The sequence below is a fragment of the Bactrocera dorsalis genome, chromosome 5 (genome assembly GCF_023373825.1).
Source record: "Bactrocera dorsalis isolate Fly_Bdor chromosome 5, ASM2337382v1, whole genome shotgun sequence".
Classification (NCBI taxonomy): Eukaryota; Metazoa; Arthropoda; class Insecta; order Diptera; family Tephritidae; genus Bactrocera; species Bactrocera dorsalis.
Window position 1 is genome coordinate 26,907,580 of NC_064307.1, and position 288,358 is coordinate 27,195,937.

Sequence of the window (288,358 nt, forward strand, 5' to 3'; positions counted from 1 at the left end):
TATTATTTGACAAAAGAAAAATACAGTGAACTTTTTTATATCAGCAATGAATGTGCCGAGGGCACGGTTTGGGCTTTAAGTCCTAACTTATATGGCTGCTAAGCACGAATTTTCTTTGGGTTTAGTAAGTATAAGGAATGCTTTTTATATTTTTCGAAATTCTGTTGACACAAAGCAAAAAAAATGTTATTTATGTACATATTTTAAAGCGCTTGAAGTTGTTTATTTGCTTAAATGCTTATTCAAAAATATAAATAACATAAAAATAACAAGTATCAATGTCCATACCAACAAAGGAGTTTAGTAATTCAAATCAATTTATTTTTAATGGCTTCGACGCAATTATTGGTAGCATCAATTTCAAAATCTAACTAGCTAAAGCAAACGAGTCAAATTTATGGACTGACACAAACAGACTTGACGTTTTTATGTTAGAACACGTAATTAGATATGTTTACTTTCAATCCCACATTCCTGACTTGTCGCCGATGGTATTTGGATAACTAGCTGTGATTGCTCTGTAAAATTATTTCACTCCTTTTATGATGAATGCTTATGCACCAAGAAAACAAGTTCAATTTTATTTGTTATTTACTTCATTTCAAGTTAATTATGTAGAGGGTAGTCCAATTGGTGTTTCAGCTGTTGAGATCAACATATTATTATGAAAGATATTCTTATATATCCATATATTATATTATACAAGTATATTGATATAAACAGTGAAACGCGGCGAAATATCGTTCCCTTATCAACGAAAAACTCCAGTAAAAATTACTTAAGACATCAGTAACCATGACATTGCATCTATAAACTATTTGAAAAGTAATTGCAGAAGAATGCTTATTTTACAAATGTGTTGATTGGAGTCAATACTTCTTTTAGCCCTAATATACCGCATTTATCGGCCAATATGTGAGTTATCTTAATAAAACTTAGCTTTCCTTTACTTGCTAGTTTTGTTTTCATTTAGTTTCGAGTATTTTATATGTAAGTATTTGAACATCTATCTTTCCGATATTTTAAGAGTTATCCGGCCAATTGTGACAGAAAGAAATTCTGTAAATTAGAGAACATCAAAATCTGTCGCTCTGCTTTATTCTCTACAGTTATGCTTGTATACATATGTACATATCTATTAATTATTTGGTAACGCGCAATCCCTCCTTAGTTTTTAGCTGTTTTTTTTTTTAATTTTTAATGGGATAATCGCTGATATCATTTGAAAAAATTGTAGAATTTATTAAAATTAGAACATTAAACATATGTACTCACATGCTAATGAGTATGTATGTATGTAGGTGCAAGTATTTGATCTAAAGTGTCAATCAACTTGTTGGGCGTTGAAGTGGCCTTGGCAAAGTCAACAAACTGTTTACTAATTTTACTGATGCTAATTAAATGTGTTGATGCCAAAAATGTATGTTATAATCAAAACCGACTTTTTATACCGCAACAACAATTTAGAAACCTGCAACATTCAAAACAAAAACAAGAAAAAAACGTTAACTTCGGTGTCATCGGAGCTAAAATATCCCACACAGTTGCAAGTTTTATAAAATAAAGAAGTATAAAAAGATCTTTATCTTGATTCCAGCTATATGTTATAGTTATGCGAACTAAACAATTTATTCGGAGATTACATGATTGTCTTATACAATAATGCATGCCAAACTCATTGAAGATATATATCTCGTCAAATGAAAAAGCTTTAAATACAAGCACTTGATTCCGATCGTGCAGTTTATATGGCATCGATATGTTATAGTGGTCCCATCTCGCTGGTTCCAAGAAAGCAGCATCTTGGTGAGAAAACCCCTTTGCAAAGTTTCTGGTCGACATCTTGAAAACTGATGGACAAGTTTTACGGACATGGCTAAATCGACTCAGCTTGTTACGCTGACCAATTATATAAGTATCATTGAGATCTCTCACATTTCCTTTTTTGGTTTTAAAACTTCATGGGGTATAAATATGGCGCCTTCGATTGTCGAGATTCCTTTGCAAACTAACGGATTTTATTAAATTTGTGACATGAGGTGGAACAGATCTTTAAAAAAAAATAATAAAGTTGTAAAACAAAAAAATACGTTTACTAAATATTAAAGAATTTTTCACAAGTTGTTTGCTGACGTCTTTAACAGTTATAAATTTATATTATCATTTTTATGGTTTTTAGCGCACATATACATACATATGTATGTATATTACACATGTTTGTGTGTAATTTACCCAATTCACACCTCAATCGCCTCCAACAGCTTACTGCATGTCCTGGACTTAGGCATGCGGAAAAATAATTCACAAGCTGGTGCCAAAATTCAACAGGCCTGAAGTTCGGCCACAATTTGTCACTCGACAGCTATTCGCTAGAATTTCTAATGAATTTCGGTGAATTTCAGTTGAAATCGTTGATAATTCACAGTCTAAAAATATCAATTGATTTCGCTTTTTCCATTCTCATTTAATGAATACTAACCTGAACTATGAGATGGCACATTTTTGTAGAAGATACATACATACATGCATACTTATGTATGTAAATAATTCCCGCTAACATCACGCAATAGTGATAAAAACAGAAAACGACAAACAGAGCACACAACAACAAAATGACAGTAAAATAGTCGCAGGCCGTTAATAATAACATGACAATGCCACTGGGGAATCCGCTAACAGAAAAATAAAAAAACAAAATACAACAAATTTAATAACTCAAATAACACAAAGATCAAAGGTGAACAGAAAGAGTTTGAGCATGGTTGAGAGAAAGTATAGAGATGTAGTTAAAATCTCTTATAGTTTATGAGATTTGGCAAAAGTGTGATTTTGAGCTCTTCGCATAACCACTGATACATATCTGTAAGCATATACATACATATGTATATCTAACAAAAATATGTTGCCAATCATTTAAAAAAAATTATGCCACAAAAAATGAGTTGTTGAAGTCATCCATGAATAAAGTGATGGCCCATAAATGCTGACTCACCATGGAATAAAACTCGAGTGCGGGCATATAAAATATGATTCAGTGGCTTACACTCAAATCAGACAATTATCGTCATGAGTGGCTATTAAAAGAAGGAGTTATAAGTGTTAGCTTCTCAATGAGAAGGAGCTCGTTAATAAACAGAAGTGCGGAAAAATTGTATAGCTGTAAGTACAAGCTTACAATTCTTTCCAAGAATATTAGAAAAATAATGCTGCGTTCGGTTTGCCAAACTTTAGAGAGTTGCGATTCTAACAAGCCACATCAGCGGTTAAAATAGACTGAGAACAACTTGTATAATTACTGCAATTCTGTTGCGCTTACTTTATTACTTGTAAATTTTATGGCAAGACAGCGTCAATAGAAAGCAACTAGAGAAATGGCGATCCGAATATAACAGTTTCTTTCAGTTTGAGTGCATAAGATAGCAAAATTAATTGATTCTTGCCTTCATGAGAGCTAAAAGGGAGGACTTTGCTTACATTTGGTAGGAAATTTTGACAGTTCGTTTCCTTCAATGACGTAGTGTGTCGCAATCTTGTCTGTATTATTCTTGTTTTGTGTTCTTTGCAATGTAAGCCATAGGAATAATCTATAAGTTTAGAAAATTGGTTTAGCAGCTCGAGAATTATACTTACGATATCACAAAATAATTATTTATTGGTGACATGCATACATACGTAGACCCGTCAGTTCTCTAGATTAAACAACATATTTTCATCAACTGTAATAGAATGTACTCATTTTCCATGCTTACGTTCTGGCGATAATGCTTCAACTAAAGTCACCAACTTGTCACATCTCCAATAAATCCTCTGGTGAAGTCTATAAAGGCTTTGCTTGTATTGAGTCCGTAGAAATATTCCGGCCCTTACTAAGTATAGCACTGAAAATACCTCAAAACAGTTTACATCGTCATCATATACATCATCAAACTAATGTTTCCAAGTTGGTCAGTGAGGAAGAGCCCGTCAACTTATGATTTGAATTAAGTAAAATAGAAATTACAAGGAAACGGGTGATCCAAGTAGATGTATATTTTCCAATAGCCTCTTTTCAGAGATCACGTGTGAGTCGTGTGAAGCTGTCATTTTACTTTTGTTAGTATTTTTGACATCTCATTATGGAACAGACTTACGCCTGAACAACGTTGTATGGAACGACTTTTTGCATTTTACGTCGAAATCTTAAATTGTAAGCGTACACAATACAGCTTGTGCAAGAACTGAAGCCGCTCGACCTTCTCAAGCGATATCGCTTCTCTTTATGAGCACTTGAAAAGTTCCGAGAAGAGCCAAATTTTGTTCAGCGATTAAAATTGCCGCATTTGGCCGCATTGACGAAGAGCAAGGTGAAGAGAACGTAAACGCATTTTCCATCAATGGATTTATTGAGAGAAAACTTCGGTAAGCAGATACTTCAATGTCGTGAGCTTACCGTGTGATAGACTTACCGTTAGATTTTTTCCAACGGGGGTTTGTAAAGTCTTAAGTCTATGCGAACAATGCGATTCAGGACTTGGAGCAAAACATCACGCTTTTCATTCGCCAGTTACCAGTCGGAATGCTCGAACTAGTCAACGAAAATTGGACTCAAGGGATGGAATATCTGAGACGTAGACACGACGAACATTTGAAAGAGATAATCTTCAAAAAATAAATGCCAACGAATGTTCTTTTGAACGAGAATAAACATTTTCCACGAAATTTGAAGTTTTTGTGTTTTTTCTTTAAAAAAGTAAAGAACCTCGAAATGGATCAATTGATTTTAATTTTTGCATCTACGGTTGCAGCAAAATGTTTCTGTAAAAAAAAGTTATTGAAAATTTAACTGGGCTTTAATCCTTATTTTGAAACTAATTTGGAAGAAAATAGCAAAAAATAATAATATTTTAAAATTGATAAATACTAATTTTTACGAAACAAAACACTGTGCTACGCTTCGCAACTACTGTCTCATGATGACGTTGATCAAAACTCTCCACGACAGCAAGAGAAGCGTGTGATATCTGCAGATGAAGCAAACATCGTTCTCTCCGTTGAGAGAGTATTCACCGTTGATATTATGTTGCAGATTGATATTCGGTGAATGGTAAATATTTGTGTTGATGCTGATAAACTGGTCTGGCGCGCCGCGTCGTTCCAATTAATTAGCAATTTGTCAAGCGTATAAAAACTGTATTAAGACTTTCAAACATATACGCATCGATCCAACCGCCGCCAACCGATTAATCCCGCATTATTCGCGCCGGCTCCAGCCAGACGCGTTGCGACCTGTTTCGCTCGTTGATATCCCACTGTCCCATTTTGTTGTTGGTGCTTTTTCCAAATTTATAGCCGAGAAAATTCAAAGTAGCCACCGGAATTCGTTTATGCACATCCCCCCCAAACGTTCTGTTCATTGACGTCAAAATATTTGCTGCTTCTTGTTGTTGTCTTATTGTAATAAATAAATGCGAAATTCTTTGTGTCGCCAGTCTCGCGTTTAATTTTGTTCTAATCGCATAAATCCGCTTGACCACTAACCACAGTGTGGTTGCTGTGCTGATATTTGTTTAGTTCCTTGGAATTCTGTTTTCGATTGTTTAGCGGATGCTGTTTTGTGTTTTTGTTTATATTTTTGCTGTTTTTTGCGGTGTTGATAAGTTCGCATAATTTCCGTGGGTTCTGGACTTTAGGCTATGAATAATTTTGACTTTTTAGAAAAAATTTAAATTCCTCGCCGTCAAAGTAGTATATCATGAAATTTTGGAATTCGAGGAAAATATTTTGATTACATGCTTTTTGTTTATAGCAAAGACCAAAAGCAAAAACAATGCTTTCATTATAATATTTGTTTTTTTTTTCGTAATATTACATCAAAAAATTGCGTTAAGTTCGAAATAGGTTTGTAGTTTTTGTGTTTTCTTTAAAATGCGTATTAAACAATGGCAATTTTTTACAAAGAGTTCTAAACTTTCTTAACTGAGGATCTAAAATATCGGGTTTTTGGTAACAAATTTTGTAGAGTAGTTATAGTTTTTTTGGTGTTTTTGAATTAGTTTTGATTTAACGTTTCAAGTCAAATTTTTGTTTGAAAGTTTAGCTGAAATCTTAAAAATAAACCTACCTACATATGCATATTGTCATTGAACTGTCGGTACGACGGAAATCCAACAGAAGGAAGCATTTTAACAGGTCGTTAAACTTTTTCCTAAGGAGATATGTTAAGTCTAAAGTTATGCAGGCAGTCCGGCTTCAATTCAGGCCTTGGAATAAAACATCACGCGTGTCATTCGCCAGCTACCAGTCGAAATGCTTGAACGAGTCACCAAAAATCGAACTCAATGGATGAATCTCTGTCTGAGACGTAGCCGTGGACAGCATTTGAAAATGATACCTTTAAAATAAAGGCCCAAGAGCGTTCTTTCGAACGATAATAAACATACCCTATTAAATTTGAAGTTTCTGTGTTTTTTTTTTCAAAAAGTAAGGAACCTCGAAATGGATGATCTTTTATAATCAATAAATTAATTATATACATATGTACAGCAACTGTAAAATCGTTGGTTCTCATTCTCGAACTAAATAATACTCCTTTACTTCATATCCAGTTTTAAAGAACAAAGCTTCCATTTAGAGATGATTGTGACATTTTAGATCCGTTGCATCTTATTCTAGCAATTTCAGTAGTATTTTCTTGTCTGCGCTTTTTGTTCTAAATTGACTAACATTGGTGAACTCAACAAAAGTTCCATAGATTAGTACAGTGACATTTAAGAATTAAAATGCAAATATGCGTCGATTTAATTTATCATTATCTAGTAAGTTTGGTTGTTCAAAATGCTTACGAACTTCATTGCGTTAATATACGTTACGTAGCTACAAGCTTGACTAAATGATTTTTATATAAGAATTAGAATTAGTCAGGCATTCACTTTTGTTTCCAGTTAAAATTGATAACAAAGTGATTCAAGGAATGTATGTATGTAATGTATCCAATTACATATATGTATATAAGTAAGTAACTAAGTGCATATAAGACTCGTATTGGAAGCAGCACTACGCTCTAAACGATATTGCCGAAAAAACCTAAAATAAAATATTAAAAAAATGGGAAAATACCGCAGAGAAGTGAGGCAAATAAAAACACGATACGATCGTCACAACAACGCTGCCGTCGAACTTGTTCGCTATCTCCGACGCAACGACTCGTCGGACGCTAAGGCTCGCGTTGAGTTTGGGGATATGTCAGCGCCGAGCTGTGAACGCTGTGAGCGCCAACCATTCGAGTTTGCGTCTCAGAAGTTAATTCGCAACAGCGAAAATAACAAAGTCAGAAACAAAAGCAAAAAACACAAACAATAATAATACAAAAAAAAAGGTGGGCAAACGAAAAATGGCGCAACAAAAAACGACCGGCAAATTTAGCGGATCTCAGTGAGTTTCGAAATAAAATTTCACGTCTCAGTTAGAATGAGCTTAGATTTAAGCGAGAGTTTGAGGTGAGAAGACCTTGCAAAATATTTAAACAATTCGGACAAATATTGACAACAACAACACAAGTGAAAGTCGAAGAAGAAAAATTCAAAACTTTTTCATAATAAAATACTAAATAATCGAAAAGTTTTTGTTCAAAAATAAAGAAAGAAAACAAATGCTGAATAAGGTAGTGCGCGTTAGTGCAAAAAGACTTGCTGCATAAGTGCAAATAATTAGCAAAGTAAAAGCAAAAATGAGTTTGCAAAGAACATTATTGGCTGTGCTGCTTAGTTGTGTCGCAATGAATACACTAATCGGTCCACAGACCGTGCAGGGCTTTGCCCTCGGTCAATCGAAATACGGACGCATCGAGAAATTCCCCTACCAAGTGATGCTGATCGGCAAACAATTGTGGCGCAAACGCATACTCTGCGGCGGCACGCTGCTCGATCAACGCTGGATACTCACCGCTGGCCATTGCACCATGGGCGTCACACATTTTGACATCTACCTGGGCGCGCTCACCATCGAAGATGGCGCTGAAACGGGACGTCTGGTGCTGCGCTCGAATAAATTCATCGTGCATGAAGGCTTCAATCCCGATACAGCGGCCAATGATATCGCGCTCGTCAAGCTGCCCATAGATATAGCCTTCACAGCGCGCATACAACCCGCCACGCTGCCATACCTCAGGCGCAACGATGCGCTGACCGGCGCCAAAGTCGTCGCTACCGGCTGGGGCGCCAACAACGAAATGTCCAACTACAACCCCATGCAATACACCGAACTGCGTGTGATCTCCAATCAGGAGTGCGCCAATGAATTCGATGTGGTGACAAACGGTGTGCTCTGTGCGAAAGGCTTGCGCGACGAAACCGTCTGCTCCGGCGACTCTGGCGGTCCACTCGTGCTGAAGAATACACAAACTGTAGTCGGTATCACGAGCTTCGGACCCGCCGATGGCTGTGAGACAAATATACCCGGTGGTTTCACGCGCGTCACACACTATTTGAATTGGATCGAAGCGAAAACGGGCCGACTCGGACAAAACATGCAACAAGTGCCACAACAAACCGCGCAGGTGCAGCGACTGCAACCGGTGTCACAGCGCGCGCAAGTGATCATGCGCAATGCTGCGCGACTCAACGAGAATGTGGTGTAACTTAGGGCGCCAGCAGGCGTATGGGTGGGGAATTGCGAAATTTTCAAGGGGAGAATTTCGAAAAATTCACGTCTTTTGACTGACTGAAAACAAAGCTTTAACTAGTGATTTTTAACTCGTATTTATTATTAACTATAAAGAAATGTGTAAATACTCATGTTAGAAAGGAAGAAAAATTTTAGAAAAACGAGGCGCGTGTTAGGCAATGGCGCGCTCGGCTTGAGCTGCATAGCGCTCAGGCGCCCGCTAGTGATTCACTCGTGAAAGCGCTCTGACGCAAAATACCGTTTGCAGCGCGCACAGGCGACACAAGCGCGCTCGTGTGTGTGTATGACAAACGGGACTCGTTCGACGCGTTTTTTCAAGTGTCCAGTTGCTGGCGCGCGTCATTAAAATTGCTCGCAATTAAGCGATTTTAAGTGAAATGCTTTATGAAATAAGCCCACATACACATACATACTTACGTTTAAGTTATATTTTGTACTACGAATTGGAAGATTGTGATATTTGTGAATAGTGTTTAATAGCAAAAATTATGTGCAGGTGTGCCTGTGTGTGTTGTGTTCAGTTTAAAAAAAAATTGTTGATGCAATGTTTCACTTAAAATTAATATTATTATAAATACTCACACACACACATGCACATATACACTTATATAGTATTAAGCATGATATTTAATGTATTATTTATTTTAATTAATTGCACGAAAGGAATTACGTGTTTGCGCATAACGTTATTTCTTGGTTTTCTGCTTTTATATAAACTCACACACATGCAAACGTATGTATCGGGTTGATAAAAAGCACAAACTAAATGAAATTTAATGAGTTAAAAGACAAAAACAAGTTATACGGTTATCAGCAAACAATTAATATTCATATTTACATATTCTAACGTATAAATATATACATATACATATATATGAACAAAACAACAAAAACATAAATAAAGCAAATTTAAATTCAAACAATATTTAAAACAAAATTATTTCGGGTTTTTCAATCCGCGACTAGTTACACGTGCAATTGGAAATTTATTGGGCGGTTCTACTGGGTATTTTACATACAGCACTTGTATACATATGTACATATATACTACATATTATATACAATGTAGCAGTTCTGGTTCCAGGTGATAATTGATTGCTGCGAGAATGGTTGCTTTAAACGTTGCGGAGACGAACTTTAAGGTCAAATGAATCAGTAAGAGTGAGCAGCGGTAACGGAAGAAATAGTGCGAACAGTGACATTTTGATACCTTTTCGTTGAAAAAAATAAAATTAAAATAAATAAAATGGAGCGTGTGTCATTCGGCAGGTTGTTGAACTGTGTTTTAAATATTTTATTTATTTCATATATTTAAAAGCAAATTTGAAGAGAATACAAAAGAAGTCTGTACGAAAAATAAAGATCGCAGAAAAAATTTATTAAAATTTTAAATTAAATCAAAATTTACTTATTTACGAAAATATGTATTATTTTGTTAATAATAAAATATAAAAAAATTCAAAAATAAAAAAAAAGTTTTTATATATTTAAAAAATACAAAAATGAAATATAAATACAAAAAATAATATTTTTTCCAAAATATTTATAATTAACACAAATAAAATGTTATTAATTAAAGAAATTATTAATATTAAAAAGCTGATAAGTTCTAAAAATTATACATAACAATAAAATAAATTTGAATAAAAACAACGAGAAATTTGTAAGCGAATTGAAAAATTCAAAGAAGGTAAATAACATTTGCAGTAAAAAGGTAAATATACATATTAAACAAAAAATTTACTTTACAAGTGTTGTAAAAAAATTGACTACGGTTCAATATTTTAAACAGAAATAAAAAAAAATAATTTTTTTTTAATTAATTATCCTTCGTTTTCACACTTATATCATGGAAATAAAATTGTATACAAATACAAAAAATGTATATAAATAAAAAAATTAAAGAATTGTTAATTTTGAAGCTTTATCAATAAATTTAAAACAAGCCAAGCAAATTAAATAAAAAGTCCATAAAATTCTTAAAACTCCCAAATGAATTAAAAGTTACGAAACATTTTAAATTTGTAAACAAATAAAATAATATCACTCAAAATTCATGCTCATAAATCGTACAACACTACAAAATAGGTCAAGGTCATTGCTCAGTCAGCACAGTACAGGGAATCAAAATTTCAAGTTCCCGATCTCTGCATAAATTAGTCAAGGTCGTTTGAAAATCTGTAAGAAAACAGCAAGAATTTTACTCAAGCTTTCTGAGTGAGAGAGAGCTAAAATTGAGCTTTTGAGTAAATAACTGAAATTTTTAACGCGTTTATAGGTCAAGGTTTTCACAGATATACACAGGTTATTGGGATTTTTTGTTGACTTACTGAGAGTACAGAGTGTTTCAAATGAAAAATTCAGACATATTTATATTTTACGATTACCAATTGAAAATAAAACTTTACAAAGTTAAAAGAAGCTTTTAGGACTGTTTAAGCCTTTAGACGTAATACAATATTAACACTACAAGGTGTACCAAAAAAATTGAAATTTCTCTTGTAAAAAACACCTTTTGGATATCTCAGATCCTTCGTTGATTCATTTTCATGCCAGATTGTTAATTGTTTAAAAAAAAAACATGCTCTTTTATTTTAAACTTTATTTATTAAAAAACAAAACATTTGAATCACCCTGTGTTGACACCAAAATATGTCAAAACAGAAGTTTTTAATTAAATTCCTCTTCCATAGCTTCAAAGTTTTACCACACATACAAATATAATAGCTATACTGACGCAATGAAATCTTTAATGCCTCCACCAAAAGGTTCGTACACGCAATTCCATGCAAATAATTTTTTTTATTCTATTTTATTGTAATTTCTGATTTGCGTAACACAAAAACACGGTTGGCACTTTAGATAATTTATTTTACTTGCTTTTTTTTGAATATTGTTTCGTGTGTGTGACCACATTCACATATGTACGCAGGTATGATAAGTAAGAGTGATGACGGGGCATGAAGACTTGACGCGTTTTCCCGCGACTTAACTAACAAAAACTACAGAAAATAATGATGATTCAATTAGTTAAATCAAGTGACGTGAGATGAAAGCAGAAATCAACCCAATTGAGAATTCTGCTCACTAAAATCCCTTAAAATAATAAAAAAAAATAAGAAATCATAAGTTCGGCTGTACCGAAACTATAATACTCTTCACATATACAAAAATTCATTACCTGACCTTTGATTGGTTAGTTTGTATGGCAGCTATATGCTAGAGTGGTTCGACATCGGCAGTTCCGACATGTGAACAGTTTCTTGAAGGGACAAGGACATGCCAAAAGAAGATGGTGTCATAGCATGTCATAAAACGACAATGGGAAATAAGAACAAAGCGTTTTCCTTTCGTGTTGCAGGCGGACAGTCAAATTTGCATGATCTTCTATCCGGAAAAAGAGCAACAAAGAGGGATTGAACCACAACTTTCGGAACTGATGAAATTGCGTAAGTGAATTTGACGATTGAGCTTTTGGATTTCAATACGCTATAGTTTTTAAAAATTTGTATATTACTCTAGGAATTTCTGTAATACAATGGCGCGCAAAAAGTTCATAAATCTTCCTTGACAACATTCTTTTGTACACTGTAATAGTTAAACTGTATTGTCCATCGAATTTATATATTGATTTCAGAAGAAGGAATGTTGTATTTGTCATGAAATCAGAATTGTTTATCTATACTGAATGGTGCTGAGGTTGTTCCCCAATTTGGCCAATCGCCCTGCACCTGCTTCGTTATGACGGCCATCAGGGTAAAATGCAAGGGTATTGATTGTCAGTATACATAGTAGAAAGTAGATATATGAACAAACCTTATTTTTATAAAATTTTTTTATGTAATAATTATCACTCGTAAGGCTTCTTTTCTAATTGAAGACCAAACAGAGATTTTTAATTTCTTTTGTTAAGAGATTTCGTTTCAAAATATCGTTATTTTATTGATACAACGAGCTGCCATTTTCCCCACAGGGAAATGTGCACTTTCTGTTTCTTGCTCACGTCACCCACTGAAAGCTGTAATCTCAATTTGCTCGCTTTGAGATTTTGGGGTTTAATGTATTTTTAATTTGTTCTGTTAATAATGTGTTGATATCTCTAACTGATTTCGTCTTAATTTTCTTTACGCTGAGCGCCGATGATGCCATTCTATGAAGAGTACGCGTGTTGCTTAACGCATTTTCTAGTTTTATTTTGAACTTATGCAAATTTTCTTTGTTGTGGCTCGATTTCTTGTTTATGTTTATGTTGATTTCATGTTTAATCGCCGGTTTACATTCTAGTTTCAATAGATATGTTGAACCACATTTTTTTGTTTCTAATTCAGCCGAGCGGATTAATCACAAGCCATGTGGAAAATGTTTAATGTGTGGCGAATGATCTTATTTTGGCGCACGCTTTATCTAATTACTTTAGTTTTAGGCGGCTTCGACGTTCTTTGGGTCAATTGTTTAGGTGTTTATTGCTTTAAAGTAAAGCTAGTCTATATATGGATGTATGTATGTGAATATTTATGAATAATGTGCGTTGTCTTGGTAAATGGAAATAAATTTAATTCAAATTATTTTTCAAATTTGAATGTCGCATAATTTCGCTATTAATATTATATAACTTTTCTAACGGTTTGTAAGTTTTTGCGAACGCGTGTTCTCAGACTCGGCTAACTGTAAGCCAGACTATTACTATTTTAGAAACAGTTAGAAACATAAAAGTCTGTGCGTCAAATTTGCCGCGCGTTCTGTGGTAAAGTGGTACAACCGGAAAACTTGAGTTATTTATGAGCCTTAATAGTTTCTCCAAAGCACTCATACATTTAGCTGACTTATAGCTTATACATAATGACTAACTTTTCTTGTTTTATCATTTGGGATTTGCGTCGTCACATTTTTAATGATTCACTTCAGACCAGTATGTGTAGTCGGAGTTGAGATTTGATTTCAAACTGGAATCTGTAGATTTCTACATAAATGAGACCATTATTTCCTAAGTTATTGATACTCCATGGACTTGGGCCAATATAATATGTATCTCATATATATGTTTTACATATTTATTTACATATGTATATGTATATGTGACCTGGTCTACGGAAAGGGGGCTTTGGTGTCAAAAAAGGTGAGATAACGAGAAACTGATGAAACGAGTTGTTTATTTTTAACAGCTGCTTCCCACGTCAGCTCCCTTTCGGTAAACCAGGTCACATATATATTGCTTAAAACAGAGGCGAACTCATTCAGTTTTCTCACTTCGACTAGATCTCACCTCATACCATAAAGATTGGATGTCATAAATGAGCTCATGTATTTAGGGGACTCACAACTTGTCATAACGCATCGTTAAAATCATAAGTATTTACACATGTCACATACAAAAATGAGTTTTCGCAATTACAATTCTCGGCGCTATGTTTTCGGTTCGTTATAACTTATAACTTAATGACATTATATGAAACCCCTAATTATATCCATTGTTCATGATTGATTTTTTAAGCATAAAAATAGTTCTGTCAGAGTTATAGATAGCTTCAATTTCGAAAATACGTACAAAATGAATGGCTTTTTTACAGCATTAAGGGCATTCCTATCTAACGAACGAGCGGCTGGTCAGTTGCCTTCGAGCGAGAGTCAGGACAAACATTTTCGCGCGACGTGTTTCTGTGAGTGGTGCAAGCCGAAAATGCAGCGTTCGTTAGAGCAGAGGTACGCGATTAAATTCTGTGTGAAACTCGGTAAATCTGCGACAGAGACGTTTGATATGATCAAGCAGACTTACCCAGATGTTCCTCTAGCCACAAGTGGTGTATTTCCGTGGCACCAAGCCTTTTTGGAGGACCGGTAAGAGGTCGCTAATGAAGATTGTGCTGGGAGAGCTACGACTTCGACAAACACCGACAATATGAGTCGTGTGCGCAAAGTTTTGAGCTCAGACCATAGACTAGATATTCGTTTAATTACCCAGATGTTAAATTTATCTGTGATTCATAACATGACGAAGGGTCAATCGGGTCCGACAAGACATCGCAGCCGATTTAAAGTTGCATCACGACAACGTCCCGGGCAACACCGCCTTTATTGTGAACAGCTACCTACCATTTTGAGCCGACAGAGGGAATCCAAGCACCATGCACCTCGGCTCTCAAGGCTATTCCGGAGAATGCCTTCTGTCAGGCCTTCAATGCTTGGAAATTGCGCTGGCAGCGCTGCATCGACGCAGAAGGAGCCTATTTTGAAAATTTTTAAAGAATTGTTACGATTGGTTCAATCAATTTTTTGAAATCGACTCAGTCCTATTACTTTCCGAACAAACCCTGTAGCTGTTTTGTCGAAATTTTCCCAAGCGACTCTGAAAATAGTGTTTAAAGTTTAGGCACCCGATAACACTAAGTTAAAATTATTATTATTTTTAATTTAATTTAAAATTTCTGCAAAATGTTTTCAAATATATCTACATTCGATATATGTATATGCGAAGCAAAAATCGGTTATTTGAAATTTACATGTGCATGATTTGGTTCTTAAAGCTTTTTTGGTGCTTACTTGATTTTCCTTTGCCAAATGATGCATTAATTGTAATAATAAGTGGACAAGTTAAATTAAAATTAAATTAAAAGGTGTGTGTTTTTTTAAGCTTTGAATGTGTTTCTATGTCAAGGATTGTTTTGTGCAATTTTAAACAATTGCATTGAATTGTTTTTGTTTCCCGTCACAATAGTTTTGCACCCCCCAGCGCTCTAGCTCCAAATAAAAACCTCATATTATTACTTACAACACAATTACTAATATTAAGTCATAGAGTTAAAAGCTATTAAGACTGCGGTTCGTGCAATAAAAACGCTCTGAAGCGCTTGGGTCAAAGACCACCTGTTCAAGTAGATAACATTTGACAGCTCATTGAGAAAGGTAAAGTGTGTTTTTTCTCTCATTTTTGCAAGGTATACAAATCGGGCTATAGTATACTTATATGTATTTATCTATATATGCATGTAATCCTATGCACTTGTATATTTTAATTATAATCCAAGCGGTATTTAATTCTTTCATCAATCAATTTTTTTATGTTGAATAAATATTATTAAAATAATACTTATTAGCTGTACCGTTAATGCTATTCACAGTAGCTGAGCATTTACTTTAGTCATCATCACCTTAGCATGTTTAATTAAAGTCGCATTTGTTACGCTTGATAAGTAAGCTAAATTTGGAGGATTTCTCAATTAACGAGTATATACATATGTATAAGCAGAGTTTACGCTATAAATATCTGTATTCCTTGGGTTGAGATATTTATTATGTTATTGTTTAAATATATGATATAATATAATAGATTTGCTATGAAAGTACTACTATGAGCAAAAAATAGTAAGACTTCATTCATAATTTTAAAATTCTTAATTTATTCTTCAAAATCTATGTCGCCCCCTTACAGTAATTCTATTGGCCAAAATACACTTTTTTCCAAACCTCGAAATAGTTGTTAAAGTCAATTTCCGGAGAAGCCGTCAAAGCGCTTAGCGTTTATTGGTTTCGATTGACTCAAAATGCTTTCCCCGGAGCTTTCGTTTGAGTTTGCTGAATAACCAGAAGTCACATGGAGTTAAATCGGGTGAATGCGGTACGATATTGGTTGAACATGTAGTGAAAAATTCACATGCAGTATGCGACGGTGCATTAACGTGGTGCAAAAACCAAGAGTTGTCGGCAAATAAATTCGGTCTCTTTTTACGAATAGCTTCGCGCAAACGACGCATGACACTCAAATAATATTCCTAGTTGTAAGGAATTCGGCGTTACAACTCGATAATCGAAGAAAACTGTCAAGAAAACCCTGATTTTTTACCTGCTTTGACGTGGTGTTTTCGGCTTCGGCTTATCTTACTACTTCTTTCTCTTTTTAATGTATTTTAAATTTAATAATTTTTTGCATACATTTTCTCTTTTATTAAGTATGAAATATTATACGAGTATAACATAGATATTTATTGTAATCTAATCAAACCTTGCAGAAGACAGTCCCCCAATGACTTTAACCCGATAAAGGCTCCTTTATTTCATTCTAATGAGACTCTGCCGCTTGAAGCACGCGTGGGCTTCCACCATATCTTATATTTTGATGATAAAGTTAATCGCTTATTGTAGGACTCACCGTTGAAAAGAGCTTTTGAAACCTCGCTCTCATAAATGTATGTGTTCCACAGAGATGACACAACTCAAAATTGGCTGAACTGCTGAATTTCAATTCCCATTTTTTGCTTTTCATTTCCTCGTAAGAATATTTTTACATACATATGTACATATGTAGATATGTGAGTAATTAGGTGCATATGTGCATTGTAGAACTCGATTAACAAACCCCATTTTAAGCGGTAATACTAGCAAGTAATGCTACTTGTATATGTATATTGTGTATAATATTAATACATTATATCAAGAATTCTTAATTACGAAAGTCTTTCTTAAAGCAAAAATAGAATAATCTTACTGTCAAGAAAATAAATTTCACTGCAGTAATTTATGTTTCCTTCAACCAAACGGAAGCCAAGTAAGTCCGTCTAAGCTGACACTAATGCCACACTCAATTAGTGCTTTTTGTAATAGGAGGTGCCCGTGATCATTGTGATCATAAATCAAGCCATAAATTTTGGCATGGTATATTTTTACACTAGCGGAAATAAAGTAATTAAAATATATAGGGTGTCTCATTATCAGACAGAGGTATATATTATACTTGTATTTCAAATGTTATTGTTGATTACATTTTTTTGCAAACTTGAAATCAGATCATATATAGTGTCGAATCCCAAAAAAAAGTGTCATACTTGACAAGCTTGTTTTAAATTTTTGAATAAATGTAAGCCACCAAATTCCAGATCTCTCCATATGTAGTCCTCTGTGGAGTCATAAAAATAGAACTTCCTTATTCGATCTTATAGGGCGGCAAAGCACCTTGTGACCAATATAAATTTGCTTATGCGTTTAATTTCTATTCCCACTAGCTCGAACGAATACTATCTGAGAGTGTGAGTTCCGATGTGTTTAAGCACTGATCTCTCAAACGCGGGACATTCTAGGTGGGAGCAATGAGATGTTTCCACCTAGTCTTCTTCCATGTAGCTGGCATCCGGTAAGATTCTCAACCTTACAATAGCCGCCGATAGGGCTATGGCCTGTTAGAATCCCTACATTAGGGAAAAGCTGCCTTACTGAGGGCAACGAGCTCACTGAATCGATCATGAATCACACGACAGCTCAAATACCTGTGGCAGTCCATCGCTGGTCAAACTCGCGAAAAGCCTTCCTATCCAGTAGTATAAAGCACAATCAAAAGGGGCATAGAGATATGGGATACCCACCCACTTTTAGTCAACTTATACACGGTACTCAAGAACCTTTCTCTCTTAAGAAGTTGTGCCATGGAGGCTAGCTAGACTATGTGCGCCATTTTTAAACGCGTTTTTCTCGCAACTGTCGGTTGGCGAGATTTCTCGAGAACTATTCAACCGATCTTCATGAAATTTTACACATTGTGATACAATTCTTAAAGACTTGGACGAAGGATTTTTTCGATTACAATTATTAAAAAAATATGTCGTGAAATTTTCACTAAAATTTTCATTTTTTTGTAAAGATATCTGCCAAAAATCCAATTTTCTGTTTTTTTAAAACACGTATTTTTTCACTTTAGATGAGCCTGTAAGGAGCTTCCTGCCAACGCGGGCGCATCTGTTTTCCGAAAATGGCGTCGTAATGGCCGATTTTAAAACATTTTTTCCAAGATTTCAGAATTTCTTTGTAAATAGTGTATATTTGTAATAATAAAAAATTCGAATAATATATTTAATTTTTTATATCAGAAAAAGATTGTTGAAAAAATGCTTTTTATTACTTGAGGAAACCCATGTAACCCCTTTAAAAGCCCATCCACTTCTACAAATAAAAGTAATTTTATTAAAATCAATAGTTTTTAGTTTTTATTGCGACAATTGCTTTTGTTTGTAACAATTTGTAATTTCTTTGGTGTATTGAATTAAGTAAATAAAGTACATTATAATTTTTAATTAAAGCACATGTGTATTTCCCTTAGAGAGCTCTTATTGTTGTACTACAATATTAAATTATTTTTCTGCACGCTTATGATGCAATGCAATACCAGCTGCTTACTCAAATGTTCAAAGTATGGGAGTTCTGTATGCTTGAGCGACTCTGCTTGCCACTCTTGGCCGTATCTCATTTAAGGTGTTTAGGTAGCTTGAAGGTATGCTGTATTTGTTCTTTTTCTTTGGCTTTTTATTAGCTAATATCATTTGTTGACAGGTATGCGTGTTTGAATTGTGCTACAATATCTATACCTACGTGCATTCACGTAAATTAATTAAAGAATAAATAATTTATGCACATACATTTGTATGTATGCATGTGCGTATGTGTATTTGTAGTTGTTGGTGAGTCATTAATTAGGCGCATGCAACCGCCTGAGCCTTCTTCTGTATCAAACAATCCAGAGCGCGTTGCACATCCACGAAAATATCATCAGCGGAACGTTCGGCGTTGAGCTGCATCGAAATAGAAGACAAATCGAATAGGAAAATAAATATTAAAGTTTTTTTATAATTTTGATAATATATTATATATTATATAAAAGCATTTATCAATTTCTTCAGGCGCAATATTTCGCCTGCTTTTTACCGTTATCGTCTTCTCGATGTATTGGGTTAGAATGGCATTTGTATTTGTTCTGAAGGTGGCTAGACGAGTCTTAATGGTTTCCTCATTGTCATCGGCACGCACTTCTGTGGAAGCAGCCGCACGTCCCATTATACGTTGGACCATAACTTCCTGAAATAAAAAAGCAATGAAGAAATGTTTAGTAATTTGTTGCATAAGCTGCTTTTAAGTGAAATTAACTTTTCCTTAAATGAAAAAAATTTTAACATTAATTATGATTGCTTCTTGGTTATACACAAAAACCTAAAGAAGGGTCACCTCGTATTCGACATAAATATACCTACACACGTTATATTTATGAAAGCTTGAGAAAATACGGTAGAAATTTGTATCAAATCTGGGTTGCTATACCTATAAGCTGCTTCAAGATTTATGTTGTTGTTAGAGATATTTGGTGTTAAGTTGAATAACTTGATAGGAAGATGTATAGGAAATAAGTGTGGTTTAGTTGTCGAAAAGTTGCCAGGAAAATGTAATGAGTTAAATAGCGTCCGAGATAAGATTTTTCGCCTCAGTGTCGCCAGTTCCACGCCTATAATCACTTTTTTAAATATTTATTTTATTTCTGAAATTGATGGCTTCTTTTGCTAGTGTCCGATCCTTTTAAAATATGCTACCACCCCACTGTAAAGCTACGGTCAAAATTTAAGCATTCCTAATTTTGAGGCGAGTAACAAAAATATCTTAAATTTCCACGTTCGAAAAGTAACTTACTGGGCTTTTTTATAACCAACCAATTTTCATCCCATAACCTTTATTAGCACTAACGTTAGAATACATAGTTTTATGCTCGAGATTGTTACCTCTCGCTTCTGATTTCTGACGCAAAGAGCCTAAGGTATCTGCGGTGACCAATTTTAGTAGCTGAAAAAATTCAAAATTGTAAACACAGAAGGCAATCCGCCGCCTTGCGTTGCTACTTAGATGTACTCGTACACTCTGTACCTCTGAACGCTTACCAGAACTCTGAATTTCAGGCAGTGGCAGGGCAGCTCTCGATGTCACCCGAACATTATGTACGCAAAGTTGAACTGGAATCTAACCACATTATCTTGAGGATGTTTCTAAACTACATTGCTCTTACTCCTCCGAAGCATAAATAGGTTCGTAAACTTTCTGCCCGAGAATTATATCCTGAATAATGAATTATGTACCCGTATCAGATTAACTATTTATTCACGCTTTATCTCGGTCAAGTTAAAAAGGGGGGTCTGCTTTTTATGTAAATAATGGATAATTTAGTATGTATACATATAACATCTTTACTGTTATGTACTTACATCCGAACAATCAAAGTAAATAATCAGATCCGCTGGTGCGATTTGACGTTCAAAAGCTGCGCCTTGATCTTTTTCGCGTGGGTAACTGGAAATAACAAATGAAAGGAATTAATAGTCTTTTAAAATTTAAGACAAGTAAAAAATTCACACACCCATCAATTAGAAAGCCTTTCGAATCGCACTTGTGATCGGAAATGGCTTTGGCTAGCAGGCACAAGACAGCTTCGTTCGGCACCAACTTTCCCTCTTTCATTATAGCTGCCAATTCGCGACCCTTATCGGAGCCAGAGGCCACCTGTATAATGAAACAATAGTTTGCATCATTATTTTATATTTTTGGTATTTGACTTTTTCATTTCGCCAAATTCAAGCGTGCTCTGTTTGGCTATGTCTCTGATTACAATAGCCGAAAATATTTATAGCAGTTGTTTGTTCGATTCTCCATTGTCTCGAATTTGCGAAACGAAGTCAACTATTTTTTTATTATCGCTATAAATAATCACCTCTGCGCGCAGTAAATCACCGGAACTCAAGTGTGTGAATCCGTACTTTTCTACAATTTTGGCGCATTGTGTGCCTTTGCCGCAACCGGGACCGCCCAAAATCCAGACAATTGGTACGCCAACCTAAAAAAATGAAGTAGCTGTTAAAGCGGATGGTTACAATGGTATATAAGTATATGTTTACTACACGCCATCTAATTACAATCATACATATATAATTTCAATACCGATAATTTAATTTTGTAAATATTTTTTCACGTTTTTTGCAGGGAAGCAGGATAAATCAGGTTTGCATAGGCTAGTAAATTTGTTACGACATTCGGGCGGGTAAGTTTGACTGATAAGCTCAAATATGTTGCGATTAGTTGATACATTGGCTTGTTGAGAGATTAATAAATATACATATTTATATGTTATAAGCGTTTTTACATACTGAAGACTGTTAGCTGAGTATTATGAAATGCATTGAAAATTTCGAGATATAATTTTGCTTTACATATGTATTTTGAAGCACACCAAGCAACATCCGTGCAATTTCAGTATTTTCGGAGCCAGACAATTGCTTTTTTAGAGGTAATTCTTTAATTTCACGCTCATTCGAATTTGTTTAGAAGTACCATACTATACATTACGAAACGTTTGATTTAGACCTTTCGGCTATTTATCGTTTACTTACACCGATTTGTGCTCTTCGAAGTTCGGCGGCCTTCGATTTGTCATTGGCTTCCTTCTTCATCGCCATTTGATGACACATAAATAACTGGACAAACACATACATAGTGTAGTTGAGACATATACGAGTAAATACAGTATAAAGTATAACAAAGAAGCCGGTGCACTGGCGCACACATATTTTGCTTATTAAAATATATTTATTTAATTCCAATAACTACTTAATTCGAATTAGAATTGCTAGATACTACTTAATTGGAATCGGAATTTATAGAGCACAGCGTATTTAGTTGCGATTTGAAATAAAAAATATATATATTTTTGATATGAATTGGTTTGGCGGAATTATTATTGGTTATAAGAAATTTATATCTATAAACAATACTGTTAAATATTGGCTGAAAAAATTATTTCACTTAAAATGCGCTAATCTAATCGCCACAGTTCATCAATCACTCATCGGAAAACATACATATGTAGATTCGGGTGTAAAAAAATAAACAATTTATGTTATATATTTATAGCATGCGAATTTTCATTCAACAGAACAAACCCGACGTTTGCTCAAAACTGTTTAAAGTGCCAATATGTGCATAAAATGTATGAGCAGAAATTTAAATTCCATAGTAAATAAAAATTTGGAGGGTTTAACAGTTCAAAAAACGAATAGAATCGCTGTATATTTTCTCTTAGACCCCATATATACAATATATTTATATATACTACCCCACCATATGTATCAGTTTAAATTTACACTATATATGAGTGATCGGTCAGTAATTGAGACAATTTTATCGACCTCTGTTCCTCGCCTTAATTTTATACATATTTTACAATTATATTGGAGTGTGTTAGGTATTTCAAGGATCAAGACAGATATATCGCTACTGTAATAGGTGCATTTAGAATATTTATAAGACAAATACCGTTTTTTTTTATAATATAATACGGATTAGAAGAATTAGAAGAATGACATGTACACAATTTTGTTGAAATCGGTTGGGCGGATCTCGAGATATCAGAATATGAATACGAGCATCTAAAAGACCAATTTCATTATTGAGACTTTTAATTTTCATCAACTTTAGGCGAATCCGAATTTTCTAAATTTGAGTATCAAGATCTGATACCTGCCTGAAGGGAAGAGTGAATAAAGTATTTTCTGAATAATTCCATTTAATACTTTGAGAACATTTCTTCGACAGGTTCTGTACGTATTAGTGCATATCTCAGTTAGAAAAGCTGCTCGTACAAAAGTGCCATTTCCGGAATTTGACCAGGAAAATCCAATCATCGATCTCCGTTCAGATCAATATTAAAAGGTTGTTTCTAATGGCGTTCGCCACGTAGCAGAAAGTATCAAACATCCGAAAACGGCAATCAAAATGTTCTCATAGGGCCCCTAAAACGATCCGGGTCGGTTCAATAAAAAGAAGGGAGATTTGTATTAACCACCAATTAATTTATACTTTTGCAGTCAAAAAAGTGTTAATAAATGTAGATAAGGATTTCGAAAAAAATTCCGTAAGCTAAAGTTTTTATTTTAAAATATACAGAGTATAAAATCATTGCTCAAACAAAAAAATTAAAAATTAATGATTTACAAGTCGTCATATGTACAAGTAATATACATACATATGTATGTATATATGAACATGAAAAATCCAGCAAAGAAATTTATTTTGTCAAAAAAAAAATAGAAAATGTTAAACCCGTGTTTTCAACAAAGAAAAAAGAGTACAAGAATTAATTATGTGCAACATTAAAAAAATAATAAAAATATGTCATTCTTTTTATTTTTAAGAAGCTTTAACAAGTGGCACAGCAAAATTTTCACTCACATGCATTATTTAGAGCTGGCAAAGTGCCCTGTCTGGTAGTTTTTTGAAGTGTGTACGGCAGTCTTACTCTACCAACAACGCACGCGTATTAATCGCCTGATTATTGATTGCTCAAGCATTCAAAATTGTGGAAAAGTATGCGTGAGAAAATCACTAATGAGAAATCTCTTGTTGTCTTGACGCCTTTATTAATGCTTTGAACATTTTAAAGAACTTTTACTTGACCTTCATATTTTCTTAATGGGTAGTTTTATATTTAGCTGCAGCCATGAGAGTCAAAACAGTTGTTTGTGGGTACAAGTTTTCGAATATATAATATTATATAAAAAATGAGTGGAAATGTTGAAATATATGGAAGTCTATATAATCCTTTCTAATATTTATGAATGAAATATTTGGCACGTACAAGACAAGTGGTATGTTTTAACTTGATCTTTCTGAAATTTTGTTTTTGAGATTTGGTATAAATCTCATATTACGGTACGGTAGGCGTGGTTATGGCCCAATGACGTTTAGTTAATAATATCTCGTGATCTCCGCGGTAGTTGGTTTCAACAAGACGGCGCCACTTCACACATGTCGCATCAATTAATGAATTTATTGAGAGAACACTTCGGTGAGCAGATAATTTCACGTCTTGGATCGGTCGATTGGCCACCAAGATCGTGTGATGTCACACCGTTAGACCACGGCCAACATTTGAACGAGATAATCTTTAACAAATAAATGGCAAAGAATATTCTTTCGAAAGATAATAAACATTCCCCATTAAATTTGAAGTTTCTGTGTTTTTTTTTTTTTCAAAAAGTAGGTAATCTCGAAATGGATCACCCTATCTATACATATAATAGAAGGAAATCTCGAGCTTTACATATGAATACATATACGTACGTCAACTTACAAATCCTTCCCTTTTAGTAAATCACAATTTCACTCCATTTTATAATAGATTGGCGAAATGTATGCTATTTATCTGACAATTTGTAATTAGTTGTCAAAATACTGCAACCGTAAATAAAAACAAACAAATGCAGCCATACAATTATAATATACTAATTCACTATATATTATACCCAAGAGATAAACGCAAGAGTGATGTGAAAGCATAAAGTGTAATAGAGGCGCGCGGACTTGACCGCCAAAGTGTCAATTATGACATTGAACGATTTGTGTGCTCAGATAATTGCGCGTAAAATTGTCAGACAGAAATTCATTGTCAAAAGCAAGCAAAATTTTAAAAATAAACTTGGGAAAAATTAAATAATTTACAACCAAACGAAAGAGGCAACAAATACATGTGAATATTCATACATACGGACGCCTATAAACCTAAAAGTGTCTCAGTGTCTCTATAAACGATTTGCATGTAATTCAATTGTGCCACTCATGACACTAATTCAAACAGGGAAAAAAGTGTGAAAACAATTATAGTTTACTTTTTGTTTGAAAAAAATACAACGAGAGAGTTGAAACGATAAACAACAAAAACGCACCACGAACTCACCCTCAACGACATGAATGATAATTTATACGCGAAGTGGCAGCAACTGAAACAAATTATGGTTTTTATGATGCTAATTTGTATATTAAACATGCACACGCACAAGCACACAAAATCCAATATATTTTCAAACCCACGCAATCTTTTATTTGTTAGTCGTTTTGTTGAAATTCCAGTAGCATTTTTAGTTTTGACTCTCGCTATTGTCACCTAACATGCATTTGACAGTTGTTAATGGCTAATGTCATAACAACAATGTGGCGAGATGCTAGTATAAAAGAGTAATTAACGAGTAACTGATTACATTGTGATTATCATTAATTTGAAGTGATAAATAAATAAATAATAGTTAAGTAGCAAAAATAAAATATTTCGAATATTCATATAGAGATGTCAGAAAATTTTCAACTATTGATTATTTTTATGTTATAAAGACCATACACATAGTATAATCAAAATTCTTATTTTAAGTTTGAAGCATTAAATTGACTTTCGGAATTTGCTACCGATTTGTCTGGTTGACCGAAATCGCAGCTCTTTGCCGGATAAAATCCGGGTCAATTCCAATAGCGTCGACAGCGCTGAAACATATACTATAAGTGTGACGGAAGTAAAATACCTATCAGTTGCTGATCACTTCTCATGGGGACATATGGGGCATCCATATGTTATTAGTTGAAAGATTGGTCCCACTACTGAGTCCTGGGAAACCCGTCATCCTAAGAGAGTCTAATCCGATAATTCTATTTTCTGCAATAGTGGAGACACTTGGTACCTTTCTACTTCCATCGTTCACTTACCATCTGTGTCAGAGTGATATCCTCTCCCTGCTACCGTTTAACGTCTATATTCGAAACTTCCTTAACCACTAGAGGGAATTTCCATCATCTTATTCAAAAATGTACGACATTGACGACTGGCAATGGAATTGATGACTGAAGATATTAAGTGTTACACTCGACAGTCGTTCACTCCGCATACGACCGCGAGACGAAAGTCACTAGCCGGCATCACCTGGGGAAAAGTCAAAGAAACATTGTTGGCAACTGAAAAGGTAATTGTAGGGCCTACCAGAGAAAAATGCGTCGACCAAGCTACTGATGCAAGTAACTTCAGGCACGGGTTTGACGTGGGATCACCATGTTTTCACCGACTCCCTTCCTGTAAATGGCGTACTTGGAGTCAAACCACCACCCATTGCAACGAATTTCGAGTGGCCTCGCGAATCTAGAGCGACCCTTACAATCTCGTTCTAGTTGGTAGGTTAAACCATACAATGTGTCCCCGCACCTTAACCACCTCTTTGCATGCCCAATTAATCCCACTCATTTAACATCCCTTCCTATTCCGTTGAAACAGCACCCTTTAGATGGTTTTTGATGACCACTATCTTGAAAATTGTCACCCAATTAAGGTTTTAGAACAACAGCAATCGATATGATTCCGAAACTAAATAAGCAGGAGTTTCACGTGTCTACTTTTCAAAACGTTTTGTGTTTCAAAACAAGCTCTTGGTGAAAATTAAAAAAAAAAATGTTTAGAAACTATAGAAAACAAATTAGATTCTATGTATTTCTGGAATGGATGAAGTGAACCGTAAGCAAGGAGGTATGCATATTCCGTACATGTGGGTTATAAAACTATTTTAAACTGGAAATTCTTATAAACTAATTGATCAAAATAAAAAACAAAATACTCAAGCGATTCCTGATTCTGTAAACACTTAAATTAGTAAATTTTTTCCTGAAGTTGTTTTGATAGAGCCCTTTGTAATACAATTTTGTATGAGTTTTTACTCGTAAGTAGGTGTTAATGTTGTTAATTAACAAATTATCCTTTTAATACCTAAGTTATAATAAACTGTGAGTCTTCAAAGTCAATTTAACCTTCAATATGCCAATTCACACCAAAATATTTACACATGAAACTCAGCAAAATAAATATATCAATAAATAACGTGTAATCAGCACCCGTTTGCGAAATGTCGAAATATCTTCAATGATCACACATACATATATCTGAAACAAACAGCACTTTGACCCGCTGTTTGATAAATTCAATGAAAATTTAATCTGAAAATTCTTCAATTCAGAAACATTGTTTTCTTTCAAAATAAAAGAAAACAAATGGAAAAAACGCACTTTCAAATGCTGTAGAGAAATATTCACGTACATACGTGCACAAGTAAAACCCTTCTCTTTTAGAAAAATAATTACGAACTCAGCTGAGATAACAAAAATAGCAGCTTGGGAATAATACACAAACAATTTATAAAAATTATTTAGTCGGTTTATGCTATATAAAAACTAAAAACCGCAAATACGAGTATATATGATTGTATAGACATCAATTTCTACATATTTAATTTATATTCTATATTTTAGTGGACCGGCTCATGAACAACAAGAATTTGGTTGGCAACCTGTAGGTTTTTGGGAATTAAAAATTATTTAATACGTAATTTGCCAAAAATTATATTATATGAAGATTGAAAGAGAAAAGTGGAAAACAAAAATATATACATAAATCAAATCAGACGTTCTGAAGGGAATGCGCCCACAATAGACTGAAGGAAAGGCGAAGGCAACGAGGCCGCAAAATTCTAGACAAAAAAAGTTGAATTAAATAAAAAAAATGTGCAAATATTTCTTATGATTTTCATGGTTTGTTAAATTTTTCTACTTGCCCCCACTCTCTTATTTGCGGTGAATTCTACTGAGAATAAAGCAAAATGTAAAATAAGAAAAAATTACTTTTAATGGAGTGCAAATTACGCAGTGATTTGCAAAATTTATATAAAATTTGTAAATCTAAGGGAAGAAATACTTAATTTGAAATTCGTTATTATCTGAAAATAAAAAAACTGGTATAATACTCTTCACAAGTACAAAATATTCCATATAAAAACATGGTTATGCTCACTAAGTTTGTATGGTAGCTATATGCTTTAGTAGTCCGATCTAAACATTTTCTTTGAAGACTTTACTGATGTATTGAGCAATAATGTTTGCCAAATTTTTGTGAAAATATCTCGTAAAATAAAAAAGTTTTCTATACAAAGGCATGATTTGGATCGTTCGGTTCGGATGACAGCTATATACTATAGTGATTCGACATAGACGGTTTCGACAAATGGACAACTTATTGAACAGATATCAGACCGATACCTCAAAAACTGAGGTATAACTTACGGAAAATAGAGAAAAACCTTTGAATTTTATTTTTAAATTTTGAATAGGGTAAAGCGTCTTTAAGCAATAGGTAAAGTAAAAAACATATTTATGCATATGAATTTCGAAAAAAGTCAGTTTTTTCATGAGAAATATTGCCACATGTTTAAAGTTTTGTAATCAATTACATTGGCAAATGCAATATGTAAATCCAATGGAAGAGATATTTCTGAGATTTTAGGAAAGATTTCTATAAAATGATGCAAATGATCTATCAACAAGATAGACGTGATGTTAAAACGTAATAAAACACTTAAATCCGTTCAAAATGGTTTATCTTTTTTTTGTTATGCAGAAAGTTTTTGGTATGTGTGATTTGAACAAAGTGTCGGCCAAATGGGCACTATGTCCCCGTTTGCGTATCTCCACGCATTTACGCTAATTTTCAATAACCCGCTGCAGCATTTTGGCTATAGTCAGCTTGATGTTATCTTTGAGCTCCACGAGCCTTGCTGGTTCATTGGCGGCAACATTTGAGATACAAATCGTCCCGGCTTATTTCGAAAGAAATAAGACCCGATGATGTCACCGTATCGCAATCCGCATCAAACGGTAAATTTTTAAGGATGCTATGGCTTTTTCTGGGCCATAAGAGGATTTCGCTCATCACAATAGCGACAATTTTGTTTGATGACAAAGCCATTAAGCTAGAAATGGACTTCATCTGAGAATACGATATTTTTGCGCGAGGAGCTCTTACAGTAGCTATTGGAGAACGTGAAGTTTTAATATAAGTATAACCTTGGAACATTTTAAAGTGTTGTATCAGGACATGATGAAAACACAGCCAAAATTTTACACAAATCCGTAAGCAAACATGGCCGCTAAGAGCTGTCAAAATCAATTCATTCCAATTGGTAGACGCTGTATTTGCATGAAATCGAAATCATTCGCACATTTGTCGAATTTGTTACAAATTATTTAATATTTTCACTAAGCTAGATCGCCCAATGTAATAAATATTGTAAAAAAATATTTAATTTAAATGTTTTGATTATGAGTATCTAATCCGTTTTCTTATAAAATCTTACGTTTGCGACACACATTGGAGAGCCTTACTTTTATAGCGCGTATCTGTACAAAAAAATTTGTCTATGCTCGTACTCGCACAGCCTGGTCTCTGAAACCACTTGAAAAATTACGTTGCGAAATCAATAGAAATGATAAACAAAAGCGAACAAATCACTATAATAGCAATAATCAAACACAATGATTTGTTTATAATTTGTTTGAAAAGATTTCATATATTTGGAAAATAAGTCTATATACAATATCCGTATAATAACAGGTACATATGTACATATGTATATATCGTCTAGTGAGTAATGCATATTTCGTACGAGTAGTTTTCACACATGTTCCCGAATAAATCATCAGTCACCAAGAAATAAGCGCTTAAACAATTTTGAAGGGTTATCGAGAAATTAGCAACAATTAATCTCCAAAAGCCAAATAACTGGAATTATTTTCATTCTTCTTCGAATATTTGAATATTTTTTCAAAATTACAACTTTTGAAGCTATTCGTATGATATTATAGGTACAATTAATTTAATCTATATGTGCACTTTAAAGATTCTATCAAAATCGAGTTGGGTTGTTTTACGTGCATAATTCACACATGTTTAGGAATTTATAGATACACATCTACATTTTTGAACTAATAATGATGTTCATTATTATGATGACTTTAATGGGTGGCACAAGTATAAAGCGTGAAAAAATAATACAACTGAAACTAACATTTCTATGTAAAATTTTACAAATATTTTTCATTAATTTTTTTTTTTGTTTGTTTTTAATTCTCTTTGTTTCTGAATAAACAAACGAAATTACTTTCTTGGTAGGTACTTATTGTAGAGGAAGCTTTTCGTTTTTGGCATCTGTTACATGAACTTTTAGGAAAGCATTATTATTATTTACGTTGTTTACACTATCAAGTGTGTCTTCAAGGTAAAAATAAACATACAACGCCAGGAGAGGAAAATTAATTTGTATAATAACAAAACCACAGCAATAAATTGTAGTTTTCATTTTCCCTTTTGAACGCAGAATGTGGTTATAACGAAAAACTAATGTTCGTGAATGAAAGTGCGGCAATAATTTTGCAATTTTTTGTGCAATAAAGGCGAATAAAAATTTATTATTTTACAACCGAGCATTTTTGTGGTAATAATGTCTGCTTTGTATAGGATTAATGAGCATTTTAGACGAGTGGGTTGAGTTCGTGACTAACATTCGTAGTACTTTCATAGCAGCAGTTATCTCTTGATCGTAAATTTCAAATTAGTCGAACGAATTTAGGAAATTTTTTCAAAATTGTTTTCCGTTAACGCTACTCTAAACCGTGTTTTGACGATATTTCAAAAATGAGTCGGCACGTAGTAGTACGAGTATATTCCCAGAAATAAAAATGTACTGATTTCGACATGAAATATTTTGTAAGAGAAGCGTAGATGGATACAAAAAAAAATTGTATGTAATCGAAAATAACTCAATTATATTTTTATTTTGAATGTAATATATTGTAGTTACATATCCTAGATCGAGTGCATCTGCGGAAATAAGAGGAGAGAGAGGCTCCTAACCACCAAAAGCCTAGCCCATAAGAAAAGCTAGTTGGATGGTATATCACTGCAGTAATTCGTTTCATGAAATTACAAAAATTTTGTTTGAGGGGTTGTGTGATGAGGTGATCAAATATTTCAAAAATGAACGACAAGGCATTCGTAGTTTCCATAACTAATGTAACCAACTAAAGATTATTACAACATGCGAACTTATAGCCGCCGAGATAATGTGACGAACAACATTCGGAGGGACAACAAAAAAAAAACCTTTGAATTTACATACTACTGTGATCGATCTAGAGTTTTTTTTTTAGTAAATTGTTAGTTAGTATATTTTCTTTGTTATTATTATACCTTTTTTTTATCAGAAATTTACAGCTCAGCTCTCTTTTCGTAACAAATTTAACCCTACTTTTTAGAGACTGACATTCAAAAATGTTTTTAATATATTTTGAGAGAGTGAAATACTTGTTCTGAATTCCTAAAATTAATAAATTGTGAAAGTTAGTGAGCACTGAACCATGCTGGTTCAACCTCTTAAGGAATCACAGACAACACTTTGTTAAAAGTTTACTAATATAGACGGACAAATGAACTCGCTTTTTACTGTGCAATTCAGAACTAAACAATCTAATAACAGTAATCCGTCCCTTTTATGGTCTAATTTATCATAAAAGAAAGATATTCAAGTATATAAATAACACGTTTTTACCTACCACTACTATTGACTGACTGTTGTCACAATGAATCTAATATTTCAGACTATGACGTTGTCACTAGAAACCATCTGATCAAATTTGACTAGAAATGGTGCAAATAAACTGCGTGAGCAAACCAAATCAATACAAAAACTTCATAGATTGGTATAAAATTGTTTAATGCCAGTCTGATCTCTGTATATAATTTTTTTACCGCCGATTTTTGCCATGGAAAAAATTTAATAACGAATTTGCTTGAAATTTTGCGTATCCAACATCAATCATGGCAACGCAATCATTGAAAATGTTGCAGAAGAGTTTTGGGGAGTCTTTTGTATCTAGAACACAAATATTTAAGTAAAACAAAGAAATCAGTGAAGGTTTATAATAAGTGTGTAGAAAATTGGATTAATAAAGATTTGTATTAAAATATGTGACTTTGTCGTTTTTTTGTTTTTTTTCAGTTTGGTTAGATTTGGTCAGTTGGCAGTTTGTAATAAATTATTGTTATGGTGGAAACTTTTAGACATTGTAGCTAGTACTTGTATATACATACATATGTACATATGTAAACTTTTTGGTTTTTATTATAAACTAAAGTATATTTTTTTTTTTGATTTCCTCGATAGTTTAGTGGCAAGTATTTTTATAAAGTCAATAGTCTCAACAAAAATTCACTGTAGTTTACACCCACACATTTCATGTTTATCTAAATACATACATATTCGATTAACGTCACGCACTAACAACCAAAAGAATATTAGAAAGATTAAAAAACATCACTGCTCTTAATTTATTATGCTTCATAAAAAGTTTGCACGCACATTCAATATATAAATTATGTCACATATAACTTATGGTTGATCATATGATTATTAAAAAATATATAAATATATTTTTAAATTAAGCTCACATTGTAGCTCAGTTATCACTACACATCACCAAAAAATATCAAAATTGTTTTACAAAAAAATTAAATCGCACAAAAATTCGTATTATACATATTTTACGAAATAACTGTGGTATTCTTTTATTTTTGTGGTATTTTTTATAAACTGCAGCTAATTCTCTACCCACCGAAGTAGGCTGAAGTAAAACTGCACATTCACCGCGAATTCATCGATTATCACCGACATTAGGACATAACTGAGCACCACTTACGAATGCGGCGAGTCGCAATGTTTTTGTTTACTTTTATGAAAAGATGCTGAATAAGCATTATGTTTCTTTATAATCAAAATTCGGTTGCCGGCTTACGATTAAACGCACAGTTAGGAGACAAAAAAGTCCAAATGTCGAATTGTGTTAGTGTGGAAGCAGCAGCGCCGTAATATTTTCGGCCGGGAGTTGGCAACATCTTGGAATGACTCTTGACTTTCGGAATAAACATCTAACTAACGCTTGTTTTATGCGTGATTGGCGAATACTCAATAATTAATGCAAAACAACAAATCGAAAAACCCCGATTATTTAAAAGGCAGCACTTTGACGTCAAAACTTCTGGAATGTAGACAATCAACTTCGATTTTATTTTCGCAAAACAGTAAACCAAACAATCAGTTACCCCTTTCTCTTCGGTTTCATTTCTTATCCCAGATTCATTATACTTTTGCATTATTTATATTTTGTGCTCATACGCTTTTTTTGGTAGGCTATTTTCGCATGTAAAACGCTGCTAATATAAATAAAAATACAAATAAGTATGTGAATGGATCAGGTAAAAAAATGGTTTTGGAATTTTTGAAAGCACGGAGTTGTTGTTTAAATGACGAGGTAAGTTATTGTAAGTTGTATATACATACATATATACCGATATTGTTGCGTATTGGCGATTGAGTGCACTGGAATTGTTTGTTTTCTTTTCATTTATAAACTATAAATATTAAATACATTTTTTCGTACACTTGGGCTCTCTTAATAAAATTTACATTTTATTTGTTTATTTTTGTTTGTGGCGAGAATCAGAATCAGATCATTTATACAAGTTTACGCTACACATTTGGACCAATTTATTTATCATGGCTACTTTATTAGAGAAGACACTTAATTGGTGAGAATTAAGGCCGATTCATACAATACTGATTACTTGAGGTTTAGGAATTAAGGAAAATATAGTAGATACTGAAAGTAATCGTTGTGACTTGGCCATAAATTCGTAACACCCCAGTCTAAAAAAGAAAAGTTATTCAAGGTTTTAAAATTTAGCCACAGCTTTTTCAAAGGCTAAACAACGGTAACTGCTTGACAACAATTGCATATGTGATAGAAAAATCCACAAAGTCTAGCCCGCAATCATCGTGGAAATTTTTGACAACAGTCACAAGCGAAAGAGTAAATTAACCTTACTAAATTGAAGAAGGAAAAATATTAAATTTTAATACCCTTTACAGTTGCATTTCTTATAGCATTAAAAATATATAAATATCTTTATCTTGATAAAATGTTTTTGTGCTATTTTATCGGAATTGATTTTAGCCGGTCAAGGGCTGTTATTTCGAGGGTCTAAACCATTTTTGATCAATAAAAAAATCTTTGTCTTGATTTTGGTCAGTAAATTTGTACGGCAGCTATATGCTCCAATATCGGCGGTTCCGACAAATAAATGTCTTCTTAGGAAGAGAAGAACGTAAGCATTTCAGCCTATATTTCAAAAATTGAGGAACTAGGTCACGTATATACAGACTGACATGGCTGAATGAGGTTCAAAATAAATAATTAACGCATTTATTAACATATGTTCTTACCCACTCTTCTACTTCTGATCCTAATTTTATTAATACTACATAAAAAAAATTATAATAATTATTATATCTTGCGTAAAGTAGGAGTCAAATCTTTTGCAATCTGTGCATGAATGTATTTAGTTTTCGCATTATAAATTTCAAAAATTTAAAATTTTAAACTTTAGACTTAGGGTATGAAATACATATATACATATGTATGTAGGTGCGACCTTGCCCTTCTTTATTGTTTTTTATATGTATTAAGGAAACATATATACATACATATGTATATGTATATCACGACATTGAAAAGTTTATAGCCCAACTTTCTAAAGAACCGTGTTAAAGAGATTGTCTTATCATATCGATTGATAAAAGGAGCATAAAAATTTCGAACTACGAGTATGTACTTATGTCTAATTGCTATAAAATGCTAAAAAATATAGTACTGCTTGATTTCGTAATATAAACAATAACATATTGAGTACATTATTTTAAGGTAATTGCTTGCACGAGCAAAGAGCAACAACTTTCTGTTTTGGTCGTACATACATATGTATATACACACACGTACATCCCTGCTTAGTTCTACACCGTGACGACTACTATTGGGGTCAAGGTCGTTGTCAATAGCGGCCGATGCACGCTCTTAGCGGAGCGAGAAAATCTCTTTTATAATGACATGTACATACATACATACTAAGTACTTTGTATTACATTCTACGCATGTTTCACTTCAACCACCCCACACTATCCAGACCAATTGGTTATGAAAAATCCAATAATGAATCACTGTTCACTTTAGTAGGACAATGTCAAACCAAATGGGGTTAAAAGGAGTGTTTTATTGTCAAAAGGTTAAGTGTTTTTCACTCGAGGCACCAGTACAAAAACAAAAAAATCAAAGTTTTGCTTCAGTAACAAGACTCCGCAAATTCACTACGTTCACTTACCATGATGATTAAATGTAGTTTTTGTGATTTGCGTTTAGTTTGAGTAATATTTTAGCAGTGTTTATGTACACCCTTGTAATTTCGGCTGCACGGTCAGTGGTGTGCTCAGCTGTTGCTTCTCGATGGTAGGAAATTGTTTTATGATTCCGACGAACAAATTCCTCTTTACTATAGTCACGCAAATTTTCCGCTTCTGGCGAGAATCGGTACCAAATTGGTTAAGCCGAACACTAGAGGCACTTGCGCTCACGGCGAATGTTTGAAAATGACTAAAACTTTGTGTACCTGCACACCACTCTTGCAAGAAAATACACGAGCTTATGCGTTAATTTGTTTATTTACGGCGCACGAGCGAATTTCGTTTATTTTCAGCCCACGCGAATGTAGAAAATTTGCAGTGTTCAAGGAAATCGTGTCGGAAACAATAATAATTTTTTTTTCGTTTTTTTAAATAGTTGACAAGTTTGCAAAATTAAAAAGTTTTTGAATGAAAATAGAAAAGAAATATGTTGAATGACATTACAATCGTTGCCATTTATGTTGTTAAATAAAACAGTTGAAGTGTTTATATATATTTACAAAAGAAATAATGGAACAAAATTTAGCCAAAATTTAAAGTGTACAATTTTTCGATTTATAATAAATTCTATACATATGAATATTGAATTTATTTTATATCTACTAACACTCCACTAAATTGTATTTAATATAAATGTTTCGCTATTCAAAACGAAACCTTGCCAATCAATGAGACAATTTCATATACCTCTAGATATGTCTAAATTTTTTTTTATAATTTGGCATTTTGAAATTCCCAAACCGGAAATAGTTACAGGAAATAGTATGAACGAAGAAAAACACAACAATAAAATAAAATAAACACCAAATGAGCTGGATCCTTTAAATTTTCATAAAAAATAATACCACAATTTATAAATAAACTCTAATTACGGTAAAAATTATATAAAAATTAAGTTTATTCGAACAGACTTTTATGAATTCAAAAATTTTTAATAATCAAAATACAACTCTGCCACACAGCTTATTAACGTTAAAACTCTAATAAAATCCTACATTTTTGGTGGGGCATTTTGCATTTTCCAACCGGAAATAGTATAATTATTTACATATATGCTAAAACTAATAATTTAGGAAAATGTGTTAAATTCGTTGTTAAAGTGGTTTATAGAGCCTGAGAATGTGGATTAAGTAAATTACTATAAAACAATTAATGAGTTTTGTCACAACGTAAAAAAACGTTTCAAACTGGTTAGCTATTTTATTAAAACATAAATAGTAATATTTGTTACAACTAGACAAAATATAAAACAATATTTTGACATTTTCATTATATCAACTAAAATAATACACAAACGCTTGTATTTGTTTTGATTCGCCCACAGAAACTACTAAAATAGGCACAGGGTACTTTTGCAAGTTGTAGATATTTGTTATTTCTGCATGTGTAGGGAATGGCTCATGTACCCCTAGTATCAGTAAACGGAAAGTTGGTGGCTTTGGTGATCGTTTTTTGAATCCATTATTATGCAGGTACAAATCGAAGGCTATGTGTAAACTGCGCACCTCATCCTCTGTGTTTATAGTGGTATCGCCCATTTGAACAATGTCGAATTTTGCGAATGTTGCTTGAAATTGTTTATATTCCGGTTCATCTTTGAGACAGTCCAGGAAGCTTTTTTGACTAGATGCTACCTCTAGACATCTTCGTTTCGCCTCTGTTGGGTTTTCTGATTCGTCAATTGTGACTTTTCGTTTACCAGTAGATATGATCTTTCCATTGAAATTTATGGTTGATGAATCTGCTTCGCTTAATTGTTGTTGTTCTTGTACCTGTTGTTTGGTTATGCATTCCTTAATTTGTTTCATTTCCTTTTTTACTTTTACAAAATGTGGAGACTTCTTTACATTTTCGGGTATGGCACGATTATTAATAACATTTAAAGCCAGTGCCCAAGCACAATCCTCTTCGGTAGGTTCGATCTTGTCGTAATAAGGAATATTTTGATGTCTCACTAAAATATAGCCAATGCGCGTTAAATGTGCATATACAAGATATTCATTGCATTTAGGTGTAGCTGTCTCGCCTAAAAGCAACAAATAAGCTTGTTCAATTGACATTATCATGGAATGATATTCTAATTGCAAACGATTCTGAAAGGACGTAAAATTATTAACTACAGTTTTTTTAATCATACTTTGAAAATTTTACCATTTCTAAGAGATATAGCGCCTCGTAATATTCCAAATATAATCGACCGCCATGACTATAGCCAAAATTTCCAAATTTGCCATCTTTACGTAGCACGTGCACCGCTTTTTCGTCCGGGTCCCAAGTAGCCAACGCTCGTCCGCCCAAGCGGTCAGTGCGTGGCAAGGAGAGTTGCTTCCGCAAATCATCTAAAGTTAATATAATTGTAATGTGAATTAATTTGTTAGCAATTGTAGTTATTTCAACATACCATACAGTTTATTTAGCTCAAGTGCTTCCTCTACTGTGCCCTCAGGAACTGTTCGTTTAAGTCCAGATTGTGATTGTTTATCAACTTTAGCCGTAGACATTTTTTCCATTTAATCTTTTCCCCTAATTTTTAATTTATATATTTTATAATTGTAAATTTTAAAAATTAGTTATTATTTTATGAAAGTTTGTAAACAAAACAAAAGTGATAAGTGTGGAGCAGAGGTAAGTTAAAACGTGATGCTGCCATATTTTGAACAGAAAAATGATTTTCTTTGCTTTGATGTCTCAATGGTTTTGTAGAATTTACTACTTTTGCACATAAGAATCTTTTCAACAAAAACTTTTTGATTGGTATTTATTTAGTAACTATTTGATTTATTTTTTTAATTCTTATATTAAACCAAGCGCAATTTTTTCAAGTGACAAATAGGATTTTCTACGGTGTACGGTGCTGTATGAAATAATTGGCAACGCTGACGTCTTAAAGTTTGCGTTGCCAATCGCTTATTAGATTTTTCTTTAAATCAGCTGTTGGAAAGCAAAGAAATAATTGAAACAATATCCGGCTGTTATTTTAAAAAATTTGCAAAGTTAACGACGAGCTAAACTAATACATGAAAATACTCAAAAAGAAATATTTAATTGCTCTCTTATTGGTAACTTATATATAAAGTAATATTGTATAGAGTGAATAACATGTGCACTTTGGCTGTTTATACTAATCGGTTCTGTCGTGAAATTTGACTTTTTTTCAAATATTGTTTGTATCATGCTTTTTGTGTTAAACATGAAAATACTTACTGTGTAGTATGTGTAATGTGCAATACGTAAAATTAACTTTTACTGGTGTTTCTGCTATCAAGACTCACTGATTTGTTTTAGTGCCTGATAGTAAAAAGTAAAAGCTGATCCTTCTAGAAAACTTACGTACTGTGCAGCGAATAAATCAACCAAGCACGCCGAATGTATAAGTATAATACTTCCAACATTTATTTCGATTCGTTGTTTGCCTTGTAAAATTGAATTCTTAATTTTCATTTTTTACAAAACGTTGTACATACGAAAATTCTTAACAATTACAATTTTAAAATAGTGTAAACAATTTTCGTTAGTAAATTAGATTAGGGTGATTTTTGTAGATATAATTTTGTTAAATATATAGCTAACCCTTATCCTTCTTACTCGATTTCTGAGGCGTAACGCGCATTGAGCCTTTTAAAACAATGCACTAGTTGGAGCTTAAGCTCTTCGAGATTGCTTTTGTAACCGAGACAAAAGCAGCAAAAGACGCTTGCTCCATGGCGCTTAAAAGGAAATTGGAAGCGTCTGTTCCCAAATACAAATACTTGTAATTACTCGTCAACTGCTTTGCTGGCAGGTGCCGCTCGTCCGTATTTATAATCTGTATGATACTACCAAAATATAATTCTGCCGGAGGATGGTGTTGTTGTTTTTGTTAATATTAAATCACGTATTTCGTCATCGTCTAAGTCGTTACTAAATGCGCGTGTAATTACAGAATAAATACAATATAATTAGTTTACAACACTTGTTTTGTTGTGGGAAAAATTGGTGATTTTATATGACGCACACAGAAGCATAAAGAAAAGTGCAAAATGATTGAATAGAAAAAGAGTGTGAATACAATATTTTAGAAACAATAAATAAGTTTAAAACAAAGTTGAAAATTTAGTAGCGATTTCTGTTTTAATTTTCGTAAAATTTACTCTTATGCACTAACACTAAGTTAGATTTTTATTGGTTATGTTTTTCATTTTCTTTTTTTGGAAAAGTGACATTAATAATAAATTAAAAGTGTACAGTGACTTAAGAGTTAATTGTTTTTGTTTACAGCTAATTAAACGAATACAACAAAAACGCAGTACACGTTCAGACATGAATATACAAGATACAGGTTGAATGTTGCTGATAATGACAACCAATAACAACAATTGGTTAGTTCGGTCGGATTACGGTTTTGATAAGCGCCATTTTTTCCACTTCATGTGCTGCTAAGTTTTCACTTATGTTTAAGGTGTTTCGTTTATGAAACGAAATTGTTAAAGTTTTGCCGATATTTTTGCACTTAGCGCTTATGCATGTTTGTATGTATATATGTATGCGTTATCAGACACATCACACAGTGCTCAGTAATGATAATCCAAGTTAGGTGACATTGGGATGCAGTTGTGTTGGAGGAGACAGACACGTTGAAATGGGCGTGCACGACGACGGTTTCAGGCAAAAGGCGCAACAAGTAATTGATGCTCTCTTATGGTCTACGAAAAAATAAACAAAAATTTGAAAAATAACAAATACGAAAATTTGAAAAATTTATTAAAAGTTTTTTGGGGCATACGTGCAAAAACAAAAACAATATTGCGTTAAAGACAGTTTAAGTTTTAGTGTTGCAAATTATTCAGTTTAAATGAATTGAGCTAAAATACGACATATGGCGAAAATTTGCTTTTGCTTAATAAAAGAAGTGAAACACAAAAACAAAGCGTACGTTTTCAGAGCATAACTGATTAAAATACAAAACATTTAGCGTTAGCAGTTGAAATAAGATTTGTGTTCAAAATATATTATAATTTATAATTTTTTATGTAAAAGACTATGTGAAGTATGTAATTTATGTGGGACAATGCTTACTACTAGACAAAATAACCGACATCAATAAAAACATTTTCAATTAAAATAGATGTATGTGCAAATATGTACGTATATATCATAAATTTTGAATTTTGTAAAAAAGAAAAATATGTTGCATATTTCACAATCCAAAAATAATAGTATTTTGGACAAGAAAATGGTAGTATTTCGAAATACCATATTTCGGACAGACAAAAAATACATTAATAAAAGGAAGGACAAAAAAACATAAAAAACTGTAATAATACAATTGGCTATTTGCGCCAGGTTCTTATAGAAACAAACATTAAAATGGTGAAAATATATATGAAAAGTAAGATGTGCTAAAAATATTCAATTTGGTTTCGGATAAAAAAAGTTAATTAGATTATTGTGTGTTCTAAATAAAAAAATAAGACTTGAAAACTATTGTGTGTATTAAAAAAAGTATTAAACTAGAAAACAGTTTATAAGAATATTGTAAACAGATTAAACCAAAAGTGAATAATAGAAGTTTTTAAAAATAACGCTAACCATAATTGTATATCAAATATAATTTTCGCTTTCAAACCCGTTCAATTTTCCTAGAAACGCAATTAACCGCCCGCTTTCTCAAGCCATAATTTTTTTATATTTACATATTTGTAATAAATGCAAGTTGTTTTTGTTGTATTTTCTATTTTATTTTCACTTAAAGCCAATAGGTATTTTGCAGTAAATTTGTAGGTTATATTTTTAAAAAACAATATATGTATTATGTAAAATTATTATTTTATAGACACTTTTAATGTATGTTTACATTTAAAATCAATATACAGCGTATGTTAATTAAAGTTTATGAGAAAATATCACTTACAAAGTTAACTTTTAATGTAAAATATTTTTGCGTTTTTTATATTTTCGTTTGTAATAAACTCTTGTTAAAATAATATATTCGTGGTTTTTTTAATATTATAGTTTAATAATAATTTTTATTATTTAACTTAAGGCCTGTATTGGTTTCTTTTTTTTTGTTTTTTTGCATTGTTAGCAGAAAATTCATTGAATTTATGCAAATATTTCTAGCTTACTCCGCCTACATGTGGAGGTTTTCTTTGTTCTTGACAAACGGACGGCATACATATTTACAAGAAATTAAGAAATTAAAAGTATTCAAAAATGACAACGGACAGTGGGAAAAACTGGACGTAATGTTATTAACTATTTAAAAAAACTTTAGAACTAACTTATGACGCGTACTTTGTTGTTGTCGTATTTTTTATTTAATATTTTTTTTATTTAATTATTTAGTTTTTTGTTAATTTTTTTTTTAATTTAATTATTTTTCCATTAATTAATAATAATTAATTAGCATTTTATGTGAGAAAACCAATAATTTTCATAGCAATTCATTTTGAATGCATTCGGTTAATACGAACCACCCTACTAATCACAAGGCAAATAGATTTTTTCTCGGTTAGTTTGGCTTCCAGTCGCTGGAATTATCAAATATGTTTGTATGTTTGTAGTAAGTGTCATGATTTCGCACACAAGCTGGCATACAAGCATTTATTTTCCATTCTCGTTTATTAAAAGTCGAAACAACAACAACTAATATAACAAAAATGAGCAGTAACTTGGTTTTCTGTTAAATAGAGAGATTACAGCGACGTCAAGCGCTACTCAGCGCAATTGTCAAAATCAGTTGCTTTGCTGACGTCACATTAGCTCATACTTTTTTCGAAACCTCATTACAAGACGGTAATCTCCTACACTACCAAAGTTCACTGTTAGTTTGTAATAAACGTTAGTAAGAAATTTTGTTATTATAAAATTACTTTTGAAAAGAGAAAAAACGTATTGAAATGCGCGAGAGACTGTTACCAGATACGCACTTAGTTTGTTATATTATATTTGTAGCGCAAAGGAGAGGCAAAGAATCCTTAGGTGCGTTACTTTTCATAAAGAAAGTTGAATGTATAGTTTATAAATCCCCTTAAGTATATATTGGCAGCAGTGATGTAAGTGTCTAGTTTGACTGAGCGTAAAGTGTGCAGAGTTTCAACTGTTTATGGGCTGAGAATGCGCTGAATTTGTAACTATTATGAGATCTTCTATCTATTTCTTGTTTGAAAATGTGCTAATTGATTATTGCGACTACATTATCAGAGCATCGAACCAATTTTGGGAATAAGACTCATTTGTGGAGGCATTAGCCGTAACATAACTCTTTACTCTTGGGAGGTTTCTCTGAAATTTAGATTGAGTCAGCATATATTATTGCTCGAATATTTTTGGTAGAGGCTAAAAGAATGCTGAAGAGATTTCGCTGTAAGTTGGAGTTGAGGAACTGTAACAACAACTGTAAAAGCTGTTCCTAGCCTTTTAGTATTTTCTTTATCTAAGTGGTTGAAATACCAAGACATATTTGTCGTACATTTGTCTGATTTGTCAAGAATATCTAAATAAACTAAGAAAGCTGGCTATGAAACTTTGCTAATGAAGAGTTTGATACTATATATAGTTACTAAATTCAAAAAAGTAGAGTAGTTGCTAGAAGTTACAAAGGAGTGTAAGTATATCATATAATGTCTTAAAAATCTGTTTACCATGTTCAACCTAAATACACCCTAAGCAAAGCCTCTGGCTTTTAACACTGTCTTCGCCACGTGATAATACACCGCTGGTTTGGATTTATCTAACGTCTTATCTCTGTTCGAGTAATCTCTACTTTCTACATGAGTGTATAAAGCCTTTAGTGACCTAATAAACTAAGTATATTTTTAAAGGGGTTCTGGAAAAATTTCGTGAGAGAGTCACTCAACACATGCCGAGCTATGCAACTGCAGGGTTGTATTGAAGAAGCGGGAATTAAGCTATCAGGTCTAAAATCTAAGCGCGGCTAACACTCGCTGGGTGGCAAGCGCCATATAATTCTTACTTATAGCTTATAAATTAACTACATTAACTAATAAATGTATGAAATTGTATGGTTATGGATAACATTTAGTATGTCTACTACATATGCATGTATGTATGTAAGCACGGCGAGATGGTTATGACAATAACAAGACACTAGTGAGAAACAGTTAGATTTTCAAATGCATTTTATGAAGCAATTTTATTAGAAGAAGGGAAAGCGGGAGAGAGAGAGAGATACAGTGAGCGAGACAAGTTAACTGCTGATTGGTCGATAATATGGTGAGACACGAATGCATACGATTGATTGTTTACGGTTTCAACATATTTATGTACATTGGGTGAACTGATTGGCGCAAACATTTCGATATTGATTTTGATTGAGATCGCAATTTCACTGATACGAACGAACGGGTATACGAGTTAAGTGTTTATTGGAGTGTATATTTGAGTGTGTGACTGTGTGTTTGTGTGATGCTTACTTTTTCATCAGCGAACGAACTTTTTTAATTGTTCGATTCAGAATGGTTTTATTGTTTGCATTGTTGTTGTTACTGCTGTTGCTGTGCGTGTTGTTTCCCGGCGCATTGCTACTGAGCGAAGTTGACGACGTTTTGCCACTATTCTGACTGCCGCGATGCGTGTGCGCCGACGCGCGCACCTGCGATCTGAACATGCTGCCGCATGAGGTATTGCTGCTGCGCAACGATTGTGTATCATCCGTCGAGCTGACACCCTCCGGGCTGCGACGCGTCACAGGCAGCATGCCGCCGCCGTGCGCCTTCCGTAAGCCAACATCGGCCGGTTCGGGCGTGGTTGCGGCGCTGGATGTGGACACGCTGTCGCCGCGTTGCGTCAACGGTTGTGTGCGTGTACCGCGCTTGAGATCGGGCGTTGCGGGTGTGGCAAGATTCTGCATACTCTGCGTACCTTCCATGAGCGCCGGCTGTGGTTGCGACGCCACCACTAACGCTAACGTCTTGTCATCGAGGAAATGATCGAGCGAACGTGATTTACGGTGTTGCGCATTTGTTGGTATATTGGCGCTCTTCTCACGTCTAGCGACCGTTTGCGGCGGCGCTTCACTGGAAAACTCGGACAGCGAACCGACCGACGAGGCATAATCGTTGCCCGGTTGTAATGTGCTTGTCGAACTGGCGTTGGTCAGCGCTGTGCTGCCGGCCGTAACACGTGCCGCCATATCGGCAATACGATCGTTGGAGCCCAAACCGTCGGTGGTATCCAGCAATTCATCAACACTATGACTGCGATAATTAGTGGCAGCACCGGCTGACGCGCCATTGCTATTGGCATTGTTAATGCCACTGGCCGAACTGCGCCGGGGTGGCCGGTAGCCAGCCGGCGACATATTTTGCATGGAGCCACCCATGAGCAGCGCCTTCGGCTGCGCCATCGTCTGTTGTGTGCGGTACGGCGTGATTAGGTTGCGCTTCGAACCACGCCCGAACATGCTCAGTTGACCGTTGCTGCCGAGCGGCCCGCAGCTGCCGCCGATCCGTTGTCTGGCCGGTGAAGGGGATTGCCGGTATCTATTTGCCTGGTGATTAGCTGCTAGTTTGTGATTAGTATTAATTAAATATGAACGTTCATTAAAATTTGAATTTTGCATTTAGAGTTTTCAGATTTTTTAGTAGTACGAAAGTACTAACATAAATAACTAAGTTTACGTCTTACTAAAGCTAACCTACACTTTAAGTAGTGTGTTTCGAACGCCGCGAAAGAAATTTTGAAAACTTTTTGTGTTAGTAACTATTTGTAAGAGTAAATAAATCTTTTGATAAATATCAAATAGTAGGGAGTAAGTTCGAATTGGGAAAAGAGGTGTTCGGTTTTGGGATTGTTGTGGAAAATATTTCCTTTGATTTTAGTTTTGCTTCGTGCTTCCTCACTAATCGCTAGTCTAAATTTAATATCTACTAATAAATATATATGTATATGTATATAGAGGCTTGTATATATTCGAAGAGTTTGCGTTCGCATAATCACTATGCTCATAAACATTCATCAATCTTATTTTGCATATCATATTTTTATGATAATTGCTTTTGTTTTTGTTTTACTCATTCTTTTCTTTCAACTTTTTTTCGTCATAATCATAATATCTGTATGACCTCATATTGCGGGGCAATCCAGGCGACTCATTTGCTCGGCTTAATTTTTTCTTTCGGCCTTTCAACGCTGGATCGCCCCGTTCTATGTATTCGTATTTGTTGTATTTGTAGTTGTCGTATTTTGTTGTGCCCCACCTTGTCCGCTGCTATTCGCCGCACCACCGGCACCGCTAACACATACAACGCCACTGCCACCGCCGCCGACACTGCCGCCGCCCACGCTCTGCTGATAGTCGGAGTCATTGCTGTGCATTCTTTGGTAGGTCACCGAGCCCGGTGTGCTGGGTATGCCCACAAGGCGATCCAAATTCTTCTCACCACGCATGAATCTGTCGTGTGTGTGGAAGGAAAGAAAAAGGAATATGCTTTTTAGTAAAATTGGCAACGTATTAAAAATCTATTTGTGTTGTCTGTGCAAAAGTATCGGTTAAAGTGATTTTTGTTTAAAATCAGTAAAAAAAATAATAGAAAATATAAATAAAAAAATTTAAAATATAAATAAAAAAAAAAATAAAAAATGTTTTCCAAATTTTGCTTATGAAATTTTATGAGTGTGTTGTATGTGTGTACATTACAGAGTTGCCTTAGTACTGAGAGTAGAGAAGCGTTTTGAGTAAAAAATTACTCCAATTCGTATTATCTCTGATACTTCGCGATTGTGTCGAATCTTTTCTAGTTATTTTAACATGCAAGTAGTAACAGACAAATTTTGCACCTTCGTCAATTCCTTAACGCGAGTTTATGAGTTAAAAAATTACATATTCCGTATAGTATGTGAGTTGAAGATATTTTTATAAGGATTATAGTAAACTTTATAGCAAATGAAAGTGCAATAATGCGTCGCAAACACTTTGCCACTGCGAAATATATGATGTGGCGAAAGGAAATTTGGCGAAAGTATAAGTAAAAAGATACTTGAAAAATGTATGTATGTATACCTTTCAGGCAAAAGCCGGTGATAATTTTCAGTCACAAGTGCATTAATCCGCTTAACATTGGAAACTTATAATGATATCCATCTGGCGTGGCGGTAAAATGATTTTCGAAATCACAAGAAAATTTGTAGAAAAAATATTGAAAAATTGGCAATTTTTGTTTTTATACTCATTTCTATTTTTCATTGCAAACAAATTTGGTTAGGTTATAATATTTAGAGCATAAATGTCAGAATCACTATAATAAAATGTACTTAGTGCTGCCATATTAGTGGAAATTGATCCTAAAGTAGATACGTGCGAATAGTGGTCAAAGATATGCGGAATGAGCAAAACATTTTAAAAGTTGCGTTGTCGGCCGACCCACTTTTCATTAGCATTGACATTTTTGCAGGAAGACCCAATTATACTGAAGTGAAATAAAGTAGAAACGGCTTGTGGGCCTTGAAATATTTTGGTGTGATATGGGTATCTTGAGACTTCTTCTAATCGCTGAGCGATTCAAATGAAGTTTAGAAATCTCTGCTGTAATTTCTTTAAATTATCCACAATAATCATAATAATCCATATACACCGATTAGCCTCATATTTTAACACGAGCTTTTTTCAGCAGGTAAACGAAGATTTTTTTCTCACCAATAAAAATTTGTTTATAAACAATTTTAGGTCAAAATTGTGGTAAAAAATCAATCTTTTTTTGAAAAATCATCATTTTGTCAAAAAAATTTATTTTGTTTATTTCTACATTTTGCTTTACTAGATTTAACATTACTCTAATGAAATCTGTTTGGTTTTTTAATTCTAGGGGATCCAGTTCAGAGATATAGTGGTCACCGCAAGGCTCCCGGAGATCAGCTGTATTTCCTTTTCAAATAAATGGTATTACTAATACTAAGTCCAGTTAAAAGAAACAATAATATGTGCAAAAATTTTTGGATCAATAACTTTAAAAGTTTTGTCAGACAAAGTTCTGGAAAATTCGCTTTTTTCGGCCTTCTAATTGTATATAACCCCTTAATGATGCCGTTACTCTTTTAGTAAGTCCACAATTATATGAAAATTATTTTTGTTCTTAACAATACTTTTCTGCATGAAAAAGTTTCCCTCACAACTATGTACGGTTCTTGTCTTTGCTATTATAAATTTTGTGAATACTCACCGCACTTACTAGCATTTTCACCACACTTATCTATATACAAGGGTCTGTGCATCAAAGACTCAGATCAAAAGCTCTTAAACGAAGCCTAGCTTTAACGTTGTAACGAGATCTCAACTAATATTTTCGAAACCGCACCCTACCAATTTGCATCGCTTCATTCCGTGAACCTTCAACCCTTCCGACAGGGCAATGAACACTCACTTCGCGAATTCGTGATAACTTACCTCTCTAGCTTATCGATGCAGGCATCCTGGTAGTCATGTATCCACGTGACGCCGTTGAAATGGCAAACGCTGCGCATATCTTCTGGCAAACGATCGGTCTCTGGCCATGTAAATTGTTGATCAATTATAGGAATAATATTACAATTTGATTTCAACGCGGCGACGATTTCCTATAAGTTAAATTGTAGCATGAAATAGCGGTGTTAACTACTTATAACTCGCGAAGGTACTTACGCGATGCACCCAATCCTTGCCATCGTCGTCATCCACGCAGCGTTGCAACGCATTTGGTGTTAATACTAAAACGAAATTCTTCGCCTGTCGAATACTGTTTAGCAGTCCATTATCGAATTTGCCCGCTTCCAGGCGCTCAACATCGATGAACACCGAGAAACCGCGCAACTGCAAGTGAACCTGTCGTACGAGATGAGTAGAAATATATTAATAAGATTACGTACGCAAACTATGTGTAGCATTGGAAACCTACCTTTAATAAACTGGCCAACTGTGAGCCATTCGAACGCCGATAGCTGACAAAGACATCCAAAGTCTTTGCCATATTCTCCTCCGACGAGCTGGGTAATGAGTTTTCCAGGTTTTTTACGGCATTCAGTATACGCAGCCGATGTATGGAGTTCTTGATGCCACACTCAGCAATGAGCATATCCTCATTCAGCTGTGGCAGCGAGTTCCGATCTATGCCGGCATTCAGCATTGCATATGTATAGGTGCAGTACTCTGAACCGATTTCGGCCAAGAAATGATGCATCTTTGCCGTATCTTTCGATGAGTAATCGGCCATGCGTTTGAGATTTTGCAGCTCGCGTTCGAAACGTTTCAACAGTATGCCATTCGCGATGCCAATATCATCGCGTAGATTTTCCTCATTCAGCTTCAGCAATAGATCACCATCAACTTGAGACTCCTCGAACTGTTTCACAAACTGACCGAAATTAATTTGTTTCACCCATTCTTGCACGTCTTCAACCGACCACAATGGTACTTGTTGCGAGAGTTTATGTGGCACGGTTTCGCCGATGAGACGTAGCGCTTGCGCGGCGAATTTAGATGCGATCGCATTCGGGCAACTCGCTACAGTCTTAAGGGCTTCGATCGCGCCAATATCGCGAAAGATTTCTGTATTGCCTTGTTCACGCTTAATGCCCGCCTCCATGCAAAAATGGAAAGCGGCGAGATTGCGTGCCTCCTCACGGTTCGAACTCAATACTGGCACCAAACGTTCGAGCCAATGCTTGCTTTGTCCGTGAGCATGCGCTAAATTGGAGCGCGCGAAATCGGAGGGATCGTGTGTGGTGACGAAGGGTTCCACCAAATCGAGACAACCTGATTTAAGCACTTCAGCTTCGATCTCTTTGTTCGCCACGAGTACGGCAATTGCAAGGCAGGCGTAGTATTTTATATTATCATCGTCATGGAAGGCCAGCGGGAATAACCACATGGGTACTTTGCGAAAGATCATAGCTTCCTGATTTTCAGCGCCACCATAGAGTGACAAATTGGCTAAGGCACTAGCGCAATGACGTAAAGTCTCCACATCATTTGTACGACATTCGAAGAGCACAGCATCGAGACCACCCAATTTGATGACATCCGAGCACGTACCCTCCGAGTGTTTGAATAGATGCTCCAGTATGCCGGTACCCACACGCGAATGTTCGGTGTTTGGTTCCTTTGTGCACATACAGGCCACATTCACCACTTTGTCGAGCCCATTGTCCACGACGTGTGTACGATTTTCTGTTGTTAAGCATTGCTCCAACAATTTGGCCGATGAGAACTTGATTTTCATATCACCCTGTACACAATTCTTCATGAGCAAATCTAAACCGCCACTATTGCGCAATGAGTTGCATAGACTGTAGCCGAGCTCATGACCGTGTGTGGGCACAGCCCAAGCGCGTTGCATAACCTCATTGATTTTCTCCAAATACAACGATTTCTCTTGCGCTGCTTTCGAGTCCTCCAGCGTATTTACGAATGATGTCAGTACGCGGGAATATTTAGCGATAGCCTGTTCGATCTCTCGCTGTCCGCTGCCAGATGTCAGTGCCTTCAGATCATCCAATTTTAGGTCGTGCAATTTAATGAGCGCTCCATTGGTGGCGGACATTTGTGAGGAGGACGAGATCATGCTGCTGCCCGAACTGGAGACACCCTTATGGGTCATTGTGTAGTTCGCTTGCGAAGCGGATGACATATGCTTCTCCTGGCTGATGATGCCGTTCGAGGTCATCGTCTGTGATTGTTGCGACTGTGAGATGGCTTTCTTGTCGGCGGAAAAGGTGTCACTTTGCACTTTAATACTGGCGGCAGCCACATTGTTGCTAGCCTGTTGAGTTATATCGCCAGTGCGTAGCGAGAGGGCTTCCTGAAATGTTTGAAAATAATGTTGGTGATTAGTTAGGACTTATATCTAAGCGTAAACATATTACATATGTATGTATTTCAGTGGTATTAAAACTGTTGATAGCTTGGAGTAGGGAAGTGCTCACATAAGCAGTAGACGTAGAGAGATAACGCTTGAGGCACAACATATAGTTTGCTTTATCACACATTAATAAAAAAATAATGGATGCATATGAATAGCTTGGGATATACTGACATATAGGTGACAACGTTCAAAGTATTTAATTTTTTCATGCACATCAAGATATTCTCATTTGCATTTGTTGATTAACTCTATTATTTACAAATTAATTGAAGAAGATTGTAGATAAGCTTAGGTGAGCTTCAGTAAAGAAAAAAATTGAATCCAGTCTGTTTCGGAATAAACGATACAGTATGATTTTATGATTATTTTCAGCTCTTTCTGCTTAGCCTACCATATCTGCATGACAGTTTGTCCCAGACAACTCCTCAATATCTAATATCTTCCTAAAGACACCGCAACATAAATATAAACTTATATTTATCTAGTAAGCTATCTCAGAAATTTTGTTCTCCCTTTCAAATAATGAGTTCAAAACTTTTTAGAATCTTACTCGAGATCAACATATTTCCAGTTTGAATCAAGAGTCCACACAGAGTTCGGGACATATTGCAAAAAGTATTCGAATTTCGATATTCGAAGAAAATGCCTAAGAAAAGTCCCAGACCCTGAGGAAAGCCTACATATATTATAAAATGTAGAAAAAAGTCTTTAAGACCAAATAGAAATCAGAATACTATTTCATTAATGCAAGACTTTTTAAGATCTTAGTAAGACAGAGCTGAAATCATATTTCCAAACTCTTTTCTAATTATTCGGCGTTGGATGGATCTAAAAACAATATGCTTCAAACAAATACAACTCTATCATATTTCATTGATTAAATTTTATAACACAAACGTTATAAAAATATATATAAACAGGAATAGAAAGGAATCGAAAGATTAGTATGAAGAGAAGGAGATCTAGATCATCAAAAAAATTATTTGAACACATCACGTGACTTGATAATACCGCAACTATAAAATTTCCACTGTCGGCACAAATACTACGAGATGCCAAGAATATCTAAATGAACTTGATATTAACCAAACAAAGCACTTCATTGTAAATCCCTTCAAATTAAAAATAAATTTTCCGACGCGCAAAGCGATGAGCTTGCAACTCGGTCGTTGTGTGTGTACCTTGTTCTGTTCGACCTCGATGGGTATTTCGCGAACATTCTTCATGGCATTGCCACCTGTTGCAGCGCTGCTGAGATTCGGGTTGCTCGAGTATGTACCGGATGTGTTGTTGTTCAGGTGTTGTGTGCTTGTGTGGGTGGCGGCTGTGGTGTTATTGCTGTTTGCAGACGATTGTGGTGACAATTGCTGTTGCTGTTGTGGCAGCTGTTGGTGTGTTTGTATGTGGGCGTGTGGTGGCAGGGGCGGCAGCGAAGCGATTTGTGGTGAGCTAAAATGCTGAAAGGGTGGACAAGAGTTCTTACGTACAGACCGAGAGGCGGACGCGGCCGATGAGGACGACGACGACGAAGATGAAGATGCGGCTGACATGCGCGCAGCAGTAGACGACGACGACGAGGATGAGGAAGAAGACGACGCAGCTGATGACTTTTGCGACGATGACGATGCAGATTGTGTGGACGTCGATGCGGACTGAGCGTGTGATTTCATTGCACCGGTGGCGGCGGCAGACAGTGTTGACGACTTCTTTGCGGACACATTGTCGTTGATCGTGGCGATGGTGGGCCCCGGTGGGCCGACGATCACTTGTATGGGCTGTGGTGGTGGCGAAAGCGGACAGGTGGGCGAAAAGCGGCTGATGGGCGTGCCACCGTTGCTGTTAATTATGGGCGGTGGCGATAACGGCATCTCGACAATGGGACTGGGCGAACGCGCGGGCACGAAGTCCGATTGGCCGCTCGAACGGTAGATGCCTTTACGTATGGGCCAAGGTGGTTGATGCGACATCTTCGACGGTTGGTCGTTTGTGTCTTCACCGTTAGGTTTGGCACTAAGTTGGTTTCCTATTTTGTCTGTGCTTACTTCGTTTCACGCTCGTCGGTTTGTTGTTGTTGTTTTTTTTTTTTAAATAATTTTTGCTTTATTGAGTTTTTATTTGTTTAATTTGTATTTTTCGATTTTTCCTGCCGCTAATTGCTAGATAATGAAACAGTTGCAAATTATTGGCTGAAAACACCTGCGCAATTTGCGAAATTCCACACGCCTCAACTGTGCGAGCGTCTCGTCTGTGGCACGTCGACTGCGGGCGACTTTCAGCCAAGAAAAACATTCTAAACAATTTTCGCACAATTTTTCTTTTTCGACATAAAAAACACAACATTTAACACAAATCAAGTATGTATGTATGTTTGTATGTATGTATTGTGTATAACTAAAATAATTATTGGCTTATGAAGTGGACTTTTGTATAAATATATTTATATATATATATACATGTATATAGGTATATATGTATATGTCAGCACTGTATTTTCGGGGGTACGCTTGTGGCCCGCACATACGTCAACACCAGCGATTTATTGTTGTTGTAGCGGTAAAATATATTTTCGATTTATTTATATTTTTCAATACTGTATGCTTATGCATGCGTGTGCGTGTGTGTGTCTGAAACGCAACTTATTTGATTTCGTTAATTTCTTGGTTCAGACTACAACAACTACCAACAGCTTCTATTAGCTACGCGTGCGCCACACACTCAACGACATATCGACGTGAAAAGTTAATGATTTGTATAGACAAAGCAGTAAGAAGCATAACACGATTAAGTCGGCGGGTACATACATACATACATAGTGGGATTTTATTTACAATAAAAATTTCACATATTCAGTACAGTTTAGCGCACAAGTGTAAACAACAACACCAAAGACGTGAAATGGAAAAGAAGAAAATCATATTTTATTGACAGCTTACATATGGATAATTAACGGAGAACGCGTAACGTTTCATTTTGTTGTAGCTGTATATTGCTTATAATTGTTGTTTTTAAATATTCAAAAATTTCCAATATATTTTTATATATAAGAGGTTTGTGTTGCGCCTTTTCCGCAAGTTTGTTATTAATTTATTTTTATGAACTATTTTATTGTTCACTTAAAATATTTTGCTTCTGTTTTTGCATTGAAATTTTGATTTGAGTTTTACAACACTACTTCAGTAAATTATTATTATTTTTTTTAATATGAATATCTGTATATAAATACAACTATTTTTTGAAATATACTAAACTTTCTTTAGATGTATAAATAAGATGGTAAATATTTAAAAATCGGCGAAAATTATAAGATTAAATTCGGTGCGAATATGCAGTAGAATAGAATAGTTTCGTTAAGTTTGAAAAATTTTAAAATCCAAAATTTTCGTTTCGTAATCATTAATAAATGAGTGAAAAAAGTTAAAATCACCGTTATATGCATTTTCGTTCAGTTTCAAATACTTCGTTAAGTTTTCAAAACTATTAATAATCTTCATTAAAAACTTTATACACACTTATTTTAATAAGCAACACATAAGATTGTCTTTCCATAAACTTTAATACTTTCGTTAAGTTTGAAGAGTTTGAATTAATTCGAAATGTTGTTTCTATTTGAAAACTATTGGCAATTTGAAGTACTTATAACGTGTTATTTATAATAAACTGAAATATTAGATATTATTTAGCAAATTCGTTAAGTTTGAAAAATTCTCAATTTTTGAATTTCTATGAAAACTACTAGTAACCTACATTATAGATTATTTTAATAAACAATACGCAAAATCGTCTATGAACATACAACTTTCGTTAAGTTTGGAAAAATTTCTCATATTTCGAATTGTTAGTTCAGTTTGAAAACTATTGGCACTAAAATGAAATATTAAATATATAGTCATTTTTGGAAATTCGTTACGTTTAAAAAAACATCTTAAGTTTTTGAATTTCTTACAAATTTTTATAATATACATAGTTTGTATGAGTTTAAGGACAAAAATTACTCACAAACTCATTTTTAAGGTTACAAAAAAGTTGAAGGTAAGATTTCAATATATTTCTTCAATTTAAAAAATGAAATATGCGAAATGTTTTTCCATATTTTAAACATTTTCTCTCAATTCGAAAAATAGTACGAACTTGAGTTCCATATTTGTCACATTCCAATATCGAATTTTTCGTTAGCGCCCCAAATATTATTTATTTAGTTTGATTATTAAAAAAGTTTCGTTAAGTTTTGAAATCTTTCGTTGAGTTATCAAATATTGTAAATCTTATTTGTTAGACTTTTGCCAACAAAAAACATAAATTATTGAATTTGAGTTAGTCGGTCGTTCAATTTTGAGTTATTCATTTGGCCTGAAAATGTTTAACCTTGGCTTTCATGTTTGTCATATTCAAATATCGAAATAATTAACTTTCCTTTAACGAGCCAAATATGTATTTAACTTCATTTGAGCACTTAAAAAGTTTCTTTAAGTTTTGAAATCTTTCGTTGAGTTATCAAATATTGAAAATATTATTTGCTAGACTCTCCACAACCAAAAATATAAAATTTTAAATTTGAGTTGGTCGCTCGTTCAGTTTCTGTTTGTTTCATTTGGCCTGAAAATTTTAAACATGCACTTAATTTTTGAGTTCTCAACGAGAACGTTTTTGTTTAAGTTCAATGATGTTCAACATTGCTCTTTCAGAGTAAATAAAAGTTCAAAACTTAACGCAGTCATATTACTTCCATCCAATAGTTTCCATTATATCCATTTTCAAAATTTAAGTTTTTTGAAATTGAAAATCTGAGCTATTTGATATTAATATATTGTTTATTGTCTAAAATTCGTATAAATAAATATGCCTAAGGCTCAAGTTTCGTTCAGTTTTGTAAAAAAAAAATAGAGAAATAAAGAAATTGAGTGTGAAGAAAGTTTTCTTCGGCAACTGTAACGAGCGGATTCCAACGATTGACAATTTTCTTGGAAATAAAAATATTTGCATTGGATTTTATTTTATTTTGTTTTTTATTTTTAATTTTGAAATTGAAAATTACATATTTGGCACTCGAAATACATTTCTGAAGCCGTATTATTATAGGTTTTAAAGCCAAAATTTACAAAATAATGAATCTCGAATATTATTATTTTTTTATGCACGTTTCATTATTTAAATTTAAATATAATAACATTTCTATTATTAAGCTCAACATCCTTTCAATATTCACACGCGCTAATCAGTTTCCGTAGGACGCTTCATTTGACGATCATGGGCAAACGCTGCCAGCGAAGGTCAAATCTATTTTTCCCACACATATTTTCGACCCTTGTTTGTGCATTTCACTTTGACTTGGCATATAAATAAATAAAATTCGGAAGTATTCAAACCCAATTGTCGCACATACATATATTTAGATTTATATAAAATATAAAAAGAAGAGCGATGAAATTAAAATTTTCACACGCATACGCGTTAAAACGAGTGAGTGAGTAAGTATTTTCTGCCCGTTTCGTATTCGTATTCTCGTTTAGCGCGCTCAACCAACGGAGGCCGCGTCAGACGGAAACAAAATTTGCACGGAAAACTACTCAACAACGAGCGACTCGATCGTTTAGCGGCTAGCGAAAGACTGAAAGTGTCGAATTGAAAAAGACATGCGGGAATCATACCGTTAGGTGTTGATCTTGCCGATCGTGTACATTTGCACAGCCGAAGAAGACAATAAAATAAAAGAAATATATACATACTATGTATAAATAAATAAAAAAGAGCTTAAAATGAGATAAAATATATAAAAATTTGAATAATTCTCAAGCGTTGAGCGGCACGCGGACAATGAGCAGCGCACGAGAGCGACATGGTGTGATGTTGAGCTGAGTAGCGGCCTCCTCAGGAATAAGTAGCTACCTTGGCTCGCGCCACCCAACAATTCAACATGAATGAATGCAACATATAACGGAGTTTCAACATGCTTCTTATAGCCGTGCATGTGCCTGGTATGTGCTCGTTATTTAGCTTGACCGATTGGGTGTGTAAAAATATTTACATAAATGAATAAACTTGAACTTGACTAATAACTGTATAAATACGAGCATACGATCGTACAGGGTTGTATTGTTAATCTCCATGGCTATGTATGTGTGTGTATTGTTATTGGCAGGGGTAGTGATCTCGATTGTCAGTTATGTGTATGTATATAATTGGTGAATATTTGAATATTTTATTATAATATGTGGCAAATTGTTCAACAAAAGCAGTCTCTTGTGTGGATTTTCTACGTTCTGTTGATAGTTAACGCTCATCTAATATACAATTTTACAAGTAATTGTAACAAGTTTACAAGTAAGTAATTTGTAATTAAAAGAAATTCTGTAATTGTTATTTTATTAAAATATGTGCGCTATAAAAAGTTATGATGTCAATTCAATTAAAATTAACTTTTTTCATATTTCTTTGAGCGTTTTTTGCGCGCTGGCTGCTGCTTTGGCATTTCGCCAACTGCTCGCAACTAATTTCTTCTAGCTAATTTGTTGCCATTTTTGATTTTATTTTTATTTTTTTATTTTATAATTATATTTTAAATTTATCAAATTTTTTTATTTACTTTTAATTATTTTTTCACTTTTTTCAATTTAGATATAATTTTTTTTCATTTTTTTTTATATATTTTTTTCACTTTTCACTCGCTTGCGATTATTCGCGCCTAATTGCCTAAGAGACACGGCACCTTGGAGATAGACGCGTTGTGTGCTGGATTATTTGCGCCAACAAAGAGGAGAACAAATTAGCTTATGACGTGTTAATAAGCTTTTCCAAGGTGTCAAGGAAATTTACCGTTTATTTTTAAGAAAAAGAAAATTTGAGTGACATTAGAAAATTAAGTACTTGCTACACGTGACTTGAAGCGAAAAATTGTACCGCATATTTTAGTCAAAAAATATTTCACTTAAAACTACCCTGTAGTGAAGCACATTCCTTGCGAAATAGTTTGTAACTAGTTTCTTTATAACAAAACATAACTTGAAATAGTTCACTTAAAACTACCCGGTAATCTAACTCCTTTCTCCGGAGTAGTTTGTTTAACTATTCTAACGTTAAATTTGTATTATAGGTCAATTTTAATTTTCAGAAAATTATTTGAACGTCAAATACCATTCGGAAAGTGACAGATAACGGTTTTTACAAAAAATTTGTTTAACTTTCAGTCACTTATTTGCAGTGAATCGGTTAACGAATCGTATGCAATTGGTATATCCTAACCAAACTCTTCTCAACTCTATTCGGCATCCTTTATTACAATCTCATTTCAAATCTTTTTTTTCAGACAGTTAAAACACTTTACTCTCATTTGCACTCATATCAACCAGTGAAGGTATTTTCTCTGTACAAAAGTGTATTCAGAACTCTGAATTTTTCCTGATGGGCTTCTGCTGAAGCTACAATGTACCTCGAAATAAATTAGTTAAATTGCTTTCTGCTGACAGTGCTCAAAATATTGCATAATCCGTTCCGCTTTTGTTACTAAATTAAGCCGCTTTGTTTTATGATATAAAAAAGAGATAAGATATTAATACACGAAATTAATTATCAGACAGCAATCAACGCGATAATCAAGCGTCACTAGACATTAGGAGTCTTCATGGCATGAGCAAATTTTTAATATTCTGTCAGCCAACCTGAACTAACATTGCACTACTAACCAATATTCTTACTATAATTTAATATGTTGGGCCCAAATGGGTTCCATCAAACCTTCTAAATACTTTTTTGATATCCTTACGATATTAAAACGCTTTTTTCAGTTTTCTATAGCCGGGTTTGAGAAACTCGATTGCAAAACTTGACTGACTAAATTAAGTCAGTTAGTTGGTTTATGATTTTTTTGAAATTTCTGAAACGCTCGGTTATATAACAGGTAATATAACACATACATTTCTGATAGCTTACGGTTATATAATTGGTAATATAACCTATAATTATGTTTATCGCACGTTAATTTCGTTATATTGCGTTAGACGCTACAGTAATTAATTTTTCGCTTTTTATTATAATGTACATAGATAATTAGATAACTTTTACTGTGACTGTGTTTATCTGGTTTGTTCATTGTGAGTATATGGTATTGCGCCGAAAAGTAGGCAATGCATTATGACATTGTAAACATTTGTTTTTAACATTGTTGTTATTTGTTTAATAAAATTTGTTAGACACAAGCGAAACCTTGCGTTCCGAGTTAAATACTAGTTGAATGCGTGGCGAGAATAACAAGTTAGAATTTTTTAGGGATCGCGATAAACTGAGTCGAATCTACGCGAAATTCGTACAAGAAAAAAGACAAATGAAACAGAAACCCTTGGAGGAAACTATAAATATTGGAAGTTAGGTCCTTAAGCTCTAAATATTAGAGTCTCTCAGTTCCTCTCCCTAGTTCTTAAATCATTATAGACGCTATAACGATTAAAATATGTTATACAGTAAAACCAGATTAAGCACCGAACCCGTTTAAATAATCACCATTAGGAGGCTTTGTCCTCGCATCAAAGGGCTTAAGCTGTCCTTTTGAGCACCCAATCGTGCTAAGTACCTCAAAAAACTTGGATTTTTTGTGTTATACTATATTATTCACATCGATTTTTTCTTTGGAAAATCTCAACTTTCATCGTAATTTATGTGATTTTTATTGTACAGAAGTTTCAAAATATACCAACTAAACATGGATTTTGATCCTATAGTGGGCTCGAGGTATTGTATGTTTCTTGGGAGCTTTTGTGAATATAACATTTCGAACGAAATAATACATTTCTTCGAGCCAAAAATCACTTTTATTATATTTTGGTGCCAAACTATGAAATTTTATACTTTTATACATATATTTATAACGGCTATCAAACGCAGGCTAACTTGACAATTGACAGTTAATAGTAGCAGTGTTGTATTCGAAGTCACAACTTAAAAAATTTAAAAACTTTCTGTTTTATCAATATATCTCGTTAAGCATTTTTAAATGTTTTTTTTCGCACATTTGGATTATTTTTTGTTTCATATTACCGTTACTTTATTTTTGAGAGGGGTATAAACACATATGTTTAAGCTTATCCGCAAATGTAAATTACCTTTATTTTTCCGAGTATAGATTGTGGACGCGAACGTTTTGAATATTTGCAGATGCTGGTTTCTTGTGCTAAACAATACTTTGTTGTTGTCGCCAGCAGACACTTAGTGAGCAACATAATGCCAAAAAAGCCCAGAAAAAGTCTTCCAACAAATGCCGCACAGCAATTTAGCCATGTGTTCTGCACTATCAAACCACTTTAGACCAACTAAATACCGTTTATTTAAGAAATTTGGAAAACACTGCTATTTCCAAGCAACCAAACAAACAAACTACAAACGACCGACGAACTAAAGGAGCTGCTGCTCCTTTCGCCACTTCACGCGACACAAAAGGCGAAAGCAAAGGCTAAGCGAAAATCGATATTCTTTTGTCGCGAGTTAACGCCCTTGGCATTGCAAGTGAAGTGCAAGTAACTGGCGATTTCCGAGAATTATGCACTAAGTAGTATATTTTGCTTAGTCTTAACTAAAGTAACTTTTTCAACTCGCAAAATTCACGTTTTTGTTGAAAGTTTTCGAACCATGCTTTCGCTTTCTTTATCACACTCTCTTTGCGTATACTTCGTTTACGCTGTTCCATGATTTTCCCTTTGCACACTCTTTTGTTTAGCGAAAATTCAATTTTTCTCAACTTTACACACGCAATCGAATGTCCTCAGGCACGAAGTCCTTCGCATAGCACAAACTGCTAATTCAATTTTTTGTGAAATTCCTGCCAATGCTTTGTTCGTTGTGGACTTTTATAAAACAATAAAAAGCACCGTTAGTTTAATCACTGACAGCGTCAAGCCTTGCGTGCCAATGTCGACTTGACTTCTGCAGACGAAACAAAACACTATAAATCCACCGAAACAACGCACGAGCGATTAGCCGCTTTGGAGTGTGGAGTGGCGTGGCGAGCAAATGGGAGTGCGCTACCGCCGCCGTGCCGCAATTTGCCACTATAAGCACACACATATAGATAAAGCAGTGTTCAAATCCACAGAAAAGTCCACTCAGCTGCTAGGTGTGGATGTGTGCACACCCTTTTCATGTAATATGTAATATTCAAAACGACCTAAAGCTATCGTAAGCAAGGGTTTCCCCACACACTTTTATATATGCTGCCTATATTTATATGTATATGTACGTATGTTTTTATTACCCGCTAGTTCTAATCATCTGTCGGCTGTGTCATTTATGAGTGACGCTTGCTTTGTTGTGAGTAGTGGTGTTTCCCTTTTTATTCTGACTGAAAAAGCTCATAACCTCATGCTAAAGCATCTGAATTGAAATTCCTGCATGTTTATCATAGATCTACTCGCCCTACATTTGAATGTAAAGAACATCCCACTGAAGTCAAAGTTAAGTAGAGCACATGGACATTGCTGCTACGAGGCAGACATTACGTCACCAACACGGTACTGATTTGTTTTTGCACCTCGCTAAGCACATTTCACAATGCTTTTTGGGTAATGATTGCAGAAGACCAACGAAGCCCACAAACCAGCAATAATAAATACTTCTTCTTTATTGGCGAAGACATCGCTTGCGGTGTTATAGCCGAGATTACAACAGCGCGCCAGTCGTTCTTCCTGTTCGCTGCTTGGCGCCAATTGGAGATCCCAAATGTAGCAGCCTCCTTCTCTACCTGGTCTTTCCAACAGAGTGAAGGTCTTTCTCTTCGTCTGCTTTCCTCGACGAGTACTGCGTCGAATACTTTTACTGGAGTGTTTTCATCCATACGCTGAACTATGTCAGTATCATCGTATATCTCGTACAGCTCATTGTTCCATCGACTGCGGTACTTGCCATTTCCCAACGCGCAAATAACAAAAAATCTTCCACAAGATCTTTCCCTCGTACACTTTTAGGGCCGACTCATCAGATGATGTCATTGCCATGCCTCTGCATCTTATAGCAGAACGAGGATGATTAGAGCTTGAAGAGTTTAGTCTTTGTTCGTCGAGAGAGGACTTTATATCTTGAGGTACGTCAGCTGTACACTCTTATAGAAGATTGTACCTTCTCTTTTAAGATATGCAGCTCGCATTATTTTCTCCAAGAGTAGATTGAGCAAGTCGCACGATACGGAGTTGCCTTGTCTGAAAACTGGTTTGGTCTAACGGCTCGGAGAGATTCTTTTCGGATCCTGGTCGACTTTTTGATATTGCTCAACGTCAGTTTCAATAATATATTGGTTATTAAAAAAATACTGCCATTGCGAAAAGCTTTGTCTTGCGGAACCGAAATTCTCTTTACTGAGCCCTAAAACACAGAACAGTTAGTATAGAAGCAATGATATGTGTTAGATCCCATGGTTTGCTGCTTTAGGTTAGAGACCCTCTGTTTCATCGCTAAAGAAATTCAAAGGTGCAGGGTTTCAGACAGCAAGGCCACTTTGGACGCGGTAAAGTTGTAAAACTTTAACGACGCAACCTTCTAGGTCAGTTTTCTTTGCAACTAAAAATCTTCAAAACATTTACTTTAAAAGAAGGATAATAAAGGCTGTAATGAGTGCCCTACCGGGTACTGTGATAAGTAAACATACGATCTGAGTTTCCTGAAGTCTCATAATGGTCAGTCTCAGATTGATTTTTTAATTATCAGAAAAATATCTGGTACCTTCTGAGAAAAAATTTGGTATTTTAAGGATCAGGCAGTATCGAAACTCGGAATACAGATAAAAAAACGAATATTTTTTATTTCATCTTTGGCCGGATAGAATATGTGTAGTGCTCTAAAGATTCCAAGCCGTACCATATTTCTGTAGTCCCTGTATTGTTGGTAAATTTTTTATTTTAAAAATGCATCCAACGGTATAGATAGTTGTTTTATCATAAAGGTTTATTAGACTTTTTTTTCAAATTGGTTTCAACGGTAAAGGAAATTGTTTTCTCATAAAATTTTATTACCCTTTTAAGGACATACTGTTAAAGCGCACTAACCTCACCTCAAAGTCAAAAGATTCTTCTTTGGACTTTTCTTATGAGTCGAACTATCGACCTAACATGCTTGGTTCTAACCTCAAATACTTCGTTACCAAAAGTTTTCCTCAAAGATATTTCGTGTCCTCCAAGCAATCAACAATTAAATAATCTTCAAGTATTTTCCATTTTTTCGAACTCACCTGTATAACGGCGGCATTCTCCTCAGTTTTCACACCATCCATTTCGGTGCGATTTCGCATCGCTGCTGCCGCCTTAGCCTCCTGATAATCGATATCACCCGTTTGTAGCCGTTTCATTTCGGCCAAATTACTGGTTGCCTGCTCCGTACTGAAACCATCGGCTACGACCTTCGTCTTCGATTCGGTCTTTGTGCGTTTCTCTTCGAATTTAACGGTGTCGACGATTTTACCCGACCCATTCAGTCCATTGGCGGTCAATTTGCCATTCGAAGCGCTCACCAAATCGGCTAAATTGTGATGATCATCATCTGTGTCCGGAAATGTTACCAACGGTTCGGCATCGCTGTCGACGAGATTTTCAATGGATGAGCGAATTCTGGAAAAGTAAAATTTGAAATTAATTAATAATTGATTTAATGGTCACAGCTCAAGTGCAACATACTTCTTCTTCAATTTGTTGATGGCATCCGAGCTGTTCAGCGCATTGATTTGTGTGAGATCGTTTATGGATGGCTGATGCGCTGACGCTGAGATGGCCAGATTTTTGTTGCTGCCCAGACCACCACCGCTGCTCGCATTGTTGGTATTGCGACCGACCAGATCGGTGATTTCGGACATGGAATTTTTGATTTCGCTCAAATCGCGTTTCAGTGCTGCCGTCTTCATTTCGGACGATGATGTGGACGAGGAGGACGTTGACGAAGATGATGAGGATGTTATATGGTGTAGACGTTTCTTTTCAACGCGCGTTGTTGTACTGCTGTTAACGACCTGCAAGCAAGTAAATGGAAAATTAAACAATTAATTATTGCAAAAATTTCAAGTTCGCTGTTTTTGTTGTTATAATATTGAATGTTTGTAAGTTCGCAAAGATAAGGCGAAATAAGGGGCGACATAACCCGTATATAAGTATCTACCTAACTACATATATGCAATGTATATATTAGATAAAGTTTATAAAGAAATGCATGTGGTAACATTGACGAACAAATTGCGTCCGAGAAAGTAAATGCTTGAGGTGGGAAAATGCTTTTGATAAACAAAATGCCAAGAATGTCACATATTCTTGTTCGGCTGACGAGGTTGCACAATTGTCACATACCCATTCACACACACATGGTCTTACACAAACACACATGGTACATAATTTAATTTGCTTGTTTTGACAACATTTCTCAAATGTTTTCGCAATGAGTTTGTTGCGCTAAAAATAAGCGTCCAACCGGCGCAAATGAATATTTTTGTTGTACAAATATTATTGTTTATTATTATTTTTAAACTAACTGTTATTATTGCAGAAGCAACGAAATCATAGAATTTTAGTTTTGACACGAGCGAGCGCTTGGAAGAACTAACGAAAATATAGATGTGCTCTTCGTAGTTTGAGAGAGCGATTTTGGGCGTAAACAGCGCGAAAATTTAGAAATCGCAAAATTGGCGGTAATAAACCGTTATCAGCGTATAAAATAAAAGTGCCATGCGTATTTGCTCACATACAAACATTCATACATCGAATTATACCCACACATACAATTGTAATCGTTGATAATGTTGAAGCGTGTTGAATTGGAGCACAGGAGAGAGATCTTTAACAAAAAAGTTTATACGAATTTGTTGTTGTACTAATTAATTTATGTATCTGCTAGGGTAGCGCAGGAAATTTTGATTTTCATAAACTTCTTCTTATCAGAAAATCAATAAAAAAATCAAAAATAAACAAAAAAACCTCAATAAATAAAAAATAACTGTATTAAAAATAATAATAAAAATGGTGAAATAAATTTAATAGGTAAAAGTATGATAATTTTCATAAACTAGACAAAATAGCTATATATTCAGTTATTATCGAATATTATACATTTTTGAAACTTAAGAGGCATATCTAGCGTGAAATTAATAAAAAAGAGAATAACAAAAAACCGATTTACTTTCATATTTCAATATTTTATAGATGAAAGAGTAACATACTAAAATTTCAAATCGATACCTCAAAAATTTTTTAAGGTACAGCCTTTTTTCAAAACTGTATTTTTCAAATTCGCTAGGATGGTAATTTGGTGACAAATGATCCGATCATTTTAAAATTTTTCTTTTCCAGTATATTTCCAGTTTTTGAGATATTGACCCGAAATTTTTCACTCATATGTTTCTCTGCATCTCTCCATACAAAATGATCGATTAAAATCAAAACCTTTGTAAATTTAAATATTTTTATAATCTCTTTTTAAATAAAAAAAAAAAACAAATTAAATTAAATTTTATTTTATATATTATAAGAATGGAAAGAGGAGGTCCAGCAAGTGATATCTCTTCAATCTTCTACATTGTAAACTATTGTTCAGCAATATATTTTCATGATCCTCGAAACGGAAGAGTTACAGTAAACAACGTTAGATCTCGATGGAGGACTTCATTTCTCAGACAGAAAGTAGACCTCACTATGCTTAAATTTGAATTCGCTACACTGCCCCAGATTTGTATACCATACGTCCAGATTGGCCTACCTTAAAACTTGCAACGTATCTTCAAGAAATTTGGCATAAATAAATTCTCTAGATAATCCAATCTCCAAATATATTTTTCAGATTGGACTTATATGGCATATAGGTGCCATACAAACTGGCCGATTAAAATGATGAGAACTTATAAAAGAAATTATTGTTAAAAATAAAAAAGCTTCTTCGGTAGAAATTTTATATTTTAAATTTAATAGAAATCGGGTTTTCAGTAAAATCGATAAATTTTGGTATGTTGACTATCGATCATTTAATTTTAGGCAAATTAAACTAATAAACATAAAATAACTATAAAAGTCATATGTAATCAATCGATTGTCATCGATACACAGTCGTGAGAAATTTGTAAATTATTTCTATGTCGAGTAGTTTGTTTTCGTTTTTTGTTTTCTTGAATAATATTACTTTGTATACAAATATTGTTATTCTGTGTTTGCTCTATATAAATTCGTATAATGATTTTCATTTTATATTTAAACATTTATTGAGCCACATATCGTAGGTTTACTGGACAAATATAGAATATTTATACCCTGAACAGGGTATATTAAGTTTGTAACACCCAGAAAGAAGCTTCGGAGACCCCATAAAGTATATACATATATAAATGATCAGTATGTTGAGCTGAGTCGATTTAGCCATGTCCATCTACCTGTCTGTCCGTCTGTATATATACGAACTAGTTCCTCAGTTTTTAAGATATCCTTTTGAAATTTTGCAAATGTCATTTTCCCTTCAAGAAGCAGCTCACTGGCGATATCGGACCACATAACATATAGATAGCTGCTATACAACGAACGATCGGAATAAAGTTCCTGTATGGAAAACTTTCGCATTTGACGTGGTTTCTTCTCAAAAGTTGTCACAGGTTATTTTCTAGAAGGGCATATTAGCTTTGGTGCAGCCAAAGTTAACATTTTTTCTTGTTTTTATATATTTTTTTATATTTAGTTTAACGAGTACATCAAATTTTTCTCTAAAATATAGCAAAGCCTTTATTCTTTCTTCTATCACTGCGTATTGGGTATAAATAGAAATGAAAACTAAATACTACTCGTACATTGGAACAAATTGTAGTTAAGCCGCGCAAATATTTTTATTTATTTATTTACATCGAGCGCATGAATGCGCAAATTACAATGGCACGACTAGCCGGCTACTAAATACAATTAGGCATGCACAAGGGTAATAAAAATAAAGAATCATAAATTCCATTAATGGCGACAAGCACCCTCTCATATAAGCATGATTAAACATACAAGCAAACATACATATATACAAGCATATCTAATATGCTCACACGTAGGCAATGTAAAATTTTATGGCCGCACGAAAGCCAAAGTATAAACATACATACAAACATACACACATATATACATACATAATATGTGTAATAAAATAAAATAAAATATACTAATAATTTATTAACAGTTAAAACGTGTGGATGAAAATTTTCCGCAAAACTTGAGTGCGAATTCCACAATTAGCCGACATCAACATCGGCAGCTGGCGCATGAAAGATATTTATGGATTTAAAAAAAATAAATAAAATGAAAATAAAACTACATTGTAATCGCTGTATGCGCGCAAGCTAATAGCGATTAATCAATGAGAATGGTCCTTAATGGCTTGCAGAGCTTAAGTGGCCAACCGAGCGTATACGCAACTAATTCATTTCATTCACAAGCAGACAATTTCCTGATTTTCTTTAGAGAAGAGTGTGCGAAATTCAAATTTATTTTTCACATTGCAGTTGTTGTTGGTATTACAAAAAAATAATGTTGCCTTTAATGCCTAGAAATAGCTAAAGTTCACTACAAACAAACATACATACATATATTGAGTGGAATATTCAAGCAAAAGCTGCGCGCCGCCAACGCCTTAGACAAGCAGCGCAGCTGCTACTGTTTTCATTGACATGACACTACAACTTTTTTTAGTTTGAGCAATTTAAAATATATACTATACACTTTACATATGTACATATGAGCTGAAAATCTTTGCATTAGTAATCATTACTAATTTTGGCTATGCAATAGCTAGCTCCTTATATAATTCTACTTGTGCATCTATATTTTTAATTTAAATGTCCGAAAGTCTTTTCTTTTATAATTTATTTATACAACTTTTTAGGTGAAATGTCAGCTTTGACACTTAAACATTATGGCTTTGTGGCTGTGTGTGTGTGTCTGTGTTTATGTTAATTACCGGCACATTGTGTCGCTCAAAGCGCTCGCCTACAGCGGTTGTCGGCTTTTTTGCTCGTGCCGGCATGTTTGTGTATTTGTAGGCGTGTGCGGCGTCGAAAAGTCGCTCTTCCGCTAATGACACTTGGTTTTTATAAGGAAATATACTATGGCCTGTTTATTAATGTAAAAATAAAATTATTGCGAAATTTCTTTTCTGGCTTTGCAGCTTAAGACATTTGGCTTGTCATCGCATTAGAGCTCAATGAAAACTTATTTTTGGCTATACCAAAATAACACCAGATTTGATTTCGCGTGAAATGAAAATTTTGAGATTATGCAGCAAGTTCCAATGAAGTCGATAATTACATATTTATTATATTACTAATAATTCAGTTACGCACTATGAGTGTTCGAGTTTTTAATTAGCTTTATTTTATTCTAATTTTTTTATACATTATTTGCGGTTCATATGCATGCCCATATACATGCAAAAAACAACAACATTTAAGAAATTAAAATAAAACAAAAAAATTTTGTATTCTCTTGATATCATAGCTGATCTCCAGGTAGACAGAGAAAAAAGAAAAGAGGTTTCTGTAGGCGAAGAAAATTTTGCTGCTTAAAATTCTCTCAAAAAAGTTTATAACTATACATGACATATAGAGTCAGATAACTCTCATTTGAAACCTATATTCAATAGTTTATGACATCAAGAAATTTAAGCTGAAAACCCGAGCTTGAAGAAGACAATTAAATTGAACGTTGCAAAATATTTGGGCGCTGCTAGAATTCGCTTTAGAATTGGTTCGGCTTTAAGCCTTTATACTGTGGAAGTTATTTCAAGCAAAATAAAGCCGATAACTGATTTTTCTCAAAGCTGATGCAACGTAAATGAAAACCTTCCTAAATATATGGAAGGAGTTTCATTACTTTCCGCTCTAGAAAAATTCGTATATTTATCTATAATTTTAATACGTCTTACTTGCCAACTTATAAAATTAATCGCTGTTATATCAATCAACTTTCTTTGATACTTTCAACTTGCTGGCGGCTTTAAAAAAACCCAAATATCTAATTGAACACTGAATGAGCAGATATGTATACCTACATGCGCATGCTATCTTAGTTACAATTTACTTTTTAAGTCGCTTATGGGTGTATTAGTTATCAGTGGTGTTATCGATACCAAATAACATTGAAGTTTATCACACGGTGAAGGCCAAGAATGTTAATTCGTTGATATGGTTTGTTTTACATACAAAGAAAAGAAAGATTGTGATGTGAAAATTATGCGTGCGTATGTTTATGTACATACTTACATATCCATTTATATTTACTATCTGTAATAATCATCAATCATTATTGCCATTACTGTTTTAATGGATTCTTTCTTATTGTAGTCAGATAACCACTAATTACAAACATATGTATGTATATCACGAATTGCTATGAAACAGTTTGAAAGATTTATAGTTTAGATGCTGTATGATACAATTAATAATCTTACACATCTTGTGGTTCTTATGCAAACGGACAAAAAATACGAACTCTTAAGCCAGTAATATGCGGTTGAAAATCATTTTTCCGCTTTACGTTTTCGTTAAACTATTTTATGTGAGTCTAATATGGCATATTATGCGCAAAGAATTATGGTTAGCAATTCTGTTTGTTGGAAGTTCCTGGACCACTGTTAATGTGAAGCGTGAGAAGGTGAATCATTTTATTACCAGTATAACAGAATAAATATATATGTGTGACTTGTCATGTAACCTAAAAAAAACATATTTTGAAAATTTGTCCAATGACATTGTTTAGAGAATCGAATCATGTGTTCAAAATCCAAAATGCAATTATAATTTCAGTACTCAAAACCTGCTTCTGCTCACATAACCTTTAAAATTTTCAATCGTCAACTTTACATCAACATGACTCTCCAAATTTTTGTTAAGCCCCCCAATAATTCTGAAGCTTTCAGGATCAACGAACAGCTGTTACTATGAAGAAAGACTGGATGTCGCAGCTTGTTGAACTTTTTTAAAATATAATTCCAGCTACTATTTGTCATTAATTAATTAATTTAAAAAATTGGAAAAAATTTAGATTAATGCAATAATTTTTTTAATTAATTTAAAAATTGGAATTAATTTTAAAAAATTAAGAAAATCTATAAATTGTTTCTTTTAATTAAAAATAATTAATTAAAAATTAAATTAAAAAAATTAATTAATTAATTTAAAAAATTGGAAAAAATTTAGATTAATGCAATAATTTTTTTAATTAATTTAAAAATTGGAATTAATTTAAAAAAATTAAGAAAATCTATAAATTGTTTCTTTTAATTAAAAATAGTTAATTAATTAAAAAAATTAGAACAAAATTAATTAATAATTTTTAATACTTTTTTAATTATTTAATTATTTACATAATGTTTTTAATTAATTTAATTTTTTTAATAATATTTTAATTTTTTTTAAATATAAAAATTAATTAGTTAATCTTTATAACTTTTTTAATATTTTATTATTTGACATAATTAATTTAATTTGTTTTAATAATAATAATTTAAATATTTTTGTTTTTTATTTATTTGTAATAATTAAAAATAACAGCAATTCTGAAAATAAGGACTCCTTAAAAAATTCTGTTTTTGAAATCTCTAAAACTTTCGAGTTAAGGTACAAAAAAATTAATTAATTAATTAATAATGTGTCTGCTCTCACCAGAGTGTTCATATACCACTACGGATTGTAGGGAAACAAAAAAATAATAATATAAGTTGCTCGATTTCGATATTCGGTATCAGCAAACAGCATAGGCTAAAGCAATGATTTGCACTCCACTTTTTAAGACACATTTTCGATCATTCAGACCACTTTACAATACTTGAACTCACTTGAAACATATAGTTAATATATATACATATATACCACATTTATACAACATATTTACATATTTGCACACATGTTATTATACATATATCCCTACATACATAGTACTTCTTTTGAATTGACTTTACTACCCACCTTACAACAGTTCGATAATTGCAAATTGTTTTGCGTCACTTATAGTCGAGTTGTTGTCTTGCCGTCGCCTGGGTTGCGCGAGATTGATTATGCGATAAATATTAAACTTTTATTTATTTTTAGTTCTTTACCGCCGTATTATTGTATTGCTTTGCGAAATATGCGAACCGGTTCGCCTCTTCCTCTTAGTAAACGCCTTTCGTATTTCAACTTTTACTTTGTACTTTAGTATCACTTTAATATTGTATGTTTTTGCTGTTGTTCTTATTGTTATTTGCTTTTGAGCATGAGAACTGCAAAATTATTATTATTTTGCTTGAGAATTTACAAGTGCGCGAGAATGCGTGTGTATGTGTGTGTTGTTTCAAAAATGTATACTTTATCGCGCCAGCAAATATTGTCTGCTATCTTAAGCGTGCTTCACACAAACATGCATACACGTGTGTATGTGTGTGTGTATACTTTCTAGAGCTGTTCTAAAACACTTCAGTACACGTTGCTTTAATTTATTACTTGTATAGATGTGTATGCGCCTGTGTGCTTGTGTACTTTGCTTTGCTTTTGCTTTTGATAAATGTTACCGTTATGTTATGCACCTCTAAGTCCACTTAGCTTATTCTTAAGCTGCTGGCATACAAGTTTTAATATATTACTTGTGCTTTTTTCCCACTTTTCTATTAAAAATCACAAAATTTCTTGCACTTATTTACCGTTGTGTTCGTATTTGCTTTGTTAATCGTAATTAATAAATTATAAAAATTGACGCTTCGCCTTTTGCACTTGCTTGTTGTTTTTTGGCAGCGTCGTTGTAAATTTCACTGTTACTTTGCGTGTTTTTGCACTTTTCCGCAGCTTTTTTGACTTTATTATATTATTTTACGAAAATTGAATATTTTTTAATTAATTCTTGCAACTTTTGCCGTATCTCGGCAGTCAATTCATCACGCTTACGTGCATTCGTCGTCACAACTGTTTCGTCTTTAATTAGCTGCTTTCGCTGCTAGCGCTATACCTTTGCTCATGTAGATATGTTTGTATGTGTGTGTATTATGGGCGCACACTTAACTTTGCGCTGCGTCTCTTTATCTTTTAGTGTTTCTTTTTGACTATTTTATTACACTTGCTTCGCGATTTGCGTTATGCTATGCTTTTTGCTGCTGTAGACACTCAGCTGATAAGAATTATGGCTAGAAGAATCTTGCCTTTACTTGTTTTTATGATTTCGCTTTGCTATTTTATACTGTATGCTACACTTCAAGCTTTATCACAGTGCTTTTTAACGGTTTCTATACACAGTTCGGTTTTTTGCGGCGTTTGATAGATTTGAGATGCCGCAGCTTTTTGAAAATGTTTGAAAAACAATTCTCGCTACTATTTGTCTTTCGTGCAATGTTCGTTTAATATTTCTTTTAATTTTTTTATTAATTATTTTTTTAATTTTTTTATTAATTATTGTTTATTTAATAAATTTTTATTAATTTTTTTTTAATTAATATAAATTTTTAATTAATTATTTATTTAATTAATATAATTTTTGAATTATTACAATTTTTTTAATTACTTTAATTTTGTAAATTTATTAAAATTTCTTACACCTTTTTGTTATTATTTCCTTTTTTTTCTTATTTTCGTTATATATTTTTTTGCTTGATTTTTAATTACATGAATTATTTTCAAACAAAATATTTTTTTCGCAATTTTATACTTTTCGTTGTTTACTCTTTTTTCGTTGTTTAACGCTTTTCGTGTGCTTTTGTTTCGCTTTCAGCGCTTTATTTTTCGTTTAAAAACTTTATGGATCTTCGTTTTGTATTGAACTGCATCGATAGTTAAAATATATGCAGTTTTTTCGTTGATGTTTTACAAAATCGTTTCGATTATAATTCGCTTGTATATTTTTAAATCTGCGTAATTTATTAAAAAAAAAATATATTCAAATTACGCATTTATTAATAATTCGTTGTTTTTTCTACTTTACTCGCTGTTAATTTAATTTAATTTAATTTATTTTGTCGTTTGCAAGTCGCCGTTATACGTTTGTATCCTGCACAAAATTCGTTGAAATTTCTTTTAAATCGCATTAATAACACTTTTTGTTTTTGTGTTCGGATCCTGTCGCGGTACTAAGTGTGATCTTTCGCTCGGTCGCTATTAAACACAACTCGCTTCCGTCGTACAACGTTCGCTCGCTCGCTCGTTTCGTTTCGTTATGAATGCAGCGCTCACAAAGTGGTCACCAACTACGCTCGCCTAACGCGAAAAAGCGCTATGAAAGAAAGCTTTGAGCTTCGTGACTTAAGCTAAAAATACACATATGTATGCACATACATAACGTTATGTGGATGTATGTGTGTCGTAACTAAAAACAGAACAATTCTAACTAATTCCACATACGCTCGGCAGCACTCTTGTGCCGAACTTGTTGTTCTTGTGCACGTAGTCGTATGTCGCGATCTTGCGATCGTCACTCGATTGTCATATACGCTTGGGTGTAGGAAGTTTATTTGTACTGTTAGCTTTTGCTGAGTGACACTAGCGCACACATACACATACGGGCTGTATGTGTGTACTCTTGCCTTTTCTATTAACTCGAAACAGTTTCAATAAAGACACTCACATGAGCTCAACGAATTCTCGGAATTCTCGCTTCATTTACATAATTTGCAACTCAAATATTTGCAATTTATTTATTTTATTTTTTAGTTTCTCTGCTTTGCAAGTACGTGTGTGTGGAAGTGTCTGCGGCGTTTTGCTTTAAAAGTTCTAAGTTATTAATTTTATTATGGCAACTGAAACAAAAAATATACGCCTTTACATGCAAATACCTAAGTGAATTCTAACTATATACATACATGTGTGTGTGTCTATATTTATGTATGTATATATATACATATGTGTTCACTAAGTGTTCTTTTATTTCTGTTTCCTCTTTAAGCTGTTGGCTTTTCGGTGGTAATTACACTTTTTTGCGGCTTACATACGAACATATGTACATACTGTATGTGTATGCATGTGATTATTAAATACATATATGTGTGTGCGTGCACACCTCAATTGATTACTATTTGTAGCCTTCTGCAAAATTCATACATTTTTTATCTTTGTGTGTGATTCAAGACTCACGCAATTCTTAATAATATGCCGCTGAAGCATTGATACTTCGGCTTTATTTTGAATAAAAGCACACAAAAACAGCAAAAACCACATTATTTGTTTATTACTCGAATTTAAGTGTCTGTAAAATAAAATATAAATATACAGTGCTGTCTAGATTATCGGAAGCGTGGGTAGTTGTCTCAGAAATATGTTTGCAATACTGCAACTAGTAACGAGAAGGCTAGTCGAGCTTTTTTTGAGTGTAATTGAAAGCTTTCTATAAACAAGCTAATAAAAAAAAAATATTTATTTTTCTGAATTTGCGAGCTTTAAAAAGGATGTTGATAATGTTTTGTGACTTGTGACAAGTAACGGTATGGATCCAAGTTTTGAAGGCAATCCTTATACTCGAAGTAAATTTTTCTTTAAGTCATAAAATATGTATATTAAATATATAAATGAGGATTGTACTGCGACTTAAGGACTATTGCAATCTCTCCTAAGTCACAACGACTTACTTAGCCCCAGCATATTCATAAATTCAGATTAGCAGATGTTCTGGAGAATCTCTGTCCCAGAAGACTCTTGAGCTTACAGGGCGACAAGTAGCCTGAGTTTGTTTCTTGCGACGTTGATTACATATTTAAGCCTTTTAAGGTTGTAACCGCCCATTATCAACTTGGCATAGCACATGACTTTGAGTTGTTACTAATGCCTCTCCCTGCCTTTCCTTCATCCTTCCGTAGCAGCTTTTTATGGTATGGGGACAAATCGCAACAATAGGTTCGGATCCAACCATGTTGGTGGAGGCTGCGGGGCGGGCGAGCTCATCAGCCAGTCCATTTCCGGCTATGTTCTTGTGACCGAGCACGCAGATAAGACGTACTTAGTTACGATTTGACAGACTGTTCAGTTAGTTCTAAGGACTTATCAACGGAGAAACGTTAACGTTTTTCTTTTTTAATTTTTAGATTTAGAGTTTGGGGGAATTCAGAAAATTTGTTGATTCTACCCTCATTGTCATATAAATGCACCTCCAAGATTCAATTGCAAGCTTATTAAAGCTTTTTATTAGAGCTTATTCAGCTTTCAATATAGCGGAGTAGTTTTTATTAATTGAAGTTTTTCTATGAAAAGCAAAAGTCTAATCTATGATTACTTACTTAAAGCTATTAAGGTCTGCCTTGCTTCGAATTTGTAATACTTTAGAACTCTACTTCGCATATTTACTCATGTTGCTTGAGCCTTAGCTTTATAAAGCTTCATTGAAATCCTAACAAATTTTTGTCTTATAAATGAAAGGTTTCTCGAAAAAAAAATTGTTATGAATAAATATTAGTTCCAAAATACTACCAAAAAAAGGTTTTATGAGAGTTTCTTTTTCTACCAAAAAGTGTATTAAGCTTATGGTTTTGTGGATATTACGAATTTCTTCGACGAATTTATGATAAGATTCGTGATTTGCTTTTCGCATATACATAAATACATGCACACGTAGTGGTTCCGTATAAGTATATGCGCAATTTGGGGTTCTCTGAATTTAAAACTCTTAGTTCTCGCCATCATTTTTAATGCGTTGTAACCTGCTGTGAGTTGTCACTTTGACGTATTTGAATTACTGTAAAGTATTCTGATTATTTCAAGTAAAAAGTTATTATATTGCGAAGAATTTGATACAACACACTTTCTTTAAGTGACTTTTCTAGTATTTACTCACTTAAAAATACTTTCTTGATTATCAAACTTTTTATCAATTTAATTTTCTTATCTTAAATATTTAATTGTATAATAAATAAATAAATATGTATGAATGTGGATCATAGTTGATATGAAGAATCTTAAAGCTTTTAAGAAAGCTTTAGAATAGGACTCATTTTTTTAAATTGAATTTCAATAGAAAGCTTTAAAGAGCTTTCACAAGTATACTCTTATTTAAAACAACAAATTTTTCGCATATTGGTTGAGACTGATCGACCTCGCAGGGGTCCGAAATATGATTGTCTGTAGTAATAGACTCCAGCACAATAAAATTTATCAAATTACTTAGCTGTCTCCGAACCAAAAAGTTGGATCATGTTATGGTAAACGGAAGACACGTCTCCAGTGATTTAGACGTGCCTACGCTCCGATAACCTAACATCGATTCGGATCTTGTTTTAGCGAAGATACATGCACGCCTCTGTACAGCAAAGCACGCCCGTCAACATACACAGGGAAGGTACGACGTCGAGCAGCTTCAATTACAACCCACAGTGAAACGGTTTTCTACCTGACTTGCACTCCTGCTCTCTGAGACCACTCATTAGCAACTCAGTATAAGGGAACTGTGGGACGGTATTTCAAGCTCCTTACGTACAGCTGCAAACGAAACCACTTCTTTGGGGAAAAGGCAAAAGAACAGCTGGTAGCACAAGGAGCGCCGTGTCGCAGGGGAGAGCACAACACTAACGGGGCGGGATAGATACAGAAACTTGAATAGGAAAGCCAGACGCATATGAGTGAGTAAGAATACACCTACAACCTGTAAACCATTTTTTCCCAGCATACAGAATGAACGAAGAAGTTCCGATAGTCCTAAACAATGAAACTTTCTATTCTCTTGTTTTAGTATCTCTAAATTTTCTGGTTGTTTTATAAAATAAAAAAAAATTAATTTCTAAGAACAGCTTTTATAATCGGCAAAGACATCTTAATAGTTCAAAATGGGAATGACTCATCTTACTTTTCTGGTAATATCTTTTTTAAATAAACTTGTCATAGCAATATTAATAGCTCTTTTTGTCTTTAAGTAATTTTGAAGACAACAAACTTACGACAGGAAGTATCAACACTTGCGGCAAACAACGTTTTGACGGAATATCAAAGTGAAATAGCGTAAGCTGTCAAATCTGACATATAGTAATACAATTTTGTCTTTTATTATTTATTTTAAACTACTATTAACATTCTGTTATGCTTTTTATAGGTATAAAGAGTATAATATACACATATTTTATCAGCAGCACTGTCTCTTTGAATGATTTAATAGTGAGAGTTAACTGTAGTTTTTTGATACGCATGGATGGCTTGACCCACTGAACTTTATTGTATTGATTAGCAAGATACTTTTGATTAAAAATTTTTTTAAAATAACACCTACATGAAATCAAATTAGATATTATTATTTAGATAATAACACAGATCCTTTATAATCGCGCTTTTCGGATCATTTAAAATGTTCAAATGTTTTCAAATAGAGAGTTCTAATCATATTAGACCGCAGACGGAATTCCACCCAAGCAAGAGTTCAACGCGCAATTAGACCACGCCGGTGGACAGACAATCTGTCTATTTTTTCACATTACGTAATTTTATTAAACGTATCTGGTACTAAAAAAGCGTGATAAGATCTTTGTACACAGTATGTGACTGACTGACTGACAGGAAATGCATCATAGTCAATAGCTAACGGGACATAAGTATTTCGCGCTGAATAGTTTAGCATGACAATGCATTACTATCGCAACAATTCAGAATTTTGATAAAGCTCTGTCAGCTAAAATGCAAAATAGCGGGTAATGAAAGCCAAAAGTAAACAGGAAAGTGTGACAAAAAAGAATATATCAGGATAGCAAAGCAGTCAGCGGCATATTCGGCGGAACGCGCAAAGTCAACCGTGGCGTGGGGGTATCAGCCGGAAAATAAAACATTATGAATGGATACACACAGGCCGGTAGATGAATCAGTAGATGAGTAAAGTGTGCATGTGGCAGCAATCGATAAAGGCAGCAAAGGATGAGCACAACAAATATAAAGTGACAGCGTGACGTTAATGACATGCCAACTGATAAGAGAAAAAGCGAACGAAAAAATAAACAGAATAAAATATTGACAAAGGCAGAACCAAACATGAGCTAATCTGGTGATGTCTGTATACATATATAGACACATAACTGTAATCACAAATGGTATAAATCCGCTAAAAGTGAATATATTCGAGAGCGTTTCGAGCCAAATCAAAACAGAAAATATTATTTATTATTAAAGTATGGGGAAACAAGCATGGAAGGGCTAAGTTTGGGTGTATCTGAACATTTTATATTCTTGAAAGTAGCAAGAATCACAGTCTGAGCAATTCCTCCAGGAAAATATTGGAGTTGTGGTTAGTTTTAAGCCGATTTTATCTTAACTTATCTTCGTTAAAGTACCTCACATACAATCACCAATCATATGGAGTGAAGTCAGCCGGATGTTCGAAAATCCTGGATCTAGATCAAGTTTTTACCAATTTTATCTATTTTAAGCACAAAAATGCACCGTTATAAGAAAAACACGCTCTCTCATTGTCATTGAGATAGCTCATATATTGACGGCTATATACGGCATAAAGTCACCGGGAAGATCGAAAATCTTTATATTGAGTATATGAGAACTCAGAGTATTGACCCGTTTTAACCCATTTTCAATACACAGAGCTACTCTTATCACAAGAGGATTTTCTCTGAATTTTAATTGTATATTCCGTACATTGACAAATATTTTCGGTCAGGAGTTAGCTGTGAATACTGGAGTCCAAGAATTTAGTCAAAATCGATCGGTCGAGTCCCGGCACTTTAAGCCACAATAATGTTTTGGAAAATATTAACAGAGTTAAGCGCGCTCTTTGTAGCTTCTCTATCTCAATTATTCGACATGAGTCCTCTCCTTATGAAGTAGCTAATTTTGAAGGGAAATAGTTATTTATTTACAGGTTCAATTAAAGTTTGATCACCAGGTATATTATATAAAATAGGGTTGGTCATATTAGTGCATATTTGGGTTCTTTTGGCTCACAAAAGCCTTACTCCGCTGGACTTCGCTACAGAAACATTAGCCTTTTACATACATTATTATACAAGATTATCACAATGAAGCTTGGACTTGGGCTGTCTTTGACTGACTCATGTCAAATCATACGAATCAAACATCGACCATCATTCATTTGCTATGAAATTATCTGCAGTTTGGAATATAAATATTTCGTTTCGTTGGCTTGCGGTTGATTTTCAGTAGAAATATATATTTGCGCCTTTCCCTAGAAAAAAGGGTGGTGGTAATTTTTAATGACGTTATTACCGGTAATTAAATATTATTCATAACACAAATTTAGGCTTCATTCAATTAGGTCAATGTCTTCGCAATTATCACCGAATCAATACATGAAACCATAAAGGTCGAGACACAGTAGAATACTCATTACAATAGAGCAACGAGTGTATTTTTTTTAGATGATGTTAGATCTAAGAATATTTAATAAAAAATTTCAAGGTGTATCAGTAAATGTCTACAAGGATATTGTGACAAAAACCAGGAAATCGTAATTAAATTTCCCGGGAAAATTAGATTTCAAGAAAGTTGGTAGGACTGTCCTTAATTACTATGCCAAATATGAGCGTGTTTAAGTCGGTACACCTCAGTCACACTACTGAGATTTTTAAAATGGATAAATATGTACATATGTATATCAAACATAGAATTTGTCTCAAATTTTGTATTTTGTATACGAATGTTGGAAAAGTCTTGCGGTGATTCAGTTTGATCAAAAACGCAAGCCTGTGAGTGCCACTAAGCCTTCGAAGACGGTCGAGAGAACGAGACATGCCTCGTTCTGAACTGCATTCGACCTATTCAACTGATGATAAGTGAAGAATATGGTGCTTGAAAATTGTCAGGCAAATGATAGAGAGATGGCAAGAGATATCTCTCGCGAGCCCGTTCGAATGATTTTGGCGGATATGTTGGGTATGCTTGACATGTCACGATAAAACTGAATATTTTGCAAAAAGAGTACCGTAAACTTGTCTCTTTGGACAGGCTTGATTGTGCGAAAGACTTTAATTTGCTATTTTTTTACTTTAGCGTTGTTTCGAGAACTCACGTGAATATTATATTTTGAAGAAATATTAATATGCAAACCGACACTCGCTTTTCTTAGCACCTACTCAAAATAGATTGCACGATTTGAGTTGGCTTAAAAGCACAGCCAAGCAAAGAAGGCGCAAACCTATTAAATGAAATAAAAATCAGTCGAAAACGCGAAAAAAACTTGCTCGAAAGTTTGCTGCTGTCCCTTACAATAAGCACGCGCCGCTGCCGAGCCGCCCAAGTCCATTTGTTGTGGTTAGTTGATGAATCACCCGACACTTTTAGCTCGCGCCGTTGTGCCAGCCAGACAGACCCAACAAACACACACACATACACAGTAAGGCACATGCAAATATATATGATCCGCGTTGTCATATTTGCAATTCAGATGTGCGAACACATACACATTTATTCATGCATATATAAATACAGAGAATAATAATTATTGCGAGAGCATGCGACGCTTTTTGAGCGTGTGTGCTTTTCTATTTGTCGTCAATAAGCATACATACACACATACACTTGCATATTTGCCGGCATGTATATATGAATATGTGTGTCTATTGAATTTGCATGAGTGATCGTAAATGTTGTTAATTGTTTTTGTTTGGCGTTCATTGACAGCCATCAGATTAGCATTTGTACATTTACGATTGTGCCCATAAATAAGGTCCAGCCCACGCAAGTTGAGAAGTAAGAAAAATTAAAGTATCTAGCTTAAGAAAATATATGCTTGTACGTATATTTGTAAAAATATAATTAAATTAGCGCATGAGCTATTTATATTTGGAAGATTTATGTTCCATAAAGCACTGGAACAGTCGTGACTTATTGTTGTGGTTTTAGATCAGCTCTGAAGAATAAAAAATAAATCAGAGTAGTGTCTTAAACTAGTTATAGTAACTTTTATGTCACATCACTAAGTTTCATTTCTAATTTTCTACTAATTTATCTTCTAATGACGTTCGCCGCGCTTTGACAATTAATCATCCATACTGAAGAAACCTGCTAAGCTCTATATCATTGGCGGTAAGAATACATGCAAGCACAACATGATACCGACATGATAATCTCTCGCCGACTAATGAAAAAAGTGAGTTAAAGCGAACAGCCTGGGTTAAGCTTTAATTGATTCTGTTAGGTCAGGGATTATTGCAGCAGAAGCCAAGAGAAAGGTCATGTGAGAAAGTCGCGCGTTTGGAGTCGAATATCTTCCATCGAATGGACCATGAATCGTTCGCTGAATCTTTCCCTTCAAAACTCATAACGTCGACTCATCAGATGTTGTCATCATACTCGTACATGCCTCTGTACCATATAGCAGGACGGGAATAATAAGTGACTTGTAGTGTTTTGTTTTTGTTCATCGAGAGAGGACTTTACTTCCCAATTGCCTACTCAGTCCGAAGTAGCACCTGTTGGCAAGAGTTGCTCTGCGTTGGATTCGAGACTGATGTTGTTGGTGGTGTTAACTCTGGTTCCAAGATAGACGAAATTATCTACGACTTCGCATTTATTATCAATATCATCGGCGTACGTCAGCAGCTGAACACTCTTATAGAAGATTGTAACTTCTCTATTCAGTTCTTTTCTCCAGAAGTGGATTGAAAAAGTTATATTTTTTTCGAAAGCAAACGATTTTAATGTAAAAACATACCGAAAAAAACTCAAAGTTGCCACTTTGTTAGAGTACCAGTGATTTACGTTTCAAAAAGAGCATTGAGTATAGACGGAGGTTGCCATTTTGCAATAATAAACGAGTATTTATAACATTTATTTCCTACATAACTGTTTTTAACTAACATACCGTTACCAATTGACAAACTGCTATCTAATACAATTTTATTACTCGCTTTTCATTTACAGGTAAATACTATCAATACATCGTCACTCTTTATGGCAGTGAACAAATATAAAAATGTTCAATTCATCGAGTACTTCCCCTTGAAGGTATTTTTTAATTATCACCTACCAACACTGCAGTAAGGTAAAAAATAGCAAAAAGCGGCGCCAAACAAAGAGATGAGGCAAATAAGTATTTTTTGGGCAATAAAGTGTCTTCGAGGAAAACCCAGACACACACAAGCATGCATGAATATGCACAAAATATAATTGTATGTAAACACTGTTGGATTTGTTTGTGCAGACGTCATGGTGTGCTTAAACCTGTGGTGTGCGCTGTGAGAGTCAGGCAAATTAATGAGTTCTGGCGAATGGCGGCGTAAAAGTTTTCGCCAAAATCGACGTCATCAATTAGACACCGCTGATAAATGTGGTTTACTGGGCGCGACGCGCTGGTGGTGAGAAATATTAAGCGTAAACGGTTATTGAAATTTCTTCTGAATATAATATTAGGGTGGTGCTTAAGGTGCAGAAGAAACAGTTTAATTTTGATAAATGAAAAAATCATAGCAAAGTATGCAATATTAAACGCATTTTGGTGTGATTTTAGTTTACTTCTTGTAAGGTTTCTTTACAATTGGACTTTATGAATATTGAAATGAACTTAAAATACAGTCAATAGTTCCGAACAAAAAATAATAAAAGTAAACTTGCTTTATATTTTTTAAAAGCAAAGAAGTGATAATTTTGATAAAGAGGTCGGTAAGTAATAATTAAAATAATATATAAAATTTATAAGGTAAAAAATTCATAATTTGTCTTTGCAAATATAAAATGTTTACTTTTTGAAAAAAAAAATTAATTTCTACTATAAAATTTTATCTGAAGGTTTTAAAAATGTATGGAACCTATTTTTATGTTGCGTCATCAATGTGCTTTTTATAAAAATGCTATTTTTTTCCAAATACTAGTACAGGTTCAGAAATTTCTATTTTAAGTTTTCATAATTTTTTCAATATTTTTTTTTTGCTTTTTGAGAGATTTTAAAAAATATATGTGTAAAATATAAGTCAATATTTTTATACATATGAGAATTATATATAAAAACTGAAGCTAATGAATTTCAAAATCTTCCCACTTATATTGCTATATATATGTATATAAACTTATAAAAACTTCAGAATCACCCTAATATTCATATTTATAATGTGTTTTGCGCATATTCTGGTGATAAATTTGTTTTCCATTATACTTTTATAGTTATCAGTGAACGTGTGAATTGGAGCAAAAGAAGTGATTTTCTATGAGTGCTCCAACTTTTGAATTCTGTGACTAAGTGAATTTACTTGAGCAAAAATTTCTTCGAAAGCAAATTGCTAGTAATGTGTACAAAATATTACGGCACTTAGTTTTTAATAAAGAGAAGATTTGTTAATACGCATAATATGCATACTTGCTTGTATATAGTTACTATGGGTGCAAATGGTTCTAAAATTCTCGCTTATGATGCCTCTCTTACAACGCGTTACAGATATTATTAAACAGAAAAGACCTATTAAATCATAGCCTGTCTTGTTGCGGCCGTCGAATTTCATGTCAGTATAGTATGTATAATAGAAAACTCAAAGCAAGAAAAACTATTCAATCCAGTTATCTTTGCTACTTGGCCCATACTTTGGTCAACTAGAATCGTTTATTATTATTATAGAGGTTGCAGTCTTCACACAATGTCCATTATGAACACAAGTTTTATGCGATGATCCAAGCAGAAGTACTTTTTTGACAGACCAAGCGTCAGTTATGTCAAGCTGTCATGTTATTTTTGTTCGGTATGGTTTGGCAACTTTTTACGATTCACGTTCTGTTAAGAATGTGTCACGCATTTCGTTCAACTTATGGTCAGTCAACATAATTGACCTACTAAGCCTACTATTCAGAACACCATCACCCATCTTGAGACCCCGCATTAATTATTGGATAATATTCGACCGAATCGACCACGTCCAGCACGTAGTGAAGAAAATATAGCGACTCTAGCTGAGAGTGTGTCGAAGACCATGGAGAGACTATTCGGCGCCGTTCACAGCAACTCGGACTGACATATGGAATGATTTGTCACATTTTACGTTAAAATCTTAAATTGAAAACGCACAAATTATAGCTTGCGCATTGTGGATTCGCGGGTGAACTATCTGAGACGTTTGAAAGAGATAATCTTCAAAAAATAAATGAAAAAGAATTTTCTTTCGAATGATAATAAACATTTCCCCATAAAATTTTGTAGTTTCTGTGTTGTTTCTTTAAAGACCTAGGGAACCTTAGTTACTCGAAAGAAGGGAATAAATTTTTCTTTGACCGACATTATTCGTGCTTTTCCAACCACTTTCAACTCCTATACTTTGAACTGTTTATAACTAACACGACAATTTTGAAAAGTATTTGATATATAGCCAATTAGGTATCTTCCCTGACTTAATTCTGTAAGACGTAGCATGAGGTAACGAAAAACTATTTGCTGTCAACTTTTAACGAACCATTAAGTGGCCCATAATATTGGATTGAAAGCTTTAAAAGATTACTTCGACAACATTATTTGGCTGCAGATGAGGCTTTATAGATGAGATTTTTGAGCTCACAGACCTTTGCTCATGAGGCCGCATCTGAAAATTTTCATATAGGTCTTCGCTTTAAAGCTACATGTGAATGGTGTGACAAAATTTACTGACATTTTTACTTTTCCTTTCACCTAAAGACACTCTAATCTAAATCTAATCATTACTACACAGCATAGTATTATTTATTTATTTGCCTTGCGTGTTTGTTTGACGAGTATTTGACTAGATATTACTATTTCAGATCGATCATAACATTTTCAGAACCTCGCAATTAATGAAAAATGAATTTATTACACCTTTGCCTGGCAATTTTTGATATTTTTGGCTAATTTACTAAAATATCGTTACAAAAATTATTCAACACTTTGCAGTCCAATGGCTGTCTCATTATGACTTAATCGTTTTATAATATTTATATGCCATTATTCACAAACATAAAGTTGTAATTATCGACACACACTGCCTGCCTCTGACCACTGCAAGGCCACTAACGTCCACAACAATAACATGGCCGTAATTGTCTAACTGATAAGCTAAACTTTTTATTTGATTAAATACCAAAAATTGAAAAGAGATAAACTTTAGTTGTGCTGATATACGAAATGAGCTCATAATCGTTTAAAAATAATGATTATAACATTACAAGTCAAGCGAATTGCCACTGTAAATTTCTCATAAAGTTATCATGAATATATGCATAAGCACATTGTATGTAGTATACTAATAGCCAAAGGTGCTATACTAAAGTGAAACAAAAACAATGTGAAAGCAGAAATTCCTCAGTGAGTAGCAGGCACTTGAGCTGCCGGCAGGTGCTAAGTATTATTGATTTATCTCATTGTGTTTTATCTGCTAAATATTTTATTTGCAGTGACAAGGTGTCTGCACAAATTCTCGAGCCGAGTATTCATTCCCGTTTATACAGCGTATTTTCAAGAATGTTTTTGTAAACCTAAGAGTATTTGAAACTTTGTCGTGATTAAATTTTTTTCCTCAACTTCAACACCGGTTCTTGAACTAGTACTAAATATGCCGCCTATAGACCCCTTCGCTGAAAACTGTACTGCAGTGCAAAGTGTTGCCAGTAGCGATCAACTTTACTTATAACGATATTGAGGTCACAGTCTGTTGATATTCTAAAGCATGACTACTTCTCATAAATCCTCTAACTTCATCTGTCATCGCAAAAGATCGAAATTGATCTATGCGTGGCTCATTGGCCTACCAGACTAAAAATAAAGATAAAAATTTTTAAACTTTGATATCACTTAGGATATCTGAATGCTAATTTTTTAGCAAGTCGAGTGTCTTTTGAGACATCTTTTGGTAACATTCATAGCTCACACAGTTTGATTTATGAGCCTGAGTTCATATTACTTGCTCATATTGCCATGTCGAGGCATTTTTATTTGGTAACTGTGAATGAGTTAAGGAGTTCTTACGATTACTAGCATTCAACTCTCTTTGACATTAACCTCAGTTAACGTGTTCTGTAATACTGTAATGCCCTTTGATTTATCTTCATGTGTATCGAAATAAAATAAGCATGAAAATTTGGCAACGTTCAGAAATAGTCGTGGATACTATTCTAATTTAATGATTTTATTAAAAATAATATAGGTATTTTATTTATATGTATATATTAGTTGATGTCCAAGCTATGGCTCAAAGAAGGGAAAATATCTGTGAATGCTCCAGATAAGGTCATCCCAAAAATTTTTTGATAAAGTCAGCATTTAAAAATAATAACAAAATACAAACGAATCGGTGAATATTTTATTAAAAAAAAATTCAAAATTTCAAAATACCTTGTTTTTGGTAAAAGTAAAAATTTAAAAAATAGTAACAAAAACCTAAAAAAACGCTGAATATTTTATTCTTCAAAAAAAATTAAAAATTTCAAAACACCCTGTAAATGAGTTATAAAACATTAGTTTAAACTCTAAATGTTTATTTTATCAAAAAGGTCGTTCATTGTCGTACATTGACGCAAATATACACATATACTCGTAAATACATATGTTCATATGTACATATCGTCACCTGAAATGCAAAATAACGTATCATCAAAAAATTTGAAATTGAGTGTCTTATTGATTACGCTTCACTACTTCAAATTATATACATAATATTAAATATGTTCAACATTTTCTGGTTCTGCGGTCATATATAAACCAGTTTTAACCAATATTAATATTTTGTTTCACTCATGTTCGATTTTATTTCGTGTTTCATTCATGCCACTGTAAATTTCTGAAAATGTTGTTACGTTAATTTGCATTTCAGGTGACGATATATATTCTACAATGTGACACACAGCATTTGGCCACTATCTGCACTTACCAGCGATTAGTAATTATCACTTAATTAATGATGATGTTAGCGTATTTTTATTTGCTTTAATTTGCCTGTAGCTAAGGTGCAATCTCTTGCTTTGTAACGGTGATTGCTGTGCTTGCGACAAAAAATACATACTCAACTATACGCTATTATCTACAGATATGCATATGTATATATGTACATATACATATGTATGTACATATGTATATATACATAATTATATAGAAGTAGCAGCGAAATTAGTCATTTAGTTTAAAGCTAAAGTAAATTGGTGCAAGCCGTTTGGAATGTCTGCTAGTTTGAGTAGCTTTTTTGTGCAAATAATTGTGCTTACTTTGAAATATATTTATATAAAATGCTTCAAGTGGGCACGTGCTGTGTAAATAATTTTATCAGCTTACCTATTTACACATGTTTCACACAATAAATTAAGAGACATATACAAACATATTTAATATTCAAATAACATAATTACAAACACACACACACACACACTTATATTCAACCTTCACACGCCCACTTTTTAGCCTATTTTCCACTTTCATTCGCATTAATACCAATGAAAAGTATATCATTGCATACTTTTAGGCATTTTCTAACTAATTTTGAAATAATAGTGTAACATATTCATACACACATATGCATAAGAGACACACCTATGCACACGTATGCATAAGCTCAAACATTTTATGCTCGAATATTTTAGGTGAAAAATAAAAATATTTTCTTTTAATTTTCCTTTTAAAAATTTGCTATTTTTGAACAGTTTAGTTTGAAAAAATTGATTTTATTTTTAATAAGTAAGTTAGTGTATGTATGTGATATATAATGTATATTTTTAATAAGATATACATATATTCCCTCTCCTGCCTTCACTCACCTGATGCTGCGATGTGGATGATGTTTCCTTAACACTACTACTCGAACTTGTGTTTATGTGTCGCCCCACGGTCGTTGTTGTTGCACTGCTCAAACCATTACTGCCATTACAGTTACCCACCGTGAGGCCATTAATGCCGGGCGTTGTAACTGTAGTAACTGTAACGACGCCACCACCACCACCAACACCAACATTTGTTGTTGGTGTGTTGCCATTTTTCTTGTGGAAATTTTCGATTAACGACGAGGCCGGACTGGAGACGCCACTATGTGAACTATCCGAAAAATCTGACATCTGGAAAAAGAGAAAAAATATTTTTAAACAAATTTTAATAAAACTTTAAATCAACTACATTGCTATTAAAGCTCATTTTCTAAGCAATTTTGTTTATAACAAACGATACTTTGCTTTCTTGGTTAAGAGGTAAGGCGATTTAGCCAAAATCCGTAGTTTTTTTAAAATAGTTAAAGGTACATAATGTAAAATCACGACTATAAGAGTGAAAATGAAATCAAATCATTCCAGACTTATACGAGTACTTAAGCTAGCTCAGGAAGTTGTTAACCCTTTACCCCCAACTGGATTCCAAATTACCTTAAAGTGATTTCCGGTTTAGAAAATTATAAAAATGACATTGAATGTATACTAAGTATTTTTCTCAAACTGGTGCTGAACTTTGGTAAACTATATACAGAGTATACATATTTACAAGTTCTTCAGAAAATTATACAATTTTCTTTTAAGTATACACCCATCTATCAAAATCAAAGCACTTATTTCAATAAATATTATATTTCATTCATTCATGTATTTGCACATGACTGTCAATAGAAGGTTTATTCCGTCGCATTTTCTCGTCAAATATTAATTTGCCTCTAATTTACTTTTGATAAGCAATTGATTGCACTTCATTATGTGGAATTCAGCAATTGTAACTGTAGACATGCTGCCGACAACTCTTATAAATGAATACACACACATACATGTACAGCATGAATAACGGTGACATGTAGAAAAAATGTGTTGTTGGCGACGCGATAAGATGTTGCCAATTAATTGCGGCAATCATTTATAAATCAATCTAATATAACAGTAAATGTGAAATGAACAAGTGCTTTGATTGACAGCATCGACACCAACACATACATACATACAGGCATGCAAAGTGGAACTATACGAATAGGGTCGAAGGTCACATCAGAAATGCCAGATAAGCAGTATATATAATATATACAACAAACAATGATTGAAAAGTGGCAAAGTGACTCATTTGAACTAAAAAATTAATCAAATATTATTACTAATGCTATAAAAATCGTTTGTGAGTACTAACCATATCCAGCATTTTTATGGAATTTTTATACATATATTTTTTCTTCTCTTGTGCTTTGCATTTGCATAATGGTGAGACATTCCCAAAAACTCCAAATGTTCTCCACTGCTTTGCTAATTTTCATAGAATTGCGAAATATGAAGAGGCCAGCCGGTTAAGGAGCACCAGAAGCTGACTGTGATTCTTAACTCGCGCCACCCACGCTCTGATTGATTCTGCGGGTAACAGAAAAATGCTGATTGTGCGCGAAACACCGTTTGCTGTTGCATATGTTACAACAAAAGCATAATTAGCCCACGCATCGTGCAATGAGAGCAGATAAATACAACCCAGTAAGCAGAGTTAGTAGTTCAAACGAGCGTTGCTTGAAAACGTTGAGTGTTGACCGTGTATAAATAGTTACCACAAATTTACTATAATTCACTAGTTCGAACATCAATTAATAATACTAGATCACAGCTGAAACCGAATTTAATTGTAAAAGATAGCAAGAGGGTTGAAAAAGCATTTGAAAAATATTCCATTTCGTTGCTAAAAGCCGTCAAATTTATGCGATGCATTAGTACAAGGACGTACGAACATCTGGTTTTAAAAACTATGTAAAAAAAAAACCATCATCATAGATCCATTGCGAGTAGGAAAAAAAAACTAGAGCTTGCAACAATGAAGCATGGAGGTTCTCTTATGGTTTGGGGCTTTTTTCAAAATTAGGTGTAGGTAGCTTCATATGTTGACATTCTTAGTAAAAATTTGACAATGAGTGCTTTGGGGTCGTTTATCTTTCAACAACACAATGACCCCAAACACGCATCGTGCCTGGCTACACGCTTTTAGATTTGAAGCCAATTGAGAGTTTGTGATCAAGTTTGGCTTTCAAAACACCAAAAAGCAGCCATACAAACTTGTAATCCTTTTTCTTAGATATGAAGCATCAATGGGATAACATTCCAATGAAAATATTAGAAAATGTGAATGAATTAGTTGATGGTATTTCGAAAGATCCTACTCATATGAAGAATAGATATGTAGAGAGTTTTGAATGTGTACGAAATTTAAGCAGAATATTACAAGATCATATTTACAAAGTTTCTCTTTTAAATTTTTAATCAGCTTCCCTGAATTTTATAAAAACAATATAGGGAATTAGTTTGCTCATTATACTTACCAGTCTCTTAAATGAAACCGCAGTAATTGTTATCTGGAAATTATACCCATACGTTCATTACCATAGTTGGCGCATTTAAACCGGTGGCAATATTCAATGGAAGTATCAATTAAATACGTAATTACTGTCCACCTACAAGTTTAATAAAGTATTCATAATAATTACTAGCCAGAGCAGCTAAGCCGTCAATTGTCTTTTCAACTGTCGGTATTGATATCGTACATCAAAGCTTAGTTAGGTGGAACCAGTGTAAAACAAAACATAAACGACAGAAAATTTAAAAACGAAATTTTATTATAATTATAAGATATGAATTTTTTACATACATTTTGAGGTTACGTGCAAAAGGTGGACACACACAATTATAGATCATTACCGACAACTTTGCCATATTTTCTATAGAACTCGTAGTTTTCTCATAAATCGAGATATATCGTCTACAACTCTTAGAAGTTCAATCACGTCAACCCTGTATCACTCCTTTCTGTGCTTCAGATCGCCCGTAAAATATTTTTCCTTTAATTTTTGTTAATTTAAAACAACCATTGGTCGAGGGTTTCTTGACGACGTCTAGGAAGATGTGCAGATAGAACTTTTCTACTAATCAGCTTTATCTGAAGCATGAGGTGGTTCAGGAGCCAATACAGAGAGAGGACTTTAGTTAAAGTGGTATTGCAATGGGCCTCCTAACGGCCTAACCTTGTTATTTTATCTTTCCTTTAGAATGAGTTTCATCCTACTGAATCTTTTAAAAAAAATATTTACCCAGATCACGGAACGTTTAGCTATGTACTGTTAACCCTGGGTGCTTTCTATCACTTATATTTATGCCAATTGGTTGTTCAATTCGCACCTCTACAAGGTACAAGTAATAATTTTTTGATAACTGTAAGGTTGTGCTTTATTGTTTTCAAATTGTTTACTCTTTTCGGAAGCCAGCAAAGCTTTCTGCATTCAAAACCAGTAGAAGGCTGACTTTATAAGACTTCTAAGACGCTAAATTTGTTTGATTTCTTCAAGGTCCTCAATATATACAGGTGAAAAGAATCTTAAGAGAGTCAGCTTTTCAGGAATTTCGTCATTTACAATTAATCTAAGCTCAAATACGCAACCCTTTATTAAATAGCCAAGATCAGTCTACGCAAACGAAGCGAAACCCGATTTTTATCTGACCACGAACTAGATTTTTGTATATTTATACAACAATAACAAAGATGTTTGAAAAATTTCAGACTACTAAACATATGAAAAAGTATATTAATTTTGTGCATTTGTATCGAAGACAACTAATTTATAACCTCATTTCCACAGGGTTGCATTCAATCAGGTTTTAATGTTAGCACTATCCTACTCAAACCTAATCAGCCACACCCACTCAGCTTCATTAGCATGCGTAAACCATATAAATTTTATGCGTTAGATTTTCAAAAATATTTTAATTTAATTTGAGACCAAAAATGCTTAACAACTCAATCTGCATATAAATAGCCATAAGTGTTTCGAAAAATCATAAATCATAAATAATTAATTCAGATATGACAAATGCACGTAGCAAATGAAATACGACTAATGACTTGATTAAGATGTTAGAAAATTTATGAAAAAAATATTTAACAGAAAAGAAGAAAAGCTAATTAATGTGTGCGCCGCTAAAGCCTCTTATCGGCGATGAGTGATTTCGCCAAGCAAGACAAGCATTAGCCCAACAGATGGCTGCAGATTTAACAAATCGATGGAGAATTAAAAATTGACAAACGAATAATCGACGAAGATAACTGTGAAGCCGCGATTTTCAAAACGATTCATACTTGTACAAATGGTGAACATCACAAACACAAATACTGTAGTTGAGTAGTTGTAATAAATTTTCAATTGTGCTTGGGCGGCTTCAGCGCCGCAACTATGAAATATAACCGCCATCACAATGTTTATTGTTTGCATATGTAAATATCATATGCAAATCAGCTTCGGTTGACAATGAGTGAATTGTGTGGTGCAATTGGTCAGTTACAGCCAAGTCAATATCTGCCACTATTCATATTCACCGATATGTTATAATGTATTGTATGCGGCGATAATCTCAACAGGTTTAATTACATGAAAAATGCATTGGCGTATAAATCTAAAATGCAAATCGTGTTGTCAAAGGAAATCCCACGATTTAGACCTTTGTTTTTATAGAAAATATGAAAAAATACATTATGAATAGATATTTATACACAGACATCACAGTTGAAAGCACATAAAATGTATATATGCAAATCGATGCAACGCAAACACCCTGTAGGAAAAATATAAATTTTTAGATAAACTATACTTGTATATCGGACAGCAATCTGTAACCATTGGCAAATAAACCACTACCTCAAAAATTTGCCATTTTTATGCTGATGTGAATGAGAATTTCAGTGCAAATTTGATTTTATTCAAGGAATTTGAAATTGCTTGGACTGCTTTTAAGATTTTTCGACGAACTTTTTCTTAATATATGAAAATATATAGTAAGAAATAAAGGCACAATATTTAATTCAAAGTAATCCTCTCCAGTCCTCGAAACACTTTTTATAAGCACGTTTTGGGTTTCTGCTCCTTCAGAGAATTTTGGTGTATCTCTTTGATGAACTAAAAACGGGTTCCACGGAGCGGCAATTTCAGTTTGGGAACGGAGGTTCTCACGCAACCGCCTCAATACATCAAAATTGAACTCCTTATTGACCGTCTGTTCGTCCGGAACAAATTCATGATGCACAAAAGAACGAATATGAAAGAAACAATGAACACCACTTTGATTTTTGAGCGGCTTTGGTGTAGTTTTTTTGGCTTCGGCCTGATTTTCTCCTCCATTCCGATGATTGTTGACTTTTTTGCTTGTCAAACTCATAAAACCATGTTTTATCGTCAGTTATAATGCTCTTCATGAATGTGAAATCGGAATTCGCATAATCAAGCATGTACAAAGAGACCTGTTTATGGTACTCTTTAAAAAAAAATCAACTTTATTGTAACGAGTCGAGCAAGAAGGCGTTTCATATCCGATATGTCAACCAAAATCATTCGAATAGACTTGCGAGAGATGGTAAAAAAGCTCGGAGAGTATTTTAATCTTAGAATCGAGCTCAAAGGTGATTGACCATAGCAAAAAGGTTTATTATTTATCATTATTTTATTTTTATTTTTAAATCGTTAATTTATTTTTCCTACAGGGTTTGTCATAGAAAGACATATTTACATAGTGTACCAGTCTCAGTTTGCAGTGTGATTGTTGACTTTATTTCCTTTTAAAATTATCTACAAATGCACTGTGGCTATGTGAACGCTTGCACATAAAGTTTTTCCAATAAATAGACTGAAAATAACAATTCGCATGCTAATAACAATATTCAAATGTAAACCGTATATAATTGACTGTTGATAAATTAAAGGCGGCAGCAATAACTACTCGTAAATATAAATATTTACTCAATTACATTCACATTAATGAAGGCGTGTAGTTAAAAAAATTGAGGTGAAACGAATTTTAAACGTTATAATAATGAGAAATGTATTGGGACTCCATTTTAAAGGCTATGATAATGTGGAATGTATTTAGACACCAAAGAAGTCATACCGAAAACAAAAAACTTTTTAATTATGGCTTAATCGAAGCTATACAAGTATATCCCTGACGGATGAATTATAGCATAAAAGGGTATACAAAGATGTTTTGATCGATAGATATTTCCATACAAGAACTTGATTTTTATTGGTCAATTTGTACGACATTTCTACATACTTATATTCTCTAGTAGTCCAATCTGAACTTTTAGTTCCTATATTGTAATCTCTTATACATTTAGTGAAAGTACCTTGTTATATATGGTCTTTTGGGTGTTAGCAACTTCGTAGCAATCTTAATATACCCTGTGCAGGGTATAATTACAAGTATATACATTAAATGGTCTTATAGAAAGTGATACAAAGAAATTTCAAAACACAAATTATTTTCACATACTAAAGTCTTGATATTAATTTTCAAAAAAATATTCAAAATTCACTCCTCATTTTTTTGTCGTAAATCGTTTTTCAATATTTCAATCCACACTAATGCTAGCATTAAACTCATATCTACTACTATCTAACCACTTATGTATATCCATTTAAGCAACTGCCATTTCTCTATCGAAACCGGCTGTAAGATCTATTAATAATCCACTTGCCCACTACCCCAAGCATTTAGTCTCACTTTCAACACTTTTATTGAATCGCTTTCTAAGCCGCTACGCTCGCAGCCTTTTCGCCTTACTTGCCGCCAACTTAATTGATTGCATTTCATTGTCAATGTTGAAACTCATAAGACAGGAAATGATTTGTACGCTTTAATGATGTGAATGATGATGATTGGATTTATGGCAGAGGAGAGTCTAGCATTACAGTTAATGCAAAAATAATACTGTTATTTGTGAATACATGCAAATGTATTGTTGGTAGTAATGTTATGGTAGTCTGAACTATGAGTTCATGGCCTCAGTCGTGGGGTGAACACACTTTGCTTGAATGTGTTGCTCTTTTCCGAACACAAGTTGAGAGATTGCGGAAATCGAATTCCAAATATTATTAATTAATTAGTCAAGCGCGTCGTTAATGAAGCTTTTGTAAAGTAAATTAGTATTTACTTAGGAAAACTATTTTCTGCTAATGTATTGTTAGACTCGCAACTGCTATCCGGCTTAGAGTATATGTGCACTTGGACTGACTTGAGTGGGAACGGTCTGAAATTTTTAAGTTATCCTGATGCTGATTCTAATTGTAAAGATCAGTGCATCAACGATCTCACATCTAGCGGTTTATTTACGGCCAACATATCTAGAATGAATGTTATTGAAGGAGGAACTCATGGAGAAAGAGAGCAGAATGCTTTTTGCTATTGTAGAAAAAAAGTGTATACCTTTTTTCAGTGAGCTTTTTACTATTATCCAAAGAAAGTCGTTTCCTCTTTCAAATCCAGTTTAAAGCTTTCCTATAATTTTGAAGCATAAATTATGGGATATGATCATCTAAACTCTTCAAACCTACTTATACCTATTAGTTTATTTGTTATGTGGGTGCACTTTTTTTTTGTTTTCTCGAAAACATGAATTTCGAAATTATTGAGTAATAATATTAAATTAAATGTTTTTAATAGCATACAATTAGTTACAAAAGTTCCAAAATCAGGCGTAGCGACGAAAGTTGTTATAACACAGAATTCTAAAAACCAAAATTTCTCCGTTGAAACTTGATGCTCAAAGGCAAATATCAAATTATAAAGTCATCAGACTTAACCACAATGTAAATACCTAAAAAATACCTAAAAAACAACATCTATATGAAACAGTTGAAAAGGTACAAACCAGTAGCAAACGGTGTTAAAGACTTGAAGACACGCCAATCAAATCACTTGTCTGATTTTATAAATTTTTTCATCTGTCAAAGAGCATTCTTCGCATCTCTGACAGCAGCAGCAGACCGAACAAGTGCGAACGATTTCGAATGCTTGTGAAATCTTTGAAAATGATTTTAAATTCAAAGGCTACTGATTTACATACATAAGTGCTAACACTGGAAGATTGATTGACCGATGAATGCTGGTAAAAAATATAGAAAGAAGCCGCAAGAAAAAATAATTTATTGCATCAATAAGAATGGGTTTTATGTGAGTTACTAAGCTCGTCTGAGAAAGTATTAGACTTAAGCGGCTTTGAATGCGTTATTTTTCATTTTTAAAGAATTCTCTTTTCTCTAAATTCTTTTGGCATCAATTTCTGTTTTTTTTTATGTTTTGGGCTTCGATTTATTAGCTGACTGAAATCTGTGCTTGTTTGTTCTAGCTTCGAGACTTAGCGACGTGCTAAGCTTGTTGCCAACAATTTTGTATTTCTTTTTTTTTTTTTATATCTTCTTAAGCTTATTTGCATAAAAAATCACCGGCTTAAACAGCATTGTGAGTTGCTAAATTTAAAATATATTTTGGTTGTGCTATACTCAATAAAAACCATAAGAAATGTTATGACACTTCTGTGCCACCACATGTGGTTAGCCGAAAGAAAACCAGTTGTCATTAGGAAATTACAAGAATTTCAATCGAGTATGTAAATTCTTCAATGAAAAAAATATGTTTATAATATTTACACTCACATATATAAGATTCTCAATAAAATTATATATTAAACTGGATTCATATTTCTTTCTAATACAGAATCATGTCACATATGCGGTTTTAAAGTGCAAAATAATTAAAGAAACTTTACTTTTCATAAATTTTGACTTCACCATGCGCTTCCATAAGCCAACTATTTAAATAAAGGCTATGTGCGCCGAAAAGTTTTGTATAAATTGACGGTAAGCACGCAATGTCACGTGCCGCAAATGCGCGAAATGTCAATAAACACATTTAATCGCATAAAAGTAAAGCCCTAAAATATACTAAAAGAATGACAAGCAGGCTTAACGAATTAAAGTATGAGAATTTGTGAAAAAAATGTTTGAGGATTCCAATTTTTATGCTTAGAGAGTTCAAGGAACTTTTGTGGTCAACAGAAAGGGAAAATAAATATTTATTGCTGTATATATTTACATTTGTACACATAAGTATACAGTAGGTTAGAAAAAAAAATTTAATATGCTTGGTACTCAACTAACAAAACCTCTCCGAGTACGAGTTCTTAATTGTAATGAGAGTTTTTTATTTTTTCTTATTATCAAGCTGATAAGTTAATGTCTCGCCCCCAACTATAGTACTTCAAATATATATACATATATAATTATAATTCCGTTTCATAAATTTTGTAGGAAATTGAATGCTCTCTTAAGATATTTTCGTAAAACAAAGATATTAACGGTTGAAAAATGGGCGTTCGATTAAGTTAACAAAATAAAGGAAAGTATTATATGACAGTGGTGTATATATTTTTTCTAAGCTTGCAGAAAGATGTCGCTAAATTTCACATAGCTTGGGTTTTAATTTATTATACTTGGTCCGAAGACCATGAAGCAAGAATTATGGAAACAACAAGCGCATTGAACAAGTGAATATAACATTTCGCTTTGAACATACTAATTCATTTTTTTAACCCGTAAATGGTGCTTTGGGTTGGTACCTAGATTCAATTTCCACAAGTTCTGTTAAAAGTCCAAACTTGTTTTAAAGTATTTAAGCTTAGAAATTCCGCCAACTACTTGTACAACCTTTGATAAGTCTCTCTGAACTCACGATCGTATTGAAGAACTTTGTGTATTCACCAATGCTTTTTAAAGGGGGAATACTTGAGGTTCTTGGAGTATTCAAAACCGACACATATATCAGGTCAAAATTTTATGTTCACAGCTACACTATCTCCAGTGGAATACTACAAGGCTCAGTTTTAGGCCGACTAGAGGAGACGAATACAACTTATCACAGACATCTACTGTAGCAAAAAGAAAGGATAGAATCAAAAGCTTAACAATGTGGCAGCAAAGGTAGCAAACTTCATGCATTCCGGACATACATTATTGGATAGATAGACAACATGGTGGACCTAGATTTCCACTTGACCCAAATACTCAGTGGTCATGAGTGCTTTAGAAGCTACCTATATAAATGTCACCATGACTTTAGTCCATATTGTAGACGTGTATAGAGTGTATAGAAGACTCTGAACACGTACTCTATCATAGCCCTCGGTTTTCTAGTAAAAGGGAAAAGCTGAAAACCATACTTGGAGGTAGTCTGTCACTTGGAGAGCTCTCATCAATTATGATAAGATTAAGATATTTACAACAGATTAGGCGTCAGTCAGTCTGTACAATAGAGGTTACTTAAATGTCTTCTTCTCTCCCATGAAGTTATACTTAGTCCAATGGTCCCGTTTGAGAGACATGAGATGGGAGTAGGTTAGGTTTAGCGAATTAAAGCCCCACACTTCGACTTTCGATGCCTTCTAATATAAAAAAAATCCTTTTTTCAATCAACAGAGTTAAAAACAAAATTATATTATATTTTTTCTTTAACTATTTTTATGCTAATTTTATTGGAGTCAAATATTTAAAACTTGTTTTTAAACGCAAATTAACACCCACGAATAAAAAATCAATAAAGCTAAAAAATATAGTTTTTTTCTTTTGACACTTCCTTTCACCAAATCTGCTTTACTTATTTGGTTTCCTTTTTGCGCTTGCGACTAAAATCGTTAGAGCGCAGAAATCGACCAAATCACCTTTCCCAAAAACGTTCGGAGCCGGTAAGTGAATCAAGGCAAGAAATCGCCTTTCAGGGTGAACATTTATGCGTGTGGCTGTGTGCGTGCGTGTTTTAATATTTGGAAGTCGATTTTTTACTTGAACTTTTGTTGGATTCTTTTGATGTTAATTCTTTTTAGCCACTGCTCCACTTGGCGACAGTCAGTCAGCGCTAGCTGGGCAATTTTACGAGTTCTTGGAAAAAATGTTGCAAGTGTCGTGCTGTGGCAAAGGGTGTGTCGCGTGTGCACTATTGTGGCGTTTTGTAGTTTTTATTTTATTTTCACAGCTCCCCAAACTTGTTTCAAACACACACACTCTGCTCCGGTAGCGCCGGTCGACATTTGGCACGCGATATTAAAGTGCACTGTGCGGCCGATCCTTGGAAAAGTAATTGCTCGAGCACGCGTTAAAGCCAGAGTACCACGTGTGTGTGTGTGTTTATGTAGTAGTGACATGCTGTAATTAATTTTTTTGCTACAACTTGCCACACGACAATGTATTTTATATGCTCGTGGCTCATTGCGGCACAAAGCCACAAAGAGTGGGTGCATGGGTCGGTCTCGTGTGGCGTCTAAACAATTATTTTAAATTTCTTTAGTTTACTTAGCAGCTGACTGCCGCTTTAATACAATTGCGTGCGAGGATTTATTTGCGTTTATTTTTTAACATATTCAATGAAAGTGAATTTTTTGTTTCTTGTTGAATATAATTTGAAAAAAAAGTTTGCAAAAAACTTTTAAATTGAATGTGTCACGTGAATATATTTGCGGGTTTATTTCTTAATAAATATTAAGCAAAGCTCACAGTGGTCCCAAACTTCAAAACGAGTATTATACACTGAATAGAGTATACAGGGAAAAGGCCACAAGTTTTTGAGATATCGATCTGTGTTTTTGTATACGTCCTTTTATTTGCAAGAAGTTCACTTGTCTCCAGTTTTCAATACCACCGTTATCGGGCCTCTGTAACGCAAACTGAGCGACCAAAATCAATATTTTGACAAGATATCTTCACTAAACTTGGCATGGATGATTTTCAAAGACAGCGCTACAGTCTTCAATTATATTATTCAGATCAGATAAATATATTCCATTGTCTTTTTCTAGAACCTTTCATCACATAAAGACTGCATAGAACATAATGGATTTGACTATGGTGTCCTAGAGCCACAGAATCGCTTGCGGTGAGAGACCCCGCCTTTTGCTAATGACTCATCAACAGAAGTATAAGGCAAACGATGCATTTATTGCTCTCTTTTCGATATTCGTCTTCCATGAAAGCTTCCTCTCAAGATATTTTGCTGAATCCACTGGTTGCAGACGGTTGTCTCCCATTTGCGACAACGTTGCCACCGCGATCTTGTGTCTTTTAGCAAATAAAACGTAATGAGTATATTTACTCTTAAGTATAGAAAGCATTCACATGTGAAGCCACACATTTATTGTATCTAAAATAGGGCAGCCATCAGGCGCCTTTAGTTGCCAACCGTTATTTGTGTAGAAATTGATTTTATCGTTGGCCTTGTCAACCACTCAGTAACCTATTTATGGCTACATATATATGCACATGTATGTATGTATATTTCATTATTAGTTAAGTCGCTGTGTAATTCGCTTAAGGCTTAATCTATCACTACTGTTACAGCTAGTTTACGCAAAACGGGCGACGTGCTTGAACAGGCGCCGCGCCGCGTTCATTTTACTTGTGACGCAAATATTCTAACTTTGTGGGGTTTCCCTTTTCTGATGCTTTGTGATGAAATCAAACTCTAACACAGCAGCGATGTGCCTTTAAACTGACAAAGTATTTGTGAAATTATAAATAATATTATTTCGTAATTGTAACAGATTTTTTATTTGAAATAGTTATCAGATTTGTATAAAATAGTTTCGTTTTAAAATTAGTTAGTAGATAACGGATTTTAGGAAAACCGAATTGAACTAAAACTATTTATTGAATAAAAGATAAAAACTATATACTAATTTAAAAAATTAGTACTCGTAAATTATGCGCCGAAACAATACTCATTGACTTAAATTTCTTCAAATTTATTCGCTAATTGACCAAATTAAGGTCTTCAAAACTTTTTTCGGTACAATTTGTTAATTGACTTAATTAATGAGAAAAATTTTGCTAATTGACTAAATTAGTATTTTTTCAACCAATTTGGGAATCGTTTAAATAATTTGCTAATTGATTAAGTTATGGATATGCCCAACAATCATTTTATTGTGTTGTTATATAAAAATGACAAAGAAATAAAATTTCATTTAAATAAAAAAATTAGTTAATATTTAATTAACTTGAATATTGAGTTAAAATGACTATTAAATAAATTAGCATCTGTAAAACTTCTTTAACTATAAAAACATCCATATTATTGGTACTGAATACTACATTCTTACACCCACCAGAAAACATATGGTTCTCCTTCTGATTTGGAAGGATCCTCACCGCACCAGTTTTAATGTTCAAATAGTTAAAGAAGCTTCATAAAAGGATAGGTTCCACTATACTATTTGACTGTTATTTTATAAGAATATGCATGCTAACCATTGGAGGTCTAATTCGTAACTTTTTTTTTGGTAAATTTTGTATGAAAATGGTTGAAAATTTTTTGATATTCTTGTAAGTACTACAAACCAAACCAAATCATATCTACTGAGAGAAGGTGTTGTGTTATTTTTTGATATCTTAACCATTTTAGAACTAGAAGGATATGAAACCATAAATTAAGTAGTTGAATAGTTTTAACTTCAATGTATTTTTTAATATTTTTATTATAATATTCCACTCATTTTTGTTAACAAAACTAATTTCGCCCTAGACACCACAAATCAATAATGAGGCAGTCACTGGCACGATTAAATGAGAGCTAAATTTGATTACATGAATTAAAATTTTCAGCAAATCTTTCATTAGTTGAGTTATGCGCAATTAATTATTATTAAATTTATAGCTAAAGCTTAGTTTAGAAGAAATCAAGCAAAGGCATATGTAGAAGTGATTGAATTTGTTAAAAAACAACGAATATGCACATAATAAGCAGAAAGCAATTACTCAATTAATGTCATACCTAAGTATATGTACGAGTATAGTGGTATGTGTGACGAATAAATCCGTCGAATAATTTATTTAATTAGCATAAAAAAAAGCTTGAAAGGCATTAATTGCCTGCTAAATAAGCTTAACTGATGCAGAACGCTTTAAATTATACTAAAAAGCACTAAATGTATGATTATATATATATATCTATAAACAAATATATGCTTAGCAGTGATACCCCTAATAACGCCGAATGTGCGTGGCGTATACGTAACCACATATTAAGTCAAGCGTAATAAATCAGCTTAAGTGCTACAAAAATAATTTAAACTGGATTTTTGTATGCAATTATCGTTATTATTATTGTTATTGTATAGATGAAAAAAAAAATAATAACAATCACTTAATACTATTTAGTTGTGCGTTAATTTGCGCGAACGCGTCCATTTAAGCGCAAAGCTCCCAGCGGGAACAACAATATTCAGATGTCTAATTAATAAATAAAGCGACAGAGCGCTGAATGAATTGCCCAATCGATGTTGACAATTAGGCAGTTGCGTTTGAACAACAAAAATAAGCAAAGGAATACCTGCACGTATTTGCTTAACAAGTGCAAGATACAATTTTAATTAATTTTTATTTCATTTTGAATGTAACATCGTTTGTGATATTGCTACAGTGTTCGCTTGGCGCCATTTTTGGCACTTCTTTTGAATGAAATCGCGCATTGTTTGTTGCGCTCAAGGTTATTTGAAGTTTAATTTGTGAAAAGAATACTGCGATCGCATTTAAAATTTGTGAGTCCAAATAAATATATATACATATGTATATATATAATTATAATTATGGCTGTATGCAAGCCAGCTGGATACAACCACGAAAAACGTGCTGCTGCTTGCTGTTGGAATGTTTGCGTGTGTGCAGCACGCGTTTGGCTCGTACCAACTTGTCAAGCCAAAAGCGAATTGACGCAAAATATGACTAAAAACTTTATTGTTTGATCGTTTGAGTTGTATACCTTGGTCGGTGTGTATACCATATGAGTGCGGCTGAACTCGGTTTTTAAGACGCCGAACTGCAAGCAATATTGAATATATGAAGATGATACTTTGACTCAAAAGCAAATGGCTGCCATGTTAATTTCAGACCGTTTGAAAGCTATGGGAAAGATATAAAAGTGGGAAAATGGGTGCAACATGAATTAAATAAAAAATAAATGGAAAACCGTAAAAACACTTGTGAAATTTTTCTTCAAAGATACGAGAGAAAACCAGTTTTGCATCGAAATATCTCTGACGATGAAAAATGGATGTATTTTAACATTCCTAAACGGAGAAAATTATGCGTTAATCCGGGACAACCATCAAAAACGCTGCAAACAACAAATAATCAATTTGAACCATTCATTGATCGAAAAACGACCACAATGGACTAGAAGATACGGCAAAGTAATCAAAGTACATGGCTGGGGTATTCACCAGACTTCATCTCTTTCGAGTACAATATCTTTTCATGGATGGAACTTCGTTTCCTACGCAGAGTCGAAAATTGGGTGTCTGATTGGTTTGCTTCAAAAGACACAGATTTCTTTAGCATGGTATCCAAAAATTGCCAGAACGGGAGTGGAAATGTGTGAAAAGCAATTGTCAGTACTAGGAATAATTTTTTTTTACTTTCCCATTTAAAATTATATTTCATTTTCAAAAGAAGACGCTCATTTCAATCCCATACACCTGATAATATTCCATTCAAAATTTAATGAAGATGTTTAATCAACTAAAAGCTTTTCAATACAATTGATTTTGAAAGATTATTTTATATGAAAACTAGCTCTGAAAGTTCAGGCCACTGACTCCGAATTTCGGTAGCTAATTTTAATAAATCCGATTCCTCCTTGAATCTTATATCTTTCCATAATGAAATGGCAAACCTTACGGAAGAAAAGTGTCAATAGAGCGAGAAAAACTATTTCGTCGTTTGCTGTCCCAATCGGTATACTTTTGGGGTGCCTTATTGAAAAACCCCATATATACTATCTGATCTATTCAATTTGTTCGGAGCTTGTACAGTTGCCTTTAACAATAATCTGCGCCAAATTTACCAAATACCTCGCAAGGATTTAATTTGGATCGAACAATTTGTATGAAAGCTATATGCTATAGTGGTGCGATAATGAGAGATTCGACAAATGGGTAGTTTCTTGGGAATGTAAGGCCATGTAAACTAAAGAGATCTATCTACCTTGTTGGAGTCTCCAAATATATGGAGGATTATCTTTGCGTACTTCTCAAAGGTCATCGAAGCAGAATAACTATTTTTTACATTTCTGGAGTAAAATTAATTCAAACTTGATTGAGCAAAATCATAACTTGCGAGAATCGCTATAGGCAGCTCTATTCATCTGGATTTCTGATTTATTTAAAAACATGGTGCAATTTAATTATGGATATACTTACCATAATAGTTAAGTAGGTGCTTTATTTTGGGGTATGCTTGCACTAAATTGTTAAACAAATACTTATACGCATATGCGTTTAAATAAATGTTTGTAAGTGTAAATGTCTGTACGTATATACTTTCTCACAATGGTTGCTATTGTTTGCAAACACCAAAGCTGCCACACTCCCCTGCCTTTTAGGCGATATAGACTAATATATACTCGTAGTAAGTGCTCTATAACGTATGCAAATATTTACATATTCTATGTATATGTACATATGTATGTAATCATATAGTGTAAGCTGTTTGGCGCACAGATAAAAGTCACAAAGGCATCAAAGTATTATTTCACTTATGCGAAAAATGCACTGAGCACTCGATTGTCTGCTAAATCGTCGGCTTAAGTGCTTCGTTTGTCGCAACCGTTTGGCTGATTGATTTCAGCGGTCTGTTCTGTTGGATTTTCGCACGATGGCGTAGTTGGAATCAAGGAAGTTGAACAATGTATTTAGTACACTTGTAAACTTTCATTTAAGTAAATAAATTATGGAAGCACAAGTATAAGGGGTACTCTTGATTGAACAGTCCTTTAAAATTTATAAGAGTTTTTATGATGACGATACAAACACTTACATAATGTTATGATTTTCACTTTCAAAGCAACTTAATTTTTTCCTCTATATATTAATGCACTGGAGTGGCGTATTTCATACTTCATATTATCTGATCACAAATATCTAACCTTCATACTAAAATCATATTCTTACGTATACATTCATACTTATAAAATATATTCAATATCTTAATCATTTGATAATTTAACAGCGATAACTTCTTGCGCATACCGCATAATGATGACAATGGAATGTTTGTAATGCAGATTACCTTGAGCATTAAATGATGTCACTTAACATACTTACATATAATACCTAAACTTACTTAAATATAATACCTAAACATATTTATGTAAGTAAGTACATATCTTTGTATGTAAGATTGTGGTAAAACATGAAATTAAAACAAGAAAAAACTTTAACTTCATACGGCCACAGGTGCTATAGTGTTCCAAGCTCAACAGTTTCTATAGAGATTGTAGCTGCCTTGAATAATAAGCTGTGCCAAATTACTCAAATATATTTTTTCAAAAAGAAAGTCTTCCATACAAGCATATGGTTTGATTGTTCAGTATGCATGGTAGTTATATGCTCTAGTATTCTTCGAAGATTTTAGCGCTGACTTGGAAAACAATCTATGTCAAATTTAGCGAAGATAATTTGTCAAATACAAAAGTTTTCCTTACAAGGACTTGATTTCAATCGATCAGTTTGCATAGCAGCTATATATCATAGTGGTCCGATATCGGCGGTTCCGACATAGAGCAGTTTCTTAAGGAAAAATAAAAATATGGAAAATTTCAGAGCAATATATCCGAAACTAAAAGGCTAGTTCTCGTATATACAGACAGAATGACATAGGATGGATTTCGCCAAATCTACACAGTTCATCATGCAGATAATTTATAAATATATGCGTCTCCGACGTTTCCTTATGGGCAATATTTTATTTATCTCTTGTTTTTCCCTGCTTTTTATATTTAATAATATTTTCAATATATGTATATCTTTTTTTTTTTGAATGCAGGGTGCCAACTGCGTATGTACATATATGCTTAGATTTAATGGTTTGAAATAATAGACAGAAAGTCCGAATTTTTCCTAGAGCAACTCTATAAAGTAAGTAAAGTGTAATATGTAGGCTTTGACACTAAATATTTCCGACTTTTAAAATTAAAATTGATTTTATTACTTCTTTAATTATCATTATAATTTTTATCGTGTAGGGGAGTCAACTTTACTCGTCGTAAATCTAATAATTTTGCAGTAGCTTTCTCTTGATACCAGTTTTGAAACATACTTCATATTTCTTGGAAACTAATTGAATTTAAAATTTTCTTAGAAACTAATTTTAAAAGCCTCATAATTCTTCTCAGTATCTTACACTTTCAAAAGTAATTGCATTTACTTGTATATCGACACACATTTGTACATATAGACGCTCGCATATACGAAACGTTTCAGTGCCGCTAATCAGTCTACCGCCTGCTTAACAGCTCCGCCCTCAACTGTCTGGCCGTCTGACAAACGTTGACAGCGTTAACTTATTTACATATACATATATGGCATACGTGCAAACTATGCATTCATACATACATACTAGGGTGTGCGTTGTTACTCAAGTAGATTATTTTTTTGCAAAAGTTGCCTCAAACAATTTTATTCAAAATAAACAAGCGTAATTTAAGCAAAACATATTTTTCCCATGTACATCCATACATACATATATAAATTGAGATTTTCTTTAAATTTGTATTAAGCAAAAAAAACTTGCAACTTTTAAAAAACGATATTCTAGCACAAAATTGTCTTCTCTACAAAAAGTTATCCGAGATTATTTCCATAAAAATATTCCTTTTTAAGTTATACGCAGTTAAAATTATACATCAAATGCACCGGGCATTCATATAAAAGCCTTATAAATAATGTATTACTCATACGCCATGGTGCCCCATGAACTCAGAACATTTGGTGCATAAATTTAATTGCGTAAAACTTTTAAAGAATAATCACTTCCAAAGGAATGTTTTTATGGAAAAAACCACTAAGAAAGGACGTTTCCAAAAAACTTGGGAATTAATGGGCACTATGGTTGCAAATAATGCATTAAGAAATAATTGAACTAAAATTTGAACCGATTTTTTTGGTTAATCCTAAAGATGGGAAAAATTAAATTAATTTTTAAAATTAAACAATTTTAAAATTGATTAATTTTCAAAATTACAAATATTTATTTAATGTAATTAAAAACTAAATTAAATTAGCTATTTTTTTATTTTTAAAAATTAATTTAATATAATTAAAAAATGAATTAAATTAACTAATTTTTAAATTTTAAAATTTACTTACGTAAATTTTTTTTATTTTCTTAATTTTAATTTTAAATTAATTTTAATTAAAAATTAGACTAAATTTAATTTTAAATAATAATGAAAACAATTTAAGTTTAGTTTCAATTAATAATGAAAAATTAAATTAAATTAATTTTTAATATTAAAAAATATTAATAAAAAAATTAAAAATTAATAAGTCCGCATACCGAACAAAAAAACTAAAAATTTAGTCCTAAAAACCAAAAAAAATTGTAATAGTAATTTTTTTTAGTTTTAAAAATTTTTTAATTAATAAATTTTAAGTTTAAAAATTATTTTTTAAGCCTGCAAAAAATTAGTTCCAAAAACCAATTAAATATTCTAATCCCAACTATAAGATTGAAAAATTAAAAAGAAGCATTTGTTGTTGAAGCAAGTTGTTTTAGAACTATCACTTTCTTTCCGTTTGCCTACGTCACTCAAATAAAAAAATATTATTTTCAATTTTTAAGCCCAAACATCGTAATTAAAAATTAAAATTTAATTAAATTAATTTAAAATTTAAATTTAAATTAAATTAAAAATTAATATTTAAACTTTAATGCAAACATTTTTAATTCAAAAATTCAACCCTGAGGGACACCCTAATATATGTATAAGCGTTGCCGGTTTTTCATATTTATGTTAATCAAGTGTCACGCCGTATTTTTAATTGTTTCGAACTAGTTTTCATTTAATCATTTATTTCTAATTTAATTAAATATGGTGATTACAGTGCATGCACAGTGCATGTATCTCTACGTAGGTGTGTGTGTTTGTGGTTGTTTTGTGTGGATCAATCCGTGTCCGTGTCGATGATCGTAGGCGCTGATCTCGCAAAGAAAGCATTTCCGGCTGTGAATTTCACTTGTTTGCGCAAATGCGCTCAAATTAAAGCGCTTGCATGTTTGTGTGTGTGTGTGTGTGTGGTGTATTCAGCAGTTGTCATGAACTGCATGTGCAATTACTGTAAATTTACAACGCCCAGTCACAGGTGGTGTAAGCTAATCGAAATCAAGCAAATTAAATGCAATGACATTTTCCGTCGAACACCCAGCTATTTACCGATTCCCTGAACTTGACCGCACACGGCACAAGGCAGAATACACAAGTCATCAAACAAAGGAAAATATTTGCATGTTTTTCCAATTCTTTCTTCTTCTTTATTTTCTTTGCTGACTTTTGCTTAGTTTTCGCGCAAAGCAAATTGAGCATTTATTTTTATAACCGCAACGAATTGTTGCTGCACGCTGTCTATTTTAATGGCAGTTCACCCTGCATGACAACAACAATAATGAAGCATATACATAACTGTGCATCAAGTGTTTTGCATGTGAGCCACTTGCCACTTTTCGTTCGTCCGCTTGTCGGTCGCTTGGTTACACAACATTTGCATTGGCGGCACGTTCAGCAGACGCTGTGTCAACGGTTTGCTGCAATTGCAACAACAACAGCTACAGCAATGGTACTTTGATTGACGCATTAGCTAATGAGCAAATCCCCACCGCAGTCACAGCAGCAATTGAGCTTGTCTAATCGGTCGCAGGCCAACGAATGCCTGGCACTTTTGCATGCGCCAATTAAAATTAGAAACGCTCATGATTGCCACATCGAGAAACTGCTGAGAATTATTATTTGTTTAATTAAAATTGGCGAAATTGAAAAGTTGTCTGTCATCGTAAGCAAATTATATCATTTTTCATTTGATTTTCGCTTTTTACCTGTCAAACATGCAAATTAAGTGTTTATGATACAGTGGAAAGTCATTAATATGAACACTTAATAAATTGCTCTTGGTTGCTTTCAGCTGAATACAATTTATCCAGTAGTATATATTCAGTTAAGCTCTTTGCATTTAAAGTCTTAGACATAGCATACTTCCAGAAATGAAAGATTCTAGTGGAAAATATTTTTAGGGTTGCCACCTTTTCGAAGTTTAACTTAATTCAAATGTTACAACAGTAGTTCAAGACAAAACACCTCGAAATGTTGTGGCTTACGTCGGTGTAGATAAGAAAATAATTTTTCAAAAAAGTTGCCACTTGTTTAATTACTTTAATTAACTTCAATTAAATATATGAAATAAATTAACAATGAAATCTTAATAATACATTAAAAAGATTTAAGTATGGTTACAACTGAAAAATTTGGGAGAGTTGTAGGTTAATTTAAAATTCATATTGAAAGACATTATAAAATTTAAAAATATTGCAATTTGTAATTAAAACTGAACAGGCAGATTTCGGTGAAATATATATTTGGAAAGGATTGCCACATAATAGAAAAAAAATTTATTAAAATTAAAATTAATATAATTTTTAATATTAAAAAATTTATTCAAATTTTAATTAAATTAAATCATAAAATGTTAATTAAACTAAATAATTTTTTAATATTAAAGTTTTAAATTAAATATTTTTTAAATATAAAATTTTTAATTTAAAAATTAATTAGACTTTTTGTTTTAAAAATTTTAATTTAATTAGATTTTCAATTTTAAAATTTTAATTTGTAAAATTAATTTAATTTTAAAATTTTAATTTTTAATTTGTAAAATTATTTTAATTTTTAAATTTTTTTAAACTGGTTAATTTTATTAATTTTTCGTCGTTTATTATAATTGATTAATTATGTGATAATTATTAAATTACAAATATTCGTTAAAAGTAATTAAATATTTTTACCCAATGAGTCGCATATGTTTTTTTTTCCGGCGCACAATTTCACACAAATATTAATTTATGAGCTGTATTTAGGTCATAACCTCCTTTTATTGAATAAACAAAGACAGTCACACAGTTTGAGAGAAATGTGAATGGCATAGCCTTTCAATTCATTGGTGGCAAAGGTATAACAATATGTTCTTTGTATAGATATTGGTTTAAAACAAGTTGTGAAAATGACGTCTGGCCGCGATTGGTAGCGCCTAGGACATAAAGTTCATAGTAAAACACAACTGAGAACCCTCGAAAGAATTAAAAAGTATGTAGTTGCTTGTTCCTTTGCTCCATTGCTCATGATAAAACTCATGTCCTAAGTTCTGTTGATTTTTTATTTCCTAGTTTTTGAAAGTAAGGAGGAGATCCCTTACCGACTTCCTTTTACTTCAATGAGTAGTATTTGTCTCTTTTCATATTGTATTATGCCGGTGACCAAATGACACTGAATTCCCACAAAAAAGTCCACTAATTGTTTCTTAAGGCGACGTCAGAATGTGTATTTCTTCGTTAAAGATGGTAGGAGATTGGTATACCGGATGCTTCTCCGGTTGAGAATGCATTATCAAATCTGTCGCTCTTCATATAAATGCATACATTCAACTCAGTTGTCAGTTGCATACTTTTTCGCTACGAAAACACCGTACACAATCTGAAGCTTCCTTTACACAGCAAGACTTTGTGTAAACATGAAATGTATAAATTATTACATGAACCAGTTAAGAATTACAAAACTCTACATCAAATTTACTTATTTTAGTTTTAGAATAATTCTAATTTAATTTTTTTAAATTAATTTTAATTTATCTTATTCAACTTGCTCTTTATGTTCTTCCATTATCGAAATTCTGAGTACATAATTAAACCACAGCCAACTTCATGCAGAAAACCAAACAATTCCACATCACTGTCGCGCTAAGCCAATAAATAATCCCCAATTGACCTCAATTACATACATCAACCTACTTTCCCGTTGGCGCCATTAAGTAAGTCCTTTATACTGACAGCTTGAGACCACTCATACACACAGCCGCACGCAAGTCGACAACGAAGGACACTTCGCAAGTGCAATGCGCCTTGAACACGCGCCCAAGTGGAGCAGTTCAAGATGCAAATTACAATGAACCCAAAGTATTGGCAGAGTTGAGTGCAGCCCACACACATACATACATATATGTACCAAAGTGTGTATAACATTTATACATTTGCATATGTATATGTGTGTGTGCCCACGCAACCTTGGCTGCCTAGGTGTAGTGTTTTACACTCTTTCTTCTTGCACCTCGCGCTCCACCCAAAATCACTGCTGCAATTGGAGTGCGAGCGGCAGCTGTGGGCGTTCGACAGCAGAAATTGTTGTAAATCACTTAAGAGAGTCATAAATCGTCGGAAATTCGACACTTGACAAAAGCCAGCAATGAAACATTGTGATTGTTATGGATGAAGATAAACTTGCTTATCGCAAACATGCATCGCGCGTGTATGTTTGTGTTCGCTTACTCTAATCGTGAGGCAACGGCATGAGGAGGCGTAGTTTAAGTGCGAACTCTGCTGAAAAAGCAAACTAAAGCAAATACGAAATTGATTAAAAATACGCGCAAAGGAAAAATTTAAGGTGTTGTTGGTTTTTGCTTTTATTGTTGTTGTATTTCCAAGAATTGCGCGTAAGAAATAATTGCAATGTAAGGTGTGGCACAATGGCGCCACCTTTTCCACTATCATACTCGTATCTTATTCAACTTGTCAAAGAAAAACATTGTGGAAACGAATATTTTACAAAAATTATCGAGGGTATATGGCAGGTTTGACAAATTTACTGTGGAAATTCTTTAAATACGAAAAAATTTGCTAAAAGTGCTATACAGTATCACTCAGGATTTCAATAGCAATATTATTATACGATTTTTGTATTTAGAAGTTTAATAAAAATTTGTTCTTTAGAATGATGACAATGTGAAAATCACAAGGCAATATGGAATGAATTCACACATATAACGAATATATAGGTATCTTTCGATTTTAGGATCTTACTAGCAACGTTGGAATATCGAAAGTATCAGTGAAGTCATTTTGAAAGATCATTCGAACCTAAAGAAAGTGAAAGCACGACTGTTTCCAAAATTACTAAATTTTTTCGAAAACCAGCGTTGCGTTAAGGTCTGTGAAATAATGTTTTCCGACTACTACGATGTTATGAAATGTATTATTACTGGCGATGAGTTTTGGGCATATGCTTACGACCCGGAAACAATCTATCAATCGTCCGCATATCGTATCTTTCGGTTTTACAAGGTGCGTTCCAAAGTAAACAGGACTTTAAAACAAAAAACAAATGGTTTTTTCGACAAAATCAATTTATTTTATTCAAAATAGTCTCCTTCTGCTTCAATACAGCTTTTTGCACGGTCCAAAAGCATGTCGAACGAGTGTTTTAAGAAAAGGAAGAAGTCGCACGGTGCCATATCAGGTGAATATGGGGAGTGGCTAATGGTTAAAATGTGATTTTTGGTCAAATAGTCGGTCACAAGCGTCGATCGATGAGGCGGCGCATTATCGTACAACAAACATAGAAAAGTAGTTGAAAAGGCTCATATAGATCCATTCCAGAAATATAGAGAGTATTGAAAAATATTCTAGAACTTTTCTCTTTAACCCACTAACCTTCTCATAATATTTTCACAATGGATCCACCAGATCTTGCGAAACTGCTCTAAAACTTACCTACCTTAACATTAAGGACAAATTTATAAATTTTATTAATGAAACTTAAGTGTTGTTATAGGGCACTCTCATTTCATGTTCTCCAAATGGACAGTTCCGCTATAGTGCCGCAGCTACCACTGTATATACTTTTCTTGAAGCTATTTAATAAGTCTTTAGTTCTTGTATTGTCATATTTTGGCCATTATTGAGGTATATATTAGCTCTTTTATTGAATACAGTGGAAAAACTGTGTTGTTGTATTAAAATACGTATCTTCAAAAGTAACGAGTAATGCTGGGGCAAATCGAACATAAATCAAATAAACTAGACTTGATTATAATTAGTGACAATAATATCAAGTGTTATCCGAATAATATATTAACTAAATTAAACTTGATAACTTTGTGGCTACTTTCAAATGTAAATGTTGTAGAAAGAAGGCAGAGCCCAAACAAAGAGATCAGTGGTGAATCGAACACGAATAGTTATAGTAGATAAAAGAGAGCCTTGCAAGAAAACTCACATAACGTTTACAAAATATCCTCTTCGAGTAAATTTGAGAAACGCAATTAAAATCACGAATATTATTATTTTATATAAAAGAATGCTTATAAGTGCGAAAACGTACCTTGTCAGTTGCAGCGCCAACAAGACGTTGTTAAGTACGTTGAATTCACAAGTTGAAATAAGAATCGCTTGCTTGTCGACAATTTACAATTTATTATCTGCTATTTTTAAGTTGCACTTGAAAATCTTTACACTCGCTCGTCAATGCTGCAGCGCATAACTTGAGCCGCGCCACTGCCTGCCTTGTTGCACGTCAAGGGCACTTGAGCGCTACTTTGCTGGCGCGCACACACATGCAAAGGCACATGAATAGGTAAGAATATACATTTATTTTAATTCAATTTGAATTTATTTAATACAATTTATTTAATTTATTTGTTTCACTTGTTTGCACTGCGAATGAGTTGGCAACAGCGGCTGGCAGGTGTTGTTCGTTGCTGCCGCACTGCCACACAACACAATTACTCACGCGCACAGTTGCCTGCAACACGAGAAATAATTGGCATTTATTTTTAAATGAATCACGTTTTTTTATTTTTAATTTAGATCTACTTTTTTTGACTTTTTTGTTAACTTTTATTTTTATCTTAACATTTTGGGTATTTATTTATATTTTTAGATTTTTTAAAATTCTATTTGTTTAATCTATTTTTTATAATTTAACATGTTTTATTTTTAGTCTTTAATTAAATTTTTTTATTTATTAATTAAAAAATTTTAAAAATCTATTAATTTTATTTTTTTATGGTTTTCCATGTTATTGTTAATTTAATTCACTTTTTGATTTATTTTTAGTTTTTAATATTTTTTCCAACATCCATTAATTTTAAGTGTTTTTTATTTTTTTTCTATTTCAAGCTTTTTCATTTTTATTTTTTAATTATTTGAATTGCAAATTATTTTTATTTAATTCTGCACATTAGACACAAATTTTCAAAAAAATTAAACCTAAATGAATTGTTGTTCATTTTGACATTTGTTGGCATTCAAGCGCAATTGAAGCACGTCAAACACAACAAAGCGCAAGCACAATACTTTTCAGCGAAGTAAAAAATCCAAAATCACCAAAAAAAAACAACAACAACAAAATATGCAATAAAATTAAAAATAATGAAATTCAACACAATCAATCAGCAACGGCGCGCGCTCAGCAATTGTAGCGCGTCTGTCCGTCCGTACATGTGTCTGGCTGTGGGCAAGACAAGTTGGCGACGTCGGCGCCGCTGCTGAGGATACCCGCTGGCTATAATTACCAACGGAACACAATGCGAAATAGCAAATGGCAATGCGAAAACGGGCAGCAGTTCGCGATCTCGCGCGCTCTTTCGGCCGCTTCACTTTGATCGGCGTTGCTTTGGCTCGTTAGCTAAATAAATGCGCGTACATACACACACGCACATACTTATACCTGTATGGCCTGTGATTTAGCTGCGCGCCGCATCTTGCGTCAATTCAATTGTTACGCGCGCTGATGCTCCCATTAAGATCCGATATTTATTGTTTTTGCTGTTGTTGTTGAATTTCACATTAATGCCTCTAATGTTGTTATGTTTATGTTTTATTGTGCTGCTGTTGTTTGGCGCGATTTTGGCCCACAGCCAAACATAATGTTGTTAAACAAGGCCAGAAAGATAAAAATATAAATAATTATGGTAAAAGCTTTGGACTCAAGCATTCTAATCGCAATACAGATATCCCGAAAAAAATGCGGAAATTAAAATAAATCAACTTTTGTTTGATAATTTAACTTTAAAGCAGAAAGCTGCTTTCTTCGCGACCGAAATCAAAAGCAATCATTTCGGGGATTCAAGTGCTTGTGATTGAGTATTGAGTTTTTCAAAGATAACAGTTATTACTTATATTAAGCAAGAAAATCATTAACTTCGGCTGCACCGAAGCTCTTATACCCTTAACAAATAAAAAAAGCTTCCATACAATGTCATTCAATCAGTTAGTATGACAGCTATATGCTATAGAAGTTAAAACTGAAGAATTCGTTCGGAGACTATTTTGTTGCCTTGAACAATAATCTACGCAAATTCTTGAAGACATCTTGTCAAACAAAAAAGTTTTCCATACAAGAACTTGATATTGATTGAGCTGTTTGTAAGGCAACTATATGCTCTAGTAGTCTGATATCGGCGGTTCCATCAAATAAGCAGCTTCTTATAGAAAAAAGTCCATATCGATATCTCAAAAACGCTTATACATTAACGGACTAAATCGATTCAGCTCGCCGTGCTGATCTTTTATATACATGCATATATCCTATTTGTCCTTTACTTCGAAATACTTGTAGGCCTCAATTTCGGCGATCACGCCTCAGTTTTGACAGAAATTTCTTTCCTGCAAACATTATTTTGAGATCTGAGCACTGAAAATTCTCGCTAGAGCCCTTTCTGGTGAATACATTGAATAAAGAAGCGATTTGAGGGCCAATTGGTAGATTTTTTCCATCATTTTCACTAATTTGTGACACGGTGCAATGGCTTGGTAAAACAGTACTGTCTTTCTCTTCAAATACGACTTTGCCAGCAGACTATTCCGTTTTTTCAAGCTTTGCAGCAGGTTCATCGTGTGCAGTTCACTCGATGACTGTCGATTGGACTTCGAAGGGAAAAAGTGGAGTCATTGTCACATATCGAAATTCGAGTTTATTATATTTAAACATTTCCAAACAATGCTCAGAGTCATCTACTCGTCGCTGTTTTTGGTCAAAAGTGAGCTCGCACAGCAGCCAATTTGCACAGATCTTTCTCATATATCCTAAATATTCTTGAATAATATGTTGTTCACATTCATTTGGTATCTTTAGAGTTCGTGCTATCTCGAACAACTTCACTTTACGGTCGTCCAAAATTTATTTCTGGACTTCTTTGATGTTTACCTCGTTAACAGCCTCTTTTGGGAGTTCACTGCGTTCACAGTCTGCCATGCTCATTTCACCACGTCTAAACTTAGTACGCCAGTCCTTGATAATTGATTTTCCTGAGGCGTATACAGATAATCAAACCAAGTTTTTGATTCAATTTCGCTTTTTTTTTCAAAAAGCATTATTTTATCAAAATGCGAAATTCTTTTTTATCACCATAAATCATGTGGATTTAATTTTAGTAGCGCCATCTATGCGTTAGGCTGGATAATTTTCAATTGACCTATCATCAAGTTCAAGGCAATGAACGTTTTATTTATTTTTCTGAAAAGCTTGTGGTCTCTCGATCAAATTTTGTAGCTTACATACATATGTATGTATTTTTCTGGAGTCACAGCTACAAAAATCAGTAGTTTGACATTTTTATATCACAGGCCGCGCAGCTATCCTTTCGCGACTAAAACTTTCTTTCCTAAAATTTAGGTCTACGCTCTAAAACGTAAGATTTGAACAAGATTTGCATTAAACAGAAGTGAATATGTTGAAAAGGTTTACGATGAATTTTTTTTACCATATTTGACAATTGTTATTTATTCCAAAAGTTGTTGTCTAATATAATACAATAGTGAACATATGGAAAATATCAGGAATACTCAAATTGATTTCATTTAGAGAGCAATTTCATCACTTAAACCATACCACCTTCTCTGTATTGAATTTAAGTGGTTCACATGGCGAATAGAAAAAGTCTATTACGCTTTTAGAGGATCGTTCAACAGAATTTGGGCCGATCATCCCACAAATTGGTAGCTTAAAAATTTGGTGCATAACTTTGTTATCATAATTTGAATTTCGTTATCATATTTTTGGGTAAAACAGACTTTTGCTCTACTCTTTTATAACTAGAGTTATATTTCCGTTTTTACTATCTGCTTGTATTAATTGAAATTGTTTAGAAAACTATTTCACAACACTTTGAAAATTTCAAAATTTTCAAAATTATTTTATTTTATTTATTTTCTTTTTTTAAACCAAAATAAATATTTTATTATTTATTACAAAATTAAATATTTTATTTAAATTTTCAAAATTATTTTATTTTGTTTTAATACCAAAATAAATATTTTATTTTTTATTACAAAATTAAATATTTTATTTATTTCTTTTTTAATACAAAAATAAAATATGTTTTTAATAATTCTTGGGTTTTAAACATATGTCGGTTTGAGTTGGAAATTTTCAGAGAGCAACTTTAGATATTATTCGATTTTCGTTTTTATTTCAGAATAGTAAATTATTATTTTTTGTATACACTGTAAACACTCAAGGAAATTTTCACTAAATCACTTTTTTACTAAAAAATTAAAAACGAAATAAAATTGTATAGTAAGGGAAGAACTCGTAGCTTGTTTCTTATATTTCATTCAAATTATTAAAAAGGTATATATTTAAAAACAGTAAAAAAATTAGTAATTTTTCAGCATAACACTTCTTTTTTAATTTTTACAAGCAAATATTCCATATTTATACCCACAAGAAGTATAAGTCACAAAACACACTGTAAATTGAATTAAATAGTATAAAGAGACACACCTTCAAAGGCACTTTTGCACATGAAAAACTTAAAATTATCTATTTTCAACTATTATTTGTTCAATCTCTGCCGCTGCTTTCGAACAAAACGCCGCACAACGGCACAGCGTCGCTCGAGCGTGGACGCGCGTTGTAAGCCCGGAACTAGAATGAACTTTGGTTAAATCAAAACGAAACGAATCGCAACGAACTGTAACTGAAAGCCCCACAAACGCAACTGATTCAGAATATGCTGGCGAAACAACACGACCGATTGATTGTATGTTTATGGTGGCGAAGCAGCGGCGAAAACAAGTTGCAAAAAATAAAAGCACATAAAAAAGAGGCAAGGTAGATAGAAATAAAATAAAATTAAAACAAAAGTCACACGGCAAACTGAAAGTCAAATTGAAATGTAGCAAAGACGCCAAGTGCTGCCAAGTTTCGCTAAAAGTATTTGAAGGTGGGCAGTATGAAGTAGAAAACTATAAGGAAAACCTACTGTAGGCGAGCCAGCAAACACAATAACAGCAAGAATTATAGTTATAAGAATAAATAATGTGCTCGATTTTATTTTCACCTTTACTTTTCATACGAAAATATTATACAAAACAGAAAACGTAAAAATATCCCCCTTTAACTGTAATGTCAAGCAAATTTCCCTTTATTTCGGTAAATTCTATTCTCGTGTTTCTCCCTCGTTCTTTGTTTTCCGTTTCTGCTTTCATTAAGTTTTCATGTTTGGTTGCTTTTGCTGTTGCTTTTTGCGCGATTAGTCCGTTGTCAACAAAAGCAGCAACTGATTATGGCCAAGCGGCGTGCCGAGATAGCAGATATAAAGGCGGCACACTCGTAGATACAATAAAGGCAAACACTCACACACACTGAAATACAAACATGCCCGCATACAAATAAAAACAAACACACATATACACATACATACAACTAAAAATTGCGCGGAAATGCTCTGGTACACTAGCGGATGTCTCTGTGTTTGTGTATGTTTGTTCGCGTTCATTGAATATGTATGTATGTATGTACGCAACAACTAATTTACTTCACTTCATTTTCATATTTCGCTATTCTGATTGCTGTTTTCGTTTTACCTTTGCTTATCTTCTATTTACTTTTTCGTTTTGTTTTCATTCACTGCGTTGGATTATGAATTGAAGTGTTTGCTGTTTCTCATTTGCTTTTCTCTGTATTTTTATTCGTAATTATTTCGTTAAGTTTTCGGCTTTTGAACTTTTGAAGCGTGTGCAACATGTGCTTGGCGTTTTGGTAAATTCTTACAAATACTGACTGACTGACAGAGTGACTTGCACTAGAAAATAAACAACATTTTCGGCAGCTGTTTTTGAATATGCAATGGGGTGGAAACACATACATAAATACATACAAACACTCAAAGCAAAGCGCGAGAGAGCACATAGTGTGTGATTTTTGAGAGTGGAAATCGGTGTTGCCAGCTGATAATGAATTTGGCAACTATTCTTAACAAAGTGCATAATAAAATGTCGTATGAAATTTCTATTTATTTTAATTTTTAATTGCAATATTTATGTGGGAATGCGAATAGAGTTATCTCATATTGAAAATGAAGCAAATTCTAAGAAATATACAGCTTAAATAGATATTTTGAACAGCGTAAGGAGATAAAGATTCTATAATTCGTAATGCGTAAAAGTTTTCAGAAAATTTCCTCTGAAAAATACTCTGAACAGTGTACAATGTGAAATTTCTCATTACGGGCAGTCCTCATAGCCGGACATCTCCCATAACTGGTGAAATTGCATGAATATTTTCAATATTATTTTCATATAAAAGAAATTCCTATAACCAGACATAAGTTCGTTCCAATGACCAGACACGGAAACAATTTTGATAAAATTTCATACAAAGTATCTCTGATGAACGGACACGATTTCATAAAGTTTGTCAACAATAGTGTGTTCACTTAAAGTTCTCGCTTTTTTACTCTTATTAATTCTTGGTGTTTTAAAAGGCAGTTTTTTTAAAGAAAAATACGTAAAATGATTACATCAAACAAATTGTCTGGCGCTGGTGTCGTCTGATTCGCGGTGACTCACAGAAACTAATGGGATAATTGTCATTCATGGACTCCTAGCTGACATTGGCTCGCATTTGTTAGTTCAATAAAAATATAGTTCTGAGCTGCAATTCCTGACTCTAAGTAAGTAAAAGTAACAGTAAAGTAAACACTCGTTTTTGAAACGCTCCCACATATACATATGAACATGCCCTTAGACGGACTGGTGTCCGGTTATGAGGAATTTAATTTTGGGAAGTTAGCTATGACGCTTATAATGCTTTGATGGTGACGTCGGATACCATATAAAATATATATGTATCTATATAAAAAATCAGAAAGCTGAGCTGTCTTTATATACGCAAATTAGTCCCTTATTTTTTAAGATTTTGCTCTGAAATTTTTCACACGTCGGAACTGGCAATGCCGGACTACTGTAGCATATAGCTGTCATACAAACTGAATGATCAGAATCTAGTGTTTATATGGAATACTTTTTCACATGACGAGATATCTTCACAAAATATGGCATGCTTTACTCAAGACAACGGTATTATCCCTGAAGAAACTCGTCAGATCGGATCAATATGGCAAATAGCTATCATACAAACTGAATGATAATATAAAGTTGTTGTATGGAATCTTATGTTTCTTAAAGAGTATTATAGCTTCAGTGCAATCACCGTTAACTTTTTATCTAAACGCAAGCAAATCAGTGCCAGCCAACAAAAGCAAAAATTGTCAACATCAAAAAAGCAAAAATTAATAGATCAATAAAATTGCAATATGTTAAACAAGTTATGAGGGAAATCTAAATCTTTTTACATATATTTCCACATGTTGGTATGTATAAATATGTATGTACATACTATATATCAGTTAGTCATAAAAATTCGAAGTTATCGCTATGGCAGTCATTCATAATTTGAATTTGTCGAAACTCGATACATTCTGTACTCGTTTTCTGTCTATTTAGCGTATCAGATAATTTATCTGAAACGCTTAATTAACAGTATCTGCTGCCAAGCATAAATATGATATCTAGGCGCTGGATGTTGTTGCTGTCACAGCATGGCGGTTAACTCAGAGTCATGCCGAATTTAAATGATTATTAAATACTTCAAATGAGTGGGAATCTACATACATGCCATAGGCCGTGAGGCTTGTTGAAGGTATGTTTTCATGTACTTGTATGTGTTTGTGTTCATGTGGGAGTGTGTGTGTGAGCGATGTTTGCCGGCCGGCGGTTGGCAGCGTGCACATAACAAATTTCACACTTTATTGGGGTCAAAAGTGACAGCGGCATAAAAACAGCAACAGGATGTGCTGGTGTGCGTGTGTAGATGCAGATGTATGTATTGTGTTTATATATATTTTAATGCCTTCAAGCTAAACATTGACGAGCGGAAAAAATACAAAATTAACAAAAATTAATTTCAGGCAGTAAGTTACATATCCCTTTACATATATACTTGTATATGCATACATATGTATGTGTGCGTGCTGTTGGCTACTTTAAGCTGCCACACTGCCAGCTGCTGTGGCACTCGCTGCCTTGTAGCCGCTGCAATTTGGTGACTTGTTAATTAACTGCATTCACCAAACGACTCAGCAACTTTGCGGTTGCTATTTGTGTATACATAGTTATTATTGTTGTTGCAACATAAGCGCGCTGTGGCTTGCATACAGAGTGGCTTTTGGCTTATTGTTGTTGGGTTTTTAATTGTTTTAATGCTGCACTCACGCTTTGTTACCATGAATGTGTGGATTTCCTCAGCGTATTTATGTAAAATACCGTTAAAATTGGCATAATGCATTTTGAAGTGAAGAGAAAACTTCATTCAAACAAAAAAGCAATAAATAACTGTACATTACATTTGGTGTGCCCTCAATTAGCAGTGTAATCAATTATATAATATTCTCATACATACTAAAAAAAAACAGTAAAAACAACAATAACAATGGGTATGTAGTACAGCAGAATTCTTGAGGCTTATGGGTTATGTCGAGAGTAATAACTGTAATTAATTATAATTTTTATAGGAACTAGAAACTAGTTTTGTTTTTATTAAATTTTTTTATTTGGAATAAAAGTTTTTAACAAAAATAAAAAAATTTACTTTGAATAAAAAATTTTGGAATTTAAATTTAAGAAAAATTTTACCACTTTAATAAAAAAAAAAATTAAGAGAGATTATTAATATGAAATTAAGATTTAAGAAAATGTTTACAATTTTAATATAAAATATTTATTTTAACAATTTATTTTCAAAATTATCCAATATTAGTTTGATGTTGTTTTGGGGTTATGTCCACATTCAAGTCAGAAAAAAACTTTTTTTTGTCAATTTTTCTTGAAGAGACATAAATAAATAACTAAAAGTGCATTTACTCAATTTAATGTACTATTGTTACTGCTGTATTGATTTTGAGAGCGTTTAGATTACCTTGATGCTCTAGCGTTGAGGAAGACTTTTCTTAAAATTATTTCCAAACTAAAATTTTAAAAAGTAATTACCGGTAATGGTTGAAGGACAAGTAAAGAAAAATGGAACTCCTTTTCAGTTGATCGGAGAGATAAAAAAAATTGCTGAAGACACTGATAGCCATCCCAAAAAAGGAGGACTGGACAAATCGTTGGCATAAGTGTGTTCCAATGTGGGTAATACTTTGGAGGCGACAAAATAGATATTTATGATTAATTAAATATTTTGCGTTTTTTTGTATCATTCGTGTACTTTTTTATCACAATTTATTTCAAAAAAAAAATTAGCCAAATTTATGAAAAAATGTGCATATTAAAAACGCGTTCACGTATTTTTTGTTAATATTTGTCTCTTAAAAATATTCAGTAAAATTCAAAAATTTGAAATATTAGAGCCTAGAAACAATTTTCTCTCCATATCTTTTATTTTTTGCCTCCACCATAACTTTACTTCGAAAATAAAAAATATTAGCGCAAGTCATAATATTTCTCCAGCGTCATAAAGTATAAAATCCAGACGCTTTTAATTGAAAATTACTGACGTCAAAAATTATAAAACGCAAAAACAACAAGAAAATCAAGTCATTATTCTTTGTAGGGAGGAAAATGTTTAAATGAGCTGGCGGGAAATATCACTTGCATGCAAGCACCCATACATGCACATAACTATGTGTATGTACATATATATAGACATATATGGCAAACGTACTTAAGCACTTGAGCAGCCATAAAAAATGGGATATTAAAGAGCCGCATACAAAAGCAACTGATCATAACTATAACCCAGTGAGCATTTAATTTGTTGTTTTATGTGATAAATAAATTAATATTATAATCAATATGTATAAGCATTTAAAATATTATTTCCAACTTGAAATTAAAAAAAAAAAAGAAATATTAAAACAATTAGAAGCTACTTAAGTATTTGCCATTAAATAAGAACAGTTTATTGGTTCTATATATATTTAGTAAGTAAATGACTCGTGTTATATTTTTTTTTTGCCTTTCTAGACTCAAACAGGTCAAGCATAGTTTTAAACGCGGATAAATGTAGCGTTTTTCAAGCTGAGGTGACTGCTAGTAAGGTGTCTTGAGATGTATTGCTCTGAACTGCAGGTCTTTTCAGTGACATGACTATTCAGTGAGCGACAATAATATTTTATTCACTGTATGCTCAAAATTAATCACGGATTGTCAGCCTACACCGTCGATAGCACCATGCTATTTCATTATCAGACTAGTTTTGGCGCCTGACCATAGAGGAATCACTGGCAACTACAAAGCCGTTGAGCTGTGAACAGACGGATTGATCAAATCAGTTTGCGAAAGATGCGTGTTCTCCTCTTGTATTTTAGCATTGAACCCATGGACTTGGTATGGGCTAAGCAAGCGCTGGGTCTCGAGCTACTACCAGTTCTTTCTGGTCCAAAGTAGAATGCAAGAGATAAACTGAATTGCTTGCTCTCGTCAAGTTTCAACTTTCCGCAATCAAAAGAGTTCTTAGTGGACATTATCCAATAGGCGTACATACGGTATGCTGAAAAATTTAAGTATTTAGATATCCCAATGAGTATTTTGGTATACTCAGCTGTGCAAGAAGAATTCTTTACCTCACCAACTCTTAACTCTAACCTAATTTAGTCCCAAGCAAACGACGTTTTATAATCCAAACAAATTTTCAGCATAAATAACATTACATGTTCCTATAATTAGTTGAGAAAATTGGAATTTCAAAAGTTTCGGCACAATGTTCGAAACCTTTTCCAAAATACAATTTAATTGGGAATTAAAATTTTCTGAAAAGCTGTAAGCTTCTAATAAACTACGCCAATTAAAAGTTTTCGAAAAAAAAGAGCTTAAAGTGTTTCACGTGTGTTTTTCTTCCTTTTAGGAACATTTTACAAAATACTCAGATTATACCAGTTGTTTGTTCGATTCGTATTTTTGTAAACCGGTGACGACTTCTATTGTACTATTAGGAAGCAGACGTTCTCTTTAATTTATGGCAGTTGATTGGTCGATTGGTATTCTAGCAAACCTGTGGCCTACTTCTATTGTAACATAAACTATGGGTCTCTCCAATTTATGCCAGTTTGTTCATTTCGTGCCATTCCAGGTTCTAACGAACTTGTGGCGACTGCTATTATATTTTGACCAGAAGGTCTCTTTAATTTATGCCAGTTGTTGGTTCGATTTGACACTTGCCAGGTTACAGCTAAACGATAGCAGCTCTAGTTGCTCATTCGATTCACAACTCGACAAGTTCTATCAGACCTCAGGCAACAAGTAACAAAATATGTTATACCACAAAAAAAGCGAAATTACTTGTTGAGCATATACTATATACTCATATACATATGTATATATGTGTGAGTGTAGGGAAGTGCATAAATAGCAACTGGATTGAACTTTGAAATCTTTGAAAAACAAGTGCTTCTGTACCGAGACAGTTACAGCGGCGCACAAGTTATTTATGGTTTCATATGTGTATGTGTGTGTGTCTGCAAACAAATGCGGCTGCATGTATGTGTGTTTAAATATAGATATATAGATAGATATGTATGTATATGTATGCATAATTTGCCTGAATATATCTCATTTTGTTGCGGAAGATTACTTAAAAGTTGCCTTTGTTTTGTTGAATGGACGAGTGGCTCCGCTGTTGCGCTTTTCGCTACCAACAACAATGCTTTACAGTCGCACATACTCATATATATGTATCTACATATGTATATATAGATTTTTGTATTGTTGCAGTGGCATCTGAGCATAAATAATAATATTATTTTTCTCGAAGGAATATTTCGTTGTTCACCTTCTAACTTCATAAAGACGTTTTATGGGCTGCCAACGCAAACATTTATGTCCTATAAAAATCCTATAATTTTTGCTATTTGGTCGGAAATTTAGTAGCGGCGCGCAATAAAGCTTTTATTAACTAACTTTAGAAGATATTTGCAAGTGAAATTTTTTTGGTGAAAATCAATTTTTTCATTTTTGTTTTTAACTTGTAAGAAATAGCGTTAATATAAAGATTGAGGTTTTTATTATAAACAAATGTCGGAGAATAACAGGTGAATAACTTGAAATTGCCTAGACGCGTGTGCCGCTGGATTTTCGTGTATATTTAGTTTATGAAAATAAATACTTTTAAAATTCACACGATTTTCCGCGGTTAGTGAAGGAAAAATAAGTGAACTCTGAAGAATTGAAATAGAATAAAAATCACAGAGCTGTTCAAAATCAACTACCTGACTCACATACTTGAATATTTATCCCTACATACTTACATTGTAATTTCCGGAACAACAAGTACATAATTTACAAAGCTTAATAAACAAAGAAATTAATATAATTGATTTGCAAGAATTACACCACATAAAACCGTAAAATTAATTGGTTAGTCAGTTCTAATGAAATTCAGAATAACATTTTTACAGGTAGTTTTGCCAAGGTACATATTTACTATATAAGTAAATCGTAAATAATAAGCAGTAATTTATTTTGAATTTGCACACGCCTAAAACCATTTCGAGGTTATTCAAGGCAATAAACTGTAACAATATGATTATCGAAAACTTTCGGAAAAGTGGGATTCCATAAGATTGTAACTCTCTCTCTTAAGAACACAAAAATGTTGTAACATAAAATCATAACCAAAAGTTGTGAGGCTTGCTGATATTGTGAACTTCTTAAGTAACAGCTGATCCATGAAGAGTTACATACTTTTTTATTTTTCCTGCAATTAGGAGGAAGAGCAACCTGAAGGGATTCAACTGCTGACATTTCACCCAGAAAAAACAACGGTTTGCTGCGATTTGTGTGCCGGTGGAATCATCCATATTTCTTTAAAAATCATGACGGTGGGAACGTAACCTTCAATCGCGCCATGTTAACCGACCATTTGATGTCTGAAATTGAAGCTCGTACTCTCTACGAAATTTTGTTTCCACAAGACGACGCCACTTCTCATACATCGCATCAATCAATGGATTTATTGAGAGAATTTTTCAAGATTTGGGACGGTCGATTGGCCACCAAAATCATGTGATATCACACCGTTAGACTTTTTCCTACTGGAATTGTAAAGTCTTAAGTCTATGCGGAAAATACCGCTCAGACCCAGAGCAAGACATCACGCGTGCCATTAGCCAAGTTACCGGTCGAAATGCTCGAACGAGTTATCGAAAATTGAACTCAATGGATGGACCATCTGAGACCAACATTTGAAAGAGGAATTTAAAAAAAATTTGATTTTTTTATAAATCTATAGCTTAGATATTCAAAAATATCTCCCTGCAAGGTGTTTTCTAATTTTTAGATATTTCCGAAGTTATGGCCGCTGTAGTGTCGTGGTTTCTAGACCCGATTAGCGAACGACGAAACTTTAAAAGCGTTTTTCTCAAAACTACTTTTTTTGATGCCACAGTATCTCAAATTCTAATCAGCCGATTTACTTAAAATATGGTATGAACATTCTTCTAATATCTCTCACATAAAGCAAAATACTGGAAAATTGAAATTTGTAATATTTACAAAAAATTCAACAAAGTTAAAAAATTAATGAAAAAATATACTCTTATTTCTGAGTCGCCACATTATGAAAGAAACATTTTTTCACCTTTGCTGCTGCTTGAAAAAAGTGTCATTCGTACATACCAATTCTAAGATTTACAAGTGGTATAGTGAGTTCCAAGCCGGCGGTGAACGTGTCGAAGACGAAGAGCGCCCAGGGCGACCGTCAACCGCAAGCGACGAAGCTCGCGTTCAACAAATCAAAGATTTGGTGTTGAAAAACCGTCGATTAACAATTAGTGACCTTGCTGATGAAGTTGGCATATCTAAAGGCTCAGCCAATACCATTTTGAAGGATGCTTTGTGCCTCAAGCGCGTCAAATCTCGACTGGTACCGAAAACATTGAATTTTTTGGAAAAAAGGCGTCGGGTTGAAGTGTGTGAAATGATGCTTTCCGACTACCAGGGTGTCATGAAATGCATTATAACTGGCGATGAGACTTGGATCTATGCTTACGACCCCGAAACAACCGATCAATCGAGCGAATATCGTGCCAAAAGAGAGCCGAGACCAAAAATATCGCGCCAAAGTCGCTTAAAAATCAAGGTCATGTGGACTGTTTTCTTCGATTATCGTGGTGTTGTGCATTATGAATCCCTTCCAACCGGTCAAACAAGGAATATTATTTGAACGTTATGCGTCGTTTGCGTAACGCTATCTGCCTAAAAAGGCCGGAATTGTGGAAAGACAACTCTGCGTTTTTACACCACGATAATGCTCGCTCGTAATTCGTGATCATTTCGCCAAAAACTCAACTCATATCGTTCCGCAACCAGAGTAGTCACCTGATCTGGCGCCGTGCGACTTCTGGCTGTTCACCAAGCTCAAAAGACCGCTCCGGGGACACCGTTTTTATACGATAGAGGAGATTCAAGCCGCGGCGAAGACGGAACTGAAGGCCATCCCGGAAAGTGACTACAAGCAGTGTTTCGATGAAAGGAAGGAAAATCCGTTGGCATAAGTGCATTGCATCGGGAAGGGATTACTTTGAAGGGGATGAAATTGATTTTGAAGAATAAATACAATGTCACCTTATTTTTTGGGCACAGTAGTATGCTACATACATCTTGATTCGATATCGTACTCAGCCTACCGCTATTTTAGCTGTTATTCGTGTCTAATAGAAATGTAAAATATTGACATTCTTTCATATTTTTTCCAGATTCTTCCGTGGCACCCATTTTGGTAGCTCATTAGTGTCTCAAGTACATCGATACATACTCATTTCATGTTATTGTACAACTCAATTAACGTTAAACGCTTGTAAGTATGTATATAAGTATCTTCAAGCATATTAGCTTGCCCGCTTCTCTCCGCCTAGCTTGTTTTTGTTATTTTCTCCTATACATTTGTTGTTGCTTCCTTCATTATTTAACGAAGTTATGTGAGGAATGTTGCTTTGGTTCCCTCATATAGAAGGGAAAAAAGAACACAATAACAATAACAAAATAATGACCGCACAATACTTAACCGGTTATTGACTTGTGCACAGTTACTTTCATAATTCCAGCTTAGTGCGTAATGGTATTGATAGAATCCAGCTGTGCGCCGGTGTGTGTGTGTGTGAGATTTTGTTATTTTGGAATTCCAGCACTTAATCTCGACCTTTTATGAGCCATACACACCAGGCAATAAGAATAAAAACAAAAAAAAAGAAGAGAGATGTAAGGTATAAGCAAACCCTAGAGATTATGCTTGAGCAAAGGTTGTTTACCACTTGGTTTGTTGTTGTACAACTACTTTTATGGCAAGGCAATTTTCCACGTATATCTACTAAAAATTCTTTTATTTTTTATTGTTGTTTTGGTTGGTGGCACATAGGTTCTAGGACCATACATACATATAACCTTGCTCTCCTAGTAGCCTCTTCGACCTGTATTATCTACATAGTTTAACTGCTTTACCTTCTTTACCTGTGTGTGATGATGACTTCTGGGGAAGATTAGTCTTGAGCGTATGGTTGTGCCTGGCATTGTGCTTGTTGTTGTTTGTGTTGGTACAATTGTCGGCTGTTGTGGCGTTATCAATGGACTGCGCGTCGATTTGACAGCCATTGTTGGTTGCACATATATATTTTTGCTGTTATTGTTGTTGTTGTGTTTTGCTTATTTGCTACACTGACTATGTAGCCACTGCTTTCCACTTTTTGTTTACTTTTATCTTATTTTGTTTGGTTGTTTTTATTTCCTTTTTCACTTAGCACTCGGCAACATACTTTTTGGGAATCCCAAATGATATTTCGGCTGCTCGTTAATTACAGATTTTTTCATAAATTTTTTTTGCACTTATTGCACATCATTAACTCACATTTTGTATAAACACAGAAACACTGATGAAAATATTTTTTCTCCGTTGAGCGAACTTTTCAGATTTGGATTTGCATTTATTTGTACTCTTTTCGTTTTTAGATATTTACTAAATTTTTTTAAAGAGAGAAAGCTTGTTAGATTTGTTGTTTTGAACGTGTGAAAATATGAGTTTTAATCAATTGTGTTGGCTACAAAGGGCTCACTCTCTAATTAAACTAAATGTTCAGCAATAAAACAACTATTTTTTACACATTAGAAAAATATAAAATATTTTTATGTTAAGTTAAGGGGTTACATGTGTTTAAGGGCTTCAAAAAATCTATTTTTTTTTATTTTCTTATTAAATTCTACAACACCTCTCGAATATTGTTCTAAGTTTTCAAGTTGATCCGAGTAATAGTTTTGGATATACAGCCATGAGAACTTATGCGATCGAGGCTAGCTAGGCGAAGTGTGTAGTCTTTAAATTTGTTTTTCTCGAAACTGTGTTTTTGAAAACGGATGGCAAGATTTCTCGAGAACTATTCAATCGATCTTCAGGAAATTTTGCACAGGTTTTTAAGATACAATTCATAAAGACTTGACAACTGTTTGAAAAAAGTCGCTAAATTTTCTTCTGAAATTTCAGAATTTTTTTGTTAACATTTAGTGTATGTTTGTAACAATCAAAAGTTTCAATAAAATATATCATTTTTTAAAATTGTTGAAAAAAGGCTATTTTTACCCAAGGAAACTGATATAACCCGTCAATAGCTTTGTGCGGGTGAATAAACTCGAATACAGATACCTATAACATAAAAGAGACCGATCTGCGGATTTTTATCTGGCCAAAGACGATCAACTCGGCATCAGAACCACATAAGATGGTTTCTTGACTACAAGGAAGTTAAGGTATAATTTTTCAAAAGAGGTTATGGAATCTTTTGTAGACGAAATTGTTTACCCATGCATAAACTCCAGCTCTAATACGCTGATTACTCATTAATTTAATACGTTACAGTTTCTAAGCTTCCATTAAAGAATTTTCATGAAACTATGACAAGCTTAAACCACTTCAATAAAAAGAATTTCACCACATTTCCTGTTGAATAACATCAATACTTCGCATTGATTCCAGCAATCGCTGATAGATCACCGCTTTCGGCTTATAAGGCGATACAAACAGGCCACCTACCACATAAGGCCTTACAGGCATGCACATAGACACACATACGTGCATATGGACCGAAACCGATTTCCAGTTTCGAAGCTTCAAGACGCCAACAAAACCGCAAGCTGCGCGCCAAAGTCCAAGCTGGCGTCTTGTGGCGGTTAACAACTGCCTGCGTGGGCTGGCAACCACGAGCAACAGGTTAACGACAAAAAACGAATTGCACCACACCAAAGAAATAATGTAAAGCCAACAACAAGAGCAAAGAAACAAATTATATCAAGAAGTAAGATGTTAACAAAGTTAAGCAATGACGCCCATACAAATTTATACAAATTTTTCCACTTCCAAAGAAATGTCAATAAACTTGCGAAAGCGCAGAATGTACAAAGGCACAACTGAAATTCATAAAGCGATGTTTACAACTCTCCGCCAAGTTAAGCGCACTTTTTAAGGCCAAGCGGAAATGCAGTTGGCCAAATAAATGCCGACTAAGTCGAATCGCTGCGTCACGTAGGCCGAAATGGCAATTGCGCGTCTCTGCGCATGCGCGGTGCATCGTTCGAGGAAATAACTAGCCTTTAACAGAAACAAAGGTAATGTTGTATTTCCAGCATAAAACGGTGTGTTACAAAAACAATAAGCACAACTACAACAAAGCATTTTCCAAGCGCTAATTTTGTATAATTTTTTACGCCACAGGCGGCCTCCAGTAAATAAGTAGAAACGGAAGTTACAATTTGCGCGTAGGCCGCAGCGCGTTTCCACGTCGCCATACGCCGCTCGATTGGCGCAAGCCAGCCTAAGTCGCTGGTTTGTCGTCGTTGTGGCAATGCATTGGTTTTCCGGCGTCGCCATCATAAACAGTCAGCATTTTCTTATCTCTTTAATGTCGCCATATCTAATGTGTTTCGATAGCTGAAGTCTTCGCTGGTGACCATTTGGTAGCACGAAAGTCAAGGTTTATGTCTTCTGGTGTAATTGAATTGACGGCGAGTTAATTTTTGTCTTTAGTCGAGTGACAGAGCATCAACAAAACGAGTTTAAGAGGCATTTCTTATTGTGCGATGGTACATACATTGAGGGTCATTATAGGCATCACCCTGTTCTTATGATGGTTTACTGAGATTACAAAATAAAGGAAATGAAGTCTCTTCATGTTTTCGGTTCTCTATCGCATATAAACTTCGAGCAAACGGCAATTAGACTCCAAAAATAAAGTTGTACCTTGAACCTTGTACCTTGAATGTTTACCGAAGTAACTAAAACATATAATATAATTGTCATTGATACCTCTCAATAAAAGGAGCTTCCTGAAGTGATAGTCTCTTCGACAGTTATGCTATAACAAAGAAAGAAAGACCGAAAATGACGTGTCGAGAATTTAAAATCACCGCAGGCGGAAAAATGGAATGAATTTTGTCATGAAAGAATCGCTAAAATATTTAAATTTTTTCTTTGGTTTTTGAATTAGAGATAATTTTTAGCAGAAAAATCTTCCCCCCGTTAGCCACTTTTTTCTAAGATCTCTCTGGAGTTCGGCTATGAGATCAAAGGAGTCCGAAGCAAACCAAATTGTAACACCTAAAGGGTTTATACATATATATTTGAATGAAAACGTCAATAGCTGTTTCAATTTAGTCATATGCGTCTGATCCTATTACTACAACTAGTCTCTAAGTCTTTGAGATCTTCTTATTCTTCATTGGCGCAAACACGGTTTACGCTATAATCGTGAGTTTACAAAAACAAGGCCGTTTTATTCTTTTCATTGGGGGTGGCGGGTACCAAACCCCGCATCCAAACCTGGAAAAGATTTGTTTCGCCTTCTCACTTTATTCATTTGTCGGAACTGGCGTTATCGGACCACTGCAACATTTAGCTACCATACAAATTGAACGATTTAAGAAGTCCTTGTACGGAAGATGCTTTTTTTTCTTTAATTAATTTAGTACATATAATGCCTCAATTCTTCAATAACAATCCGTTCGTTATAACCCCTTAAATGCAGCTCTTAGAAAAGCCTGTGCATTTCCAAAACGAACATACTTCATTTATTTTCATTAAAATGTGTTTCTAACCCTCATTTGGTTGAAGGATTTTTATTTAGTTAGATAATCATGTTTCATAAATACTTATTAATAAATAATTTGTGAGTTCTCTGATTCATTTTTTCCAATGCCTTGTAGTTTTTAATTCAAAGGTATTAATTTAGAAACGTCTTTATTAATAGCGGTTTCACATTCATCCATTCTCTACTCGCTAATTATGAGCTTCGCTCTCTCAAAAAAAATTTAGGAGAGAAATATGACCGTGGTTGTAAACACTTATTCTTTTTCTATTTTATTATGCCAATTTATGTGATTTATGCCAATAGTGCGTTCGTTTCGCCACGCTCTACGCTTTGCTAAATCGAAGAGAGCTTATATTATTGTAATTTGTTATGATTTATAATTTTTCACACTTGTTGCAAATATTTTCATTGTTGACACTGCTGATTCGCATGTCTATTGAACGTCTGTTGAAGCATGTGTGTATGTATGTATTACTGCATTTATACATACATTCAAATGCACTTCTTTATCTGTAACTTCAAGTCAATCTAACCGGTTTCTTCCAAAATATACATAGGCATATGTTTATATTTCGAATCCAGTAAATTCCTTTACGCCAGTAAATCACCTCAAATTCTTCTATCTTCCTCATTTACAATATTTCTTCTTGCTTGCACTTGTCTGTTTTTTCTTTAAAAAATAAAAATAAATTTATTTACTTAACTTTTCAAATTTCATTAACCCACAAAAAACTTTCCGTACTCTGCCGTACATTACAAAAACAAAATTCGTGGCAATGTTTACCTCAAGTATATTTACAGACATTTGTGTATATAAGTATGCACATATATCACATAAGTTTATATGTATAAATATGTGCATAAATACAAATGTATGCGTAGTGGCACTCGCGAGTAGGTGCGTTACCTGCCAATCCTCCAAGCCATTTGCACTTTGTGCCACACACGCGCTCGCCATCTCCTTCCTCGCTACCTTCATTTGTTTGTTTATTTTGTTAAATTACTTTGCTATTTGCGTAATTTCTTCGCTTCTCTTAACTGTGCTTATGTGTGTATGTGCTGAGTGCAAACACATTTCTTTTCGCACATTTTCCGCTGTCAACAGAAATGATAAACTCTTCTGCTCTTCCGACTTTGCAACTCGTACAATAGCCCGACCGCCATTTACAGTCGTCTCCTTACTGCCTTTGTTGTTGTGTTCGTTGTTTTAATCGTATGGTCAGTTGCCTTCTGACGTCTTTGATTACGATTATTTTGTTTTTTGCGCTTTCTTGTTGACTTTTCAGTGCATTGACGTCTGTGGCAGTTGCCATTTTGGCGTTGTGGCATGTGAGTAAATGTGTAAATGTGAACTCCAAAGAGTCACGCACTCTCGTCAAGAAAATTACGTACGAACTCTTATGCGTGACTGCCATTCATAATGCAATAACTGCTTAAGACTTATTCTAGTTAGTTGGTAATCGACTGGGTAATAATAATCATAGAACTAACCGAGACCGCTGATAACTGTATATATTTATTTTTACGTAACCATAATTCAAGAACTTAAGGAGGATGGAGTCATGTATAGAAGTTCACGCAAGTGAGGAAAGTTCTCTGTTTGTCATTCATTTGGGAGTGAACCTCAAATAATCTGAGAGATTTTATGTGAGTAATGGGTGAATTAAAATAAATTAAAGACACAAAAAAGTTCAGCATAAGATAGCGACTATCTACGAAATACAGAGTTCTAATAAGCCATTAGTGCGAACAAAGGGTCGTCAAATGTTAATAAATATACCCTGAACAGAGTGTTTAAGTTTATATATATGTAGGTATGAAACATACATACAGAAGAAAATGTCGAAGATCCTATAAAATCTATAAAAATAATCAGCCTGGTTAAGTCGATTGAGGCATGTCCGTCTTACCTGTCTATATACATAGATGCAAACTAACACTTCTCTGAGCCGATAATTTCACGTTTTGGGTTGGTCTATTGGCCACCAAGGTTGTGTGATATCACACCGTTCGACTTTTTTCCTGTGGGGATATGTCAAGTCTAAAACTATGTGGACAATCCTGCCTCGATTCAGATCTTGGAGCAAAACATCACGCATGTCATTCGCCAGTTACTTGTCGAAATGCTCGAACGAGTCATCGAAAATTGGACTCAACGGATAGATCATCTGAAACGTAGCCGCGACCAACATTTGATAGAGATAATCTTAAAAAATAAATGCCAAAGAATGTTCTTTCGAATGATAATAAACATTCCCCATTAAATTTGAAGACTTTGTGTTTTTTTGTAAAAAAAAAAACTAAGGAACTTTGAAATGGATCACTAGAAATCAACAATTTGGCTACAAAGAGTTTTTTTGATGGTGATATACATCAAAAAACAGTTATTACCAGATTTCTTCGACTCCAATCATTTTCGAGCCCTGAGAATAGCAAATATTTCATGAAGAAGCAAATTAATTCTGGAAAATATCAGTACTTTCCAAACAAAATGTACACACGTATGTATGTATTTGGTCTACCATAAATTTTTAAGTTTGTATACACAATATATTTAAATAGAAGTCCATATAAAGGTAATGGAAGTTCATAAAATATTCTTCGTTCCACGAAAACGAGCTAATCATATGCCCCCACGCTCAGATTCGTCAGCGCGATCATGCGGCATTGCCATATACAATACTTGCTAACAAACATACACCACCAATATAGAGTTTCAACTGATTAATAAAAACAAGTTCCCCGGTTGGTGGTACACACACATATTATAAATAAAGTGCTGTGGATCTGGAACTTTCTGGTGGGGGCCACTGATAAAAACAAGCTGAGAGTATGTATGTGTATCTGAGTATATGTACATATATCAATTAAATACTTGAAAAGACCAAAAATGCATAAAGGCAGGTGAGAAGGCATACAAATACGGCTCGACACACATAAAGTACATAAGTATGTACATGCATACATATTACGAAGAAATTATTTTATGCTGCACATGGCAAAGCGCTCAAAGCCGCTTATATTTTTATGGCTGATAAAATTTCATATGTATGTACTTGTATGTATGTATGCATATGTATATGGCTAAGTAATTAAAGGGTTATTTCCACTTGCAGGTCAGAAAACCACTTAGAAAATGTGCTTTTGTTTTGGAAAAATTTTAGTTTTGGTTATAAAATGGTTATTACAACTGCTTATAACAGAAAGCGGAAGCCTAAATTGTATGTAAATATGTACATATTATATATAAAGAACTCATTTTTGCCGATTTGTGACGATATGTACATTCGCTATAGGTATATAAACCAATTTTTTTAATTCAAATGTGGATATAACCCATTAAGGAGTACATTTGCACTTGGCATGAAAATACTTAAAAGCTGTCTAATTCCTAGAATTATAAATTGAAAACAAAATTAGTTATTTTTGTTATTGTTTTCGCTTTCAATTTCTACTTTCCTTTCATATAGCATATGGTAACTTGTTTGCAAATTGTATTTGCTTGCCTCTTAAGCGTTATCAGCGTTGCTTAAGTTGGCGCAATACGGATTGCGAGAAGAAACATATTCGAGTATGTATGTGTGTTTGTTCACATACTCGTATAAAGTGTGAAAACTACATATGATTAAACTGCAAACAAGCACAAGTACTTATGTACATACATACATATATACAATGCAGTGGAGTGGAGCAGCCAGTGATAAGGCTGCGCGATTAGCCGGAATACGGAACAAGTGTTTTATTAAAATATTAAAATAATGTTATAAAATAAATATACTTATAGCTTTAATTTCTTATTACCCAAAATTCCTAATTTTTAAATTCATTAGCTAACCTTAAAAGGCGAACTTTTTTGGTTGTCTTGACATTAATCAAGATTTCATTCCAGGGTTGTGTAATTTATAACTTACAAATGAGTTCCGAAATCTGTTGGTGAGACAGAATATATATGTGCATATAAGTCCAGCCAATAACAATTCATAAGACATAGAATTAATGGTGTTTCAAGAGTACTATTGAAGCAAAGACATCAAGACTGAAGCGAATCAATATTTATGTAGTCAGCACAATACAGAGCATAGATATGAATCGCAGGTTCGAGATATGAAGCAAAGGTTCGAGGAAATTGCAATAAAAAAATAAGTACTCCCAAAAATCCAAATTCACGCACCAATAATGCAGCTTTCTTAGCAAAATACATACATATTTTTTGGGAACCAATTATGCTACAACGCTACTTGAAATCAAACTTGAACACCCAGCACTTAAAGACAGAACTACTTGACCCTGTGTTGCAGTATTTTAATGGAACTTTATAGTTTCTGGCGCTGGAACTACTTGTCTCACCTCCCGAGTATTCTAAGGGAATACTTACGAGGTTTTTTGAATCGAAAATGGTTTTTAAAAAACAGGAAGTTAACTAGCCAGCTTGTGGACTTATGCGTCATAACATTCCTTATTAAATTTTATAACATTTGAAATAATAAAGCTTACACATTTTTGTTTTTAGACAAAAAGTATTTATCAAAAACAGTTGTTAAGAAAAACAAAATATACTTTTCTGAAAATTGAAATTTTTTTTGTAAAATTTTTTTTATTTAAATTTTTTTCTAACATTTTTTCAAATTTTTTTTATCAAATAATTTTTTTCTAAATATTTTACTAAAACTAAAATTTCAATTCTTATTTAATTAATTTTTTTTCACTTTTTTTCATGTAAAAAGTACTACCAAATGCATTTGATTTTCGAAGAACTACAGATGCTTGCCAATCCTGTTTCAGGAAGTAAAAACAAACCAAACATTCATAATTTACATTTTGCCGTCTTTCAAATTAAATTTGCTTTTGCTTTTTTAATAAAACAAATAAAGCAATGAAAAGATAAATCGATTTCTTTATAGCACTGATTGCGGCGTATTAAACACTAACCGAAAGTGAGCCCATTTAATGCCAACGCGCCGCAGCACCGTTCCAAATAAATATTTTTATATTTTGCTGATATCGAGCCAATTTAAATATGCATTTTGTTTGCATAATTTAAAAAAAAAAATTATTCAAATTAAAAATGTTTAATAAAACAAATAAAGCAATGAAAAGCAAAAAAAATTAAAAATTTTTAAATTTTTCCATAAAAAATAAAAATTTATTAAAAAATATTAAAATTAATTTTGTTTTTAAGCAAAAACTTTAAAAATTACGCAATGAAAAATTTATATCTAAGTTAAATTTTTTTTTTAGTAACTTTTTCTTATCTAAAAATAAAAATAAAAAACTTTTTCATATTTTTTAATAACTTTATGCATATTTTTATTTTTTTTTTTGCGTTTTTCAATTTATTTTTTAATTTTTTTCCTTCCATTCACCTTCATTGAGCGTTTTTTATGCTCGAGTATACGCATTCTTCGCACTATTTTTGGCGACACTATTTATAATTTTAGATTTTTTGATTGGTATCTACACACACATACGCATAGAAATAAATATACATGCGTAAAAACATATACATACATATATACAAACATATATTCGGCCACTCTATCGATAACACATTAATTCGGGGATTAAAAATTTACATAAATTCAGGCTTGTACAGATAATTTCACTAAGCTGATTTCTCATTCAACACTTTTTGCTATTGTTTCACGTTTGTTTAGAACTTTTGTGTGCTATTTTTTGTCAAACAGCTAAGTTAATTGTGTAATTTGGGAACCGTTCACTAGGTCGCGCCACGCTTCAATACTCGAAGCGCGTCACACGACTACACGCTTCGCTTCACTGATACGTTAGTTATAATTTAGCTGGAACTGTAGTACTTTTCCAGCTTGTTTAACTGAATTTTTGATTTGCACAATTTTGCGTAATGTGAACTCTTGTATTTCTGTTCTCAAAAATTTTCAATTTTGAAACTTTCGATTTTTTTGATAATAAATTTCAACAGTTTTGAGATCTTTCTCACATTTTATCACCAGTTACACTTATTCCTTCCACTTTATTCCATTTATTTCTTCACTTATTGACTTCTGTGCTTCACAATTTGCTTTGAAAACTATCGACTTGGTCGCCACTTGACTGCTTTTCGCGTCGCTGGCTTACTGCGTGATCGATCACTTTGCTTTCAGAAAACCGTGAGCCACTGGCGTCGTTTTTGTTGCTTGCTATGCACACACACTCGCTCGTTGCGGCGATTACGTTTACGCGTCTCTTGCGCTGAGTGTTCGAAACAAGACTGAATGCAGCCGATCGACGTTGGAGCGCTTTGGAGCGTGCTGACTGCGGCCTGCTGCCTTGACTTGTTTGGTCGCTGCACGCAGTTCTCCACAGGCGCGTCTTCGGCTGCGCTCTCCCGCACGACCGCAACGCAGTTGGCACGCTGCTCTTTCGAAATTCTGCGAGCGCTGCCGGTGTTCGTGCGTGAGTGTGCGTTTGTATCGGTGTGCCGCCGAGGTTCTATGTAGTATCTATGTATGTTGTATGTGTGGGTGTGCGCATGGAGTATCTCTAAACATGTTTTTGTGTTTTTTATAACCGCAGCGTTGGCTAAAAGCATGCCTGTGTGATTGTTGCTATCATTATGTCTTCTACTTGTTCTTTTACCGCCGTTCTGATTTGGCTTCCAATTTTCGTTCATATCTTCAGCGATTGTGGTTGCTACTGTTGTTGTATTGGCTGCGTGCACGCGTTTTTCGAACTATACAGTTTCTTCTTCTTTTCTGTGTTTTCTTTCTCTCATAATCGAACTTGTTTTATTTGTTTTTTTTTTTTCGAAACCCTCTTGCGTTCGCACGCGTGTCTGCCCCACATCATTTGCTGTTGTTATTGTGTTCGTATGTGTGGCTTTGCCCGACTTGGATTTATTCCTTTTGAAGCGCTGTGGGAATTGGGGATTGCCAGATCGCCACCGCAGCCACTAAGCACAATGCAATTTTCTGTTTTATGTTCTTTTTCTTTTTTGCATATTTCACTCCGACAGACATTAATGTGCAGTTTATTTTTGCACTAGGCCACCACGCCTGCAAAGCTGTATGGTATGTATGTATATATTTTGGCTTCTTTTTAGAATTTTTCTATTTCCATCATTCTTCCCTGTAAATATGCGCTCTGCTCTGCGATCCCATTATGCAGGCACCAGCGTTCCATTTAACGCCAACAAATCGCATGAGCAATTTTTAGCCTCACTTCGGCATGCTAACGAGCTGTCGGTGATTTGTATTTGCGGTCTTTATATTTTACTTCTCCCCTTAAATTATACAACTTACTGCACTAGGCGTTCGCTACGCGTCTGTGGTTAGTATGAGTCGTCATTGATTATTCATCTAATCCAATTTCGTCAGTGTTTCTCAAAGTTACCATGTAAAAACCATAAGGAATCAAAAATGGGAACAACCTCCCTACATTAAAACCCACACCGCTATATTATACCGAAAAAGCTAAATTACGTACATACATACACATGTACATATATGTCATAATCCAAACTGCTTCGATGAGGTAAACAATGTTCATAAGACTTATAAAAACACGAAGTATTAATGTTTGCGACTAACCCGGCAAATAAGATCAGCGAACTTACCGATCTTTTTGGTATCAATACCTCGTCTGACTATTTGACACTTTGACCATTAATGCTCCGAAAAAATCGATACATGGATCACATTCACCTCTTCAGTGCAAATATTCTGGAGTGGGAACCATAAAAATTTAAAACATTCTCGGGCACGCTGTCTTTTATTTCATCTCGAAACTATACTCTATTGTAATATGGTGTATGTTGAGAAAAATTCTATATACTGTATTGAAAATTGGTGAATTTATTTAAATTCCGAAATGTTTTCTTTGAATGACATGGACTCTGTAAGATTTTTCCAGCTCATACAGTTCTGTAATATTGATGTTTGCGTCAACTAGCTCTTGCAAAACTGGGCTTTAACAAATAATTTTTGGACTTTTATAGTCTTTTGCTCTCTACCGTTTCTTGCTAAACATCATTCTCGAGACTCATTTATAGCTATCACTAATTTCAGATTTTTATGTGCAACTGCCGTTTTTGGAACTTAACGTTGGACAAAACTCGTGCCATTTTCAGAACCCTACTAAAAACTCTAACTTAACAGCCCATCTAGGTTACAGCAATTATTCAGTTTCCGAGGATGACAGCTCCTTGTGTTGTGACTTTTTATGTACAAACATGCGCAATACAATTTTAGAAAATGTGTCTCAAAAATAACCGAAAGCGTAGAAATCTGGATTATAAAGGAATTTCCGTTTTAAATCTTGATTTGAAATGTTTAAAATATTTCCAAAAATTTATGAAGCTATAAATTACAAAACTTCATCAATTCAGGCCACATGTTGGCAGGGATGTGCTGGGAAGTGATTTTTCGAATTTTCGAAAATAACGTGCGCACTTTCGAAATTACTGCAGTAAATCGGTGAATTCGCGAAATAATATTGTTTACATTGAAGTCTAATGTTTATAAATATTTTCTTTGCTTTTGCTTTTTATGAACGAAAATACAAGCACCTGTATATTTAGTTATAGTATATGCCTTTTTATATACATACGTACATATCTGAATTTTTAGTTACAAAGTCGATCAACACCTGCCAAATAAAAATAACAAATTTCCTGGAAATTTTGATAATGTATATTTGCATATACATATGTATGTCTGTGCTTATGTATGTCGATATATATTTACATATACAATATGTATATATGTACGTGTATATATACTTTTGTGCTTACAAATAAGTGAATATGTACAGAGAGACTCCAAAGTGGGAGAAATTAGGAAATATGTACAGATGTATATTGAAAATGCGCTATAATTAAATTTATTTAATTTTTTTAATACTTATAAAAAAATTATTAATTAATTCTAAAAGGGTTTTAAAATATTTTGTGCTAATTAATTTAAATTTAAAAATTGTTTATTTTTTTTTATAATTATTAAAAAAACTAATTCAGTAAATCGTGTGTTTCTAACTAATTAGTTTCATTAAGCATAAATTTTAATGCGTTAAAACTAAATTTAATAATATAAAATAATTATTTTAAATTAATTTTTAATCCGTTCAAATTCAAATGAAACAAATAGTTAATTCGAAAAAGTAAATAATCAATTTAAAAAAAGTAATTATTCTAAATTTAAAAAAGTTTAAAAAACTAAAGATAATTAAAAATAATTTTTAAATCGACTGAAATTAAATTTATTAAAATATTACAAATATATATAAATATTAAAACAAAAAATAATTAACTCAATCGTAATTTTATGAAATTAAGAAAAATAATAGTTGATTATTCTAAGCGTAAAACAATTTTAAAAATAAGGATGATAAAAATATTTTTAAATCCGCTGAAATAAAATTTATTAATATTAAATTAAATAATAATTGATTCGAAATATTAAAAAAAAAATCCACTTAATCGTGTTTTATAAAATTAATTAATTATTCTAAATTTATAAAATTAAGGATAATAAAAAAATTAAATTAATCGTAATTTAATAAAATTAAGAAAAATTATAATTAGTTACTCTAAGTGCAAAAAAATGTAAAATATTATGGATAATTAAAAAAATGTGTATCTACTGAAATTAAATTTTTTAATATTTAAAAAAAAATAATAATTGATTCTCTATATTTAAAAAAAATATTAACTTAATCGTTTTTAAAATTAAGAAAAATAATGGTGACATATTAATAATTTTCAATATTATAAATTAAATTTTGGATAAAATAGCAATTAATTTTTTAAACACATTCAAATTAAATTAAGTAATAGTATAATAAGTTATTAATTCTTGATGACTGAAAGCATTGCAGCTAGTGTCATTTTAAAGTTTATGCTGTAATTTATTGCTGTGTAAACTGTTGTAAATAAATAAATAAAAATAAATATTAATTCTTCAAGAAAAAAAAAACAAATAAAAATTAGTAATTTTAAAAATTTAGAAAATTAATTATTAATTAAGAAATTAACTAATAATTAGTAGTTTTAAAAATTTACCAAAATAGTTATTTTTTTAACATACACAGCTTTATATTTTACCATAAAATATTGACATTCTTGACTCCGCTTATTCCGCACATATGCGGGTGCGCCACCCGCGCTGCTTGGACGGAAGGAGGTTAATTTCTTGTGCATTGAATTACCAAAAAATATTTAAAAATAATTTACGCATATGAAATAACTGCTTCACTGCTGGCTGGTGCCGTTTTAATAAGCCAAACACTCAAGCTTATGCACCTCGCACTCATCGACCGCTAAATTTGCTTGCATTTTTCTTATTTATGATACGATATTATGTAAGCACACATACTCATACATATATATGTATGTACATATGTATAGACGTATAGAAAGAAACTCTTGGAATTTCATGGGCGTTCATGACGGTGCAAATTGCGCGCAGGGCGAATTTCTCACGATTCTCGCACTCTCACGTTGATTACTGTCGGACACAGTTACAAAAAAAACAATAACTATTTGTACTGCACGAAGGTGTATACTTACATCCGGTAAGCGCGTCAGTGATTTTGTGATTTGTGGAATGTGAGTTTTTGAAGATGTGTTTGGAGAAATGATTCATTAAAACGTCAGTAGGAGCTTTCTTTTAAGCTCTACAATGGATGGGCCAAGAAAATAGAACGAATAAAAGCTCATTGTAGGCGTTCATGATATGAGAATTATTTAGGATAAAATATTTCATATATCATAAGTGTCATACAGATGTCGGGAGAGTCAAGTGCAGTATAAATATGTATATAAAATCTTTAACCATTGTAGACCTTAGTTTGGAACGACGATTGAAATTTATGTGTAATCTGCCCAATCCACAAAAAGGGAGACCTCACCATCTGAATAAGCTATTGTATATCCAATGCTATTTCTAGATATATATGCTTGAAGCCAACCATAAATTTGAAATTGTTATATTAGGTTATGGGGCATAAAAAGGGTATTGATTTATTCACTGTTGGTATTACGACATATCATTAACAGAAACAGATGCTCTCAGAATTTCATTAAGCCAACTCACATATTGACCAATAATATAAGATACGAGTATAAAATATACGAATGTTTGAAAAACTTTATATTGTATTAGCAATATGGGAGTTATCGAAAGTAGTAAAAGCAAGAATCAACCCGATATTTATTTATCTTGAGCACATTGATAGTAACCTTTGTTATTAGAAAAAATTGTGTCTTAATTTCCTTAATAGAATTTAAATATTGACCGATGTATGCGATGTAAACGCAACCAGAAGTTTTAAAATCTCAATATTGGGTATATGGAACCCATTGCGGACAATGTCGGAAAACGATTATCTTTGAGTATTTTCGGAAAAAAGTTAGCCACAGACATTAGAGTCCATATATTTGGCACCTGGGGGTTGGAAAAGTTTTGGTCTTATTTAATTTAATAATTAATTTAAATATAGGGAATGCACCAAATTTGGTTGAAATTGGCGTAGTGGTTACTGGGATGTAAGCTTCGCCTAAAAGGGAGCGGCGCCATTCCCATTGAAATTTGTGTTCCCATTCCAAAAAACGAGTGATGTTACTTTAAAGCTCTATGGTAACTCTAACAATTCTATAAAAACAATTTTTTCTAACGGTACTATTCGTATTAAATTTGTTTTTTTCCTTAATAAAGTATTGTGTTTACATCATTATTATTAAGTGCGAATATTAAATTTTTCATTGAGATGTAATGAGAAAGCATTTCTGGTATTAATAAAGCCCATATATCCAAAACAGCAGTTTTCAGCTCAGAAATCGTATTAAATTGACGATAATCTTCGTAAACCTTTCTTACCAGCCATACCCAGATGTTCTCAATAGGACTTACATCAGGCGAACCATCTGGCCATTCCAAAAGAACGATATTTATTACGTTAAAGACAGGTTTTCGTAGACCTCGTATGCATTCTTGCATTGTCTTGTTAAAAAGAGAAAGATTTTTGCAGATAATTGTGAATATAGTGTAGCAGATTTACTTATAATGCTTCAAATTACTCGGAAATATTCATTCGGAAGGAAGGGAATGGCAACGGTACTGTCCCAGAATTTGAAAATGCCCCCATATCATAAGTTAGCCACCGCCGAAGTTGCACAATATCGCGGCTCTTTTATTAAATCTTTCCATTATCCCAAAAAGCCGTCTGAATCATCAAGATTGAACTTTTTCTCATCGGAAAAAATCACCTAAGACTAATAGTAAAAATTTTCTATAAGCGCATTATCTGCTTTGCCGCAACCGTATTATTCCAATTTTTTTTTTTCAGAATCTTACCTGATGCCAGTCTTTATTCATGTGATTTCGGGAAAAACTGTGACTAGTGACTACGGTGGGGTTTCGAGAGAGGCGCTTTCTGCATTTGCTCACGTACAATGTTAGGATTTCCTTTCTCTTAAGTTAAACTTAACTATTATACTCTATAACGAATAGCGCAGTAGGATATGCCGATAACATCGGCATTCTCTAACTAGGTATACGCTTTTACAAAAGGAGTGTCCGCAGATTACCAGCTTATAACTGAAAAACGGCGGCGAAAAAGTGATGGAAACTATGCATGGACTAATTAGCAGAGTATGATGGACGAAAGCGATTGTACCTTAAGCCGATTATATCTTTATATCGGTATTTTGCTTATCACCAATGTCTTATGTCTCTAACAAAGTCACTAAATTACGATTGTGACAATTAGAGACATGAGACAATCGTGTCAAGCAGAATACTGAAATTAGTCTAACCTGCCTAGTCTACAATATTTATGAAGCCACAAACTGAGCGAACTTTCATTGAATTATCCCATAAATATATATCTATGCAGTGTATTGTGTTAAAAGACTGATTAAACTCTCTGAACCCTCGCTTAATTTGGTCGACTTCCTTGTTATTTGCAACGCGGCACATCCTGGGAAAGACTCAAATTAGTTAATCGATATCTATAATCTAAGTATTTGTCCGCTCTCGACCGCTCGAAAGTAAGCTATCTTTATGTCGCTTTATGTCTTTGATATGAGCTGATTTTCCACCAATGATATATATATGTATTTATATAACTGATTCTCATATTATCGAACTAGTTGACCGACTCAACGGATTCAATATTTTTTCTAAAAATTATCAAAGAATTCTGTATTCCAATTAAGTTTGAACATTAGCTAATTCCCTCACTGGTATTTTCAGAGGCTCTAATTTATTTTTATATTTGCAAATACAATTAACACGTAATTTTCTGTCAGATCGGTTAAGTTTGATTAGCTAGAAAACTAACAGCAATAGAAAAGTGTGAATATGAATGCTATTTTTATTAATTAAACAATTATTCATATCATATCATTTAATGATTTTAGTGAACAATAAGTCTTTTCTTCATTTTTATAGATTATGTAAAACGACATAATGTGTCCATGGAAAAATCCCCAACCTTAATTTTTATATTATAAGGCAAGGCACGTTTTTATCTAAAAATAACAATAAATAGGGTGTTAACCATCAAATACCATAAATTATACGACACATTTCCATACTAAAATATTTCGAGAGGGTTGTCACCTATTTTTAAACTCGGTGCCTTTATTTTCGCAAATTTTGCTAAAATTGAGGAAATAAAAAAATTTGCATCAAACTCTAATCTTCTAAGTTTTAGTTAAAAAGAAGAACAAACTTTAACTTCAGTTGCACCGAAGTTATAATACCCTACACAAAAACTACCGACAAATTTAACTATTCCCTTCACCAATAATCCTTGCCAAATGTCTAATGGTGATATCAGCGTGCAAGAATTAATGGTTGCCATTTAAGTACACATATTTTAAGTTATAAATTTAAAAATTTGTATATAAATAAATACAGACCACCCTAATATGATTTATCAAGCATATTTTTTATATGTTAAATGGCCCAGGCTAGCTTTTCACTGCAATTACTGATATTCATTTTTATATTTTATATATGATCACCCTAATAGTCATATGTACATATGTATATCGTTCAGTGTGTATGGACTATATGCTATAGTGGCGATATCAGCGGTTCCGACAAAAGAGCAATAATTAATGCTTGACATTCCAGTACCCATATTTTCTATAAATAATTTTAAACTTTTTTATAGAAATAAAAATGGACCACCTTAATATAAACATGATATATTAAAAATATTTATTTACATGTAAAATGAACCAGACTAGCTTTTTACTGAAACTATTTCGATTCACATTTATATATTATATATACGATCGCCCTTATACAAGTAGTTATATATTTTGTGCAATATAAATAGTTTTGTATCGAAATTCATATCACAGGAAATATGAAACAGTCACACCACAAATGCATGCATACATACATACAAACGTAAACAAAAACATGTAAATGCCCAATTATATAATTGACATGCGATAGAATTCTATTACTGCTCGAAAATACTCGTGTAACCTTGAATATGAAGCACCGAGCATGAAAACGTTGAATGACAATTATTGCATAAGCGAAGCCGAACACATTTAACCGAAATTTTACCTAAATATGTAGCTATTTATACACGTTGTTACTGGTATATGATATAGTACAACAACTAATCGGACATAAGACGACTTGAAATTTATATAGCAAAACAAAAACAAAAAAGTAAAAATAAGTAAATAAAAATCAAGTAGAAAAGTGTCAAAAGCTCAAGTGTAGGAAACAATAAACCGAAGACGGGTATAAAATAATTTTATAATTGCTTTCATGCTTACGCAATACCAATGCTTGTAAGACTCAACTGTTTGCTTTTACATACATACGTACTTGATAATACTAGCATTTATTATTAGAAATGTCATTAATAAATTTCCTGGTTTAATGACGGCTTTGGCTTGAGTTATCGAATGGAGAAGTAGAAACAGAATTTCTATCTATATAAACCCAATTCACGGCAATCTCTAAAAACAATCAAGCTAATCAAAACTATGATTTGTAAAATCGGTTGACTTTTCAAACATTCTCTTTAACATTACAAGAGGAACACATTAATTCCCTTATCTTTGACCATCACAGAAATTTTCAAAACGAAGTGCAGCCGCTCGACCTTTCTAAGTGTAGCGCTTCGCTTTATGGGCTCTTGAAAAGTTTCAAGAAAATCCGACGTTTTCGAGCCAAATTTTGTTCAGCGATGAGATCCATTTCTGGCTCAATGGGTATGTAAACAAGAAAAATTGCCTTGTCTGGCGTGGCCAGTTGTATCATCGGTCCATATTTTTTCAAAAGTGAAACCGATAGGAACGTAACCATCAATGGCCACCATTATCGTGCCGTAATGACCGACTATTTGATGCCTGAAATTAAAGCTCGTGATTGGCTACCTCGATCGCGTGGTATCACACCGTGAGACTTTTTTCTGTGCGAATATGTAAAATCAAAAGTCTATGTGGACAATCTTGCTTCGATTCAGGCCTTGGAACACAACACTGCGCATGTCATTCGCCAGTTACCAGTCGAAAATGTCGCACGAGTCATCGAAAAATGGACTTAAAAGATGGACCATCTGAGAAGTACCCGCAGCCAACAATTGAAAGAAAAAATCTTAAAAAAAAATTCCAAAGAGTGTTCTTTCAATTAATAATAAACATGCCGCATTAAATTTGAAATTTCTGTGTTTGTTCTATAAAAAAGTAGGGAACCTCGGAATGGATCGACTTTTATTTAGGGTATCAAAATAGTTTTATGAAAAATGGCTTAAACAATAAACAATTCAAAGCATTTATCATTCATTCTCACGGCATGAAAGGTTCGTTTAACTGCTATGTAGCGGTACTGGGCATGCCGAGACAAATTGCTTATTTCTATCCAAACAATTTTTTTATTAGAGTTTTACCATAAACTTTACAAAGCATTTGCCCTGTTTTGTAATCGTGAATGAAATAATTTAGGTTCTACATACTGTAATATACTAATTAGAAATAAGCGAATGACCGATGCATTGGAATTTTCCAAATGAGCACGTTTATTCAATAAACTAAATGCTATTTTTGAAATTCACGAAATTTAGTAAGTATTTAAGTCTCAGTGAAGCTGAGTATGAAGGGGTCCGAACAAGGTCACGCTGAAAATTTCTCCGCCTTCAACTGCATTCGTAAAAACTTGCAACAATGCGTTGTAGAATGACCACGAAAGTTTTCTGTAAGGAGCGTCAACCTTAGCTTTAGACGATCAGATCACCGCAGGTTTTTTCAGGCAGAAGTGGCTTCTATTAAGGTGGCACACACTGTTAGCTCAAAATTAGTCAAAGAGTGTTTGCCTTTACTAGAAAGAGCATGAAGTTAAATCATCTACTCTTTTGCGTGCCTAGTCAGTCATAGCGGGTTTGCTGGTAACTGCAAAGCCGATGACCTAGCCGGAGGTGGCAGCCTTGTCAACGGGCATATTGGAATGGGTCCGAATTGGATCTCCATTTGTATCTTGCGTTTTATCAGTGGACCAGTAGAACCCGCGTGTACTTAGCAGTCGCAGGTCGACGACACGCTCCCCAGCGACCACAATGTATGAGGTCTACTGAACTGCTTCGCCTTAGCAAAATTCATCTCTCCGCAAGCGTGGAGGTTCTACTGGACATTGTTCTAATGAATTCATGAGGTAAAGCTAAAAATCTTGTCGGTCGGTTGTTGACTAAATATGTATGAAGAACGATGGGGCGGAAACTTCGAAGTACATTGTATTGTCCAGCTCTTGCAAGACTGAAGTTGAAACAACACGGCAGTTTTGTCTTCGGCAAACAAGAAGATAGAGCCGAAACTGATATTATCCGTCCGAACAAACTTATGGAATTCCCAAAGCGTTTATCTCCTTCTGACGGTCTTATTAGCCGTTATAAAAGATTTTTGGCTGGCACAATGGACCAGTATTCTGAGCTATACAAGTGGGATCTCAATTAGGATCCAACCTCTTAACCCAACATCTCTCCAATCTATGATACAGTTTTGAAAACAAGATACATACATATGTATGTAAAACCAACGATTCTGCATTACATAACCCAATCAACCAACTGTTCGAAAACAACCTTTTCGGTTCTTGGATAACTCGCAAAACTTACAAACAGCTCATACTAGTTTCGACTATAATAGCAAGCAGTTATCCAATATAATGAGTTATGAGCCGATAGCATTCTTTGAGTATAAATAAACTCGAAATATTTACCCAAATTTCACATTGCCGCCCACGAAATGGGAGAGTCATTGGAAAAAACATTCAAGTGGAATCTTTCCCAATCTGAAAACTTTCCGAATACCATCGGTATTTCTTAATTGATATTGCGACTTACCTTCATAAATGGCTGCACATGATTGATGGGTCTGTTGGGCAGACCAGCGATCGGCTGATAACCGACTGTTTGCGTGCTGTCCTCTTCGGAGCTCGAATCGGCGGCAGTGATGATGACCTTCACTGGCGACTTTAAAAACTTCGATGATGCTGGCTCTTCTGTTGATGTTTTCAAAGCACTACGTGTTGTTGCAAGCATATCGGTGTCTGCCAGAGCCGCTGATAAGCCCAATTGTTTACTGTTACTCGTAATATAATTATCATTATTATTGTTTTCTTTGTTTTTGCTATTGTTATTACTATTGTTTACGCTACACACTTCGTTACTATCGCTGTTTTTGTTATTGCTGTTGTTGCTATTGTTGTGCGCTTTAATTAGTTTCGCAAATTCTTGTTCTATCGTCGAGATTGATGTCACTTTCGGCGCATTTTCCATACACGCTGCTCGCCCAGACTTTGGCGTTGTCACCGCCGCTGCTGTTTTTGTTTTTGTTGCCCTCGGTAATGTATTTGTTTTCATGTTTATCGCACGACGCCTGCTTAGTTCACTTTTAGAAGCTATAATATCGCGTATTATTGTTGAGCTAACAGACTCGTCGCGGACGGCTGATGATGACAGCAGCTTTGTTGTTTCGATTGTTGGTGTTGTTGTTAATGGCGTGAATGTTGTCGCTGCGCGTGAGTTCGTTTGTGATAATGCAATTTCTGGCTTTGTAATTAGCGTTTTTGGTGTTCCTGTTGAGGTTCCTGAGGTGTTTGTTGTTGCGTTTGTACAAGTATCTCTATCAGTGTCGGTTAAAGTTGCCGCCGCCGAAGTTGTTCCCAACTTCGTTGTATACACGGGTGTTGTTGTTATTGGTACTGTTGTTGTTGTTGCGCACTCCTCAGCCGTTGACTTTGCTTTTTCGACTTGTTGTCCACCGGACTTTGATTTGCGCGAAACACAGCTTAACGACATGCGTCGACTACCGTAACTCTTGAAAAACCCACTCGGACTTCGGCTATGACTTTGCTCGCTGCGTTCGTTTTTATTGTTTTTAGTGGCACTAGTAGACGCTTTGCTGTTACCGTTATTGTCGCCGATTTGCAATGATGAGTTTTTACACCACAAACTGCTCACACGATTGCCCATGCCGAAGTGCCGTACCCACCAAGCGTCCTTGCAGGGAGAACGTTGGTGTAAATTCTTGATTTTTTTGCTTAAAAATTGTGCGTTTTCGATTTTTTTTCAAAAACAACTTTTTTTGTAATTTTTTTAGTTGTTATTTTTTTAATTATTTATTTTTATTTCTTTTTAATGAATTATACTTTTTATTAAGTTTTAAAAATTTAAAATTTTATAAAAATATGTCTTTTCAATCTATTTTCATTTTGTATTTTTTTGACTTTGATTAACAAAAAAAAATATTTTTTTAATTAAATTTATTATTTTTTTTTTTAATTTTATTAGTTTTATTTTTTTTAGTTTCTTTTTAATCAATTATATTTTGTATAGTTTTAAGAATTTCAAAAAAATTATCTTTTCATTACTTAAAGATTTTTAATTTTTGTATTAATTTTGTTTTTCATTAATTATTAAAATTTTATAAAAATGTGTCCTTTAAATCTAATTTTTTTTTGTATTTTTTTGACTTTTATTAAAAAAATATTTTTTTGATTTCATTTTTTTATCAATATTTTTTTAGTGTCATATAATATTTAATGTTTTTATATAAATAAGAGAATTTTTAAAGTATTTAATTTTTCGGATTTATTATTTTTTATCTTGTTTTTTAATCACTTAACAGTTTCTTTCCCTTTCCATGCCTCGCCTTGCGGGTTTGGGTACTTTTTTGTTATTCTTTCACACACGCTTCCGTTTTTGCGTCACATTTTATTTTTATTTTTTCTCTTCTAGACGAGAAACAAAACAAAAACACAAGCAAACGAACGTGAAATGACGTTTTTGCGCCTTAAAATATGCACCGAGTGAGGTCACCGTGTGGCGCAATTTGTTTAATTCTGCAATAAATTCAAAAGCGCCTCGATCAGTAGCCTCAAATAGCGTCGAATTTTAAATATTTATTTGGAAAAAGATTTATTTCGAAACTGCTAACTTTTACGTAAGTGTATGTATGTGTGTGCGCGTGTGCTCGGATTATTGCGTGTGTAATTTGTGCGCTACTGGGGTGGCGTTAAGCTAATTGTCGAACCGGCGCGAATCTCAATTCAGCAAATACTGAAATGGGAATTCTTTCAAAACCGCGCCACAAGTCACAGCGCTTGTTCAGCGCGCCAAGCAAAGCGTTCAGCTCGGCGTTCGTGTGCTACGCAAACAAGCAGCGACGTAAGCACATATACACACACAGGCTACATAGCAAGTATGCACGAACAAAGAACAAACAAAACAAAACAACGAAATCGGTAAAAGGCGACAGCTAGCAAAGAGCCAAACAATCGAGCAGCCAACCAAGCAAACAACCAGCCAGCCAGCCAGCCGGGCAGTTAGCCCGCTAATGATACGACCAGCATTGCGCGCCACTCGACCGCGCGGCGCGCCCATCGCCAATCCAGTCGTTGTCCCACTAACGCTGTGGACTCACAAACACACTCATAAGTGATTATTTACGCATACCTTTGTTGTTATTGTTGTCGCTTCATAATCGATTTATGTACATTTGTTGTTGTAGTTTTTTTTTCAATTTTTCAGTTTTGCGCTCCCATGGCACCCGAAATTCTCTGAAATCGTCCAAAAATCAACAACAACAACAACAACAACAGTGACAACAGTAACAACAACAACGCAAATTTCAAATCGCAACAAAGCCAATTCTTCATGCGATATCTCTCTAACGCTTTAATAATGAAATTAATAATTCTAGCGCGTTCACGCAAACGCCCGACGGCAACTAACGGCAACCGCCGGCATACAAAGTGAAAAATTAGCAAAATAAATAAACGCACTGAGCAAAGAAAACAAAACAGAAATCATGGAAAATTTAATTTGTAAAAACCTGGTGGCTTTTGTTGTGTCTGCCATTGGCATGAAATTAACGCGGCAATTCTCGGAATTGAACGCGGCTGATGGGAGCGGCGGTGGTGCCGGCGGGTGCTGTGCGTGCTTGGGCGCTGCACTTTGAGGTCAAAACATGCAAATCGCCAACAACAAATAATAACTGTGGCACTATGCGCGACTATAAATAGTCCTACTACTAATTGCGTTTAACGATTTACTTCCCTGACTAGTTACTTAGGTATACTTCCAGGTATAAAAGTGCCTACAGTGGCGTGGAAAAGTATATGTGCAATTAGTAGCAATTTTCAAAAACTACTTTGTTTTAGTAGCAAAATCTTATCAAACTCGCTTAAAAGTGTACATGACATGCAAGTGGTAAACAATGGTCTCCTTTCCTTGGCTTAATTAAATTTAAGGTATAAAGCAAAATTTCATAGGCAGCCAAAATAAAAGCTGTAAGAGACTTCTAGCCTAAAAAAGCGTTCAGTAAACTTACCTAACCTTCTTAGGTAGACTTAAGAGGCCTATATCCATTTGGGAATTTCAAAAATATCTTTTATTTTTGCTAATACAATGAAACCTTCCACAAGCGGACCCTGACCGTTGCACAAATATTGTACATTTATAATAATGAACGAATAAAAGAACTATTCAATAGCCATTTTTTGAAAGATCAACCGTGAGTCGTGTCACGCTGACATGTTATTTTTTTTAGTATTTTTTGGCGTTTCATCATGGGAAGACTTATGCCTGAATAATGTTTACAAATCGTTCAACTGTATTACAAAAATTCTCGTTCTGCAAAAAATGAGCTTCGGCCGCTTCGCTTAACTTATAGTCCACATAATCGACCTACTGAGTGTACTATTCGCAACACCATCACCTATTTTGACACCCAGCATTCATTATTGAATAATATTCGACTGAATAGATCATATCTTGCAAAATCGAGTCGAACCGGTAAGAACGTAACCGTTAAAGGCGACCGTTATCGCGCCAACCGACTATTTGATGCCTGAAATTGAAGCTCGTGATCTCGGCGAAATTTGGTTTCAACAAGATGGCGCCACCTCGCACACATCGCATCAATCAATGGATTTACATCATCAAAAACAAAACATCACGCGTGTCATTCGTAAGTTACCAACCGAAATGCTCGAACGAGTCATGGAAAATTGAGCCATTTATCATTAATCAGTATCTTAAATAGAGATGGTGCATTTTCGTGGTGCAAAAGCCAAGAGTTGTCGGTCCATAATTCTTTTTTCACGAATACTTTCGCGCATAGCACTCAGTTTGGTCGATCGGAAGAAATTTGGAGTGCACCACATCTCAATAATCGAAGCAAACTATCAACATAACCTTGATTTTTCACTAACTTTGACATGGGTTTTTTGGCTTCGGCATACCTTGCCCCATTATTCGGCCTATTGATTATCTGTTTCCGAGTCGAAAATATAGACCTAAGGCTCATCACCTAATATATTTCATGACATCCTGGTAGTCGGAAAGCATTATATCATATCAGACGTTTACGCGACGCTGTTGTTCGAAAAATTTAGTGATTTTGAACCAATCGTGTTTTCACTTTTCTTAGGCCCAAATGATCTTTCAAAATAGTTTCCACTGAGCCTCCCTATATTCCAACGATGACAGTTAGATCTCTGAGTGTTATTCGTTGATTCCAAGCACCAATTCCTTAATTTTATTAGCGTGTTGATCATCAATTGATGTTGATGGCCGTCCTGGATGTGGTTCATCGTTAACGCGTTCTCAACTCTTTTTGAATAATTTGTACCAACCGAAAACACTTGAATGTTTCGGTACCAGAAATTTGATGGCGCTCATAAAATTGAATGGAAATTTCTTGTTGAATATTCTTTTAACTTAATTTTTTTCTACTTTTTTACTATTTTAATATGTAAGGGCCAACCCTATGTAAAAAATATTTGTGCCCCACACTTCAAGCGTAAAATAGCAAAAATCTCGTTTAGCTACACAATTTCGTTGCAGTCGATCAATTTGACCCCCTACCGCGCCCAAAGAAGTTTCACTTCAAAAGTAATTGCTGTGAATAATTTTACGCTGATCCGTAAAACCACTTTACGCTAACACAAAGTGTTACTTTTTCTCTTTAGAGATGCTCGCCACCAAAACCACAAAATTGGCACCTCGATTGTGCTACTACGCGGCAGACTACCGTACGCAAAGAAATTCTATTTCTTTTTTCTTCAAAAGCAAAATGCTAACAAGTCAAAAAATTCACATACGAAAGAATTTCTCGCCCACATACACACATACATACATATATGACATACTTAACCCCAACAAACTCACTCCCATTTCAACTCCCTGCCATTAGCCAGCCGCATACGCCCTGTTGCCCTTACGGCGCCCGAGTTGGGTGTGTCGTGGCATTTTGTGCGTGCGGTCGACACCAACGAAATTATCATTTGTAATGCCAATATAATGATTAAATCCGACTAACATCAACATTAGCGCCTGAGATGAACTTCATTATCGCCGTGTTGTTGTACGAAGGTGTCGATGAAGCGCTGCGAGCTTTCGTTAAACACGTGTATGTGTGTGTTTGTGAAGATGTGTGTGCTCAAACCTGATCAGTTAAATCGTGAATTATGGTTTAATGGCTAGATTATCGTGTATTTTTACATTTATTTACAGGTGTTGGCACACACACTCACGCAAACACGCCAGTTATTCATTGTGTGTGGCTGGTGTCGTTTTTTTTCAATATTTCTTTTGTTTGTTTTTCGCTGGGCTTGTTCGTTTGCCTATTTTATTTGTGACTTTTCGCTATTTGCTTATTATTTACGCTTTTTCTATCCATTCCACTACTATTCGTATTGTCATTTCTATTCTATTTGTATTCTAATGCGCATTGTTATTATTGTTTGGGTGTGTTTATGTGTATGTGTGTGTATGCTGCTTTGCATGTGCTTGGCAGTCACTCGCATTAATTAAGTCTTTTAGTTATTATAATGTATGCGAAGTCATGACCTTTAATGAGTCGTTGCAGCGGTTGTTTTTGGTTGTTGTTATAGTAGTTGTTGTATTTAATTTAATATTTCATAATGGCATGATTAGGTAGTGATATAAAAAATTTAAATATTTAATAAATTGCGCTGTTGCTAACTTAAACACAAATTTAAATAGGAAATAGGAATCGATAATCGACTAAATCGCAAAATAATCGAAAAGTACCATCAAAAAGATCCCGCTAAGAGAATTGGGTGATCATAAAATATTCTAACTATTCAATGTACACAGTCGTTGGAGTGGGAACGTATCGTAACTGTGCAATTACAAGATCTCTCTAGTCCAACAGAATAACCTTTCCTAATTGTTAAAGTGTTACAATTCTTAAAGACTTAGACGAAGGATTTTTCGGTTAGAACTATTTGAAAAGAAGTCTCATGAAATTTTCACTGAAATTTTCATTTTTTTTGTAATGTCAGCCAATTTTTGTTTTTTTTTTTCCTTCGTCCAAGTTTTTAAGTTTTTAACTAAAACACGTATTTTTCACATTAGATGGTCCTGTAAGTCACCGGAAATAGCGTCGCAATGGAATTTCGAAATTTCTTTGTTAATAGTGTATAAAAATTCTAAAAAAAATATTTCTTTTTTATAGAAAAAAATTGTTCAAATAAAGCTGTTTGTTTGGGATTTAGGGAAGCTTAAAGTTCAAAGTTGAAACTAGTTCGGAGGAGTACTTAGAAATACTTTTTAGATGAAGTTCATATCTGACATGTAGTCAAGGTTTTTCCACATACCTTCACGCTTTATTTTGGAGAAAAGTTATGAAGTCACCCAAAAAGAGGGAGGATGGCCCAAGGGCGTGGGATTCGCCAAAGGCAGTTACAATATTTACATAGACGGATCTAAAGAGGCTTAAAAAGTGGGCGCCGGAATCTGATACTCAGAGCAGGATCTCAGGCGACACTTCTGGTACCAGAATACAGCAGTATCTGCCAGGTTGAAGTTTTTGGGTTCAGAAAAGCGGCTCAGATAGCTAACAATGCAGGAACCAACAAAAATAATATCTATATGTACGTCAATAGCTAAGCAGCAATTAAGGCAACAATCTCATACCGTTGAACATCAGAGAATGTTCTTAGAAGCAACGAGGCAATAGATAGATATATATATATTCCCTGACACGAAAAAGCTGCCAAAATCATCAACCAACTACCAAATCATTACAGGAAAAATTTAAATTGCTAAAAGTTATACATAATTTCCGAAAGGATTGACGGACGGATTTGAGTGAGATAGAACATGCAGACTCACCAAGAAAAACACGCCTACTTTTTACTCACACGGTCTCGAAAGAACTGCAGAAATATTCACAACTCACATCCAAGTTGGATGGGTGTTAGTAACGACGATGCATAAAAAATTGCAGGGAAGTAGGTATGATAGAGACCTTAGCACAGCTTCCATGCTTTAGTCAGTGCTGATCTAGAACTCGTCATAGAACATATTTAGGAGCTTCACAGTTCAAGGGATTAGAGGAAGTATCAATTTTCTTACATTGAGTTGAGGGTCCTTACATGTCTTGCTTAAACTTCGCAAAAAGCATTGACATTCTGTATAACGAATACTTCAGCTCAAATTAAACTGACAGTCCATCCGGTATTATTAGGGACCGGTCGGTCTATGTGTGACAGCCAGCCAGTTTATAATTGTAAATTAGTTTCTTTTGTGTTAATGAATTTCAGAATTTCAAACTCAATTCAGTGATATTATAAATAAAAATGGACCGGATTATATTAAAAGGTATATTTTAGAAGATCAAAGTAATGCAAAAACTTTAAGTGGAATGAAGAATTGGGTAACTCTTGCGGGTATATTTTTTATTTTTATCGAGATTGAAGTATCAAAACCGAACAAAACTTTATATGAATATGGTTCTAAATAATGAATTCTTAGGATCTTTTTTAGGTACATCTTATTTAGTTCACATCGATTTTGCCGCAGGACTATTGAACTCTTTTGTTCGTTTTATATGACGAGCTCTTTATATAGACAAGAGATTAGGTAGAAATTTTTTTTTTATTTTATGTGAATATATATTTAGAATATTTCCCTTAACTCCGCTTGGAGCATAGGGATAAAATATTATGTGAATATGATACCTTAGCCCAAAGACATAAAATCGTTTACCCTTATTTTCTAAATCTTTAGTTTTTTATGAGTGTTCCAAATGTATTTTTTACCAAATTTTTTAAGAATCTCCTAACAAAGATTTCTTTTGTGTTTAATTGAATATTAATTTTATGAATTTCCTCAGACTGATATTAAAAAAATAATACTTTAATTCAAAATTAAATAAAAATAATTAATTAAATTAAAAAATAAAAATTTAACAGATTATTAACAAATAATTACTTACATTGCCATAACTCCGTATTGTGGATGGGCTTAAACTGAAGAGCCGATTAATATGATGTGTTGGAGAACAGCCCGAGCTTGTGGAAGGTGATATTGATGAGGCGATCTCCGCGAAAATCGGTGAATGATCTGCGAAGAATAATATTTTTTCAAAATTCAAAATAAAACAACAAAAAAGTTAACTCTGGCTGCACCGACAACGGAACATGTCATGATGATTCGAAAATAAAAGAGTTCCCTATGCAAGGGTTTGAGTTGGATCGGTTTGTATGGCAGCTGTATGCATACCAAAATATGTAAATTTTTCGAAGTATAATCTTCGATACTTTGGATAATAATCCATGATAAATTTCTTGAAGATACTTTAAATGAAAAAAGTATTCCATATAAGCACTTGATTCGAATCGATAGCCCGATACCAGTGGTTCCGACAAATGAGCAGCTTACCGATGAGAAAAAAACGTGTCCGAAATTTTAGACCGATATTTCAAAAATTGAGGGACTAGTTCCCGTATATACAGACAGACAGACGGACAGGGCTACATCGACTGAGCTCACCACGCTGATAATTTATAAATGTGTATACTATGTAGGGTCTGCTAGCTGTAGGGATCCTCCTGTCGCCGCTAATATTTAGAACTGAATTTATCCAAAAACGAACTGAACATTCGGGTACTCGATTATGAAAAATGTCGGATTTCAAAGGACTTCAGCAAGGACCACGTTGTGAAATGCTAACTAAGTACACCTAGGCCACAAGTTTACATTTTGTTTCTAGAAATAAGAACTAGGACCTCCTACTCTTCCATCTATATCTCATATATAACCCAATCACAAAAATAACTGTTTTTATTCTTAAACTCACCGCTAATGTCCATCGAAGGCGACAGTTCCTTGGTGAAACTGAATAAATCGCTACCACAGCTACCAACACTGCCAGTACTATTACCGTTATTATTGCGCACATCCGCCGAATTCAAGGTGATACTCGGCTTGCGCAAGTGTAGAAACTTATTTGCGCCGCCTGTCGGAGTGGCGGTGGCCGTCTGTATCGACAGACCACCATTGCTGCCATTGTAATACAGTGACGAGCCGGAAGACAGCTGCGAAGATGGTGAGACGCTGCTGCACACAACATTCGGCAGCTTATGCGACTCCAGTGGCGAAGCGGATTTCGGGAATGCACTCGCTGATGCGTGGTGTTGGTGTGTGGCCGTTGTTGGTGTCGGAGTCTGATGGCGCTTCAGTATAGGCGCTGGTGGCAGCTGTGAAGGCGAATGTTTGTAATACGTTGAAGGCGCACCATACGAGTCACCCTGTTGTTTGGGTATTTGCAAGCGCAGTGTCTGTCGTGCGGCTAGTCTACGTGCAGGCGCATACTTGTGCGCCGCTGTTGGTGTGTTGCTATTCGTTGTGTTGGTGTTCGTAGCTGTGGCGGAAGTATGGTGGTGGTGAGTCGGTTGAGTGCTGTTAAATGTGTTGGTTTGCTCGTGTGGTGTGTAACTCATGGTGTGATGATTGTTGTTGTTGCTGTGGCTTGTGTTGTGAAAATGTGGATTGTAATGGTAGCTATTGTTGTTGTTGTTGTTTAGATGGTGCTGGTGAGTTGGCGCCGCTGCTGGCGCAGCCGGTGTGACCAGATGTGAGGCCTGCATCGTCGTACGTCAACCGTGTGGAGAATTTCTGAGTGGGAGCGTTGTTTGTCTGCGTTTTTGTTCGCTCAAAATACGCGCTGCTGAGAGCGTCTGCTGCGTGTGTAAAGAGCGCCGCGCTCAGCGTTGATTTTATGAATGAATTTTTGACACTTTTATTTTCTCACAATTTCTACGCGCACAAACACACGCGCGTGCTTCATATAACTGTAATTGTCTGTTAGAAATTTGTTTGCAAAATAAAATTAATTTTTTTTTTGCTAATACTTTACTTTTGCTGTTTGGAAGAAAAAATAATAAATGAATTATTATTTCTCGCCAGAGTTTGTGTGTGCGCTCTCTAAAGCGCGCGCCGCGTCGCGTTCGCGCTGCTAATAATTATAATAGCCGATGATTGCGAAATTATTTACAACTTATTTCTTTTTTCATTTATTTGTGCGGCGTTGTTGCATTGGCAGCGCAAGACTCTTAGCTCCAAATATGGTTTGCCGACATAAATTAGCACTCAAAGTTTTCGCACTTTTATTTTTATATTATTTATGCCTTTTTAATTACTACGTCGTGATTTTTTTTTTTGTTTTTTTGGTAATTTTTTTTTAATTATTGCTTTGTTTACACATTTCATTGGCGCGAAATTCCTTTTTCATTTACAAGCTTTTGTCTTTAGCGCACAGCTAAGTCCGCCACCGCCGCTGACGTGCACCGCCAATTGTGACCCACTTTTGTCACTACCAAAAGACAAGAACAACAATGCACAGGAATTGCACGAAATCGCACACTTGCCACCTTGTAAAAGCGTAATTTTGCCAGCCGCCAATTCGGCGCGTCCAAAGGCACGTATACCAGTACATACAGTTATGGGCAAAATAATGGAATCACTTTTTGTACTCTCAAATGTAAATTTAATTCATTTTGGAGTTCTTGAATGGGAGCTTTTGGGTGGTTTGAAAAATTATTAGTGAGTGAGCATCAGTGTTCTAAAAAGCACTTAGTCAGGCACGCTAAAAACAAACTGTGAAATGAATAAATGCTAAAGTTCAACCGTGTAAGGGGTGTCTACGCTAATAAAGAAGAAGAAAGATTAATCAAGAGAAAACAAAAAGGCATAGTGCGTTATTTATAATTGTATACTATGTTACAAGACATAATGGAAAAAGTAAAGTAAGGTAAGGTGCATAGTACTCGATTCCGCAAAGAAATACCGGATTTAGTAGATTCTAGCCCAAAAGCTGTATAGTCGTAGTAATTAGTAAAGGATATTCTACAAAATATTAGTTTCGAAATATATTTTAAACCTAATTTTTTATTGAAAAAAATCTAGGTTAGGTTAGGTCGCAGGGTTGATCCAAAATCAATGGAACCCACATGGATCAATAATTGTCCTTTGTGTTACCGGAAAACTCCTTATAATGCATCACCTCATACAGCAACAAAGCGTTTTTAGCTTAAGTTGATTAATTTCAATCCCACCCACTTCGCAAGGTTCTCGAAAAATGTGTCTACCGAGGTCAAAAAAAGCCAGGAAATATTCCACCTCGCCTTCCACCACACAGCCTTGAAAAATTGTCCATTCAAAATACCTACAATAGTTGCGAGCTTAACTTTGCTAAGTTGTTTATGCAAGGACTAAAGCCGCCCGACCTTCCCAAGCGACATCAACTCGCTTTATGGGCTCTTGAAAAGTTCCAAGAACGTTTTTGAACCAAATTTTGTTCAGCGTTGAGGCTCATTTCTTGCTCAATGATCAAAACTGTCATATTTGGGACGAAGAAATTCAAGAGCTGCCATTTCATCTAGAAATAACAATGGTTTCGTATGGTTTGTGGGCCGATGGAATCATCGATCCATATTTCTTCAAAAATGAAGCCAGTGAGAACGTAACCGCCAATGGCGACCGTTAGCGTGCCTTGATAACCGACTATTTTATGCATGAAATTGGTTTGGTTTCAACAAGACGACGTCATTTTCAACACATCGCATCAATCAATGGATTTATTGAGATAACACTTCGGCGAGCAGATAATTTTACGTTTTGGGCTGGTTGATTGGCCACCAAGATCGGCACGAACGAGTTGTCGAAAATTGGACTCAACGGATGGACCAGCTGAGACGTAGCCGCGGCCAACATTTGATAGAGAGATCTTCAAAAAAAATAAATGTCAAAGTATGTTCTTTCCAAAGATAATAAATAATCCCCATTAAGTTGGAAGTAACTGTCTAGGAAACCTAGAAATGGATTACCCTATAGTTGTCATACAGACTGAAAAATCGGAATTAAGGTCTTATAAGGACGTGTTTTGTAACGTTTTTTTCTTGTTTTTATTGACCATCTCAATAGGTGACTATATTAGATTGACCATAACTGTTTCTATGTAAGCATGTATGTGGATGGTCAACGCTGCACATATACAAAATCAATTTTTAAACTTTAATTATTTGTATGTATGTAAATATTGTATATAATATTTATGCCGGTTACGCCAAGGGAAATTTTCATTATTCATAAAGCGCAACGCTTGACTGCACCGATGCAAAAGATAGCACACAAATAAGCCTAATGCATAAATACATATTATATATACATTTATGTACATACATAGATACATTTGCACATACATACATACATGTATGTACGTTGTTGTTGTTGTTGGTGCCAAACGTTGAGTATGACATTGCTGAGGCACTGGCGGTGCAAGCGGTGGCGTCTGATGAGCCTGATTGTTTCGCGGAATATGCGCCACGCATGGCTGTCGCCCGATTTGGCCGTGTTACCGCTCATTCACTGCGCAGGCGTGGGAGACGCGCATTAATTGTGCTCGTTTCATGGCACGTAAGCGCGCATACAAACATACATACATATGAACGCTGCTTTCGACCAACAACTGCTTTCAGCTTACTTTTTTTATGGTCTTTCTTATTTATTTATTTAATATTTGTTTTTTATTTGTTTTATAACGCCATTAATCGCATTTCAGTTGGCGTGCAGGTAGAGCTGTTTTCTGGGCGCACACAGACACACCTCTATGCTCGCATGTAAAACAAGTGTCTGCTCGCTGGCTACGCTTTGTTGCCGCCGCCTTCTGACTTTTTGCTGTAAATAAAAGAAATAAAAAGAAAAATTTATTTATTTGCAACACAAAAATTACTGACACTTTATATACTAATACATACATACATATATATCTAACACGTACTTTAATACTCTCTGAATGTGCTTTGTATAGCACATTGTGTGGTGGATTTAAGTATCCCATATTGTCTAGTGGTTAGGATATCCGGCTCTCACCCGGAAGGCCCGGGTTCGATTCCCGGTATGGGAAAAGTTTTTTTTTATATTTTATTTAAATAATACATTTTTTTCTTCATTCTAAATTTTATTATTTTCTTTATTTATCAATAATTAAAAGCTTATGTCACTTTCATTAGAAAAAGAAATAATTTCTCTGATTTATTTTTTTAAGCATTTTTATACAGTCTCTGCAAAGTTACAGTGCAAATTTGATTTTTTTGTAGTGTAAAACTTTAACTTTTGATTACAAGAACTATTTTATTGAATTTTAAAATCCATAAATCGACCAAATACATAACATTATTTTGCTGAATGGCATGTGGCGCTGTCTTGTTGGAACCAAAGATCCCCATTGACAGTAGAGTTCCTTATGGACTGTAACAATATGGCCGGCTTTACTTTTTGGAAAAATACGAACCAATAATTCTCTCTGCCCTTGAAGTAAACCAAACTGTGATTTCGTGAGGATTTTACAGCGTCTCAATAATGACTTGTGGTTTATCATCGCTCTAAATTCAACAATTTTATTTATTAAGGCACTCATTCAACAAAAAGAGAGCCTCATCGCTGAAAAAAATTTTCTTGTGAAAATACAGATCGGTGGCTATCTCGTGTTAGGCCCACTCACCGAACGTACGTCGGACTTGATGGTCGTTCGGCTTCAATTATTTCACGAGTGGGATCTTATAAGCCTGCAAACCAATATACTTCCTCAAATCCATAAAGTAGATGGGCTCAAAGCCTATTTTTTCACACGATGGCGGATGGACCACTAGACTAAACATGGTGCGAGACCCATACATGGTTGCTCGAACTATCGACACGACTGGGCAATTATGTCGACTGAATTTGGTTTGGTATTACGGTAATGAATTTTCACGATTTGCAAAAATTGTTCCTTAGGAAATCTGTTCGTTACGAAATGTCGAATCAAAATCAATCAAAGTCTAATAGCTGTCGTGGACAGACGCTAATAGAATCTCTTCAGCTTGAATTCATCTAGGAAGATGCATTTAGTTTAATTCCAACAATAACATTCCTCGGATGCACCTTCAATTTGCGTATTTCTTCCATATACAACTTGCACTTTCGATGCAACTTATCTTCGATTTTTACCCCAATTTACCACTCAGTGCAAACACTCTAACGAGAACGTAGCTTTTTGATAAAAAAGAATATTTTAACGTCTAGACTTATTCTATGAAATATGTAAATATTTCGTATTATATTTGAACAAAAGCATTATGGCTGTTCTACTTGACCCACGACACGCGTCCTTTTTGAGTCACTAATAGTGAAGGCATGAAGGCATGAAGGCAACGGACGTACTTGGTATTTACTCATTGTACTTAAACGGGTATGCATATGCACATACGTATATACGTACGATTATATATTTTCTGAAATATTTGTCAATGATTAATGGAATAAATCACAATGCCAAATGAGAATATTATGGCCGCTATTTCAAGTCATGCTTTCAAACAATCAATACCAACTGTTGCATGTCTATATACTTGTGTATATGTGGCAGTATGGGCGACTCCGGTTGTTGGGACTGGCAGTTGCACTCACTCGGCAGATAACTTTGAACGCAGATTAGTTAAATCATGCGGAGTAAGTAACTTTAATTAGTTTCTGAAGTCGCGTTGCGACGTCGTCGTTCTAGTGGCTCTGGGTAGGTGCGTTCAAAGCAATTGCCTATAGAGTTGCCATTTCGGTTTTAACATATTACCATATTACGATTTCAATAAATTGATTCCTGCCATGATTGTTTTAACTAATATGAAATATGGACATGATTTTTATTTTGCTCAAAGCCTCCTCCTCGAACAAAAATTGCTTCCTTCATCTTAATTGTTTTCCTTAAAAAATACTTCACAACGGCAACACTGTTTGTCACCGCGCGTAAATTTTGTTTAAACAGTCGCGGTATGTATCCGTGAGCTACCGGCAGCCTTAAGAGAATTTCAACTTACAGCTTATAAATATTTAAATTTTCCAATTATTGTTGTTGTTGTTTTTTTTTTTTTGTTTCATTTTCATAAAATTTGCATAATTGCGATTTTTTAATTAAACATGCTTGTGATTTACTACAGTGCCGCTGAATAATGTGCAGGCATATTTTATATTTTATAATATATTTTCTTTTTTGTTTTTCAATTCTGCTGAAGCGCTCAAAACGTGTCAAGGCAAAACACATGCACATTACTTTTATTAATTGTTTATTTATTTATTTAAGTTTTTTTTAATTTTTTTAACATTAAAAATTCTTTGCACTTGGCGGCCAATCAAATCGCTGGTTGCCAGAGTAATTTGAGAAATTTATTGAGCTCTTTATTTCTTTATTGCGGCAACCTTTCGCATTGACACCCATTAATCTGGCTGTTAATGTTACTTTGCACTAAGCTTCTGCTCGCTCATACACACATATGTATATACAAACATAAACACACAATGTTTAAAAGAAAAAAAGAAGCTTTTCAAATTCTATTGATTTTTTTCTATGCACAAGCTCAAAAGTGTGAAACAAAGGCGAAGAAAGACACTACAAAAGAGAACATGCTTTCGAGTGAAACAGATTAATGAGCCAAATCTGCTTAATTATCACCCCCCGCTGGCTGTCCCCCTTTGTTTGCTGCAACACAGCTGGGATGTCGAAAAAATTTAAACATCTCACATTTGTCACGTTCTCGCAAAGCCGTGACATTTCGCTTTGATAAATTTTGACAGTTCGCCAAAGTAGCGTTAAAGCAAAATATAAAAAAAAGATAAAAATAAAAGCCAGCGGGGTGTGGTGACTAAATAAAAAATATAATTATTTTTGTACAAATGCAAATGTTCCTCGGTTAAAAGGAATCCCAAGTTTTATACCCAATGAAATCCAAAAAATGTTTATTTTGTTCGACAAAAATCACTTAAAACCAAAACATTCTCGTGTTTTAAAACTGTAAAATGACTCTGAAAGATATAAGCTTTTCAACACTCCCTGTTTGAGTGAAACATCCAAAACCAAATAATTGAAATTTCTGACGGCTTCTAAATAGTACCTATCCGATATTATGCACTTATGCCAGCGCTTTTTTCATTCGTCAAAGCACTCCTCAAACTCGATTTCTGGGATAGTCTTTTCAGCTCTCAGTGATTTTCATCTGTAAAATTACGGCGCTTTAATATTATCTTTAAAAGTCAAATGGAAGGAAGCTGGGGCATCGTTAGAGTGTAGTTTTTTACCAAATGAGAATCGATAAACTCACAAAAACACATCTAACCTTAGCGGCTGCTACACACAAAGTAAGCAATGAATATTACTGAAAATTTGATCGTACCTCAGAACATACCCAGAGTTTATACTCAAGCACTATTTTCGCCAAAGAGCAACATGTTCTTCGGTTTTTTTCAAGATATAACATAATCTGGACAGCTTAAAATAAAATGGGGAGCTTTACCATTTGAAAATCATTTCCAAGAATTTTGCTTCTAACAAGTGCATACATATATTGTTTTAAAGCTTAGTGTGAGCTCAGCAAAAATTCCCCGCTGAACCCTCCGCGAGGACCACAGTTTCACAACGATGGCAAAGACGGACTGGTAAAAGTTCGTTACCAAAACGGGTTTGCTCAAGGTATTATGCGACTCGTCCCGGGGGTCAACCCAGCAGGGAGTCCTCAAATAGCCCAGATTCGAAAGAAGAGTACGTATATCTGACGCCTTTCGTAATTAGGTAGTCTTACTTGCGCAGAGGAGGCTAAGCGCAAGCGGAACTTTTTTTCTCCTACACTCGTCGGTCCAAAATATGAACCAAACAAAATAATATCAGTAGCATAATAAAGAAATATGGCTATCCTGAAAAAACGGCAAGAAACTGGTTTTTCCGTGGAGAAAGCGACGTTTGCAACGAGCTCGAAAGTGGTCAGCACAAAGACAGGAAATAAGCTTGGTCTATGTGTAAGGACTGGCACTAACCATATTCAGGAAGGCAATAACAACAGCAGCACCCGGAACCAAACTCGGTAGTCAATCCGTTCCCACGACAGTCGGGTCTACGTAACCGGAACGGACCCGGATTTTTTACCCGGTAAAGGACTGTGAACTCCGCTGAATTCTGTTGCTACAACAACAACAACAGACCCGGTAATCAAAGTATGGCTACAAAGAAGGGAGGGGAAGAATATGCCAAAAGTGTAGCTACTAGTAGTGCTTCTGCAAAGAATGATCTATTTTTAAGGTCGATAACCCAACAAAAGCAAGATATGTGGAGAAGCGTAGTGCTGCCTACCTGCTCAGAAGGGTACAGCTGCAATCGTCAAGCTATGAGAAGCTTCCAAAAGAGCTCTGGGAGTCGATGGTTTGCCCGAAAGTGATTCTACCGAAGTTTTAAGTTTGAGCCGTCAGTAGTGGCAGCCAAGAGACATATGTCAGCTGAAAAGACTTAGCTGTCAGCTATAAAGCTGAAAACAAAGTGTGAGGCATCAGCTAAATCATTTGCTGATGTGGCCAGGAACCACATTATTATTGGTTTGCCAGATGAGAGAGATCCCAAAGCAAAAATTCGTTGTGCTGGAATTGATATTAAGCTTCTGCCACCGTCATGCTCGGATACGACGACGAGAGATGATTATTGAAATTTTAGGAATTGATAGATTGAAACTTCTGAAGTGTAAACATTTTAGCACAAAAGAGCGTCACAAGGCAGCTCCTGGATTCTGATGAATTAGTTGTTAGTAAAGAATCTTCATAAAAGTGGATTAATACAAAAATTTACGTTGAGCTCCCTAAGTAAGAATATATTCTCACCATGTTAAATGCTTCTAGAGAATATATCCAAGAAGAATCATAAGAGGATTAATCACAAATGACCCGTTAACCTCCCATAAGTTCGTTCAAAAATTTATAAAACAAGGAATGTAGCCTAACATAGGGGCGAGAGTCATATCTTTAACAATCTTCGAAATGGCATTCCATGAAATTGTGTGAAGATTCAAAGTTTTCGCAGGCGTGGTATGCGTCGAGTATAACTATTTGCGGTTGCATTTGTTTTCTAATTTTATCGTCATTTGTTTTTGCTTTCCTTCGCATATATGTACATATATACATACATAAGTAACTTGGTGTTCATGATTTCTCTCAAAAATCACGTTTTCGTCGCACGATTATGTCGAATTCGTCGTCATTTACTTTACATAGACAAAATTTCAAGCGAAAAGAAAACTTATTGCAAATTTTTGACGCCAGCTAAACACTTTCGGTTTTACTTAGCGGACCGCCACTGCTTTTCATTATTCACTTATTTATATATGTACATATGTATATTTTTTGCGCCAATTTTGTCACGTCGTCGAATTAGCGACCAAAGCGCACGCAACACCCGCTCGTGTGACATTTACTAGTGACTAATGACAGTTGTAGTGCGTGACCGCGCGTCTCTTGATTAATTGCCACTGACAGTGGGCAAAGCCTACGTTCCGATAGCGCCAGAGGCATGAACGCTAACGATGTGCAATACGTTTGATAAAATATTGCCACTAAATATTTACTTCGCATGCATGTATGTTTGTATATTTTCTCGTGTGTAAGCATGTGTGTTTGAGTGAATTAACGATACATTTTTCATTTTTAAGTAGGTCACATTTAATCCATAATTTCAATTTGGAATACTTCTTTGTATTAATATACATATACATATGTATGTATGTATGTATGTATCCACTACAAATATTTTGGCGGAAATCAAAACGTGCTTTCCATGAATTTTGCGAGTAAATCTAAGTATAAAATGTTTTCACCGTTAATTATCGAGCATACCTACTCTGTGCCTCTCTTTATTAGTGCCAGCTCTATGTTTATCGCCTCTAAGTCGTATGAAATCGACTAGTCGACAGGAAATAAAATAATGAAGTGAGAGAAGAATGTGTTCTCTCGTTCTGTTTATTCAATTTTGATATTTTAGTATTATAGATTAGAGCGGTAGATACTAAGTTACGGGTGATCCAAGTAGAGGTACTTTTTTCAGTATTGTTTGGCATTTCATTATTGGAAATCGTTCAACTTTAATACGAAAATTCACGTTGTGCAAAGAAGGCAATTCGCTCGCTTCGCTTAACTTATGGTCAACACAATCGGCCTACCCAGCGTATTATTCGCAACGCCATTACCCATCATGGGACCCATCATTCATTATTGGATAATATTCGAGCGGTTAGGCCACGTTCACCACACAGTAAGAAAAATATAGCAACCGTAGCTGAGAGTGCAAACTGAAGAAAGAAGAACCATAAAAAACAAGGGTTTGGTGTGGTATGCGGGCCGGTGGAATCTTCGGTTCATATTTTTTAAAAAATGATACCGGGCAGAACGTAGCCGTACATGGCGACTGTTATTGCCATGGTAACCGACTATATGATGCCACAAATTGAAGCTCCTGATCTGGGTAACATTTGGTTTCAACAAGACAAAACTACCAATATATTTATTGAGACAACACTTCGGTGAGCAGATAATTTCACTTGTATGTAAAATCTAAAGTCTATGCGGACAATCCCGCTTCAATTCAGGTCTTGAAGCAAAATATCACGAGTGCCATTCGCCAGTTACCAGTGGAAATGCTCGAACGAGTCTTCGGAAATTGGACTCAACGGATGAATCATCTGAGATATAGTCACGGTCAACATTTGAAAAAGATAATCTTCAAAAAGTAGGAAACCTCGAAATGCATCACCCTTTAAATATTATCTATTAGTATCCAATATGTTAACGACATAAGCAGTCACGTTCCAAGCGAGTTTATATTGCAGGAAACCTTCTCGACTAAAATACTAATTGACGGGTACACACATTTTTAGTAGAGCTGATAAAGGGGCTCTTAGGCATGTTAGGCGATTGCCAGTTCCAAGCACCATGGAAATTTTACCTGTACGATCTTAATTATGATAATGAGCTCTCGTAAAGACTATCTTTATCCAATGCGTGATCGATGTTCTTACATACATACCAAAAAAAAGTTAAGAGTTTTATGTTGAGATGTAAGAAGGTTCTTAAAAATATAAATAAATACAACCCCATTGAAAATAAATACAATATAAACTTAAGTTCCATAAATAATGGGTTTTGTTTTGTTATATTTAATTTTATTTTCTCTCAAATGTGAAGAAGAAATCCTGAATTTATCATAAAACAAGAAAAAACGTTAACTTCGGTTGCACGGAAGCTAAATACCCTTCACAGGTGCATTTCTGTTAGTAACTATGTGTTCAGTTTGTATGAAAGCTACATATATGCTATAGTAATCCGATCTGAACAATTTCTTCGGAGATTACATTGTTGCCTTAAAAAATAATCTATACCAAATTTCGTGAATATATCTCGTCAAATGTGAAAGTTTTCCATATAAGAACTTGATTCCGATCGTTCAGTTTATATGGCAGCTATATGTTATAGTGGTCCGATATCGGCCGTTCCGACAAATGAGCAGCTTCTTAAAGAGAAAATGACGTTTGCAAAATTTCAAAAGGATATCTTAAAAACTGAGGGACTAGTTCGTATATGTACAGACAGACAGACGGACAGACGGACGGACGGACGGACAAACAGACGGACATGACTAAATCGACTCAGCTCAACATACTGATCATTTATATATATACTTTATAGGGTCTTCGACGCTTCCTTCTGGGTGTTACAAACATCGTGACAAAGTTAATATACCCTGTTCAGGGTATAAAAATATATAAGTATATGTATAGTGAAAAGAAAGGATACATACATACATATATATATATATATATATATATAAATTTATGTTAAACTTAAGATTTTCTTAATTTAATTTTCTTGCTGCTTTTCCAAAAAACTTTTAATTTACTTTGTGTGTCACAAAATTAGAAATCGAAGGCAGTCCATTCTCTTGTCGTATGCCTAAAAATTCGGTAAAAAGTAGTAAAAACGACTTCAATTTACTTTACAGCAGCGTATTCATGCTTCTGTGCGTCATTTTGCAAAGAAGCGACAAGTGTCAGGATGGCCGAGTGGTCTAAGGCGCTGCGTTCAGGTCGCAGTCTACTCTGTAGGCGTGGGTTCGAATCCCACTTCTGACAAATTACTTTTTATTTTTTTTTTCACATTTTTCAATTGAAATAGTTGTTTTTGTTTGAGAAATAATCCAAGTTATATAGAAATAATTACGATATAATTTGTATACATTTTATTTTTATACTGAATTCATTGAAATTTTATTTTATCGTTTGTGTTAAGTAGTAAATTGTGTTGTCTTTAATTATCTCATAGTTTGTATGAAATGCATAGGTGTATATGTATATGTACATATGTATGTACATATAGATTTTTTGTTTTGTAAAAGTACAATTAATTATTTAAATACGTCTTTTTTTGTTTCATATAACCTTGTGGAAGGTTAAGAGCGATGCGATTATATACTTACTTATTTTATTTTTCAAATAATCAACATTGTGTGTGCAGCGTGAGCGCTTAATTCGCTAAACAGTCTTGCATTTAATCGCGTATCTAATTTAAATCTTAGCTTTACGATTTGGCTTAATTAAATGAACTTGAAATGCTCAAGCGCAATGAAAGCGAATTTGTTTACGAGCAAACAAGTAAACATACCAGCATGTGGTTCAATTGAATTTTTATGTACATGTGTATGTTTGTATGTGTGTGTGTGCGTTTGTATGTAAATTCTAAAAGCGTGCAAAATTAAATCTCATCAGCGTTTAATGGGTCAAACAAACCGCCGCCGTTTGATGCCAACGTAAAAGAGGCCTCATCGCACACATACATATACACCGCACGTCAATCTTAAGTAGCTCACTTGAACTGTTTTCCATTTGTTTTTATTTTGTTTTAAATACCTTTAGTAATTGCAAATTTATATGCAATTTTTATTCATCAAAATCAAATTAACTTCAAATAAAATCAAATCACTGATTGTGCTCGTTGTAAAACAAATGCAGCAGCTGACAACCGAGTGATTTGTTCTAAAAATAATAGAGGGTGTTTTTATGGGAGTGAGCTAATTTATATTTGAAGTCTGTCGAATGAAAGGAAAACGTTCGTTTAAGAGGTTACACGGGTTTACGGGTTTCAATTTCGAATTTTTATTGTCTTATTAAATTCTACAACACCTCTAGAACGCTGTCCTAAAGTTTGAAGTTGATCCGAGTAGTAGTGCCGGTACACAGCCCTGAGAACTTGTACGCCGTCTTTAAACGCTGTTTTTGAAGTCGATTATAACTATTTGAAAAAAAAAAATGTTGCGAAATTTCATGTTTTTGTAAAAATATCTGCCAAAAATCCTATTTTCAGTTTTTTTCTTTATCCAAGTTTTAAGTTAAGGCTTTAACTAAAAAACGTATTTTTTCACTGTAGATGATCCTGTAAGGAGTTATCCTCCCAACGAGGGCGTATCTTTTTCCAAGGAGTCACCGGAAATGGCGTCGCAATGGCCGAATTTCCAAAAGTTTCAGAATTCCTTTGTTAATAGTGTATATTTGTAACAATACAAAAGTCGAATAAAATATTTAATTTTTTTTATGAGAAAAAATTTGTTAAAAAAGGACTGTGTTTTACCCGAGGAAACCCACGAACCCCTTAATGAAAAAGCGAAGAAAAGAAGAATAGTTAAACAAATGATTGATAGATAAAGAGTTATTCTCCACGATTATGTGTTTTAAATCATAATTTATATCTAAAATAGTAGACTATCACTGAATGTGATCCTTACCATTTTAATATAAATTAAGTTATAAATTAATACAACGATATTTGGGCTGATTGATCGCAATTTCAATTTTTCACAACGGTCTTAAAATTCGTTCTATCGGAATGCTGGACGAAATAAAAGCCCAACATGCAACCCTAAGTTCTGAATAAGTTACACTTAGCAAAGACCGCTGTCAAAACCCCAAATCCTATTGTATTATCCGGGAACTCTCGACAAAAAATTAGTAAACAGATTTTGAAGTTAATAATTAACCTAAATTGTGCATTTTTCAAACCAAAACCGATTAGTTGATTAAAATCTTAATTGCTCCAACTAATTGTCCGCTTTAGACATGATGTTAGATGCTTTGATGCGGCGAATATATGATGAAAATACCACATAAGCATAAGAAATAATGTAAATAGATTGGATTTCAATTACTAAGTCCATGAGAAGTAGTCATCCCAAACTGCGCTTGACGCGAATTTTAACAGACTCTGTGGTCTTACTACCGATACCTCCTCCAGTGCATCATACCGTGGGGACTCCAGATGCTTATAGCGTAGTCTTGCCAATGCTGAAAAAGTACGAATGAGATGCTCCGTTGTTTCTCTGATGCCTTGCTCTAGTCATTTCCTGCACCCTTCTCGCTCTGTCAGCCTCATTCTGCGGGCGTGTGTCGCCACCAGACAGTGACCAATTAATATTCCAATCATGTTTCTATAGTCTCTTCTATCGAGTGCCAGTAGCAATTTTCCCAAGACATTTCAGGCCGATATGCGAAACGAGGTTACTATCTTGATTGCTTCTTGGCTGTCTACGTTGATGCTAACTCTGGAATTGCCTGCAGATGCATTAGAGGCCAGCTCCGCGGCTTTCGCAATAGCAAAGGCTTCAGCTTAAATTTTCTACAGTGGTCCGGCAACTTAAGAGGCTGCCTTATGCCTAACTATAAACACTATATTTCCGCACCAAGAGCATAAGTCTAAATATTCAAAAATAATTTAAGATCGAGTATAGTTCTAAATATTTCAAAAAATTTCAAATTTAGTTCGGAAAACATAATTAATTGTAAGTAAAAATTAGTAAAACTTGAGAAATACAAAAAATGGATTACGAAAAAAATAACGCTCAAAAAAGACACCCTCTCCATATCCGTACAAGTGAACTTCAAGCCGCGATCGCATGCATTCCAACAATATACGAGCCGTGAACATATCAAACGTGTCAAAATGCCAATTAACTAACTGAGGAATTACCGGATAGACAAGCAGACGGACGGAGGGTCACATGTACCCGTATGCGTAGACATAAAGACAAAGAGTTAGACGTGCAAATATAAAAACATAAATACATTTCAAGCATATGCTCGTATGTCTAGCAAGATAATTTGACAGATGAATCCGTAAAGCATGCACACAGCCACAAACACAAACATTTACATGTACACGTATGTACTTACATTGGTTATTTGTGCAATTATTGCAATTAAAAACTGTGAAAAAAATTTTGGAAAACAAGTTTTGGTGTAAATGTTTGAATTTAAGCCACCAAAATGTAAAATGTAAAAATAAATGACAGTCAATTAGCACCCAATTACAAGTGGTTAGGACACGTAAACATCAAAACATTCGCAAATATTGATAGAAAAAATTAGCAAGAATTATTGATGGGTGTGGAGGTAGGGGTATTTACATAAATATGTATGTATATCAGTACAACTTCAGATGGTACGTAAGCAAATACTTAAAAATATTTGAAATTGAAGAAAACTACTCTGTGGAGATAGTGATCATAAGTTCTAAAATTAAGATTTTTTTCGAGTTAGAATGGTGAGAGGATTCATCAGCTATCAAATAAACAATAGAGAATGTGGCGAAAGGCAATTAATCTTTCAAAATTCTCAAAAGATAAGAAAGACGTTCACTTCAGTTAGAGTACGCTTCACAAAAAAAAAAGTTGGAGCGATCTGAACAATTTCTTCGAAGATTGCACCGTTACCTTAAACAATAATTCGAGCTAAATTGAAAACGTCGAGCTAAAAACGTGATCCTCACCACATGTAATACACTTATGTCAACGATTTTTCCAGTCCTCGAAACAATTTTCGAATGGAAAGTGCTCCACGGAGCGGTAATTTCAGTTTGGGGAACAAAAAAAAATCATTTTGTTTAATATGGTGGCGTTATTGGCTTTAAATTTGATCACAATTGTAACATAAATAGTTCTTTCACAATTCCGGCCGTTTTCGACGGATGTTCTCTACTTATTGACCATCTGTCCCTCCGAAGCAAAGCCCTAATGCACGAATATCGAAAAACCAATGAGCATCACCTCGATTTTTAGCGGCTTTGGCGTATTATTTTCTGGTCTCGGCTCGTTTTTCGCCTCTATTCCGATGATTGTTGACTTGTTCACATGCCAAACTCATAACCCATGTCTCATCGGCAATAATAATGCATTCCACAAGTGTGTGATCGGAATTCGCACTTCTAAAGATAAAAGGTAAGCTATGTATTCTTAGCAATGAATCGGACCACTATCTTCTTGCATCCAAGATACGCACCCGTCTCAGTGCAGCAAAAAACGCAAGCAACACAATGACGGTTCGGCAGCTGAACGATTTTCTACTCGATTAGCACTCCTGCTCTCGTCAGCAACTCGGTATAGTGGAACTGTGGGACGGCCTCACGTACAGCCGCAAACGATAGGGGTAATACTCGAAAATTATACAAAAAGATGCGGCGACTAACAGAAGGTTTCAAGACCGGAGCATACTCAGGTAGAACCCCCAGAAGTGATCAAGAAACTGATGCCCAGAGCATACTAAAATTATGGAGGGAGCACTCCAGCCTTCTGAATGGCAATGAAAGCATAACATCAAAAGATCGTGAACCCTATACCCTATTATATCAATGATGTTGATGGGTCAAAAAACGTGATTTTAAATTAGATAGTTAAAAAAATCTGCACAAAATATATATAAAGATAAGTCAAATGTCTTAGAATGTATAAGATATGTACTCCATCAGGACTAATCATCGGTCCACACAATGGTGTAATGACTTTAATGACAGATTTTTGTAAAATCAATCAATGAGACATAACAAAGCGCAGGTTATTGCTGAGGACGAGTTCAAACACTGCAATTATTGTTCTGCCAACTCCCAGTATGTAAAAGAGAGAGCGACGCGAAAAGTGAAGTGAACAGGGCGCGATCTCTCTGGCAATAAGTTTTAAATGCTTATACTTCTCAGTGTTTTTCGAACTATTCGCTACATACATAAATAGGAAGCATACCTCGAAAAGAGAAGTTATCAATATTGAGCAAAAAAATATCCTTGGCGTGAACACAGACTTACATATGTAAATAGTCAAATTCGAGAGAGGTTCTAGAAATTTTTTTCAAAAAACAGTAAAGTTTTAACTTCAGTTCTGTTGTGAATAGTATTAACATTTAAAAGTCGCCTCTTTATCTATGTAAATCTATACTTTTTTATTGAACTTTGTTAGTTCCAACTGCCACTTGGCTTGGAAACCCAAACAGCTGTGTAGCTCGTAAATATTCTGCCGTGTAAACAGACTATGAAAGCAATAATCAGAACATAATCGCAGAAAATTGTTTATCACTGCTTTTATTGTGACAATTATATACATATGTATGTAGATACATATGCCAGTATATACATAGATATATATTTAGCATGTATGAACAATCACATGTTTTTGTAATGAATGATTTGCTTTGTTGTCGGTACTAGGCGTAGCAGTAGCTGAAATGTCGCCAGCAAAACCAGGAAATGTGAAAAAAAAACTTAAAATATGCGATAACAAAATAAAACAAGTAAGGTTCATTGGATTTGGGTGGAACCAAATATTAGATGAGACCTAACTACTTGTCCTTGTTGGTTCATAAAGATTTCAGCTTTTAATACAGAATTTCAGATAGAATGAGTTTTTAGAAACACCATGGCACGTAGTGGCTGATTGAGAGAAATTTTACATTTTTTTCCTTACTACCTGCATAAAAAATTTGAAATTAATTACACCATAGAACAATGTATCTTCATTACTGAACAATTTTTCAAAAATAATGAAAGACCGCTGTTCCAAAACTTCATACAAAATATGCTCCGAACAGAGTTTTAACCTCGACAACTGTGAAGAGATTAATTGAATTCTCTCCTAAGTCACAACGACCCACCTAAGCCCAGTATATACATAACTTCTAATGTACTGCTTGGTGCAAGTGAGGCGATGTGATCCCTATTTGAAAACCTCCTGCGTCTACAGACCAGCAATTTGCACAAGAAGCTAGGCCCAAGTTATAAAAGTGATTCTTGAGTTTACATTGACTAGTGTAGAATGCGACAAGTATCCTGAGTTTGTCTCTAAGGCGATTGATTACATATTTAAACCCACTGAGGTTTTAACCCCTCATTAGCAACTTGGCATGGCGCATACCTTTGGGTTGTTGCTAATAACGGGTGGGCCATCTAACGTTTTAAATTTGAATTATCTATATTTCGACATTGGAAACGTCAAATACCATTCGGAAAGTGACAGATATTCAGTAAAAAGTCTAAAATTTACGAAATGGGTCGCTATTCACTATTCTACAGTTCGCAGATTGGGCAGAAGATCGTTTGACCGAGGATGGTCAATTTTACCGAAAAATCATCTTTTCGGACGAGGCTCATTTCCACCTCGATGGTTACGTTAACAAGCAGAATTGTCGCATTTGGGGCAAAGAAAACCCGCACGTAATCGTCGAGAAGCCAATGCACCCAGCACGAATCACTGTATGGTGCGGATTTTGGTCTGGTGGAATCATCGGCCCATTTTTCTTCGAAAATGAAGAAGGAACCGTAACCATCAATGGTGAGCGATATCGCGCAATGTTAATCAAAATTATCTTCAAGCAAACTGAAGAGGAAGACTTGGACAACATTTGGTTCCAGCAGGACGGCGCTACGTGCCATACAGTAAACGCTACACTCTATCTTTTACGCCCTATCTTCGAAATTTCAAATTTTATATGGCCCACCCTATACTTCTCTCTGCCTAATCCTTCTTCCTTGCGGAGCAGCTGCTTTATGATATAAAGACCAACCGAACGATGTTGGTGGAAGCTGCGGAACGGGCGAGCTCATCAGGGAGTACATTCCCGGCTATCACATGTACTTTCTGGCGTTTATTTTGCGACACCCTTTACTAATATCACTTGCTATAACTTGAATCTTTTGTTATCCATGTTTATTTAAGCAAAGTCATAATACCTTAAGTAGTGGAGCGTTGGGTATAAAAATGAATATGCATAAAATAGTTTGACAAGCGAGAAGCCGAAGCCGAAGCCGGTTGTGCGCCAGTCCCAACCAAATTAGGGCACTGGCTCAATGTCATTAGGTTAGGTTGGCGCTGAACCACATATACACATACTTACTGTAAATATGTGGCTATATATGTATGTATGCATGTATGAGATAAATGTAATAAGAGTATTACAGCATTAACTTGAACCACATAAATTAAGACACTAATTAATGCGATATGAGCATTTATGGTATGTGCGCACATGCATACACACATGTATTGTTAGTATTACATTTATGAGGAAAAATATGAAAATCCATAAATTATTTATCACTTCTTTGTTTATTTTGTTTTTGTGTTATTTTTCCAAAATTTTGAAGGCATTAAATTTTACGAACTTGCAGAATTGCTTGGCTGAATTGGAGGCCAATGTCGCTGACACAGTTTAACTGAAAGTAGAATTTAGATCAAATGTAAATATGTCTGTGTTTATAAGCATTTGAATGTGAAATAAGGCGCTTATCGCCCCAAACTTTTGAAATTGAAACTTTTAGCGCTATTGTTTTATTAAAAATCTTCTTTCTTGGTTTGCAAACAGTCGATAATTGCAAAGTCAGTCGGACAAAGAACAGCATTCAAGTAAACATAAGTATGTATGTATGTATGTATTAACATAAGTTGGAATTTTTTTAGAAATCCCAACCCACATACAGTCCCACACAGCAACTTTGCTTGAACTTGCGAAAAATGTTTGAATAATCTGAATTTTTTCCACAGCCACATCATAATAATTTTGTTTATAATTAAAATTCCGTTGCAATGTGAAGGAATGAACCCAAATATTTCGTAGTGTAAGTATAAGCATGTAGTATCTTGTCGAATTTTTATGAACATTGGCGCTGTAAAACTATTTAATCGCCAGGTTTTTGATGTTTATGGCATATATACATACATATATGTATGTGTGTTCGTTTTGCTGTTGTTGTTAAATATTTCCAAGAAATTCAATAATTTATTTTAAGGAAGCTTTTCGAGTTAGTTTATTTCAAATTAAAGTCATAAATATTTTTTAGAAATTAGCAATTAACTGACCTGGCACACGCCTCAATATTTACGCATTGCATTAATATTGCACTTGCGCAGCAGTCTAGTACATATCTACAAGGTGTGTCATTATTCACTATACGCTTGCAACATCTTGCTGCAGAATATAATAGTTTTTCAATACTAACGGTCAATGTCAAGCTGTCATGTTATTTTTGTTCAGTATTGTTTGGCACTTTATCATGGAAGATTTACTTCTGAACAACGTTTACAAATCGTTCAACTTTATTACGAAAATTCACGATCTGTAAATAATGTGTTTCTTGAGACCAGCATTAATTATTGGATTCTATTCGACCGGATCGACCACGTCCAGCACGCAAGGAAGAAAATATAGCAGCCTTAGCTGAGAGTGTACACGAAGATCGTGGAGAGTCGATGCGACACCGTTCGTAGCAACCCAGACAGACGTTTGGAACGACTTGGCGCATTTTACGTTGAGATCTTAATTTGAAAGCGTACAAAACACAGAAGCCACCTTCCTCGACTTTTCCAAGCGACATCGCTTCGTTCTATGGACTTTTATAAAAGGATCCGACGTTTTCTAACCAAATTTTTTTCAGCGATTAGACCAATTTCAGTCTCAATGGGTACGTATAAGTCAGTATTCTTCAGAACATTGACACCAGAGATACATACATATCTCTAAATTCTACAAGTTCTCTATTGATTTATGTTTTCGATCTTAAAATTTTTTATTGACAACTATTTCTATTATATTTTTATTCCTTTATTCATTTCTAAGCTGATTTTATATCATTATACCGTCGAATAATCTCAAAAATTTTTACGTAAAACATTAAGTGTATTTTAGAAATGCTAATAAGGTGTACTGGGTAATAACTGCTTTTATATATATATTATACGATATAGTATGTATAAAAGTACTAATAAATTTCTTATCAAATGCTTCTTCTATTGATCACAATTTTATAGCATTTTTATGAATCAGTTATTGTTTTACGATTTTAAATCACACACACATATGAACGTACATTGATACAAGCATTTATAATGTACTTCAGCCATAATGGGCTTCTGAACAATGAAAGCGCTGTTATTCAAAAGAATGCCGCAAATCTGTAATTATTTTATTTTATATGACTTTTTGATTGTACCGAATGAAAAAAAAATTCGTCCATAAAAATGAGTTAAATAATCAAAGATTTCGTTTGAATGTTGTTAACTTCTGAATCTTTTTCGAAAATCAGAATTGATTGGGTCCCTTAGCTTACTTATGGTATAATGATTATGTTGGGTTAAGCCACTTGTGGTTACTTTAGTTTTAAAATAACAGACCATAAAATGATATATCAGCGAATATATTTCTGTAGGAGAAGCAATAGACTACTGTTATACACACCTTCAGTTAAAAGCCACAGGAATAAGTTTTAAAAAAAGTTTCCTATTTCAATTAGAAAATATTAAATATGAACCTAAACAAGTAAAGAAGCTAGTCGGACCATAATTCCGGTCTCTTTTTACGAAGAGCTTCGCGTAAACGTCGCATAACACTCAAATAGTATTCCGACTTGACAGTTCGGCCGGTCGGAAGGATTTCGGAGTACACCACAAGACGATAACAGAAGAAAGCTGTCAACATAATCTTGATTTTTGAACTTTGGTGTGTTCCTTTCGGCTTCGGCTCATGTTTGCCACGATATTGGACCGATTAAACGTCTGTTTCCGGGCCGTAAGCATGGACCCAAGACTAATCGCCAGTAATATTATTATATGTTCTATAACATCCTGGAAGTCAAAACGCATTGTTTCACAGACGTTAACGCGATGCTGTTTTTCGCAAAAATTTCTCAGGCCCAAATGATCTTTCAAATATTTCAACAATGTCAGCAAGATCTCTTGGTTCGTCGTCAACGTGTTTTCAACTCTCTTTGATTAATTTGTACCAATCAAAAACAGTTGCTCGAGACAAACAATTATCACAGAAAGTCTTTTCCAACATTCTAAACGAAACTTGATTACGCACACACAATTTAATGGAACTTCTTTGTTGAGTAATTTCACTCAACGTAAAAACCGGCGAAACTTAAGCTATGAACTTCAGAAAGATATGCTAATACCAACACTAATGATACATATATTGATGCGACTTTTGACACATACTTACTTATGTCACTGACAGTCGTACCAACCTAGAAAAAAATTTTTTTTGACGAATGGATTTTCGCGCGAATTTTAAATTAAAAGGTCTTACTATTTTTTGCCCACGGTAGTAATTATGTTCATATTACTTATACACTTGTAGTACTTATACATACATACATATGTACATATACGATCGCATACCATACTCGTTCTGTTTAATTAGCAACGTTGTAGACCTTTTTTAGGATAAAACTGGTTTATTTCGTACATTAGAAAATGCTTACAAATAATATTAAAATAAAGAAAATATGTATAAACACAATAAAAATTACTCTTTGTTATGTAAAATGTGCCAGATTCGGCAAAAATCGCAGAAATTAAAATATTTATTAACTTTAAAATATAAAAATAGCTAAGTTAACATAGAAGGTTCTCAAAAGTGAATATCTACAACATGTTGACAAGAAAATACCAAATTCGATTGTAATTTAATCACGATTTCATCGAATAATTTTGCTTAATTCTTTCGCATCTGCATTATTATTAGTTTTACTGGACCGAAGACAGCTAATAAGAAATTTAGAAGAAATAATAATTGTGGAGAAATGTGGATTCGATTAAGCACGAAAAAGTATGTTTTCCATTAAATCCTATGGACAACGCACTTCTTTTCCCTACAGGGTCACTTTGAGGTGTAAAAACTTATTCTTCCCTTTATTTACTGAAACAAGAAATATTTTGCACGTGTCAGTGTTTACAGAAATTTCAAATTTGATTCGAATGTGGGCCGTGAAATTGTTATTCCCTGCCATTGTATCCAGATAAACACAGATGTATGTACGTTTCATCGTTAATGGACGTCTCTCATTGAACCCCTGCCTACGACAGGCTAACTAAATTTTATTTTAGTTGAAACTGAAATGCGTAAACATTCTAAAGGCTAGTCTATTGACGACTATTTATTCTGAATTTTATTTAATTTAGTAAACGTACGATTTGCCTGAAGGTAGTAAATGTGTTTATTTTTTCTCAAAATAAAATTTGTTTTTGGCGTTTGTGGTTTCCGTTTGTTGCGGGCCAATTAACTGGTAGCCCAGCCGGCAAGACTGAGCAAATAAGTTTAGCTGCGCGAATGTATTGTTTATATTTTTCATTTATTTATTTTTATGGTTTTGTTAAATACGATTTTCGTATTTCCCAGCGATCTATGTTTATATAGTATGTACGTACACATATATACAAGAAATACTGGAAGAAAGACGAATATTTAAAGTCATTGTATTTTCGATTGTTTTTGTAATTTTAATTTATTTACTTTTAATTCCTTTTATCATGTGTTTATATGTGGCAAAACTCTTTCAAAATATCGAATAAAATTTTCAAAACTTGCTTTTTATTTACCGTAAGTTTCTTTAAAAAACGAACTATCAACGCACAAGCGGCTTCGATGGGCACTTTTGACATGTCATTTGTAATGACGAATCCAAGGCCTGCACATAAATCCAGCTTGTTGAGAATTAATGCAAACTTGTGTCATAATTTAGCCTATTTTGACTGGACTACAAACTCTTGGAAATAATTATTAAATGTAGAGATCTCTTTACTTTATTGTCACAACTCAAACCCACCGAAACAGCTTCATAAGTATTAAAAAAAAATTCATCGTACATTTTAAGTATTTTAAATGCTTCACAAAATAATAAATCCATTTAATAAAAAGCCATGAAATTAAATAAATTAAAAATAAAAAATAAAATAAAAATAATAAAAACAAAAAAGCAATTTGTCAGAAGTGGGATTCGAACCCACGCCTACAGAGTAGACTGCGACCTGAACGCAGCGCCTTAGACCACTCGGCCATCCTGACTTATATCAGCTGGTGTCAATTGCGCCATTTCAGCACCACGAAACGTCTGTTTCAACAATTCACCACAATTACCATGCATATACGCTTGTGAACACTAACTCAACACACTTTCAAAAGCAGATAGCGCGCTATGAATTGTTATGCTCGGCACGTTCGCTGCTTTTGCAATATAAACAAATTCAATGGGTGAACGGACGTGTGCACTTAAATACGAGTATCATATAATTTTTGACGTGTAAATACTTATAGGGTTAAATACAGAATTATATACAAACATATGTATAACATATAGGGAATGCGCTTAACTTCAAAAGCAACGAACCAGAAGGCGCGTTAATTAGCACTTAATGTCCCAAACACCAACTGAATTGGTAAACTGACATCTCGATATCTCATTCTTGGACTGAAGTCTTCAAAGTGGCTTAAGAGCGCAAAGTATTATAAAGGGGGTTATGAAAATGTCGGTAAAATTTGGTAGAATATTTGTGGTTTTTGATAAAGATGAATGAAAAAAGAGTATTTTGGTATTTTAATGTTCGAAATACGTATACATATGTATATGTATAATACATATGTACGGATTTCTATAAAAAAGCTAATAATTTTTATCATAACCAGATAGAAGCTCAAGCGAAATGTTAAGTGAAAGTTTTTTAGGAGATACTTGCTGTGAAAAATAATAAGTTTAAGAAAAAGTAATAATGTGAGGTTGTATTTGGCACACCGAAAATATAGATTATTCCCGCGTCTACACCTACTTATCTTTAAATATGCTCTAACATATTAGTCTAAGAACCAAAAATGATATCTCGCTTAGTAGGGTGGTGGCGGATTAGAATGAGAAAGAGCCAATCCCAGCATTTTCACATTCCGGATAGACCCGCCAATTAAAAAAAATCCATTTAAGGATAAAAGATGAAGTATCAGCATTCGGTACATACATATACATACATATGTATATATGTGATCCATTTCTAGGTTCCCTATATTTTTGTAGAAAAAACACAGAAACTTGAAAGTTAATGGCGAATGTTTTTTATCATTTCAAAGAACATTATTTGGTATTTATTCTTTGAATATTATCTCTTTCAAATGTTGGTCGGGGCTACGTCTCGTATGGTCCATTCATTGAGTCCAATTCTCGACGACGCGTTCGAGCATTTCGACAAGTAACTGGCAAAAGTCTATCACACGATCTTGGTGGCCATTCGACCGGCTCAAAATGTGAAATTATCTGCTCACCGAAGTGTACTCTCGATAAATCTATTGATTTATGCGATTTGCGGAAAATGACGCTGTCTTGTTAAAACGAAACGTGGCCGAGATCTCGAGCTTCAACTTCAGGCATCAAATAGTCGATTATCATGGCGCGTTAACGGTCGCCATTGACCGTTACTTTCTCACTGGCTTCATTTTTGAAGAAATGTGGATCCAACGGCGCACAAACCACAATAAACCGTTGTTTTTTCTAGATGAAATGGCAGCTCTTAAATCTCTTCGTACCAAATGTGGCTCTTTTTCTTCTTTACATACTCATTGAGCAAGAAATGAGCCTCATCGCTGAACGAAATTTGGCTCGAAAACCTTCTTAGAACTTTTCAAGAGCCCACAAAACGAAGCGTTGTCGCTTGGGAAGGTCGAGTGGCTTCAGTTCTTGCACAAGCTGTATTTTGTGCGCTTTCAATTTGATATCTCTACATATAATGCGCCAAGTCATTCCATATGTCAGTCCGAGTTGCTACGAATGACGCCGAATCGACTATCCACAATAGCAACAAAAGGCTATTGAAAAAAGTACATCTATTTGGATCACTCGTAAAGTATTTATTTTATTCAAAAATGCACAGTCTTATCGTATTCGCCTCGTACGTATGTACGTCATTAAAAGTTGCGTTGCGCTGCGTGAGTTTTATTATCGCACTCCGTAGAGTTTTTGCGGTTTCATTTAAACGCATTTTCGCTGTATATTTTTGATCGTTTTCAAGCATTATTCTAAACTCGTTTCGCACGAAAATCTGTCGCGAAACTAATTCACACGTGTTCATAACAAAATTCAAGTTCACAACCGATTCGCTCCTCACTCACAGCCTTTTTGTTACAGTTTTATTTTACTTGGCGAACTTTCGTATTATTTTTTGGCTTTGCTATGCATTTCAATTTGTATTTTATTACTTTGTTATTGTTTTTACTTTTCTTTTTTGTTTATATGACGCTTTTTGTTACCTTGCTTCTTAATTTTATTCAAAATGGCAATAAACTTCCTTCGAAAACCTTTTACTATCCCACGAAGTGTTTGGCAAATAAGTAAAATAAAATGGAGTAAAATAAGACAAAATTGCGAAGCAATAAAGACACAGAAAATACAACAATAAAATTCTTTTACTTTTTTGGTTAAAATAGACACTTTTGTGTTAGAGCTTAACGATAATAAAAGATTTTAGCGTTCCTTCATTTCAAAATCAGGCAGCAGAAACGCTTTCTGATGTTTAACCATTTTATTTTATTTGAATAATTGAAGATTTGTGAAGAATTAGTCAAATGTGCGCTATGTCGGCTTCAAACCACGTCTAGTATCTTTTCCTCCAATACAATAATTTTTTAGGGCGCTAGATATCTCAACCAACAATGAGGTAGATTTGTTCTGGTAAAATCTGCTCAAAACATTCAAATTTCCTCATATCTCATTTACTCTATAATTAAGAATATATTTTATGAGAACATCTGCCTATAAACCCTTATATCAATTTCAAGATCAGTTTATTTCGAAATGAAAAAAAGTAAAACAAAATTGTCTGGCATTTAAACCTACCGAGATATTAAATTTATTTGCAGACGGGATTCAGAAAACAAAGATTTAAAACTTTTAAACGACTAGTGTACGGAGCGAGGTTTAACCTAGAATACTATAGGAAACACTCTGGCGAAAAGTAAAAATTGTTTTTAAACTGAATCTAACTTCTGAAAATGGTAAGTAAATACTTAGATATAGAAGGGTTTGCACAGGTCTCCGGAATAAGCTTCATTGTACATTGCCATCAGCTCCAGTTTTTGGCTTCCTGACCATTGCAGCGTCTTCCAAATAGAAGTGGCTACCACAAGATTGGTGTAGATCAATTGCTCCAGAGCGCAGCCTCTTTCAGTGTTCTGACTATCCACTCTGATAGTAGGGCAGCGATATTAGCCATGGGTTTGTGTGCTCACGACTAGTTTACTACAGCACTGTTGGGCCAGCTCAGCAATTGTAGCTGAACTTCAGGTAGCTGTGCAATTCCAAGTTCCTTCTGGCCCTAGATAAATCGGAAGAGGTCTGGAGAGCTTTACATTTCAATGGTTGTAGGAATTCTAACTGGACATTCTCCGATCGGGGTCCATGCAGTAACATTGCAACTCTCACCGGATGCCAGCTGTATCAGCTGTTTGGAAGAAGCTGAAATACAATCAAGGCAAAAACATCTCGAATGTCATACATTTAGACAACCAGGTGAAACATCGAAAACAGAAAATATCTTAGCAAATTTGTAATAGGTTTGCCGATAGCTTGTACGAAAGGTTTTTTTTCTGTGGTTTCACAAAGGGCTGAACAGAACTGTCTAAGGAGCGTTTTCTGGTTAGCTGTCATCTGTCAGTTAAGTTCATGTTAAAAAAAAGTTTTTTTTTTACCGAAAGAAGAAGTCTTGGTTAAGCTTAGCAGATCTTAACTGACAGATGGCTGCTAATCAGACATTGAGAACGTCTGTATGGTAAGTATGATCCATGCTTAGGGATCAGCTATCTAACCTAACCTAAATTTTATTAAAATCTACCTCATCAATACCATACTAAAATTGTTTCGAATAATTAAATTAGACAGTATTTGGAGCGGAACAAAGACAGTCCGCCGACTTTTAGGAATTTAAGCCCAAGCTTGTTAAGTAATTTAGAATTATTTGATATGACCCCCAACAGGGTGAGGTATGAATTGGTTTCGAAGAATATACATTAAATCGTCTATTTATGGGTTGTCTTTATATGGGCCGGTGGAATCATCGGTTCATAGCTGTCTGTCAATACGTAATGGATCAATGTTAAAATCAGAAGCAATCACAATAAAAAGGAAAAATATCGCATTTTTTTAATTTTATGCAGTCAACCTGCCATAAAGGGTTCACGTTTTGCTAAAACCGGTAGTGAAATTGCCTGTTTGTTGTTTGTTGCTTTCGCATTATTTAACGCAAACTTACACACATTTTTGTTAATTAATTTGCCCACTACTGTACTATGGAAGCGTGTAAATATTTGTTTGCTTGTATAACATCGCTACGCCCTCTCATCATTAACATTTTATTTATTTATTATTGACAAATGAACAAAACTAAATAAACAAATCGTCGCTACCCCACATATGAATGTACATATACGAGTATATTTGTTTGTTTCTTCAGCCGGCTTTATTAAAAGCGGCAGTGAAGAATTATACAGGAAATTGTGAAAAATATTGGCGAAGAAACCAAAGAAGAATCGGTACACAGAAGAAGACAAGGGTCAGTTAGTCTATTGTTTCGGAATTTTCTCGGTAACTTTTGAAGCTGAATAACACTGAACGTAGCTCATTGTTAGAAAATTTTCAGAAGACAAAGACGAGGGTGAAGAGGTGCATTAGAATAGGATGTCGGTACGGCAATGATTTAACAGTATCACCCGATAGCTCAGCGCGATATGGTAAGAGGAATTCGCTGTCGGGTAGATTCATGTATTTTCGGTTCTAATATTGTCAAAATTTCAACCGAGACTTGTCGTTCTGTTTTGAACGCGAGCTGAAGAGACCATGTTCGCCGCTTTTCGAAAATGACTACACCGGTGGATGCATGGATTGTTGTCTTTTGAAAGAAAAAAAAGTGGTGTAATAAAAAATGCTTAAAGGCTGCATACGGTGCCTCTTCTCCCTTGATAATGACCGTCAAAAATGGGTTTCACGAGTTTAAACGTGGTCTCAGCTTGGTTTTTATAGGCCGGTGCCAGATAACCCGAAAGCGGCTACCAAGGAAAATAACGCGAAAAATCTTGGCGATCTCGTATTGACAGACTGCCGATTCAACATGCGCCACGTAGCTAAGATGGCACCTGAACAAACTGCGAAATATGTTGTAGGAAATATTGGCAAGAATATTGGGAACAAAAAAGCTGCCGACACGATGTATGCATTGTTTGCTCAATATGACTAACAAGCGCAGCAATTGTGAGACCCCTTTGCAGCAGTGTGTGATCTACATCTACTATTTAGAAAACGATAAAAAAAATCACAGCGCTCTATGTATTATGCCTCATTAGTGACGAAAACGACGTCGAACTGCATAAAGACAACCGTCATGATAACGTACTGGCTTCCATCTATGCCGTCATCGCTGCCTAATTGCGGAAATTAAGCTACGAGCTTCTTACTAATCCATCTAACATCGGTCTTTGAGAAAGGAACTAGTTATATATCTACATATGTAAATGTTCTGTAGTCGATGCTAAGCTTTTGTGTTTGTTGGAGAAGAGACTAAGTAAATTATATGTATGATGCCGAATCCATCCATTGCTGATGTGGATAGTTACTCCACAAAAAGGGAGACCCCACAATCTGCACCAAATACCTTGAGATAAGCTTCCTCAACATCGCATATAGGGTTCTATTGAGCAGATTATGTGAAAAACAGCAAACTGATTGGACCTTATCAGTGTGGCTTCCGGCCTGAAAAATCAAGACTAACCAAGCGCCCAATCATAGCAAATACCCGTGAAAAGAGAATCGACACACACCACCTCTTCGTCGATTTCAAAGCTGCTTTTGACAGCACGAAAAGGAGCTGTCTCTATGCCGCTATGTCTGAATTTGGTAACCCCGCAAAGCTAATACGGCCGTGTTAGCTGGCATTGAGCAACACCAAATGACCCATCAGGATCAGGAAGGAACTCTCCGAACTATTCGATACCAAACGAGGTTTCAGACAAGCAGAGAAAGAGGAAGACCTATACCCGTTAGAAAGATCAGGGGAAAAAGGATCTGGCTACACTTGGAATATCCAATTAGCACCAAACAGGGAAAAAAGAACCATTGGCGCATTGTTGTGAACTCGGCTATAACCGCGTAAGCAGTGTCTACATCAATAAAGAAGAAGAAATGGTATATACATATGTATGTATGTACATAAATGAACACCTTGACGAGACGAGTTGGTTTAGCCATGCCCCTCTGGCCGTTTCTCCGTTTGTCTGTCTGTATATACGCATTCTTTTTTCTTACCGAGACAACCGCTGATCTGAATAGAGAACCTCAATATCGTACAGCTAATATATGTATGTACGTACTGATCCATCAAAATCAAGTGGTTTAAAGATAATTATGTATTTTTGAAGAGATACGACGAAAGTTAACGTTTTTTCTTGTTTTGCTTTTCGTTGTGTTGTTAACATTTTAAGTTAAATCAAAACTAAGCAGAGTGAAATCCAAAAAAATTTCAGAACCAAAAAATTCTTGAAATAGTTGACTTAAAAATATCACTTAAAATGTCAACACAAATGAAAAATGCGCTCGTCATTGTTGCCTCACGTGCTGCTGCTCGCTCTCTCTTGGCTCTCATACCTTATAACTAACGTACTACATATTTATTGATATTAATTTGTTTCGCTTTTCGTTGATTTAGAGCACATAAATTTTCCATAATTTTGTTTTTGGATTATTTTTAAGGTTATTTTGCTTTCTTTGTTTTTGTAAAAAGCTAATCTTGCCTTTTGGACTTTTCAGACTTTTCAGACTTTTGTGTATTAATTTTCCTTTTGTTTACATTAGTTCGTATCTATAATTATGAATATGTGTGTGTATCTGCGTGTATTTACGGTATATGAGTTTGTGTATGCTCGTTTGCGTTTCACGCTTTGAAATAGACAATATTTGGTAATCATAAATTTTTCGTTGTTGCTGCTCTTTTTGTTGTCAAATTTGAAATTTATCGTTTATTCAACTTTTTCCTTTATGGATTGCTCGTCTTGTGGGCAGAGACCAAAGCGAAATAGGAAAACCATAAAGTTATTTTTGCTACGCAACAATTTTTTCTTTGGCTTTCTCGTTGTTGTTGCTTTACTGAAATTACAGAATTTTAAAATTGGCTTGGCAAACATGCCGCCATAGTGTTTATTGTTTTAACTTTTGTTTGTGGGAGCATTTGCATTTCAATAATTAATCCCAATTTTGTAATTTTGTTTCCATTTCCGCATCTTTTGTAAAATTTTGCGCCTATTTTTTGTGTGTTTCTAAGACCCTGTAATTTGCATGACTCTCTACGCATTAATTTGGTTAAACCTTAAATGTGAAGACATCTGAAATACCCAATTTGAAATAGTAATTTATTTTCTTGCTGCCCCAAGGCCGCCATTTTTTGGTGTTTTTCATCTCCGAAGCAATAAAAATTGGAAAATTATACAACGTCATAATTGTTGTTGCCTACTTACATATGTGCTTATAGGAGTAGTTTTCGCCGAATAATGAACGCAAGCATTTAGCGGCTTGTGTCAGTTGTATGGGCGCCAGCTTGAACAGGGCTTTTGCTGTGCCATATTAATTACAAAATGCCTACATTGAGCAATGTTTCTATAGACACACACACACACATTTATTGGCATTACGAATTTTTAATGAATAAATAATATCAAATAAATATAGTAATCTCTGAATTCAATTTGCGGTCTCCCATAATTATTTATTATGACAAAGTGGGGAGCAAAGTAATGACGTGGGGATATTTGTATTTACATATTCAATATTGCTGTATAATAGTTCTAATGAAGGTCAAATAAGTCATTCATTCAGTAGCGAAGTGTTACACAAGACTATTAGTGGAAATATTCCCATTTATGAATGAATGAATGCAATTCATTTATAATGCGATTATTTTGATTAAATCTTTAGTTAATGCTTGGTTTATTTCAGCAACAATCTTTGTTTTTTGCTATACGCTGTATTGACGTAGTTAACTAGACAAGACAATACATTCTACTATATAATTAGAACCATAGACCATAGAATCATAATTAGCATCATAGAGTGAAGTGATCAACTGTATTTATGCGACGGACTATAGAAAAAAGTAATGCTCGTTTCAGAAATGTGTCGATCCTTCTAGGCATAAAGCCACACTGTTATGGTCCAATCGGTTTGTCGACGGTGGGCTTTGATGTTTTACACAGTATGAGCGATAGAACCTTATATGCGATGTTGATGAAACTTATCCCACAGTAGTTGGCGAAACTTTTGGAGTCTCCCTTCTTGTGGATTGGGCAGAGCAGACTTAAATTCCAATCGCCGGGCATGCTGTCACTGCCTCCATAATTTCAGTATGCTCTGGATATCAATTACTATTTGAAAGTTACACAGTAAAATTTTTCAAGAAAAAATTTAATAATTTCAATCTACGCTCACCGTCGGAGGCTCAAAACAATTCTTCTGGATGAAACCTTACAAAAGTTCTCTGCTACAACAAATTGTCCATACTAAGACATAGACTACGACCGATAATCGAAAATCAAATCAAAAATTGACAAAAGTTAGCGAAAATATCAGAAAAGATGGAGGCGTTTAAATAAAAGTGGAAATGTACCCAAAGTTTTGGTTGTTTTTGGACTGGCAAAATTTAACTTTTGATTGAATTTGATTTAAAGGCTGTAACTCAATAAATATTTGAGATATCGATTTAAAATCCAGGTGGAAAAGGACCTGCTACACTTGGAATCTCCAATTGGCGCCAAACAGAGAAAGAAAAGAACGACAGCGCTGCTGTTGAGAAACTCGGTTATAACCGCGTAAGCGATGCCTACGTCAATAGAGAAGAAGAAGGCTTGACTTGTGTACTGGAAAGTGAAAGAATCATATTGTATGAAATTGAAATTGCGCTATATGGGAAGAAGAATGTGGACAGTGCCACGCCCATTGCCCAAATTTGACATCGGCTCCTATAAAAGCCTCTTTTGCCGTCCCGAATGTAAAATTTAATATATCTGAAATATTTATTTATTGATTTAGGGGATATTTATTTAAGAGAGCGGGTTTATAATCCAATTTTATTCATTTTCGCATTTTCAGTAGAGGTTCTTAATGGAGGCAAATTTGAATATTGCAGCTTTAGTGTTTAGGAGATGTGTACATTAAACCAACTAGTGGGTGGATTCACGCTCATTCTTTTCAAAATTCACAGGTGTCTATGCTACTTCAATCCCCTGTACAGTTTTGTATTCTAATTTAGTGCTAAGCTATGTTTGTGGGCTTGGCACAAGCTTACGAGTAGTAAAAACTCTTCAAAGACGATCAAGAGATCGGTAGAGAGAAAAGCACCATTCTGAATGACCTTCGACCTTTTCAACTGGAAAAATTATTTAAAAAAAGTGAAGGAAATGGTGCTTGAAAATCGTCAGGCAAGTGCTAGGGAGATGGCAAGAGAGCTCGACGTCTCTCACGAATCCGTTCGAATGATTTTTTGTGTATATTTTGGGTATAAAACGCGTGCCTGCTCGACTCGACCTTATAAAGCTGAATATTTTTCAAAAAGATTACAGTAAACATATCCTTTTGGACATGCTTCCATCTTCATGGAGAGCATTATAAATGACAATGAGACATAAGTTTACGAGTTTGACATGCAAACAAGTCAACAATCATCGGAATGGAACCCGTTTTCTGTCGATTGAAGAAATAAAACAAAATTCACTGAAGAAGCTGAGAGCCATCCCAGAAAGTGCTTATAAAAAGTGTTGCAAGGACTGAAAGAATCGTTTTACATTAGGTTGAGATTACTTTGAAGGCAACAAAATAAATATTGATGAATAATTAAATATTTTGCGTTTTATTTACAATTTCCGGGTACTTTTTTGTCACAATATACATACATTTGAGAGGTATCACAGGGATGCTAGTGTTTTAAAATATCTTCAGGAAAAATTAAAGATGAGATTTCTTATGTGGTTTCCTTATTAAAAATCGAAGTAACTGTATGTACATATGTATATACTTGTACGTATGTTTATACTACTTATATATACATATGTGTGTATATAAAATCGAAAATTTACACTTCCAACGATAATTAAAATGGCATCTGTTTAATGTGCATTTCTATTAAAAATTTGCAAAAATAAGCAACCGCAAAAGGAAATAATATGTATTTACGTATGTGTAGCGTATATAATAGCGCAAAGGTCCGTCCGTACGTGCTTACGACGACGAATATGAGAAAAAAATTAATTTCTATATGTATGCACTTAAAAACATTTTGAAACTTACCAGGCGGCCAAAGATAAACAAAATGCGTCGGCCAATGGAACATACAGATGCTGAAAAAGTGTGTATGTGTGTATTTCACTTAAATTTCGCTGCAAACACAAACGTTTCGAAAGCCACACATAACGGCACAATACACAAATTTATTTTTATTTCAATTTCGTTTTTGGTTTTTTTTTACAAAATTTGCTTTCTTCTTTTGTCGGACGGCAGGAAAAATGCTACACTTGAACTTTTCCACAAGCAAAGTCAACTGAGTATCCGTTAGGCGCGTGCAAAGCGCTGGCCGGGCGTTTGTGGCAGCCAAAATGTTTGCCATATGTTGCCACAACTCTGCTTATTGGACCGCACAAACACTTGCTACTTTCCTAACAAAAAAGTCGCCGTTTTATTAATAGCGAAAAAATTGAATTTTCACAACGTTAAAAACATTTTACAAGCAAGCCGTGTGGCTGTGTGTGTGTGTGCGTGTGCGGTAACAAATAATAAGTGGAATATTACTTTAAATGCTTGCGGACTTTTGCCGGGGTCGTCAATCAATAGCAGACGCAGTTATTTGTTTATTGACGTATATATGTATATATGTACATATATATAAGTTATATGTATTTTATTTATACAAAATAGGTATTTATTCTGCTGATGCTTTTTGTGGCTGAATTAATATTTGATATATTTACTTCATTTATTTCCCCAAAAAATACTAATCTTTTTTTCAAACACTTTTTAGCAATTTATTAAAAAAATATATATTTTTTGTTTTTTTTCGTATATATTTTTTTAATTTTGATTTTTAATTTTTTTTTTGTATTTTTTTTATTATATTATATATTTTCAACTACTTCCAAACAAAAAGACTAATATTTTTTTAAAACGAATTTAAGCGATTTATTAAAACAATGTAATTTTTTTAAATTTTCTTTATTTATTTTATGAACTTTATATTTTTTTGTTGTTTTTTTAATTAAATTTTATATTTTCAACTAATTCCCTAAAAAGTACTAATATTTTTTTAGACACTTTTAAGCAATTTATTAAAAAAATATAAATATTTTTTGTTTTTTTTTATATACATACATACATACATACATATGTATATTTTATATATTTATCTGGATTTTTATTTCAATTTTTTTTGTTGTCTTTCTTAAAAAATTATTACATTATTTATTTTTTATATAATTTTTACTTTTCTTTTAATATTTTTTCTATATATATTTTTTTTTGTTTATTTTCTTTAAATTAAATTTCTTGATTGCTAATTTTTCCATACAATTTTTTATTGCTCAATAATTACTCATTCGCCCTGTCGCTCTTATCACCAACCAAACAAATTATTTATGCATTTGAAAGCTTGATTTGACTTTCTACGTATTTCGAAATAAATTTGTTTACTTATTTGTTTTTTTTTTAATTTTTTTTTTAAACAAATTAAGTAACATTAAACACCAAAAGTAAGAAGAAAGCGCGACGTTGAAAACCAAACCGCAAGCAATGCCAAAAACACACACAAAAATCTACAAACTGCAATTTGCCAAATTACTTTTTTTTTTTAATTTTACCCGCTGTCGCACGCTTAGATTTTTAAGCGAATTTTTATTTTCTACTGCTTTACTTGTACACTTTATTGCATAAAATTAACTTGATCGTTTCGAACGCATATTTCGCGCGCAACTAAATCGAACCGCCGCGTCGGTGAACTGTTTCGTTCCGCTTATAAATGCGCACTGCTCTAGTCACGCTGGCGTCCGATTGCTCCAACTGAGCTGTGGCTGAGTGGCTGCCCCAGCGCGCACATGCTCCAACGCTCTCCATTGACTTTACTAACATGCTAACAGCCACGCTCATTCATTGTGATCACATTCGCCATAGTTGCTCAACGAATGTCCAATGCACTTTTCTACGCCGAGTGGCTGGCTGCTTGCATTCTGCGCGCGCTCTTTGTTAAATGTTTTAGCACTCCAAACTTTTTTTTATTTTTAAGAGACTCTATTTTTTGTGTTTTTAGCGACTCTATTGCATTGGTTGAATATATTTTAGCACCGAGAAGCGTGCAGTTCGGAGAGTAATAGTGTTTTTTAAAGAAAACGGAGTTGCCATACTACGTGTTTTTCGATGCATATGTAACGAAAAGTGGTATTTTAGTTTTCGAGGGCATTAGTCAAAACATTCCTATAAGTTATTAATGGTTTAACTTTAACTAGGTCTTAAAATTCTTAGTTTGCTTAGAGGGGCTCTCTTCCTCTCTCATGCAATGGTGCTATACATCTATTGTAAGATCAATTCTGCTCTACGGTGCAGTAGTATGGTGGACAGACGTACGGAAATCCACCTACCGAAAGCCATTGGAAAAGGATAAAAGGCTCATTGCGCTGTGCATAACGAGAGGTTTAATCTTGGCTGCTCTTCTCTGAAAATTGCGCGTCAAAATCGGCGAGACGACTACTGGCTACAGCAGAATTTACATTTAGAATCTTCGAGCATAATTCGGTTGGTAATAGCGGTTTGGCGAGTATCGACTACTAGATCCAACTTTTCAACTGGGAAAGAATGTTCAAAGCAAACATAGAAAAAGATGGTTGGCGTAAAAGTATGTTAGCGGCACGTACCACTCAAAACATTTATGCGGGTGTCCAGAAGTGGGCATAAGGCAACCTTTTAAGTTGCTAGACACCTGGAGTATATTTCAAGCTGAGGTCTTTGCTATTGCGAAAGCCGCGGAGACGGCATCTGCTGGCAATTTCAGAGTAAACATCTACATAGACAGAAGTGTCTTTGGAAGTGGGGGTATCGGGTCACAAAGGTATTGAGGGCAATGAAATAGTGTACAAAATGTCCAATAAAGGTATACGGCTAACTGCCGAAGACGTGATCGGCATTGAGAAACCCATGCATTGTCTAGAAAAATCAAACCCCGATGGAACTAGCTACCTGGGTGTAAAACTGATAAAATCAATTGAAAAAAGGTAGACCGGAAGTACACAAAATTCCTCTTGGCAATCGATAGAAGAGACCGTAGAAACATGATCAGAATTCAAACTGGTCACTGTCTGATGGTGAGCCGACAACTGTCTAGAGCAAGACACCAGAGAAACAATGAAGCACCCCCTGTATACTTGTCCCGCATTGACAAGACTTCGCTGTAAGCATCTGGGGGTCCTCACGGTATGATACACGGTAAGAAGTATCGAGAGTGAGGCCTTGGTGTATGTTGAAATTCGCGTCAAGCGTAGGCATTCTAAAGGAGGACTACTCCTCTTGGATCCAGTAACTGAACTCCATCTGGTACCGTAAGGGACCAAAACTGGTTTATGCGTGGCTCATTGGCCCACCAGACAAACCTAACCTAACCTATTTATCGATAGCCTCTAAGAAATAAATCTCCAAATAAAGTATGGATTTATCCATATTTGGTGGATTCATGGGAAAATCGGCCAGAGTTGATTACCTCTAGATAAATTATGTCCATAGTCCGTCTAAAATGTCAGAACTTTCAACGGTTCAAATGATTTTACTGAGTTCATATCTAATAATCTGTGCGAAGGGTTTAAAGTAAAATCTCTTTTAAAGTTGGTTTTCGGTACGCGCCTGCCAACTGCACTTGAACTCAATTGGTCCAGCCCTAGAATGCAAGAGGCCACTGGAGATCCAAAGCTCATCGTCATTGCAATTGTCGGGGCGTGCTCAAACGCGCCTGATGATGCTATATCTAGTGAGAGCAAATACTTGCGCTAACTCTCCCTTAGAACACACAGTTAGCGAGTTTAGCGCAAGTATTGCCGCTTTGTTGTCGGAATGAATGCTCACTTCCCTCGGCCACCTTGATACGACTGGCGGAGAGTTCCCTACGGAAATTCTCCCTGCAACTTCCCTCCTAGCATCAGTGTCTTAGCACACAATTCGCAGCAATACACATTCCTGCAATGTCTACCGATGCTATGTGTAAAATGGCATTGGCCTTCGGTAAGCTCGTAGACGATTTAGGAATCTTCCTTTAACCATAAGAACAACATCCTCAGCGCTGGCTAGCACCCAACTACCCCACTCCTCAAGTCCTTGAAGTAGGTCGTTAACTACCAAGACTCTAAGTAATCACCATCTTGCGGGATACCCCTACTAGCCTTTCGCGATGTCTGTGCACTACCCCACTCCGCACCGACCGTTCTGTCGCGAAGAAGACTAGGAGTGTACCTATTACAGATTGTGTTGATTATGCCACTTCTGAGTATAAGAAAAGAGAAAAGAGTTTCTCTCAAATAGATGAAACATATTATTATGATAGATCGTAGTGTTCATCTCACACGATATTGATTGAATAAAACTTTTTCGAAATTCCAAGGAAAACATAAATGAAAATCACTGCCAGAAAAATTAATTTTAAATCAAAAATTATCCAACAATATTTTTCAGCCTCTATAAGCTCTTTATTGACAATTGCTTAGGAATAATATTAGGAATAATAATAATATTTGGAAGCATTAATTGTTTAATTCTACATATTTTTGTAGTTTCTTAGAGGTTAAGATTTATAAAACGTTGAAGTTCGCATGAGGCAGTACTTTTGGATTTTAAAATAAAGTAGTCTCTACATAAACATAAAGTGAAAATAATACTAATAGTCCAGTCATTATAGTAAGTTCACCTCGGAATTCGATATACCCATTTATATGTCTGTAGGGTATACCTACCATATGTAGGTTTTGAGACAACTTTAGGGTGTCAATATACAAGTATTTACAGACATATAAATGGGTATATCGAATTCCGAGATTCTTACCTAATTTAAGCTTAAATGACTGGACTAAAAAAGTGTATCAAGCTTCTTTTTAAAATTAATTAATTTTAAGTCAAAAAATTTAAATTTACTATTTAGTAGATGCTAATGTTTAAAATACTGAGTAAATACCCACGTTGCTTCTAAATGCTTGCTTTTTCTAACGAGAAGTACGAAAGATTTTTTATGTATAAATATTTAAAGTATGTTATTATTTCTACGCATTTATAAATACAAATTTGCATATTTGAATTCTCTAACTTCACCCACATATTGATGCAAATATTAATTGATTCGTGAACAAAGAACAAAAATCTAGTTTAAGATCGAAAAAATTCTAACAAAAGAAGCAATTAATTAAGAACAACGCCAAAAAAATCTCGCTGAAATTGTGGATTGAAACATCACAAACATTCTATATATGCATACACATACATACATATGTAGTGGTCCAAAATTAAAAAAATATATATATAATATACATACATACATATATAAGTATGTACTCAGAATCAATCTATTGATTGTAAATATGACTGAATTAATGGTAAACGCCTACGACGCCTTAGCGGATTGAGCAAAAAATGCCCGATCGGATTAAAAAAACATCAAAATATAAACGAAAAAATTAAATTTCGATTAAAAATAAAAGAATTTGGAATTTCGTCAGACGCTGCAAGGGTCGGAAGTCCGACAACGGTAAGCTTGGCAATATTTTCGAAAAGCTAATAATTAATAACAGCAACAAAAAAATTAATAACAACAAACCAAATTTGAACCCTCAACAAATGCTGGAGTCATTTTGTATATACACATAAATACATATTTACATATATATGTATCCAAATCTATGTATTTTTATATCGATTATATAAGTACATATATATTTTGTGTTTTTAGACAATTACTGCATAAAAAATTTGATTAATGGAATCTGGGCACTTTACACAACTCTGAAATCAGTAAATATTAGAGGAGGGCGTGACTTGGAAGTATGTTGTTGTGTTTTATTATTTATTGATTACTTTTTTTATTCAAGATATTTTCTTTATCGCCAATTGCTATAAGTGGTCTACCTAAATTTAGACAATTTGGCTTTGAACTTGAAATTTGGAGTTCATTCACACTGCTAATGCATTTGTATGTATGTAGTTTGAATTATGTGAAGTTCATAACAATAAAGGCAACAAAAGGCCAACCGCTGCGAAAAGTAGCTGCAAAGAGAGAAGAGTAACAGTGACCAATTGAAATGTTACGGATTTGTCCAAAACTATTTCAGTAACAAAGGCCGACGCCATAAAATAGGCATATATAAATAGTTAATGAGGGAATATATATGTAAATGTATGCAAATATAAATAAATAGGCGAATGACATTAAAAATATATATATAAATAGATTTGCAAATTTGGTCAATATAAACATAACGGTACCAAAACTCGTAATAAATCTAAAAACTAGTTACTTTTGATAATGTGAGTTCTTGAAACGGGAAGTACCCAAAATTATCGGAAATATTTTTAAGTGAAATTATTCTTAATTTAATATTTCTAATGACAATTCGACATGAGATTGTCTATTGTTGACGATATATTTTGATTTATAGTAATAAAACTATGGAATATTTTTTTATGTAGTTTTACAGCTTGTTTATCTTATAAAAGTCAATGCATTTGCGTTTAAGCCCAGAACAGTCTTCCTAATTTGAGAAACACTGTCACACATAAGTTGATCTTTTTCAGTACTCATCAGTCAAGGTGCTGTGGAGAGTTGCCGATGGTTGATTAAGTTGTAACTTAACTCAAGCCGAACTCCTTGCTATGTGAGTCATTTCACTTCATAACTAATATATTGAAGCCTTAATGAGATTAAAAATCGGTAAAATTTCCCTGAGTTCCGTCGGTCAAGCCAAGGTCATAGCCCCATTGCCATATACTAGTTTCGATATGCTTTTGGCTTTCAGTTTGTTTAAGCAAGTACTTCATTTGGCTTAAGTTAAAGAGACCTAAATATAAGCCAATTTTCTCGGCCGCATAATATACATTTCTACTACCATCTTTTTATATAATGATCAGAGTCGAGGAAGGATCACATTATTAGTGATAATAATCCTTAACATACACATATGTACAAGAAAGCTTAACATATCGATGTCATTAAACTAACCAATTCAACTTTGTCTCCTTTGGCACTACATTCGTGATTCGATCTGGGCCGAGATACTTCACCAGTTGCTCCTATCCTTTGTGAGTTGCCAGTTGTATATCCCAAGCGCAGCCAAAACGCTGTGTACTTTATCCTTCCATAGCATGCGTGGCCGCAATATCTTCCGTGTTCCACCCATAAGTCCCGAATCAAAGTAAATTTTTAATTTCTATGTGGGCTTAACCGGCATATTCGTTGGGTTTTTAATATCCATGTTGCTCATACAGCTCATACAGTAGGTCGTTCCATCTTCTTCGATATTCATTGTTCACGCAAACAGCTACAGAGACCTTGCGGATAAGAGCTCTTATATGTCGCAAGTGGTTTATCATCTCGAACCATAATTGCCCACCGTTGCCAAATTAGCACCTTTTAGCGAGAGTTATTCTGTGATTCCAGGCTGATTGGTATAGTTTATACTGGTTTCGAGGTATACTTTTTTTTTCAAATTTATAGCTGCCAACAGTGACGTAGTTGCCAAGACGCGAGGAATCGTTGAGCGTGGTCTCCAGATACTTTCTCTTGCCTTTGTACACTACAAGATCAACCTCTTTCGCTCCTATTTCTAGCCTGGAAAAGGCTGGGCTGTGTTACTCGTATTAAGGCCTACGATATCAATATTATCTGAGTGCTCCAGTACCATTGCACTTTTAGAGCAGACGGTGCCACTGTCGTTCAGAATAGTGGCCCGTAGCAATTTTTCTAGTATTATATTGAAGTACGATTGAGAATTAGATTGTCTAAACCCCCGTCTGGCATCAAACGACCCGAGAAGTCTCTACCGATTTTGGCTAAGCTCAAGGTTTATCTGCATAACTGTATCAGTTTCGCAGGGATATCAAGTTTAGACATGGCATCCTATATGCAGCTCCTGTCAGTGCTGTCGAAAATGACTTTGAAATCAGCAGAAAGGTGTTGGGTGTCGATCTGCTTGTCGAGGGTCTTCTCCGAAATTTGACGTTTTGTGAAAATCTGGGTGAATTTTCCAAGTCTAAAGCCACACTAATAGGATAACCTAGCCTAACTACGAGATTACTAGATGCTATCGCTCGATCAGCCCATATAGTCGGGCAATAATCGACAACAGCGAAGACAACTTAGCTTTATGGCGCCAAGACTTTATATAAAAACTGCACGCCCGAGGATGTCCAGACTAAATATGATATAAGCATAAACTCGAATCACTTGCCCTGTTTTTAATGGAGTAAGGGATTGTGGAAGCAATATTCCGAATTTGGGTGATCAATGTAAAAAATACTTAGATAGGGACTAGTGGATCATTGTAGAAGAAGCTAAAGATATGCACCATGACCTGGTTCTAAATTACTCCAGCCATCATCGTTATCTTCTTATAAATATTGCTTGCAATAAATTTTAAATTTTCTTTCGATTAATAATTCTTTAAGCTCATTCATTGTTCTATTAATGCTACTTTTATGGCATCCAACACCGAATTACAAACGAATAACTGCCGAACGCGGTGGCCACCGAGTGAGCTTTGACGAAAAGCGCCGCCTCAATTAAACTATCTGGAAAAATTGTGTTAGCAAAATGATGATTAATGTTTCAAATCGTATTTTTCACTTAAATCGCAAGCATTTTGCTACTACAACAACACAAACAACACGGCGACTGCTCAGTGAACGATTTATCAATTTTGTATTGTGCGCAACTGTTTAATTGACACACTGAGGTACGTATATATATATGTTTGTACATAACTAAAACATACATATGTATATATATATATATTTACACACACATATTTACAAACATACTTCCATACAACCATTTAAAATCCACCTTTGTCTGCCCACTACATTTGACCTATATTTGAAGTGAGCTCAAGTGCTTATGTATTGTATGAATGTGTGTGTATGTGTATATAAATTTGTTTTTGTATTTTAATGCTTAAATAGAGCTAATCCAATCAATTTATTTCTCACCAACGATTGTCTATACATATTTACATGTACATATACATATGTATGTGTATGTATAGAATTTTCTTAAGAGATTAGGGGCGCGCTTATGGCGGTTGGCGGGTTAATGGGCGGCTGCCTTGCTTGCTATTAACGCACACATTTTTATTATTTTATTATGAGAATAATCAATATTGCCTTTTCGAAGCATGTTTGCGCATTTTTATGATTAAAGGCTTAAATATGCATTTGTATGTGTGTAAGTATGTATGTTCAATAGGCATTTGCATGTTACATAGCTTGTTCGCTGACTTTTCCATGTCAATTCGAAATCATCAATCACAATTTCTGTGCGTAGCCGTGGGCTAATTGCAACAATTGCTACTTGCAATAGCAGCAAAAACACATAAATAGTTTGGAGACATAGTAAAACCTAATTTCGCGGTGCCATTTATCATTAGGCTGCGAAAAGCCACTAGCCACGGACAGATTAACTATTCGACTGACACTTTAGAAAAGTTGCATAAAAACAATCATACATTTGCACATATGTACATACAAATAACAACATTAGCATAATAAAATATATATAAATATGTACCAATGTACATATTAACATTCACACAAATTTATGAATTCGTAATAGAAGTTTGTGCACTAAGCAAGATCACGTCAAGGGGACCCCCTATTTACCACTTGATCATAAAAATTGAGTCCATGAATATTTTCATAAAAAGTTACAATGAAAAATGTAACCCCCACAGACTTTTAAAAATATAAATTTGATACAAATTTGTTTTTTCAATGAAATTTTTGGTACTTTATCCACTAAGTTTCAGAAAAAAACGAGTTTTTCTTTGAGAGTTTTTTTGAAGAGACATTTTGTTTAATAAATAAATAAATAACAGATGTACATTTAAAGAATTTTATATCACACTTTTTTAATTGACAAATAATTTTGAAATAATTGATAGCCGATCTCTAGGAAGACCTAGAAAAAAGTTATCTGAAGTTGAGGAAGACCAAATCAAACATGTATTGTTGCTACAGATTTATGCAGGCAAAGATCGAAGAACTAATCAACATTTTCATTTAATACAAAATGGTGGATTCCCTATTAGAGGTAAACATTTTGCATCTCCGATATAAAATTCCAAAATTGTTCAATAAATAAAAAAAATTTGAAGAACGAAAAAAACTATCTGTCGATCCTGCCAGGAGTCGAACCTGGAATCTTCTGATCCGTAGTCAGACGCGTTATCCATTGCGCCACAGGACCGTATGTTTGAACTAGGCCGAATGAATCATTTCAACTCAGAATTGTGTACTAAGTGTGTGTAAACTCTAAGTTCTAGTGTAGCTATTTATAGCACTTAATGTAGTATGAAGATTGAAAGTAAACTATTTTTTTACAAGTCGTCATAATTTAATGATTTTTTTTTTTAATTTCAGGCTCAAAGATACGATTGGAAACGTGTTTGACCATTAGGTAAACTTTTCTGTAAAAAAAATAACGGTATTGATTAATGTAATGTAAAATCATACCTAAGTATGAGTCGAGACTTTGCGAGGTTAGTTTAATATACGACAATCAAATTAACAAGTTTAGCTACAGGAATGATAGAAAAAAGATCATCGACGAAAAATTTGTCACATTTACATTTTTTAACCCCATAAACAAAAGGGAAGAAGTAAAGTTGGTATCGTTTCTATGAGAGGCAGCCACTAAAATTTAAACGTATTATATCTGGTTAGATCTAACCTTCAAAAGACAGGCGAATATTTTAACTCTTTAATCTTAGCTGAAGATACGGGAGAGTATTCGAGTAGAAGTTATTTTTGGATTGATATTGTGATTGTAGTAGATACGCGATTTGCTAGAAATTACAAAAAAAAAAACTAACTTTTGGAATGTTATTAGATTGCCTAGACAACGAAGGTGAAGTAGAAAACTCCAACGGCGAGGATGTGGAATATGGATAAGGGATATATATTTTATTTTGTATTTTCTACCTTCATTCAAGCTGACATCATATGAAAACTTGAATTACTCTTTTATCATCTGTTGGATCATATGGAATTCAGTTTTAACAGACTCAGCGGCCGCATTCTCGATACCTCCTCTAGTGTGTCATGCCGTGGTCCCGGATGCTTACAGCGTAATCTTGCTAGTGAGTGACAAGTGCACAAGAGATGTTCCATTGTTTCCCTGGTGCCCTGCTCTAGAAATTTTCTGCAGTCTTCTCGATCTGTCAGCGGGTGTGTGTCATCACCAAACAGAGACCAGTTAGTATTCCCATCACCCCTACAGTCTCTTCTATCGAGTGCCAATAGAAATTTAGTGTACTTCCGATCTTACATTTGGCACATGACTTTTGAAAATATTGTTATAACTTTTGCTTACTATTTGGGAAACACTGGTTACTACAAGCCAGCAAGCCACTGCAGCCTTTGCACTGGCGTTCAGCAATGATCACACACCCACAATAGGAACTACAAACTTGACACTGACACTTCTTTACCTCTCAGCAAAACTTGTTTCCACAAGACAAGAATACATATGTACATTCTTACATGACATTGACACATTTTCCATAAATAATTTACAATACCTATAATAATTCAGTTGATAAGACGACTAGGAGTTGAAAAATTTTATTACAACTCAAAATCACTTTTTAGTCATTCATCACATTCGCTGTCAATTTGACAGCGAACAATCAATAAATGTTTAATAACTTTGGGAATAAGCAATTGCAAATTATGTGGATGTATTACATTACAGTTTCTACATATTCTTGCTACGGAATTGTATATTTTATAATACATAAAAAAGTCTTAATGACAGCTAGATACTTCTGACCTAATCAAAATATCCGATAATTTGTTCAAATTTGGAAGATATATGTACATATAATTGGAATGCTGTACGATTGTGCGGTTTCTTGTGGAAACAAGGCAAAGTACTGAGGTATTGTAAGGTTCGGAAGTATTTATGATCTGAGCCTGTTGTTTCGAGGACAGATTAACCTCCTCACAAACACCTCAACACAATCAACAGAAGCTAACACTTTTCTCCACTAATTTCATTTGAATTAAGCTTTAGACCAGAGACCTCAGAGACCTAATAACTGAGACTCACGGATCTGATAAAAAACAGATGAGATAGCTAACTTAGTAAAAAAAATAGTTATGTAGATATTGCGTACTCTCTAGAGATTAAGTTCTCAGATCAGGCCCAATGAAAATCAAACCGCTGTTTTTATAAAAATGCGTCCTGTAGGCTTCTCTCTATATAAGGTTAGGCCCACTAAACGAGTAAAGTCAGGTTTTCCTTTTTCTGAATCTCTCTTGGTGGTAGCCTGAAGGGATATAGCTTACTATGTGTTTTTAAGCTCTTGAATTAACCTTAAGCTAACAAACTGGACTCCCCAATATTTAAATTACACTCCATAAACCGGAATTGAAGCTTAAACTAAATCTTTCAAGGTTCCGTGTGACATTCCACAAATTTTAATGAATAAAAAATTAAGTAGATTTTTTGTGTACATAGATATATGTACATATACATATATACATATGTTCATGAATATATTTGCATGCATTCAAATTTCGGGTTACAAAGTTAGCACGCTGCCTTAATAGCTTGTGACAGGCGTGACTGTCACTTGTCGCCTGTTCCACTTGCCGTTGGTGCAATTTAATTGAACTATCGTTTTGTTGAAATGCCACCGGCGAAGCGAATTGCACGAATATGCATAAAATGCATATACATATACATACATACATTTGTACATATATACATATATATTTTCACAACATTGAAACAGCGAATCCGGTGAATGCTGCCTCGAAGTTCTTTACATGTTGCCACACAGGGGCGGCGCTAACATTGAATGCTGTCAGTTGTTGCAACATCAATCATGACAATTGCGCTACGATTAGTGTTTGGAAAATTTTCAAATCATAATTTTTCAAAATGTTATTGGCGGCTTAAGTTCTGAGTATAAATGTTTGCTATCGTTCACGATTTGTCAGCTTAAGTGCTTTATTAGATACGAAATTACTGACCAAACAAATTTCATATTGCAATGCGCAAAGCGATCTGTAATGCTAAGAACATTTATTTTTTTAACCCTCTTGCGGTCACATGTACTTAACGGACCTTCCTCTTCTTTCATTTTTTTTTTCGCTATCGTGGTTTACCCAAATATGTTGTTTGGATACGAATGAAAAGAGTTGTTAAATTCCACTAAGACTATGTTTTAAAATATAATTTTATTTACTTCTACATATTGTACTAATAATTTTGAGTAAAGATAAGAAACTCTCGATAAGTGATAAATAAAAAATAATTAAGGTTTTGCACTGCGACGTATAGTCCTCTCCTATATCACATATGGCCACAAAGGTCCACCGCTCTGAATAATATCAGGAGCTTGCGGGGCGCAATAAAGGTAGATGGATCCAAGGGCCTTGTGCTTGCTTCTACAAATTGCTGGGAAATCTAGTATCAGGTGTTCTGGAGTTTGCGCAAGAGACTATGCTCATGTTGAAATAAGTGTTTCTTGAGCCTGCAGTGCCCAGTATAAAGCGAGACAAAGATACGGAGTTTGATTCGGAGGAGGTTTATCATATCTCTAAACCTTGTTTCGAAGCAATATTTTTGCTCGACTTGCTTAATTTTTAGTGCCAAACTCAATCGATCCGGAACTTTCAATGCCATTACCTTTTCTGTATTATTATTTTAGTCATGAAAACCAGTTTAGCTGAATTTAATTAGTAGATATAAAGCAAAAAAGGTATAACATACAGTGTTTGTCCGGAAAGTAGTAGGACTGAGTCGATTAAAAAAAATTTATTGAACCAATTGCTACAATTCTTTAAAAACTTTCAAAATAGGCTCCTTCTGCGTCGATGCAGCGCTCCCAGCGCGATTTCCAAGCATTGAAGGTGTCACGGTAGGCGATCTTCGGAATAGTCTTAAGAGCCGAGGTGCTCGCCCCTCATTCGCCTTTTCAGGCAAGGAAACAAAAAAGTCTGGGGGCCATATCTGGGCAACTTTCAATCGGCTGTGATGTCTTGTCGGACCCGATTGACGCTTCGTTTGAGTCTCTTGAGGACTTCTACGTAAAAATTGGCGTTGACGGTTTGTCTAGGAGGAGTTAAATCGCGTACCTATGCTCTAACGAACGCTGCATTTTCGGCTTGCACCACTCACAGAAACACGTTGCTCGAAAATGTTTGTCCTGCCACTAGTTTGTTAGCAAGGAACGCTCTCTACCGAATCCAGTCGGTGCGCGCACGCTAAGAAGTACAGTCGCGGTAAAAGAAATCAGTGCTATTACTTTCCGGACAAAGCCTGTATATGCACTGTTTAAAATAGACAAATAAGAATACAGAAATCAAAATTCAAATATTGGGAGACTAATCCAATGCCTTTAAAATGTCTGTATATGGAATATAAATTGAACCAAGTTCTAATCAAACGACTCACCTATCCTGATCTCCGCCTTCGGCGCGCTCTTATTGTGCGTAAATTAAAATGCGTTTAATTTTGTTTGTATGTATGTATATGAATATTACACTATAGCCCCGTACCCCCTACACACATAGTCTGCTTGCTTATTTTTATTTTTGCTGGCATAACATTCAAATGCTTGAACCACTTAAGTTAAACTCCCTAAGGCGATAATTGTCATTCAACAACGCCTCAAACAACAACAAGCAAAAAAGAGCAAAAAGTAGCAATAATTTATGCAATCAATTGTAGTGCAAAGCGCCAATATTTTTTCTGTATTAGTTATAAATTGTCTTCTTCTTCTTCTGCCTATTTATTTGTGTTTTTGATCTTTTTGCTCCACTTGGCTCGTGAGCATGTTGCTGACATTTGCCGATCACAGACAAGATAGTCATGTTAATTTAACCGTTTGCAATTTGTTGTTACTCTAATCGCATGCGCATTGCAATTGCCCATTAGCCACATACATAAATAGTGCATGTGTGTACGCTTAGATTCATGGATGGATTTGCAAATTGACCCAGCTGTGAAATGCAGTGGTTCCAAACACCTAGCACATTTTGATCTACTTTAGTTTAAGAGCTTCTATGCTCCACTCGTACATAAAAAAGCTGTCATAAGAATAACAAAGAAATGTCCAAATCTAATCAAGCACAACTTCAACGTCGCACAGTTTCGACATCACGTTCATAGACCCACCTTTTGTCACTGAGATGTTTCATACTCAAAACTTTAACCAAAAGCCGTTGAGTTCATAATGGATGCAGGATGGAGCCATGTGTAAAAATTCAGGCAAGTGAATAAAGTCTTCTGAGCGCCATTCACTTGGGAGTGGGCAGAAAGGATTCTTTCACTAATGTTCAAGCAGCTCACGACTTCCGGTCTTTGACCAAGTATCTTCTTGGTAGCCAAAAAGCATTCGTTTGAAGACGAGCTAAAGCGAATCGCACAAACAACCAAGGGGTTTTGCACAGTGTTTCAAACACGCCACATAAAAGCCAGCCTCAATGAAAAGGACACAACAGCTCGGATGAGAGACCCACCTTTTGATAACCGCTGCAAAGATATTAAGGATTACGATTTAAAGACGTGCACCTGGAATGGCGGTCCCTTAATTGAGAAGGTGACGCTGCCCAGCTGGTTAATGTCCTCGTAAAAGTAAGGGCTGACATCACCGCCATTCTAGAAGTGCAATGGACGGGACAAGGACTGAGACAAATAGGTACTTGTGGCATTTACTACAGTAGCCTTATAAAAGAGCGCAAATTCGGTGCGGGATTCGTGATGGGAAAGAGACTCCGTCGCCGAAACCTGGCATTCACCCCTGTGAATGAACGCCCCCGCCACGATATCAAAATCAAGTTTGGCACCTTAACGCCAAGATTGGCAAAGAACGTACTTTTTGCACAATGGTCGGTAAATTCAGCCTCCATGATGAAACAACTCCAAATGGGTTGAGACAGATCGATTTTGCCGGCACCCGAAATATGTTTATCTGTAGTACTAGAATCCACCACAGAAAAATGAGCAACTTCTTGTGGAGAAAATTTCAGACCGATATCTCAAAAACTAAGAGAATAATTCGCATATGATGAACGGACGGACCAACAGACTAAATTGACTCAGCGCATCACGCTGATCTTTTAAATATGCATATATTTTATAGTCTCTCCTACGTTTCATTCTGGTTCGTGTCAGACTTAATATACCCTGTTCAGCGCATAAGAGTCTGGCGAGGCAGTACATAGTGAAATAAAGTTTAATTGGATTACAACTAGTTATTTATTGATGGTTAACGTAATAAATACTGCTGAATATTTGTACATATGTATACCTGTACATATATGCCTATGTACCACAGCACGCATAGAGGGCGCTTATTGTTGTTGTCATTGAATGCCTGCGGTCTTGGAGTTGCAACTACAAATCGTGCTTTCGGTGTGAGAATTGTTGGCGTTGCAATGTCATCTCTCCGCGGTCGGGCATTCGGGCGGTCGCGCGGTCTTCGTCACTGTCGCCGCCAGACATCTCAACAATTAATCAACGAAAGCAATCAGACTGACGAATACGAATGCAGGCATTTCGTTCCATTGTAATTTGGGTGGGAGTTGATTTTGAAGTGCAATTTGTGAAGTGTGACTGGAATTAATTAATTTCAATGATAACTTAATTCTTTACTAATTATTTATGTGCATTTTGTTCTCAGGTTTATTTTGCATTTGCGACTATAAATGCTGGGAGTTCCCAATATGTAACCAACTGGAAATAACCAAAACAAAATAAAGGCAATTACAGCCTGTGGGTTTTCTTTGTTTTGTTTTAAAAATAGTGCTTGTAAAATGAAACCTTGGATTTTACTGAGCAACATTAGATAGAACTTATACACATATGTATATTTATGAATTTTATCCAAATTCAGTTTAAAATTTAGTTTACCTCGGTGTGGCAAAAAGTCTAGTTTGTACGTCAGGTGTTTCGATCGATTTGTCCGACAAATGGACAGCTTCTTGGAGAAAAAAATTTGTGCAAAATTCAGAACGATATCTCAAGTACTAAGGGATTACTTCGTGTATGTACAGACGGACATGGACAAATCAACTCAGCTCTTAATGCTTATCATTTATGTATGTATATGTTTTTTAGAGTACCCAACGTTACGTTTTGAGTCTTATAAACATCTTGGCAAACTTAATATATGCTCTTCCGGGGATAAAACCAACTGTGGCGGTATTGAATAGTGTTTATGGACCTAATATTGTAGCAACCAATGGAGCACAATTACGTTTTCGTCAATTCCGTTCTGAAATTTTCATGTCGAAAATACACCACACTTTGGAAGACTAAATGTCGAAAATATCGATAAAATTCTGGAATCTTTTAATCGCCAAGCAACACTGTTTTGATTATTCAGTTAGCTATCTGTCCATTTACTAAAGCACCGTTTGGAACCATTTAAAAAAGGTTGGATATAAAACGAATCTTTTTTGTATGGTTCATACACGGGTTAACGCCAAAAAAGCTTATTGACTGAATTTCCATCTTCAAATCACAACATAATCTATCTATTCTGAAGCGATTGATTACCAGTGATGAAAAGTGGTTCACTTACGTCAACTTCAAGCGAAAACGGTCTTGGTCCAATCGCGATAAGCCATCGCAAACGATGGCCAAGCCAGCATTGACGGTCTGCTATGTGTTTGGCGTGACATCGTAGGGAATTATCTACCATGGAGCTCCCTACCTGCCAAACTCTGAATTCGAACCAAACAACAATTGAACCACCTGAAAGAAAAAATCCTTCAATGCTGGTCAGCTTTGGCTAATAGGAGAGATAATGTGTTTCATAGACTAAGGAACTATGAGAGCTTGGACGGGAGCTCTTCATCTTATAGTCAGGATGTGTCAGCAAGTGATTACGACATATTCTGTCTATGATGATTCGACTCAAGAATAAGATGACCCATCGCGGAGTGATAAATTTTCAAAAATAATATTTTTAAGTTGTAACTTAGCACAATTGACTATATCAAATAGCTTAGTGGTTGGGTCTCGTTAGTGGTGGTGTGATCACCTATAATAATGCAACTCAATAAAGAATCATGCTGCGAACGCAAATTCGGATAAGAAAGTCGTATAGCGAGAGGAATGAGTGAGTTTAAAAGTCGCAAACTTCTCGGTTCTTCTCCATAAAGCTTAGCAACATTCGTATTTGAATGAAACCACGCTGACATGTGCCCAATAGTATAATTGATTTGAATTCCCGAAGAGATCTCTGTTTCGCAGATAACTCTAAATATTAGTTGACTTCTAAGAACACATAGTAGAAGTATCTCACAATCTTCTATATACAAATGAGCCTTTCTGATTTCGGAATTTTAGTAAAAAGTTAAGAATATTCGATCCTGCCAGGAGTCGAACCTGGAATCTTCTGATCCGTAGTCAGACGCGTTATCCATTGCGCCACAGGACCCTATATTCTATTTGATAAAATTGTTACATTTATTTTTAAATACATAAATTTCAAACTAATATATATTTTTTTGAATAATCAAAAAATCATTAAATAAAATATAAAACTCTTGTTATACATCTGATCGTATGTATAATAACTTTTTAAGAGTTAAGATAGTTTAAGTATTTTAGAAAGCAAATATATTTACATACATATTCTACCATTGTAGGCATATAAACCAGTTATGAGCATATTATATGTTATTGAGAAGTCATCATCAAATCTTATGCTAATCAAGTGGCAAGTTTGGAGTCGAAGCATATTATTACTATATATAGAATATAAGGGCCATTTTTATTTGTTTGGCTATATAGTGTAAATAGTTGTACATACAAATTTTTCTTTCTTATTATTTTTTAATTCTTACTTTCTTCCAAATCTATGTCGTCCCCTCAAACTAATTCCCCCGGCAGCCGTACAGCTCATCGTTCCATCGAATGCGATAATCGCCGTCGCCAATCCGCAAAGGATCATAAATCTTATGCAGAATCTTTCTCTGGAAAACTCGTAACATCGACTCATCAGGATAGAGTCATATGTAGAAGTTCACGCCACGTATTCTCTCGGTAGCCAAAGAACATCCGTTCGAAGGCCAAGGCGAACCATCCCTCCTAAGGGTTGTGTGCGGGGTTTGGAACCCGCCGCGTAAAAAACGCCTTCAAAGAAAATAAAGAACAGCCTCTGACAGTCATAACAACCTAAAAAAGATATTTCGGCGAATGGGTTTTCGTGCGAGATTTAAATTAAAAAGTCTTACTACTTTTTGTTCATCGAAGTTAGTGCTCAATAGAAATTAAAATGGGCGATCTTCCATGCCAATCCAAGCGGGGAATCCATATATTGTATAGATGTTTTATACAAGATTTGTTTCCAATCAAAATTTAACTATTTTGCACGATGGCATGGGGCGCTGGGTCTTCCTGGAAGATTAAGCGTTCCGTATAAAGATAATGCTCTTAAATTTTGGTTATTAAAAATTTATTATCACTGTCGCATATTTTTGTATATTCATTATTGAATAAAAAGCAGCATAAAATAATTTGTCTTTGAGGAAATTTAATTTTCTTTACTACTCAATTATACTGGAGTCTCTCACTACCTGAACGACGCACGTAAAGAGAATTATATTAGTTTAAAAAATTAAATTTGCTTTCGTCAGACCACATAATCTGTTGCCAATCATTTTGATCCCAATTTTGGTACTTCTTAGCCCAAGAAAGTCGTGCACTACAGCAGTAAGCTCTCTGTTCTCTCAGTTGACTTTCGGGGACGATTTGCTCCAGTAATAAATGCTGGACCTCAAGATGGGTGATGAGGTTGCGAATAGTGCGCACAGTAAGCCGGTTATGTTGACCATAAGTTGAGCGAAGCGTGCGAAACACCACCCATAAGTCTTTCCTTGATGAAATTCAAAATTTCAAAAGAAAACTAAACAAAAATAACATGATAACACGACTCACGCGAGATCTGTCAAAAAAAGGCTTTTGAAAAAAGTACCTGTACTTGCATCACCCGTTATAGCTGAAGATAGTCTACAAAATTGGTGTTGCTTTTTTGTTGACCGCAGGTGTACATATGTATACATTAATTGTTATGATGTTCAAATTTTAAGAATAGAATTTTTGGTTTTTTTTGGATTGGTTCGTACACCCAACAAAATGCTATATGTAAATTATAAAGCCTCTAGAACCTACTTCTCGAAAACATAATGATTAAAAAGTTTTCTTTTTCTTTACATAAATATAAAAAACATATTAGATTGCGATCCTGCCAGGAGTCGAACCTGGAATCTTCTGATCCGTAGTCAGACGCGTTATCCATTGCGCCACAGGACCCCTCATATCACCAAAAACTCTACAATCGAACACACACTAACAACTCAAAGCTATTTAAAGAAATACGACAAAGTAAATTTATAAAATTTATTTATTTTTTGAATAAACACTATTTTCTCTCAAACATTTATTATTATTATATTTTATTAAAATCACCATTCATCACCGCCCACCAGAGACCGTGATGAATGATTAGACGTTTAACAAACAGTAAGTGCCAATTGTCAGTAATCATAAAATGTAATTGACGCCGCTTGGAACTGTCAAAGTCAAAGCCAACTGAAGTCACTAAGCATTTGACAGCGATCATTTGTGGCAACATTTGTGCATTATGTGGCAGCTAGACGCGCTCACAGTTCGACGGTTTGAAGGTTTATCAATTAACAGTTAAATAAAAAGTTTTGCAGCTGTCGTGCTGTAAAATTGGCCCATAAAAATGCAAAATTTTTGCACAGGCGCCGGTGAGCTTCGTTAATCTTCAGACGCACACTGGGCCACAGGTTATAAAAAGGCTTTCAGTTGAGATTTTCATGTACATTTTTAGAAAATATTTTAATGTAAAATTTTCTAAGGAATTTTTTTATTAGCTTGATGTACTAAAATCAATCCTGAGACAAGTTTTGACTTGAGGAATATGTATATATTTCTACACTGTTAAAATGTTACGATTTGCTTCTATATTTCCCGATGTTTTTTGTTTGAAATATTGCTTAGGCCTATGGTTGCAATTTAATTAATTTTGATGGATTTCCGGCCGAGCTATGCAAATACAGTGGCGTAGAACTGACAAGGTGCATTTATCAGCATCTTTACAAAATATAGTCGGAAATCTACTATCGACCAGTCAAATCTTGCAAAAGACCCGTCAAAGGAAGATCGACACAAACCACCTCTTCCGCGATTTTAAAGCCAGATAGAGATTTCAGACAAGGCGACATCTTATCGTGCAACTTCTTCAATCTACTGCTGGAGAAAATAATTCGAGCTTCAAATTTGAATAGAAGAAGGTAGACTCTTCTACAGGCGTGTACAACTGCTGCAGTGAACATCGATATCATTGTCCATAACACTCGCGTCGTTAGTTCTGTTTTCTCCAGTTTTAGATGACACGAAGTAAATGAATTTTGTATTCAAAGGGATCAAGACCGGATATAGCTCTTGTAAATCAAACCAAATAGGTCGTTCCACATTCGCGAATTAGGCTCGCACGGCCACTGTTTACAGTTTCATAACTTTGAAGATGTAGAATAATTTCGTCAATCCAAAACCAACAACAGTATTAGCTTCGGAAATCCAACGACCAAAATAAACTCTTGTCAACGGTGTTACCTTTGGACTGAGTTATGCACTTGAGAAGTTTAAGTCCTATCGAACAAAGACCCAAAACTCTCCCAAGTCACTTCATCATTCCGTCCTGCGTATATGGTGCGGACGATGAACAAATAACAATTATCTCATGAGTCGGCCTTTAGGAGTATTCGAGAGAAAAAGTTTTGCGAAAAGATTTATGGTCCTTTCGGCAATTGGCAACGGCGAATATTGTATTCGTAAAACGATGAACTGTATGAGTTTATACGACGGCATTGACCTAGTTCTGGCGAATTAAAGAAACATATCCTAAAGGGACGAAACCCACTGGCGCGCTGTTGTAAACTCAGCTACAATCACGTAAGCGAGGTCTATGCCCATAAAGAAGAAGAAAACATATTGAAAGTTTAATAAAATTACAGTGTTCTGGAAATCAATTCGACGTAGAGAAAACTTAATTCGTTATAAAAAAAGTTCGACTGTATTAAATTGTTTAACATCATAATTTTTATTATAGCAGCTGGTCCCACATAACTATTAAGTTTCTAATTTTGCATTTATTACATAAATTGTTTTCGAATTCTAGCCCACAGTGCTGCGCCATAAACTCCAGCCGGCGCGTTTGAAGAACCTTTATGTATGCAAAATAATGTTTTGTAATAAAAATTGCTATACGAATTCAATGAATAGATTTGTATATTAAAAACAAGCATTCAGCGCGTAAAATTACTTTTCCAATAAATGTGACTTGTAAGTTAGGGGTGTACTTAAAAAGCCCATTAAAATTGTATAATAAAGTTATTATAAACAGTCATAGACATTTGATTAAGCGCACTTGCATTTTCGTTGTTATCTTTTTTTAATTTCCTTTTTTTTGCAATAGCACTCAGCAATAATTAAGAAATCATTTTAAAAATAGTTTTTAATAAATTCACTATTTTTTTTCAAAATATTTTAGCTTAAAAATACTATTCTATAAAAGTAATTACCACATTGTCCAGCAACTCTGTAGACTTCTTGGAGTTAATTTTTGTAGTAATGAAGCACAGCGACAGCCCATACCATTAAAGAACCTTCTCCAAAATTGCGCCTCATTCTTCGTCCGGTATGCCGAAGAGAAGCTCAAACCCTCTAGATTGATTTTTTTCTCGTCCGAAAATATAAGTCATTCCCACTCCATTTATGGCTGTATTCTAGAATATTCTATACTAAAATTCTATAATAATTTGGTTTATAAAATATTGAATTGTGTCGGCTTCAGATTTCCCCTTCAGTCTATACGGAATCTTGTTTTATTATATGTATATGTCAGGTAGCCCGAGTTATACATACATTACCAGAGAGCTGCATTGGGTATGTTCGAGCCTGTTCGGATGCACCCCTCATTAAAAATCCGAGCACGAGCTAGCACCACACTCGGCAGCAATTGCGGTTCGATCGAGTGGCACACCCGGCAGCTGCTTTCTGAGTATTCGAGTCTGTTTGATCATACTCCTCTTCAAAACGATCACAAGCGAGTGTTCCACACTCGGACACCCGCCAGCTAACCCGAACTGTGGTTCAACTATTGCCACGGATACTCGGACCAGAAAACCACGGGTGATAAGAAGAAATGTATCAAATTTTTTCTGGAGCAAAAATATGAGAAATTATTATTGTTGTATACACTTTAACAGTCAATATTATTGAAATACAGCATTTAAACTATATGGTAGTGCATGTATCAAAGGAACGCGCATTTTAAAAATTAAAAATATATTTGGTCATAAACCATAAACATAATGCTCCAGACAAGCTGTAACTAGCCGATTCGCAATTTTGCAACCAATACAAATCTTCTTTTTTCGGCCATTATTTTTCAATAATAAGAATCAAGTGTAATACGTATCATATAACATTCTTAACACTCACGAAAGCAAATTAATCAACTGTAACTGACGCATTACACATACACAAAAAATGCCTATTGCACACTCGAAGCCTAAACTCGGGGACACTCGAATATAATTGATCCGCCAAAACACCCGAACCCAAACAAACACGTATGAACGACACTTCGAGTGTTGTGATCAACACGTTCGTTCTGCGCACAGTCGCCTAACAAGCAATCCTTCTGCTCGTTCAAAAGAAATCAATACAAACCGGGTTTCGGGTAAGTGTTTCGAGTGTGCACGGAAATTGTGGGTATCCGTTGCACAGATCTCTGATACATTACATACTAAAGGCTTGCATTGAATACGCAAAAAACAAACTTTGAGTCACTGTCCAAAAAAAATATTCAACTTGCACTCACTCACACAACGTAGAAACAAAAAAAAAAAAAAAAAAAAAGAATTCTCATGTTTGGGTGAAATAAGGACCGAGTCCTCATTAGTGAGAAGAACAACGAGTTCGCTCAACTCATAGCAACTCTCACAAGTAACGATCCTCACTCCTCTGTAGACTTGGTCTACCAAAGCATTTCATTCTGTTGGTGTGAATTAATTCCTGTGCAAGAAGGATGTTGGATGAGTGAATGATGTTCGTGTGAATTAATCAACTGTTAACTCGAGTTTTATTCTAAGTTGCACAGACTATAAAGAAGTATGTAAAATACGCATAGGATAATTTAAATGAACCGAATTATGGATAAAAAAAAATGTTTCCAATAGTCAATTTTATTGCAATTTTCTCATAAAGTTTATTTATGGATAATAGATTTTCACAAAATATTATAAAAAAAAAAAATATTTTAGAACATAAAACCTGTGCCTTTGGAACAATTGAAAAAAAAAAAAAAACTCTTTTTAAATCCCTATTCAACCTTGCCAACATTTCCCAAACCTTTGCTTTTCCAACTCAATAACCACTGTATATTTCACCTTTTCACGATATAGTATCTTAATTCATTAAGCTGCTGCCTATTACAGGGCGTCGACTGGGTTGGGACGATGCAGAGTCATCTAATGGTTTATTGCCTATTTTTGTAAAAACAGAGGACACAAGGTGTAAATTGGATTCAAAACCCTGGCAAATATTAGCAAACGAATTGCACGGAATTTCGCGGTCAATTACTTACATCCATTAATTTTTGATGAAAAAATATGAAATATTACAAATAAAATTGCCAAAACCTATTTTACCCCCTTTTATCTCCGTATACACAAAACAATTGGACGAATTTTAAAAATTTTAATAAACTGTCCTCGGTTTAAGCGTCTACGGCCAGTACCAATGCAGGCGCAAACTTGTTGTGGGAAAACCCCTTCCGTTTTATCTTCTCTATTTGCTTGCTTAGCTGAATACACTATGGGTTCACTACTGTTCTGTAACAGAATTAGAGAAACAAATGAGTTCACATAAACAAATAATTGACGATCACAAACACTATTCCACTACTAATCGAAACGCTAACGCTTTGCATTCATTGCTGGTTGATGATAGGAGTTGTGAGTTGGGTTTGTTTATTGATGAATGAGCTGAAGTCTACAAACTGCATAGCGATAAACAAACAACTCAACAATGTCTTTCTCTTGTATCTGCATTCACATAATTCGAACTCAGGCGTCGGCCGCTGAACTCGAGTTATGGAGATGAATTCATAAATTCTCTGTTGCATTCATAGCGTGGAATTAAATTCTTTGACAAACCCTTTAATACATACATCAATTCCTTTTTTACAGAACATCAAAGTCCGATTTTTTTTTTTATCTACTTTTTGGCTAAAAAAAAGGACACTCCCTATTATGATGACACCTCCTCTCTTAATTATTGAAAAAGGTTTTTTGTATTATTGTTTGTTGGGGGGGGGGGGATACGTGGATGGATGATAACGTTGTAAGATCTCTGACATATACAATACGCCCTGCCACATGTATCTCAAGGATCAATTATGAGTGCACAAACTTTTTGAAGAAATCTGTTTTTTGAAAATTATTAAAACTATACTATTTTTCCTTTAATCTAGAAGATTTATTTGTTTCTATCTTTTGTAATTTTATGCTTTATTTATTATATAAAAAGGTATCTGTTTCTACAGTGAGCGATCCTGCCAGGAGTCGAACCTGGAATCTTCTGATCCGTAGTCAGACGCGTTATCCATTGCGCCACAGGACCCTGTGCTTCTGCTTTGGAATAAAATGATTTTCATGCAAATAGGCAAAATTATTATCATATAAATAATTATGTATAATAATTTAAATCAATATTTTTTTATTTACATATAAATATAGTTTGAAATCTAAGAACTACTTTCCACTCTTCCCCACTTTTTTGGAACTATATAAGCAAATAAATGTTATAATCTAAGTTCAGTAGATTTCTCCGATGAAACTTATTACATCTCTTCTATGAGAACACCAGGCTTTGTATAAAAACAGAATTGCACCTATTCGTCGCGGTGACCGGTACTTGAGAGGAATCGGATGCTGCATGTACAAAACTTTTCGAATTGATGAATTTCATCAAGAGCAGAAGATGGTACAGAGAAGTAATGATAATATAAGGAGTTTCAGTCTCGGTGGTTTCTCAATGGGCACCGCTTTCAAACATGCACCCTACGTATCTACCAACCTAAAACACATGTTTTCACGCGACTGAAATTTAAATTTAGAACTCCCCCATGTGACATGGACTACTTAATATACGCAATCAGTCTATAACTTTTACTAGAGATTACCACGAAATCTCTAAATTCAGGCTTCAACATCGACTGATGATCAATACGTCAATAAAATAAAGGAATTGGTGTTTGAGAATCGGAAAGGTCAGTGAAAACCATTTTGAAACCGTTGCAGGCTATTCTGGAAGTTGACTTTAACAACTGTTTCGAGAATTGGAAAAACGTTGGCACAAGTGTATTGGGGCCAAGGGGGAGAGGAACGCATACATTTTAAAGAATAAATTAAGAATTTTAAAATTAAGAACAAAGTCTTACTATTTATTGCTCATAGTAGTATAATAAAGTATCGTAGATATCTCGAAATATCACTTCACTCTTCATCATCTGATATAAAACGGTGCTCCTACTTTGCGTTTTATATGCTGAACAGGGTATTTCAAGTTTACCACCATGTTTATAACACCCAGAAGAAAACATCGGCTAACCTATAAAATAAATAAGTATATAAATGTTCAGCATGACGAGTTGAGCCGAATATACGCGAACTAGTCCCAGTTATTGAGATATCGAACTGAAATTTTGGAGCCGTTGATTTCTCGTCAAAGAGCTGCTAATTTTTCGAAAAGACCGGTTATTGGACCACTGTAGTGATAGCTGAACGACCGCAACAATTTGTTTGTATGGAAACTGTTTTGATTCGACGAGATATCTTCAAGAAATTTGGCATAGATTATTGCCTCAGACAATCTGCAAAGAAATCGATCAAAGTTCTTGTAAGGAATTGTTTACATTTGTGAAGGGTATTACAGTTTCAGTGTGCAACCAAATTTAACGTTTTCTTTCTTGAATTGATTTAAATAATTTTGGTAAAAAGTTTCGAATATTGCGATCCTGCCAGGAGTCGAACCTGGAATCTTCTGATCCGTAGTCAGACGCGTTATCCATTGCGCCACAGGACCCTGTATTTTAAATCAATTTTCCAACGGGACTTTTATTATGTCTTAATAGTTTTTAAGTAGTTTTTTATTATTTTCTTTTATTAAAAAATTCCAAAAAAATTATCTGCGAAAATGTAATAAATAATTACATATGTATATATTTTTAATCATAAAATTATTTTATTTTTACTTAAGAATATGTATCATTTCTAAACCGAACACAAAATTCTTTTACTTATAAATAATATTTCCCTTTTTTATTAAAGAAAAACTTTTTTCACAGCTTTTTTTAAATTCTTCCCAAAGTACATCTTTTGTTCTACGCTTAATTACTTTTTGATGTGTTCTGCAATTGCTCAATAAAGTTGTGTGAATATTTTCATACAAAAACAGCGACAATCATATGCTTGACAGCTATAAATCTCAGAGATTTATATCTTTTAGCTGCTTAATTAAGAAGACGAATGCTCAACGAATAATGCTTATGCTCATTAAGATAGTTGGAAGCGACTAAAACTGTAAAAAGATAGATACATAGAAACATATAAATATACATACATATATAGACGTACTACATACATTTATAGCTTAAAAAATTGTTTCAAGTATTTCGGCACTTTTGTAGAATTAAGAGCAATTCAAAAGTTTATTCAGAAAAGTGCCAGAAACAAGTATGTAAATGTCTTTATATAAGTTAGAATACATTGTTTTTCAAATATTTTATTTTTTTACAACAACATTGCAGTTAAATATCGACACCAATTAGTTCATGTGTCTATTTGTTAGCCGGTTTCTATCCAGCAAGCTCAATGACGAACTTAAATATTCAAACAGGCGCCCATAAATTTGCCATCGAAAACTAAATTTGTCACTTAATTTTTTTGTTTTTGTTTTTACTTTGCTGAGGAAAACATAAAATGTGCTTAAAAACGCAGCATTTGCTATTGAATGAAGATTTATCGCCTAAATTAACGATTTTAATGAACTCAACTTGTCAGCAAACGGTTAACATCAGCGGTGTGCGGGGGCACGCCGAGGTGGAGTAATCTTAATGGCGGGCATTTTACTTGCAAATCGATTTTATGTTCGCATATTAATTGGCATTTTGTAGCTGCGGTTTCGGCCACACAACGGTGCTGGCACCTGTTGACCCGCGTAGACGTGAATGATGTGGCATTCCGTTAACGTGGACACACGCATAAATATGGACGCATAAAAATATGTGTAATGCGAATTCAATGCAACAACTGTTTTGACATAAATTATTCAAAATTAATGGTATTTCAATAAAACGCACTCGTTAATTTGTAAACAGTTCGCATGCAGCCGAAAAAGCTTCGTTAATTTTGTGAATTGCAAGCAGTGAATAAGCATTGAAGATTTAAAAGTGAAATTAAAAAAAAATTAATGCCCCGGGTGAGGCTCGAACTCACGACCTTAAGATTATGAGACTTACGCGCTGCCTACTGCGCCACCGAGGCTACATTCCCTGTGTTGTCAAAGTGCACATTTGTACCTGAACCAGCTTTAGAATGTTCTAAGCATTCCTGTAAAATTGAATATTACTTCAAAAAGTTGCCAGAGTACTGGCACAATTATTTTGACAATTATTTTGGAGAGTGGAATAATGGTACAAACAAGTGTTATGTAGAAAAATATGTTAACTGGAATATATTGCAATACTTGACAGAATTGTAATTGATTTTCAAAAAGATAATTTCTATTCCGTTAACCAATTTCTTTTCTGAATGCATAAATGCGTTCAGAAACAGATACAGCTTTGTGAATCCACTTAAAAAAGCTTTCAAAATATTGACACTGAAGAGAAAACATCGATCAACGATCCTGCCAGGAGTCGAACCTGGAATCTTCTGATCCGTAGTCAGACGCGTTATCCATTGCGCCACAGGACCCTGTATTTAATTTAGGAATTTTATTGAGTTTTGAAATGTTTAGAGCTTCTAAATAATATTTAAGTTTCTCGCACGATTCTTTGATATTTTACCAAACTATATTTAGGAATTATTATTTTTTTATGCATCAATAATTATTTCGAAAAAAACGTCATGTAATTTATTTAAATCGCTATCTTTCTATTAAAATATATACAAGATTTTTGAAATTTTTATTTCTTATTCTTCAATAAAAATACATTCAAGTCAATGTTTTCAAAAAAGTTTAAAAAATAACATTTATTTCGAAAGTAAAAACTGCTAAAAATGAAGAAGTGCTTCTTTTCTATTATACATCGCCACCTAAAATACAAAAGAGCGTATCAGCAAGAACAAATCGAGAATCGCTGTCAGATATAATAACCAACATATAACCATTTTATAACCGTAAGTCAAATTTTGTTTCAATATGAGTGCATGATAACCAATATATAACCATAAATTAAAAAAATTAACTTTTCATTTAGTTTTAAATAACATTTTTTAAATTAATTCTGGATGTTGATAATTGGAATTCTATAAAAACTTTTCATCGTAAACTATTTTCCAGTACTTCTTAGTACTGAAAGTAAAAATAACGTTGAATTGTACATATTACTGTATCATGGCAAATAAACCAATAGCGTTATGGACGTAGTTAAAAAAATACTTAAATAATTTTGAAAAGTTAAAATATATTAATATTTTCGAATCACATGCCTTCGCAAAAACAATTTATGTAGTATTTCGCTAATAAAAAGAACTATCGATTACTTCAACGAAGTTTATCGGTTTTTAGTACACAAAACATTTACACATCTCAACAATGTGGCAGCACTACGCAACTGTCAGCGCTATGTTTGACATTCCGTGCAGTGCCTACCTGTCATCTTTGTTGACAAGAACATTTTGCAAAATTATAAAACCAGCGATAAGGTAAAAGGTTTATTAAGTGTGTTTTATATATATATATAAATAGCAGAAACGTGCGCCATTGTTAAAAGTATAAATTCATTCAATTAAAATAGTGTTTTATTGAGTTAAAGACCAGGAAGTTAGTTGTGCGTTTGCTGTGAAATATCTGGGTGAAACATTTTGTTATTGTTTTTGCATTTTTTCTGTCTGACAGTTTGACACATGTGTATGTGCTGTTTTTTTCACATTTTGTCTTTGCATTTTTTTGCCTGCGTTTTGTTTTTGTTATGCGGGCGTTGAAAGCGCCATCCATGTGCTCTGTCGATTTCGCTACCCCAAAAGAACACCAGTCGAGTTTTGTTTTTGGCGGTGTTTTAACGTGTGTGCCCAATATTTATCGTGGCTTTGGTGTTTATTTTTTTTATACTTTCCTGAATAAAATTGTGATTAAAAGACGCCAGAAATGTCAGTACAAATGCTTAATAACTGAATTATAAATCTAGTGCCAAGCGGTGTGCTATAAATATTTGAAGTCACTGAAATTTTTTGAACTTTGCAAGTGAAATGTAAGTGCAAATAAAATATTCTAGTCACGCAAATGAAACTTTTGATGGCACAAAGCTTTTAAGCTTCTGTGTTTAAAAATAAAACTGTCCGTATGAAAAATTAAAAGGAAATTATAATGAAAACAAAGTGTTAAAGTAATAAAATTCGAAAATACATGTTTTTAGTATTATGTTTTTATGACATATGTACGTGGTTACAGCAGTGTTTCACAGAAATATCAGTGCTTTAATGAAATTACTTAAAGGTTATTCAACCTCACGCTTGATTTGTTTTTTAAGCTCTGGTTCTCTCTGTTCTCTTCTCGTCGCTCCACAACCAGACAGGCTACAAGGACTTTATGAACATACTCTTGTATTATTCGGCTTAAATTGTAAATTTTGAGCGCGTTTTGTGGTTTCGTGGCCAATCTTGGCGACATTTTTTATTGTGCCAACTAAAGCCAATTTCAGTGTTATCAGATAATACTATACATATATGTATGTATCGAAAGTGCATAAGTCCTATTTACTCTGTCGCTACTGTTTTATTCTAACAAATCTGCGATTTTTGCTCGTTTACCTGCAGGTTTCTTTTTTTCATTTCTTTGTGCAAACAGTGTAAAGCTTCCTGTCTATTGTTACAGATGTTATAAGTACGTAGGCACGAATATCCATTGTTGCGGTTGGTTTAATATATTCATGTACCCTCATATTTACATATTTTGATAGTCAAATATCGCAAATAAATACATATAAATGAACGATTCATGCTTTATTTATTCTTAAGATATTTCTGTAAAAAAATAAATTTTAAAGAATGATCTACGTATCCCATTATAATAATGCTAAAAATATTAAATATTGAAACATTGATATTAAAATCCAAACATTGATACTAGAATCCTGTAAGAGTTAAATCTGAATAAATATAAATTGTATAGGATATAGCAATATTCAATTAGTTTTGAAATATCTACATATATCGTTTCATTGAAAATCGCGAAAATAAATTTGTTGAGCTTAAACCTTGAGTAATTTTTTTCCACTTATTGTTTCTGATCCATGAGCAGTTTTACTATGTTATTTCTTCCAACTTATGATCGTAGAAAAGTCGACTTTTAAAAATATTTAATTCATATAATTTTAAAATATACTCCAACCTCCTGACAGTGATTTAGAACGTACGAATTTAATTTTATAAAATATATTATCATCTCTCATATAAACTATGGTATCAAAAAAGTTGAAGAGAAATCTTCCGTTCACGCATTTTGAATTTGCTACTTTTTAGCTTTTCTCCTTTGTCAATAAAACTGCAAATGTCTTGAACTTTTACTTCAAATCTCATTTGTCTTTTCTTTGAAATTACAAATAATTTAACTTAACATTTTAGAGTATTATTAAATACCAATAACATTTGTTCTAAGTAGCGATGGCTCACTGTTGTAGAATTTGTTCATTGTTTAATATGCGCTCTCCAAAGCACGCTATTCCACTGATTTTTGTTTTCCGTACTCACTTCTAGCTTCACTTTTAAAACTTCCGCAAGTTCATCAAATGCGTTATTACACGCAGACTCCACTTTAAAAGCTCTTCCTAACCACAAATACTTATGGTATGTATGTGTATGTACAGCTTAACTTATGTATATACATATATGTATGTATATACATGCATATATTGTATTTTGTGGTCAGCGACAATAAGGTTTACGTTGAGTGTCTTATGTCTGTTCCGCTTAATATTAGTTTTATAGGTATCCCTATTCATTCAGTGGAATTTATCATTGGCGCTTTTCGTACAATGTAATAGCAATCAAGTTTAGTGAAGTAGTCTTTTGTCGGGAGCTCTTATTAAACTCTAGTTTCTTGTTCCTTCAAATTAGTGAGTATTCTCACTGACAGCAGAGCAGTAGTTTTGGATTTGAACGTGATACTTGTGTATTAATTGCATCGGGCTATTTTGTTGTGTCATTTTGAATCTCCTAAGCTGATAAGCTTTCAAATAAGGACACTCTCAGACTGTGTATGGTTGGCTTTTCTCATAACATACTGGGTTAATACCGGAGGGTGGGCTTCGCGGCGAGCACCTTAAGCGCTGGTTTACCATCAGAATCTCCGTGATTGAAAGATCCTGATCCAGGGTAGATTATAAAATATCCATTGTACTACTTGCTTCATTTTGCTCTAGTTATAGGATTTGAACTAGTCATTCATGCGGCATGTACACTTGTGCTCACATTATTAAGCGATTTTAAGCTCAACTCCAAGTGAAAGTTAAGGAAGGTGTTATCAAAAATATAAAAATATTGCGAAAATAGCGGAATACTTGTCTTTTTCTAGAGGGCTAAGAATACTTTGCAATATATTAGGAAATATAAAACCTTTGAAAATTTGCCCCGTAAAAAGCAACACCTAACGACGATAGACAGACAAATAGTATGGATGAGCAAGGTCTTCTTTTTGACGTCAAGAGAAATTAGAGCACAAATGAAACATAACCATAGTGTACTTGTATCAGCACAGACAGTCCGGAAAGTTCTCTAACTGAGCATAAGCATGACGCAGACCGAACACTTCAAAAAAGAACACCAAACAATGGCTAGCGTTTGCGAGAGAGCTAACACAAAAGCATCAAAGTTCTGGGATCTAGTTGTATGAAGTGATGAATCCAAGTTTAATGTTTTTGGCAATGACGTAAACCCACGATATACAAAAGAGCTGTGAAACATATGGGGTAGGACCACATGTACAAGTTAAGGGCAAATGACTGGCATTATGTACAGAGACATTTTAGCAGATCATTTAAATGGAAATTATGCCGATGATTAGCGTGGTTTTTCAATTGGGATATCGACTCAAATGCTCCAGGGGGTTAACGACTGACTAGCAATGGATCAGAGCAAGGTTCCCGAGTGGCCTGCCCAAAGCCCGGATCTATGAATTTGTATAACATGACGTTCATGTGACTTAATTGTGTGAGCACAAGTGTACATATGTACATATGTATTTTATGAAGTAAACTTTTTGTCGTATACAAATTGTGGAATTAGTCTGGAACAAGGCAAGATATAATTAGCTCGCACTCTTTACTGGATTGCTTAACTTTGTGGGAATTTCAAAGTCGTTATATGAAGGATCTTCCTAGATCTGTTCTAATACTTCAATATCGAACTTACTCTACCTAAAATATCATTTCAGTTTGTACAAATATATCTTCGGGAATACGTTATCTTTTCATCAAGTTTTCTAAAAATATGATATCTGTATGCCTGGAAAGAGAAATATCTACCTTAACCTCTAAAAAATCTAGGACTGCTATTTGTTGCTTTGTTCTCTTTTGTTTTCAAAGAATTAAAGATATTAATTGTAATACCCCTCAACTGAAACAATACGTTCCTTTTTTTTTTTTTTTGCTATTTTTGATCTCAGAAACTCAAATATGAGAATTCTGTGCTTCTTCATTTTAAAGTTTTTTTATAATTTATTTCCAACTTATACAATTTCTTCTATAGTGTTGTAGCGTTAGAGAAAATTGCAAAACAAGTTTCAAATGCTTTATTTTTTGACTCTAAACTTATCTTTAATATATTTACGAGTAACACGAGGTGAATGGCGCGCGTTTTCTGAAAACCTTTAACAAAATATTTTTTTTTTATTTCATAAACGTTTTCTATTTTTCCCCCAACTTTAAATAGAACATGAGGCTGGTTAGCAGAAATTTTGATAAAGGCGCTCAGGGCTCCGTCACCCTGATAGCGGAAGAGCCCGAAGATATGTGGCACACATACAATCTGATTGCCGAGGGCGATCAAGTGCGCAGCACAACCATACGAAAAGTGCAAAATGAGTCAGCGACAGGCTCCTCAACGAGCAATCGTGTACGCACCACACTAACAATAAGTGTTGAGTCCATAGACTTCGATACACAAGCATGCATGCTGCGCTTAAAGGGACGTAATATCGAAGAGAACCAATACGTCAAGATGGGCGCCTATCACACACTCGATCTGGAGTTGAATCGAAAATTCGAACTACGCAAAGCCGAATGGGACACAATAGCGCTGGAACGCATTGAAATGGCCTGTGATCCCACACAATCGTCTGACTTGGCGGCGGTTGTGATGCAAGAGGGTCTCGCCTATGTATGTCTGATTACCGCTAGCATGACATTGGTGCGCAGCAAAATCGAGGTGTCGATACCGCGCAAGCGCAAAGGTCACACGCAACAGCACGAGAAGGGATTGGTAAAGTTTTACGAGAGTGTCATGCAAGGCATATTGAGACATGTGAATTTCGACATAGTCAAGTGTGTACTGATCGCCTCGCCGGGTTTTGTGCGTGATCAGTTCTTCGAATATATGTTTCAGCAGGCGGTGAAAGCTGACATCAAACTACTGTTGGACAATAAGAGTAAGTTCATACTTGTACGCTCGTCGTCGGGCTTCAAGCAAGCCCTCAAAGAAGTGCTGCAAGATCCCAGCGTTATGGTAAAAATATCCGATACCAAAGCAGTTAGAGAAGTTAAAATACTAGAGCAATTCTATAATATATTACATTGTGAGCCCGCTCGTGCATTCTACGGCAAGAAGCATGTGTTGGAAGCCGCCAAAGCGATGGCGATAGAAACCCTACTCATATCGGATAATCTATTCCGCTGTCAAGATGTGAATCAACGAAAAGAATATGTCAATTTAGTTGAATCCGTACGTGATGCGGGTGGCGAGGTGAAGATATTCTCCAGCATGCATATATCGGGAGAACAACTCGCCAATCTGACTGGCATAGCGGCCATTCTGCGTTTCCCCATGCCTGAACTTGACGACAGTGCTGACGAAGATGACGATGATGATGACTCTGCTGATTCAGAATAATTTTTATGCGTAGCTTAAGTGCAGCTTTTAAGCATTATATGTTACAAATTTAGTAGTTAATAGTAATTTAAACCAAGAAAACATTTCGACAAATAATAAATTTTACTAATTAATGTATATAAGAATAATCCATTGGATTGTCAACAATATCTCTTAAGTTGTTCGTGTATAGTGAAGATTATTTTTTATTAAATTAAGAATGTACGGCTGTTCCACTGACACGCCTACCGATTTTCTTACTATTTAAATAAAATAATACCTCTGTTAGAAAACCCTTTAAATTTCTCGAAATCCGCTATAATTTGATACCAAGGACCAAGGATACCTGCAACAAAGTGGCGCATGAAAAAATCGTTTTCTAATAGACAAGACAGGGGTGTAAAATAGGGTATTTGTCAGTATTGATACCAATAAAAAAAATGTAGCCGAAGTCATGAATTCAGACATAATTTTTTGAAGTTCGCAACAGAAATTGTATCAGTTTTGAGTGCCACGGAAACCCATTTTATCGTTTTTTTAATCAGAAACGAAGCAAAAAGAGTCGAATTAACTTAATTCTACGTCTTTATTCCATATTTATTCCGGAAATCAATGTGATAAACAGGTCAACTGAAAAGTCTCCTGTCTAAGGTGGAATGTTAAGTTTAGACGTCTTAAAATAAGCACCGAAGACGGTAAACGCACAGGATGCCAGAAAGTTGTTGTTACCGACGAAAATATCAAAAAAATCCACAAAATAATTTTTGATACCCGTAAAGTGAAGTTGTTCGTGATAGCAGGCACTCTAAAGATATCAACTGAACGTGCACATCATATCATTCGCGAATATTACACTTTTGTCCAAAAATAGCGACGAGTTGATGATTCGTAGCACCGTTTGGAGATGTTCAAGCTTAATAAACCCAAGTTTTTGCATCGATATATGACAACAGATGAAACATGCCTCCAATATTTCACTCCAAAGTCCAATCATCAGTCATCCCAGTGGAACCTGCTCCAAATAGTGGAATCAGCTGGCAATAATATGGCGTTTGTATTTAGGGATGTGTGTGGAATAATTTTTATTGATTACATTGAAAAAGGCGGGACCATAAACAACTATAAAGTAGGGTTATTGAGAAAAAGTCCTGTTTTACCAATACTATGCATCGTGTCATGAGTCAGTGAAAACGATGGCAAAAATCCATGAATCGGGTTTCGAATCGCTTCTGTATTAAACGTACTCTCCAGATCCGGCCCCCAGTGACTATTTCGTGATCTCAAAAGAATGCTCGTTGGGAAGAAATTTTCGTCAAAATTGAGACGTGATCGCCGAAACTGAGGCCTATTTGGAAGCGGGAATCTGTTTTGGGCTTCGTAACACCCCTCAATATTTTACCTATTGTATATGAAGTCTCTTCGATAAATTTCTCAAATTCGTCTTTAATATGAATTAATAAATCAGTCGATGCTGTTTTTGAATACAAACCGAAACTATGCTCTCCATTTTAGCTAATTAATCTTCTACAAAAGATCCACATACAGAAGACAAACGCTTTTGCCGCTGAATATTAAAATTGGTGCAGTCTCACCAAAAAAATATTTTACATCTATCATTTTGACCCATGCTATTTCTGGTTTTGAAAAAAATCAGTATGACGAAACGATTTGACTTCTGAATAGAGAGAACGAGTTCATAGATGACGTAATTGGACCACTACTACAAAACGCCACTAAATGAACCACCTATGAAGTGCCATAAATATACACTAATTTAAGATATAGAACTATACTTTGGCACCGGTGATCGCAATAGTAAGGACCACCTGTGGACTTAAAAGTTTGAAAAAATGGTCGTTGCCTCGCTATCTAAAGGGTTTTATGTACATATCTCCAAAACCATTAAAGCGAAAGCAAACAAATTCGTTCAGAACAAATTCCTTAAAAATGAATGAAATTGGATAATAACCCCGCCCACTCCCCATAGTATAATGGTATTGTTAACTAGTACTAAAAGCGCGATAAATCAATAAATAAATACGCCAGAGACATTAAGTTTTACCTACGAGAAGGTATGAGAGGTCTTAGGAGCCGAGATGACAATTGGTCAATGAGCGTCCACTTTAGACAAAATCACATATCTCGGGACCAGTACAATCGATTTCAACCAATATAATATATACCAATATGGTATATGACCTTGGCTTTGCACGAAGGTGATCCAATTCCCTACATTTATTTTTTGAAGATTATCTCTCTCAAATGTTGGCCGCGGCTACGATCAGATGGTCCATTCGTTGAGTTCAATTTTCTATTACTTGTTCGAGCATTGCACTGGTAACTATATTCCAAAGCCTGAATCGAAGCGGGCTTGTCCGCATAGACTTTAGACATTACAAAATCACACAGGGAAAATTCGTGATATTACACGATCTTGGTGACCAATCTACCAGCGCAAAACATAAAATTATTTGCTCACCGAAGTGTTCTCTCAATAAATCCATTGATTGATGCGATATGTGAGAAGGGGCGCCGTTTTGTTTAATCCAAATGTCGCCGATATCAGGAACTTTAATTTCAGTCAATTCGAATATTCGGTTATAATGGCGCGATAACGGTCGTCATCGACGGTTACGTTCTCTCCACTATAATTTTTGAAGAAATTTATATCGACGGATCAATCCACAAACCATACCAAACCGTTGTTTCTTCTGGATGAAATGGTAGCTCATGAATCTCTACAGGTTGCTGTTCGTCCCAAATGCAGTAATTTTTTTTTGTTTACGTACCCATTGAGCCAGAAATGGGCTTGATCGCTGAACAAAATTTGGCTCGAAAATTTCGAATCTTCTTGGAATTTTAAGCGATGTGATATCGCTTGGGAAGGTCAAATGGCTTCAGTTCTTGTTCAAGCTGTATTTTGTACGCTTTCAATTTAAGATCTCGAAGTAAAATGCGTCAAGTCGTTCCATAAGTCAGTCCGAGCTGCTGCGAACGGCGTCGAATCGACTATCCACGGTTTTCGTGTACATTCTCAGCTACCGCTGCCATATTTTCTTCACTGCGTGCTGAATGTGGTCTACTCTGTCGAATATTATCCAATAATTTATGCTGGATCTCAAGATGGGTGATAGTGTAGCGAATAGTACGCTCAGTAGTTCGATTATGTTGACGAAGAACGCGAAACACAAAGTTAAACGATTTGTAAATATGGTTCAGTCATAAGTCTTTGCATGATGAAATACCAAAAAATACTCAACAAAAATAACATGACAGCTTGACACGACTCACGCATGATCTGTCAATTATCTCCAACTCGTTCTTAGTTCGAAGGAAACTTAAAAATTGCTGGACAACATCAAGACACGTTCGCCAAATATAATATTTAACAACTTTTCTTTTCTTTTTTAATTTTGACGATAAATTTATGGGATATACTCGTATGTACATATATTTATTTTCAACGTAGATTTGGGAATTAAGGGCTACTTATATATACTATGAATATTAATGCGAACGCGAACAATTATATACCTTTGCAAATACACCCCTGCATATAAAAAGTTAATTACGAGTATGTACATTCAAATAAATAGGCTTTATAAACATGCTGAACATAATATTCGTATGCCAACAACACCACACATTGTACATACATACTTATATTCATGTACATACATATGTATATGCTCAACAGTGTGTTCTATGCAGTTTAGAGCTTTATAAAAGCTTTATTGTCATGCAGTTTTTATGCGCACTCAATCTCAGAACAAACGTCTCTCTACAGTTCTCTCGCTTTATTCATTAGTTATTTTTGGTCATTATATTTTTCATATTTTTACTTTACTTATTTGATTGCAATTTACTACCACTTTGGTCAAATAGAAATATACAGAAACTTATATTTTGTACAAACATATACTTAAATACATTTGATGCTCGACACTCCTTATTCGGCTCGAGTCGGGTGCAACGCGCATGGAGTTCTCGAGTTATCTCGGCTGCGCAGCGCACTCAAAGTCAAAGGTTGTTGAACTGTGTCACAACATGGAGGCGAGTTTCAATGCCATGGCGGCTTTTAGCACACACATTGACAGACACTCGACCATACAAACGTGTGCATACATGCACATGCATGCGAATGCACCAATAAACGCATGCAGCTTTGCAGTTTTGTGCATAGAATTCGGTTTTGCCCGTCGCATAGACACTTTCCGAGTCCCTGGTGGTGGTGTATTGCTGTTGTTATTGCTGTGCGAATGCGGCGGTGCGCTGGATCGGAATGAAGTGCTTGTGGCCTAGCACAAAAGCGCTAAAACCCATAACACATACGACTGCATATACAAGTATGTATGTATGTATGTGTGTATGCGATGTGCTTGCATTCAATATTTTTTTATAAGTATACAAGCTTTATTTACTTATATGCACATATGTGTGCATGTATATAAGTATATACATACATACATATGTATATACATAAGTGCATTGTTAAGTGGGCTTTGTAGTGCAGAGCGCGTATTTTTTATTCTCATGCATACATATGTACGTATAAAATTGCATACAAACCTATTATGTCTTGCACTTTCCTCGCGAAGTCTCGTTTTGGGATCAAAATATGTTGACAAAATTATACACATGCGTTTAAGGGTTGGTGCTTCTGGTCAAAAAATAAAAACAAATAAGGCATATTACCATTAATTGAATGGTTTGTCTTCATTAAATATAGTTTTAACTTAAATAAAGTTTTTTTTTATATATTTAATCGCCACTGAATTGCAAACTATTTTTATACGAACAGGACAGGTTGATACTTACATATATTAAGGGTAATGAACAGAATGATTTTTCTGTTAGTCGAAATCGATACTACCAAAGTCAAAGTCAAATTTCGCCTAAAGGGTGCGTTTTATTTAAAAATTTGGCTTGAAATCTGCTGAATAATTCGAAATAGTATAGCCATGTGTCCGTTTTTTTCTTCTCAAGCTAGGCCTTTGGTGTGCAAACGATTTATTCCACAGGTTAAAAATAAACCCAAAAAACTGAGCACGGACTTTTAACAGCAGCGTTCTATGAGAGTGTACTGCCCTGTAGTAAAGCTCTGTTTCTATAGTGGAATCACCGTGGTTAATAGTGGGCACACCTAGTGAGATAGCCTATAAAAACGTCGATTTCTACGTTTTTTTTTTAAGTAAACTATTCCATCGATTTTATTGAAATTTCATGCCCAGGAAACGGCACACATCGATTGTATTGAAATTTTCAGGGTATTTTTATACTTACACAGTGAAATTTTTTGAAAATTAAATATTTCTTGATTGATTACCGACGACGTTCAAAAAAAAAAACAAAAAAACTTTCAAAAATAAACTTATGGAGCAATTTGATCTGACCGGTTACATTTTAAAAGGCTGTAACTCGAAAAATATTTCAAATTTAGGGATATTTGAACTTAGAGTGTCAACTAGTGACTCCAGCCAGTTCTGACAAATGCCTCTAACAATTATTTCAACTATAGCATTATGTATTACTTTGGCCTTCTTAAGATTGGCTAGGTTTACGGTCTGCATAATTTTATACTTAGCAGCGCCCACTTATAAAAAGGTTTTATCTTAACATCTTCCATATGGCAGTATAAAGACGAAATATATAGTAAATATATGCCCCTTGATAGTAGATAATATGAGGTAAGTCTTGCTATACAGATTTATGCTCTTCGAAATGTGTGATTAACCGAAACCTTTATTGTCTACAAATAATTACGTTCCAGTGGTACGGATCCGAAACCACTTAATCAATAGTCATGGTTAGAACTAAAGCGTAGAAAGGTCCTATACTTTTGAAAATCGTACTCTTCATCCAGCTTATCTTTTTCTAATTTATTTGCGGTCCCGCTTATTATGAAACTTGGGCGTTTTATAATCCAGCACAATATTATGTGATTACCTTTCCTTAAGGACTTTAGGTTGTCAATACCATCCTCAACAAAAAATTAAATGAAAGTAACGAGGTCCCTTATTTTAAGCTGTTTGTTTATTCTAGATTATGCCCCACGTCTGGAACCAACGATTCATTTACATAGGCAGAGTTTTAAGTACAGTGGAAATAGTACATATCTATGTAGGTATTCTTTGTTGACTGGTACAGGCGAGTTCAAACCCATCTGCTGGTCATAATAATAATAATGATAATAATTAAAATAACTTTATGTCACAGCGTGCATTGCCGACACCCAACAAAAAAAAACATTGCGAACTCTATTAAGTGCAATGAGAGAGGCCAGACTCAATACTGCACAGTACTCTCTAGAATGGAGTAAATGCAATATAAACAACAACAACCATACTTATATAAATACACGCACTAGCGCATATGTGTAAATTGCAAAATACATAACGCTATATAAATAAATAAATAAGAACGAAGCGCTTTTATGCTTTTACATTCACTCTCTCCAGCGCGCTCGCACTGCCATTGACAACGGCATTGATAGGCGGCGAGTGTGAGGAACTTTAGTGAAGTTGCGGACTGCAGCACGAGTAGGTAGGTAGGTATAAGCGTACAGGAAACTTTTCGCGGGCAAGAACTTCCAAATCAACTTTGGACTGCTGAGCCGCTTTCGCTTAATTATGTATACACCGTAAAAGTTTGGAGCGCAAGCATGCAACCAAAGGACGCCAAAGGGGAAGGACGTTCGGAAAAGCATTCAAAGTTTAATATATATGATTATATGTGTGCATATTATATACTAAATCCATATACATATGTATATAATTGTGAGAGCGCCGTACTATGAAGCGTAGTAGGCGCAGTGGCGGTCGCGTTGTCTCGAGGATGTGCCAAGCAAGGCAAAAAGCATAGCAGCAAGTGCGGAAAAGCGCACTTAAAAGCAGCCAGTCGACACGCCAAGGGGTTGGTGGTGGTGCGGTGGTGCGGCGAACGTTGCATGGGATTCTAATTTTAAAGCTGCAGCTAAAGAGCAGAAGAAATTACACATCCAGTAAACAAAGAACTCCGGACATGATCGGTTGATCGCGGTGATGGCACAGACGTTTCGTTTTCGCAACCGTTGCACTCACTTACTGGCCATACACATATTGTGGACTGAGAGTTAAGGTGTGTGTGTGTTTGTTTTGTTGTTGTTCGGTTGTAATTTTTTTTAAAGAAAAATTCAAAAATTAAAGAAACAGCGGTTAATTAGAGCGTGTTATTGAATAAGTAATACATAAGGGGAGTGTGTATATATAAAATATGTTTATATGCATATAATAATGGAAACGGCTAGCGCGACAGCATTAAGACAAGTGCTGCAATACTTCTAGTGCATTTTGGAAATTCGTATTTTAACTAGTTCGACGTAAATTTTGGCGAGTCCATGGAACGCCACTCGGAAAATTGTTAGCGTAAAGTATGTAAAGTGCGCTGCAATAAAGCAAACAACGTGTATTTTAATTTGGTTATGTATTTTTACATATGTATACATATGTATGTATGTGTGTGTGCATAGCTTGTGCTGGCAGCGTTTTGTGCGATTTCAGTAGTTTTAGCATTTAAACTTGACCTTAAACTTGTTCGGCGAGTTCTTGCACACAGCCAATGCCAGTGCTAGCGCCTAGTGTTGGCGTTAGCGACCTGCCTCTGTACGCCTCTAAAACTCCAAACTTTGCTATTGTTGTAGCGCCTGCATATCCGACTCCACATCCGGCAGCGCATTCACTAGCTTGCGTGTGTATTTATAGTTTGCCAAAAGTAAAGTAAAGTACTACAACAAAATCAAATGCAAACAACTTTTCCTCAATAACAACGATGTATTTTGCATTTCTTTTATGTTTTGCGTGTGGAAGTGCTTTTGCAGTTACTGGAAGTTTCTAGCCAAACCAGTGCCAAATGTATTAAGTTTCTATTGGCTTTGTAATGTATACCAAACTTAACGTGATTGTGTATTTACATATATAAACGCGTATGTATGTTGGTTTGTGCGCTCGGGCGGCGTAAGCAGTGCATTGTATTTATAGGCGTATATGTGCTTGTTGTCTCGTAGAGCTTTAACTGCATACATGCACCGTTGCAGAAAATCGCCGGCGCTAACTTGTACACGAGCAACTGAAATTCTATAAGTGCAAAGCTCAGCGGCTAAAGCTCACTTCACATCAATGACACCGGTCATTGTATTCTCTGCAATCTCAAGCTTTTTATATACATATACAGTGCTGTGCGGAAACATAGCACAATTACTTGTGTTAATAGAGTTTATGTGGTGAAAATTCTTTAGAATATATAATGTGATGTTATTTAAATGATTAGCATGTTAGGCTAAGTCGATTTAGCCATGTTCATCTCTATATAGGCGAACTAGACTCTCAGTTTTTGAGATATCGATCCGAAAATATTAAACTCATTCTTTTTTTCCCTAAAAAGACTATTCATGATTTTGGAAACTTTGGTATAGGAGAACTATAATTTATGTGTAGCTGCCATATAAAATGACCGATCGAAATTAAATTCTTCTATGGAAATCTGTTTGATTGAAAAGTTATCTTCACGAAACTGGACATTAAGACAGCGCTACCGTCCTCGATGTTCAGATTGACAAAGGCATCGATTGCAATGAAAGAGTGGACGAATTTGCCAAGAATGGTGTACGGCTAACATCCGAAAACTTTATCAACATTGGGAAAACCCATGTATTGTCTATACTACAGTTATGATCTGTGCAGAAGCATGGTAAAGAAAATCAAAACCGAATGGAACGAGCTACCTGGATGCAAAACTGCAAAAGTCATGTCCAAAACGATAGATCGGAAGTACAAAAAAATGTCTATTGGCACTCGATAGAAGATACTGTAAAAATATGTTAGGAATACTAACTGCTCACTGTCTGGTGGCGCACACTTCCGCAGAATGGGGCTGCCAGATCGAAAAGGCTGCAGGACATGTCTAGAGCAAGGCACTAGAAAAACAATGGAGCATCTATTGTGCACTTATCTCGTATTGGCAAGGCTACGTATGCTGTAAGCATCAGGGGTCCCCACAGTTTGATACACTGGAGAAGCTTTTGATAGTGAGGCAGCTGAGTCTGTTAAAATTCAAGTCAAGGCATCCTGATGACTTTTCTCTTGGACCTAGTAACTGAACTCTAAGTACCCAAACTGGTCCATGCGCGACTTATTGGCCTACCAGGTTAATCTAACCTAACTTAACCAGCAACAATTTCTTGTACTCTTAATAAGGCTTGTTAACCAAAGCGATATATTTTCTTTTCTATTTTTCACTTTTAAATAATTATCCGGCGTCCAGTTAAAGATTTTGTAATTTTATAAATACTCTTTTATTTGGACTGTTGTTTTGGACTGCTTATTTTGATGTGCAGTTATTAATAGGCCGAATAAAGCCTTTTCTATTATGAGGAAATTCTTTCTTTCTCGCATATTTTTGTTTTTTATTATTTGTTGGAGCGAATTTTAAGATATTTTATTTTATTTCATTAAATAGCTAACCAATTCATATACACATACATATTTTATATTATCTTTCAACTACAATTAAAAATTTTTTTGATATTTTATTTTTAACATTTAATATTTAAACAAATAATACATAATTTACATCAACTTTAAATAAAATACAAAAAGCTTAGCAAAAGCTCACTTCTATATCTTTGCACATCACTGTACACCACAACACTTACCACCAAACGCACACAACAAGTGCTTCATTAGGAGAGTTCTACTCTTTAGAACTCCACAACAATTTGAAGTTCTCATTTTTTATTTTGCACTTTTTGGCTCAACATAAACTTCACCAAACTTGTTTGCTTGCTATTGCAGCTGCCACATTGACAAGTCATCGTCGTCATCGGCGCCGTCGTTCGCAGCATAAACTTCAAGGTGAACGACAACAAAAACACCAAAAGCGCACTTGAAGAGTAGAGGCAAAGGACGAAGAACGTCAACGCACTCCGGCGCACCAAACAGTCGCTCATTGGTGGTGGTCTACTGCGGCATATGTTGCAGAAACGACAACAAAGCATAAACAGGCGAAGGCGAAGAAGAAGCAGGGGATTTGAATGAAAGAAAGAGCTGCGGCAATTGTATGCGAATCAAGGGTCGTGCAACAGCCAAACAAAAACAATATACCTATTCAAAGACTCAAGTATACGATTGCATACGATTACATAAAGACTAACAACAATAACAACAGCAATCAGCGCAGACGATGGCTAAGACACGAATAAAAACAACACCGACGCGCTTGCAGAAGGATGCGTTAATGGCATCAGCCGGCACCGTCACTGCCGCCGCAGCCATAACAAAGCCAGTGCTAACGACGTACCCGACTGCTGCACCGACAGATGATGTCAAGGTAATGCGATGATGCGATGTTTGGGTGTGGGAGAGTATATCTTCATTTTCATTTCAATGCGTGTAAGAGTGTGTAGAGAAATCAATTGTTGTTGTGATTTTAATGAAAGGAGAGTGATGTGATTTGGTTGATAGGTTCAATATAATGAGCATATTTAATTTATATTTGGGACGACAGCGCAATACATATTTATAGTACATATACGAGTATTTTATAGGCTCCTATTCTATAGTGCGATATCAAATGTATGATTTAAAATTCAATGACGTTATGTGATGTGAGTAGATATGATATAATGTTATCATATGCATGTCGTGAGATATATAAAGATGTGATGTCACGATTTAAAGATACCTCTAATATGTTTGTTTGTCCAACTGAACGTACAAACTGAACGATCGAAATCAAGGGCTTCTATCGAAACCTTTTTTATTTGTCGAGCTATCTTCATTAAATTTGGCATGGATTATGATTGTCTAATGATTGTACCCTCTCTATTTAGCTCTGCAGCTTGAACTATTTTCTCCATCAGTAGATTGAAGAAGTAGGGCACGATAGGGAGTCGCCTTATCTGAGGAAGATGGATCCATCGGTAGCCATGTTCACGAAAGTAAGGAAAGTTCTCTGAGCGCCATACACTTGGGAGGGGCAAGAAACGATTCTTTTACATATGGCTCAAGCAACTCATGACTTCCGTTGTTAGACCAAGTATCCTCTGGGCAGGCAAAAACCATCTGTTTGAAGGCGAGGTAAAGTCAGAAGGCGAATCATCTCTTCCTTGGTTTGGAACCCGTCACGTAAAAAATAAAACATGGTTACTGATGATGGAAAATAGTCATTTAATACTACGTGAAGTGAAAATGACCAAGCCCGGATTTACTGCCAGGAAGGTTTTACTATGTGTTTGGTGAGAATAGCAGGAAATCCTCAAGTGTAAGGTGTTGCTCTCCATCCAAACTCTTAATATAGATTTCTACTGTTAACAATCGGATCGTCTGAAGTAGGCAATCGCCCAGAAGCGATCAACTTTGGCTAGTAGCTCAGGTTTTGTGTCCCATCAGGAAAACGCCACGCCATACACATCGATAATGTCTCCTCATAAGACAAAGGTACTTGGTTGGGATGTGTTTAGGAGTCCATCTTACAGTTCGGACTTGGGACCAAATGATTACTACCTGCTTCTGGCGATGGCGACTGATTTTCCTGTTGAATTCGCCCCAAGAAAACTGTCGACGGTCCCCGTTTCTTGCCATTAGGGACAGATATTTCTATAAAATTGCTGGCAGAGTGCTTTACATGAGGCCATTATTACACCAGTGATATAAATTATTACAACGATATATTAAAGTGATATCCTACATATACAGTTGTCCACAAAAAAATAGGAGTGGCCACATGAGAAAAACGAATTGTTATTTTTCATTAACAAAAAGGTTTGTTTTCTCAAAATTTTTGCACAGCATCACATCTCCGAGTCATGGAGTCTATGAGATCATGGCCACGCTTTATTGGTATTCCTTTCCAAGCCTCTTTCACCACTTGCCATAAATCTCTCGAATTGGTTGGTTTCTCTTCAGCTACTTTTTTTTGATATCTGTCTACAGGTTTTCTATGGAGTTGAGGTCAGGAGACTGAGCAGGTCACCACATAACCTTAACTCCGTTGGCTCTTAACCATTTTTTTTGCGCATTTGCTAGCATGTTTAGGGTCATTATCCTGTTGATATATCCATATCAATGGCTTATTCCATGAGGCATGTGTCAACATTACCTCATTTAATATTTTGACATATGTATGCCCTTTGGTCCATGATGCCTTCAATTAAGTGAATTGGACCAAGAACGCAATGTGAAAAACTACCCATGATACCATGATTTGGCATCGTTAAGTCTAACGGTTTTTGTGGTAAACCGGAGATTATATTCTGAGTTAGGGGGACGTCGGACAATGTTCCTAGAGCCTGTACTACCAAATAACTCAACTTTGGATTCGTCTGACCACAATTTTTTTCGCCATTTAGACACGGGTCAGAAGCCGAATCGAACACACAATGGTCAGGATTTAATTTATACATGCAGAGTCAAATACAGCTGAAGAATCTCCGCCATTAATTTAATTCTAAAGAACATGTTGTTCGGTTTGTATTTTGGCGTAACTTTGCTTAGAGAAAGTTATAGTGGTCATCTGTGAGTTTATGATAAAGTTATAAAAATTATACAAATCTTTTACTTGCATATTTGTTTGGTCGAGGTCTGAATGGCTTTACAATTTCCTTTCTTTAGTATTTTTGCTTAAAAACCTTACTTTTTCTTTGTAAAACTAAAGAAATTTTTATTTCCCATAGAAACGCCTACGTAACTCAGCGCTGCTGCCCAAGCCTATGCAAAGCGGTACCTCGACGATCATTGTTACAGCACCGAAACGTACAAATTCCATTTCATCTATCGCCTCATCAATTTCGCAGATCAGCGATGCACACTCCGACACCGAATCACCTCCACCACCCTCCGTGGCATCCACTACAACAACAAAATCAACAAAGTCTCTACTCACTGCAAACCCAACCTCACAAGCGCCGCGCACGCTCAACAGTTTGCTGTGCAAACCCACGCCCACACACTCAGCGCCGCGCAATCGCAAAGTATTTATGATTACCGAAAAGTCCGATGAACCGCACGGTGCCGAAACGTCCACCGCAGCGACGGCTGGAGCGACGCCCGGCCAGAAGCGGAAGATGTACTTGATTATGGAGGAGAACAGTTGCGCCGAGGATGGCGAGGAGGATGAAGGTGACGATGCTTTAACAAAAGATGCACATAAGTATTTAAAACGAGAAAATGGTCTGATTGTAGGTGCGGGCGGTTCGAAAAAGTTAACGCTTTTCGCGGACAAAGCGGACAGCGGCACGCTGACGGAGAAGTTCGAAAAGATACTGCCGGAAATACTGAATCGCATACAGGCCAAAGACACGAGTGGCGCCGGACCAGTATTGGCGCCACTAACAGCGATGTCAACGCCGGCGCCGACGCCGACGACGACGGTGACCTCAAAACTGCTGAACGGTAGCACCAATCTCAATGTCATTAAGTCTGAGCCAATACAACACCAACAACAGCAACAGTCGCATTTTCAACTCAAACAAGAGCACAACAACAAAGCACCAACCGAAGCGAACAATGAAAGACTACCAATTACACTGCCACCTAAAAAGAATCGTACAAAAATCATTACAACTCACCTACAAAACTCAGCCTACAATGGCGCCAATTTCACTGACAACGCGAATAGCGTTTGGGGCAACTACAACAACAACAACAACAGCGGCAGCAACAACTATAATAATAATAGCAGTCAAAAGATTAGCGCACAGTGTCATATTAAGCAGATCTCTGCCGCGACGCCGGTCATTGTGTCGGCGGTTACGATGAATGCATGCCACAACAACAACAGCAACAATAATAGTCATGCTACTAACACGACAAGTGAGATCAAACGCTTTGCGACAAAGCAGAGCAACAACATTAGCACAACAAACAACACGAATATTAGATACGCGAGCAATTGTAACGGTCAAGCAGTCACATCCATGGCCCAAGTGGAATTGGTGCCGCAGAAGAACATTAACCTCTCCACCGATTTCCATTTCCTCATCAAAATGCTGCCGAAGTTGGAGAGCATACCCGAACCACACAAGAACAATGTGAAGAATTGCATCGAGAAGATAATCACACAAAACGCGAACATATTTGCCAAACAGTAGCAGACCTACTTCGAAAAATCGGAAATATTCGATTTCGAATATTGCTGCATTTCATCACGTGAACATTTTCATCTAGTTAGTCAATAGTATTTACTTATAAGCAAAGTAAAAGAATAATTTTTTCCTATTTTTGCTAAACCTTTGCAATTAGTTTTATGTAAGCCAGCGCACTTTTCCAGAAGTCATCGCCTTTTTTACAAGCGAATGTCGGGCATTCGCTAAAATTTCGTAGTTTTCGTAAAAACATAGTTCGTAAGACTTTTGCATAAGTATTCGAAGTGTATTTTAATTAAGTTTTGCATATCAAATGCTGTTATACATACATACATACATATTTTTAGATAAGTGCATTTTCATATACACTCATACGAAGGCGTATGTGTGTGTTTTATGCTTTTTTCAAAGACATAGACTGACGGCGGTAAGGCTGCAAATTATATTTAGCTATATACTTCAAGTAAATTTAATACAAAAATTAAAAAAAAAAAAACATTTATTACATACATACATATATACATATTGTGGAATACATATAACTCGAAATTAAATTTCTCGAAGAACATACAAATATACATATACGAGTATTTGAATAACTGTAAGTGAATGAATCATTCTATTTTCTTAATTGGCAACTTAAATACATACATACGAATAAATTACAGCAAAAATCTGACTCATTGTGTATTATTTTTTGGTGCAAATGCTTTCAATGTTAGTGCCTAACTCAAATTTAGGGTATTGATGTACGGATTGATGCCGTAAATTCCACAAATTATATATGTACCTGTAAATATAGGCATGTATGTATATAATATGCTTATAATCTTCTTCTTCTTCTTCTTTATTGTCGAGGACACCGCTTGGGCGCTTATAGCCGAGTTTACAACAGTGCGCCAGTCGTTCTTCCTTTTCGGTGTTTGGCGCCAAATCGAGATCCCAAGTGCAGGCAGATTCTTCATTACCTGCCCTCTCTAATTTAGTGTTGGTCTTCCTCTGCTTTCCTGGCAGCTGGAGTGTTTTCATCCATTCAGACGACATGACCTAGCCAACTTAGTCGCTGTTTCTTAATTCGTTGAACTATGTCTATGTTGCCGTATGTATTTCTCGTACAGCGCCCAATAAACCTCCGAGGGAGAGGCGAAAAGATGCCGCCTTTAAACAAGCATCCACAACTCCCATCGGGTTTGCATCAAAAGAGAACTTAGCCACAAGGGGGAGGCAACAAAGCGACGAGGGAGACGAGGGAACAATACAGCGATCTGCACCAAATATGCACAGACGTCGACAAAAATCCCGTGCAAGCGCCCTTCTGAATCGAGGACAGTAAGATTCTGATTATAATGCACTGGAAACACGGAATGTCTCTTTAAAACCCTGGGAGGACTTCAAGTACGTTCAATACATGTCGCCATTATTTTTTCCTATGCAGGTTCAGTTGAGACGAACTTCTGATTCGTGTCCAAACCTGGTTCTGAACATAAGCTCCGATAAGGACTTGTGTCAACCCTCGCGTTCTGCTTGCATAGATAACTACTGGACTCATAAAAGGCAACTGTTACAACGTGCGGTGATAGTGGCTTGACACATTAAACAATATGAATTCACAACAACAAAAACCTCAACAGAAAGTACTAGAAAATAAAGATTGTCAAGACCATCTTTCGTAGGAGTAGTAGGATACTTACATCTCCTATACTGACCATCACTCCAAAACAACCGGATAGCTTTGGAGAAAAGAAAGCCTTAAGGAAACACAAGCATCATCAGCAAAACAAGGAGAAGGGAAGTCAGTTGCCACCATAGAAGGACCTCAAAGGCGCAATTTTGTATCAAAATGATTAAAAAATGAGAATATTACTTACTGAGATGGCAGACTTCGCACTTAATTCCTTTTATCTCCTCTTATGTTCGCACAGTGTTTTAAGATCTACCATATGTTTTGGCGAGACACTTTTACGATGGCAAGGCTAAAAAGTATGGAACAACTCTGCATTAGATTGCTTTCAGCCTGACCGTATCCTAAGTTGACATTTTTCTTTTGCGGCTATTATACTCTTGCAACATGTTGCTACGAGGTATGACAATTAAGTAATGAGACTGATTTTATTGCCTCTCCTCTCCATTGATATACGTATCATCGTTCTAGCTTGTTTAGTTCGCCTGCTGCGTCAAGTTGAGTATACGTGTGTTTGTAGTGCTCGTCTCGAAAGTGGAAAAACGAAATCAAGCAGCATCGAATGACCGCCGCAGAAGACAGTTTGGAACAAGTGGAAAACGATCCCACGCTGCTTGATCGAGTTATTACAGGCGATGAGAGCTGGTTTTTCCAATACGACCCGGAAACCAAACGCCAAAGCTCACAATGGTTGTCTCCGCGCGCCCCCCGCCCGAAAAAAGCTCGCATGAACAAGTCGAAGGTGAAAACAATGATTATTGCCTTTTTTGATAGCCGTGGAATCGTCCACAAAGAATTCGTTCCACCGGGGAAAACTGTGAATCAAGTCTACTATTGCCAAGTACTCGAAAGATTGCGAAAACGAGTCAACAGGGTGCGCCCAGACATCGCTCGTAACTGGATCCTTCATCACGACAACGCGCCGTGCCACACCACCCTCAGCGTGTCCCAGTATTTGGCCTCTAAAGGGATCGCCGTGTTGCAACAGCCGCCTTATTCGCCCGACATGTCACCCTGTGACTTTGTTTTGTTTCCTAAAACAAAATCGGTGGTCAAAGGAACCCATTTTGAGTCGATTACGGACATCCAGGCGGCCTCGACGAGGGTACTCGCGGACATCCCAGTCGAAGCGTTCCAGAAATGTTACGAAGCATGGAAAACGCGCTGGAATCGCTGTATAGCTGCCCAAGGGGACTACTTTGAAGGGGATGGCAGAGTTGTAGAATAATTTTCAAATATACGGTTTTTATGGAATCAGTCTCATTACTTAATTGTCATACCTCGTATAGTATACAACTGTAATTTGTTATAGGGGATTGCGGTAAAAAGCGACACTAAAATTAAAGGGCTAAAAGTTTTGAAAAAATAGGTTGCTGTTGCATTTCTTTGTTGGCTATTTCCAACGAACGTTACATTGTATCAGGTACATATATGCAGAAACACACACGACAAATATCAAATTTTTTCATTCGAAGTATTGAGGCACTTCTCCACACAATACTTTTAGGTCTCGGTGTAGATTTTAACTTTCCTAACGAATTTCATATCTAAGAAATCATATAATGTCGATACTTAAATAATACAATAATGCTATGTGTGTAAAGAAGATTATTAATTCAAATGATTCCAGAGTAATTCCAAAGAAACGCCACAATTCAATTCAATAAACGGCATAAACTTCAAACTCCAGACCACATACATACATATGTGGAATAATTTTTGCAGGAACCTCATGCCATCAAGATTCTAAACTTCAAACTACTAAGTGTAAATAAAAACAATAGCTATGTCAGAAATATAAAATTTTACACTTGAGATGGTATGGGAGGGTTTTATGGGAGTCGGGTAACAACTGGAGAATGGGCGTGGCACTGGCTTCTTTACAGAAAGCACTTGCGTTCTCGTAGTCATTTGCATTTTCCATTCCAAGGCGTTACTTCTGCTTTGAGCTTCGATTTTTGCAATTCGCGGAGTGTCACTTATAATGGAAAAGCGGGAACTTGTATAATATACTATTTTCGGTAATATTATTATACATATGTGGGCCTAATGCTAATAGTTGACTTTTTACCGAAAATAACAGTCACTGTGTAAGACCTGAAGACTTAACCCTTGTAGAGTATGAATTGATCGCTTATACCCGATTTTAGCTTTTCCTTACTTGTTACTACAAAAAAAAAAGCAGTTTTCAAAATAAATCTAATTGTGTTTAGGTATAGACGTGTCATGAAATTACATTCTACAGGGTTTGTTCGGAAAGTCATAGGACTGATTTTTTTCCGCCGCGACTGTACATCCGAGCGTGCGCGCACTGGCTGCATTCGGTAAATGGCGTTCCTAGCTAACGAACGAGCGGCTGGTCAGTTGTCCGGCTGGTCCGACCACCTGAAGAGTCAGGACAAAGATTTTCGCGCAACGTTTTTCTGTTAGTGGTGCAAGCCGAAAACGCAGTGTGCGTTAAAGTTTTGTACTCAGACCGTCGACTAAGTATTCGTTTAATTGCCCATATGTTAAATTTATCAAAATCTGTAGTTCATGACATTGTGACGGAGCACTTGAACATGCGCAAGGTGTGCGTGAAGATGGTCCCAAAAGTGCTCACTGACGACCAGAAATTGCGGCGAGTGGAAGAAAATTTGAACATGTGTGAAAGTGACCTCCAATTTTTTAATAACGTGGTCATATGCGATGACTCATGGATCTTTGGGTATGATTCCGAGACAAAGAGGCAATCTACCGAGTGACGCACGCCGGCAGAGGGGATCCAAGCAGCATGCGCCTCGGTTCTCAAGGCTATTCCGGAGAATGCCTTCAACAAATTATTCAAGAAATATCGTGCCGCAACCGTCATTTTCACGTAATTTAGCTGCGTGCCACTTTAGCCAAACTCAAACGACCGCTTCGTGGAAGCTTTTTTGAGTCAATTGAAGATATTAAACGTGAATCGCTACGCGCTTTGAAGGCTATCCCGGAAATTGACTTTAACAACTGTTTCTATTATTCGAAAAACGTTGGCACAATTGTAGAGTGGTCAAGAGCGATTACTATGAGGGGGACGACTTAGATTTTGAAATTATGAACAAAGTCTTACTAGTTTTTGCTCATAGTAGTATGTGTACCGATCGATCAAGCGCATATGACTGATGCTATAAAGGATAATAGTTGGATCTTCAAAAAATAATTCAATTTAAAAAATTATATATTTTTACTTCTACTGGCTAAATCTCTAAGAAAAATTGGTTTGATGCATAGGACAAAAAGAAAGGCTACATTTGCTGTGGAGTATTACTTAGAGGAAATTGTGCTACTGAAACAACTATTGCAACTGTTTCCGAAATTTCATATTTCTCGGTGTCAATTAATCAACATACCCTAAAACTGCCCAAACCCCTGAAGGCCCCATGTACCGCATCACAAAAGTAAAAGACTCGCATTATGTTGCATAATAATTTCCAAAGAACTTTTATTCAGTTGAAAGCATTATTATTATTCTTTTCTGTATTTCTTTTATTAATTTTTGTTCTTCATTCGGTATTTGTTTTTTTGTTTATATTTTATATTAATTTTTTCCATTAGTACGTCTAATTAATTATAATATTTAAGAGTAAATGTAAACAAAATATTATTTCAGTATATATACTATATATGTATGTATGTACGTGTTGACTAATAAATATGCCATATTTTTACATTTCTAAGAAGCAATTGAAATTTATGCACTTGAGTAGCATCAAAGGAGAAACAAAAACAATGCGCCTAATTTTTTCACATTCAATTCTAAATAAAAAGTAGTTGAAATAAAATTTACAAGTTTAGTTTACTAGTAATTACGCACATCTACTATCGAAATAGTTGTAAATTTATTTAATTATTTTTTGTTCTTGTTTTCGTATTTGCATTGATTAGTTCGAACTTGGAATTATACTTGTAAGTATGTGTGTATGTAGTAAGTAGTTTAGTTAATTAGTAAATACATATAAATACAGAGACTCACATATTTGCTTTGTTGTTGTTTTTTTTATTAAATTTTCAGCTTTTTCTATTTTACTTTTTACACTTGAATATATTTCATTTAAATATTTTGTTTGCTTTGCAGCAAAAATTGCATTTCATTATTTTTAGTTAATTAATTACATTTGGTTTGTAATTCTAAGTACTTGTGAAATAATTTACAAATATTTACATATTAATTAGCCGCACAATTAGTGACGTAGATTGTTTGTCAAATTGCGGTTTCCAAAGGGAAATGTGTTTCCTTCACTTCTCAGAATGTTTTTTTTATTAATTTAAACAAATTTGTTGTTGTATAATACAATAGTGTGCGCATGTATGGGTGTGTATGTACATTTTTGTAATGAGAAAAGAACGTAATATTTACTGTGTTACATGAATTATATTTATATGTATAAGTTTGTGTATTTGTGAGTACTTGTTGTAATATATTTTTGTAATTTTGTTTTTTTTTATTTGTTGAATAGCAAATTACTTTAAATATTCACTCAAAACTTTTGAAAGTTTACTAATTAAAATTTATAAGATTTTTATAATATGTTTTAGCACAAGTTAGCAATTTGGAAACATTTTTTAATTATAAAATATTTGTGTGTGTGGTAAATAAATAAAAAAATAATGAAAGTTTTTTTAAATTTTGCTTTAACATTTTCGCATTTTAAAATTTTATTCAATTTTTTTTTCAAAATTATTTAAACTTTTTTTCAAAATAATTTTTCAAAATCATTTTTCAAAACTTTTTTTTCAAAATCATTTTTCAAAATTTTTTTTCAAAATTATTTTTAAAAATTTGTTTTTCAAAATTATTTCCAAAAACGTTTTCAAAATTCTGGTCACATTTTTTGAGAATTATTTTCAATTTTTTCATATTTTTAATTCTGTCATCTTTAATTTCAATTTCTTTTTTAATTTTTTTTTTAATTCTGTCATATTAATTAATTTTTTATATTTTTCAATGTTTCATTAGCTTTTCCAAAAATGTTTTTGAACTCAATTTGTTTAATAGTTTTCGTGTTGTGTGGCATAAAAGTATTATTTCGGTGCATCATGCCAATTTTTTTTATGATCTATCATAGTGAGTACCGTTTTTAATGCATTCAACTTTTATTTGGGTTATTACTTTAAATATTCACTCCAAATTTTTGAAAGTACACAAATTAAAGTTTATAAGCTTTTTATAATACATTTTAGAAAAAATTATAAATTTTTCGCAGTTTTTTTGATAACAAACTATTTGAGTGCGTAATAAATAATTCAAAAGATAAGGTTTGTTAAATTTTGCTTTAGAGTTTTTGTATTTTGAATTTCAATTTAAATTTTTTTTTTTAAATTTTTATTCAAAATTATTTTTTGAAATTTTTTTTTCCAAACATTTGGTTTAATTCTTGTCTAATTCATTTCACAAAAAAATCAATTCTTTATTTCACAAAAAATGTTCAATCCTTTTTTTTCAAAAAAAATTTTCAAATTTTTGTTTTTAATTTTTCCAAGTTTCATTAGCTTTTCCAAAAATTACTTTTAAACTCAATTTGTTTAATCTTTTCGTCTTAGTGTGGTATAAAAGTATTATTTCGGTGCGTTGCATATCATTCGAATTTTTTTCATATATCCATCATAGTGAATACCCCTTTTAACGCATTGCATTTTTATTTAAGTTCTTTGTTTTTTAAATTTGTTTGTTTGCTTATTAATTTTTCTTCAATATTGTTCAGCTTTAGTATACACATACACATAAGTAAAGCTTGTTATACAATAAAATGTAATTTTTTGTTTTTACATTTTTAGGAGTAAAATTTTGCAAGATTTCTTCAAAACTTTTTATTTGTATTTTGTTTTAATAATGAAATATTGTAATTTAATAGACATTTTCGTATTTTTGAAAATTTTTCAATCACTTTTTGAGTACACTGTTTGCAATTCTTTATCGAGATTTTTGCTTTCTTCACACATTTGCTTAATAAATTTAAGTTTTCGTTAAGTATTTGTATAAGTATCATATAACTGTATCTTACTATTTGTAGTTTTATTTTTTACTTTTATACACCTACTATTGAATATTGTTAACTACGCTTGTTTCTACTACCTTGTTCTTGTTAGTTTTGTTAATATTTATAATGATAGGGTGTGTGTATGGGAACTACATTTGCTTTACATATGTATGTACGTGGGATTTGCTTAGGATTATTATATGAAATACGTTTTATATATGTATTTGTATGTATACACACTTTGAATAGCAATACTTTCAAAATTTTACACATAGCTGTAGGAAAATACAAACATACATTATTGAGTATATTTATTGGTATTTCTAAAATTCCTTCTTTCTATCTGGCATTTTTAAATTTATTGAACATTTTACTTTTAAGCAATCACAAAGTGTTTTCTTTTTAGCTTTTATTTTTGTTTCTGTTTTATTTTTTGTGTCAAGTTGTTTGAGTTGCTGACGTTCAACTGTCGTCGTTGCCACCAAATTTAATACCAAAATGCAATTATTTGCTTTAGTGTTTATTTTTTTGTAAGTTATAAGCCAGTGCACAAAATTTATTTAATTTTTCTTTTCAATTTTATATTATTTTAAATTTTATTTCTTCTGATATTATTTCTAATTATTTTCAAAGTTAATATTTTCTGTTGTTGTCTATATTTTAATGTATTTAAATGCGTTCTACATAGTAAAACTTTCACAATTTCTACAAACAGCCTTTTGTTAAACATGTTTAATTTAGTTTTTATTTTTATTTTTTAATAATCCAATGTTACATAGTACAAATAGCATATGTATATGTATGGGTGTACTTTTTATTTATTTATTGATTATTTAATTAACATTGAAGCACTTATAAACATCTATGCATACTTGTGCGACTTACAGGACCTATTTTTTTTGTGTTATAAAAAATATTTTATTTAAAAAGCTTGTAATAAGAATTGTAAACAATTTAAGAATCCAAAAGGGTATGTGGTATATATAATACATATTTTTTTTGATTTTATGCAATTAATTTCAAAAGTGCCTCACAATTGTAACAAAATAGTTTAATAGTTTCAGCGCTGGAATGTATAAAAAGCTCTCTATCTCTTTTGAAAGCTGAAATTTCTTCGATTCGTTGACCAACTTTGCACAAGCGCCAAACGAAGAGTACCAGCAGGCTATGCTTGCCAATTGTACTATCATCAGACTTGTTCTGTAAGCAACTGGCATCGAAGCTCATAGGCTGTGATCACAGAAATTAAAGAAAACCTTCAATAAACAGGCACGAATGGAATCTAGTGGGAGTGCAACAGGTCACTGTCGGATCAGCAGACATTCCAGCAGACGAGAAACATCATATAACGACTATTGCAGAGTTCCCAGAAAATAGAAGAGGGGGCTATAAAACATCTTCAATGCGAATGCAAGGCTCTGCATAGTAAAAGAATCGTAACTATCGGTCGAGAGTTTCTTGATGCCAATGGGGAGGTTGCACAGATACAACTTTCGATACTGATAAATTTCATCAGCAGGACGGGTTGGTTCAAAGAGGAGAAATTAGAATTAGGGGACTTTAGTCCCGGTGGTATCTCAATGGGCATACTAATGGCTTAGTTGTGTCCTGGGTACCTACCTATCTATGCCTGCCAGTTGTCACATGGGTTTGTTGAGTAGAGCTTCGCTTTTTTATTACTACAGTAGTATTATCTGACATATTAGTATTATCTGTACAACGTCTGGTGTGTTTAGCGCGCTGAAAATGGCCTCATTTTTCAGTAACAATTGGCACTGTGGAATGGACACAGTAACCACTTTTTGTATCGTATTCTGGGCCCGGTACCCGGCTGCAATGTAACTCCACAATCAAATGATCATGTATCAATTCTTCCCGGGTCTCCCGAAACTTCGGGTTTTAACCGCAACCACCATGATACTCCCCGAGAGACCAGTCCGCATGAGCAGGTTGGAGCAAATTCCAAAGGCTCTTACTTCCCGTGGTAACAGAATTAAGTCTCCGGTCAGACCTTGTAGCCGAGACTATTACTAGTTGAGTTTCCATACTGCTATGGACTGGTGACGAGGGGTTGAACCTTAGACGCACATTACACGTACACATCATTTAGGCAAGAAGCTAACCCTAAGATTCAGTTAAATGCCTTCGTCGGTTAAACACTTCACGCGCAAACGGCCCTGACTGTTCGGCATTCCGACTAGTAGTGATCACACTGCTAACATCTAAACGTTCATCAGTCCATCTAATCCCCATACCACCCAGATCCCTAATGTTCGAATATATCGGGTATTCTGCAATAACATGCACCCATTCCCCGACTCGCTCCCCACACAAACGCCCCGACATATAGGTGTTGTACAAGTTTAATTACTCAACGAGGCTTCAATCTCTTTCAATTTCGTTTACGTCATTATATTTGTCTAATGTTAGTCGTTTGTTCGTTACGCCATTCTTCCCAATTTTCGCATACATCTATACTGTATGTTATAAGTAGTGTGGAGTAGGTGAATGACCTATTTAAAGCACACGAGGAATGTGGGTATCGGGTGATAGCCTAAGCTGACGACGTTGTTCTTATGGAAAACTTCTAAATGCCGTCTACGAATTAAGGGATATATCAACGTGGTATCCAACGGCTAAGCCGTCAACCCAAGTAAAACCGGAAGGCATAAGATCCCAGTCGTGCCTCTTCCATATCTTCAATCTGTTGATAATGTCAAATACCTAGGGCTTATGATTAAGACAAAGCTTTTATGGCTACCAAATATTGGGGAGAGAGTAAAGAAGGCGTCGATTGCATCATATTTTTGCAAAGAAGTCGTAGGGAGAGGGTGGAGACTCTCACCAAAGGTGATGTTTTGGCTCTAGGAAACCGTAGTCAAACCAATATAGAAGATTATTCGTCTGATGAAAAGACTGCACTTGCTAAGAAGCGAGAACGTACGACGCTCATAGGCATCTTCGGTGCATTGTGGAATACTCTTAATGCCATTTTACATGTAGCACCCGTGAATATTGCCGACAATCTTAGATTTAGTCTAGCGTTCCACTGTAGTGCTCTTTAGGCAGAAGTGGATGATGTTAGCGATCCATGTACTGCTACGATGTGCAGCCTATTTCAGAGAGTTGAGTACTCCGACAGCAGTATAGAATGCTGAGCTCGCTTCGTCCTCCCTAGAAATATAACCAAAATACTTCATCATCAGACTCGTTTGATTTTCTGGTCATAAGAGAATCGTTTCAACTGCAAAGCCGAAGAGCAACCTCGGGAAAAGTGGTCCCTCTCGCTCACATCGGAATTGGACCGAATTGGATCTTCATTTGCATTTTGATCTATCTATGCTGAGGACATTCTGTAGCCACTTTCGCCCTTTGAACTTGAAACAACTGAATTAAAAACTTAAAAATAGCGACAAAAGAGAGGAATGAAAGCAACTTACATACATAAATTACAACTTTTGGCAGTTCAATTCAACTGAAATCTGAACACTTTATTAATATTAAGTTGGTGCCGGATTTATGGATTAAGGTTTAAAAGCACAGTTATGGATATTGCAGAGAACGTCTATATCTCCCTAGCCGATTAACTGTTTATAATCATATTGCACAGTTTTATATAATGTCGGCTTAGGTTTTTAAGTATGTGTGTGGTTATCGGTTATAAATACTACTTTAATTAAACATCGAGCTGCCCGTTACAAATTGTACATACTTTTTCAACTACAGTTATGTGTTTTTTTAATTATTACACTTAATTGTTTATCAATTTTGTTAATTTTTGCAATCAAGTTTGTGTGTTTTGATGGATTTTTTAGTTTATTTTTTTATTTCACTTTCAATTTCACAAAGTTTGTATGTAAATATTTATTATGTGCAAGTATTGTTAATTGCAAACATTTATGTAGGTATGTGTGTGTTTACATAAGATCATATTAGTATTCATTATTGGTATTATATTAAGTGTAAAATCTCACAATAAAACTGCAATGCCCTGCGACACATAATTGCGGAATTTAATTAGTAATTATTTTTTTGTCGGTTGCATTCTACTTATACGCTTATTTAAATATTTATTGTATTATGCTTTTTGTGTTTCTATATTTTATTTTACGTTTTTCAATCGTTTTTAGCTGTTTTCTGCCATTATTATTCCTATATAGTTGCCTTTAATTAAATCACCTGTAATTGCTGGTAAATATTTCAAATACACTACAATCATATACATACGTACAGTTACAATATAAACACATAAGTACAAACACCTAGCTATTTACACATACATAGAGAAGTTACTTGATTTGATTTGTTGATTTGATGATTTCTTATTTTTATTTTTGCTTTATGTTAATTTTTTTTTCAACCTGAGCACAATTTTTTCTTTTCTATAAGTATGTCTTTTTATTATTATTTTTGGTTATATGTATATATGTATATATCATATATATGAATGCTGCTGATTTATCTTGAAATTCTAGAGGGTGGCATACATATTTATTTGGTTCTTTTATTCATATTTTTTACTATTTTTATTTTTATTAATTGAAAATATTTAAGGAAAGTTGAAAATAATAATTTTTAATACAGTTGTAGATCTACTTTTTCAATTACAAACTCTACGCCAGTATTTAAGCTCTGGTATATAGTAAATAGAACCTGTTCGAAATTGTTATAAAGTTTTCAATTTATTTCTAAAGCTTCTTTGATATTACAGTGCCGGCAAAATAATACCTAATTTTTAAATTTTTTCATCAAATTGAAGTTTCTTTGAAAAAGTTCTACCATGTGTGCTAGAAAACTAACTCCCTTCATAGAGTTTAATGGTTGAAAGCATGAAATTATTTATCACTTTTGCATGAAAACAATAATAATTGTGTGTGGCCGAATAATTTCATATACAGAAATATTTGTGAAGTCGATAATCGCGTTAACAACAATAAGTTTTCAACAAATAATGTGCCTAAATAGAAGATTAACCGAGTCTGAGGAGCAAGATAGTACACATCTCTGTTTGGCGAAGTAGCAATAATATCGGATTATCTGTATGATTATTTTCTGTTTCTGTTGTAAATAAACTGACTCTGTGGTCAAGAGGTAATGTCTACGACTATTTGACGTAGTATCAATAATATTGAATTAGCTGCCACAGAATATTTTCTGTTTCTGTTACTATTGTTACTTTTTAATCTGTTTTCGTTTTTTTTAGACTATTTTTCGTCATATTATAACATTTATAATTGATAGACAGATATTTGCAAATACATTTGGTGCACAAAATGTACGCTTTGAATATACTTATTATATATTCGGCATAATTTCATAATTAAAACACAGAATCATTCCTGTAGTCGATTTAAATATTACAAAATTTAAAATGATATCACATGAAGTGTATGAACAGAAAGAAAATCGCTTTAGGTAACTGTGAATAATATTGAATTATCTGTTGCAATATAATTTTTGTTTCTGTTTCTGTTGTAAATTTTTTAAATTCTGCTTTCGATTCTGTTGAACTATTTTCCGCTTACTTATAAGATTAATAATTGATAGGCAAATATTTTCAATACCTTATTTCAAATATATGCCGTATCATTTCTGAAGTAGGCAAAAGCCTTAACAATGATAAGTTTTCATCAGGCAAAGTGCGCAATCAGCAAAAAAAAACGACTCTAGGAAGCAATATAAAGTGTAATCAGCAAAAAAACTCTTTGGAAGCAATATAGAATATTAAATTATCTGTTACAGAATATTTTCTTTCTGTTTCTGTTTATTTTGTAATTGTTTTAATTCTGTTATCGTTTCTTTTTTGCGATTTTTCGCCAAACTATAATATTTATAATTGATAGGTAGATATTTCCCAATATTTTTGGGTTGAAACTTCAAATCGAGAAAAATTACAAAAATTATTTACAATGGTAAAGTATTGTTACAAGGTTCTACGTGCAGTTTAGCCGTATAACTGCGCACAAATTAACATTTTCAGCAAAATTTAGTAAAAAGAATTTGATTAGAACAAATAAATATAAACAATTTTCTTACGGAAAACATATCCACACTTCAACTTATAGAGATACCTTCATTTTAATTTTTTAATTTTTGTTAGTGCATTCTAATAATCAAAAATACGTTTTTTCTATGACATTTGAAAACAAGTATAAATACGAATTCTCACAAGTTTTGCTTATGGCTTATGGTAGGTTGAAATACTGGCAATAAAGTGTGTATGAAATTTTCTTCCGGAACGCCTATATCAGTCATACCCAGATTCGGCACATAATTTGAAATTTGCGTAAAGCTTGCAGTTTAGTATGATAGTCGTGTTAAGCTAACGTTGCCATTATTTTGAAATGTAAAATATTTTGTAAAAAAACTTATGGATTTTTATATTATGTTATAATGTTTTGGATCCTTTGTTTCTTATTGATTTTTATATTATTTTATAATGTTTTAGTTCTTTTGTATTTGAGTATGTTTTCACCTAAGTTTTTAGCTGCACATTTTATGTTTATCAATATTCACAACAACTATTATACAGACACACATAAATATCTATTAATATACTAGTATATTTCATAGTAATTGTAATATTGTTATGGGTAATTGGAATATTAAATTTTCATATTTTTTTTTATAAATTTATATATACTTTTTTGTTTGCTACAAGAATTTGCGTTTTTTGTTGCTAATTAACTTTGCAATTCGCTACATTTACATACACATTTACGCATAATTAATAATTAGTTGAGTTGCTGTTGTTGTTGTCACTAGAAATTGTTTACTTGGAATATACTAGGGTGTTTCATATTTCTGTCAATGTTCGCCTTTATTTTTTTTTATTTAAAATACACAATGCTAAGTCTATTTATAATTTGTTGTTGTTGCATTTAATGTTACCTATTGTATCTACATATTGTTTCTAAATAAATCGGTATAAAATATGCTTAATAAATCAGCACTTAATGCAATCGAGAATTGAAAAGTCGGCAAATACCTGTAATTGTTTTTGTTGTTTGTGTTTTTTACTGCAAGTCACCTGCTGCATTACCTATTACATTGCTATAAAATGTTTGATTAAGTTTCATATTCATATATTTACGTGTAAGTCTTCACTACTTTGGAAAATTAGTATGTAATATTGTCATATCGGTTTATGTTTTATAATTAATTTATATAATTGTTTTGTAAATAGATATTTGTTATAATAATATACATATATGTATGTGTATGTATGTATGTACGAAAAAGTTCTAAAATACCTGTGCAGTTATTATTTATTTACCTTGATTTTATATAAAATGACACACAGTACTTATCTATAATTACATTACATAATTATAATTACACAAGAAAAGCTTAAGCCTGCTTAAACAGTTACACATTAGATACAACATTTTGTTGGTAAGATTTCGAAGTTTGAAGGAAACATATTTTGTGTATTCTCTTGAAATGCATTGGTGGTATTAATTATATATGTATATATATTTATTGTGTTTAAAAAAGTTTTGTCTAAGTTGCGAAAGTAAAAAGATTTTTTATTATTTTTATTAAACAAATCAACATCATTTAAAATATTTTGCACAAAAAAATAATTAACTTAAGCAACAAAAAAGCTATGAAAAACTAAACTTAATATAAAATATTCAAAATCTGCTTCGGTGACTTTGGTACTTCATACGCTTTCGCTACTATCAATAGTGTTTGCAGTGCTTTAGATGTGCATTCAACGTTCTTAAAAGTTGCGGCAACATTTGAAACAAACAAAACTGATATTAAAAGCGTATTTCCTAATGATTTACAACAAAAGGGAGCGCAGAGTAGTCAAGCGTTTCTTTTTTTGTGTGCAGCAAATTCAAAAAGTTGCTGCATTTGTTTACTTTACATTTGGAGTGTTGCGGCAACATGTTGCAAGAAAATTGCTATAATCAGTATATAGCGCCAAGGGCGAACTTTTTGGCTTTTAACAAAAAAAAAAAAAAAATTTTATATTAATAGAATACATTTGCTACAAATTTATGTATGTCTACAAGTACAAAACTGATGCTTTTGCCAGCAACTTGTTGCGAAGCATTTTTAAAAATGGCATGTAATCTTTAAGTGTAAAATATACATGTGCAGATACATTACATAACTCGAGATTGCATAATGATGTATAATTATCTTGTTTTGCAAATGTTGCTTCATGAGGAAACAAGCTATCAACATTTTTGAATAAGCGAGCAACATTTGATATTGCAAGGAACTAAAAGCTTGTACACTGTTATTAAAAGCAGAGAAGTAGACAGAGCTTCAGATGCTACTATTTTGGGATTTCTGAGAGATATTTGTCATATATATATCTATTAGAAATGTCAAGTAATATTATGTAACATGTAATATTTAAAATTTGGAACTCTGAAAACATGCTGCGAAAGATTATCATATACATATTTGGACATATTACAGAATCACTGCACAATAAATGTAAGATTAACATTCTTGAAATATATTTAAAAAAATTTGAAATTCTTAACAAAAGGTCAAATAATGCAGATTAAACTAAAAATATGTGTTAGAAACATGTTGCTGACAAAAATCACTTGTCGTATTTGAAAAAGAAAGTTTATTTGAATGTTGATTTACAGAATTTGATAATAAATCTGAAGCAAAGTCTCATTTAGGTGTGATTAAATGTGATTGAATCGATCTGAATTGTTCCATAAAATTTAAGCTTTCGATTCTTTGTTTTTTTGCCACTAATATTTTCAAGATTGCATCCTTTTCATTTTGCTTTTCAGTGTAGTATCGAAAAGACGCCTGAAGAAAAAATTCATACCAATACTGAAAACTTGTATTGAATCGTGAGGAAGTATAGCCATAAAATAATTAAAATAAATGTTCAGACACATGTACCTAGCAACAATGTTGCACAACATATAATTTTTAGGAATATGTTTAACATATTTAAATGCTGCAACTGAGAGTTATTATAAGGAAATGAATTAAAAAAGTATGGCAAATATTTGGAAACATATTTCTAGCAACATTGTTGCACAACAAATAATATTTTACATATAATTAAAATATATAATTAAAATTGAAACTGAGAGTTATTATTAAGAACTTTTTTAAAAAGTATGGCATATATATAGAAACATGTTTCAAGCAACATTGTTGCACAACAGATCATTTTTTTTTACACTGCTGAACGTGCTGAGCGCAAATTATTATTACTTTTTGGTTCATGAGTGAAAAGTGTAGCATACAATCAAGCGCTGAATTGAGTTTTTTGAAATTCTACTCATTTTGATCATTTACGTAGTGAAAGCGATTTAGTGTGCTGCGCTGGTAATGTTTATCTGTTGATGAGCTGCATTAACTACCCACTAAAAAATGTATAACGAAACTAATTCGAAAATGCAAAATCAAAAATTAAATAAAAACAGCGGTCCAATGTTTTTTTTTATAATTTGTGTTTATTTTATTCTTATTACTTTCAAAATGAAGTGTATATGTATATGTGGTGTGTATTTCACATAGAAAATATTTCAAATAACTAAAGATAATAGTAATTATAATAATATTTCTATCAAGTACTGCTATTTATAGAAAAAATTAACACTATATAACTGTATATGTGTATGTTAATGGTAATCGGTTTGTGTTTGTATATGTATGAACATTTATGATTTGTGCAAACGTCTGTATGTATTTCCGGGTAATTTTTTGTTGCAATGTATAATATAAATATTGATAAACACACATGCATGTATTTATACGCAAAAATATATATATATACCTATATATAATGTATTAGGGTTCCCGTTATTTCCTAGGTAGATTTGTGAATTACAAATGTCGTGTTGCTCATACGCCATGCTGCACTGCAGGCAGGCTCAGTAGATTCAATGCACAGCTTTAACTGCGTATAACTTTTAAAGGAGTGGTTTTGTGGAAAAAATCGTTAAGATCTTTTTTATAGATTGACAAATTTTGTAGTATAATATGATATTTGCAAGCTGGTAATTTTAATTGTTCAATGGCAAATATTAAAAAAAACTGAGTCGGGAAAGAAATCAATTTGGATAATAACTGCAGCCCCAATGTACATACATATATTTATTATGTGCTTGCATTCAATTGCAAAACTACTTTTAATTTCATCTTTATTAACTTAACTACAAATTCGCTGCCTAACTGTAAAAAATCATTAATTTATGCACGATTACAATGTTGATTAATCAAATACAAAAAGCTTTAATTACAATGTGTTAATGAACACACACAATAAAAAACTTAATTGTAATGTGGCTTTGTGAAAATTTAAATATAATGCAAACATAATCAAATCAAAGTGTGAAAAGCTTAAAACTATGCAATTTATTTATATTGTTTTTGTTGTATAACAAAATGTTGAAATAACAAAAAAATCTTTATGGACACACGCTCGCAAATATTGGTGTACATATGTATTTATATGAGTTGCAGTGATTTGAAGCTTATGTTATACATATATATATGTATATAAGTAAATAAATTTATATATCTTCACTATGTATTATTATATAGTTTATATGTAAATACATGTATTTACGCTTGCTTTGATCACGTTCTTTTATGATTTGCTTTTGCTTTTGCACGCACCATATGAATTGTTTAACATTTTTTTTGTTTTTATGAAATGTTGCTTTTTACGATTTCTATGCATTTTTTTACACTTACTGATTAATGACTTATGATTATGAATATGTATGAGTTCGTTCAATGCAAGTCATGTGTTTTAATATAGGCAGATTTACAATGTATATGCCGTTACTTTATGATTTTTGTGTATGTTTGTATGTGTGGTAGCTTACATGTAATATACTTTTGCAAATTAATAAAATATAAATATTTTTGTACACATTTAAATGAATATTGCGCTTAATGCATTTATGAAAATCATTATATACAAATATTTATTATGCATTTATTTTCATATGATTTTTAATAATATTGTAAATTAATCCCGCTGCTTATTTTTGCATTTTTATGTGTGTGTATGTACAAAGTATGTGTTTGCTGCCTTTGCGACTAATATTATATATAATTTTTTCAATGAACTTAAGTGAATCAAGTATTGAAGCAGTTATCAGTAAGCATTTATGAATTGACGCCCTGAGTCGATGCCGACTTTTTCAACTAGCCGGTTTCTAAATTAAATTAAAATGATTTTTATTATTATATATGTTTTAGAAATTATTTATATTATTTTTCAGTGAAAAACATATGTATATTAAATTATAATATTTTTATTTTATATTTTTTAAGTGAAAAAATATTAAATTGTAACATATTTATATTATAATTTGTTTGAAAGCTTAAAATATAAATTTATAAAAATTAAAGTACTTACTAGAGTATATTGAAAAAAGTGACTAAAGCATAAATAAAATAATAAATAGTTTTCATGTTATATAAGCAAAATAAATAGTGAATGAAATGTGTAGCAGAACTGAGAAATATGTATATATGTAAAAATATTTCATATACTACAGACAAAGTTTTTACAGACTAATAAAAACTTCTCAAAGAATTTTTTAAGTTTATTTTTTGTATATTTTTATCTCTCTATGGTAGCATTGTTGCACAGAAAATTATTGTTTAGCTTGAAAAATATTAGTGGAATATTTTTTTTAAGTATATTAAAAAGCATATGCTAAAAAGACGGTGAATAGTTTTTCAATTCAAAAAGCCGCATTTCGATAAAAAAAAAATTATTTAGAAGAGGACAAAAATAATTATAAATATAAAATCATTCATTTACATTTTTTATTTAAAAAAAAGTCTGAATTTCGATATTAAAGAAAAAAAATTATTTTAACTCAGACAAAAAATAATTTCAAGAAAAAAATCATCAATTTAAATATTTTATTTAAAAAATTCCGCATTTCTATATTTTTACAAAAACAAAAAAATATTGAAAATATTGAAAAGAGAACTTAATATCATCATCTTTCGATAGTAATATTTCGTTCAGAGCATCACTTTGTTTGAATTTCATCGAACTCAGCAAGTTCATAAATGTCTTTATCTTCTTGGCATGACGATTTCATTAAGTTGTATGCAAGTCAATATTTTGCTTTATTTTTTGTTCCGATTCAAATAATTTTTTTTTTCAAAATTTAGAATTTGGATATACGTATAATTTTATGTTTATAGAACCTTCTAAAATTTATAGCTAAACTGTTGAGTTTCGTTTTCTGTCGTTTACAACTTAGAATGATAATACTGACGACCAAAACTGTCTTGAAAATTAAAATTCTTTAATTTTATCTTTCGTATTCTTATTGAATCTTAAACTCTTTCTAAATTTCATTTCACAAACTTCATATTACTCACATCCCAGTAGAAAAGTAAGAGTAAGTGCCTTAAATCAATATAGTAACTGAGTACTGTCAGAAAATAAGAATGCAAATTGACAGCTGGCATGTGGCATATGATAGCTGACAAACACCAGTTGACATGTGTCATATGCTGGTGAAAGCGTTAGCTATTTTTTTATTTCAAAACAACTTTTTTTCAATATGTTTCATTAATTCTGCGCCTAGAAGTTTAGTAATAAATATTAATTAAATAATAATTAAAAAAGGTACCGTTTTTAATTTGTGTTAACGGTGCTAAAAAGCATTAATTGTAAGTGTGTCTAGTTGAACTGTGCTTGTTACATATCGTCATCTAAAATGCACTTTTCATAAGTTTACAGGCGAAGGAAAAACGATATAATAGAAATCACTCAAGGCGGAACGAAATTTGAGTTTTGATTATAAAATGGTTATATATTGGTTATCATATACTCATACATATTTGGTTATAAAATGGTTATATACATATAGTATAGGTTATTATATATGATAGCGATTTTCTATTCCTTTTCTACTATTTTTGATGATACGCTTTTTTGCATTTTAGGTGACGATATACTTGTAGTAAATTGTAGTGCATAAGAAATAAGTAAAAACAATAATATAAAAAACTATTTATGTTGAAGTTTTAAATTGGCTCTGCGAGAAATGTACGCATCTGGCAAACTGAAATGCGAAAAAATGCAGAAACGCGCGGAAAAATAAAAAAATAAAATAAGAATGGTAAAAAAAAATATTAAATTGATTAATTTAATTTAAGATATTATATTTTTCTAAATATAATATTTAAAAACTAGCAATTATACAACTTAACTGACTTTAGCCGGTTTCCAATTTAGTAAATAAAATTAAATTTTGAATTGATTTTCAGGAAGATGTTTCCTTAAAAGATATGTTGTAGTAATTAATTTTTTGTAAATTTTATAAGAAATTCTTTAATACCTGTTTTTTTTTTGAAAATTTAATAAGTAAAAATTGCACTTACAAGATGACAGCATAAAAGTACTAAGTCGTGTTAAGTTGTTTTGTAAAATTTCTGCCGATTTGAGTTTTCTATTTGAAACACGCTGAATGGTCAAGTAAATACAAAGTTAATGAAACTGATATTACAGTATAAAAAATAATATTCTGTAATTTTAAATATATGCTAAATGAATTATATTTCTAATATGGAAAAATGAATCATTATCGCTTCTTTATCCCTTGACTATGCGCTTTTCATGCCTTTTTAAGGCCATTTCTCAAACAGAGCCACCTTGCTATGAGATCGCTGTGAAAGGTTGATACACAAAAATTTGTTGAATTTTTATTTATTTGTTTTTTTTTTTTAACTTTTGTATTTTTTTGGCTACAACTAAGTTATAACTACATACAAATTAAGCTAAAGTTGGACTATCACTAACAAGAAGTCTGAACTGAATTATTGATTAACTTATTGAAAACTATTTACATAGTTTTTTTTATGGATTTAAGCAATTTAATTGGATCTAAACAAAACGCACAATTTTGTAGCAGTTACAATAGAAAAAAAGGAAAAACAGAGTTTTTATATACGCTTATTTTTGGAAATTTTCATATCAATGAAATATCTGCGCTCATATGGAAAAGTAAAATAGGTCCAGTAAGTCAACAATTAGATACAGTTTCGCCAATAATTTTTTTTTTAGAAACAAATTTCATGTAAAATACTAAGCTAATAGGACCCAGATTTGTATTCGAAAACTGCAGTTCAAAATGTTGAAGTCAGTCAATTAATTTAAGCCATATTTTAAAAGAACTTTTGTCCCAAATCGCTAGAACGCAACATTACCCTTGGAACGTGGTCTGTGTCGTTAAAAATATAGAACTATTTTTGGCCATCCTTACAGAAAGTTTCTTGTGAAAACAACATATTTCTGGATATTTAGCTTTTCGAGCAACACGTACATAATAGATGTTGTGAAACATATTTCAGTAATTAGTTCAGCAACATATTATACATACAAAGGGGTTAGTTAAAGCAGTAATTTATTTTTATAAGAAATATGATTTCGCACATAACTACTATACACATGTATTTTTCAATATTTTTCAGTAGTCGTTTATGGCTTATGCTAATCAGCTAATGTTGCTAGTAAAATTGTAAGAAACCAATAAATGTTGCAAACGATATCGTAAAAGTGCAAAAATAATGAGTTTTTTTTTTTTAAATATCGAATGTTGCTTGTAGTTTAGCGTGCTTCTCATGTGTTTTTTATAGCAACATGTTGCAAAAAGAAGCACTCAGCAGCATATTTTAAGAAAATATCGCCTGCAACATGTTGTGCTAGCTTGGAGACATTGTTTTTTTAATCAATACATTGACATTGCTCTTAACTTGCTTGTAGTTTAGCGTGCTTCTTACATGTTGCAAAAAGAAGCACTCAGCAACATATTTCAAGAAAATATCGCCTGCAACATGTTGTGCTAGCTTGGAGACAATTTTTTTTAATAAATTCAATGGTATTATTTTTAATATTAAATTCACTTTCTGCTATTGAACTGGGCTTTTAGTTGTGTTCTTCCCTTCCTTGAATAATTTCCAGGCTGTTAGCGAGAAATTACCAACCTCAAAGTGATTTTAGTACTATTTTAAGATTTCAAAATGTTGGGCCACAAGTTTTCGTTCATATTTAGCAACATTTTGTAATAACCAATTTAATACAAAATCTCATTTCAGTATGAATTTGACGGTGTTGCATATAATAAATTTTATAGACTTATGTTGCAGCAACTTTTTTAATATGTTTTTTAGTATAACTCTTCGTGGTTGGAAAAACTTCTGGAACTGCAAGTTTGGGATTGAAATTTTTTAAAAACCTACAGTCATGTGCAATATGGTAAAAGCGTAAGTTAAAATTAGAATATCATTTTAGAATCATTTTGTCAAGAACTTGACAGCACTTTTGAAGTACTATACACCATTGCATATTTTTGCACTAAAGATTGCAATTTCCAAATGCGGGTTTGTCAAAAAAATCACCTCCGTACTTGCACATGACTGTAGTTTGCATGCATTTGCGCAATTTGACTGCAACCTCTTCAAAGTTGAATGAAAAATTTTGATTTTATTAGCAAATAAATTTATTTTTATTTTTTCTTAGCAAATTAGTGACGAATCTTCAAAGCAAATATTTATAGAAATAGCAAAGAGTGATATATGTATACTTATAATATATGTATTAATTTTAAAAAGAAAGAAAAAATTAATTTGCTTAATTAAATTTACAATGCATTTTATACGCTTGCCGTGAAGCTGTTCGTTTCCATTTCAGTTCAGTCTTAATTTAAGTAGCTAGTAATTAATTAATTATTTATTTATTTAGTTTTTTTCTTTAAATACATACATACAATTGGCTATGTGGGTGATGAAAACTTAACTTATAACATTTCTAGGTATTCAAATGAATATGCGGGTTATTAAAATATTTATGAATTTAACTGTAAATATGTGAATGCGTGTGCATGTATTTAAAAATACAAGATTACATACAAATTAAAATACATGTTATATAACTATACGCATATATGTATGTATGCCTATAAAGTAAATAATAATGAGTTAATGCTAGAAATTGTACGCTGCATAAAGCAATCTAACGCGCTCCTCCTCCCCCCGCCTTTTTAACGTACACTTTTCGCTAGTTTTTGGTGCTTTTCGCAAGGCAAATGAGCACCTGTGTGTGTTTGTATGTATGTGTGTGTGCTGTAAGTGTGTGTTGAGCTGCGTGACTGCCTTGTGGGCAAACGTAACAATTTTAACTGGGTGTGGGCAGTGTGTCCTTGTGTGGTTGCCATGCTGGCGCAGTGCAATGCCATGGCTTTGTTTTTTTTTTTGTGTTTACTTTCTTCTACATACAAACTTACAATGCAAATAATTAATTGTCAAGCGAATCAGCTTATTTACAGAGGATACATTTTTTTATAATGTACATATTATTTGTTAAATGGAAATTGTGGGAATAACTTTGAACAAATTTTTTAATTAAAAAAATCTTAATTTCTTAGTAAACATTTTAAGTAAATATTAAAAAATATTACTATTAATATTAATAAAAAAATTTGAAGAATTTGGAAAATATATTAGAAAAAAAATGTGTTAAAAAAATCAGAATATATTTGGATTACTTGAGGAAAAATATAATTAAAATAGTTAACATAGAACTAAGAAAAATAGAAAAAAATAAAATCGTTAAATAGTAATTTATGAAAACAATAAAAACAATAAAAAAATATAAACAATATATAAAAAATGGCGAAAAAATTAAAAAAAATGTAATATATTCAACAAATTAAGGTTATTTTAATACTTTATAAAAAAAAAAGTATTAAAAGTATAAAAAAAATTGAATTGGGAAACTGCATAAAACAAAATTGAATAATTTTTTTTTTAATTATAAAATTAAAAAAAAAATTAAAAAAATATTAAAACAAATGAAAAAAATATTATTTAAATCCTTAAAACAGAATATAAAAAATATGTTAAAAAATTGCAAAAAACTTCCAAAACAAGAAGAGTTTAATTGGAGAAAAATATTATTTAATAAAATAATATTAAAATAATTAAAACAGAAACAAAAAAATTTATAAAAAATAATTAATAAATACTTATAAAAAATGGCAAAGAAAAAATTTAATAACTGAGAAAAAAATATTATAAAGTCAAAATTGTTAAAAAAGAATTAGAAAAAATACATACAAAAATAATTATTTATAAATTAATAATCTTACACAAAATATAAATAATAACTTATAAAAAAAATTTAAAAAAATAATATATTCAACAAATAAAGTTTTTTTAAATATCTATAAAAAGTATAAAAAAAATAAATGAAATTAAAAAAGAAATTATCAAAAAGAAAGCAAGTAGCTTTAATTTATTTTCTATTTTTTACAATAGCATCGACGCATTAATACAGTTATTTAAGCCTTCTACATTCTTTCTGTTCGCAAATTTAGCTTACCTTGAGTCAAGTGTGCATACAATTTGTACTAATAAATCTAGTAAATAATTTTTCAGTGCTGCTTTGTATGTTTGTGTGAATAAATATTGAATATAGATGCGTTTAGTCACACTCGCACTCCCCAAACAACGACGTGAGTGTCAAAATCGCGTGTCAAAAGCAAAAACACAAGAGTTTCCTTTGCGTATATGTAAAAAATTTGCATGAATCTTTTTATTAAGAACGTTTTTCTTTTCAATAATGGTGATGCTTATGAGAAATACTTTTTTCAGCTTAAAAACATTTCATAAATTTTTGTTTTGCATTTGTTTTTGTTTCGTGTCTCGCTAAATATCATGAAACTTTGCACTACATTTCTAAGCTTAAAAACGACAGACAAATTGTTTACTAAAAAGAAAATACAATGCTAACATTGCGTAAGAACCGCTATTACAATACATAATATATGCATGTGGTAGTGAATGTGCTCGCGCAGTAGCAAATAGAGCAAATAGTTAATAGTACATAGTAAATCGTAAATCGTAAAAGGTAAATGGTAAAGCGTAAATACAATTATAATAGTTTATAAGAAAATTGGTAGTGTTTGAAAGAATTCTTGCTTACAAATACATTTTACATTTTTTTATTTTCGCTTTTCTTTTTTTTTGTAATAGAGCTTTAAGTCTATGCAAGATTTGAGATAATGCAACATACATTTTTTGTTGTTGTTTTAGCAATAATGTCTAAATAATTTAAAACTAGGTCATGTGTGTAGCAAATTGTTGAAACAAAAGACAAAAGACAAAAAAAAAATAATAATTTTAATAACAAAAAATTGCATAAACCATAAAAGCTACAAATAAATTGTAACAGTAAAAAAAATGCGTAAAATTAACATTTATTATTATTTGAAATCAGTCCACAGGCTCAAATTGTAATCAATTAATTATTTAAAATTAATTAATGATTTTGTTTTGTTTTCTTATTTGCTACAGTAAGTAAGTAATTCATACAAAAATATATATATATGTATATATGTAACTATATATGTATATACATAGGTCACTACAATTAAAGACGCACATTTAGTAAGCAGTGTAGCTTGAACTTATGCTAATATTAAATTAAATCCTAAAACGATAAAGAAATAACTGCGCGGCTTCTGCGCAGGCGCCTTGAACAAATTTTCATTTTACTAACTGCATAACGGTTAACACGGCATGTAGTTTGTTTTTGTTGTAGCTATAGTCTTGTAGTGAGCACACATTGAAATTTTACAGATCTGGCTTAAAACATTTGGTGCGCAAGTGCGTGTGTGTGTGTGTACGATTTCCGCTAAATTGCTACAAATACGAAGCGAAAATTACAATTGTTTTACATAAATTTTATGTTTAGTGCACCATTGAAATAATTAAGCATGCTATTTTGCACTTTTGTTTGCAATTTCAAAATTTCGCGTTTTCAACTTATGCTATTTTACTAATTGAACTTTCGCTTGCTTTTAGTAATTTACATATAAAACACTTTTATAGCGGATACATACGTGCAAATAACATAGAATTGTATATAAACGTGTACATAGTTATATGTGTACATTTGTATGTATGTGTGTGTGTTTATTTCACAATTTAATTTTTGTTTATGAAAAAAGGAGTGTGTAAGTAATTTTCGGCAGCATAATTTACAATTGGAAAATGTTAAAGTTTTGCAGCTATATATGAAATAAATATAAATGGTTTGTTGGCGGTGTTGCCGTTGAATTGCAGCTAATGTATATTTTAGGAAAATTGTAAAATTTTGAGAAAAAATTATTTTTTTATATTAAACATGTTTTTTTGGTGTATGAAAATTAATGTGCATTAGTTTTATCTAAAAACAATTTCGAAATAATTTATTTATAATAATTTTTGTGATTTTATTTAAATTTTAAAGTTTTATGTTGTCTAAAGAGATTTTATATTAAAACAAAAAATTGTTATTGTGATTTAAAAAAAAAAACTATTTTTTATATTAAACATGTTTTTTTTGTGTATGAAAATTAATGTGTTTTATAGGAAAACAATTTGAAATAATTAAATTTAATAATTTTATGTTGTCTTAATAAATTTTAGTTTGAAAAAAATAATGTTGTTGTAATTTTTTATACAAAACTATTGGTATTAATGTCCACAGAACTATTAATCTTTTTTAAAACTATTAAAAAATTTAAAAAACTTGGAAAATATCTAATTTTTGCAATATTTTAGAATTAAGTGAAAATAGTTTTTTTTATTATACATGTGTGTGCGTGTGTATTTTGCAATGAATAATTAATTTTTTTAAAGTAGCATATAATAAATTTCTAAAATTCAAGTTACCTACCTAAACGCAGACTCGTGTTCGAAAACTGCATTTCGAAATTTCGAAGTGGGTCAGTTAAGAAATACTAAGCTGTTTAATATTAGCTACTCAAATATATTAAAAGAGTTGTGTAAAATAGCATTTAATTAATTTTTAAAAGCTTGAAAATCTGGAAAATGCTATTTTCGAAAATTTTGAAATACATTATTTTTTGTGTTTAGCTAGCGGTTTTCATGGTAATATTAACAATTTCAATAAAAAGTTTCAAAGAAATGCTAATAAAAAAGGATTTTACACTTTTTTCCAAAAATAATATTTGATCGACACTTCATTAAAAATTTCAGAGCTTTGGTAAATTTACATATTTTGTTGATATACATATGTATGTATGTGGTGACAATTCCTAAAAATTTACAATTAATTACGGCAAGTGCTAACAAAAATTTTTAGAAGCTTTTCTTATTTTTTTTTTAATAAATCAGTGACATCATTTTCGTAAAAAAATTAAAATTAACAGTTAAACACCACAAAAAAACAGTGACATTTTTTGCTTAAAAAAAATTAATATTTAACACAAAAAACAATATTTTTGAAAACTCGCAAAAAACAATCGATTTTCAATAGTAACTGCTAAAGTAAATTTTTGCTTTTATGTTTAATTTTTTTTATATTTTAAATTAAATTAAGCATTTGCCATAAGTTTATACTTTTTTAAGAATCATAAACCAAAATAATTGCTTTTATGTTTATTTTTTTTTAATATTTTTGTGTTTACTTTCAATATATTAAGCATTTGCCAAAAACTCTATGCAATCATTTTATATTTTTTTTAGTATCTGAAACCAAAATAATTGCTAACAAGTTTTGCATAATTGTTTACTTACTTTCTGTTGCTACAAGTCTACAAACACACACTTTTATAATTATTTTTATTTATTTTTCGCGCTGTTCCTATGGCATAGGCCGACCTACTACACCGCTAACAAGCAAATCACTGCAACATAGCGCAAAAAAAGCATGTTTTGACAAAAATACACTACACACAAATATCTGTAAGCAATTCTAAGCCGATTCCTTTCAAATTCTATTGCAATTGTGTCTTAAGCCGCATGTACCGCCTTGGCGTGTCCTAAATCGCGCCAAAAAATTACTGAAAACGCATGCTTTTGTGTGTGCCACACTGCATACGCAAATATATACATATATGTATGTGTATTTGTATGCGTGTGTATGTGTTTATCCTTTACATTATTTATTTATTTTTTTATTTATTTGATGTATAGTATTTAAAAAAAGTGTTTTACTTTTTTGTTTTGAGGTAAATTTGGCAAACAAATTACATTAATTAATTAATTACGTTCATTAATTATAATTACTATTTAATATGCATAATCGTAAGTGTAATTGTAGTCGTTACATTGTTAAATATGTAATAGTTTATATAATAATAATTGCTGGTACATAATAATACATACATACACTACTTTTCGTTACGGACATTGAGAAATATTTCTTGCTTTTCTTGCTTTATTTTATTTGAATTTTTTTATATATAAATTTTTTTTTTTGCTTCTTGCTTACTGTTTGTTTCGTCGTCACTCTAGCTCTATACATGCATTTATGTATATGCGAATATTTGTTATTGTTGCTTACACCATTTTTATATAATATTTTTATTATTCCTTGTTGCTTTGGTCCCTCTGCGACCACTTCTAGGTATGTATATGTGTATGCGTGTTGGTGTGAATACTTTTCGTTAAGTTGTTTTAAAGAATTTTTTTTGCTTTTTTTCTTGCTACATTTCACACACATGTTTGTAGATTTACTGTCCTCCTCTCTCGCTGTACTCTCCTTCTTGTACACACATATTTAATTTTTACAATTTAACACTTTTGTAAACTTATCAGCTTTGAATTATGCAATTCACTTTTTTATATTCTTCTTCTTTCTTTTTTATTTTCTGCAACATCTTGTAACTGCTTCGATTCGTGTGTGGCTCGCGCAGACCGCAGGAGCGCAAGTGCTGCTGCCTTTATCTTCCTTGTATTTGTCTACGATTTTCTTCCATGTTGCAGCATGTGTCGGTATCTGTCGCCCTGACTGATTTTTCTGACCGCAAGAGTGTGCTGACACACTACTATACGGCCACATAACTGCTAGCAGCTCCTTCGTGCATCCATTATCTTCGGCAGCGCTTTTTATGCTGCTCTGCTGTTCGCTGTAAATATTGTTGCTGCATTTAATATTACTTCTCTATCAATCCCGTTTCCCTCTTTGACGACTAGTGTTGCTCCAAACGTTCGGTTCACTCGTCTTGTCCCGTTACTCGCCTCACATCGTCTCTTACGTGCGGGAATCCTGTTGCCCGCTCGCATTGTGTTTGCTTTGTTTTGTGTTTGCTCGGTGGTGATGGAATGATTAGTGTGTTACTCCTCGCCTTTCACTTGTTATTCTTATTTATCATGTTTTTCTTCCCCTTTTCCTTCTTATTCTTCTTATTTATCATGTTGCCCCTTCGACATTCCATTTAATTTACATTTATAATCCTAATAGTCAGTATCGTGCGCAGATATTTTTCCGCCTCCCCGCGCCTCGCTTTTGTGTTTTCTTGCTTTGTTGCACTTTCTCGAAAGTGTGGCATCCCTCTTAAAGTTGCATTTTCACTTGCATACCCGGCGTATGCTGGCGCACATTCAACTTAAAAATTAAAATCGTTGCTTTATCCTTAAATATTACGAGTCTATTAACATTATTTTATTATAATTATAATTATATTTGTCGCTGTCACTCTCTGGTTCTCTGTCGCTGCTGCTGCTGCTGCATATCGCGCTCTAATCGATCTTACTGCGTTTCTGTTGTTCCATCTCCGTCCGCCAGCCAGCTGCCAGCCTCTTGCTCATATTGGCTATCCTCGATTTTAGCAGCTTGCTTGATTTGTTTATGCTTTTGTGTTTACATTAATTAAATTTAAATGAAAAGAATTTGGTTAAGATGGGTGGTATTGTTGGCTGTTTTGTTGTTGTTGTTCTATTTATTATTTGTAGTTAATTAGTATCTACTTTTAGGCGGCTATGGCCTCATTTTGCCGTCATTCCCATTGGTGCGGCGATGGCGGCAATTCGGAAGGATGCGCTACAGTTGAACTGCAAAAGGGAAATGGAGAAATGGAAAAACAAATTATAAGCAAACACTCCAGCTATTTTATGTAGTACAATATAATTTTTGTTTGACAAAAAAATATACGAAAAATGTATATAAAACAGAAGCGAAACTTAACAAATAAAATACATAAAAAAAATTAAAGCAACTAATACAATAACAACATATCTGCTACTAATACATATGTATAAAAAAAAAACAACAAAAACAATAAATAACAAATATTGCTTAGTATAGAATTTCTATGTTATAACGGAAACAGAAATATTTCAAACCATAATTTGTTAAGTTTTAAAAATGTGTTGTGGAACTGTTTGAAAAAATCGTATTAATATAAATTGCTCCATTAACAACTTTTATGAGTTTAAGTTCTGTCCATGTCGGAGAAATTCTAATTATTTTTTCCATATTTTTTAGTTACTATAGAACGAAGTTACGATCACGGTACGTAATACCATCTAATTTTATGAGAAAAAACATTTATTTTTCGAGTTTTACTTAATTAAATATTTTTACACTGATTCGGACAATAATTATGAAAAAATATATACACTATATTTCACATATTTTTAAGTTTACATTTGAATGTTTGATGTTTGAAGTTATAGACACATTAGTGAAGGCGTGCCGACTACAAGTAAAGTGCTTTCAAAACTTTAAACTCGTTTTTCTCGAAACGGTGTTTTCAAAGTCGTGAGCAAGATTCCTCAGAAACGGCTGAACCGATCGGTTTGAAATTTTAACACAAGCTTCTAACTATATTTTTTAGTAATTAATCGAAGGATTTCCCCATCCGATGAAAAATTTTATTTTTATAAGCAATTAATGACCCGAATTTTGGTCGAAAATCGAACCTTTTGCTCTGAGTAGCCGCCATTTTGTCAAAAAATTCTTTTTTGCTAATTCCTTCGATCAATCCCTAGATTATTTATTGCATTTTAGATGATCCAGTCCAGAGGACCTCTGCAAAATTGGCAATATCAACGTTCCCGATAATTATTTTTGGCAATAAAAAATATGTGAATATAGTTTAGGGTTGTCATATTATACCTGCCAAGTTTCAAATCAATAAACCAAATAGTTTGCTTAGAAAAAATTCTTGAAAAATGCCTTTTTTCGACCTCTAAACTGTATATAACCCCTTAAATAGTTTTGATCAATTTCTGTTATAACTGACGTAGCTACAACTTTAAATTCTTGTATGGTTTTGCTATAACCTAAGTGTATGACTCTGGTTCCCTTTTCTCTAATAAAGCTGGTGTTACCAATTTGGCCGCCGTAGCGTTACAGTTTGGTTACCTAACAATGCATCGGCACGCCACAGTGTTGTGAATACTTTCATGGCTATTGCTGCTGCCAGCGAAGTGGCTTTCAAGGAGTCAAGAAAAATTTTTAAGCGATTGCTAAGGAATAATTTTTCTACAAAAAAAAAAAAAACCAATTTCATTTCTAACGTTTTTGCCATATTTTCTAATAATTTTATTTGGAAGAAAGTAACCAAATTAACAATTTAAAGTAGGTCATCAGGTTAGCACATTTAACATTACAAGTTGAGACATTTATTTTAAACATACTACTGTGGGCAAAAAATAATAAGACCTTTTAATTTAAGTTTCGCTCGAAAAAAAATTATCGAAATATCTGGTTGGTGTGACTGTCAGTGACATCTGTGCCAAATGCCACCTCAAAATGGTCGTTAGTGTTTAGAGGCCGGATATAAGGGCCGACAACTCTTGGTTGTTTTTGCATCACGATAATGCTGTATTGATTCTTCGTGTTATTTTCGTCAAATTTTCAACCAATATAGTGCCGCAATCACCGTAATCGCTGATTTAGCTCGGTGTGGCTACTGAAACAACCGCTCCAGGGAAAATCTTCTGAGTTAATTGAAGACATTAAACTTTTCACTATGCGCATTGAAGATTGTTCTGGAAATTAGCTTCAAATTAATAAGAAAAAAATCAGAAGCACTTGCTTTAGGGTGATGAAGGTACGCGGAGCTGATGACGCGCAGTGTATATTGAATTAATTAATTTTATAAAGTCTGTTCATATAAAACATACTTCAACTTCGGCTGTACTGAAGCTGAAATACCTTTTACAGGTGCAATTTGTATAGCATAAAGGGTATAACAAGAGCTTTATTCGTGGCTTAATCAGTCAGTTGTATGGCAGCTATATGTTATAGTAGTCCGATTTTTGACAAATTTTGTTTCCCAAACAAATATGGCAAACGAACAGCTTCTTGGTGAGAAAAGGACGAAAAAAAAATTTTAGACCGAGACCTCACCAGCCCAGTTCGCGTATATAAGAGGGACAGGCAGATGGACATTGCTATACCGACTCAGCTTGTTATTCTAATCATTACTTTTTGCGACGGATCGCGCATACCAAGTTTCATCAAGATATCTGAATTTTGACTCAAGTTAAAGCTTGCACGGACTTAAAAATTAAGCAATTTTATTTAAAGATTTTTTCCTTTTCTTTAGGCTGTCTACTGTCTGTATAAATTGATTCGCATTCAGGGTGCCGTGATGAATCGTTCTATTAACATTCATCACAAAGACCGTGGGTAATCGATTCGCCGTTCTTAGCAATTCGCACTGACATATGGAACGACTTGGCGCATTTTACGTCGAAATGTTTAATTGAAAGCACACAAAATACAGGTTGTGCAAGAACTGAAGTAGCTCGATGTTCCCAAACCTTGGAACCGACTATTTGACGACTGAAATTAAAGCTCGTGATACCGGTTTTGGTTTCAACAAGACGGCGCCTCTTCCCACACATCGCATCAATCAATGGATTTATTGAGAGAACGCTTTGGTGAGCAGATATGTTCACTTTTTTGGCCGTTTGTTTGGGCACCAAGATGTGATATCACACCCGTAGGCTTTTCCTGTTGGCAATGCGTTTCATTCGCCAGCTACCAGTTGAAATCTCAAACGAGTCATCGAAAATGGGACTCAACCGATGGAACATCTGAGACGTAGCGGCGGCTAATATTTTAAAAAGATATTCTTAAAAAAATAAATTTCAAAGAATGTTCTTTCGAAATGCTAATAAACATTCTCCATTAAATTTGAAGTTTCTGTATTTTTTCTTAAAACAAAAGTAAGAAACCTCGAAATGAATCACCATTAACAACAAGGTGTTAACCTCATTCTATTTGAGATAGCGATACTTCGTAAATTATTTGTTTTTTGTATCAATCTGGGGTCCCCACGGTATTATACTCTAGAGGAGGTATAGACAGTGAGGCAACAAAGTCTGTTAAAATTCGCGTCAATCGCAGGCATCGTAAAAGATGACTACTCGTCATGGGCCTAGTAACTGAACACCATCTGGTATCGCAATGGACCACAACTGGTCTATGCGTGGGTCATTGGCCTACCAGACTAATCTAACCTCCTAACCTATCTGTACCTTAGAAGTTGCAAATAAGATGAAATGTATGCCAAATTTTGTTGTTATTCTTCAAATCAAGACTTAACTAAAACGAAATTTCGAATTTCTTCAATAATAATGTCAAATCATTTGCCTCAGATTGTATAGTTTATAAAGAAATTCAAGGAGGTAAAAAATGTTACATGTTTATACTTCGTACATACATGAATATACAATAAATTTTCACATAAAATTCCAGGTTTTTTTCTTACACATTTACCCAAAAATGGCATTAGAAGCTCATCTAAAACAAAACTACCAAAATGATGGCTTTTGAACGGTTGCCTGCCTGCTAAACTGAAGTTACTAATCTAATTATTAGTCTAAAAAAAAATTATTTAAATTTTATTTATACAACGCTAGAAAAAGATTTAGGCATTTTATTTCGTATACTTTTTGAAATAAAATAAATGTTGGACTTTCGAGCACAAAAAAAAATACTGCTCCTGAATGAATAGAAGAGATTTCTTGAATAAAAATATGCACTAAACTTAAATGTTGTATAAGCTCCGAGCAGATAATGAAATGCGGGTCCTTTAAAAACATTTTTAACTTATAAATGTCTGAAAAAATAATGTATCGTATATTAAGGCTTTTAATTAGCATTTTCCAACGCTATACGAATATATGTAGGACATGGAACTTAACTTAAATTTTTAGCTGTGTTAAATAATCAGCATTGAAACTCCAGTTGTGTGTGTTGGGAAAACATTTTTGTAATTTAAAAATACAGAATTTTTTATATTAAATAAACATAAGTGTCACACTAAGTGTTAGTATTGTGTAGCGTGTTAGTGTAAGTACAATATAAATAACTAAAACTACTGAAATTCACATACACATACAGACAAAAGTGTGAACTATGTTAAATAATAACTACAAAATCAGTGAAATCATAACAAACTAAATGATGGCGAGAGATGACTAGCTTTCGCTAAGGAACTACCAATGATAAAAAATGTACAAAAAAAAAAAAAACAAATATAAGTACGAATAAAGCTTAAATTTCGGTTAGTTAAGTTTCGGTTAGTTGAGTTTAGTTTGGATTTTGGTTAAGGGCTAAGAAGGAGATAATGTAATAACTACTAATAATCACTGCTGCATTATAGCCTATGTTTTCGCGGCGTGTGGCAGATCATATTCACAACTATACATACATACAACTGCACAAAACGCGTTCGCCACGACACAATTTGTTGCACGGACACACCCGGCGACGGCCATAGTTTACAGTAGTTAGTAATAAGGTGTATTGTTGTTGTACAATTTAGTAGCATTACGTTAATTGACGAATGATTGTTGTAGTTGTTGTTGTTGTTAGGCCTTACACATACATGTTTGTGTTAAATTTTGAAAGTACACCACATTGGAGAGCGACGCCACAAGCATATATATTCGTTATGTATGAGTGTGTGTATGTAGTTGGCGATAACGGTACTATTTTTGTCTAAAATACAAATTTTTGGCGTTATATACAGTAGTTTGGCAAATTTTTTGTACAGAGAGCACATGTACATATGTACATACATACACCATATATACGTTGTATATATACAAGCATACACAAGTTTGTGCGTCCGTTTATTTATTGTTGTTATATGGATGGTTTGTTGTTGTTGATTTGGTTAGGTTGTTGGATTTAGTTAATAACATTGGTGTGAATGGGTGTTTGTAGGAGTTGTATGAATGTATCTTCCATTAGACCTAAGTGACCGGTGCTAACACTTTACAAAGAGGCATTTACATAGAGTTATGTATATGTATGTATAACGGTTAAGTGGTTAATTATGTAAATATGTATGCATGTAATATTATGCCTAATTTTTTGTTCACTATTTGCAGTTGTTGCTAGCATTTATATAACCTAGCGGCCAATTACACAAATATCATAAACTAAAGGGGAGTGAAATAACTTAAGAAAAGACTAACATAAAATTTATTAAAATTTTTGGTAGCGCTAAAACTATATATTATCTATATATACACACACGTACACATACATACATCTACTGCTAAATGTATACAACTAGATCTTAGATAAAGTTAGGTTGTGTTAGGTTTAAAGGTCGATCCTAACAGTGGGATCTCTATTGGGAAGCTTATATCGAAGGGTTATGTTAAGAGGTCGATCCTTATAGGGGAATCGCACTTGGAACAGTCGGTCAGTTGTGGTACTTAAAACTCCTAAACTAAATCTTAGTTGAGGCAAATTTATATTTTTCAGTGGACTCTGAACGCTATAAAGTATATTTTTGTTGCTGAGTTATGTCTCGAATAAAGGAACCCCAGAAATTTTTGGTGTGACTGGTATTTTATATTTAAACTCCAATCAGTTTTGACTAGTTTTGTACAAGATAAAAAAACCAGAAACTTGGTTATTTGAAATTTTTTCATAAATTTTGAGGTTATTTGAAAAAGGCGTTAATAGAAAAGTTGTTGATATCTTCATTACCTATAATTTTGCTTTATAACTTTTTTCTATAGGGCTCGTAGTTTTGCTGGAAATTGAGCTTAATCGTTTTAATCTTAAGTTCACACCACTGAAAAATCCATCATCTTCTCCCCGTCATCTGATCCTGTGAAGGGTATTACTTATTATTTTTTCTTCAATTTTTTTGTTTTTTTCGTTTCCAATGGATCTAATACTTCGTGATTTTTACGTCGTCAGCGTCTCTCGGCTTAAATAAAAGGTTAGTATTCCCTTGCTATTTCACCTAAATCTCTTGATTTCATATTAATCCTATGACAAAGTATTATACAATTTTTGATAAGAGGGTCCTATCTACCACACATATATAGGTAAAACACTAGTCCTATGTGACACCAAAATTACCACAAAAAGTGTGTATAGAAAACTCAGCGTGACTAGCTGAGTGGATTTAGCCAAGTCCATCTGAGTACAGTTTTTGAGATATTGATCTGAGATATTGTTATTTGCTGCTCCTTTGTCGGAACCACCGAAAGCGAAATACCAACTTATTCGAACTTATCGATTAACATTAGGTCCTTGTTTGTAAAACTTTTTGTTTGTGAAGATATCTTCACGGAATTTTACACATATTATTGCCCAAGAAAACGCTACACTCTACGAATAAATTCTTCACATCGAACCACTGTAGTGTACAGCCGCCATACAAACTGACCGATCAAAATCATGATAAAAGTCTCTTTACACTTCTTTGCTATAAGAAATGCGGCTATATAAATATTTCTGCCCATAAAACGCTCTTTCAAAATCTTACTACAACTAGATATACACTTTATGCGACCTAACTTCACTAATTGAGCATTAACCACACAGGAAACTAATTCTTTTAAATATAGTGTATCTGACCTATTATACATATATGTACATTAGAGCGCTCGTTTGAAAACGGGACATTTACTTAAAAAATTTAAAAAATTAACTCGGTTGCCCATAGAAACATTCCTTGATCAGTCATAAACACTTAAAAGTAGACATCAAATGTGCTGCATTCATATAGTACGAGTGCACCATGGCGTATGAGCAACATATAATTTCACTTGAATGAATGCTCTGGTCATTTGATGTACAACTTTAACTGCGTATAACTTTTGTATGGCTGTGTTTATGGAAAAAATTAATGAGACATTGTTTGTATAGCGGAAGTTTTTGTAATAGAGTATCACTTTTTCAGACTTGTAGGTTTGCTTGCTTTGCGCAAATAATTAAACAAAAACTGTAGTGATTTACATGAGAAATGAAACAAGACTTAGGTAGCTTTAAATTGTACAAAAAGGTGAACGGTTATATGGGATATTGTTGTTTAGGGCATAAACAGAAACTACGATGTGCGTCTATAAAAAAAATCAACAAAAAATCAAATAATGGACACTCTAATGTACATACCTAAGGCTTGCTTAGACGCAAATAATTAAAAAAAAATTTAGAAAAAATTAAAATTTCGTTTACTAGTGCTAAGTTGTATTTATATTTTTTGCCTTTTTTCCGGAGGTAATTAACAACCTAAAAAGCGTTCCACTTTACTAAAACAGCGCCTACACACACACACACGCACACACACTATACCAATATAATACATATATACAGAATACCTACATATACATATCATATATGCAATGCTGTATCAGTAACAGCAGTATGTTGTAAATTGCACTGTCTAACGGTTTAAGAAAGCTCATGATAGCTTAAGTGGTTGCTAAATAATGGCAAACATATAATAAAGTAACAAAAAAAGTAGTGAAAACAAATCAAATACGAATTAAATATTAAACAGACCTAATTCAGAGATATCATTTGTTGTATGCAGACAGATAGTGGTTGAATAAATTTGTTGTTGTTGCTAATTTGCTGAGCTGCAGCGCCGCTTCAAACAATACAATGTAAATAACAATCTTGTTGTTGTGCTCGACGAGTTCATAGTTGCACTAGACGCGCTTTGATGTCATTCAAGATGTTGCTATGGCATGAATGTCATTAAAACGCACATACACACCCACACAACCGAGTGGCAATCACGAGCCACTACCCGTGGACTCATCGGCAGTATTCGTTGCACTGTCGCCTTGGCTCTCCCAGCACAAGGTCAGATTTAGCGTGAAATCGAATGGGTCCCTCAACGGAGACACGGGGCGCGTTGGCGGTGTGCGATAGTCGAATGAACTGAAGCTGGGCAATTTGATGCAGGACGGTGTGCTTGCATTGCTCGCAATGGGTGGTGGTGAGTCCGCTAACGATGACGGCGTATACATAATGAACTTAAGCGCCGCCTCAAGATCTAGTTGTTGTTGTCGACGTCGATCGATCTCCAGCTGTTGCATGAGCGTTATGCCAATGGGATTTCGCTTGTTGCGCTCTTTCTGCAATTTCCTAATTTGCTCAACGTATCTATGTATTGTAGTTAAAAATGATTTAGTTGGATGTGTGCACACAGCAATCGAATACACATGTATGTATATATATGTATATATGTATATGTACACAAACAAACACACTCATTTGCATATGTATGGGTTTTAGTTGTTAGAACGCGTCTAGTTCACTGACATTATTATTTTATTTTGTTTTTACTTCGATTTTGTTTTTGTTTTTGTAATTTAAAAGTATGTTATTTTTGACGATTTTTCGTCGCAATCATTGCACAAGTACGGCTATGTGGCAAAATGGCTTATCGTTTTCGCATTGACTTCATGCATGACACGCGGCATTGCATACTTTACGGCTGAGTGCATTGAGCCGAGTTGTGCGTGATTGTGTTCGATTGCTATCTCTATAGCGCTCAACGTTAACTGTAATGTAATGCATGTGGGAGGAGTACATTTTAAATATGCGCTAAATACACTATACATATAACTGTATATATACATATATACATTGTATTTGTTTGCTATTGGCAAGCTTTTTTGTTTTTTTTTTTCGTGGTTGTTTTAACAATTATTTTTGCTTTGTTGGCTGTGGTTTTCACTATATGACTTTTATATTTATTTTTGTTCTTGTTGTTGTTGTGGATTTTTAATTCATTTTACGATTTGCGGTTTTCGATTTAACTTCTCTCTGTCTCTCTCGCTCGCTAATTGCAGCTGCAACTGTATATGTAACTGTATAACGGCATCTGTTGCACCAAACAGCTTCTCTAACAGCAGCAACAGCAGCAGTGGTTGCAGTAGTGGTAGTAGTAGTAGCAGTAGTAGTAGTAGTAGTAGATTATCTCATTCTCATTGGCTTAACGCAAATGTAATTAAATTCAATAAATTTATTTTTAATAAAACTTTTATTAATTAAAGAATTAATTTACTATGAATGAATTCGTTTGAAAGCATGATTAAATAACAAATCGGTTGCAAAAAAATTAAAATCATTTTCGGTTTGGTGAATGGATTGCTCTAGTTGTTGTTGTAGTAGTGGTAGTGGCAGTGGCAGTGGCAGAGTTGTTAAAAATGAAATCAAATGAGCTGCGACTCTGTGAGAAACAACACACACAAAGGACACAGTGCAAAGGAAGAAAGTGGAACAAAGTTGTAGCGGAAATGGTGTGTGAGCAGAGAATGCATGAAGAATTTTGAGCAGAAATTTCGACTAAAGATCACAATGGAAGTGGCTACACCAAAAATGCGTACGAAATTTTAATGAAGGTAACGAGAGAAAGAAATAGCTGATTTTAGTAATTAAAAGTAAAAATAAATGGCAAAATTATGGCAAACAAAGAAATTCGTGTGTTAATAGTGCAGTGAAAAACTGGCATAAAGTTAGTAATGAGAGAGAGCCAAAGGTGATGTAAAAAAAAAAAGGTAAATAAAAAATAATATATGAAACAGTGAAAAACAGTAAAAATGGTAAAAAAAAATTAAGTTAAATTAAAAAATAATTAAAAAAAAAATACAAAAATCAAAAAATAATTCAAAAAATTTAAATAAAATAATAAAAAAAATAATAAAAAAAATAATAAAAAAAATAATAAAAAAAAAATAATAAAAAAAAATATTTTTTTAGTTAATAATGGAAAATAAAATGTTTCAAAATGTGAAAGTGTTAAAAAGTTTACAAAAATTAAAAAAAAAAAGTTGCAAAAATGTAAAAAAGTTACAAATATAACACAATAAAAATGTAAAAATTCAAAAAATATAATTAAAATGTGAAGAAAAAATGTTTCAAAATATGCATAAGTTTACAAAAATTTAAAAAACAACAAAAAAGTAAAATGAAAAAACTAAAAACTTAAACAAAAATTTTTTCAAAATTAAGAAAATAAAACAAAACTGGAAATTTCTAAAATAAAAATATTTTAAAACGTGAAAAATGTTAAAAAGTAAAAAAATAATGAAATAAAAATATAATATAATTTTTTTCCGAAAATTCGGAGATTCAAATCAGAAAATAAACCAAAAATCCAACTTACGAGTGTATGCATGGCTAAATAAAGATAAAAATCATATTAAAAAGTGTGTACAAATGAAAAATGAAACCATAGAAAATTAAAACAAAAGAAAATTGAAATAAAAACCATAAATATTAAAGCAAAATAAATAAAAAAATCTTAGACATACAACTAAAAACGATTTTTTTTAGTTTTAAAGATAAATGTATAAAGTATTTAAGTTTTCAAAATAAAATTTGTTAAAAAATATGTGGAATTCGAAAATTATTGTTACACCAAATCGTTCAGCAAAAACCAAAAAAGTTGCAAAGCAATGTGAGTGTTAAAATAAATACCAAAAAGGATTGTTAAGGTCTTGCTTGTTAAATTTATATAATTTCAACTGGAGGTTACTTTTTTCTATATTTCGATGTTAGTAGCAGAATTATGTCGTGGAAATTCACTTACCTAGCAAAACTTTTGAAGGCCGCACTTTGCGGATTTATACAAAGTGGTACTCGTCCCGTTTGCAGCTGTTCCGCTATGAATTTGTGCATTTCCTCTGGAAGAGAGATAAGTGTGAGGTTAATAAGGAATACAATGTATGCTTAGAAAAATATTATAGCAATAATAAAAATTAAAATAAATAAAAAAGAAATAAAATAAAAAAATTAAATTAAATTAAATAAAGCAAAAATTAATAAAAACAAATAATAAAATAAAATGAAACAAAATTAATAAAATGAAAAAAAAAAAAAATGAAAAAATTAAGTTAAGAAAAAAAAAAAATAAAATAAATTTTGTTTTAACCATAAAAATATAAAAAAAAATATTGATTCCTAAATCTGCATACTACTCAATTAATTAAAAACAAAAGTTAAGTGATATTCGTCTGAATTTATGCAAGCTTTCTGAATATTATTAATAATACCAGCATTGAAATTAAGTTTAATAACTCTTTTTTAAGATTTGCACCTAATATATGAATATTTCATAACAAAGGGTAATCCATTTTGAGGTTCCCTTCTTTTTAAATAAAAAAAGCACAGAGATTTTAAATTTTATGGGGAATTTTCATTATCGTAATACTGATAATTTATGAATATACTTTATAGGGTCTTCGACGTCTCCAAAGGTTTGTAAAACTTTTTGTATTCTATAACAAAACAACTTTTAAAAGCATTGCCTACATTTAGGATTCACAACATTTATTTTTTCAACTTCAAACATCAAAAAACTGCTTGCGAATGAATGTTTGGTCATGACAGCTGTGCACTGCAATAAATTCAACGTTACCTTTAACTTGCTGCACCGATGTCAATTTACGCTCCCACAGATCATCGAATGGCTGACCAGCTGATGGTTCAAAATCGGGCGTGTATTGACGCATGCCGGCCGAGGTAGTGAAACAGCATTTGCACATGCACGAGTGATAGCGTAGACGGCCCTCGTCCAGATAGGGATGCGCCAGAGCATCCGTCACTGTGATGCGCTTATCCTGCATGAAAAATATGAAAGATTGTTTAGAATAACGAATAGAATACGAGACATAGAATGCACACAAACACTTACCGGATCGAAGACAAGCATTTGACACAGCAGATGCACCGCCTCGTGCGTCGCATGCGAACTGAGCGTGTACAACGCCGAAAATGATGGCAGCTTGGGTGCGCGACGCAGCATATGTGAGCGGGCGCCATCGCAGGCGTGACGCATATCCTCCATGGATGGTGTGCCCAACAGCTCGGTGATCAGCTCCAGCTGTTGTACGGGATTCTGTGCCTGAAAGAGAATGCGACGACCGAGCAATTCGCCAAAAATGCAACCTACCGACCAAACATCCACCGCCGACGAGTAATGGCGTGCGCCCATTAAAATTTCCGGTGCACGATAATATTGTGTGACGACCTCTTGTGTCATATGTTTGGCCTGATCGGGCTCCTCGACGCGCGCCAAACCGAAATCACATATTTTCAGCACACAATTCGAATTGACCAGCAGATTGCCGGGCTTGATGTCACGATGGAGTATGCGCGCCGAATGCAGATACTTAAGACCGCGCAATATTTGGTAGAGGAACACTTTAATGTGATCGGCGGAGAGATGTTGTGGCGAGACGATTATCTTATGGAGATCTGACTGAAGAAGTTCGGTTATCACATATCTATATATTTGCAGTGATGAAGAAAAACAATACAAACGACGAGTTGAGGAAAGCCGACGTGTAAGCGATTCAAAGAATAATATTAAAAATTCTAAATACATACATACACACATACAAAAAATTTTAAGAAAGTTTAAGCTTTTGCACAATTAAAATGACTGCTAGTGCTTGTGACTGTGTGTTTTTGTGCAACGAATGCGCCTTCAACGGCAATTGTTGACTTAGAAAAGTTGCCGATTTAGGGCACTTACAATCGCCCATCAAACTGTACAAATACAAAGTTCAACAGCGAGAGCGCCACACAATGAGTGCGAATAAGGCAAACTTTTTCAATTAAATCGCATTGATTTCATCCATTTGCTTTGATGTTGACGCGCAGTATTGTTGTAGTACTAGCGCAACTTTTGGGCTGCCAACTTTCACAGCTTTCTACTTGAACACGCGCATTTGACTGCCTGCCTGCGACAGCGGCAGCACAGCCTTGAACCGCCGGAAACCGCAGAATTACGACAAAAGTGGCTGTGGAAAATTCAATTTCCCCATTAGCATTTCGCACACACACACACAAACAGAGAGAAAGCGAAGGCGCGTTGCAGAGAGCCGCCAGTCAGCAGCAGCTTTGGCTTAATCTTCAATGAATTCTAATTAAATGAAATAAAAATGAGCCAGCGCATGCTAAAAACATTCATTTGCTCGAGTATTGTGCTAATTTCGCTGCAGTGTAAAACAACCGTTACAAAGTAGTCAAACAGTGTCAACGCGTGTGCAGGCATTCGCCTGTTGCAACAACGTCCTTGTTTGTACGCAGCAGTGGCAGCAGTGGCAGCAGCTGGCATCTAACGCAGGCATGCAGGCAACACCTTGCAACGCCACTGACGTGAGTTGATGCCGAGTTCTTGGTTCGTGTGTCGCTGATTGATGGCTCGTTTGGCTGGGTTGGCTCGGCTGTGCCGATCTGCCTTATTGCCTTAATACATTTTATACTCTTGCCGAGCGGAAAGGTGAAATATAACGGAAAGACAAAGATAAAACTTCTTAATAAAAGATAAAAAGTAAAGCTTGAATGCAGCCAAAGCTATGCCGTAAAACTTTTAATGGTTCACAATTTCATTTCGGCATAAAAGTTACAAACTCTGATTTTATGCACCTATTAAAAGGCTCAAGATAAAGTTGCATCTATGAGTGATGCGCTCGGAGTGAAGAGAGTTTTATTTAAATTAAATTGAGTTGGGTTGTGCTTAAAAGGCATACTTAGTTGATTTCGAACGAGAAAGATCGCGCCAGGAGTTGTTTTAATTTTCACATAAATACCGAATAAATCATTATGTATTTATTAAAATATCAAATAGCCAAATGTTGCATATCTCTTTTGAATATCTTCATCGGCAGTTTAAAAAAAGAAAATTTATGAAAATAAATCTGTTTCAAAATTTCAAAAAAAAAAACAAGAAAATATGTTAACGGCGGCTGCATCGAAGCTATAATGCCTTTCAACGTCTCATTTCTTACAGCAAAACATTGTATAAAAAGATCGATATCCTGATTTGGATCCATCAGTTTGTATGACAGCTATATGCCATAGTCGACTAATATCGGCGGTTCCGAAATTAAGCAGCTTCTAAAGAAGTAAGGGTCATGTGCTAAATTTCAGATCGATTTTAAATTTTGGATGATGGGGTACGAATGATTTTATCGGTATAACTTCTGAGACGTCGTCAAGAAACTCGCGACCGTTGGCTGCGAATCCTTTCCTATACAAAGCTCTCCATCGCATAGAATATAGTTTTTAGTCTTCACATCTTTTACCTCCCGAAAGTAGTCATTACATAGACGTTACTAGTCTGTTAACACGTCTGCCAATCAGACAGCGGCCTGTTAGAACTCCTCCTTGAGTTCTTATTTATAGCATTCCTTTTAAACTTAAATACATAGTTATGAGCATGTGCCGCCCATATTTTATTCATGGATTGACTCCACCAGTTATATTTTTAACATGTTTGTCGATTAAATATCTACCAGTAGCCTTTTTTTCCCGGAGTCTAATTATTGAGAAGTGCCTGTTCTGGCTAGTTCATCTGCTCATCTCTGGATGGGAAAGCATATTTTGGGGCCAAATTTAAAATCAATTCTAAAAGACTTCGAAAATCCGTGGTATTTGATAGAAACAGAAACATAGTAGCTACCTTTGAGCTTTTCAACTGATGAAAATATTAAAAAAGTGAAGGATATGGTGCTTGAAAATCGATAGACAAGTGATAGAGAGACGGCAAGAGAGCTCGACATCTCTCGCGAATCCGTTTGTGTGATTTTGGTGGGTATTTTGGGTAAGAAATGCGTTCTTGCTTAACTCCTCCCGATAAAGCTGATTTTTTTTTTCAAAAAAAGGTATCGTAAACAGGCCTATTTGGACATGTTTGATCATGCGAATTCCGATCCCAGATTCATGGAGAGCTTTATAACTGCCTATGAGACATGGGTTTATGAGTTTGATATGCAAACAAGTCGATAATCATCGGAATGGAGGGAAAACGAGACGAAACCAAAAAAGAAAAACATGCCAAAGCCACACAAAAATCATGGGGATGTTCATTGTTTTTTTGGTATTCGGTTTATAAGGAATTATATTTAGCCGTATCGAGGTGTTTGCGTCAGAAAATTCGTCGAAAACGGCCGGAATTGTGAAAGAACAATTCATGGATATTACACGATGATAATGTATCGTCACATCGCATCGAGATGCGATTGTGTTTTAAAGCCAAAAACGTAATAAATACAATCGTATTCACCAGATTTGGCCCGGTGTGATTTTTTCTTGTTCCTCAAACTGAAATTGCCGTTCTGTGAAATTCGTTTTCAGTCGACCGAAGAGATAAAAACAAAAAGTGCTTATGAAAAATGTTATCAGGACTGGAAAAATCGTTGGCATAAGAGTATTACATGTGGTGGGGATTATTTTGAAGGCGACAAAATAAATATTGATATTGCTGCCGATGTCACAGACGTTGAACGGAGATACAGAAATCTGGCAGAACTGACTGTCGTAAGAGACTATTTTTTTGTACATGATATGTATCTATGGTGTACATATATATACAGACTAATGCTTGAGCCATCACGTCAGTTAACAATATAAAGAGTACGAAAAAACTGGATGTAATCGAAGATATTAAAATTATTGTACTTTCTAATAGTTGACTGAGTGAGCCGCCACTTCGCTTGAAGCTGAACCAATGATTAAAGCGGTAAACTAGTTAGCCAACTAGGATTTCCGGTGCAAATGCAAATCTGTATATACAGTGATTATAGTGATAGACAAAAAAATTTTAAACAGAAAAACTAAATTGATGGCTCAGCTTTTACTTCTAACTTTATGCAATCTTTGTTTCGGTTTTTGTTCGCATAATTATGCAACTTTTTTCTGTTGCTCGATTTGTTTATTATTTGCATTTGTGTAAGTTGAAGGAGATAGTTATGCATTGAAGCTTACTGTTGCTCTTCTGCTTTCCCGTCATATTCTTTGTATTGTTAGTGTATATGTATGTATTTTGTGCGTAATTATAGTCTTTATTTGTTATTATTATTGTGTTTTGTTTGAAAAGGATACATTTCTTGGAAGAAATCCAAATGAGGTGGTTGTAAAATGTCCAATGCTGAGAGTACCTGCAAGTAGAAGAAGAAGACAAATCGTGTTATAATGAGTTCAGTTTGAGCAGAATTACATAATTACAAAGTACAAAGGCGGAAATC

At 34.0% G+C, this 288,358-nt stretch overlaps 7 protein-coding genes, 2 long non-coding RNA genes and 10 other non-coding genes across 40 annotated transcripts in view; 6 read left to right on the forward strand and 13 right to left on the reverse strand.

Annotated features, from left to right (window-relative positions):
- The first annotated feature begins 7,233 nt into the window (after nucleotides 1-7,233).
- Nucleotides 7,234-9,402, forward strand: LOC105223266 (brachyurin). Its single transcript, XM_011200934.4, has one exon. The coding sequence runs from the start codon at nucleotides 7,706-7,708 to the stop codon at nucleotides 8,612-8,614; it is 909 nt and encodes a 302-aa protein (XP_011199236.3). The 5' UTR covers nucleotides 7,234-7,705; the 3' UTR covers nucleotides 8,615-9,402.
- Nucleotides 9,403-18,601: 9,199 nt separating this feature from the next.
- Nucleotides 18,602-35,765, reverse strand: LOC105223267 (adenylate kinase isoenzyme 1). Of its 2 annotated transcripts, XM_011200935.4 has the most exons (7): nucleotides 35,354-35,765; nucleotides 21,843-21,926; nucleotides 21,167-21,289; nucleotides 20,816-20,958; nucleotides 20,664-20,748; nucleotides 19,345-19,494; nucleotides 18,602-19,211 (listed from the first exon to the last, which is right to left on the reverse strand). In XM_011200935.4, the coding sequence occupies exons 1-7, from the start codon at nucleotides 35,354-35,356 to the stop codon at nucleotides 19,113-19,115; spliced, it is 687 nt and encodes a 228-aa protein (XP_011199237.2). In that variant the 5' UTR covers nucleotides 35,357-35,765; the 3' UTR covers nucleotides 18,602-19,112. The 2 variants fall into 2 exon arrangements, with proteins under 2 accessions (XP_011199237.2, XP_011199238.2); XM_011200936.4 differs by lacking the exon at nucleotides 21,843-21,926 and having other exon boundaries at nucleotides 35,354-35,746.
- Nucleotides 35,766-36,581: 816 nt separating this feature from the next.
- LOC105223268 (uncharacterized) lies at nucleotides 36,582-38,082 on the reverse strand. Its single transcript, XM_011200937.4, has 3 exons — nucleotides 37,834-38,082; nucleotides 37,584-37,771; nucleotides 36,582-37,525 (listed from the first exon to the last, which is right to left on the reverse strand). The coding sequence occupies exons 1-3, from the start codon at nucleotides 37,940-37,942 to the stop codon at nucleotides 36,707-36,709; spliced, it is 1,116 nt and encodes a 371-aa protein (XP_011199239.2). The 5' UTR covers nucleotides 37,943-38,082; the 3' UTR covers nucleotides 36,582-36,706.
- A 719-nt stretch (nucleotides 38,083-38,801) lies between these two features.
- Nucleotides 38,802-158,748, reverse strand: LOC105223269 (NAD(+) hydrolase sarm1). Of its 13 annotated transcripts, none has more exons than XM_049458628.1 (11): nucleotides 157,703-158,748; nucleotides 156,839-156,966; nucleotides 86,850-87,143; nucleotides 62,908-63,236; nucleotides 62,466-62,841; nucleotides 48,302-50,203; nucleotides 48,049-48,228; nucleotides 47,815-47,984; nucleotides 45,632-45,825; nucleotides 43,847-44,936; nucleotides 38,802-39,332 (listed from the first exon to the last, which is right to left on the reverse strand). In XM_049458628.1, exons 1-11 carry the CDS (start codon nucleotides 158,490-158,492, stop codon nucleotides 39,248-39,250), a joined length of 5,538 nt encoding a protein of 1,845 aa, XP_049314585.1. In that variant the 5' UTR covers nucleotides 158,493-158,748; the 3' UTR covers nucleotides 38,802-39,247. The 13 variants fall into 13 exon arrangements, with proteins under 13 accessions (XP_049314585.1, XP_049314586.1, XP_049314589.1 ...); XM_049458629.1 differs by having other exon boundaries at nucleotides 43,847-44,933; nucleotides 157,703-158,739; XM_049458632.1 differs by lacking the exons at nucleotides 156,839-156,966; nucleotides 157,703-158,748 and adding exons at nucleotides 112,083-112,502; nucleotides 116,487-116,662.
- On the forward strand, nucleotides 82,123-83,268 carry LOC125778926 (uncharacterized). The gene is made up of 2 exons (XR_007423031.1): nucleotides 82,123-82,618; nucleotides 82,702-83,268. It is a non-coding gene; the product is annotated as an uncharacterized LOC125778926 (long non-coding RNA).
- Nucleotides 158,749-161,453: 2,705 nt separating the features above from the next.
- Nucleotides 161,454-192,781, reverse strand: LOC125778925 (uncharacterized). The gene is made up of 2 exons (XR_007423030.1): nucleotides 192,178-192,781; nucleotides 161,454-161,580 (listed from the first exon to the last, which is right to left on the reverse strand). It is a non-coding gene; the product is annotated as an uncharacterized LOC125778925 (long non-coding RNA).
- Trnae-cuc (transfer RNA glutamic acid (anticodon CUC)) lies at nucleotides 161,738-161,809 on the forward strand. The gene has a single exon. It is a non-coding gene; the product is annotated as a tRNA-Glu (tRNA).
- On the forward strand, nucleotides 169,789-169,871 carry Trnal-cag (transfer RNA leucine (anticodon CAG)). Its single transcript has one exon. It is a non-coding gene; the product is annotated as a tRNA-Leu (tRNA).
- Trnal-cag (transfer RNA leucine (anticodon CAG)) lies at nucleotides 181,804-181,886 on the reverse strand. Its single transcript has one exon. It is a non-coding gene; the product is annotated as a tRNA-Leu (tRNA).
- Nucleotides 192,782-202,281: 9,500 nt separating the features above from the next.
- Trnar-acg (transfer RNA arginine (anticodon ACG)) lies at nucleotides 202,282-202,354 on the reverse strand. The gene has a single exon. It is a non-coding gene; the product is annotated as a tRNA-Arg (tRNA).
- Nucleotides 202,355-210,493: 8,139 nt separating this feature from the next.
- Nucleotides 210,494-210,566, reverse strand: Trnar-acg (transfer RNA arginine (anticodon ACG)). Its single transcript has one exon. It is a non-coding gene; the product is annotated as a tRNA-Arg (tRNA).
- A 1,804-nt stretch (nucleotides 210,567-212,370) lies between these two features.
- Trnar-acg (transfer RNA arginine (anticodon ACG)) lies at nucleotides 212,371-212,443 on the reverse strand. The gene has a single exon. It is a non-coding gene; the product is annotated as a tRNA-Arg (tRNA).
- A 5,330-nt stretch (nucleotides 212,444-217,773) lies between these two features.
- Nucleotides 217,774-217,846, reverse strand: Trnar-acg (transfer RNA arginine (anticodon ACG)). The gene has a single exon. It is a non-coding gene; the product is annotated as a tRNA-Arg (tRNA).
- Nucleotides 217,847-219,237: 1,391 nt separating this feature from the next.
- Trnar-acg (transfer RNA arginine (anticodon ACG)) lies at nucleotides 219,238-219,310 on the reverse strand. Its single transcript has one exon. It is a non-coding gene; the product is annotated as a tRNA-Arg (tRNA).
- Nucleotides 219,311-220,697: 1,387 nt separating this feature from the next.
- Nucleotides 220,698-220,770, reverse strand: Trnam-cau (transfer RNA methionine (anticodon CAU)). The gene has a single exon. It is a non-coding gene; the product is annotated as a tRNA-Met (tRNA).
- A 359-nt stretch (nucleotides 220,771-221,129) lies between these two features.
- On the reverse strand, nucleotides 221,130-221,202 carry Trnar-acg (transfer RNA arginine (anticodon ACG)). Its single transcript has one exon. It is a non-coding gene; the product is annotated as a tRNA-Arg (tRNA).
- An 867-nt stretch (nucleotides 221,203-222,069) lies between these two features.
- On the forward strand, nucleotides 222,070-227,825 carry LOC105223271 (protein pelota). The gene is made up of 2 exons (XM_011200945.4): nucleotides 222,070-222,156; nucleotides 226,378-227,825. The coding sequence occupies exon 2, from the start codon at nucleotides 226,381-226,383 to the stop codon at nucleotides 227,551-227,553; it is 1,173 nt and encodes a 390-aa protein (XP_011199247.1). The 5' UTR covers nucleotides 222,070-222,156; nucleotides 226,378-226,380; the 3' UTR covers nucleotides 227,554-227,825.
- Nucleotides 222,181-242,327, forward strand: LOC105223270 (probable serine/threonine-protein kinase tsuA). 7 transcript variants are annotated; one of them, XM_049458655.1, is made up of 4 exons: nucleotides 222,182-222,701; nucleotides 237,360-237,894; nucleotides 240,239-240,683; nucleotides 240,747-242,327. In XM_049458655.1, exons 2-4 carry the CDS (start codon nucleotides 237,748-237,750, stop codon nucleotides 241,652-241,654), a joined length of 1,500 nt encoding a protein of 499 aa, XP_049314612.1. In that variant the 5' UTR covers nucleotides 222,182-222,701; nucleotides 237,360-237,747; the 3' UTR covers nucleotides 241,655-242,327. The 7 variants fall into 7 exon arrangements, with proteins under 7 accessions (XP_049314613.1, XP_049314612.1, XP_029404944.2 ...); XM_049458654.1 differs by lacking the exon at nucleotides 222,182-222,701 and adding an exon at nucleotides 234,330-234,648; XM_029549084.2 differs by having other exon boundaries at nucleotides 240,239-242,327.
- A 28,233-nt stretch (nucleotides 242,328-270,560) lies between these two features.
- The window catches only part of LOC105223273 (serine/threonine-protein kinase NLK2), a 267,485-nt gene continuing 249,687 nt past the window's right edge, over nucleotides 270,561-288,358 (reverse strand). The window contains exons 4-9 of one of the 3 annotated variants that reach the window (XM_049458649.1): nucleotides 288,216-288,271; nucleotides 284,020-284,611; nucleotides 283,744-283,945; nucleotides 282,916-283,009; nucleotides 279,873-280,481; nucleotides 270,561-272,149 (exon numbers count right to left, since the gene is read on the reverse strand). In XM_049458649.1, the coding sequence (XP_049314606.1) occupies nucleotides 280,109-280,481; nucleotides 282,916-283,009; nucleotides 283,744-283,945; nucleotides 284,020-284,611; nucleotides 288,216-288,271 (1,317 nt within the window). In that variant the 3' untranslated portion in view covers nucleotides 270,561-272,149; nucleotides 279,873-280,108. The other 2 variants (XM_049458651.1, XM_049458650.1) reach the window with 2 other exon arrangements.

Bases quoted from the DNA above. Each gene is read 5' to 3' on its own strand.
- LOC105223271 (XM_011200945.4), top strand. From the start codon at position 226,381: ATGAGGCTGGTTAGCAGAAATTTTGATAAAGGCGCTCAGGGCTCCGTC.
- LOC105223270 (XM_029549084.2), top strand. From the start codon at position 237,748: ATGGCTAAGACACGAATAAAAACAACACCGACGCGCTTGCAGAAGGAT. The intron at 237,895-240,238 runs GTAATGCGATGA...TATTTCCCATAG, and splicing joins CACCGACAGATGATGTCAAG to AAACGCCTACGTAACTCAGC.
- LOC105223266 (XM_011200934.4), top strand. From the start codon at position 7,706: ATGAGTTTGCAAAGAACATTATTGGCTGTGCTGCTTAGTTGTGTCGCA.
- LOC105223269 (XM_049458624.1), bottom strand. From the start codon at position 149,562: ATGGGCAATCGTGTGAGCAGTTTGTGGTGTAAAAACTCATCATTGCAA. The intron at 63,237-86,849 runs GTGAGTGAAGGC...ACTTGCTTGCAG, and splicing joins CATCCACATCGCAGCATCAG to GTCGTTAACAGCAGTACAAC. The intron at 39,333-43,846 runs GTAAGCATCACA...ACGCGCATTTAG, and splicing joins GTTCGTTCGCTGATGAAAAA to TAACGACTTAGACGATGACG.
- LOC105223267 (XM_011200935.4), bottom strand. The intron at 21,290-21,842 runs GTAAGTAAACGA...TCATTTTTTTAG, and splicing joins TTCGAAGAGCACAAATCGGT to GTTGGCGTACCAATTGTCTG. The intron at 20,749-20,815 runs GTGTGTGAATTT...TGTTATTTCCAG, and splicing joins AAAGGCTTTCTAATTGATGG to TTACCCACGCGAAAAAGATC.
- LOC105223268 (XM_011200937.4), bottom strand. From the start codon at position 37,942: ATGGAAAAAATGTCTACGGCTAAAGTTGATAAACAATCACAATCTGGA. The intron at 37,772-37,833 runs GTATGTTGAAAT...TATTAACTTTAG, and splicing joins TGAGCTAAATAAACTGTATG to ATGATTTGCGGAAGCAACTC. The intron at 37,526-37,583 runs GTAAAATTTTCA...ACGTCCTTTCAG, and splicing joins CGCTATATCTCTTAGAAATG to AATCGTTTGCAATTAGAATA.